The sequence below is a fragment of the Mytilus californianus genome, unplaced genomic scaffold, assembly GCF_021869535.1.
Source record: "Mytilus californianus isolate M0D057914Y unplaced genomic scaffold, xbMytCali1.0.p SCAF_12, whole genome shotgun sequence".
Classification (NCBI taxonomy): Eukaryota; Metazoa; Mollusca; class Bivalvia; order Mytilida; family Mytilidae; genus Mytilus; species Mytilus californianus.
Window position 1 is genome coordinate 10,487,866 of NW_026262604.1, and position 286,324 is coordinate 10,774,189.

The following is a 286,324-nucleotide window of genomic DNA, read 5'->3' on the forward strand; positions in this document are numbered from 1 at the left end:
GCATTTAGGTCCTCCGTAACCCCTCTAATGGTCATTGCAGCACATATCGTTTATACTCAGTTTATTCCTCTATCAATAAGCTTTAATTTGGTGTATAAATTTTTCCTCGATTAGGGGCTGACGGGTTGCAATAGTCCATTCCATTATTCAAAATAAGCTATTTCTTAGTGTTCACGCGTATTTCGATATTTAGGTCCTTCGTTACTCCTCTAATATGCGTTGCGGAACATATTGCCTATATACCTTTTGTTTCTCTCTTAATAAGCTTTCGAATGAGGTATAAGGTATACATATAGTTAGGGGCTAAAGGGTCGCAGCAATCCATTCCATTATTCAAAATATCCATTTCATTATTCAAAATTGGCTATTTCTTAATTTTCACGCGTATTTTGGCATTTAGGTCCTCCGTAACCCCTCTAATGGTCATTGCGGCACATATCGTTTATACTCAGTTTATTCCTCTATCAATAAGCTTTAATTTGGTGTATAAATTTTTCCTTGATTAGGGGCTGACGGGTTGCAGCCGTCCATTCCATTATTCAAAATAAGCTATTTCTTAATGTTCACGCGTATTTCGATATTTAGATCATTCGTTACTCCTCAAATATGCGTTGCGGAACATATTGACTATATACCTTTTGTTTCTCTCTTAATAAGCTTTCGAATGAGGTATAAGGTATATCTATAATTAAGGGTTAAAGGGTCGCAGCAGTCCATTCCATTATTCAAAATATCCATTTCATTATTCAAAATTGGCTATTTCTTAATTTTCACGCGTAATTTGGCATTTAGGCCCTCCGTAACCCCTCTAATGGTCATTGCTGAACAATCGACTTGTTATATCTATAATTAGAGGATGAAGAATAGCAAAGGTCCAGTGAAAATAAAAAAAGACCACATAGAGTATTTTAATTTATACATATATGTTTTGGTATTCAGGTCGTCCATACATTGAACCAAGGAATTTCTGTTACAAATAGTTAGGCAAACCCACTAGTTTATCCTCCGTAACTAAGAACCAGATAAATAAATCAAATTAAAATTTAAAGAGTGTTTTTATTTATTTTTTCTGATATCATTTTGAATATTTGTTAGACAACACCAAAAAGACTAATTTAGAAATACGGGATATAGCTATAGTGTCACAGTCATTTTTTTTATTTTTATTTCACTATTCACCGCTTCAACTTGAATAATGAAACATAAACTATTTCATTATTCATTATTCATCACTTAACATTGAATAGTGAATAGTGAACTATTTCATTATTCATTATTGAATTTTGAATAATGAAAAATGAATAATGAACGTACTTCAGCGCGGTGCACTTATCCTGTGTTGAACACCATCTTATCATGAAAAAAAATTTACCAAAATGGAAAAAATGTAATGTGGAATGCTTACCATATATAAAAATATAATGATACGTTATCATGAAATAATATACGATTTACAAGTACAGTAGTTTATACATGCTTCCTCTCTGTTATGTAGAAACCACTGTTATTATAAAATCATATGAATAAGAGTATGAACACATCAGTTAAGTGAAAATAACTGGAAATTAGAAGAAATTAAAGACAATCTAATTATTATTCTTCGTCAAAATGCCAGATTTTGATTGGTTAATACGAGGGAGACAATTTACTCTATCCCATGGCAAATACTCTATTACCCTTCACGGAGACGCTTGCTCAAGTGTTCGCTTTAATGAATACTGATAATTGTTATATACAAGACGTCATAGTTTATTACTTTGAATTTGAAATTTAATAGACAGTAATAACAGAACATTAAGTATAATAAATTAAATATAAGAACAGAGTTCCAATGTCCCCCGCGTTGCACATATTTTATATTTTCAAAAGGTCATAACTCTTTTAAAAAAAGTCGATCGGCCACCATTATAGAACTTGTCCGAGATATTGCTGATATTAACCTATAGTATAAGTTTTATGAAAATCTGGCAAGAATTGTACCCGTGAGAGCGCTAACGATATTAACCTATAGTATAAGTTTTATAAAAATCTGGCAAGAATTGTACCCGTGAGAGCGCTAACGATATTAACCTATAGTATAAGTTTTATAAAAATCTGGCAAGAATTGTACCCGTGAGAGCGCTAACGAGGCCATTTTCAATAAATTTAATATTTCCAAGGGGCATAACTCTTTTAAAAAAGTCGATCGGCTTCATTATAGAACTTGCCCGAGATATTTCTGATATTAACCTATAGTATAAGTTTTATAAAAATCTGGCAAGAATTGTACCTGTGAGAGCGCTAACATGACCGGACGGAAGGACGGACGGACACACAGACGGATACACGGACGTACGCCCGGTATTTCCATGTCCCCCGCAACGCGTTATGCGGGGGACAATAACACATATCTGAGAGGGTGATAGAGCAGTTTGTTACCCCTCGAAAAGACATTGTCAACCTTGGTTTCGCCTCAGTTGACAATGTTTTCTCGAGGTAACAATCTGCTCTATCACCCTCTCAGCCATGTGTTATTTATATACTATACACCTGGAGAAAAAAATGTCCATGCCCCATACACCTGTGGTTTCACGTACGGACGAAACTGTCGACAGCATAAAGGTGCTTAAAACTTACTCGAGATAGTGAGGGCAAGACAATTAACAAATATACCAAGGTTCAGACAATATGTAACTAAGATAAAGGATTTCAGTTAATAAGTTGTGCCGATTTTGGTTCAGAGAACGAGCTGTGTCTGTTAAGGAAGTTAAAATTTATACGAAAAATAGCTATATGGTCGAAATACTCATATGGTCCAGCCCGTTAATAACCAAACGAGTATATACTCATATGGTCATGACCAATTGCGTACGGTCCAAATACTCATATGGGCCGGAACATATACATACTTTGTACAACTATTCACACATTATCATTTTTGCATATCTTAATCTAATATGTATATAATGTATTGTATTGTTTGTATGCATGTTTGTAAATATAATCTATTGTTACAAACTGTTTAGGAGTATAAGTTTGACTAACTCGTGTCTCATTTAATGCAAATAAAATGAATTCAAACTAAACACTTATGATCTTACATCCTGTCGATACAGATATTTATAGTGTGTCATTGCAAAAGGTCTTGCTTTTCTCAGACTGTTTATGGACTCTTTACACTAAATCCGTTGGATGTGTATTGATTGATATTTTAGTCTTGGAAATAGAATAGAGAATGAAAAGGGGAATGTGTCAAAGAAGCAACAACCAGACAAAAGAGCAGAAAATGGTGAACATTTGTATCATTTACCATAGTATGACAGAACCAGTGCTTAAGTTTAGTTTAGTTGCACCTATTTAGAGTTCCACATGTTCAGTTATGACATGTTAAATTAGCACGGAAAGTTCAATAACTAAGCTATTACATGTTCTTATTATGTAAATATAGGCACTGACTTTTGTCACAAGTAGGTCTATAGATAAGACATATTTAGGTTGTTTGTCAACCAGGTAAGTCAACCTTTTATAGCTGACTATCCGGTGTGGGTTTTTCGCATTGTTGAAGGTCAATAGAGCTTTGGTGGATAGTTGCCTCATTTGCAATTATACCACATTTTCTTATTAGTAAAAGGACATTCATATTATCCCATATAATGCCGTTTTAGTTCTGATAGTGTTTTCTAGAACAAGTCTATACTTAGAAGCAATATCGGTCTTTCCAGGACGTCTTTCCATTTTATCCGCACTTATCTTGGATCTCATTTTCATAAAAGAAACCTCAGTGATATTGTAAAATAGAGAATAAAACCATCGGTAATTGTTTACCAACCAAATATTAACCACAATGCTTAAGATACTTTTTATCATATAAATAAATGGAGCCATAATGATTATACGTCAGTAAGACAGCAACCAAGCGACGCAAATAATCAAAAGACATCTAGTGGTCAACATTTAGTATGCAATATGTCAAGGTCTAATTCTAAGAGGGTCTAGATAGGATTTACAGAAAAGAACATAATGGCCCCCCAAATATAATGAATAGAGAAAATGAGCAACTATAAGAAAAGAGAATTATGGGAGGCAACAATATAAAGAATAACTGTGGAAAATAAAAGACTTGGATATTACAATACTGATTACAGAAAGGAACGATATGCTAAATAAAGAAATCATTTAACTGAAGACAAATTTAATAGTAAAATCTTGTTCAAGACAAATTTACAGAATACGCGCTATTTTCAAAGATAAGGTAAAATGCCATCAAAATTTAAAGAAAACAGAAATCAAAGACCCCCATCCAGACCCTGTTTTATGGGTTTATAAAATTTATGAATAAAATTAAAGAGAAATGATCAGAGATCTGCCATTAACATCAAATTCTTCAAGTAAGTAAATCATCAACAGTATAACCTAGTCATTGCATTTACAGTCAAAACTGTAACGTTGTAGTTTACTTTGTACACACAAACATGTTATGAATTGATACCCCATATCCTTTGTTTTTCTATTAAACTGAACCATTGGGGGAGCTCATCATGTATCACGTGTCTCAATAAAGCTAGGTAGGCAATTATATTAGACTAAAAAATAAACTTTTTAGTCGCTCGCAACATAGGTTTTGCCTATCAACATGTAATATTATTTCAATATAAGGACAATATTGTTTTCCTATTGGAGGGTATCTTTCGTACAATTACAAGTTATCTTTCATTGTTTCCATTTCTGTCTGTAGGAATATGACCGCCATGTTGCTATTATTGCTGGTACTTCCGGTCTTGACACATGCAGACATGACAACAACCATGACTAGTGTAAATGACTGGGGTGGTAGGATGGAAGGTCATTTCCGGTTCCAAATAACAGAGGAACTTAATGGATGGGAATATTTATTACGTTCTCCAGTCCAATTACAAAGATAAATGTAAATATTCAAATTCGAATTACTTTTCTCAACGATAAAATGGATACCAATTTGTTCGTTTGATTTTATTTTGTTCATCATCTTAAAACAGCAACCACGTGTTTTAGAATAGGAAAAAAGAAATCTATTTATTGATGCAAACCTACGGACGACATTAAATATAAATTCAAACGCCAAGGATTTCAATATTAAATTAAATACACTTTACATAGAGTACAGACGCGCGTTTCATCTACAAAAAACTCATCAGTGAGGCTCGAAAAAAGTTAAAATTTCGTAAGGGTTCCGCGGAACCCATTGTCTCGCCTACTTTTGCTGTTGTCTATGTTTTCAGACGGAATGAAGGATTGCTATGTCTCGCTTTTGCGACAAAAGTCGCAGGCTCAACAAAAATGGGGAAAAAAATATTAATGTTTTTCCTCTTAGATAGTATATGTTGATTGTAAGAAGCTTCTGTCCAAGTTTGGTAAAAATCCAGGATGGTTTATGAATCTAATAAATGTTTTAAAAACTTTAACTGCAGACTGTATGTAATGTTAACTGGACGAAAAACTAAGTCCATTTATAAGTAATATACGGAAAAACAGGAAATAAATTTTTACAAAATTTCATTCTAGATACTAGCTTTTGACCATAAACAAGCTTCTGTCTAAGTTTGGTAGAAATCCAGGATATTTTAAGAAAGTTATTAAAATTTTTAAAACTTTAACCACAAAGAGAATGTAATGTTAACTGGCAGAAAAACTAAGTCCATTTATAAGTAAAATACGGATAAACAGGATTTTTTTTTTACAAACATTACTTCTGGATACTATCTTATGATCATAAACAAGCTTCTGTCCAAGTTTGGTAGAAATCCAGGATAGTTTAAGAAAGTTATTAAAATTTCAAAAACTTTAACCACAGAGTGAATATTTGTGGACGCCGCCGACGACGACGACGGAATGTATGATCGCTATGTCTCGCTTTTGCAACAAAAGTCGCAGGCTCGACAAAAAGGCCAAATAAAATACGAATATGAAGAAATTCCGAAATGTTTTGCCAAATACAGCTAATGAAACTATTCCTGAAATATACCTTTGCAAACAAGAAGAAATAAATCTACTAACGGTATGTCAAACCCTCTAAAACTTGTTATGTCGTAAATCTAAATTGATTTTTCTACACAATGGTGTATGACACGCCTACTTTTGTTTTTGGAATCATCCGTAGCAATCCTACCCAAGTATGTCAATCGTAATTATTTCGTCTACCGACGCCAAATTGGAAATATATGTCTCGCAGTAAAAGGTATCTTCCCACATCGTTGTCAATATAATGGAATTTGATGCGACTGTCATACAAGTGAGAGGTTTAGCTAGCTATAAAACCAGGTTCAATCAACCATTTTCTACATAAGAAAATGCCTGTACCAAGTCAGGAATATGACAGTTGTTATCCATTCGTTTGACGTGTTTTTTTTTGTTTTTTTTTATTTTGCCATTTGATTGGGGACTTTCCTTTTTGAATTTTCCTCGGAGTTCAGTATTTTTGTGATTTTACTCCCACTCTCTTTATATATCTCGAATTCCGATTGGTCAAATTTATGGGAAGGTCTTAATGTTTCTCGGAGTTATCTGATCTTATTTCATTCCATACGTAAAGTCCAGAGAGAGTCTGAATGACAAATGGAAAATTTATGTCTAAAAAAAGAAACTCGTAACTTATTAGACATACCACAAATAACAGTTGTTAGATTTTTTTTCACGGTATCTTATACAATTTTACTTACTGGGTGATAAGTTCTATTCAGACAAAAACTTGATAAGTTTTTTTGAAATAGTTTTTATAATTAATCATTTACTGCGAGTTTTGTATTTCCAATCTGGCGTCGGTAGACGAAATAATGACGATTGACATACTTGGGTTGGCCTGCTACAGATGATTCCGTCAACAAAAGTAGGCGTGGTATACACCATTGTGTAGAAAAATCAATTTAGATTTACGACATAACAAGTTCTAGTGGGGTTGACAACCAATAAATCGAGGCATATAACAGAATTTCGCGACCGGCTGACATTTTTCAAAAATGCGAGTTAAGTACCTTGTGTTATAAATAAGGTATATAGGAAAAAATTTTCTGAGACAAGTGCCTGTGGAAAACTGTACTGGTATTTCATGCAAATAATGACATCTCTTGCTTCCTCTAGAACTAAACTTGAAGCCTGTTATTCGTTTTGCTTTATTTATTTCTAAACTCTATAATTTGCTGTCTTTAGCTTTAACAAATACTACTATTCATTTTCTGTTGTAAAAACTGTGCTGCAGCTACTTACGCTTATATGTTTATGCTTTTAGTAGTACTTTATTTCAATATGCTTTGAACTTGATATCTTCTGCTTTTAATGTATGTATGTGCTATATATCTATATGCTGCTTGCATTTGTCTCTTCTTTGCATGTGCTCTGTCTGTATTGATATCTTCTACTTTCTGTTGCTTCATTTGTATCTGTTTATATGTATATGTTGCTTTGCTTTTCATACTGCATGTGCATTGTATGTATTGATGTGTGCTGCTTTGTATGCATGTATTAATTGATTGGTGTTTAACGCCACTTTCAGCACTATTGTGCTATTTCGTGGCGGTCAGCTTTTATTGGTAGAGGAAGTCGGAGTGTCCGGAGAAAACCACTGACCTTCGGTGGGAAAACTTACAATCCCAGTCAATTACGATTAGAGTCAAGCGGAATTCGAACTCGCCTCAGTGTTGACAGGCTAGTGACACAGTAGTTCGACTACTTAGACCACTCGGCCACCGAGGCCCCTCTGTATGTATTGAAATGTGCTGCTGAATTTGTATTGCTTGTATGTGTTATATTTATATATTTGCTGCTATTCTATAATTGATTTGTTATGTTTTATATATCAGTCGGTTAAAGAGCTCTAACGTTCTTTGTATGTATTTATGAAAACCCGGCTTTAAATAAAGATTACTTACTTACTTAGAACAACAGTCCATTTATTGAATATGTATCTTTAAATGCTCTCTTAAAATATGGTACTTCATTTGTCTTAACATCTTTTGAAATAATAAAGTTATAGCTGTAGAAATACGACCATAAATTCCGTGAATTTAAATATTGGGGTAAGCTTTAATTCCTTAAAAAGATTCTTTAAAAAACGACATATTATAATAGTTGTCATTGTATTATTTCAAATAATTCCATGGTGTTGTCAGTTTGTATTCGACTTTAAGTTTGAATGTCCTTTTTGTATATTTCGCCTGTCATTCCAGAGTGTATATCATATTATCACACGTGCTACTCATATATAAGAACCAATTGTTTTCCCCCTCCAGATGATGGTACCAAGTATAATAATGATGAAGTCCTCGAAAAGTCAATATTATTTTACGCGGCGCAAAGGTCTGGCAAACTTCCGGCAGATAACCCTATACCATGGCGAAATGATTCTGCTCTGCTTGACAAAGGACAAAATGGTGAAGATTTAACCGGTGGATGGTATGATGGTATGTATTTTTGATTTGAAAACTACGAATCTAAATAGATTTTCGAAGGGCACTTTTTTATTGCTTTTTTTACATTCATGTATATAAAATGCTTCAATATTGTAGGTGTTTTTTCTCTTTAGTATTGGCTATGTTTTTCGTAGAGTTATGATTTCTGATTGTCCTTTAGTGTCTTTAAATTTGTCTTCAACAAGATACGCAACATTGTCAGCTTATCTTCTGAACAGTAATTATTATATAGATGATTGTAACCTCGGAACTATTACACGGAGTATGTCTGTTAGCTGGAACACATACTAGGGGGAATCGACCTGCAATGCAATGTGTGTATGTTTTTTTATTATTATTATTAGTTTTCAATATTTTAATTTAATGAATCAATGTTAAATAATAGTTTTTACAATTGCAGAAGAAATTAATAACACAATACAAAAGTATTCACGAATATTGAAACTATTTCGGTAAAAAAGCCCATTTGGTTACTCTCTTCAGTTAAATCATTTATCATAAAATAGTTTATTAGCTTAATAGTCAGCCTGAAAGAAGAAGAAAAAATAAAATAATTACATGTATTAATGAATTTAAAAGTTAAAGTTGGGTTTATTGTCGATTTTGTATCAATACAGAAATAACTGTTGTGCAATAATATTGATTGTTATTTTCGGTACTAGTATTGATTTTCAACGGTCACATTCACATATTTTATCATTTAATTCAAGTTTGAACCAAATGCAGCTACCTCCTGGTCAATTTATATTCAATATTTCTATCATTTGGAATTCATGGAGAAACACAAAAAGGAATGGAAATCCGTGGAGCTACATTTTTTTTTTCTCAAAATTCACACATATATAGATGTTGCATTCCTTTGAACTTTATTTTTCGGAGATTTATGAAACATCAGGTATAACATCCTCCTTCTCATACATAGAATGAGATATACTCGCCAACCGTTTGATACCACTTAATTCATAAGTAATTAAATCGCTTACGAAGTAATTTGATTTGATCTGATGTTCTTCAATTTAGCAGCAACTCAAGGGCCGGTTAGCTAGCTACAAAAAACCAGGTTTATACCACCATTTTCTTCATTAAGGAAATGCCTGTACCAAGTCAGGAATATGACAGTTGTTTTCCATTCGTTTGATGTGTTTGAGCTTTTGATTTTGCCATTTGATAAGGGACTTTCCGTTTTGAATATTCCTTGGAGTTCGGTATTTTTGTTATTTTACTTTTTACAGCTCTAAACAAAAGAGATTGTACTGCTTTCAATGAAACTTGTCATGGAAGATTATATGAGAGAATGTTATTTCATTCTTTCATCCATGAAATGTTACAAAGATCTAATGGTAAACTGCAATGCATCGCCAATAAAGATAACAAGGATAGTCTTTGAAATAATCTATATAAAATATTGAGATGTGGTATGATTGCTCATTAGCTATTCACCAGGAACAAAAGAACGAGTAGCGGGGTTAAACCTGTAAATAAGCGCAATGGCGTAACAGCACAACATAAGAAAACTGTAAACATCAGTTGGAAAGAATGTGTATCATCAGATCTGCACATACTGTTTTTAAGTATATCATACTAAGATATAATTTCTATATTTAATTTCTTTTTTTTTTTATATAAAATATGTTCACTACATTTTTTGATGCATTTTCTCGATTTACTCTTCGGAACTATAACCAGAGCGACGTGGCACATTGAAAAGGTCATAAACCACGTATAAATAAGATCAATTGCATAATTGTTTTATTTATAAAGTCGGGTATACATATAACAATACAAACATAAGCTCTGTAGAGCTTTTAACCGACATAACATGTGATAAACACAAGACATAAAACACATAAAACAGAAAGCACATTATGCAAAGCTTAACTATTGTAATTAAACCACAGCAAATTATAGCAAATAACAAGCAAATCGAAGTATATAAAAGCAAACATAAAATGCAGACAATTGACATGCATGCAGTAGCTATTAAGCATTAAAAGAATTTCAAGCATTTAGAACAAAACAAAAAGTATAAAACAAAAATATAAAAGCCAGAGTATATAAGATAAATAAATGCATCTATCCTGTTACCTTTTTGTCTATCCTGTTACCGATATCAGTATTGCACCTGCAAATACTAAATTGGGAAGATTAAGACGTTATAACCTTAATATGAGTTCAAACAACAAAAGATTTCATTCTGTTTGCAACTATATGTTATGATAAACATTTTAACGACGTTTCTGTCTACAATTGTCTATCCTGTTACTGTAACCATAGCAACCATAGTAACAGGATAGACATAACAGGATAGACAAATTTCTTCATTTTCGAATGCTGTTGTGAAATAACTACTCCCTTTGGTGAGGTGGTAATGTTTTTCTGTTGTGAATTTGGTTTCCAACACGTTATTGCACTTTTTACAAGTATACTTTTGGTGTAATTAATCAAAATTGTTGGTAACAGCATAGACATGAAAAAAAGTACCCTCTATTTTTTTTCACTAAATGTCTTGAAATTTCTTTTCTCTACACTGTCGTTCAAGAAACGTGCTGTGTTAAATGTAAAGGTTACTTTGTACTTTTGAAATCAACACTGACTAATTCAATATTCATAGGGAGAATAATTTAACGGCTGATTTAAGTAGCGGTAACAGGATGGACATGGACTTCATGTACGCGGATTGAATTAAGTTTGTAGATAAAATGTTACATATAATGATAAAGAAGCTACGATTTTTCGTTAGAGTAATTATTAACGTTCTTAAAAGTCCCTTTTGCAGATATCAAGGCAATCAGAAAATTGGAAAAAAATCATTTGAAATGTGTTTTTCTGAAACTGTACGCACACAAATTACCCAAAAATCGGACTTAAATACATTTTAATCTTATGAAAATAGATGCAAATCGTGTTTATTATTAATGTTTTGAATCATAAATCCTACAAGCTTTCATTTAAACAATTACAACTGAAATTTCCATTAGAAATAAAAAATTTAGCATGGGTGTACTGAAAATTCGACATTTTTTGAAAATGACCCATATAACGTATTGACTGAGTGAAAGTTCTTAATTTATATACTACATATGTAAATAGTGTAAGTTTGAAAATGATATTGACTCGATGTTCCTATTTTTTTGGAAATTGTATTGACTCGATGTTACTATTCTTAGTAACATGGAGTCAATATGTTAAAATAGTGAAAAAATACAAAAGATACATTGGAAAACACGTGACCAAATATACCAATGAGAAACAAGAAACATCAGACCTTATGTAATATATCGTAATAAAAAAAATTGCACTATTATTGAGTGATTAAAATGGAAATTTTACGTTATAGCACTTTACAAGCTCTTGTCTTCGTGTACTATGTACATGGAATAATTTATGAAGTTGATAGATTGTTGTTTGCTTTACGTCCAGTGGCAAATATTTCATGCGTGTTCATGACGAGAACACATAAATTTTAAATACAATAAGTAGGTCTTGCAATAGGAGGTCAACAGTGAGGTTGGACGTGAAACTTGGAATATCACTGGAAAATGAGGATATATTGAATAAGCCTTAGGACAGAAATTAGCCTTGCAACAGCTGGATACATCCGAACCCCTCTGCTCAAATAATTAGTACAAGAGTTTTTAATTTGCAGAGAGCGTTGATCAATGAAATCTACTCTGAAGTTGGCCATCGGTATTTACGTGTAGTTTCCAATATAATTTAAGGCATCTAATTTAGGTTAGCTACTTTTAGCTCGCTTTAGTAACTGTGATAATTCTGTGAAACTGTATTGTTTATTGTACTTGAGCTTTTGGTATGATATTCTATACTACCGCTGGCCTCGTTGGTCTCGTGGGAGTGTGATTGCCTCGAGAGCGGGAGGTCGTTGTTTCGAATCCACACCGGGTCAAACAAAGACGTTAAAATTGGTATTTGTTGTTTCAACGCTAAACACGCGGCATTTAAGAGTAAGAGCACAAAAACACAAAACCTATAATCTCTGATCTATTGGTAGTTGCTTTTTAAAGCTACCCACTAGACTATCTAAGGGGACAAACTATCTATGTTTCAAATTTATTATAGTTTTAGTTTTACTGTGAAATTGAAAAAATGTTTTCAAAACATGTAAAGCTTCCACTGCAATTTAATTATTGCCTACTTTTGGTCAATTCATTTCGTCATCTTACCATGTAAAGAAGTACATGTATAGTAAAACTACGTCTGGCGTAGAAAAAATTACAGGCCTGGTACCTTTCAATAGTATATTCATTTTGTACATACATGTACATACTTATAATGTATACTAACAATAGTCCTCTCGCTGTAAAAGTTGGACACAATTTTGGACATTGTTCATGAGGTCAAGGTGAGATTAAACCTTCAAGACAGACATGTTGGTTGTACAATCATTCCGTACACTATGTCTAGGTTAGTCTATGAAAAGGTATTTACTATGAAATTTAGAGCGAGGGGCTTGCCCCGAGCTCTTAATTTCATAGCATATACCTTTTCATAAACTATCCAATTTATAGATATAAGAAGATGTGATATGAGTGCCAATGAGACAACTCTCCATCCAAGTCAAAATTTATAAAAGTAAACCATTATAGGTCAAAGTATAGTCTTCAACACGGAGCCTTGGCTCACACCGAGCAGCAATCTATAAAGGGCCCCAAAAATTACTGTAAAACCATTCAAACGGGAAAACCAAAGGTCTAATCTATATAAAAAACGAGGAACGAAAAACACTTATGAACCACATCAACAAACGACAACTACTGAACATCAGATTTCTGACTTAGGACAGGTGCAAACAATTGCAGCGGGTTTAAACGTTTTAATGATACCAAACCTTCACCCTTATCTGAAACAATATGTAACATCACAACATAGAAAGACACACTATAAAATATCAATTGAAATGGCTTAACTAAATCAAAAGACATATTAACACCAGTGAATATACACTGAACAAATAAATTTGATCTATGATACAATGTAAATACAAAATAAATAAACTAAAGGAAGAATAAGTAAAGTAACATGTTATACCGCTGTGAAATGTTAAACAATTTAAGAAAAACAATATGCTTGAACAAAAATATCAGCCATTTGCAATTACTTTAATCACAGGTAAATGAAAATAATTTTGTAGTTAGGTATACGTGTACAGTTCATATGGAGAAAGGAAATTATTTTACAAAATAAATAATTTTGATGTTCATAGTACGAAGAAGTGAAAATTTATAGTAATTTCAAACACTAAGTCTTATCAAAGCTGGTATAAAGACCAGATATAACCCTGAATAAGTAAACCTTAAATAACAAAAAAGCATTAATTACAATTACATGTAGTATCAACAGGTCAAATAAACAAGAAAGTACGATTTGAGAGTAATCGCAGTTAATGACAGCTAGTTAAAAGCCAAAAATAATTAATAATAAAAAATCATGCACCAGAGACTAAAATCAACTAAAACACATCCCAGGGATTTAGTATTTTAACGTCATGGACAGATTACTATCATGAAGTCTGGGTTTCTGTGATAGAAGTTTAAAATTACATGTACATGCACAATACTTACCAAATATTCCAATAAGTTGGGATTTACATGGCACTCCAGTATACTTCTTTACATGCACTTTCATCCTTTTTTGTCACAATGTCCACCACTGCCTTCGTTAAAAGAATATCTCTCTCAATGTCATCACCTGTCAGTATTATTTGAGAAGCTTGGTTCTTGTACACAGATGTTTCCAGGGGCGGATTCAGGCGGGGGTGTGGCGGGCGTGCGGCGGGGCCGCGCCCCCTAAAATGTGCAAAGCATGGGTTGCCCTCAGCTTAATAAAGAATATTTTGAAAATTTTACCTCAAAAATTTTTCGATTCGCTTTGATTGGCGAAAATTTAAGTTTGCACCCCCCCCCCCTCCTTCCCCCCCCCCCCCCCCCCCCCCCCCAAACCTAAAATCCTGGTTCCGCCCCTGGTTTCAACAATCTTGCTTAAGCTATAAACATGATCACTGCTGGGTGTTGGGGTTGGTGAAATAACTGAAAAATATGAAAATATATAGATACAAGAACATGCCATAATACAACTCACTTAAAATAGACAGTGTGTCTAAATAATGTCCAAATGTTAATCCTATTCTTTTTAAGGTGGTACCAAACATTTTGACTAAAATTAATTTGGCTCGTTTAATTTTCATAAAATTTTGACAAAATATTTACTTTGACCCTTTGACAAAAATATTAAAATTTAAAAACTTGAACCACACACTTTATCGAGAACATTAGATTTGGGCTTTTTTACTAGAGTTCTTCTTTGCTATGATTAAGATTACCATTGCATTTAATTAGAATCCCTAAAAAATGGTATTCAGTAACATTTATCAAATCTATATTTCTATATATTTAACAAAAGATTTTTCAAGTTTTATGCTTTTGTTTTGTAAAATCATAGTTTTAATTTGTTTACATTTAAGGATGTTCGTTCCTCTTTTTTTTTGAATATTTGCCAGATATTCGGAATCCTCTGGTTTTATCCATGTAGTGTTATTTTATAATTTTGCCCACTAACCCCTACTTTTCTTTCCGTAATTTAATTACATACAGTTTAAAATGTCATCTTTGAAAATCTTATAAAATCCTAGTTATTTTTTCATCGTTTTTGAAAGAAAAAAGGTGCCAATGTTAAATGTAAGAAAAATCTAGAGAAAATCCTTTCCCGCCAAATTTTTAATGGCTTATATTTCGAAAACAAGCACACGGACCCTTCATTTTTTTCTGCTTTTTTAGTTTCTTTATTTTTATACTATCAATTTATAACAGTCTTTTAAAAAAGCTTGATATTTTGAAACAAAGTAGCGAACATCCTTAATGTAAGTTGCCATTTATCACAATTATACTCTTCAAAATTATTCATTATTAATAAGCTATTTTGCAAACCTTCTTTATTTTCTAATAGTATTAGAAGATCGTCCGCAAACATTAGACAATTTACCTTGGAGTCAAAAGAAACTTACTTTAAAGGATAACTATAATTTTTTAAGAGCTCACTTTCAATACCATTTATAAAAAAAATTAAACAAAGAGGGACTCACAGATTCTCCTTGTACATGCATGTATTACTCCTCTTGATATTTCAAAAATGTCTGAGTGCTGATTTTGTGCTTTAATGGCTGATTAAGGTTTAATATATTGTTGTTTAATTATGTTATAATTTTTTTTACCTACCTCTAGGTTGTATAATTTATACAGAAGGGCTTTTTCTCCATACAGAGTCAAAAGCCTTCCTAAGGTCAACAAATATGAAAATAAGAAGATGTTGTATGATTGCCAATGAGACAACTTTCCACAAGAGACCATATGACACAGAGATTCACAACTATAGGTCACCGTACGTCCTTAAACAGTGAGCAAAACCCATAACCCAAAGCATGCATATATTTTCTTTTTAATTTTATGTAAATATTTATTTATTAGTGACTTCAACACAAAGATCCTGTCAGCTGTCCTTTAATTCTTACAAAAACCGAATGACTTCTACTGACAACATCTTCCATTTTTTATAAGTCTTTCATTTAAGATAGCAGTGCTTCCTCTTATTTTTGACATAAATAAATATAATATAATGTTCCATGAGGAAATTTACTTCTTTTGAAGTGTTGATGTCATTTATACAAGGCCGGATTACACTAACTAAACTTTATTTTTGCGCTAACTACATAAGGAAATGCCTGTTCCGAGTCAGGAATATGACAGTTGTTATCCATTCGTTTGATGTGTATGAGCTTTTGATTTTGCCATTTGCTTAGGGACTTTCCGTTTAGAATGAATCGGTATTTTTGTTATTTTACTTTTTTCGATATGAGATTTTACAGATCATTGACACAAATCTATGTTGACCTTGCTTGTAACTAAAATGCGCTGTAAAACTATTTTTTGTGTGCTGTCAGTCTAAAGGCTGTCAGAAAATCGGATCCAAATAAAAATTCAATCAGGGATGAATGATAATAAAAATGTTAATTGGCATGCATTATGTGAACACAAAAGGGGTCAGTCGTCTGGAGATTGCTCACTGTACGATATTTTATTGACTTCATTGTTGAAGACCTCACAGAAGCTTCAAGATGATGAGGAACAGCAGAAATAGTAGTATGTGTTAAATATTTTTTACCCACAGAAACCATTTCCTTAAATAGAATACTGTTGAACGTTGCGAAAGCTCATCAATATATAATACGGGTAAAACTTCTAAAAGGATTTATATAGGTATATTCGAATCTTCTTTTGTTTCACTTTTTTTCGAGGTTTAAAAAATGACGATATTAAGGATATTTAGAATTGTTATCATTAATTATTATGACTCAGCTTCAGCTTTGATCCATAATTTGGTTACATGTTAAGAAATACCTCCATAATGTTGTTTTCACTGTCGTGAAAATTGGTATTCTATGATTTTTTCTATGTTTTCCTCAGCGAAACAAGATTGTAAAATACAAGAAGCATAACATGCATAAGTTATCAGAATAAATTAGTTGTTGCACCTTTTCATTACATTTTGTAAAATATGACTGGTGCTGTTGCAGTTATATTGGTAAGTTATAAAGTTTGATTTATTGGAAATTGGAATATCTGCAGATATTTTTTTTGTATTCCATAAAATCCGAGCGATGCTTGGGGTCAAAGGTAAGACAAAAAAATGAAAACTAATATTTAATTGTATTTCTATCATAGGGTAGGCCTAGGGTACATTTAAATAGTATATATGCTTTATGTGTATGTTTATCAAAGAAATAACAAGATAAAACCCTACAGAGGCCCCATTTCAAATCCACCCCTGTGACGTCAGGGGAACGACCTTTTTGCACAACGCTTAGCGTGACGTCACTTTGGATACAAGAAGAAAGCGTTTGCACAAGACAATCCCACACTCCAGAGTCCAGTTATCTTTAAGGTAAGTTTTGTAAGACTGCCCGCTATATTCAATTCGAATACAAACCAAATGCTTACAGCGCAACAGATCATTATTCTTTACCTACATTTTTTTTTATATACATGTAACACATATGGTCCGCAAATTGTCAAAAAATCCCCACAACAAAAAGACGCTAAGTACAGATCTGAGAGTACTCGCAGTTACTGGCAGCTAGTTCAAAGCCAATAACAACTAATAAAAAAAAACAAAGGCTGGTCGACTCGGAGTCAGAAAAATGTATCCGGGTAAGTCACCGTAAGGTGACATGTCTTCCTGCGAACTGTACTCTCGTGAAATAGCACGTTAAAACTTCAGCTCAGCGTGTACAAAACAGGGTTAATATTCATATTACATGAACATGTTCTCGTCCTGAATATGTAAATTAATTTGCCACTGAACGTTTACCCTTTCGGCGCCAAAATAATAATGATTTTAAAATTCAAAATTATGTCACTTTCACTTATATAATTTCAGCATTATTTTTTTACAGAATTTTTATTCATTTTTTTGGTAAACTTATCCTTTTTCTGTATGATATTTTCTAGGCAGTACTGTACTGTTCAACTAAGAAACATAGGCTTGAGTTAAAAGGCTTTTTTACTTTGAAGAAACTAAATTGTGACTCTTGGTCCCACTTTATTAAAATATAAAATATAAATGGTCTGACAGTACTATTTTTTATTCAGAAAGATTTTTTAAATTGTATCCAGTATGTTTTATTGAATTAAACATTGTTAGAAGTAGTTACATTAGGAGTGATCCCATATCCCATTATAAAAATTACAAACTGAAAGTAAATTTCATCAGCCAGGCAGGGGTTAAAAATTTTTGTTCCAGCTCACTAGCCCAGGACTTATTGGTATAGCAGGATTTACTAGTCCTGTTGATAGAACTGCTAGCCCAGCAGATCAAACCTGATAGCCCGAACTTCCAACAAATGTTTAAGTCAGCTCGATATTTTCTTCTGATTCAAATTTCAATCCTGTAAGACTTTAATAGTCACAAAGGCAATCATTGTTAAAATTTTGGCATCATCACAATGCCTGAATAATTTACATTAAAACGATACTAAACTTGGCTTTAGAAGACTTTTGATATAATTTTGATGTTCTGACGTAAACTGTTAAATTGACAGTCCACATACGAAATGTTAAAAACAAGTGAACTAAAATCTGCTTTAAACTCTTTATTAATGCAATATCACGCTGTCAGAACTGTACTTTCTTTTTTCAAAAAACATTTTTCCTATTACCGGATGTTGACTTGTCAATGGTAAAACACGGACCAAAAATGGACACAAAACTCCGTGTACGCTGTCAAAGTTGTCTATACTTGTATCAACACATGGAACGTAAGCGGCCCGGTCAAAGGTCATAGGGGAAAAACCGCTTACATCATTGAGCACGTAATAATAAACATTGATCGCCAGAATCACTACTCGAGTTGAAAATGTCTTAAATCATGCAAATTATACCATTTTAAATAGTTATATAATCCATTAGGTTAGTAAAAATACAAAAACTTAGCCAGTGTGTATCCTTTCAGAGGTGCAAAACCATACTTTGTCGTACACAAGCCGTGACAAGGTCCTTTTAGCTGTTTAGGTCACGGTCTTCTGCATTACCTAACTGAAATATTTTAACTTTTGTGACTTATTTCCGTGTTTATAACACTAGACTCAGGAATGGTTTGCTTATGAATTATTCCATTTTATTGCATACATGTATATAGGGATCCCTATAATTGTTTAAAGGGTCCACCAGCTAGGTTACTTACTTGTAAAATGTACTGTTCCAAACAGTCAAGATCTGTCAAAATTAAACTTACAAACATGCTGATTTTTACCACCTTACAAATATACTTGATATTTCTTTTTTTTTTTAAATAAAACAAGTTTCTGCTGTAACTGCAACAGGCACATGTGGGGTACACCCCCTTTTATTAAATTTCTGTGGTTTTTTTATGAATTATTATGGCTTAAAATGTTTAATTTTTACTATGTTTATACCATGCTTATTTGTGGCTACTGTGCATGCCTCGTCTTGTTTCAAGTCAAATTACCAACTCTGATACAACCCCTTATTTTACTTTCCATACTAAACATTGCTAAATTAAAAATATTGAATATTTTAAGTAATAATAAAAATTAAACCCCCAAAACATCAAGCAGGGTCTACTTCACAAGGCTCCTGTGAATACTACAAGAGACTGTACACAAGCATATAAAACCTTGATCATGTGAACTGATATTTTTGCATGGTTATTGGTTGTTCTTTGCCAAGTTTAAAGTTTACATGATCAAAGTCTTTATTGTAACAGTGTACATGGTGTAATTGTGGGGCAACAGCAAGGTTAGTAATAAGATCAGATATTTTATTCCAATAAAAATGCCCATGAAAAGCAAAATAAATTATAACAAAGATTTTAATAATTGACACAATAATTTTAATAATCATATATAAATATGAACATGATGAATATAATCATAAGATCAAACCACACTCAAACCATGGTCAACGCCATAAGCATGTAAATAAAAAAGCAGTAACCCAACAACATGCAGAGTTGCATTTTTTCACCTTTGGTCTACACACCCACAGTGTATTTTGATTCATATTCTGGTATTTCAATTGCAGATTTCTAGTGAAATAATGGGTATAGTAATCTTTGTTGGTTATCTGTTTACAATGTTTGGTTAAATTATTGAAAATGTATAAAGTTTCAAGGAGAAGTTGTTCAGTTATATCCTGCTCTAACAGTTGGTACAAAATAGAAAAATGGATGCAAGAACAATGTGAAATACATAAATGTAACAAGGGAACTGGATCATGTGACTGTTCACCTCCATTTCAACTTATACCTTTTCCCACTGAGAGAAAAGATCCTGCTGGTCGCAAAAAATGGACAACAATTGTAAATCGAAAACATGGAAACAATAATTGGCAACCTAATTCTGAATCTCGAATTTGCTCCAAACATTTTGTAGATTGTGAACCAACTCTTAGTAACCCGTTACCAACACTTGACTTGGGTTACACACCAATACAAGTAACAAAATTTAGGCCCCCTCCACGTGAAAGACATGACAGTCCCCCTCCTAAGAAAACAAAGCGAAAACTTGAGAATGACCTTTCAGTTGAGGATTTGAACAAACACATAACTTCTGATCATGACTACATGTATATACAAGACACAGACTGTAACCGTGAAGTAATTTTATTAAGGGACCAGGTACAGAAACTGCAAAAAGAAGTCAATATGTATAAATCTGCTTACATAAGATCTGTCAATACTAAACGCAAAACAACATTTGACATAAATGTTATATTACAAAGTGACAAAAAATGCAAATTCTATACAGGCATACCAAAGGTTGAAACTTTCAATGACTTTTTCATTGAATTGGAACAAAAAGTGAGGCAAATGAGACATTGGAAAGGTCCAAAAAGGACATGCAATCCACTTAAAAACAAGAAATATACAAGATCAAATTCAAACAGAAAATTATCACTTAAATTTGAATTTGCATTGACCCTTATGAAATTAAGGTTAGGCCTGTTGTTTGAAGATCTTGCTGACCGATTTGGAATTTCTACCACCCATGCTTCAAACATATTTACAACATGGATAAAAGTTTTGTCCAGTACAATAGGATCTTTGGTGTTTAACCCATCAAAAGAGGCAGTTAAAACAAATTTACCACCTTCTTTCAAAGGAACAAAATACATTGATGTCCGTCACATCACTGACTGCACCGAAGTATTTTTAGAGAGACCCAATAATTTAGAGGTTGCAGCTCAGACATGGAGTGATTATAAACATCATAACACAGCTAAATTCTTAGTGAGCATAAATCCTTCTGGCTTAATTAATTATGTTTCAGAGGGTTTTGGTGGTAGATGCAGTGATAAATATATTACTAACAATTCTGGTTTTTTAGACATTCTTGAACCATATGACTGTGTAATGGCTGATCGTGGCTTCACCATAAGGGAAGAATTAGCTTTGGTAAGAGCACAACTGTTTATTCCACCAGGTCGTAGAGGTGTTACACAAATGTCAACAAATGAAGTCCAACAAACAAAAGAAATTGCTAATCGCAGAATTCATATTGAGCAAGCTATACGAAGAATGAAATACTTTAGAATACTGAAGTATGAAGTGCCGCTTACTCTCATGCAACATTTGGATAGTATTTTTAAAACAATTGCAGGAATATGCAACATGTACCCCCCTCTTCCAAAGTATGAGACATAATTTTGATTGTGATCCAAAAATTGTGAAAAATAATCACAATTAAGGTTTTGTTGTTAGTTTTCATTTGTTTCACATTTTTCATGTCATTGTCTTTTACCACTGACTAAAGGGTATGGGGTTGACTCATCATTGAAGGCCACACAGTTGCCTATTACTACTAATATATTCACTTCATTTGAACTCTGGTGGAACGTTGTCTCATTTGCAATCTATTGGAGCTAAACAATAATACCACATCTCCTTATTTTTATAAAGTATAGCATAATTTATATATGAAAATTAAATCTTTTCTACAGGTACATATTCAGGTAAAATTATTTGATAATGCATATATAGTAACTGCATTCTTCTAAAAATTAAAGTTTCAATTATTTGTACATGTACATCATGCATTCTGTATGACAAATTATATTTAATTACTTTGAGTGCATTTTTTGCAAACCCACTGCTGTAACTTTGATGCTACCTTTTTTGTTACATTTACACATCTGAAATGATACCACAAGTCACAAATATCACAGCAAATACTATGATCAATAAAATTTTCAACATTTTCAGAGTTTTTCACAATGTGATTACATGATGGACAAAAATATGTTGTTTCAAACTCCATTTGGTCCTCTATAGGACTGCTGTTGTTCCTGGTACACACCTCCTGTAGATTTGAAGCAGTTTGCATTTTAAGTTCACCAGAAAATAGTTCAGGAACAAAATATTTTTCAAAAAATAATTTTAAACTATCAACAATTTCCTCATAATAAGGTTTGTCAAAAACAATTCTCTGACAAAATGTTCCATTACATGTATATATAAAAAAGTCACAATATTTCCTTCCAGTTATTGCTAACTGGCCTTGAATTTGGCCATAATATTTGTGTTTTTTTTTTAAACTGTACTTAGTTCCATCAACATACAAATAGTCTGGAATAGAACAACTGCAAAATGTTGTACATTTGCCACATTTTGGAACAAGAGGACATTTAATTTCAACAACACCTGAGCCACAACAAGCACAATCAACGAGTAAATCAGGGCTAGCCCCAAGATAAGTCATGTCATTATCAAGAAATATTCCACATTCTGTAATAATAACATCTGTGTGGCCTGCTTTCTTCATACCCACAAGGTAACACGATTTGGCTTCTGGTTCCATTTCTCGCCCATGCTTAAGAGACCTTATGTTAGGATTTAACTTTTTGTATCCCATGAGTTGTGAAATTAATGGATCAAAAGTAACACCCTCTTTTTTCTTATAACTCTGCACTTTTGTATGTATTTCGTAGAAATTCGATGATGTCAGACGACCCGATCTTATTTCATGCCATTTTTCATTGCTGCACTGACCAACCGTAGAACGCATTACTTTTTGAATTTCACTCTGAGTATACTTTGGCATGTTGCTTAAAAAGTCAGTTTGGTTGTTACATTTTGTTTTAATGTCTTGTATTGTGTAGGCTGTGATGTCTTCACTAACTGGTTTGGTTACTGTTTCTTCTACACTTTCTGTGACAAAACCTGAAAGAATATTTTAAACAACATATTTAAGTGCATTGATTTTGACTTGGGGAATGGCTTTTTTTGTGGGGAGGGTTTTGAAATTTCCTCATTTTTAATAAGAATTTTAGGCTGTGTCTTGAACAAATTGTTTTCAAAGACATATCCTTTTTAGAGTTTTTGTAGAGATTGGAACCAATAATAACAAAAAAAGCCCCAAACTAAACAAATCATAACATCTGAGATTAGAACTAAAGGTATATTCATCATTTTAGATTTTCAAGAAAAACAATGAAAAAAGTTTTAAAACTAGTTAATATGTTGTGACTTGATTTTCAACTGTTCTTGTTAAAAAAACAAATCTAGAGAACCTATTGTGTCTCAGTTGGATGTCTTGTCTGCACACCAGACTAAAGAAACCGAAATGACCAGAATAAAGAAATTAATGTCACGTTTTTGTTGATTGATATTTGTCATGAAACTCGAAACGTATTCAGTTCAGATACTTTATGACAAAAACGGGGTTTCTTATCCAGACACACCTATCCCTCGGTGTATAACTATTACTTGTCCATCTTCATTCATCCGGACGTTTTGCCCTTTGGCTATTTCCATTGGCACTTTCTTAAAAAGTGTTCACCCATGTAAATAGTTCGAAAAGACGTAACGCGATATTGAATGAAGATGAAAACTTACTAAACGGCTGATATTAAATGAAGATTTTTTTTTTAATTGGGATGACCTCGTAGTAATACAATGAACACCAAATATCTCATTATTGATAAATAGCTTGTATTTGCGAGTCGTAATTCCATCGTATAATATATGATATCGTTTTCACTAAAATTCCTCAACATTATCCACAATTTGTTTTCCGATGCACATCTTGGCTACATTTCTGTCACGGATAGTATCCAAGCGGGTAAAAACGAATATTTTCCATTGAGTGCCGGTCCTCTTCTGTGCATCTACAAAATATCAAATGTGTTAACTCAGTTGAATTCTTTCGTAATATTGAACACAGTAACATTATACAATAAGGAAAATTAGAGAAAATATATTTCACTTACAGATTTGCTTTTAATTTTACCATGTAAGATATTATTTGATTTTTCGTTGTTATAATTTGAATATGGTACTATTGAACAGAATTTGAAGGGTATGGATAACATTTGAATAAGGCTTGTGTTAACTATTGGGCGGGATTTTTTATTAAATTTTCAACAGAAACGCGTAACACAATCTAATTCCTTCACTGTTGTTATATGACCAGTAGCAAATATAACAGTTATATTCGTAGTGCAAATGACAGCGTTAATCTTAAAATGTTTAAACGAAATCAGAAAGTAGTTTTCCACTTAATTTAAAGACATACAAAAGGCAATCTTTCTGATAATAATTTGATCTAATAGAATGGTTTGAAATATAGAATCATATTTTGTTTCAGATACGACTTCAAATCGACTACACCCTTATTAGTTTAATAACATATACTAGAGTGTTACATACCTGGAAATTTATTCTAGTTATATTAGTTTTTTTCTCTCTCCCGAAATAACACTTAACGAGTTCTGTGCCACAGGGCCGATTATCGGCCCAAAGTCATACTCCTGTCAGTGTCAAAGGGCCGATTCATCGGCCAATTCAAATAATGTTATGAACTACGTAATGTACTATGACGTCGCCGTTTTTGCGCTAAATTTAATTCCTCCATCTTATAATTTTCGCGCGTTTTTTACTTATATTAAAAAATATTGATTATGAAATTTATGAAAATAAAATTATACATGTAAGGATTCTTTTATAAATATTATAGTATAATAATTTTGTTATATTTAGAAGTATAGAGTCTCAAATTTACTCTCTTTTTTCGGCGCTTTTGCAGTATATTTTAAATATGCATTTTAGGCTTACTTTCCTGAAATTTTCAAGGGTTTACTTTAAAAAATATATCATTGTAGAAAGAATATAAGTAAAAATGTAACTGAATACATAAAATATAGAAGATAGAAATTATTCAAATAAGAACAAAATACCTTTACAAAGAATGGGTGAGAAAAAACGCAAGTAAAAAAATAAAAAAAACCCTCAAAAACGTGAAAAGATGAAAAGTACGCAAAAAAGTGCAGTACACATTAATGACGTGATTGAGCTAATGACGTCATCCATTAATGCATTCATCGGATTATGGCTTATTATCCTAACCCTTGGTTTCGAGTTTATCCTCCGGCCGAAGTTAGGGATCACACACAATTTTAGAAATGTAGGACATAAAAGAATGCTGCCGAGAAATGCCAGACCCATTGCCTATTTCATGCTGATTTTCAACAATTCATTCAATGAAGAAGTCTGTCTTGAAAACAAACAGGTAGTTTTAAGCCCATGTTCCTTTAAAAAAAAAAAACACCAGTGAATGTTTATGCATGGAATAAATTTTAATGGAAAAACTTTACTTTACAAATTTTTAAGACTATATTTATATATACGGCATACGATAGGAAAGGCCAAACAGTTAAACAGAAATAATAAATCAAGGGGTTGGATACAAGAGAAACAAATAATCTAACTTCGATCGGTTCATGTCTTTACTCATTTATTATTTTGTCCCTTCTCTCAACGTATTATCCCTCCATACTAGTCTTTATTAAAAAAAAAAGAAAGAAAGAAAAAAAAAAAAAAGCGCACACAATCCTCAGAACTTTGTGAACAATTATATATATAAAATTTTAAATTACAATTACAGTGAATAATTATTGTACGCCTGTCAAGAATTAAGAACACATTATTTTTCATATTAAGGTACGATAGAAGTTTTATATTAAGAGAACTCTCACAATGTTAGATCTCGCCTCCATTTTATACAATTATTAATTGATGACATTTTCCGAAGATCATATGACAAGAAATCGTGCCTCTCTTGGGGTCTTGAATGATGAAAGAAATAACCAACATTTGAGAAAATTGCCGGGTCGAAAAAAAAAGAGATTGTTCTGTATGTTCTGTACGATATGTCCCTGGTGGCAGGAAAAGGTCGAAACATATATAATTATATGTGTTCTCTGTCGTAAAGTTGTTCATAAAACATGTTATAAAAAACACAGCAGACGATGTAACGCTGATGAATAAAAAATCTTTCTTGATAAATGATTATATGATATGAATCTTGACTTTTGTATCCCAAGCTCATGTAATGAAATTATTCATAAAGAATAATCACAAACTTTCTTTTATAAGTAGTGATAACTTAATTTGCAATAGTTCTTTTTCATATTACCGACTTTTGACTCTGAAGTATATGATTTTTAGACAGGTTACCTCAGGGCTTCTCTGTGGTAGGACATTTCTGGTCTCTATTCAAGTAAGAGCAATTGAAAGAAGTAGGGTCAAGCTTACAATCAATGAAATTAGTTTGTCATGTATAGAAAACATAAATCAGTTTATCCCCCCCCCCCCCCCCCCCCCCCGTCCAAAAAAAAAGTTTTACCAATTGTAAGCTGGTTTTTACTTTATCTAGTTGCTCTTACTCGAACGGGGACCAGAATATCTTACAACAGAGTAGGTAACCTGTCTAAATATTATTAACTCCAGAGTCAAAAGTCGGTAATATGAAAATAAACTATTAAAGGTTGAAATCCCGCCAATTTTCAGTTAAAATCTTTTGGCGCTATCAAACCTGTACTATGACGTCGACGTTATTTGCGTAATCGTAAAGACAATCAAAAAAAGCCTTGGCATTGAAGGGGTTTTGTTTACAATTTGTTTGGCAGCGAAAGGGTTAACCCTCTTACTGCGGCAGGGACGTATATGTCTTCCCCTGGCTTACTGCGGGAAGGACATATATGTCCTTTGTGTAAAAAAATAGCTTATTTTTTTCCCTTTCTTAATATTTCTAAAAAATACCCCTTCCTTTATTTATTGAATACATTTCATATATTTGAATCATTATGTGGTTATTATTTTTGTTATTTTTTTTCTTTTTACCCATCTTTTTCATAAAACGTCATCATTACGTCATATATTATTTGACGTCATTTGACGTCGTAATTGAGTTGAAGGCAAGATAGCGCTACCAAATTTTAGAATGAGCCATTTAAATGCTTCTTATTGATAAGATAACACAGAATCATACAGAAAAAATTCAACATAAAAAATAGTCATTGAGCTGCACAAACAAATATATTTGCTAATTGGTTTTAATTCTTGTATCCAACAATATATTTCAAACAAATGTCCTAAAATCTCTTAGATTGGGAGGTACACATACTAAGTGTTGAATTTGGTGCTTGCCTTGGTTTTCTTACTTGTTTGAAAACAAATAATTTAAACAACGAAAAAGTCTACGTTAGTATATAAATAAATAAGTCTAAAATTACTGACATGAATTATTAAGTTGGCATAAAAAGCATTCTGAAAGCTGAATATTTTTTATGTTTTATTTAAGGAATGACTGTAATATTTTTTCTGTCTATGAAGAAATAACATCAAAAATGTGGTTCACACTGAATAACTTTTAAAGTGTGCACCACATTTTTTATGTTATTTCGAATAGGCAGAAAAAATATTACAGTCATTTCTTATAATTTAATTTTAAATTCCATTTTAAACCTGAGTAAACCATGAAAAAACATTGATGACGTCACGGTCACATGACAAAATTATGTCTATGAGCTGATAAACAAAACTACTTCAGCCAATCAGAAGACGCGTTACATCGAAAATTAAATTATAAGTTATTATTAGCTTTAGTTTATGTGCAAAAATGGACAGATACTATGCAGTTATTCCAAAACCGTTAGTCGCAGAAAAACAGACATAACAATGAGAAAAGCCCATATAGTATAGTCAGCTAAAGAAGGCCCCGACATGAAAAATGTGAAACAATTCTAACATGAAAACTAACGGCATAATTTATAACAATATAATTTATGAAAAACAAATATGACAGGCATAAACCAACGACAACCATTGAATTACAGGCCCCTGACTTGGGACAGGCACAAAAGAGTGTGCTATTTTTATTTTTCCGAAAAAAAATTTTGGCGAGTGTTGTTAGCTTTGAAATATTTGCCGCTGAAAACTAATTTAATCTATTTGGTGTTGTAGTTTTTTGTATCCTGACAATTATTCAACTTTTTAGAACAATTATTCTTATTATCTATATAATTTTATAACGTCTGGCTTGTCATGAATCGACGGTACACCACATTGGAACTGTATTTATACCACTAGAAGAGTTCACATTTTTAAACGGCAAATCTTCCTTCCCATTTATCCAATGAAATAACACCTTACCGTAAAGGCTTACGATGTTTAAATTTGAGACTAGTATAATGTTTTTCCTCATATCATGCTGATACTGAATACGATGCTTCAAACAAAGTTCTATATTTTCCTTAAACTTAACGTGTTATATATATTTAGTGTAAAACGTAAAGTTGGGGAAAAAAAGAATAAAATCGAAAGTTGTAATAAAAGATCTTTTCTAAAGATGTGTCAATATTACATTGATGTACACATATGAATGAACACATACGGTGTTATTTTGGAATTAGTTTTCGTGGTTATATTTTCCCCATATAGCTGCATAAATTCGTAAGGGCCCTCTAATTATTTATTCTGTAAATATATATACAATGATAGTTACAAATAGTATAAATATACCACTGAACTATAGTATTTGTTGTGAACATTCAATAACGCGGTTTTACCTTTGTGTTAACGTAACGTCGTTCCCGGCAAAATTGGCAGTTGCCGATTTAGCGTTACGAAATTCCGCCAACATGTGGCATTCGAATAACATCTTTGTTTTCTAACTTGTTATTAATCCTACATTTCTTTAGTTACTTGTGTTTATATGCTTTATATTGATAAATCGGTGTCGAGACGTATGAAATCGTGATTGCTTTCTTTATAATCCAATATTTACGTATGTATCAGTCGGAAAGCTAACCCCGGTTTGACCCCATTTCTTAAAGCAACAATGGAAGTCATGTGATTACCATATATGGGCATTTTTTTACCAAAAAAAGTGAAGCCCGTTTTTTGGAATTCGTAGTTTTTTGCATGAATTAAAACTAATTTGCTTTTAAGTGAACATTCTTGAGTATATAAGAAATATATTGATCCACTCAATTATGGATTAAACTAATTTTTTCTCTCAAAATGTGTCTTCAAAGTCTAGGTGTTGACCAAAAAAATTGGTCACTGGAAATTAAAATCGTAATTTTCTTTCTTAACTTCTCGGGAAGCTATGCTGCATTTAAATTATGTTATGTAACATAACTTTGACTATGATATGTCAAATTTGTGCCACTTAATACGCTGTAATACGCAAATGTGCCACTTCGATGTGTCGATATTTCTGACGAAGCGGGGCCGATAGTAATTTACGAGTTACGTCCCTTTGTTTCACACTCTCATGATCAAATTACTATTATATTAAGCACCTTATGCTGTTATTTACATGAGAATATTATTAAAATAATTTTATTGAATATATTTTGATACTAAAGACATGTGCAAAAAAATTAGCGAAACACATTTTATCACTAAAATTCAGAACTCAGTCTCAGTGAAATACTCAAATAGGCCCTATGTCAGTATGTGCCATAATATTATTATTCCAAGAGTTAATTTAATATTTATATTTTGGTAAGTATTTATACTGCTGTAACCAAATTATTTCAACACAGAAATAAATTTCTACTTTAATCATACAAGGGGTAGCCAAAATATTCATGAATAATTGATCAAGACAGGATTAAAATGATCAAATACAGGAACTCCTTTTCATTACTGATACCTGATCCTACCTTTTTCATTTAAACTTAAACGAGACCATAATGAAAGTATTCTGAATGTAAATTCTTCATTATTTGAAATAAAAGGAAATTAGTTTGCAATTCTTGTATGAACAAACTAAATATAACAAATAAATTTTGTCTCACTGATTCCATGCAGATTCTAATGAATGGACTCAAATTATATAAAAAAAACACTAAACCAATAAATAAATGGTTCTAATCATGAACTTGAAAATAGATAAGAACAAAAAAGACTGGGTCTAATATTTTTCTTCTTCTATTTAATTTGTTTTAACAATTATGCATTTTTATATTTATATACAAAGTATTTCAGAGCAGATTCTGAGTGCTAAGTCAACAATATTATGTTTTAGATCACAAGTCATAAGTAAGTCACACTTCATGTCAGTATGAACATGCTTTGAATAAGAGTGATTAAAATGCTAGTCTGAAAGAGATTGTTTTAAGTTCATATTTAGGACAAGACTTTTTCATTTACCTTTGGCAGTTTTGCAGGATTACTTCATCACATTTTTTTTATAATATTATAAACGATGAATTAGTTTTGGTTAAGGTTGTGTAAAGACAGTATATGATTTCCTTACCTTGTTTTAGTTAAGTCAAACAATTCACTGACTTAAAGAGAATAATTAATCCAGTCAAATATAATCACAGCTGAACTCGCCATTGCTTTTTCAAACAAACACACTCACTAAATGTGTGTACATTGCGTAAAGATGCAAGTTGACATCGATGTGTAAGATAAAAAAACTACAATGTCAAAAAATGTCTTTCGTTCGGAATTTAGTTCGAACGGGGTTACCTAAGGGGTGATAGAACGTTAGACTTGATTTTTGTTTTACTTTGAGATACTTATTATTAATTTTTATATAGTTTGTATATTCTTTGTTTATCTGGAAAAAAAAAGAAGAAAAAAATAACAGACAATTTCGCACTGTAATTCTTAAACGACGATCAAAGGCAAATATTACGTTATTTTTAAAAGACGGACAATTTATAACATGTTGAAGTATTATTTTCTTTGATAATAGGAAACCATGCTTGAAAAATCGAAAGAAATCTATTTCTGACCCTAATGGCAAGTATGAAACAGAAAAAAGAAATAATTCAAAATTGGCGCCAAATTATTTTTTCCGCGAAATTAACGCAATTTCAGAATGGCGGGTTTTAATATCAGTCCCATTGTTGTCTTAAGAAAGTAGCAACAACGGTCGTTTCTAAGGGCTTGCTTTCCGACTGTATTGACAGTGATTTATATGATTAACCTTGACCAGTAGCGACCTATTTTCTTACGCGCAAGGATAAGGCGTGCTAAGGATTATAAAAAGGGGATTTTCCGAATAGCAAAACGAATTTGAACTCATCTTTACAGAAACTTAATAGGTAAATACTTCACGCACGAAAATCACAGAAAACCGTTAAACATATTGTACTTTCATTCTTTGTAGTTATTTATAGTAATAATAATAATTTCTATTTCTTGAAATAGTAGTTTAGTTGTTATTTTATTTAGAAAACCTGGCTAATGTATTTCGAAAAGCTATTGAATAGAATAAATATCTACAGACTAAAGGTATTGTAAGAAAGATTGAGAACAATCTTTACACTGGTGGCAGCGAATTTAGTTTTCTTTTTAAAGAAAATTTTAAGAATCTACGTGAATATTTTATTAGGCACGCAATTGATAAGTAAAAATATTTTAAATTGTTACTGTCCATATTTGTTTACACTTAAAAAAAAAAACTGAACATAATAAAAAAGGACACTTCAACAAAAGGTGAAAGAAGAGAAAAGTACAGTTGGTGAGATTAATCAAGCTTATAGTATATCTTTCAGTAGTTTTAAATTCAACAAGGATAAATATAAATCCAAGTTGAAAAGAAATAATATAGTTAATCAAAATCTATGTCAACAAGGATAAATTCTAACCCAAGTTGAAAAGGTTATAATTATTAAATTTGAGTATATATCAACAAGGATAAATATGAATCTATAAGTTGAAATAAAATAGTTAAGGGGTATACATCAACAAAGATAAATTCTAATCTAAGTTGAATGTTAAAAGATAAAAAAATTTAAGTCAAATTTCAACAAGGATAAAATAAAATCCAAGTTGAGCTAGATTAATATTGAATACCATATTCAATAAGGATAAACTTTAATCCAAGTTGAGTTTTAAAGTTAGGAGTCTATTTTTAACAGGAATAAATCTGAATCCAAGTTGAATAATAATATTAAAACCATAATTTTTTCAATAGGGTCCAGTTGTAAAATTTATAGTCTATTTCAAAGTTGTAAATTAAATAGTCCATTTCATAAGCTTTTTTTACAACAAGGATAAATATAAATCCAAGTTGTAGCTATAATAATTTTTCGATAGAGTCGAAGTTTAAAAAAAAAAAAATTATAGTCTATTTCGAAGTTGTAAATTAAATAGTACATTTCACAAAATAAGTTTTACAACAAGGATAAATATAAATCTAAGTTGTAGTTATATTTCATTAAGGTCAAAGTTGAACGTCTATAGTCTATTTCAAGTTTGTAATGTATATAGTCTATTTCACAAAGTAAGGATAGATTTATAATCCAAATTGTGTTTTAAAAGTAAGGCATAGGAAATTCTTTATCAATTTCAACAAGGATAAAATTTAATCCAAGTTGATTGATAAATTGAAACTCTTGATTCCATTTAACAGTCAAAAGTAGGATGTATAATTTGAGAAATAGACAACCTAGTATGTCTACGGGATCAATGTCTTTAGGAAGGGGAAGAGGAAGGGGATCTGGAATAAACCCACCAAGTAGTTTAGCCATTCCCAACCATGCCATATCATCTGGGAATATGGAGGCCCATTTTTCAGGGGAATCTAGAAACTCTCATGATTATTTTAATGCAAGGTTTAATATCCCTGAATTCAGTAATGGGGAGACAATAAATAAGTATCCAAATATATTGCCTACTTCAATTAATGAAGGAGAAAGGGAGATAACTCATTTGACTGATGAAAATCCTTGTACCATGGATCATACTATCAACTTACCTGTTATAAGTAAAGAAATTGAGAATAACACTAATCCGTTCCTTGTTCCAACTCAAAGTCGAAGTGATAGCGCTTTAATTTCAAGATCTACCAATTCTGATAGTGATGAGCTCACACAATTAAGAAGACAATTAGATGCCTTAAAGAATGAAAATTTTGAATTAAAGAGAACAGCCAAACAAAACAGCTTTCAGATACCAAGTTCAAGTCAAACAAACCCTAATCAAAATCTGGTCAACACAATTACCCAGTCAACAGAGTATATAGAGCCGAATGTATATGCTGGTACCCATAGCCATGTAAACCAGGATATTGTTAGCAGCAGCATTTCACAGAATCCAGTTCTTAACAAGGACTTGTATACTCAGAGTCAATTTGTGAGCAACACCTATCCTTATAATACAATGCAAAGAGGTAACTATTCGCAAAATACAGTACAGAATAGCCGATATATACAAAATCAAGCCCCGAACAGTAATTTTTCACAATATCCAATTCAAAATAGAAATTTCCAACAGTATCAACCAATCACAGAGCTAGACTTGTTATAAATGCAGCATCCCAGTGGACCACAGTATATCAATACATCAGAAGTTCCAAGATTTAATGATAATGGACGCAGAACAAGAGTGCCATTCTATAACGGAAAGGATCCATGGAACGCATATGTGATGCAATTTGAACTGATTGCAGAAATGAACAATTGGACTCCATCAACCAAAGCCATGGAACTGGTTACAGCCCTCAAAGATGAAGCAATGGTATATGCCTCATTTCTTACACCAGAGACAAAAAGATCATTTTCAGCACTTTGTGCAGCCATGTCAAATAGATTTGGAGATCATGGGTACCCGGAAACATACAGACAAGAGCTTCATACTCTGAGAAAGTATGATAGAGAAACAATTCAGGAGTATGCTTCAAGGGTCGAGATGTTGGTCAGGAAGTCTTTCCCCACAATTGACACAGCAACACACAGTACACTCAGTGTGGAGTATATGCTTAGAGGATTGCCGGACCAGAGTATTGCTATTGAGCTACTGACAAAAAGGATTACTAGCATAACAGAGGCAATACACCAAGTAACGCTATATAAGACTTACAAGAGAGGTTCAAGAGACAGAAACATCCGTCAGCTTGGTACAACAGAGGACAGTTATAGAAATAATTGTGGGTCCGAAGATATAGAGGTCAGAAAAGTAGGAGGAAAAAGATTTGTAACAGAGGAAAGATTGACTCAGTTTGAAAGAGGAATTTCGGAGTCACTAGAGACAACCATTAAAAGAGAAATGGCAAAGTATTATACACAACAGGATTATGACAGTAGTCCATGGCAAAATAAGCAAGTGTATAGAGACCATACGACCAAGATGAAGAACTCCAGATGCTTTAACTGTAATGAGGAAGGCCATTACATACGAGATTGTCCAAAAGAAAAGAGAAGCCCCTATCATAATCATAAAGAAAATAGAGGTGGTTTTATAAGGAATAATGAAAGGAGTCAAAACCAAAATGAAGAGTCTTTAAACTGCTAAGGGTTGAGACTATCGGCCAAGTGTCAGCCCCTAAACATGGTAAAGAAAAAGTTAAAGAGAATAATTTGAAATATGAAGAGAAACATTGCCAAATGAAAGAGCATTTGGTTGAACCGAAAAAATCAGTGAATACAGCATATATAAAGAGATCATTTGAAGAAGATAGCCTAGATATACGGGACCTAGATTTAAGCCTAGAGAAGTTGTTTGAGGAGTCTAAGGAGATACAACAAAACACACCAGAGAACACACCAAAGGAGGTAATGGGTAGTGCAGAACCGATCAACGGGTTAGAAGGAAATATTATCATTGCTCGGGTGACAGCAGCTAGCATTACAGTTCCAGTGGTCATTAACAAGATTGTGACGAATGCAGTTATTGACACTGGAGCAGAGGTGACGGTTCTAAGTGAGAAGTTGTATAATCAGATTCCTGGGAGTAAACGGCCAAAACTAAGGAGAGCAGCAAGAAATTTGGTAGTTGCTGAGGCCGGTAAGAACTTGACAACAAGAGGGATTACAGAGGTGGAAGTTAATCTGGGAAGTGAAACCTTCAAATGGCCAGTTTATGTAGCACCCATTGGAGATAACATGTTATTAGGTTGTGACCTAATTGATGAAATGAATATCACAATCAATCCTATGCAAGGCTTACAGTTTAATGGTCAGCGGATTGAATGTGAGACTAAGAGACAAACTGATAGAGAAGCCAGAGTCGGAGTAAAGGACACCAATTCTGGGCTTATCGTTGACAAAGAAGCGGAAAGAAGTGAGTTCCTGTCAATCAGAGATTCAATGGTAGAGCCGGTAATGGCCGATGACAGAAAACCCATGGTAGCAAGTACGCAGGACATGCATGTACATGTACATATAGGAAATATTACCAGTACAAGTTATAAGGGTACACAGACGGACAAGGTCGATGTCCAGATGTTGCCTGAGCTCTTGCAAGAAGAAAATGTAAATGTTACAGAAGAAAATGTAAATATTAAAGGAGAAAATGTAAATGTTACAGAAGAAAACGTTAATGTTACAGAAGAAAATGTTAATGTTACAGAAGAAAATGTAAATGTTACAGAAGAAAACGTTAATATTACAAAAGAAAATGTAAATGTTAAAGAAGAAAATGTAAATGTTAAAGGAGAAAATGTTAATGTTACAGAAGAAATTGTTAATGTTACAGAAGAAAACGTTAATGTTACAGAAGAAAATGAAAATGTTACAGAGGAAAATATAAATTTTACAGAAGAAACTGTAAATGTTACAGAAGAAAATGTAAATGTTACAGAAGAAATTGTGAATGTTCCAGTAACAGAAGAAAATCTAAATATTCCAGTTACGGAAGAAATTGTAAATGTTTCAGTTAAAAAAGAGGATGGAAACTTTTTCTGTCAGGTGGAAAAAATAAGTCAACTGAAAGAAAGTTTCCGTAAAACAGATTTAGACCAAACTAAGAAAGAACATGAGAATGAAAAACAGGTAACTCAAGACACACAAAAAGATTGGAGAAAAAGGAAGAAAAGAGCAGAAGAGGACACAGAAAGAGAAAAGAACAGAAGAGGACACATAAAGAAAAAAAAAACAGAAGAGGATACAGAAAGAAAGACAAAAAGAGACGAACCAATAATACAGTGAAGTTGTTGGACAAAGAAAACATTGAAAATTTTATAAACAGTTTATTTATTATATTGAAAGACACAAAACTACAAAATTGTTGACATTATTTATATGTATATTGTTTTATATATCATTGGTACACTTTTATTATTATACGTGTCAAGAATTGTGATATATTCGTGATCTAGTCAACATTGACAAAAACAAATTTTCTTAATTTTAATATTCTATTGAGATAGCAGGTGCTTGTTTAGATTTTGTTTAATTGTATCTAATGATTTAATATTTCGCAATTATTTAAATTTCGAGACGAAATTCTATTTTGACGGAGGGCAGTGTTGTGAACATTCAATAACGCGGTTTTACCTTTGTGTTAACGTAACGTCGTTCCCGGCAAAATTGGCAGTTGCCGATTTAGCGTTACGAAATTCCGCCAACATGTGGCATTCGAATAACATCTTTGTTTTCTAACTTGTTATTAATCCTACATTTCTTTAGTTACTTGTGTTTATATGCTTTATATTGATAAATCGGTGTCGAGACGTATGAAATCGTGATTGCTTTCTTTATAATCCAATATTTACGTATGTATTGACAGTGATTTATATGATTAACCTTGACCAGTAGCGACCTATTTTCTTACGCGCAAGGATAAGGCGTGCTAAGGATTATAAAAAGGGGATTTTCCGAATAGCAAAACGAATTTGAACTCATCTTTACAGAAACTTAATAGGTAAATACTTCACGCACGAAAATCACAGAAAACCGTTAAACATATTGTACTTTCATTCTTTGTAGTTATTTATAGTAATAATAATAATTTCTATTTCTTGAAATAGTAGTTTAGTTGTTATTTTATTTAGAAAACCTGGCTAATGTATTTCGAAAAGCTATTGAATAGAATAAATATCTACAGACTAAAGGTATTGTAAGAAAGATTGAGAACAATCTTTACAGTATTCAAAGAAATGAAGCAGTTATTAACGAAAATATTAGAACCGAACCTAAAGACTAAGAAACAGAATAAAAAAACAAACATGTAAATATATAGCTAATGGCGCAACCCATCCACAGGTTCCAATGCCTGAATAGAAAAATACAGGTATGAAAAGATATTACAGGTAAGAAGGGAATTTTTGGAGGTAACTAGAAATCATGCAGCTAGGTAAAAAGGTGTGCTTGATTTGGATTGTCATTCGTCAAGCGTCAATGTGATATGATAATGAATATGACATATGGAATATGATATGAATACATGTATAGCATAGAAAAACATGAATAACAATAATAAACACAAGAAATATTTCATGCGGTGACACTACCGTTGTGCAACCATCGTCTACAAAGAGAAGGGAAAACGACAATTACAGTGTTTCACTGGGGGGAGGATATCTCCGAAGACAGATAAATTTTCCATATGACTTTTCACTCGTCGATATATATATTGTTCATTACTGTTTCAATTTTTTAACGCATTTGAAGACCAAAAAGCATGAATTCCACTATTCTACTTTTGAACACTTAAGTATGGGCTACGTATATGACCAACTTTCATTTTAACGTCCAGAGAGACATTTTTTTTCTCTACAAGTTATTATTTGGAAAAAGATCACTTGTATATATGTACCTATCATTTTTTCAGACAAACGTATCAAGTATTGACCTGTCGAGACAATGTTGACATAAAAATGCTAAACAGTTGCCTTGAAAGGCTGTAGGATTTAACAACAAACCTTTTTAAAGTCATTTTACAGTTTATATACATGGTTTCACTCCTGACCATACATGCTATTTAGATTTTCTTAAAAAAGGCACAGAAAAAAGTTTTCATTATTGCAACCAATAAACCAACATCGCTATTACAATGTCGCAAACAAATTTGGTAATAGACGATAGGCAGTAAACTGATTATAGTGCATGCTATAGAGAGAAAGTTTATTTAAATACATTCTTTAAATCCGACATTTTTTTCAGTTCAGATTTTAATTTCAATAGTGATTCTTTTTTCGTATGGATAAATCTATTGTTTTTGCCAATTGTGGTTAGCAGTCTGTGTATCACTAGTGTCATATGAATATTGAGCAAATTTTTAAAGCCGAAAAAACAACCAGTATTGTTGAGGGATAATCAAACTCCTCTTTACAGTATATATAAATATGCAGTATATATAGCAATACATTCCACAGCATTTTTTTTGCATCTTTAAACATTTTTATTAAAGTAAGGGATATAAATTGTGCATGCGTGTGTGTATGTGTAAACACCATTAATCTTAAATGGGTCTTTGTTAAGAAGTTAAGGCTTAATTGCATCATAGTTAAGCCAATAAAATGTTGGCCTTTTTAGGTGTGACGATATTTTTTTAGGGAAAAATACATCCTTTAAATCTGAATAGACAATGGAAACGGGGAATGTGTCAAAGAGACAACAACCCGACCAAAAGGCAGAAAACAGCACAAGGCCACCGATGGGTCTTCAACGCAGCTGGCCCTTAAACAATCATGTAATTATTTTGTCAGTTCAGATTTTAATATTAGCGTGCTATGAAAATACATGTACAGGTCTTGTACATAGAAAACACAATTAAAACAATTAAAACAAAAGAAATATTTATTGTATAGCCTAGGTTATAATTATATACTGCGTTTGGAGATTCACTAAAAAACTTTTATAAATGCAAAATATTATATCAATTTGAGCTTATTAAATCTAATAACACAGCACTGGTAAACTAAGATTTTATAGTAAAACTTGCTCATCATTTGAATTAAAAGCTTACCTACGCTTTGATATACCAAAATATAAGAGATCACTTCTCACAAAAATAAGAATAAGTGCACATTCACTTGCTATTGAAACGGGGTGATACAGTTTACCAAAAGCTTTAGCAACTGAAAGATTCTGCAATTTTTTTCAGAGATAAAGCTGAATATGGTGTGCACTTCCTTTTATAATGTCCCCTATATAAAAACCTTCGAGAGAATTTAAGTGTTTTCAATTATTTGGTTAAAGATGATGTTATCAAATCAGTAATAATTACATTTAATTAATCCAAATAAGTTGGCTAATGCCAAACAAATTTGTAAATATATGAGACAAGCCTTTGAAGTTCATAACAATGCTTAGTGTCAGTTAGTCTACCATAAGTGATGGAAGTACTATACAAAAAATAGACTTGTAGTTATATATAAACAGCATATCATTAATTTTCTCTTGCTATACCTTATGTTTTATTTACGTTATTTGTCATGTTGAATATGTCATGTATGTTGTACACTTGGATTACGCAATGTCATATTTTTTATATGTGCTTTATCCAATAAAATATTTGATTTGATTTAAAACTGAACATATGTAAAACTGACTTGAAATTTCGTAAAATATAGTGCTGTGTTGCAAAAACTAAACGTTTTCTTCCAACCACTGCAAAGTGCTTGACGTTAGCTAATTGAAAAGCGCGAAACTTCCTTAGGACGTGACGTGAACACCATTATGACGTTATGTAATGTCATATAAATATAGATTCTACCACTGCATCGAGTGTGATACGATATTTATCCACTCGAGACAGTTAAATTTTCAAATTTAAAACGCGAGGCTTGCCGAGCGTTTTAAATATTTAAAATTTAACTGTCGAGAGTGGATAAATATCGTATTACACGAGATTTGGTGGTAGAATCTGTTTCTCTAATGATTTTCAAACAATACGCAGGCAAACTTATTCCTTCTTTGCGACTGATCTGCAAAAAGATGTGTTCTTTCTATGTGACGTCATCAGGCATGGTCGCCTTTTTTCATGCCGTCACAATAGGAAATTCAGAGGAAAACAAGAAATTTCGACGTCATAATCGGATTTTAACCAATGAAGAACTGAGATCAAACGAACCACACGTTGATTAAATTTTTTTATACAATGGGTGCAGAAAGGGATAAATTGACGAAGAATTAGAGAAATAACGTTATGTTTTGAAAAAATAAACATCTTGGCTTTATATCTTAGTTATTCTTCAATTATGCAAGGTAACAAGCTGTTATACAAGATTGAATAACAATATACTGTTTATGTTATTCTTTACTGAAATTTTCCCGTTTCTGGACAGTGTTTTGAAATTACGCTCCGCACTAAGAGGGTTAAAGACACAAATAAATATCCTTTCAATCCCACCACAAGAAAGACGTGCGTATCCAATGACTCAAAACACAAATCTGGATGAACTTTATTCAAGATCTTTTATAGTAATTATTCTACTGTTCATAAATACTTGTTAACCCTCTTGCTGCCAAAGGGACATTTATGGCTTCTACACACAAATCTTGTTGATTGTGTAGAACGTCAAAGGTCCATGGTAACGTCACAATACTGAGGGGCACTGACAACGTCAAAAGACGGCGCCAAAAGGACTATTTTGGCGGGAATGAAGCAAACTGAATTAAATGCATTATTTTTATACTTAAAACGGATGTCAACAAATGATACAAGATCATAAGCTTGTTAATACTATAATACCAACTTATTTAACGTGTTTACTAATTATGTAGTTCGTCATTTTCATGCAAAATGTCGCATACTTTCGAGAAATTTGTTATAAGTTTTTTTCATGTTTCTTTTAGTCATAATATCTTAATTAATAATCGCATTCCTTATGAATAATCACAGAAAAGGAAACTGTTATACTTGATTACGCGAAATATTAATATTCACGCTTTATTTAAGAGAACTGGAAAATATTTGTTGGGCTCAAATGCCGCGATTGACTTTTGAAGTTTTTTTGTAAAGGTACACAAATGTAACACGATATACTTGTATTGCGATATGATATTTCAATACATTTTATACCTGTTTCATCATGGAAGCAATAATATGAAAATATTTTTTTCATTCGAAATTGGGATGGTTAATTAGTAGGCGACCCAATGATTTCTCTTCCTATCCAACATATCATCCTTTCCCAGTGGCAATCTCAATTTATCAGCCACTCATCTCAGATCTTTTACTTTGTATGACCTACTGAGCAACATATTTATTGTTCATTAGATCTCAGTCGTCCTTAAGATTGCATGAAATACCTGCCACTGAACGTTGAGCAAATAACAATTTATCAATCAACGAATTTTAAAAGATATTTCATGTATGCCAAATACAATGTGTATTTCATCATAGAAATTGAAAATAAAAATATTTAATATTTTCAAGTCATCAATAATAATTGATTCAGCTAACATGTAGACAACAGAAATTAATTTTAGAATTTTTTCCCTCGTTTTGCTGTTTTTCAAATTTTTATTTCAAACATTTCTCTAAAATTTAGGGCAATAAGTGGTCAACAAAATAATAATAAACATGATTAAGAAATAAACAAAAGGAATATGGAAAATAACGTTTAAAAATTCTTTCCTCGCCTACCGAAACAATGCTTGGAATGAAAAATTTAATCTGACACATATAATACTTTACAACACGAAGTAGTTCATAGAATCGGCTGCTCGGAGTTTTTATTTATTTTTATTTGTACATGCATTGTTTATATTTTCATTTTTATTGGCTGCCGTTGTTTTGTTTATATAATTATTAAAGAGATTCTTTACGGTATTTATCAATTATAACAAGGTTTACTAAGCTAATCAGATAACAAGGATAAATATATTCTAGTATTTTAGAGGTGGTTAAGAATCAGTTATGCATTTCACTCGACAAAGGTAAAACTAGAGCGCTTGTAAAATGATTAGCAATGAGTATATTATCTTCATTTTTTTTAAAGATAAGAAATATATATATAAAAAAAAACTATATTTCAAGGTTAAAAGTTGTATTTTTAAATAGTGTTGTATTAAAAACATCGTTTATAACAGTCTTAGAGCAACAGGTTTTATAAAATTACCTTTACATCGCTTTTTTTCTCATTACGGCTAAATTGACGCGGGAAAAATTATGGACGGCAGGAAAGCGCTGTTCTACAGAGAGGCACAAATTTTGCAACGTCACAAATATTTGGCGCGACAAAGCAAGAAATAAACTCGGCAGCAAGACGGTTAATTAAAGAATCAACCACAGTCAAAAGGAAAGTAAATCGTCTGTAATTATGATTGTGGTAAACTATTGGTACCAAAATTCAGTGTAAATCACCTCTTTTATTTTCATACTTCAAACTAACCATGTAGAGTGGGGCGCACATATTCGCCGGGGACACAATTTCGCCGTTTTATGATTTTGAGGTGTAGAAACTTCAAAGGATTGCTGAAATGGAAGAAATATGCCGGTAAATTATATTTTTATAACAAATATGATTATTTTTTAAACTTAGAAAAAATTTCGGCACTTACCGCAAAGGACCGAAAAACGGACAACGATTTTCGGCCAATTTCCTGAATGAAAAAAAAGATTTCAAAGAATTATTTCTTAGTAATTCTTTGACTGATTGCCCTAAATTTCAGTTCTTTACACCTTTGAAATGTCTGCTATTCATCTATAATGAAATTGATTTGATAAATATTGTTTAAAGCTGCAGTTATTTGGTTTTAAATAGATGTGTAAAAACGGCGAATATGTGTCCCCCTATGACAAAACATCAGGAAATTTCAAATAACCATTAATCTAACTTTTCAGATGATTTTTTTCAGAGAAACACGTTTTCAAGCTAAGAATATTTTGCTTTTGATGTTATCTTCAATTAGAAATATCAGTATACTTCAAAAACTTAAAGGTCTGAACATAAACTGCAGAAAACATGGAAAATTATGGCGAAAATGAGCACCCCACTCTACTAGTTTTGAAAAATAGACACTAGATCTACATCTTAAAGTAGGAAGCAATGAAAGAAAATAGTTACAGCATTTGGGGCAATATCGTTTCTACCGAAATTCCTAAATGAACTCTTGCAAAAAGAGTGTGTCTCTAAGATTAGATAGTTTCTTTCCATCATCTGCCTAAATTACACCATTGAAAAAGAGATTTATATCAGCTTTTCGATGTCAATGATCCCGACAAGAAATAGAAAAATTGTATCGACAGGCCTCAATTAATGACAAAACTGATTTAAGTTGGACACGTATTTAACACAGCAAAGGATTTCTTAAACCTGTACCTGTAATTGTGTTCTTTACTGAACTTAAGTTTAAACACTAGAATAGTATCTGTAAAAATCGGCTTACTCCATATAGGGTCAAGACAGTTTGAACCACTGTGTCCACAGATAAACATCAAATTTAGACATCAAATGTTGCATAAAAAAAAAAGATTTAGCAAATTAATGGAACTTCGCATGCTCCTGACATGTAACATATTGACTTGAATACCAAAAAAAAAAAAAAAAAAAAAAATTAGATGATCAGTTTAGGCTATATTAAAAAAGAAGCAAAATTGGTGCTAAAAGTTCACTACTACTTTAGTCCGACAAGTGACATTCCTCAAAACCAAATCGGCAAATCAAAATGAAGGATAAGTCACATAATTGTAATATTAAAGTAAACTTATTTCAGATTATACATTATCAGAAAAAAAAGATAAGTTATTGTTGTGAATATTCATGAAATATTTGTCACTAAACGCAGTTGTCATTCGATTTATTGCTCAATCAGTCAAGACTTTGATGGTTAAATCATTACAATGCTATATACTAGTAGGTATCCCGATTTTTGTGCAAAGTGTTAAGTCGGACTCTTCATCGACGGTACTTTAGAAAAAACCAGACCCACGCCAACTATGAAGAAACTGAGAACACTGCTCGTCTTTTGACACCCTCGATGATATCAAATCTTGCATAATCCTTTATATCAAAATACAATAATTGAGCTATATTTTCTTCAATATATCTTTATTGTTTGTAATATTTATCATGTTATAAAACCCTTCATTTATTTCCATATTGCCGTTTTTTTATTATAGTATTCTAGAAAAAAAAATAGAAATGAAATAAAATAACTTCTATTATTACATTGGTAGCATTGAATTACATTGATTTCCCAGTCAAATAAAAATCGATAATTTCACATGTGAAATAAACGTGGTTATTTCACTCTCTGACGTCATACAACAATAGGCGTTGTCAAGACGTCGATAACGTCGGATCAAAACAAATTGTGAATGCGTAGAAAAAAGATATAGTTCCTTACATTTTCTACATTAATTTCATTAAAAAAAGCCATTTGCCAATGTAATAAAAAGAATAACTAATCAAAGAATTCAAATATCGAAAAATATTCAACTCGTGACCGAACAACACTGATAATTAACTCATGCGCTACGCGCATTCGTGAATTAATGTGTTGTTCGGTCACTCGTTGAATATTTTTCTCTATTTGAATTCTTCGATTAGTTATTCTATAATTTCCAACCCGAAAATAAAAAAAATTCATTGAATATACGCAAGGTCCGCTACGTGTACTCAAGTTTAAAGGTTAATCCCGAGGATTTTGGAAATTTCCACGAATGTATGAGATGTCAAATTAATCGATTAAGGAGGATAACGTGCATGTGCTGGTAGTAGTCCAGTCCTGGCCTCAGTGACTTCTTTTCAATTTTTATTTTTTTTTGTTGTCACTGAGTCCAGCTCGCCCTCCATTACCTTCAATGGTGCAAGCTCCCGGGTAGATTACCCGGAGACGATATAGACAATACCAGAGCGCTCAAGTACGAAAAATGTATAACAAATGGTAAAACTTGATAAAATAAACAAGTTACATACCTGAAATGCTTATACACTATATGGAAACTCATTTTAACAGGAGGAAATCCCTTGCAGTTGGAGCTGTGGAGATCTTGTTTACATCAGTAACGCTATATTACGGAACGTGACGTTTCTGCGCTATAACGTAGACGAAACGAATTCAGTGTATCGATAAAGATTTTCAACGCTTAAAACTCGTTACGGTAACACGACACCGAATGGCATATCTCCCGATATATAATTTTTTTTGGCACACTTGTATTTTGAATCGAGTTACATTAGCATATGTCATTGTATGCAATAAAAACTTAGGTCACTATTTTTTTCTTGTAATTTTCATAAGAAAACGTCAGTCAATGTTAATGTTGACGTCAAATTTTTTGAAGGGGAAATATATAACAAATGGGGCTTGGTATTTTTGAGGGGTATTTGAATTAACTTAAACTTGCATAGTTGATTTATGTATAAAATTGACAAAGTAAACTCGTGTTTTTCATCGAAGGAAATTCAATGTTCACACAAGTGTTTGTGAACCAGAAATGATTACACTAGTGCTTTTGTACCAGAAATGATTACACTGATTTTGAACCAGGAATGATTACATTGATTTTGAACCAGGAATGATTACACTATAGTGATTTTGTACGAGGATTAATTGCACTAGTTATTTTGAACCGGGATTCATTACACGAGTGTTTCAGATCCATACATTGACGAAGTGTTTGGGTACTCATTTTGATTTGAACACATGAAAACACAATAACGTTTTATTTACAAATTAGATTTAAATGATTTTTCTATGCAAATCCATAAAATCTTATGATTTGAATTGTCACTAATTGTAATAATCATATACTGCATTGCCGAAGTTTTATAGTGCATTTGCGTTTTAATCGACTTAAAATCATGTCCTCTATGTCAATATCTATATATCATAAAACGGCGGATAGATTGATTCAGATCAATTACACTGGTTCCTTGAAAATTATTCTAATTCCAACCCATAAATGTATGTAAACAATAAACCGGTCAATATAAACAAAACAACGATATCAAGATCGACGCTTTCAAGCTATTTACATCCAATATTCTCTAGTGAAAAACAGGTACCCGGAATAAATACACGGTGGAATGAAATTACGCTTACATATGCACCCTCTATATATGTAAAAAAAACTGCGCAAAAGTGCCAGTTTGAAATTGTACATGTAAGAGATGTAAGCCGGAGTCTGTATTATGCGTGCCTTTTTATATTATCAAAATGCCAAATCCAGCAACCTGTCATTTACAAAATATAAACCTGACGATATTCGCAGCAACTTTAGTATAAGCAGGTTATTTCATTATGGTTTGAGTTTTATCCAGAAACAAAAGAAGTTTAACGACTTAAACAAATATGTACTAGGAAACTGAAATATGTTACTACGATAATTAAAATATGGCTATTGTTGTGAACGTGATAGATTAAATTCTTGCTATACTAAATATACTTATATATATTTCCAATCCAGGGGACCAACGTTTACTAAAACTACAAATTAGAAGTACAAAGATACTAGTCCATAATACATTAGTCACGATTTTCTAGATATATGTGGTTTTGATATCATTAGTTGCTATCTTATTATTTATCCCATATCTCTATTTATTCACACAAAGAAACACCAACACTATTTTTTACATACATAAAATTGAGAATGGAAATTGGGAATATGTCAAAGAGACAACAACCCGACCAAAGAGCAGACAACAACCGTACATACATACTTGTTTACTTGTTCTAAAAACTCCTTATAGGACTATGAAAAACCTCGGGCTTTTCCCCGACGCCTATGTGAGCAATATGCCCTCCCCCCATAAGGCAACTCTGTTAATCGTCTTTCAGTCGTTTTGTCTCCCCCTTGAACTTGTTCATTATGTCCAACTAAAAAAAAACCACACCATCCCCGAATTCCCAGGCGTGAATTAACATGAATATAAAACCTAAATGATTTTAAGATCTCATTGTTTTTAGTCTGTTTCTGCCATTTGACTTACAATTAATGAGTCATTTGCTTGTAGATTACGAGAAAATAATTTGTAACAGGACCAGTCTGACTAATGCCAGTACCCACTTGCGTTTTTTTTTAGACTCAAGTGAATACGGGGGGGGGGGGGGGGGGGGGTCTGGCTTTAATCAGGCTGTAACGGGACATGAATTATGTAATTTTATTTCTTCCTTAACCAAGTGCACATGTATTTCTGAGCCTTTGTTAACTTTCTCCTCATTCCGATGTTGCTGTCCTGTGGAGACCCGTTTGTACGATTACAAAGCTAGAACTTTATTTTTAAAATATTTCCGAAACTATATCAGATTTCTTCTGTACAGACCAATGAATTTCAGAGACTGATTACACTTGGAACACAGGGAAAGTTATTTGGCCAAATAATCAAGTTCAACCATTTTTTTTTCTCATTCGATGCTAAAAAAAACTCTTTTCTACATATGATCATGAGTTTCAACGTGTGCTTGTATTGGCCTTTTTTGCCTAATTCCATCTGTATTCTTTCAGTCCAGTAAATTTCGTTTTTTTTTTCGAATAATACGAAAGAGTGTCCACCATGCACTTGCAATGCACTATTACTAGAATAAAAGAAATAGAATGATATACAAATGGATGGAAATTAAAAAACCATTCACACCGGTAAAGGAATGTTTTCATGGTTGGCCATATCTTCTATGACTAATAAAACTAGAATCTGATATAATTACATGACTATTAATAAAATTGAGAATGGAAATGGGGAATGTGTCAAAGAGACAACAACCCGACCATAGAGCAGACAACAGCCGAAGGCCACCAATGGGTCTTCAATGCAGCGAGAAACTCCCGCACCCGGAGGCGTCCTTCAGCTGGCCCCTAAACAAATATGTATACTAGTTCAGTGATAATGGACGTCATACTAAACTCCAAATTATACACAAGAAACTAAAATTAAAAATGATATAAGACTAACAAAGGCCAGAGGCTCCTGACTTGGGACAGGCGCATAAATGCGGCGGGGTGAAACATGTTTTTTGAGATCTCAACCCTCCCCCTATACCTCTAGCCAATGTAGAGAAAAACAAACGTATTATCCATATCTTCGTAAATTTTTAGTAAATGACGGGACAAAAAGAAATCTCTTCATCAATAAATCATTACACTTTTATTCTTTTAACAATTTTTCAACCCGAATTTCAACGGAGATGGTCCTGCCATGATTCGATTTTGGAAACTGGACTTAGTCCGTAAGTCTAGTTTCACATTAATCACCATTCAAAATACTTTATTTTGGCCCAAAGGTTAATAGCAGGTATGTGTATCGTTAATTTGAAAGTTAAAAAAATGTATTAGATTGCTTTAAATTACAATGTTAAATTAAATACACTAATTAAGATATAAAAGACTTTAAGCAGTCTTCACGATGAACTGCCAAATCTACAGGCCCGGAGCTCAATTTTTGAAAATTTTTAGTTAGATTCTGTTGGCTTGTAGATATGATTTTTACAGGCCCGAGAGCAATATTACAAGCCTGGGCTGCCTGGGCTGCCACTCAGCGTGAAGACTGTTTAAGTGAAAAAAAAAACAGTTTCAGACTTATCATTCGCTGCTTCAGTAAAAAAAGACTTAACGAGGCCGGAATTTCAGTTGTATATCAACGAGAGCTTTAAAACAATGAGAGAAGATGAAAATCGTCAGTATTAAAGTTGTTCTCCATTTTGTCACCAGTAACAATAAATTCACATTCAAAAAGCTTTTGAACGAGCGGTTTATATATAAGTTATCGCAAGGAAATCGACAGAGCCGCCTATCAGCCGTACGGCAACCCCAAATAAAAATTCGGGGTTATTCGTTGAAATTCGGGTTGAAAAAATGGTTCAAAAAATAAAAGTGTGATGATAAATTGATGGAGAGATTTTTTTTAATATTGTGCCGTCATTTATTGAAAGGAACCATGATATGTGAAAACGTTTAAACTGATTTGGTTTCTGTCACTTGGAAGAAAAAAAAAACACAATCAGTAAACTTCTTCTGAACAACAGAAGGTATACACATACATAATTTAAAGTGTCATAATTTACCAGCAGCATTCAGTGCCCTAAAGTCCACGTTTAAAAAGTTTGAGGTGCAAAATAGTTGATTTAACGAGTTTAAACGTTGAATAATTTAATTTTGGATGTAACGCGTCTTCTGATTGGCTGACGTTGTTTTGTTTATCAGCTCATAGACATAATTTTGTCATGTGACCGTGACGTCATCAACGTTTTTTCATGGTTTACTCCGGTTTAAAATGGAATTTAGAATTAAATTATAAGAAATGACTGTAATATTTTTTCTGTCTATTCGAAATAACATAAAAAATGTGGTGCACACTTTGAAATAACCCGCTACGCGGGTTATTCAGTGTGCACCACATTTTTGATGTTATTTCTTCATAGACAGAAAAAATATTACAGTCATAATGATTCCTTAAATATTTTTATCGATACATTGAATTCGTTTCGTCTACGTTATAGCGTAGAAACGTCACGTTCCGTAATATAGCGTTACTGATGTAAACAAGATCTCCACAGCTCCAACTGCAAGGGATTTCCTTCTGTTAAAATGAGTTTCCAAATAGTGTATAAGCATTTCAGGTATGTAACTTGTTTATTTTATCAAGTTTTACCATTTGTTATACATTTTTCGTACTTGAGCGCTCTGGTATTGTCTATATCGTCCCCGGGTAATCTACCTGGGAGCTTGCACCATTGAAGGTAATGGAGGGCGAGCTGGACTCAGTGACAACAAAAAAAAATAAAAATTGAAAATAAGTCACTGAGACCAGGACTGGACTAGTGCTGGTAGGTAATGTGTTGACGTTACGTTACGTTACGTATATATGTATGGCAACGTAACAGTGTGAAAAACAAAGTCTCAGTTGGAAAGCAAGTCCTTGGAAACGTCCGTTGTCGTCAAGCTCTATCAGCAACAATAGCAGGGGGAATTAATTAGGTGGCGCTACAGTCGTCCGTGACGTCAAAAAGTCCGCCAATAGCCTAGTCAATTTAGCTCTAAAATCGCTCAACCTGCAACTAATTGCAACACAAGGTTTTTTTAGTGCAAATTATAATATAGACTTGTACTAACAACATACTAAAACTATACATTGATATAATTGGCGGAAAAGGTTATTTTGGGGTGAAATATGTGGTTTTTAGAGAAAAAATGCTGAAAACTGGAAAAGAAGAAAAATTGTTATTTATGGTTACATTTTTAGACCTAAAGCTTGTTGAAGACAGGAAACCTTATCTTAATAGAGTATTATGTAGTCCTCTAGTTATTATTATTCATATTGAAGTAATTTTGAGGTGAAATGAGTGATTTTTAGTGAAAAAACGCTGAAAACTGGAAACGTAGAAAATCTCCGTTGTTAATGGTTAATATTTTTGAAATTTGATCTATATAGAAAAAAGAACATACTATTTTATGTTTTATTTGTGAAGTCCTTTAGTTATCAATATTAATATTTGGGTAATTTTGGTTGAATATATGTTTTAAGACCGAAAACCCGGAAAACTGGAAATGAAAATATCTCGGTTATTGATGGTTAAAACTTTCAAATTGGGATCTTAACAGAAAATAGAGAATACTATCTGATGTTTATCTTAAGAAGTCCTATAGTTATTAGTATTTAAAAAATTGTTATTCTTGTGTAAAATGTGATTTGTAGAGAAAAATTGTGAAAAATGGAAATAAAAAATTCGATTATTCATGGTTAAAACTTTTAACATAGGATCTTTATAGACAGACAATAATATCTTATGTTTATTGCATATGTATTCCTCTTGTTATCGATATCAATAACAATCAATTTGTTGTGTGAAATATTTTGTTTTACACGCTAACTACAAAACAAGAATATATCCATAGTACACGGATGCCCCACCCGCACTATCATTTTCTATGTTCAGTGGACTGTGAAATTGGGTCAAAACTCTAATTTGGCATTAAAATTAGAAAGATCTTATCACAGGGAACATTTGTACTAAGTTTCAATATGATTGGACTTCAACTTCATCAAAATATACCTTGACCAAAAACTTTAACAAAAAACTTTAATCTAAAGCAGGACAGACGGACGAACGAACAGACGCACAGACAGAAAAACATAATGCCCCTAAGTAAGGGGCATATAAAATGAAAATTTTAAAATCTTGGTTATTTCTAGTTTGGTTTTTAAAAACGAAAAAAATGGAGAATGGAAACAGGAAATGTGTCAAAGAGAAAACAAGGCCACTAATGGGTCTTTAACATAGCAAGTAAATCCGGCACACGGAGGTGGGCTTCAGCTGACCCCTTAATTATTTTGTACACTAGTTCAGCAAAATGGACACCACCCCAAACTCCAGTACATACAAATGAACCAAAATTATCACAAAAATAAACAAAACACACAAGACAAACAAAGGCTAGAGGTTCCTGACTTGGGATAGGTGCAATAATATGGCAGGGGTAAAACATGTTGTGTGAGAACTCAACCCTCCCCTAGTTTCTCTAGACAATATAGAATAAACAAACACACAGTAAATATCAGTTTTAAATATGTGCATTTTGTGGAAGTTTGAAATTTTATCTTATGTTTCAGTTATGTATTTATAGTAATTATACGTGTAGGTATAATAAACAAAAAATTCGTAAGGGTTCCCCTGAACCCAGTGTCTCGCCTACTTTTGCTGTTAATCGCAAGCTCAACAAAAATGAGGAAAAAAAATAATAAAAATATTCCTCTCTATACTATCTTTTCATTGTAAGTAGCTTCTGTCCAAGTTTGGTAAAAATCCAGGATAGTTTATGAATCTAATAAATGTTTTAAAAACTTAAACTACAGACTGTATGTAATGTTAACTGGAAGAAAAACTAAGTCCATTTATAAGTAAAATACGGAAAAAATGGAACAAAATTTTAACAAAATTTCCTTCTTCCTTCTAGATACTAGCTTTTAATCATAAACAAGCTTCTGTCCAAGTTTGGTACAAATCCAGGATAGTTTAAGAAAGTAATTAAAATTTTAAAAACTTTAACCACAGAGTAAAGTAATGTTAACTGGCAGAAAAACTAAGTCCATTTATAAGTATAAAATACGGAAAAAATGGATTTTTTTTTTACAAAATTTACTTCTGGATATTATCTTATGATCATAAACAAGCTTCTTTCCAAGTTTGGTACAAATCCAGGATAGTTTAAGAAAGTAATTAAAATTTCAAAAACTTTAACCACAGAGTGAATGTAATGTTTCCTGGCAGAAAAACTAAGTCCATTTATAAGTAAAATACGGAAAAAATGGGAATTTTTTTTTTACAAAATTTATTTCTGGATACTATCTTATGATCATAAACAAGCTTCTTTCCAAGTTTGGTACAAATCCAGGATAGTTTAAGAAAGTAATTAAAATTTCAAAAACTTAAACCACAGAGTGAATGTTATGTTTCCTGGCAGAAAAACTAAGTCCATTTATAAGTAAAATACGGAAAAAATGGAATTTTATTTTTACAAAATTTACTTTTGAATATTATCTTATGATCATAAACAAGCTTCTGTCCAAGTTTGGTAGAAATCCAGGATAGTTTAAGAAAGTTATTAAAATTTCAAAAACTTTAATCACAGAGTGAATATTTGTGGACGCCGCTGACGACGACGCCGACGGAATGTAGGATCGCTATGTCTTGCTTTTTCGACAAAAGTCGAAGGCTCGACAAAAATGATTGTGTTCAAAAATAACTGTAAATTAGTTTGGTTACTGACTTTGATTTTGTCATGTTAATTGCTGGAAAAGTCATTTTTCTAGTGTCCTTGCATCGTCATTGACTGTAGTCCTTTTTGTGTATTTTTTCATTAGCTACTTTTACAATATTTGAATTGCATAAAGTCACAGTTAAACACAGACGATGTGATTGCAGATTTTGCTAATTTTATTTAGCAAGCTCTATCAATATCCACGTTTAATTGATATATAAGCTTTTTAAATTTAGAAACATATACTAGTTCACTGAATTAGCATTAAAAGAGGGGCAAAAGATACCAGAGGGACAGTCAAACTCATAGATCGAAAATTAAATGTAGATCTGATATTGTTTAAGGCAATTTCAAGAGCAGCTTTGTAAATATGATTATAAGTTTACCTCAAGAGCTTGAATTTAAATAGTAATTGTACTAAAGTGGTCCAATTTTGGATGTTGAAAATGAGATAAGCACTGTTGAATGAATTAATGGGATCACTTCCTGGAGGAAGTGTTAATAGCAACAGCGCCTTATGTGTGTACCCTATAAACCTGCATGTATGTGGTGGTCTGAAACATCAACCAAATGGTAATGACAAAGAACTAACATGGGTTGTCTGCTATATGAAAATATTATGGTCAAAGATATATATATATATACTTACTAATATGTAAAGAAAAGCATTACCAAGTTCTTTATTTAATATATCTCATTGAATTAATTTAATAAAAGGTAATCAGCTTTAGCCTAAGAACTGTAAAAAATGATCATGCATCATCTGTGTATGAATTAAAATTTGTAGTGTCTGTGGGCGACTTTGATGGCCAGAGATAGCGTTTAGATAGTCATGTCTAATCTGAAAGTATGTCTGTTGGTTTTTGTTAGTCGTTTGGGTTGCATTCTCGTTGACTTTAAAAACCTCAAATCTCTCTTTATTCATAAATATACACTATTACAGATATATCAATGTTAAAGACGCTGTTTTCTGCTTCCGGAATGCTGACCTGTATTCAACTCATTTGAACGAAACTATAAAAATATTTAAAAAAATACACCTCATGCCAAAATATTATAAATGTTTAGCTTTTAAGGTCCACTAAACTCTATCAGTGATCTTTTGGTAGTAAGTTTGATCACTTGCCAATGAAACCACCACTTATTATAAAATCTCCCTACTTTAAAAACATAAGAAGATGTTGTATGATTGCCAATGAGAAAACTTTCCACAAGAGATATCAATGATGTGGGTGTGGATGTAAACAACTATAGTTCATCGTCAAAGTATAAAACAAGTCAAACGAAAAGCTGAAAGGCCTGATTAATGTTAAAACAATAAACGGAAAAACAAATATGACAGACAGCAAACAATAACAACCAAGTAATAAAGGGCCACTGACTTGTGATAATCATATTCATAGTGTGCAGGGTTAACCCTGTTTGCGAGCACTCAACCCTCCAATAATCAGGAACAGTTTTTATTTAGGGGCCGGCTGAGGACCACCTCCTGGTGCGGGATTTTCTCGTTGCGTTGAACACCCATTCGTGGCCTTCGGCTGTTATCTGCTCTTGATCTGGTCGGGTTGTTGTCTCTTTGACATACAGTATTCCCCATTTCTATTCTCAATTTTATTTAAATAGCAAACAACGTAAGAACAAATTGTAAAACCCTGTTGGAAAGGGCTCAACTCAAAAAGATCAGCACGGAGTATATAACCAATTAACAAAAAGACACTGAGTTCTCATAGCTAGTTCAAAGCTTTGTAATTACAGTTGATGAATAAATACTGTTGGCACCGACTAAAATATGAATAAGCACACATCCGATTAGTAACTAAAGTGAAAAGTGGATTCAGTGTTACAGTCAAAGCTTTATTTATATGGTGTGTGAGTACTGAGATCGTCGCAAATTACATGAGTAGCTATTTGCTTCGAGGAGCCTGAAATTTTCATTTGTGAAAAAAATATTTAACATAAAATCATTTAACAGTCTCATCATTCTTATTTTTTTATGAAACATTGTTGGATTCTAAATCTTAACATGTTTGTTCCAGAAGGTAAATGAAAAAAATATACTGATTTCTTTCTAAAGTTGTGGAGAAAAATACATTAAAGACTTTGAATCTTGCAATAACATTTTTTTTTATAAAGAACAAAACATGTGTTTCTGGAACCCCTCCCCCAACAAAAAATAAACTGTCTGTGCCTTTAACACAGGGGCAGAATTCTTTCAAATACCAAGTAAGAATGTGACTAAGTTGGTTACTCTAATTCAGTACAGTTTTCCATTTATAGGTTACTTACCGACACTATTTTGGAGAATTAGATTCTTGGATTGTAAAACAGCAGAACACAATCTCGGTCTATATCTTTATTCAAATATACAAATTTTGAGACAGGAAAGTGATTCATTGTAATATTATTCTTTTAAATTGAAATAATTATGTATTGTATTGTATTATTTCAACTGTTTTAAAAAATACAGAACATTTTTTGTATAATTTTATTTCTTTCAACTTTGGCAAATAAGGGGAAGCAACTCATATAACCTTACTTTTACTACAAAACATTTTTATGAATTACACCACTTTCCGCAAAATATATTTTTGTATAGTTTTATTATGTTGTTCATAGATAGTAACAGACTTGTTTTTCAGAGAAAAACTTTGTGTTGCAATTAGTTGCAGGTTGTTCACTAAATTGACTAGACTACAAATCAATCGGCTAAATGATTGACGTTTAAAGCATTTATTTCAACTTGTCATGCTTTTATTATAATTGAATTTTAAAATTTGTAGGTTTTGCGACCAATTTAGTTTCAATATGTCATACAAATAATATCAAAAATAGCTTGTCATTGCTATTTCTTTATCCTGTCCGTTCTAAAAAATTTCAGCCATCTTTTTGTTCGCCAAAAACATCGATTTTTCATAACTTGACGTTTGCGTATCCAAATACGGAAAAGAACGGTAATAATCTTAAATGAAACGGGGTAAACTATTTCAAATTTCTACACAATTTTGAAGCCATCATTTTTTACTATTATACATCAATTTTGGTGACCACCAGTCATGTCAATTTGTACCTGGTTTTGGCTGCGTTTCTACTTCAAAACAGTAAAGTTCAACTTCTTTTCATTGTACCTGTTTCAAAGTACTCTAAAATACTGATTTTATTCTAGGTATGAATGAAATTGTGATTAAAAATTGTTGTTTTTCACAATTCCATACGATACCTCCATTTTAAGTAATTAAAACCCTTTTTGATCCCCTACACAAATTGACGGTGACATTGTTTTCTTTTTCAACATACGTCATATAACGTTTACAAAATATGTGTCAGGGTCATGTGCATAGTGAAAATTTACACGTTGGACAAGTGAAACAACAAACAAAGTTCTTCTTTATGGCGTTTGAAACTATAGGTCTAAGAAAATTTCATTTATATTGGAAGCAAATATGACAAATTAATGATGGCTTATGCCGCTAACTTATGGATAAACAAAAGCACAAAAATAGCAATAGAAAATGCATTGCAAAGCAAATTTCTGGAGGAAAAAAACATATGAAAAAAGGAAATGAAGGTCAGTTAATATTATATTTATATTTTATAAGTTAAAAACCTTGCTTAATAATTATTTCTACACTAAGTAAGCTACATTAATAAGAGCGAACACTAGCTTTTCAAGTCAAACAAGAAATTAATTCATAGAGATGTGTTCTTACAAAATTGAATTTATTCAAATGGCAAATTCTTGTCAAATTTAATCATCAATTCATTGATCATTATTAAAGTAAAATGCACAAGATATGTCATACCAACTTTCATTTCTGAGATTAATATTCAATTATTCAGGTAAATTATACAATTATTTGTTTATAAATATGTAAAGCAGCAGATACAGCAACATGAAGAGAAGAAGCCTTATTTTTTTTTTAAAAGTTTACATTCATAATCTATAAAATACCCTGAGAAATTGGACAAGGGCTACTGTGCTAGCTAATCTAATAGTTGAATTTTACAATAATAATGATTTTAAAATTCAGAATTATGTCACTTTCACTTATAATTTTAAGCATTATTTTTTTACAGAATTTTTGTCATTTTTTTGGTAAACTTTTCCTTTTTCTGTATGATATTTTCTAGGCAGTATTGTACTGTTCAACTAAGAAACATAATATGCTTGAGTTAAAAGGCTTTTTTACTTTGAAGAAACTATTGTGACTCTTAGCTCCACTATTAAAATATAAAATATAAATGGTCAGTACTATTTTTTTTTCAGAAAGATTATTTGAATTGTATACAGTATGTTTCATTGCATTAAACATTGTTAGAAGTAGTTAAAAATCCATTAGGAGTGATTCCATATCCCATTATAAAAATTACAAACTGAAAGTAAATTTTATCAGCCAGAGCTAATTTATATCAATTCAGCTAGGTTTCTAGATCTAATTTTTACCATTTTTTTTTTTCTTTTAATTTTTACCTGTAATCCTTCTCTGAAAAGTAGGGAAGTATCTCTTCTTAATATTATAATAACATAGTTGTTAATCGACTTTCATTTATTTTCTTCTTGATTTTTGTAAAATAAACTCCCTTTTTATTCATTTTGGTGGGTTTTTATTTTTGACTGGTGATATCAAGGGGAGATAACTACTTGCACAAATCGGCAAAAAAACCACCGCTTCGTGTTGAACATAACTTGACGTTTGCGTATCCAAAACTGTATTGCCTAGATATTCATATCGAGTGTTTGTCTTAATGAGATGCTTTACTAAATTTAAATTCAGCCCATCATTTTTAGTTTCCTCGAAAATATTTAGATTTTTCGATCAGGAGCCTTGACAATTTTCACACAAACTTCAAGTTTGAAGATAAAATAAAGAATAAAGGACTTTGAGTTGATGTGTAAGTTTTGACGAGTTAAAACTATGTATATTCAAGATTATTTTGATCAATAAGTTTTTACCATGACAGTGGTATTTTAGTGAGTAAAAGTGAGGATTGTCTCATCCGTAGTTTTACTGAATTTTCACGGTCACGTGACTCTATTGTTGCTGATAGACTTGGGGTCAAACCGTGACCTGCTTTCCAACTGGTCTCGGCGCTCAAAGGGTTAACTCTTTCAGTGCCAGGGAATATTTCGCAGTTTTCCTTTTACTGCCAAGCTTGTTTTTTTCTAAAGTACACAAGAAAATTTGCCGTCAATGACGATAACAATAACGTCGCGTCATAAGATTTTGCGTAAAAGGGTACGACGTCTTTCAGTGATTGCATTTGAACGGCAATTTCGTATACGTAGAAGTAAATTGTACTTTTTCGGTAATAATTTTATTAACAATCTCAGGGGCATAGGTTTTAACTTTTTTATTTCTTTTTAAATTCGAAGAGATGGTTCCACAGCGCTCAAACAAACAGTTGATAGTTGAGCTTCCTCAAGGGGTTTTTGATTATGTGATTACTTGGGCGTTTTTTAGTGATTATTTGATAACCAGACCAAATATTTCATGATTATTTGATTATTTGATAATCTAGGAATGTATTTTTATACGCCCGTTTACGGGGCGTATTATGGTATGCCGTTGTCCGTCCGTCCGTCAGTCGTCAACATATCGGATATAGTACCTCAAAAACGCTTTAACCAATTTGCATAAAACTTTGGTGAATTGTTAATATCTATTGACGAGAGCTCCCTTTCTTTTTTTTTTTTATAAATTTTAGATATTACAATTCTGAGTTATGGGGTTGTATTATAAAGAAATTTACCAAATCAAAAACTAGTATCTTCGAATCGTGTTGCAAAAAAAGTTTCCATAAAATTTTAATTGTGAAAAATAAAAGCGGCAAAATCAAGAGAACTAAACACCGTATTCGTATTTTTTTTTTTTACAGCAGATATATTTTTTTTTATTTTTTGAAAGAGAAAATGTAAAGATGGATGCAATTTAGAAATTCGATTTAAAATGCACATGTATCCTTTCGTTCGTATGTTATATATAATTGGCAGTGATTGGGTTTAAATTATGGTAAACTTTACATTAATTTAACAGAGAAAATTCGACATTTTCCTGCGATTAAAAACCCAATAAATATAGTTTTTTATGACTGCATAAAAAGAACACTATATATCATATTTACTTTGATATTCTAAAAGAAAACTTGCATTCACTGTCCTTCTTTTCTCGCTATTGGAGAAAAACAGATTTTTTCCTATATACACCGAACAACACAAATGAAGCACCACTTCTTTCCATACATAGCAATTTTTTATAAAATATAATCTTAAAATGAATCCCCGGGTTTAAGAGAAATTTTCGTTTTTGTGGCGACAATATGGATTTCAACCAAACAATAGTCAAAAATCAAAAGTAAGTTATTTTCAAATTGGTCATTACAGAAAAAATAAGATCAAAATTTTAACATCGTACTAATTTTTCATTGTTTTTAGGTGAAAAGATTCACGCGACTTTCGTTTTTGCAAAAATGTATGCCCCACCTATAGGGGCATTGTGTGTTCCGGTCTGTGCGTCCGTTCGTTTGTCCGTCTGTCCCGCTTAAGGTTAAAGTTTTTGGTCAATGTAGTTTTTGATGAAGTTGAAGTGCAATCAACTTGGAACTTAGTACACATGTTCCAAATGATAGATCTTTTTAATTCTAATGTCAAATTAGAGTTTTGACACCATTTCACGGTCCACTGGACATAGAAAATTATAGTGCGAGTGGGGCATCGGTGTAGTGTGGACACATTCTTTTTCATTTTTGTGTTGACAAATTGATTTTTTTAGAAATTTTTGTTGATGTTGATGACCCCAGTAACATTGTGTAAATTTTTGGACTCATTTCAAGCACTTATAAAGCAGTCATAGATTTGGCTGATATGATCATAGGTACATGTGCTTGGGGACAGGACGAGTTTTTTTTTTACCTTCCCCTATTTTCCAAAAAATATATACATCAGTAACAGCTGTGGATAGTAAACACGGAATTGATAGTAAATAGCAAATACAAGTTATTTATAGTATATTTATCATTTTATGTTCTTATAATACAGAAAAAAAAACGCGAAAATAATTGAAATTAATAGAAAACGATAAAATAATGGATTTTGGAAAAAAGGGAGAGGGCCAAAAAAAATTGTCCTGTCCCCAAGTACCTATGGATATGATGACAGAGAGTTATAATGATGGACGAAAAACTTTAAAAGTATGGAAAAGGGTAGTTTTTTAATCTTATGCACCGTATGGTTATCAATGCATACACATTATACCAATAAAATAAATCGGATAACATTAAACTGTCAAGATTAGCTTTCACGCAACAGCTTATTGAGGATCTCGCCAAAGACCACATGATGCAAAGAAACGAAAATCAAGACAATTAAAACAAAAATGAATAAAAATGGAATAAGGAAGTTGCCTCGGTCATCGAGAGAAAGACTGTGATGTTTGTTCAGACAGGAATGGTTACGGGGGTCAAAGGAGGAGTAGGACAGTGTGTCGAGTATGCAGTAAGGGGGTGCGCCGGGATTGTAAATATAATCATTAGTGTGTTGAATCTTGATTAAAAATATATTATTTGTTTCTGATAAAAAAAAACGATTTTATTGTAAGTATCGTTTTAAAATGGAGAAGTGAGGACATAAGACAACCCACCACACCAAGCACTTTAAATACTCAACTTTACTTTTCCCTAGATGGTATTTTTAATTGATTTTTCGGTCATTCTGGTATTTGAAATCGCTCTTCGAACATGTTTAGGCTTCTTATTTGTTTGATAATTCCATAATTAGGATCTGGACCACTACTGAAGATTCATTATTTGATGAAATGTGCACATACAGTGCAACAAAATTGGTTTCAGTAATTAAACATTTCGACTGCTATCATTAATAAGTGAAACTTCTCAATTTCTTTAATATATGATTTTTTTTTATATAAAACAAAACAGAAAAATAAGCAGAAAGTCCATAAAATGAAAAGAAATTGAAATAATTTATATATATACTCTATAAAAGTATGGCCGACGCAACTAAAATGAAAATTTGAAAGCACTTTGCATGCATAACGTTACGTTTTGTTACGGCACAGTTCTTCGTCTGTGTAGCCACTCCCATAGTTCACAAAAGAGGCAACGTCACTGAAGCCTCTTGTTCGACGTAAGGAAAAAAACATCGGCCGAAAATCGGCCCGTGGCAGTCAACGTAGTATTTACAAATCGGCCTAAAATCGGCCCGTGGCACAGAAAACGTTAATTTCAATATTTTTATTATAAACAAATAAAGATTGCACAGTAATGAAAAGTCGTGCAAATATTTCACAATAACCATACAAAAAACTGTTCATATCTGTGAGTTTATCTTTTAAAATTTAATAAAAATTCAATGGACTTCAAATTAGTTTTTGGCAATGTTCTAAAACAAAAGCGTATTTATATGAATTAATAGGGGACTATGGGATACGTGAAACACTTTTGACCTAAGACTGTATAAAAAGGTTCACCTATTTTTGAAAGAATTAATTCAATAATATTTCGGTAAATAAGAGATAAATGCATCATTGTATTCTATTTCCAGTCAAAGTTCAACGAATTAAAATTGTTCGTAAAATTTTACAAATACTGTGACATTCCCTATTTACTGTACTTAAATTACAAATTAGAGGAAATCCGAAAAATATGTTGAAGCTTGTTAAGAAATTATTTGGCACGGAAAATTTAAGGTCAAACATAAAATTGATAAAACAATAGGTGTCCCTAGTTTTTGGAACATATACAGGAATCAAAAATATGTTGTGTTTTTCAATACATTTTGGGCCATAAAAAAGAATAGGTTTGTTTGCCCAAACCCTACCTACCCAGAATATAGCTGCCTACTCAAAATCTTTTATTGCCCTGATATGAAAATATTTTTTTTTATTCAGATAGGCATGAAGACAAATAAACATCTGATACTTAAATTTCTCTTTGCCAAAAAAAAAAGAAAAAAGAAAATGCCTACCTACCTACCCACTGTCTCAACTTTGGGTAGGGTTTGGGCAAACCTAAATTTTTTTAAGTGTGGCCTTGTTATCTCTTACACGGTTCATGTTGTGTTTCTGAATATGAACGAACCTTTAGTAGTACTGCGAGCAAGATCACAAACCCCTTTTCCATAGAGGTTTACTCACATATGATTGCAAACACTTATGCTACCTTATATTAATCTAAACACTGAAAATTAACAGTTCTTTTTTATTTACTCACCCAAAAAATCAGCGGACGACTACATGTATTGTATAATTTTGAAACGTTTATCCTCTATTTTTCAGACAATATTATCAAGACAGGACCAGAGACAGTGAATCATCATGACACGTGCTGCTATGGTTACACTTCTCGTCATGATGTGTATGGCACTTATTGTGGAAGTCAAATCTATACATAGAAGAAAGAGGCTTAGTACGCATTTATATTAAACTTCTGTTTCTAGAAAAATCTATTGTACATTTCTTCAGGTTTTTTTTTAGGTTTTTTAGCTCACCGTTCCGAAGGAACGGTGAGCTTTTGCCATCACTTGGCGTCCGTCGTCGTCTGTCGTCGTCCGTCTGGTGTAAACTATTTCAAACATCTTCTCCTCTGAAACTACTGAACCAATTCCAACCAAACTTAAGCTGAATGATGCTTAGGGTATCTTAAAAAAAGTTTGTGTTTTATTTACTGTTTCGTCAAATAACATGGCCGCCATTGCTAAAAATAAAACATTAAGGTAAAATGCAGTTTTTGGCTTATATCTCAAAAACCAAAGCATTTAGAGCAAATCTGACGAGATTAAAGTGTTTATTAGGTGAAGTTCTATCAGCCCTGAGATTTTCAGTTGAATCTGATAACCCATTGTTGTGTTGCTTCCACTAAATTGGTAATTTTAAGGAAATTTTGCAGTTTTTGGTTATTATCTTGAATATTGATAAAAGATAAACTGTGAACAGCAAAAATGTTCAGCAAGGTAAGATCTACAAATAAGTTCATATGATCAAAATTGTCAATTGACCCCTTAAGGAGTTATTGCCCTTTAAGGACAATTTTACAAAATTTGTTAATTTTTTCTAACTTTAAAAAACCTTCTTCTCTGAAACTGAACCAATTCCAACCAAACTAAAGCTGAATGATTCTAAGGGTATCTAAAATAAAGTTTGTGTTTTATTTTCTGTTTCGTAAAAAAAACATGGCCGCCATGGCTAAAAATAGATCGTAGGGGTAAAATGCAATTTTTGGCTTATATCTCAAAAAGCAAAGCATTTAGAGCTAATCTGATGGTAGTAAAAATGTTTATAAGGCCAAGCTCTGTCAGCCCTGAAATTTTCAGATGAATCTAACAACCCATTGTTGGATTGCTGCCACTTAATTGGTAATTTTAAGGAAATTTTGCAGATTTTGGTTATTATCTTGAATATTATTAATGATAAAGATAGACTGTAAACAGCAAAAATGTTCAGCAAATTAAGATCTACAAATAAGTTCGTATGACCAAAATTGTCAATTGTCCCCTTAAGAAGTTATTGCCCTTTAAATCAGTTTTTCACAATTTGTTCATTTAGATTGCTTACTTTAAAAAATCTTCTCCTTTGAAACTGCTGAATCAATTTCAGCCAAACTTGGGCTGAATGAGTTTCAGAGTATCTAGTATAAATTTTGTATTTTATTTTCTTGTACGTCAAGAGACATAGCCACTCTGGATAAAATGAAACATAGGGGAAAAATGCATTTCTTTGATTTTGAAGAAAATATGACAGATCTATACAAAGAACAATTCAATGGAAGTTTTATGCCATTCATTAATATATATTGAAAAGCAAAAATAATCATTGATGAAAGATTTAAGCAAAAAATTACAGTTGAGCGATTCAGGCTCTTGAGAGCATCTTGTTTTTATAACTATACAAGTGAACAAAAGTAACGATACACAAGTTTGAACTCAAATTTATCATAAAATATAATAAATAGGAAAAACTGTTAAATTATCCAATGTAAAACATTCATTTGCAAAGCAAATGCGTATGATTAAAAAAATCTGACCAAATTGGAAAGTGAGAAAATACCGTGTTATTAAACACAGGGGTTAAATTTATTTTACGGAAAATGATGACAAAAGTCGGCACTTAATTTCGAAGATGAGAACTTAGTATTTAAATATCTGCAAAGGCATTCAAAATTTTAAGCAGAACATGTTTATGTATAAAGTTTTAAGTTCTAATATGGATTTTTGAATTTTTGGTTGAAAGTACGAATTTTGAAATAACAAAAATTGCAATAAAAAAAATTCGCGTATTTGCCTTAAATCAATGGTTTTGATAAGAAAATAACACTCTGTAAATATTAGACTAATTGGGCAATTATTTACCTTGGTACAGTGTATCCAATTTCATTATATATGGAAAATACATTGCCTTGTATTGTTTCTTTTGTTGACTAGTATAGAATCCCTGTTTTCTCACGCTTCAAATGTTATATTCGTTTTCATACTTCTACAAGTCAAAGAGTGATTTTCTTTGTAAGAGATGCCACACAGAAAGACAACGGACGACACATGGTCGAGACAGACTGGTTTAGCAAAGGCACAACATCTATGATTTTTTTTAAAGAACACAACATTACTTTCAGTGTTCAATTGTTTGTGTAAAAAAAAGAAGATAATAATTTTATATTTATCTATATTTTTTATGGTCCATAATGTCTAGTTGACCTTTCAGGCCCAATTTAAATGAGATTAACAACCAGTTCTTAGATATAATATTTTCATTGTTGTAGCTGCAGAAATGTATGAACGCCAATGGGAAATTAATTCTAAAAAACGTGAGTATAATGTTTTTTTTATTATTGTTCTTCATTGAAAGTAAAATAATAAAGAAGGTTTGCAAAATAGCTTATTAATAATAAATAATTTTGAAGAGTATAATTGTGATAAATGGTTGTTTCTCTACAAATCGGTGTCAATCTCGACGGTTATAAATTTTGTGTGTGTAGGGATCGGTGCTAAATGGTTAATTATGCATGACAATACCATTTTTTTTTAATCGTTATAAATTTTTTGTGATCGGTTTTATTATTGCCTTTAGTCTGTTAATTTCACATAAAAAACGGAAGTTAAGGTGGTACATACAATGTAACACTACAGGGAGATAACTCTGTAAAAATCAGCTGAACGTTTTAATCACGTTCTATTGTTAAGGAAATATATTTTTAAGCTTCTCAATTATCCAAATTAGTGTTTGTCAAACTGCTATATATCCAATTAAATTTTTCCGATAAAGTGAGTGGTTCAAGTTTTTTTTTAATTTTTTTTTATTTTTGACAAAGGGTCAAAGTAAATATTTTGTCAAAATTTTATGAAATTTAACCAAGCCAAATTAATTTTAGTCAAGGTGTTTGGTTCTGTACCACCTTAACAATTTCGAGTAATTATTTCACAGTCGAAGTTTTAACTTATAAGTCTAAATAAAAAGGGTAAAATTCATTTGGCCGGAAAGGTTACTACATGTAACGCAACGTACGATGTGATACGAAAAAGGAAGAAAATATAATCTTTCTATTAGCTGGCAACTTGATCTTTTTGACAAACTTGTTAAACTGGCTGTGAATTATGGGGATATGAAAACAATGACATCCATGAAAAAGTTTATTTAAAATTTTGTAAACTCCTCCATTTAAAATCCACTTCACCTAGCTATGTTATAAATGGGGAACACAGTCGATACCCTCTTATTAGATATTGATATCAAAATCAGAATGATAGCATATTGGTAGAGATTGAAGTTAAAATTTTGGCATGGTAGTCCACATCTTAAATCTTGTAGCCAATATATATAGTTCTATACAAGAAAAGCAGAAATTTTAGTAGCCCACACCAAATTTTAAGATCCATTGGCGAGCGGGCCCCTGCTAATTTCAAACCCTGATTGGATGCTACATTTTGTATAATCTTAACAGTCTTCGCGCTCAACTACAGGCCCACCAGCCCTCAGGCTTGTAAAAATGCTGTCGGGCCTGTAAAAATCATCTCTACAAGCCAATAGAATTTTTACTAAAATTTTCGTAAAATTCAGCTTCGGGCTTGTAGATTTTTATCATTTAAAAGTTTATCGTGAAGACTGAATCTATTGCTGAAATCAGAAAGTGATACCACTTTAAGGTCTCCCTGGCTCAATCATATTTCCAACATTTTTAATGAATGTGGTCTATCTTACATATGGAACTTTTACAATTATGATTGGTTAACACTTTCACTCCTGAATTATTATTTTTCGCGGAATTTTTAAGCCGAAATAAATTATCACGAGACGATTGCCTGACCGGAATTAATTTGACAGGTGCCGCGCCAAAATGACTATCGTATGTTTGATCGCTCATTTCTCTGGAACGGATGGGAATTTAGTCTAAAAAATTGACATTCGTAGTCTTTATAATGACTTATTGAATCTTGAAACACCGTCGCTCTGAAGTTTATGTTATATTTGTACACCGAAATGGTTTTATCTATCTCTCAACGTAAGTTTTGTCAGTGAAAATTGTCCATTCAATTTCGTTTGCGTTTGGGCAATAATTTCCCTATTTTAACCCATGGATGTTTACTAGAATGAGCCTACGTACCGTCTGAAAAGATTCGTCACAAAGTAAATTTTTTTCGAGTTGTTTTTTCAAAAATATGATTGAAAATCGTCCGACGGTCACGAAGGTGAATGACCGCCATTTTGTACACAACACCACTGATTGAAGGGAGACAACACCATCTGTTATCTTGAATTCCCATTTGCAACGCTGGAGTTGTCTTTCTTTTGCCCTTATATAAGCATACTAACATTCAGCTTGAGTCATAAAAAATAATTTTCTAACATTTTAGACTCCTTAAAAAGTGTTTAATATCAACATTAAAGGGAAACTTCGCAAAAAAATGAAAAATTGATATTATGTTCATTCTGTATAAAAAAGCACAAATTCATAAATATTAAAGTTTTATTCTGCTATATAAGAGATCACCATCGATTTTAAATTTAGAGTATCAATTCTCTGCATGAGGCCATTTTGGCATCTTCTCGGTTTAGAAACCACGATATATCTATAAACCACAAAGGACCAAAACCAGCAGTAACCTAACGTAGTCGTAATTGCGTGTCGATATCTTGTCAAGCGTACAGTTATTTTATCCGACAAGAAAAGCATAAACAGTTTCCCGGGTAACAAAATGATTATAATAGACATGGTTGTGCAACCTTTCCTAACTAACATGATACGGAAAATGTAATTATTTTTTTTAAATAACTATGGTCTGTCGTATTTAAACTTGGTTTTTTTACCAAGGATTTGTATTTGTTACTATACAAATCCTTGTTTTTACTAAGTTTTGAAACAAGAAATTTATATGGGAATTAGTTAAAAAGTCAAAGTTCAAAGTCATAAATAAGTGTCCCGTGTATAATTGTTTTCGAAAATCTAATTTGTTCATAATTCTTTTATGTAATAAACTTTTATGTAATAAACCAAGTGTTGAAGACCGTACTTTGACCTATAATGGTTTACTTTTATAAATTGACAATTTGTGACTTGGATGGAGAGTTGTCTCATTAGCACTCATACCACATTTTCTTATATCTAATTATTTAAATAAATTCAGACCTTCCCTTATCTGATCACCAGCATGGCTAAAGGAATTATTCCCAGAGGTATTGTGAGGTGACACGTCCAGGTATTCATGCGATTTCCTGTCAGGCTTAAAAACTCTTATTACACAATTACATAAAGCAAGTTCATGCATCCCTTCATTTCTAAGGGTATTGATCAGTGTACACGGCCGATAACTTGTAACTTTCCATTTTGAAACTATCAGGTGTAATATACATCTTTGTCTTGCGTGTCCGATAGTGATATACTAGTCATTACTAAACACATACGCTTGTTTATAAATAACATTTCTGGTGTAAAGAATGATATTTATGAAAATCTAAATAATTCCAAAAAAAGATTTGATAAAATTTTTCCAAGGGTAAATTGTGGAAATATAAGTATATACTCGTTGTCAATAATGATGGACATTTTGAAACATACAAATATTGATTTAACAAAAATGTACGCACGTGTCGATCATTGGTTAATACGCCTAGATAGAAAGTTACGGAACTATAGATAGTCGCAATTAAAAATATATACATGTTTTTGAATATAACAGAGAAACATCCAGAACCAATTTGATTTAAATACAGGTTGATATCTTACTTGCTTTGGTTCATCGAAATTATGGACATAGTAAAATAACAGATTTATATTTCATTTAGATTGTTCTCGAACAGTTAAAGAAATTCGTCATCACCACAATTGATGAGTATAATGTATAATGATGTGAACATGGTTCTAAAAGTACATTATGCTAACTTTCCTGTTCCGACATGCATGTAATATATATGCCACTTGACGTAAACTAATGATCCCCAAAAAAAATCTATTTGAAGAAATAAAGAAACTTCACTCCGGATAGACTGATAGTATTTGTATTAACGTCTGATTAGCTAGATGGTTGATTAATTTATTTAGTAGGCTTGTGGGGGGAATAAACTATTCCCAAATATTGCACTTATGCATAAAATATTAAATGAGAGTAATATGAGAGAAAATATAAATACGAAAAGTCGCATATCTGGTAAAAGAAAGTCTCACTGGCAACTATAGAATTTCACGTACAATTGTCATTCTTAATCGAAATAACGGGCAGTCATTAAAATACATGCATGTACACTTTGACAAAAAGAGGTGCCGCAGTTGCATATTATTCATCATAAATCTATTTCAAGTATATACTTTCCTGTCATTCTTATAAGTTAACGCAGAGACATGTATTTATACATCTCTAGTTAACAACAATCAACCATATAAATATTTGAATCTGATGTGACTTACCGTTCATCTCTTTCTTTTTTCTTCTTTTTTTTTTTTTTTTATTTGGGCAGGTACACAAACATTGTAATGTTAGATATACTGTTCCCAGGTTGGGAGGGGGGCGGTGGTTGGAGGTAAAGTATATTGAAAGTTACAAAATAAGAACGTTGTATTTATGAATTTACATGAATAATTCTGATCTTGGACGTAGGTTTCTTTTTTTTTAGTTCAGAGATTTAAATTGAGAGAAAAAAATCTAGTCAGAATTTAAATCGTACCGGCAATTTCCACCTAAGACTCCTCTAAAATCATGAATGGTCACGCTTCACAATCATCAGAATATTCTTTGCATTGGTACATTCTGTATCGGTAGTGATTTACCTTGACATTTCCGGGTATAACAGAGCTACTTGTATATTACCTGTATGTGGTTAGGTGACGTCCCATGAGGTCTTACGTATACAGGTTCACATTGGTTTCTGATAACAAGGTTTTATGACATTCACACATCTGCATGTTCTGTATACCAAATTCTTATCTTATTTTCAGACCAAACGAGGATGTGACTATTTTCCAGGAAAAATATGGAGTATCAAAGTATCAAATTAATTTCGGGATTTTTTTCTTTCTTCGTATCAAATCACAGAAATTTAAAGAATATACTGCTTGTCCGCTTGAGGTGTATTCTTGTCAGTTAAGACTGACATATATGTATCTGGTATAGAGTGGGTTTATGAATGAATGATAAGTCTTTCAAAGGTACAAGATATAAAGCACATTGAAAATTGATTCCGCCGGTCTGTCTCCATTCAAAAAAGGAAAGTTGACGTTATATTGATTCTGTTATTTTTTTTAAACATCACTGGTCAAATAGCTAAGGTATGTATACGTTGTGAGATTTTAAATATTTTAATAAGGGCATTCCCGGTTAGGTAAATGTAGATCGCTGTGGACGGACCAAGCTATATTAATCATGTAACCACGATAATTTTCGCTAAACATTGAAATATTCTAGCTCAATACCCATGATAATTTGAAAAAAGTAAGTACAGTGTTTGGTTTATACGCTCGTTTTCGTGGGCCATTTTTATTTATAAAATTATTTAATTGAAAGTAATACAGAATTTCGATGTTACAACAAAATACTCACCTATCTATTATAAAATTAAGCTTACGCAAAATATAAAAGATATATATAACGGCGATTCAGGTATTTTGCCACCATATTCCTCCCCAAATAATTAATGTTTTTATCATTCATACGAAATGTTGTTCACACCTGTAACGGTGAACCGTGTTGGCTAAAATTCACTGAGTGAAGATCAAAAGAATAGAATTACAGAATGCTAATCTTTTAATTACCTTGAATTTAACCACGCATTCAACAGGTAGTCACTAAGTGTCACAGTACAATACACATTGTATTTACACAGTACTAGTGTGAAATGTTTGATAGACTGAAGTAAAAGCCTTCAGGTGAGAATACAAACATGCATTTGTAAAACAATATCAGTTATATATGTTTGTTCAAAATATCCGTCGGAAAAAAATTCATAAAAAAATATATTCTATTGTATGATTTACTTTTATTACTATAATCATATCAGAAATCCTTTAAATATAAATCCTACATTTTAATTTTGAAAGTTGCATGGCTGATCACTTTACTTTCTCAATTATTAGTTGGTTAATAGCTACAACAAAAGTCGTCGATGCGCTTTAAATCGCGTTATTGGATGATTAACGAACAAGACTTACAATGAGATTTATTCACTCCCGGCATGCAAAAAGACTTAAACTACGTCACATAAGTCAGGAAGTTCGAATAAATTAAATTATTAATTCCCAATTTTCTTCTTTATTAGTGTTCATATCCAGATAAAACTTGGTGAATATGTTTTTTATTGTATTATGAACATAATAAGATGAAAAGTAAAAAATCGCGAATTTTCCCTTTAAACAAAGACTTACAAAATTTTCAGTCTGGTTTTCAATTACATCTGAGACCTTGTCTGCCTGAGTAAACAGCTACTGTCCTTCACAAAAGTTCATTTATAAAAAAATGTCAATGTATTTAATGTTTTTTTTCCATCCATTTTCAAAAAAAGTTTAACAACAAAACTGTCAACTATAGTCATAAATTCGGAACAAACTTCAAAAACAGAACAACAAATATACTGGTCTAAATTATATCAGTTCCTCTCTGTGTGGTATTTTGAGAAACACTCAGGCAGACACAGGTGTTTATTACATTCCAAACATCCAAACTTAGTCTGCTTGATAGGAACCTGGGGATTATTTCGGTTCCTCATATAACAGAGATGGCACTTAGATTTTTTTTCAAAGGAGGCCGGCATGTGACGTTGAAAAAGACGGTTCTCAACAGGCATAAGTGATGGTCTTCCTCTACGGGTCTCAGAAATATAACCATTAACCAACCCCTTGGCTACAGAAATGGAAAAGTCCAGGAATGTCAGATTTGTTTGGTGGTTGGTACTCATGAGAAACAGTTTGAAAGCATTGAATTTAGCCATTTCCATGAGCACAAAGAAAACTCTTTTGCTCCACTTGTAGGTTTTGTGGTTGTAGCAATAATACTGAATGTATTGATCAGCATGATCAACACCACCCATGTTACATGTGTAGTCAGCTACTGCCTTAGGGCATTCAAAATTTTGTCTAGTGAAAGTTCCATTATTATTGACGAGCCATTTTACTTGTGAAGTTGAATTGTCATGGATTGTTGAAACGGTGTACACATTTTTTTTGTCACTAAAGATCCCTTCTGCCTGAATTTCATGTCTCCACGGAAGTTGATGCCAGAAGGTTTTTTACACATTATGTCCTTAGGTAACCCTCTACGATTGTATCTGACTGTACCACAGGCATACGTACCAAAGTTTTCATAAAGATTAGCAAACAACTCAGGACTGGTGAAAAAATTATCTGTATAAAGATGGTACCCTTTACCTACTAAATTTGAATTTTCGAGGCATCTCTTTACAACACTGCTACCAAGGTGTGTCTGGGGGATTGCATTTCGTCCTGGATAAATGTCCACATACTGGATATAACTGTATTGTGAATCTGCCAAAACCCAAGCTTTCACACCCCATTTGTGTGGTTTCTGTGGCATGTATTGCTTAAATTGTACCCTCCCTTTAAATGGTATCATGGTTTCATCCACAGTGATGTTTCTGTGTGGGGTGTATTCCTGTTGAAAGGTGGTATTAAAATGTGTAAGTAGTGGTTTTATTTTGTATAGCGGGTCATAATTTTCATTGCCAGACAGAGGTTGTTGTGTAGAGTCGGAGAAATGAAGATATCTCATTAACTGAGTAAAGCGATCCCGGCTCATGGTTTTGGAATATATTGGTGATTGCAAAAAGTTGTCTGTGGACCAATACATCCTTGTTGAAGGTTTGCGGTCTACACCCATCTCAAAACATAGGCCAACAAAGGCATTCATCTCAGGTATAGTTGGTCTCACCCATGGCATCTTGTTTTCATTGGGATGGTTATCTTTTTGTAATTTTGCATATGTGTCTGTTTGCTGTATCAGCATCTCTAGCAGGACATGATTAAAGAAAAGCTTGAAGAAATCAAGAGGGCTTTTATCTTGAGGCATGATTCTTGTAGGGCCAGTTCTCCCAGTAGGTGTAAAAAGATGTGGCAACCCCCGCTAATAGTATAAAAAGTCCTCATGCCAGCCATAAATATTTCCTGCATCACCAGCAGGTCCAGGTATATCATTATCAGATTCTTCTGAACTTTCATTACCATCCGTGTCATCACCTATACCCTGAAATTGCAGTTGTTGTTCATATCTTGCTTCAGCTTCGTCGACCTCTGCCCGGGTGAAGCCTTCAAAATCATCGGATTCATCAGACGACATTTTTTTATGGGTGATATTTTACGAAGAGACGAGACTTACTTCCATCACTATTTTTAGTAAAATTATCCCACAAAGGTGACTCAAATTTCGCTAAATAAATACATTTATTAAATAAGCATCTAAGATAATAGTTTTAATCTTTTTATAAAATGAATCAAGCGAAAAAATGAACTTATTCCGGATAGTATAAGTTATGTCGCCGTGATTCCGCCATGTTGTTTTCATATTTTCCATAACAACATCAATTTCCGGCTTTCTATTTTTAGTTTGTTGGTTTTATTACTCTTAAAATAATAACACGGGATGACGACACTAACAAAACAATGGAAAATTATCTTGAAAATCACAGGAATTTAATGACATACAACACGATACCAGAAGCCTAATTTTTAGTTAATTTTGAGGTGATAAAAAAAGTGATACAATCGCTATTTTTGCAAGGAATACGAGCACCTGCCAGACACCACGAGGCTTGATTTCGAATCTATAACACCATACAAACGATTGAAAATTGATAGACTAATCTAAAATATGTCATAAAGTTCTATAGGAAATTATTTTTTGCTGTTTTTAATGCTTTCTTTGTCAAATTTACGAGAATGTTGTTGAGATTATTCTCGTCCGCCATGTTTGTTGTAGTCGTAAACTTTTTATCACCTACGCTTCGAAATTTTTACACTTATTGACAACATTTTTGGTAGTTTTATTCTTTTATTTCTTAAATTGAAATATATTTTAAAAATAGCTGTAACCATTCTACGTTCTGAGTTGTAAAAACATGCATATTGCACTCTTGATTACTATAGTCTAAAAAATAGAAATTTAGGTATCCTTAAGGATAATTTCGGCATCTACACCGATGTGCCAAAAGGATCATTTCGGCATGCGCACGAGGGTGCCAAAAGGATAACTTCGGTATGAAAGGGTTAAAACATGTGATTAAAACAAGTCTCCATTATTAATTTATTAAAACTTAAATAACAGTCCTAAAACGGTTAACTATTGCATTTACAAAGAAAGTCTCGCTTTTGAGAACTATTTTAATAAACTAGTCGATAAAGACATTTTCACTATTTGTAAATTTAGAACCGTAAATCACAAGCTTCCAACAGAATTTGGTAGACGGAAAAACATACCCAGAGAAAATCGAACATGTAACTTATGTAATAGAAATGAAATTGGAAATGAATTTCACTATATTTTGGAATGTACATATTTTTCAGAAGGATGGAAAGAATGTATAGATAGAAAATACCATTCCAACATTAACACCTTAAAGTTTAAAGTAGAATTTTTCAAAATAATCAAAACTCAAAAAGTCGTGCAAGTTCATTAGAATCATGAATAAGACAAAAATGGATTCTCTCTGATAAAAAGTAAGCCTTAAAACCTATGCATTCTTCGTTCTTTTCTTCTCTAAGAAGACTTTATATGCTGCTTCCTCATCACTTGTACATGTATCATATGTCTTATAATATTATCATGTTTGTCTCTGTGTGTCTGTATACCGGTCTATCAACAAAGGTTTTTTCAGAATAATATATATATATATAGAGAGAGAACGAGAGAGCAACCCCCACAAAAAACGTCCAATTTTAATCGGTTTATTCACGGTACTCCAACATTTAAATTTGAAAAATCAAATTCATGTTTATCCAACAAGAGTCAAACAATAGATGGGGTTGGTGTTTACACTGCAATTAAAATTGTTGTTTGTAGGAAGTAATAGTGAAACATGTATACAATGTATAATATAGTGTTCATATAATACTTTTTTACAATAAATGTTAAACAATAAATAAATTCTGAAAAATTCAAAAATAAATGGGATATTTTATAAAAATTCTACTAATACTGTTCAACTTCCGATTATAATCTAAAATAAAAATATTTATGACAGCTTGAAAAAGGTTTTTGTTTAACAATTTTAGAGTTTTTGTCCGCCATTATTTAAAGTCACACAAGTTCTCGTAAAATTTGACATCACAATTTAAAAAAAATTACGTCATAATTAAAAAGTGATTGTTGCTTCATGTCAGAAGGTTATTAAGAGCAGATCTAAGTTCATTTGAAGACAAAATTCAGCTAAATACCAAAAGTGAAAATACGTTTATTAGAAAATAACAGTATCGTTCCATATCTTTAGTCGGACTCGGACTCTGTCTTCCTAATTTATAAAGTTGATCACCCATTTCAGCTTGAGGTTGTGAGTTCAAACCCTGCTCGTCCGAGTGGAATCGACTCAAATCTGAATTGACTAGGATTGTCAGTTTTAACTATCGGAGGTTGTTGCATTTCTCCGGGTACTCCGGCTTCTTCCATTGATAAAAACTGGCTGCAACGAAATAGCCCAAAAGTGGCGTTAAAATGCCAACAATCAATCAATCTTATCTTTGAATGTAAGTTGTTTCTTCATTATGTATAATGTTTTCTAAATGGTGTTGTATTTGTTTAGTGTTGAAGGTATTAAATTATAATGTCCATTTCTTTGATTGACTTGAATTCATACCATGCTTTGGAAATGGTTTGGTTTTTGTTGTGTGTTGAACATTTATAATGTCCGTATCTTTGGTTGATTGGTAATCATACCAAGTTTTCGGAATGGTGTTGTTTTTGTTTAGTGTTGAAGGTAAACATTTATAATGTCCATATCTTTGGTTGATTGGTACAAATGTAATCATAACAAGTTTTCTGAATGGTGTTGTTTTTGTTTAGTGTTGAAGGTAAAACTTTATGAGCAAGTTTTCCGAATGGTGTATCTTTGGTTGACTTGTAAACATACCACACCAGTGTTTCAAAGAATTTATATCAAACTCATGTAAGATCATAGGAAAACAAGTAATGGATCATCCATGGAACATTTTAAACAATTTTGGTACAAATCCTATTTATTAGTATTGTACATAAGATTTTTTGATCAGCCTTTCAAAATGAGATATGAAGCTTTCAAAATTTGTTACATATTTTATTCAAAGTATATATATTGAATAGCCATTTGTTTTAGTATTATATCTTCAAACAGTTATACATACAAAACATATTGCATTTTGAAAGCATAAGTTATATATTTAATTACTCGACTTTCTGTCAAATATTTCCATTTAGTCTTTTTATTAAAGCTTGAATAATGACACTTTTAAACAAGTGTGGACACAGACATGCATTGATCTTATCAAGTATTCAAGAGTTACAGCCAATGGGTCAATGCATATATTTGCTCTAAAGAAAACCTAGAACAATTCCTTGTACAATGAGTTGTAAAATTGAAACTGTCAACAGACAGTGCATGAATTGCAGATATAAAAGTTCCTCACACATAATAATTCAACATGATAAAGCTGTGGATTAAATATAAATTCATTCCCTTTCTTAGAAACCAACCTTAATATTTTTAAAACTTAATTTTCAAACTATCAGCAAACAGGCAGTGGCTGCATTACAGGTCTTTAACATTTTTCATCAAAACTCAACAGGATCAAGCTTTGGACCAAATGGATGCTGTATTAATGCAATTCACAGCACCAAACTTAGAATTGTAACAATATATATATATGCAAGGTCAATAGTGTTAAAATTAATTCCATTAATTTACCATTTTGAAAGAATATTTTGGTTTAAGGCCTTTATGAATTCAAATAAAGCCAGCCTTCAATCTATTACACCATTATCTACAAATCATAGTAACAAATAAAGCCAGCATTCAATCTATTACACCATTATCTACAAATCATAGTAACAAATAAAGCCAGCCTTCAATCTATTACACCATTATCTACAAATCATAGTAACAAATAAAGCCAGCCTTCAATCTATTACACCATTATCTACAAATCATAGTAACAAATAAAGCCAGCCTTCAATCTATTACACCATTATCTACAAATCATAGTAACAAATAAAGCCAGCCTTCAATCTATTACACCATTATCTACAAATCATAGTAACAAATAAAGCCAGCCTTCAATCTATTACACCATTATCTACAAATCATAGTAACAAATAAAGCCAGCCTTCAATCTATTACACCATTATCTACAAATCATAGTAACAAATAAAGCCAGCCTTCAATCTATTACACCATTATCTACAAATCATAGTAACAAATAAAGCCAGCCTTCAATCTATTACACCATTATCTACAAATCATAGTAACAAATAAAGCCAGCCTTCAATCTATTACACCATTATCTACAAATCATAGTAAGTAAACGTTATTTGCATTATTTCACCAAAAAGAAAAATTCTTCATTAAAAAAAATTTTAATTTCGAATGATATTTACATTCCAGAGGCAGATTTATCTGGGATTTTTTTTTATGTTTGTAGGGATGTTTGGGTGAAATTTGGTTGCAGGCTTCAAATTAATTTACTTCCGAAAGAACCAAAAAATTAAAGAGACAACAACCAGACCAAAAAATGACTACTATTTTAAGCTTTTAAAAATTCAGAGGTTTCTCTCCTCCTCAGCATTTTTTTTATAGAATTATACATATACATATAATAAATTTGAATTTTCTAAACATCTTCAACAAGAACCCATATTTTATTCTTACCAGCTGCAAGTTTCGTGTTGACATTAAATATTCCAACACTAGTTTTTTAAATGTCAGGGGGTCGATGAATCTTTCCAAGTTTCAATTTGTTGATGGTGCCACACTCATGACACTGCGTTCATTGAATGTACATCATTCCAGAAACACCCATTGGTCTCACCCCTAATGCATTTGACAAGTGTATCTTTTCACAACATGTTTCACAATGTTCTAATTGTTCAACTACATAATCAATAATAGGGAAAAAATGTTGGGGTCATTTGCCACCAAAGTCTCAACATGATCATGTGTAGGTGTGTCTGTACAATCAGGGTTGGCATATGCATGCTCTTGTATTAACTCTTTTGCCTCAGGTTCATAATTTCTAATTTTAATTTGACGACTTGCATTTTTTAACTTGGCAAATCTATCAACCTGATGTATTTTTGAAAATTTTCCCTTGTAGTCTCTTAAATCATATAGATATAAATAAAAAGCGGACTAGGTAAAAAAAAAATATATGTCTGTTTCCTTGTTGCCCGACCGACCTGGACTCAGAACCCCCGACCTGGATTTTTTCTTTAAATTCCGGAAAAAAATCGTTTCCGGTCCGATCCGGATCTTACTATGCCCAAGGTAGCAATGAACAGTTAGGAGTTTGGTTTCGCATTTTGGCCCCGGTGGATTTTTCAAATATGAAAGTTATTGTGTAATAAAAATCATTTTTAGACAGCTGAGTACTAATTTAGCCTTCAAAGGTGGTTTATAAGAACATCAAGATTATTTTTTACATGTTTTATGGGCTATTTTCTGTTTGACTCTCCGTATTTTCATAGCTATACCGGTCATCGGTCCAGAAATTTATGTAATGTTTACAAACACTTTTTTTCTACACGAAGTTTTTGACACAATTTTACCAAAAAATGAGACGAAAGACATATGGTTTTCATTGGATTTATTGAAAGATATATGTTAACACTTTCAGAAAAGGTATTATTTCAAGTGATTGAAATTCTACTTTTGGTCAAATTTTGTGGAAATATGTGACATCTTTCCCCCCCCCCTTTTTGCTATATTTTATAACAAAAAAATGCAGATTGTTGCCATGGATACACCAAAAAGAAATTATATTTGACTATTTTATATACTGGATATAAAATTTATGGAAGATTCTGATTACATACATATTCACATATATGACACAAACAGTAAGCTTGATATTGCAAGAAGGCAATGAAAAGGGGATGGTAAAATTTATGAGGGAAAATTTTAATATTTTTCCTAACTGTTTATTGCTACCTTATGGCATACTTACCAAGCTTAGAATTGTATAATTTAAGACTTTTCATACCACAAATCTATTGATATTTAGATTTTAAATCAACTTCTGAAGGGATTAAGTGTTTAAGAATGACAATACATGTCAATTTTAATGTTTACAGTCCTTAGCAACCAAAATTAGACATTTTGACACAAGGCTTATAATTGTACTCTATTTGCTTAACCCTTGCTTCTTAAGGATTACGGAGTATGTAGTAGCCTAGGTATTGAATGTTTTGTATTTTTTCTTGCAAATATATCAAATTGTTATTTTTATCAAGATTTCATGTTACATTTTGACATATATTAAATGTATAGTTGATTCAGCTGTAAGAAATTCATTCCCCATTTACCAAGGTTTTTAATCAAGTCTTTGGTATACATTAAGCACAAAGATTAACATTTTCATGCCTGAAATTGTTAAATTTTGTACAATTTTGCATCATCAGAGGTCTTATAAAGATTTTCAACATTCAAAAACTGACAAAAGAGATATAGTTTTTAAGATTTTGCCAAAAATTTAGGTAGATACAAGATTTTACGTTTTGACTTGGCACCTTTCTTTAAATCAGTTTTTGTCGCGTTTCAGTGTCAACTGCTAACCTTCATAAAATATTCATTACTCAACTAATTTTGAAAAATAATTGGCCATTTTACTCGTTTTAGCTAGCAGAACACAGAAAATTAGTTAAAAGGGTGAATTTGTAAAAAAATATTGACTATTAAGGTAGCAATACACAGTTAGGAGTTTGGTTTCGCATTTTGGCCCCGGTGGATTTTTCAAATATGAAAGTTATTGTGTAATAAAATTCATTTTTAGACAGCTGAGTACTAATTTAGCCTTCAAAGGTGGTTTATAAGAACATCAAGATTATTTTTTACATGTTTTATGGGCTATTTTCTGTTTGACTCTCCGTATTTTCATAGGTCATCGGTCCAGAAATTAATGTAATGTTTACAAACACTTTTTTTCTACACGTAGTTTTTGACGCAATTTTACAAAAAAATGAGACGAAAGACATGATTTTCATTGGATTTATTGAAAGATATATGTAAACACTTTCAGAAAAGGTATTATTTCAAGTGATTGAAATTCTACTTTTGGTCAAATTTTCTGGAAATATGTGACATCTTTTCCCCCCTTTTTTGCTATGTTTTATAACAAAAAAATGCAGATTGTTGCCATGGATACACCAAAAAGAAATTATATTTTACTATTTTATATACTGGATATGAAATCTATGGAAGATTCTGATTACATACATATGCACATATATGACACAAACAGTAAGCTTAATATTGCAAGAAGGCAATAAAATTGGGATGGTAAAATTTATGAGGGAAAATTTTAATATTTTTTCTAACTGTTTATTGCTACCCAAACAATCAAAATGACCTATTTATTTCCCTGAGTTTGTCATTTTTAAGAATTAAAAGGTACAAAAACTTTATGAAATAGGTGGATAGTGCTCAATAAATCATTCTCAAAGTATTTAAGGAAAAGTTTACTCTTTCTATGACAACGTGGTCTTGTCTACTTTTTCAATCATTTATGATTATTTCATTACTGTTTAGGGGTCACAACTAAACTGTTGAACCTTCATTGCTTGAAGGAAGTATTCCCTTTGTCCAGGGATTCATTACAAGCCCGTATTTTACAATTACTTTTCCTTGATTTATTTTTTTTTCTTTTTTCACAATCGAATAGAGGATAAAACGAAAAAATCGCGTAAATAAATATAAATTATTGTGTTATGCCATCCAATTATCAATAAATGTCGATTAAATTTTATTTTAAAATCGATATTAACAGGGGATTGCTTGGATATGAAATAGCATTTAATGATACACAGAAACATCCATTTCAAAGTGTAAATAGGAACAAGAAGTTGTAGCTAGAAGGGAGACAATTTAGGCGGGAAAGTGCTAAAACCTGTATTGTCAAATATTTCTGGTGGCAATAATTCAAACATTTATAAAGTTATCAAACACAACCTTTAAAATTAGTATTTATGTTTGAGTTGGCAAATATAAATTTTTCATTAATAACCCACAGTATGTTAGCCTTTTTATTTAGACATGTCTGCATTAACATTTAATCATTTATAGAAAAGGTAATCCATTTTTTCCTTTGATATGAAATAAAATATTGATTTTAATTGTGATTTTTTAATTTGAAAGATGTAAATATTAATTAAAATTAATGAAAACAGTCCAGTTTTGTCATTGGAAACTTTTAAAAGTAATTAAGACATTTCCTTCAGCAGACGATTAAAAATTGTTGATGATTGTCGCTAAAGTGGTTTTACGAAGACATTTTTCATACCCAACTATATCAGTCCTATTCAGGACCGATAACTCTGTCGATAAATATTGTCGGGTATACAATGTTGTTGAAATCAGAGCAATTGTATTATATGTCTCTGTTTAAATGTATACAATAACAAATTTTTTTACACAAGTTTAACTTTATATCGATTTATTGAATGCCTGGATTTTGCTTAAAATATTGAATTAAAAACATAAATAATAAAATCATATTCAATGAAATCTCGTTTAATTTTTTACGAAACAATACAAAATCCATTTAAATTAAAATTTGAATCAAAATATTTCTTTAAAATAATTATAGAAACATAAATATTAGTTTGATTATCTTTTAAAGCAAAAATTATTTTTTTAAAGATTTTTTTTTATAATATTCATATTTTCTTTAAGTTTATTATGATACATACTTCTTCTGGTTTGACACGGGGAAGAGAAGATATTTATTTGTACAGATATGAAAACTTTTGTATATCACAAAATTTAAACTCTGGTAATACATGTATACACAGGATGTTTAATGTCACCTGGTTGCTTTTGGTTTGCACGTCTACCTGACAATATATTGTTATGTAACATTACATCCAAAGTCAGAGTTCACCTGTTAGTCAAGTGATGGGATTTTGAAGGTATGGAATATTTATCTATAATAATTGTTGGGATTTTTTTCTCTCTTGGGACGTAAATATTTTTTTGTTCTAAAAGGAATGTATAAATATATTTCTAAAGAAAGATAAATTATACAGAAAACAGGAAAAAAACCTTTTGAAAAAAGAAGAGAAAAAATTTTATTATAAATTTTATTGTTAACTATTTTCTGGTAACAGTATATCCTGGATATCTGTCAAAATAAAATTTTCCCGTGTCACACTTAAAATAATATTTTTTTAATCAATAAATTTTGAAATCAATCATATCGAAATATCACCAAAGAAAATAACAGAAACATCAGAGATTCTACATGAAAATTAAATTAAATCAAGGAAAGTCTTACTATACAAATCCTCGATTTGATGCAACATTTCCATATACATCATCCGCCATTTTGAAAAATCCCGAAATATTCACTTTTTTAAATCGATTTTTGACCGAAATTGCCCAGAAATTAAACTGTTTTAAATAGTATTTTTCGCCAGATATATGTTTGAATATACTTAATCGAGTTGCAAAGTTTTATTTTTATTAACGGAATTTCTTTATTTGTTATACAAGTAGACATGGGTATCGGTAATTTAGCATTGAGTCAGCGGAGAAATAACGAGAAAAAGTACATGTTTTTACGATTCTCCAGTGACAGAATTTAATCAAAAATTAAACTGTTAGGACCAACATTGTTTGATAGAAATATGTTTGAATATCAAGGATTGATTTGCAAAAGTTAGAAAACGGGTCAGGTTCATGAGAAAACTCAACTTTATTGAAGCACCTATGCATTTTATATGGGGCAATATAATACAAAATGGCGGCTAGTATACGTCACAAAAGTCACGTGATATTTGCTTAGTTGGATATGCTTGACCAATTTTGCATTCACTTACTTTAAATATGTTGATTTGTTGGACGTAGGCTGTTGGCGGATAAGAAAGTAGCTTAAAAGTATATCCAAAAGAGGATCACATTTTAATTTAGTAGATTCCCTAGCGGGTATTTGTAAAAAAGAGCTTTCTTTTCGAGAAAATTTTCACCATTGTCAATTGTTTTCATCGCAACCGGAAGCTTCGCCACTCACTTTCAAGACTGATAACTCTGTTAAAAACGAAAATAAAAATAACGATAATAATTTTTTAGTGACAAAAGTACAATAATATAAAATTTTTAATCAATCAAAATATTACAAAAAATAATACTAGTAGTGAATTTACGACACAAACTAGTAATTTTTTGTGTGCATGGTAATTCATGCGTGAAATTATGCGCAGTCGAATAGTCCCGATCCCCCTTAAAGCCAACCATGAATTCATAAATACTATAGTCTTATCTTATAAATCACACGAAAAAATAATGGGGAATCATGTCTTATTATGTTGTTACCATGGATACAAAATGCGTAGTTTTCATTTTTTCTATACCATTTACTTTTGAAAAATTTTGAAAAAAAAATGTTTCAAAACCTAATTCTGTAGGCAGAAAAAAAAAATATGTAGATATACAATTTTTAGAAATTATTGTTATCATAAAATTTTTACACATATTCATATATAAGGGTATTGTAGTTTAACTGTTGCTATGGAAACATTTTCATGTGATGATACACAGATGTGAACAATTTTGAAAAAGTTTCAGTTTGTTTCTAAAATGTGCACAAAAGAAGAAAAACTAAAACAATCTACACTTAATTAAGTTTCACTGTGTATATTTATATAAATAATTTTTCTAGTATAGTATTTCATAATGATGGCGTTACCAAGGAAACAAATACACAATTTCTCTAATCTGGATAAAAGTGCTGATTATGAAGAACTTCAAGTCTGTTTTCATGAACATGAAAATATACAAAAAAAAAACATACTGATCAGTACAGAGAAAACAGATCAAATTATTTTAATAATCATATATCAAAATTGTCCAATATTTTCCAGTGAATGTGTTGCCATGGAAACAAGCAGTTCATTTGCATATTTGCTGAAAAGTGCTAATTTTGACAATTTATTTTAATAAACTTTAGATACATATAGCAATATACAATTTTGCTTACATTATGCAGGTTATGTTGTTTTTAAAAAATATCATTAATATAATATTCCAGGTAGAATTAGTATTTTTATTCCACTGTTTTTACATATTGATAGTTTAATCAATATTTGATTGGTTGAGACTATCCCACGTGTCATTGAACAAATCTTCATATTCCCTTCTGAGGATCATATTCCCCTCTGAAATGTCGGGATTACATTGTGCGATGTTACGCGCGGTTAATGTACATAACGTTTTGAACTTCTTAATCTTCTTAAAATAGTGATAGCAAAAATAATTATCATGTTCAAATTTATTTCAGACGATAAAACAAAAAGACTAATAATGAACTTTTGATCCGTACTGTTCATCAATATGTATGTCATATTTAGTTTAACTTATAAAAACAAGCGGATAAGAAAGAAAATGTATGCAAAATAATAATTAATGTATTGATAGTAAACAAAGCATAGGCAGTGGAATAAAACATTCATTTCCCTTTGCCTCGGGAGATATGAAGATTTGCTCACCCTCGAAAAATCATATTTCTCTCGGGCAGAGCCCTCGTGAAATATGAATATTCTTGGGTGAAAAAATCTTCATATCTCCCTCAGGCATGGGAAATAAATGTATAGTGTTTCCATATAAACAACAAATAATATGCATAAACCTTGAAAAATCGACTAAATCTGTCATACAAGAACTTGCTTCTGTAAGTTTTCAATTTAATGCACATGTAAAAGAATGATGACTTTTACCAGTCAGTTCATCAACTATTATTAAAATGTTGTATTGAAGATTAAAGATCAAAATGCCACTTGGTGTTGACAGTTTGGAATTAGTCACTAGCTCCAAACTATTTATACACAATTAGGATACAATAAGAAAATTAACAGGTCAGGAAAGGCCGGCTTGAAAATTTTTGTGTAAGGCACAGAAAAAAATACTTATTACAAATGCACTCAATCAATATCATGGGGTAAGTTTTTGTAAATAAAATGATCGATTATTTGTGGTTTGTTTTATGTCCAGAGACAAACATCTCATGCATATTCCGGAAGAGAACAAAATAAAAATTAATATCCAAGATAGGTCCTGCAATAGTCTACTGACCAAACATGAATTCAAGGTAATAATTCGATATGATTCAACCAAAAAAAAGATAAAATAAATGGCCAAAAACGAGTCAGAAGTTGATCTTCTATCTATGATAAATGATTATAAAAAAATGATAGTTGACCGTCTAACCTTTCTTTCTATAAGGAAAAAAATATCTATATTATGAGCTGTTTTCTTATGCATTCTAAAACTGAATGTTCAATTGGCAAAGCATGTACAGCTATACACTTTGAATAATATTGTATTAGTGGACGATGAGTCACCATGAGTGTGTATATACAGATCACTTCTTAGGTGAAATTGAAAAAAATAAACAATTTCAAAAAGGTCCTGCAATAGGGGTAGACTGGGATGATGGCGGAAAATTTGAAATAACACTGGAAAATCAGGGTAAATTGGAAAAGGACAGAAATTGCAGCAGGATACCCAGGGACCTCTTAAAGAATTGTCGCAAGGGTTCATTAACATACAAAGGGCGTGTCACTTTCTTTACATAGGCATTGGATTATTGAAATCCGAGCATAACAATTATTTTTATTTATATTTAGCAGCCAATTTAAAAGCGTTGGCAGACTGATAATTTTTTACACAGGGTAGCTTTAAAAACAATTATATAAATGTACCTATATAAATTAATTTTCACTGAAATCCCAGCACAAACAGGTGTTTCTAAAAATTAGAATTTATTTTAACAGAAAATTTTACTTCAAATTTGAAAAAAGACTCAATGTTGATAGCATATTATACATGATATATAGCCGTGTTAATATATCCTATCACAAAACAGAAATTTCTCAAAAGTTTTGATTTTTGCCAGCAACAAAATTATTATTCCATAAAAACAACATAATATTATGCGTAAATTTGGATAAAGCTTTCATTTTGACTAAATCCTACAGTTTATAACATTGGAACTCTTAATCTACAAAAATGCACAAACGGCAGATTTTGTTCCGAAGTGTCAACAAATGCCATGAGAGACAATGTTCCAATGTAATAAACTGTAGGATTTAGTCAAAATGAAAGCTTTATCCAAATTTCTATTTTTATCTTCTGGTCTGAAATTTCAGCAGTTAGCAACACACCTAGCTATAGTCAGTGTATTGTTTCAAATTCTGTCATGTCGGGACATTGTATAGATAACAAAATCGTATGGGTTTTGTTCATTGTTGAAGGCAGGATGATGACCTTTTAGTGAATTAATAAGCAATGAAGCTTTTCATCAGATGGTCTTTTTTTTTAATTTTGTGCCGACAGGCGAGACATATCTTCGTCAATATTTTATATGAAATATATAGCCAAAAACACGAAAAGTGATTTTTTACGTCCATGCAGTGTACTTGCTCGATATTTAAATGTTTATATATGTTGTGTACAAGATGCAAGTTTGTACAAATTATAATTTGTACAGGGTTTTTGTACAAGTTATACGTTTTTTGACACATACCTTTTTGCACCAGGTGATAAAAGTTTATCTTCTTAAATTTATCAGTTTAATGTCTTAAATTCAAATTTATATACTTCAACCTACCATTTAGTGCTATTCTCTTTATCCTAAAACTGGAAATAGTATAGGACACCTGAATGGTTTGAATTCTATTTTTATTTTGCTCCTTATACCAAAATCATATCCATAAAAAGTCTTTTTGTGTTCTTATAACGTTTTTTATAGCAATGCTCAGTATTAAACTGTGTCATGTAGTCATGGAAATATGACAAAAATATGCGAAACAAAAGACTGATCTTGTATCATCCATTTGTGTTAAGCGGTTCATAAAACACTGATAACTTGTACGAAACGTTTGTACAAATTATAATTTGTACAACATTACAATTTGTACACATCATATATGTGACCTTTTTAACCTTGTCAAGTACCGCCAATTAGGGGAGGACCATTTGATATCCTGGGGGAGAAGGGGGGAAGGGCCTTCAAGGGGAAGGGGGGGGGGGGGAGTTAGTTGGATATTTTTTCGAATTTGATCATTTATTTTCATCTGTTGCTACGTATGCTTTTTTTCATCCACGGTAAGAGGGATGTGTTTCAGGTTGTTTTTTCTTTCTATCTAAACTTGATCAGTTATTTTCATCTGTTGCTACGCATGTGCTTATTTTTCTTTGCCGTGAGAAAATTGATTTTCACTTTTGTATTTTTTTATCCCAGGAATAGATTACCTTAGCCGTATTTGGCATAACTTTTTGGAATTTCGGGTCCTCAATGCTCTTCAACATTGTACTTGTTTGGCTTTATAACTATTTTGAAGTGAGCGTCACTGATGAGTCTTATGTAGACGAAACGCGCGTCTGGCGTATTAAATTATAACCCTGGTACCTTTGATTGATTGATTGTTGTTTGTTTAACGTCCTGGTCCCTTTGATAACTATTGTACACATATGAATCCTTTACTATCCTGCATTTTATGTTCCAGAATAAATTTTTTTTTTTTACGTTTATCTCTTTTATTTCCTGAAATATACTTAATGATTTTTTTTTATATACATATTCGTTTAGAATGCACGAAAAATCAGCGAAAAACGTTATTAGAATTGGATAATCATTAAACTCCAAAACTAATCCTTGACAAACAATCGAAGTCGGTGACACTATTATTTTATTAGATTTTGATAAAACAGGTTTTTTTTTTTTTTTTTTTTTTTTAACACTTGAATATAGATTTATTGCACTAAAGCTGTTAACAATGACCTTACCTCTACAGCTTTAACTGTAAGGTACCCTGATATTGATAATATCTATAAGAACAGGGTTTCATATAGTCTAAGATAAGTAGTATTTTCTTATATTTTATATTAGTAATAGTACAATTAAATACTATGTTCAATAATAATATGATACACTAATCCGAAATTAATTATCTACTGTCATTTCGTTTATCAATTGCATGATTTAAGTGTGTGGAATACCGATTTTCTTGATCTGATGATTTACCTTGTTTAAAGGTGAGACAGAGAGCATGATTTTTAATGGATATTTATTGTGTAATTTGTCGATTTTTATATCTTTATACTTGGATTTCAAACTTATTAGGTGAGTAATTTATTTATTTATATAGTTAAGATATCTGTCTGCTTAACCCTTTCCTCCATAATGACGCCTTTTGACGCCTTCCCTTTACTCCATAATGACGCCTTTTGACGCCTCTGTTAACAACCTCAGTTGAAACGCTTTGTCCTCGAGTAATCCGTGTCAAAATTTATCAAATTTGTATCCAAAATAAGAAGTATAAACTTGAGAATAACTGGTGTAAATGTAGTGACCAGGCAATTTTATAGAGTAAAACTAGTATTTCCACATCTGGGTATTTGCTACAAATTTATATACATGTATAAAAGGGATTATTTGATTTAAGAAACTAACCTTTTGGACTATTGCTTCTTTGTTTCAAGTGTATTTTATTAAATTTCTTCCCTACTTCCGTAGCATGTTGACCGGAAGTAGATGGACATGCGGCATTTTCTATTCATATAATTTACTGGTCAACTTTAGCCAATATTGTCCTTCGGTTCAAAGTTAATTCGAAGATCTCGGCATTTATCTCCTCACTTACGCAATAAACTTGTTGTTTTTCACGGTGTTTGCTTCCATTGTTTCAATAAGTATAAATACTGGAGTGTTTGCTACATCTAGGAGTTGCTGCATTGAGCCGGTTTGCATCAAGCCACCCTCAAACCCTCCAGACTGTATCAGTCTACTTGGGCCGAACACATTTTTGTGTAAAACACTCCAGTGTCCTTGACCTTTAAGGTGGTACCTAACACTACAGGGAGATAACTCTGTAAAAATCAGCTAAACGTTTTAATTACGTTGTATTGTTAAGGAAATATTAAGCTTCTCAATGATCAAAATTAGTGTTTGTCAAACTGCTATATAACCAATGAAATTTTTCTGATAAAGTGGTTGGTTCAAATTTTTTGAAATTTTTATATTTTTGTCAAAGGGTCAAAGTAAACATTTTGTCAAAATTTTATGAAAATTAAACGAGCCAAATTAATATTAGTCAAGGTGTTGGGTACCACCTTAAGGTATGTAGTTATTGTAAAAATTTGTTAGATAAATGTGAGGGACCGTCTCAAGAGACATAGATGTTACTTTGCCGGCGCTAATTTAAAATAAGGTCCGTTTAACATAGAAAACCAGTAGTTACTATTGATTTAAGGATAAGTTGGGTGGAATTATATTCATAAAGGCAATTTATGAATAAATAAAGTTTAAAATATTTAATAGCTCCTTTTTAAGAAGGCTATTAGTCAGAACAGTTATCTGTTGTATTTTTTGTTACTTTACTATTGTTGAATTTATATGCAATTTATTGAACTTTACTAATGGTATAATAAATATTATATTGGGAAAATTCTTGTTTAGTTAAATTTGTGAAACACTGAAACGCAAGACCTATATAGATAGAATGTATCCTGCTGATCGAACCTAAGCGAAGTACTACCACTACATGTCCCATGAGGCCAATATTATGGCATTGTTGAATTGTCGTTGACCCCTCCTGCTACAAATGGTGCCGTGACCAGGATACATTTCTTGTCTGTATTAGTTTTGTTTCAAAAAAAATTTCTCAGAAATATATTTTTTTTGTTGAAGTAATTTAATTTAGTTAAATATTTCCTTTAGTATGTCTGATAGGGAAAATAGTCCTTTTCCTTTAAGAGGAAATTTAGAAAGGGGATATGAGAGTCTGATTCTGAAGGGAGTACCTTTCACCCTCGTTTTAGTATGTCAAGTCGTTATGAGATCTCAGACCCTCCTTCCTATGAAAGGGAGGCTAGTCCTAAAGTTACTATAGTCACAGAGTCTATGAGTAAAGAATGGAAACCAAGAATTATGAAAGAAATAAAGTTTCATGGGGAGGAAGGGAATTTTATGTCTGTTAAAGAACCCGTTAAACAAGTTAGTTTTTCAGATGAGTGTTTCCCTTTATTGAACTTACCTAGTCCTAAAAGAGAAAAATATTCTTTTGATAGAGAAAGACCCTTTGTAACGGAAAGAGTAAATGAGAAATTCTCTTCAAATAAGAATGAAATTAGTACTCAAACCAGCATATCACCAGAGCAGTATGGATCTATTGAAAGTGCTTTTGTCAGAAAAGAGAACATGTTTTCATCTACTCCATATGATTACCAAATGGCTTCCAATTAACCTAAAGTACAAACTAAAATTGCTCAGCCTATTGTTACATCAAGTATTACTCCAAGTGTTTTTGATAAGATGTATACTAGTAGCATAAATGTTCCCCAAGCAATGCCCAGTGCAATACAGAAAAATGATCAAAGGGAGATAAGCAGAGCTTTATCTAATCTAGACATGTTTGGAAGTATAAATAATCAAATATATAGTTCTGCAGTGGGTCTAAAACCTTCAGAACCTCAGTCTAGACATGATATTTATCCCAATGTGCAAGGGACCTTTTCTTATATGCCTACATATGATTCACAAGTTGTTCCTTCAAACTTTAGTGAGAGAAGGGGGATAACTCAGGAATCATTTCCTGGAGTTATGCAATATGGTCAAACATATCCAAGGAATGATACATTGTTACCATGTCAGAGTGTTTTTACACCACAGTTGCCACCGGCGGGTGGCGGCCCTTATAGTTCACTTGATATGGGGGTACCTTACTACTCTCATGTACCAATATCGAGTGCTAATGCACCTGTCTCAAGTGTGAATATGGGACCTGCTTTCATCAATCAGAATCAATCTATTCTGAATCCTTATACTCCTAATATCATGAATATGTCAATGGTTAATACCTTGCCAAGACAACCCCAACCCATGAATTTTATGCAACCGCAAAGACCTATGGAAAATATAGGACCAAATATTAACCCCCATGAATATGGAGTTCATCAAAATATGATGGCCTCCCAATTTTATCCAAATATGATGGGTCCAATGCAAAATAACCCTCCACGGGTGAGCAGAAAACAAAAGGAGCCAGACACCTTTGATGGTAGAAATACTGACTGGGTAGACTATATAATACAGTTTGAAAAAGTAGCTAGTTGGAATGGTTGGGACCAATATGAAAGTGCTCAGCTATTAGTTATGAGTTTAAGGGGAGTAGCTCAAAGAACTGTTGGTGAACTGAACCCATACCAATTGAATGATTATGCTTTCTTGAAACATATGCTGAGTCAACGGTTTAACCCCTTAGAACGAGAAACCGCACACAAATATGAATTTAAAAATCGTAAAAAAAGGAAAGATGAGTCTGTATCTGATTATGGACATGCCTTGCGCCGATTAGCATCCCAAGCATTTCCTAAATGGGATCCTATTTCTATTGAGGGAACAGTCATTGATCAATTTATTGAGGGTATAGGGAATAATCATTTCAAGACATACATTCAATTATTGAGTAAGCCAAAGACTTTAGAACAAGCAATTTCTTTTGCCATAGAATATGAGGCTGTAGAGGGACCTGTTGATCAGATTAAAAAACCTTATTTTTCTGATGAAGTCACTTATCACACTTATGCAATTGATAAAGATGACTCTAAACTTCAATATGAACAAAGTCTAAACCTAAATGAACAGATAAAAAAAAAACCGTTAAGGAGGAATTAGGCATAAAAGAAAATCAAATTCTCCTAGAAAAGAAGAAACAAATAGCAAATTTAGATCTGGAAACAAAAATTTCAGAAAAAGAGCTGAAATTAAATGTGAATATTGTGGCAAGACTGGCCATATCAGCTCTAGATGTTTTAAACAAAAAGATGACGAAATGACCAAACTCAAAGACGAGATAGCCAGATTACAGGCTAAGGGGGAATATAATTGGCTGGTTCGAAGGCCCTCGAATCAGCCATTTCTTTGAAAGTGAGGCCTGAAAATGAAATTGACAATTTAAAAAGTAATCATGCAAATGATATTGATACTTCTAGAGCTGATAAATATCCTAGTCTTTATGTGCCTGTAGAAATTAATAAAATAAAAATAGATATGTTAATAGACACTGGTTCCCCAGTCACTATAATATCTGAAAATTTAATTAAAACAGTAGATTTAGGGACATCAGGTCTGTCCAGAGTTGAATCGACTCTATCTGCAGCTGATGGCAATGACATAAAAATTAAAGGACAAGCTGTATGTGAAATTAAAATAGGCAACAATAAATTTCAACATGAAATTATATTCACAAAACTAGGGAAATTAGAAGGTATTATAGGAATGGACTTTTTAAAATGTTATAAATGTGAAAACTTGTATGCTGAACAGCCTTCAGAAAATGACCAGCATTGGGAAGAGGTAAACACAATGTTATCATAAATATTGAGATTGGTGTATGTTTCATGTCTTATAATGAAACTGTCCTCCATCAATCTCAACTTTTTCTTTAAAATCTTCTATGGATATTCTAAAGACAGAGAGAGGGTTTGAGGGTTATGTTGATAATTTTTGAGGCAAGTGCTGGTTTTATAAGGGGTAAAATAATGTACACATATCCAAAACACGGGCTGATCAAGCCATTTATAAAAGGGGGGGTCCAACTATATGTCCCTATTCAAATGCATTGATTGTAAAAAAAAAAAGGGGAGTTCCAACCCCCATGGTATTCAACATGTTTAATGCCCGGGATTGGGCTGCATATTGATACATGTATTTAAGTCCCAAGTTTGGCACATCATCTTTTGAGCTTGGCTTACGGGACCTTCAGTTTTGAAATTTCTTTATATATTGAATACCAGGACAAACAAAGTTTATTTCAAATATTAAATACATAATAACTGGATTATTGAACGCACTCAATACCTAAATGCCACAGCTCTTTCTTGCAATAAACCTGAGTATTAATTCTAATTTAACAGATTACTACTGATGAAATCAAAGCATTCATTGGAATCAACATTTTGATTGGGGTGATGCAGTTGGCATCATACAGACTGTACTGGAGTTCAGATCCATTCTTAGGAAACACTGGTATAAGAAGTGTGATGACAGAAAACAGATTCTCAAAACTATATCAGTATATTCATGTCAATAACAATCAAACAGCAGTACCAAGGGACACTGAAGGTTTCGACAAACTACATAAAGTTAGACCAATCATCAACATGGTAGATCATACTTTCAAACACCATTACAAACCAAAACAGAATCAAACAGTGGATGAAGCAATGGTGAAATACAAGGGAAGATTTTCAATTAAACAGTACATGCCAGGTAATTTTATTATTTGTACACAATTGAATACAATCCTTATTCTTCTTTTACATTGGAGGTCTAAGTAAAATTGATAATGGGGAATGTGTCAAAGAGACAACAACCCGACCAAAGAGCAGAACATTTTTTTTTTTCTATCTGGTTGCATAAATTTCATTCCTTTATTTTCGACTTTTGAGTTTGAATATCCCTGTGGTATCTTTCCCCTCTCTTTCACTTGTAAATATATTGTCATTTGATTTTATTTCTGCTAATTTCAATATAAACAAACAATTGACATTCTAAGATGACTGTCGCCTTTTTCATTTGAAACATCTGCAAAATCATATTTTAGTTAGATCTCTCAACATTCTTGAAAACAAATATCAATTTTTGGCCTTTATAGCTGAATATGCGGTATAGTTTTGCTCATTATTGAAGGCAATCATCGGTGACCTATAGTTGTTAACATCTATGTCATTTGGTCCAAGGTGGAGAGTTGTCTCATTGGCAATTATACCACATCTTCTTATTTTAACATATTTTCTTTATAGACCTGAAGAAAAAATAGAAATAGAATGTGAAATGATAATTTTTTTTGTCAGGAAAACCAATCAAAAGAGGCATGAACGTTTGGATGCGGGCTGATTCAACATCTGGATACTGTCATCAATTCAATGTATACATGGGCAAGGACGATCCAAACAAAGGGCCTAAACTAGGGGAAAAAGTGGTGAAACTGCTATGCAAGGACCTCAAATGGAAAGGACACCATATATATATGGATAGGTAATTTCTTAATTACATTAAAATAGGAAAAACAATAATGAATCTAAAGTGTATATTAATTACACCTTGAATAATGCAAATTAACAGAATACTGACCATGAGTGTTGTACTGATGCCTACAATGAGATGTTGTGAACATTCGTCAAATGTCAAAAACAATTAATAAAATATGAGAAAACCTAGATAGTAAATAAACAAGGAGATAAACATGGGCTTAAAAAAAATACAAACAAAATTATGAATAGAACAGGGATTTGGGATAGAGGTTTTAAAACAAATTTTTAATCTCTTGTGTTATAGTTGATCGACCTGATTTTTGGAAAAGATAAATCATAGAAACACAAGTTATACTTTTTTCGTATTTATTTTCAGATACTTTACATCAGTACCATTGTTTAGATGTTTAGAAAGAAATGGCATTTATGGATGTGGTACAATAAAATGCACAGCAGTTGGTCTTTCAGAAGACACAACAGATCCCCCCAGGATGGCTCGAGGGGAGAGTATTGCCCGCCAGAATGGCAATCTGGTAGCAACTGTGTGGCAAGATAAGAAAAAAGTAAGTAAACAGAAAATAATATGTAGAAAAAATGAAAGGATATGGAGTAAATGTACATGGGACAAAATCGCACACAATACATTGAAAATTATCAATGAACAGGGCTTTTATTCCTGTTCTTCATCTTGACAGTTGATGTAGGGTCTTCAACAATGAACGAATCATTCATACCCTACAACAGGGTCAAGACGGCCCCTAGCGTCGACTTAAGCGGTACTATTGATGTAAATGTTTTAGTGACATATGAGGAAAATTTATCAATAAAATGATTTAAATAAAATAAGAATTCATTTAAATCTTACTTATTTTACAGATCATACTAATGGGTCTTTAGTTTCATATCTATTTGTGAAACAGGAAAATGAACCTAAAAAAAACTTTTTGACAGATAAGATTAAAAAAATGACATATTTATTTACAGGATTTGTTGCTCATTTAAAAATGAAGAACAGCAATTAAGAATTGTTTTCAAGTTACTTGGTCTGTTATTGTACTTTATTGATGCTATTCTGAACAATTAACAAACTTCTTTTCAGGTGCATTTCCTGTCAACCAACTATAATCCAACAGGTGAAGGCTCAACCTTTAGAAGACTGAAAAATGGCACTAGGATTGAAATAAACAGATCACCCCCTGTTGAAGGTTATCACAATTACATGGGAGGTGTAGACAGAAACAATCAGCTCCGTGCTAAAACACCTGTAGGCAGACCAGCAAAGAAATGGTGGAAATATTTGTTTTTTTACATTATTAACTTATGCATTACTAATGCGTTCACTGTTATGAATGAATCTGTTGGTTATCAACCAAGGAAGAAGCGCTATTCCTTGTTGGATTTTCGCATCGACATTGCCAAGCAACTGATTGGGAATTTCACCAAAAGGAACAGGAGAATCGTTAATCAACAACCTAACAATAACCATGTGAGTGTTCGTTTGAACAGGACAAAAAGAAGATGCAAATGGTGCACCAAGCAGGGAGAAAAGAAACGAAAAGAAACTGTATATGGCTGCTCGAACTGTAACATTCATTTATGCAGAGAATCCTGCTTTGAACACTATCATCAGCAACATGGACTGCCATTTTCCATTTGACTTTGAACAGTAAAATATTGGATTAAAAAACAAATTTATATTGAATTCATTTATTCTATTGTGCTATTTCATGGCAGTCAAATTTAATTGGTGGAGTAAGCCAGAGTGCCAAAAGAGAACCACCAGAAATACTGACAATCCTAGTCAATTAAGATTGGAGTCGAGCGTACCTGCCTCCTGCCTGATTTAAACTCACAACCTCAGTGTTGATAAGCTAGTGTTACAGATGTTCAACTACTTAGACCACTAAGCCACTGTTGCCCTTTTTTTTGTAGAAGCTTATTTTTTAAAGACATCATTTGGTTGCAAGAAGTAAAGTTTTTCCAGTAAATGAAATGATACATTTTTTTAAAAATGGTTTTTTTATGGACTGTTGTTCAATTTGCATATTATAAAGAAAATTTCCTATGGTTGCTCTGGATGGAAACTGTTGCTATGGAAACTGTTGCTATGGAAACTGTTGCTATGGAAACTGTTGCTATGGAAACATATGATAAAACATCCCTTTATGTTTCCTATTCACATAATATAAGAGTCAACAAACATGAAATTTTCTAATTTTTTTTTTAATTTCATCACAATTTACTTTGTTGGTAGGGAAATAAATCTGTTGCTATGGAAAAAAATTGGGACGTTTTCACATAAAAAAAGGGTTAACACTCAGCTTATTCATAGACAGTCAAACATATCATGGTTTCCATAAGATGTAACTGCTGTTACAAGTGGCTACCCTAATTTTAGCGTATTTTCGTATTTATATCTATAAAATTGTTACCATGGCAACAAAATATATGAAAAAAAATTACCAGAAAATAAATTTCTTACTTTGATATATAACTGACCAAAATTATATATATTTAACTGGTCTATTAAAGGCACAGTCAATATTTCATTAAAGTAAGCTTATTTTCAACATTTTATTGAAAAATCCTATGCGAAACAGGTGTGTAAAAAAAAAAATTTTCATGGAGGAAAGGGTTAAAAATATCATAAAAATGTTTTGTTTTTTTGAAGAAAACAAATCTCTGTTCTTTAGATTAAATTTTGAAACACTCGGACTGTAGTGTATTCTTTGTCTAGATTGTATGATCTAACGTATTCGTCAAATTCAGATTTAAAGAGAATGAATACATTAGTAGATTTGGTGCGAAGCTTTAGATGGAATGGCGGACAAGTTTATTATTTTCACTGAACACTTTTTTACCTCTGCACTGAAGAGTTCGAAATAGACCAAAGGGAGATCATTCGTTTAGTAAGGAATATTGCACAATGATAATATTTTAGAAATTAATTTCACACATTCCAGGTGGATTCCCCATATTTTTTTTTGGATTTTTGATAAAAAGAAGACTAAAATTGATTGTTCTTGTGTTTCCTTTTAATAAATGCAGCCTCATAAGTTCACAGCACTACACCAAATATTGTATTTTTTTCAAAAATCCCAACTTTCTCCCCTGTTACCATGGTTACCAACCAATATATATATATCGGTTGGTATTTTTTTTCTAACTTGGCTATTAGGATTTTCATTTAAGCCCATTTTCAGAGAGATCAGTGACTATGTGTGCCAAAAAAGTTTTAAGTGGTTACAGAGGATGGGTGATTAAAATCACGTTCTTTTGTTAAGGAAATATTAAGCTTCCCAATGATCAAAATTAGTGTTTGTCAAACTGCTATATATCCAATGAAATTTTTCCAATAAAGTGTGTGGTTCAAGTTTTTTGAAATTTTTATATTTTTTTTCAAAGGGTCAAAGTAAATATTTTGTCAAAATTTTATGAAAATTAAACGAGCCAAATTATTTTTTATGGAACGCCACAGCTGTCTTTACTCTCATGTGGTACTCTGATATTTCGTTATGTTGTTTTATTATTACTTGATGATATTTTGTCTTTACATGATATGGTTTTGACATTACGTAATGATGTTTTGATATAACTCAATATGGAATAGTCATTACTTAATGATATTTCGATTTTACGTGATATGGTTTTTTCATTACTTAATATGGTTTTGTCATAACTCGATGTGATTTCATCATTATTTAATGTGGTTGTGTCATTAAACAATGTAGTTTTAACATTACTTGATGTGTATGTGGCTTAACGTTAATTAAGTATTTGTTTCACTACATGATGTGGTTTTGTTATTTCATAATGATGATTTGCTAATTCTTCATATGCCTTTAAAATTACATAATGATAATTCAAAATTTGACGATTTTACACAACATGGTGTGTTTGTTCCTGTTTTTGATGTGATCCTGTGGTTACCACATTACTTGATGAGGTAAAGCCACGTGACCATTATGGAAAAAAATACTTCTTTTTTTAGACCGATTTCCATATGTCGTTTGTTTAATGTGCTTCGGATGAGTGTCGCTATCCATTGAGTTAAAGTTCAAATCAAAGTTCGAGTTGTTGTTCAGAGTTATTTGGTATGAAAAAGGGGAACGGCAGACAAAAATTAGGAAAAAAAGTACAAGAAAGATATCAATATTTCGGACATAAGGGGGATATCCCCAAACCACTTGTTCCTGTCGTTTTTTCCCTTAGTTCTCAAATGGAAGCAGTATTACAATAAATTCGTGAAGAATTCCACGGAACCCTGTGTCTCGCCTGAGATTGCTGCTCACATTGTAAAAGTGTAATGTTGACTGTAAAACGCCCATTTATCGGTAATAATACAAAATTTAAAAAAAATGTTTTCTGTACATGCTTTATCTCGATATAGAAGATTAACTCCTGAGTCCTATACAAGTTTTATAACAATTCATGGAGGTTTACAAATTTATCATGACAAAATAGTTTAATTTGGTAATAAAAATAAGAAGATGTGTTATGATTACCAACGAGACAACTCTCCACCACATACCAAATGATGTAGCAGTTAACAACTATATGTCACTGTATGGTCTTCAACAATGAGCAAAAACCCATACCGCATAGTAAGCTATAACAGGTCCAGAAATGACAAATGTAAAAACAATTCAAACGAGTAACCTAACGATCTAAATGACGAAGACACCGACAACGGAATATATGTTTGTTGTGTTTAACTTCCGCGACATTAATATCGCAGGCTGGACACACATCAAATGATTTGTACTTTATTGTCAACAAATGAGACACTTTAAATCAACTCACACTAAAGTTACAAGGAAATGGGGGGATCGGACTAAGCGACAAAGCATCACTTCTATAAAATAAGAATTCTCCGTTTTTTTTAGCGTGTATTATCATTTGAACATATACGAATATCAATCTTTTAATAGATATTTTTATAAATTCCATTCTCTGATATACCTCGCACAAAATTTAAAAAAAAAACAGAACTTTTTGGAATGTCTGTTTCACATGTGACGAAGGATATGTTCCAGTTGTCTTAACCACAACCCCGTCCTCTTTTCCTCGAATGTGACGTACCGAATTAGACCAAATCACTGGGTTTGTACTTTCACGAATAACACGACGGGTGCCACACGCTGAGCAGGATCTGCTTACTCTTCTGGAGCACCCGAGATCACCCCAGGATTTTGATTGATTTATATTGCCCAGTCATACCGATCTATAGTTTTAAGCTAATTGCATCTGATTTTTACAGTTTATTCTTGTGTTGTGCTGTTTCACTATTCACCCATGGTAGGGTTAGGGTTTAGCGCTCACAGACATGTTTAACTGCCACGTGCACATTCTTTATGTGCCTGTCCAAAGTCAGGAGCCTGTAATTCAATGGTTGTCGTTGTTTCATGTGTGTCATATTTGTTTTTCGTAAGTTGTTTAATTATTAGTTACGGGTGCCTATAATTGCTCAAATCCACTACATTAAAACTCTGGTGGATAGTTGTCTCATTTGCAATCACACCACATCTAACTTTATTTCGTTTTTTATGTGGTGTTTTGTATACTGTAACATTGTTTATTTTTTGTACGCATACCCCTTATCCTTTTTTCGTAAGCCCGAGCAAAAACCCTTGATCCGCGATAGAAATTTAAATACGAACTCATATTAGATAACTCCAATTTCAACTCGAAATCTTTATCTAAATGAGACTCAAATTCGAAGTCTAACTCGAACTCTACCTCAAAAAGTAACTCAAACCCGAAGTTCATCTCGAAACTCAATGCTAACCCAAACTTTAGTTATAATTATGAATCGAAGACTAACTCGAAGTTTAATTCGAACAGTAACCCGAACTTTAGTTTGAACTTTAATTTGAAATCTAACTCGATGGATTGCCACACTCATCCTAGGCAAATAAAACATGGAAATCGGTTTTAAAAATAGAACTAGTTTTTCCCAAATAGTCACGTGGTTTTACCTCATCAAGTAATGTGATAACCACATCAAAGAATGACAGGACCACATCAAATACTGGAACGAACACATCATGTAGTGTAAAATCGTCAAATTTTGAAACATCATTATGTAATTTTAAAGCCATATAAGGAATTGGCAAATCATCATTACGAAATAACAAAACCACATCATGTAATAAAACAACTACATTACGTTAAGCCACATCCACATCAAGTAATGTTAAAACCCCATTGCCTAATAACATAACCACATTAAATAATGATGAAACCACATCGAGTAATGACAAAACTATATCAAGTCCATACGAAACCATATCATGTAATATCGAAATATCATTAAGTAATGACTATTCCATATTTAGTAATATCAGAACATCATTACGTAATGTCAAAACCATATTATGTAAAGACAAAATATCATCAAGTAATAATAATAATACATAATGTAATATCAGAGTACCACATGAGACAGCTGTGGCGTTCCATAAATTTTAGTCAAGGTGTATACCACCTTAAATAAAAAACAAAGTTTAACTTGGTCGTCGTATATACTCGGGGGAGTATGAATTAATATTAAGTCTGATAGTTTCTAATTTAATTTATTTTTTTTAATTTCAGAATGCAGAGCAGGCTGGAGGCCGATGCGTTCTGAACAGAACAAATTTTGTTATTATTTTTCTGCGGATAGTAAAACCCAAAGTGAGGCCAGGGTGAGTATATGTGAATTAAAGTGAACATTGTGACAAGTTATATTTTCAGTTCAATTTGATCTGATTTTTTCAGTTCAATTTGATCTGATTAAAATTCTTATAAAAAATAAATCAGATTTATAAGATGTTCTCGCCAGAAAGTAATTTTCTCATCTGATAGTGTCACCATTTCCTACCAGAAATACATGTCGTGAAAACGTAAAATATATCCACATCCAGGCATCCTTGCAAAAGACTATTTACGGCTTTGAAGTTGTTACATTGAATTTCATTGAAATCATATACGTTAGGGCTAATAGGAGCATATTAAATCCACTGAGAAATGTTCCTATACGTCAGTGCTAACAGGAGCATATCAAATCCACTGAAAAATTATTCTATTACATACCATACGAAAAAGCAAATAGAACATTGTCATAAAGAAAGGAAAATTAACAAAAGGAAAAGAAAAATAGTCTCCAAGTAATTAATTGATAGTGACAAGTTCTACTTATATCCAGGTTAAATCTGTTAAAAACACACGGATCTCTTTTGATGTATTTAGACATATGGTATAAATTCAGATGGATAATTTGTATAATGTTTTGAAAAAATTTACTAAAAACATATCAAACTTTAAATTAAAACACCTTCGTATTCTTTTTAACAAATACAGACGATTCACTACTAATAAGCGAAATAAATGTGCAAACAAATCATTCATCTCATGAAGATTAGGGCCTCATTTTGGTCCCCAATATCAAGTTCATTATTTCATTAAGAGATGTGATATAAAAGTGAAATAGAACAATGTTGTCTATTGAAACGTTGACATTTATAGCCAAAAGAGGCCAAAAAAGAGAGATTTGGGTGAAACTTCATTGTTAAAATCGTACGGATTTCAACCAAATTTGGGCATAGGAAAGATAAGTGCAGGCTTCCTCACACCAAATATTCAAGTTAAATATGTTATTTGTTATAAAATCAAATCATTACAAGATCTTTGTCAACGGATGCTATGTATTTTTCCAGTACTGAAACCAGTGGAAATTGGCCTGGTTTTTTAATAAGTGGAAAATTGATGTCAATTCTAATGTGACATCATAAAAATAACGCTGATGCATACATTCAATAAAATACATTTTTTCAAGCTTGACATTGTTTTGATTATGATGTGGTTTAAAATGATAATAGCTATTAAATTCATATTTGAAATTTTAGCTGAAATAAGGGTCATATTTGGTACTTATCAAAACACCTCTTTAACGTTCTTATTAAGACCGGAACAGTCTTCGCGCTCAACCATAGGCTCACCAGCCGAGGCTTGTAAAAATGCTATCAGGCCTGTAAAAATCATCTCTACAGGCCAATAGAATCTCATTCTTCGCGCTCAACCACAAGCTCACCTGCCGAAGCCTGTAAAAATGCTGTCAGGCGTTAAAAATCATCTCTACAGGCCAATAGATATTAGAATCTCAGTCTTCGCGCTCAACCACAGGCCCACCAGCCGAGGCTTATAAAAAAAGCTGTCAGGCCTGTTAAAATAATCTCTACAGGCCAATAGATGATGATGATGGATGACTGTTTAATGTCCAGCGGCAAATTATTATGCATATTCAGGACGAGAACATATTAATGAAATATGAAATTAGGCCCTGCTTTGTACTAGACCGACACGCTGAGCCGGATTTTTAACGTGCTAGTTCACAAGGTAACAGTCCGCAGGAAGACATGTCACCTTAACCGGACACATTATTCTGACTCCGAGCTAACCAGTCTTTGCTCTTACTCCTTAATGATGTGTGCCTAGTGGAGAAGCAGCATATACCAATTTTAAAGTCTTTGGTTTGACCCGGCCGGGGTCAGGCCAATAGAATCTAACTAAATATTTTGTAAAATTTAGTTTCGGGCCTGTATTTCTGATTTATATTTTATGAGAAATCGCCGTTTAAAGACAGATTTACTATACATTTCTGCACGAAAAAGTCATATGACTTCTGGTAATTGGGGATTTGAATGCTCGAATTGCAAATCATCATGATTTTATACCAGACTCAAGCTAGCGACCAATTCTAGCGACCACTAAAGAACACAATGAGAATCAACTTGTCTAAGAATCATTATGTGGTATATGAGAAAACCACAAAACCACATTATGAAACAACGTTCTGTTAAAAGGAAAATCTATCTACCAGTACGGTATATACTGTTTTTTAACGTTTAAATTACCAGAGATGTCCATCATATTAAGGGAGAAGGGACACTACAATACAAATGACGTCTGTAGCTGAATGCACTAACTAGTTTGGTTGCTATATGTGTGCATCAATATCAATGAGTAAAATACAACGTGCCAGAAAATCGTAAAAGTCAAAACAATTTAATACATCAGAAAAACAAAGGATATGGGGTATCCCTCCATGACACAAAATCAGTAAATTCACAGCGAAAAACACACAAAAAGCAAAGGAACATTCTTTGTTAACGAACTATTTTTATTCCCCAACATTCGAACACATACTATATGTTATCGTATATGTATTTAGCTAAATAAAGGTGCGCCCCTCTCCGGAGTTTATTCTATCGGGAGAGGGACTAGTTGGGGAATAAGGTAATCCATATTTTGACGTCTTCTTTACGTTTTCTCTGTTTTCCAAACTCTAAACCGAGATCGCAAAGATAAATCAAATATTGTAAAACAAAATATTAAAAACGGAGCATAAATCCCCAAAGCACATAATGGCTATACAATAGTACTTTGCGGTTCAGAAATGAGAATAAAAAGCTAAAGAGTTGAATTTGAATAATTAAAAAAACAAGAGTGTTTGTTTATGATGATTTGCTCGCACAATCATTTTCAATATTCAGTTAACCGTAAATAAGCTAACTTGTGTACCTAGTTTCAAGTTGATCTGACTACAACGTCATCTTAGACTAGATTCAACACTAACGTCATTCTAATGCAGTATGAATGGACGTACAAACGGACCAACGGACAAACAAAAAGAACGAACGAACGAACGAACACAAAAACCAGATAATATTATGAGTTTTACTGTCGTAGGCGGGGCATAGAATATCTATTTAATGTGAGTTGACTTAAACTTGTTCCTTTGTACAATGTATCAGCTTTCAAAACAAAAAAAACGAAATAAGAAAAATATTATGTGCGAAAGATTATCTATATACTGGCTTTCCATACACTCGGCATCCTCAAATATCCTTTATTTTCTAGAAAAGGAACTTTTAATGTCTATTCCCTATACTGAAAAGGAAAACATACAGAAGAACAAACTGTAGGAGTACATTTCATGACCACAAACAATATTTTCAATTGAAAGTATACATGCACTATTTTGTACGGCATGCATCCTTACTTAAAAAAAATGTAAAGATTTTTTTGTTTAAAAAAAACCGTACACTTTGAATGTCAACTTTAACCCCTTCAATTCCAAGAAGGTTCTAACCCCTACAAAATCATTTCAGTGGGTCCTGCTTTAATGCATTACCTTTCATTTGAGCCATGTCCGGTGTCGAAATTTGTCGTACGGAGCTGGCGAGACTTGCCAAAAGAATGTACGGTGGACACGTAAAAAAAAATAATACCAAGTTTGAACCCCTTCAATTCCCAGAAGGTTCTAATTCCCAAAATATCATTCCAGTGGGTCCTGCTCTGATGCATTACCTTTCATTTGAGCCATGTCCGGTGTCAAACTTTGCCGTACGGAGCTGGCGAGACTTGCAGAAAGAATGTACGGTGAACACGTAAAAAAAAAAAAAATACCAAGTTTGAACCCCTTCAATTCCCAGAAGGTTCTGATTCCCAAAAAAACAATACAGTGGTCCTGCTTTGATGCATTACCATTCATTTGAGCCATGTCTTGTGTCGAACTTTGCCGTACGGAGCTAACGAGACTTGCCGAAAGAATGTACGATGGACACGTAAAAAAAAAATAATACCAAGTTTGAACCCCTTCAATTCCCAGAAAGTTCTAACCCCCAAAAAATCATTTCAGTGGGTCCTGCTCTGATGCATTACCTTTCCTTTGAGCCATGTCCAGTGTCGAATTTTGCAGTACGGAGCTGGCGAAACTTGCCGAAATAATGTACGGTGGACACGTAAAAAAAAAAAATACCAAGTTTGAACCCTTTCAATTCCCAGAAGGTTCTGACCCCCAAAAAACCAATACAGTGGTCCTGCTTTGATGCATTACCTTTCATTTGAGCCATGTCCTATGTCGAACTTTGCCGTACGGAGCTGGCGAGACTTGCCGAAAGAATGTACGGTGGACACGTAAAAAAAAACAAAAAAATACCAAGTTTAAACCCCTTCAATTCCAAGAAGGTTCTAATCCCCAAAAAATCATTTCAGTGGGTCCTGCTTTGATGCATTACCTTTCATTTGAGCCATGTCCTATGTCGAACTTTGCCTTACGGAGCTGGCGAGACTTGCAGAAAGAATGTACGGTGGACACGTAAAAAAAAAATAATACCAAGTTTGAACCCCTTCAATTCCCAGAAGGTTCTGATTCCCAAAAAACAATACAGTGGTCCTGCTTTGATGCATTACCATTCATTTGAGCCATGTCTTGTGTCGAGCTTTGCCGTACGGAGCTAACAAGACTTGCCGAAAGAATTTACGGTGGACACGTAAAAAAAAAAAAATACCAAGTTTGAACCCTTTCAATTCCCAGAAGGTTCTAACCCCCAAAAAATCATTTCAGTGGGTCCTGCTCTGATGCATTACCTTTCCTTTGAGCCATGTCCAGTGTCGAATTTTGCAGTACGGAGCTGGCGAGTCTTGCCGAAATAATGTACGGTGGAAACGTAAAAAAATATAATACCAAGTTTGAACCCCTTCAATTCCCAGAAGGTTCTGACCCCCAAAAAAACAATACAGTGGTCTTGCTTTGATGGATTACCTTTCATTTGAGCCATGTCCGGTGTTAAACTTTGCCGTACGGAGCTGGCGAGACTTGCCGAAAGAATGTACGGTGGACACGTAAAAAAAAATAATACCAAGTATGAACCCCTTCAATTCCCAGAAGGTTCTAACCCCCACAAAATCATTTCAGTGGGTCCTGCTTTGATGCATTACCTTTCATTTGAGCCATGTCTGGTGTCGAATTTTGCCTTACGGAGCTGGCGAGACTTGCCGTAAGAATGTACGGTGGACACGTAAAAAAACAAATAATACCAAGTTTGAACCCCTTCAATTCCCAGAAGGTTCAAACCCCTAAAAAATCATTCCAGTGGTTCCTGCTCTGATGCATTACCTTTCATTTGAGCCATGTCCGGTGTTGAACTTTGTCGTACGGAGCTGGCGAGACTTGCCGAAAGAATGAACGGTGGACACGTAAAAAAAAATAATACCAAGTTTGAACCCTTTCAATTCCCAGAAGGTTCTAACCCCCAAAAAAAATAATTTCAGTGAGTCCTGCTCTGATGGATTACCTTTCATTTTAGCCATGTCCGATGTTAACCTTTGCCGTACGGAGCTGGCGAGACTTGCCGAAAGAATGTACGGTGGACACGTAAAAAAAAATAATACCAAATTTGAACCCCTTCAATTCCCAGAAGGTTCTAACCCCCACAAAATCATTTCAGTGGGTCCTGCTTTGATGCATTACCTTTCATTTGAGCCATGTCTGGTGTCGAACTTTGCCGTACGGAGCTGGCGAGACTTGCCGTAAGAATGTACGGTGGACACGTAAAAAAACAAATAATACCAAGTTTGAACCCCTTCAATTCCCAGAAGGTTCCAACCCCTAAAAAATCATTCCAGTGGTTCCTGCTCTGATGCATTACCTTTCATTTGAGCCATGTCCGGTGTTGAACTTTGTCGTACGGAGCTGGCGAGACTTGCCGAAAGAATGTACGGTGGACACGTAAAAAAAAATAATACCAAGTTTGAACCCCTTCAATTCCCAGAAGGTTCTAACCCCCACAAAATCATTTCAGTGGGTCCTGCTTTGATGCATTACCTTTCATTTGAGCCATGTCTGGTGTCGAACTTTGCCGTACGGAGCTGGCGAGACTTGCCGTAAGAATGTACGGTGGACACGTAAAAAAACAAATAATACCAAGTTTGAACCCCTTCAATTCCCAGAAGGTTCAAACCCCTAAAAAATCATTCCAGTGGTTCCTGCTCTGATGCATTACCTTTCATTTGAGTCATGTCCGGTGTCGAACTTTGCCGTATGGAGCTGGCGAGACTTGCCGAAAGAATGTACGGTGGACACGTAAAAAAAATAATACCAAGTTTGAACCCCTTCAATTTGCAGAAGGTTCTAACCCCTAAAAAATCATTCCAGTGGGTCCTGCTTTGATGCATTCCCTTTCATTTGCGTCATGTCCGGGGTCGAACTTTGCCGTACGGAGCTGGCGAGACTTGCCGAAAGAATGTACGATGGACACGTAAAAAAAAATAATACTAAGTTTGAACCCCTTCGATTCCAAGAAGGTTCTAACCCCAAAAAAATCATTTCAGTGAATACCTGGGTAGGAAAGTGCAGCTGAAGACTTCACTGGTCATCAAAAGTCTAAGGTACGTGTGGTGGCAGCTATCGCTTTACTCCCACTTCCCTACGGCAAAGTTCTTGACCACAGTGGTTAGATTGAAAGCTATTACCCATATCTTCAACTGGTATGAATACCTGGGTGGGAAAGTGCACCTGAAGACTTCACTGGTCATCCAAAGTCCAAGGTACCTATCAGTAATTGGTAGGGGCTCATTTTTCTGTCTGTCTATACAGTTCCCTTCGGCAAAGCTTTTACCCACACCTAGTGGGATTGAAAGCTTGTCCCAGACCCTTTTATTCATGAAAATACCCGGGTGGGAAAGTGCATCGGAAGCTGACAACCACATACCCAATTTCGAATTTTTGTCCATTTCGTGTGGTGGCAGCTGTCGCTTTACTCCAACTTCCCTACGGCAAAGTTCTTGACCACAGGTGGTTAGATTGAAAGCTATTACCAATATCTTCAACTGGTATGAATACCTGGGTTGGAAAGTGCACCTGAAGACTTCACTGGTCATCCAAAGTCTAAGGTACCTATCAGTAATGGGTAGGGGCTCATTTTTCAGTCTTTCTATACAGTTCCCTACGGCAAAGCTTTTACCCACACCTAGTGGAATTGAAAGCTTGTCCCAGACCCTTTTATTCATGAAAATGCCCGGGTGGGAAAGTGCACCGGAAGCTGGTTTAGCCGTTATGTAATATTATAGCCTTTAATCAATTTATCTATATTATATGTACGATGTAGTTTTTGTTTCACGTTAAAAATCTTAGTTTAGAAGGGGCCTCGGTGGCCGAGTGGTCTAAGTAGTTACTACTGTAATCACAAGCCAGTCAACACTGAGGTTGTGAGTTCGAACCCCGCTCATGAGGGTGCACTCGACTCCAATCTTAATTGACTATGATTGTCAGTTTTCCTATCGAAGGTCGGTTGTTTTCACCGGGCACTCCGGCATCCTCCACCAATAAAAACTGGCCGCCACGAAATAGCCCAAAAGCGGTGCTTAAAAGTGGCGTTAAAACATCAAAAATCAAATCAATCAAATCTTAGTTTAGCAAACAAATAACATTCCAGATACTACAGTAAAACTATTCTGAGATCGAAAAGGTCTTATCATCTATGCAGCTCTACAGATATTGGCGATGAATTTCACTACATAATGTCGTGCAATTTTGTTAACATAGAAAGAGAAAAATATTTACCACATTATTGTAAAAGAATTGCAAGCATTATTAAATTTAATAATGTATTCTCATCTGAAAATGTTGCTGAACTAGACAAATTGTGTAGATTTATACGATACATATCAGTGAAAGTCTGTCCTCCTGGTTAGAGGAACTGTATTACTATTATATTGTTATTTATTTTTCACAAATGCGAAACAAAATATGTTTGATATATGAACTGTTATTTTCTCTGTAGCTATGTACTAGTTTATGAGAATAAAATCATTCATAAATTCATATAAAATATTCAAAAACTGAATAACTAATTTAGAGCATTAGCCTCGAGCAAACACGATCCTCACGTTAATTTCTTGGAATCAAAAGTAAAATTCAAATAAAATTAATTGGTGTTTCCTTTTTAAAAGTATAAGCATTTATTCTTATTACAAATGTCCATTAAACAATTAATAGCGATATATTAAGTATTAAATATTAGTAGAACGTTGTAGCATAATGTCATTTTGTGGTTTTCAGACATATCTCTAAATGGTTCTGTAACGTGTTGATCCTCATTGTTAACTTTAGTGGTCAATAGAATTGGTCGCTAGCTTGATTGGTCGCTTGAATTGGTCGCTAGCTTGAGTCTGGTTGATTTTATAGCAGATGAAAATAAAATTCATAGTTCTGTACAAGATATACTTCCAGAGGATTATGTTCAAGATTTTAATATAGATAGAAATTCTTTGAAGTTTTTAACTCGCAGGGCCAGCAGTTGATTGATCTCTGTATTGCCTCCCAGCTAAGAGTATTGAACGGTCGTTTTATTGGTGATATGCTGGGAAATATGACATGTTTTAAACCCAGTGGGTGTAGTACTGTTGACCTTACCTTGACCAGTGTGGACCTTATTAACTCTGTTAGTTTTTTACAAATCTTAGACCCTTCATATTTATCTGATCATGCTCAAATTGTTGTCTTTTTAAAAGGTTATAAATCCATGAAAAATATGAATATAGATAGAAAATATAGTGAGATAGATATGACATTTAAATGGGAGACTATTTCTAAGGAAAAATTGTATACTGTTTTAGAAGAAAGAAGCACCAGAGATGAAATTCTTGGTTATGAAAATACACCATTTGAAATAAATTTTTCTGGAGTTGAGAGAGCAGAACTACAACTAAATAAAAAATTTAAACATTAACCATGCGCTCATGTAAAATTATTAAATCCTTTCGTAAAAAGAAATTAAAAAGGAAAAAACCACGGGAAGATAAAGAATTAGCTGATGTATAGAAAACTGTATCAAATCTAGCCAAATTATTACGAATAAATCCTTATAACCTCAATTTAAGAAATGATTTTCTTGGTGACTGTTATCAATGTAAAAAAATAATTAAAAGGAAGAAAAATCAATTTAAAAAAGAAATATTTAGTAAGCTTTCAGCCCTTAGAGATACAGTCCCTAAACAATATTGGAAATTATTAAAATCATTAAAATATGAGAACACTAATAATAGAATTGAGCTTCAAGCTGGTTTCCCATAAATTATTGCTCATTTCAAGCATCAAGGAGAGACCGGCTACTATGATAAAAATTTTAAAGCTAAAATTGAAACCGATATATTAAAAGAATCAAATGAACTTTATAGTCAATGAGGACACTAACTGATAAACCTTTTACTATCAATGAAGTAAATAAATGTATACAAAAATTAAAAGCTGGGAAGCCTCGGGTCCAGATCAAATTTCTAATGTAATTATTGAATATAGTGGTGTTGTTACTTGTAAGGCTATAACTAAGCTTTTTAATTTAATTCTTGATTCTGGTAAATATCCATCAAATTGGAGAAAATCCTTTACCGTACTTATTCATAAAGCTGGAGACAATTAAGCTAGATATTGATAATTATACTAGGGGAATTTCTCTTCAAAATTGTATTGCTAAACTTTTTAATGCTGTTATTAATTCTAGAGTGGTAACTTATTTTGAAGAAAAATTTTCAGTTCACCAATTTGGATTTGGAAATAATCATAGGACAGCAGACAGTATTTTTATTCTAAAAACTTTGATGATAAAATATTTGACAAAAAAGAAGAGTAAAATTTACTCTTGCTTTTGTTGATTTGCGTCGTGCATTTGACACTGTTTGGCATGCTGGTCTCTTATACAAATTAAAGAAGGATGCTGTTGGAAAGAAAATATTTGAAGTAATTAAAGATATATATAAGTGTTGTGAATCTTCAGTTAAAATAGATAATAAACGATCTGACTTTTATGAAATAAAGAAAGGGTCAAACAAGGCAACAATTTGAGCCCCACATTGTTTAATTGCTTTATTAATGATCTCCATTCAATTTTTTATGGAACGTGTGATCCTGTGTCCTTAAACGAAGCATCAATGAATAGTCTTAGTTTTGCTAATGATATTTTAATATTATCAGAATCACAAAATGGTTTACAATCTGCTTTGAATAAACTGGAAAAATATTGCTACAAATGGCAACTGACTGTGAATACAAATAAAACTAAAATAATGATTTTTCATTCTAGAAATTCTTTTGAGTAAAAATTTGTCTATAAACAAAATCAATTAACTGGAGTTAAAGAGTATAATTTTCTTGGGAACATTATTGATAATAAAGGAAGATTGAAGAGATCAACACATGAACTATTCAAGAAAGCGCCTAAAGCGTTATTTTCACTAAAAAAATATATGTCTAATTTTCACCATGTCCCTGTTGATTTATCATGCAAATTATTTGATTCACTAATTAAACCCATAATTTTATATAAAAGCGAAATTTGGTTTATGGAATATTATTACTCAATTTTTAGAGCCATGAACAGAGCCAAAATGCATGGAACTAACTGTGATATTTTATCCTTGACAGATAGATTCAGCTTTGAAAAAGTGCATCATAAATTTTGTGAAACTGTTCTTGGAATTAAAAAAACCTCATGTAATATAGCTGCAAAGTCTGAGTAAGGACGGTTTCCACTTGACTCCTTTAAAAAAACTCAAGTGTTATTATATTTTTGTAGAATTAACTGCCATGAAATAAACCCTCTTGTTAAAGAAGCTTTCAAAGTAAATACGGTGTGAGCCAAGGCTCCGTGTTGAAGGCCTTACTTTGACCTATAATGGTTTACTTTTACAAATTGTGACTTGGATTGAGTGTTGTCTCATTGGTACTCATACCACATCTTCTTATATCTATGTCTGAAGATGGAATGTATACTTGGCATACTTTTGCAAAGCAAATTTTTAAAGAATTTAATATTGATGAAGAAAAATATGTTGATTTTGATAAACCTTTTAAACTTACAAAAAATTCACTTAAAAAAAACTTAAAACATATTGTTAAAAAAAAGTATAATAAAATCACTCTTGAAAAACTTTCAAATATCGATAACAGTTCAAAACTTAACCATTATAGTAAACTTAAAAATGAAATTAAACTGGAAGACTACCTACACAATCTAAACAATTTTAATAGTCGTCAACTTTTAACCAAATTCCATATAAGTGACCATAACTTGAAAACTGAAATAGGTCGATATAAAAAAAAATTAAAAGAGTGTGTAAAACTTGTAAAATTTTAGATGATGAGGAACACTTTTTCCTTCATTGCCAAATCCACAGCAATATTAGAAATCCCCTTATAAATGCAATGAAAACACATTATCCTAATTTTAACTAGCTTGACCCAAACTCTTAACTTTAAACTATTTTAGATCCCAATAGAGATACTTTGTCTAGTGTTGTAGGCTATATAAAGCAATCCATGGAATTGCGAAAATAAGGTCCACATTGGTCAACTACCTATATACTTATATATATATTATTAATATTAACTTGACTTGTTTAGCATTTTTTTTCATGTATTGTATGTTTCTTGTGTATATTATGTTTGCATTTTAACCCGTCAGGGTTTTACTTTTTTGCAATAAAGATTATACTATTTAGTAAAAAATTACAACGAATTTCAATATTTGTATACAAATAATGATTTCTCAGTAATGACAGGTCATAAAAATATTTCATGATAATCATAACAAACTGCATACACAAAAATTCATTAGAATCAGACCTCAAATTAGTTTTTGACAATGTTTTTAAAAAATATGTTTTTATATGAAATCATAGGGGAATTTGGATTAGATGAAACGCTTTTGACACAAGACCGTACATGGTGCGAATTAATATAATATTAATATAAATGTACCATGTGTACATTACTTTAATAAATAAATAACTTAATTAATAATTAAGTTCCTTATGATTTTGCCATATTTTAGCAAAATCACTTTCATAATATAAATGCCTATTGCTTGTATACCTACTTTAAAAGAAAATATTTTGTTAAAAAATAAAAGAATGTGTTGTTTGCGCCTGTCCCAAGTCTCAAACCTTTAGCAAGTCTTGTCTGTTTCTTTTTTAAATATTTGTTCATATATATGTTGTGGTGCCCATTTTTCCTGAACTAGTGTACACTATTGTTTAGGAGCCAGCTGGAGCCCGCCTCCGGGTGCGGGATTTTCTCGCTGCGTGGAAGACCCATTGGTGTCCTTGGGTTGTTTTCTGCTCTTTGCTCGAGTTGTTGTCTCCTTGACACATTCCCCGTTTCCATTCTCATTTGTCCGTTTCAAAATCTAAAGGACTATGGGTAATCTTATTGTTCGTACCTCAAAATAACGTCACGTCAATGATTGAATTTCCATTGTTAATGACGTTTTTAACCAATCACGAAGTTTTGGTGTACACTTTTAAAAATATTACCCAGAATGCATTAGATTCTGAAACGGCTAATTTTATTGCTTAGTTCATAATTTATGCAAAGTCGCAAGAGGAGTTGATCATTTTCAATATAAAATCTCCAGTTAAAAAAGTACGATTATTACCGAATTTGAGCATATTTATATAATTTGTAATTTGCTTTCCATTGTAGGCAATATGCAAACGATTAAAAGGGAACTTGTTTTATCCAACTGATAGTAGTGAAATTGATAGATTGTTCGACAGGTTTGGTGAAAAGTGGGTACGTATAACAAGACAAATGTTGTAAATTACGTGTATGTATCACATAGTTAGCAGTGTGTAAATTATTTTATATTGACGAATATAATGCCTACCCATGCTAAACTGGACATGAGCATGACATGAAGCAGGCCTATCAGACACGTTCAAAAGGAAGTCATTTTGATTTCAAACTGATGAAGAACAGAAAACCTGGGCATCTGTTTCACGGTTAAAAAAGAGTTGAAACATGTAAACTTACTTTCAGGATGATTTGGATTAACTTTTCTCAGCAAGCAACACCAACAGAAATGTCAATTTTGATCTCCGGTATTGTTCAAAATACTAATGACGTTGGAGTTTTAATTGTGACGTTACGCACGTACACCATATGTCCTCAGTATTCGAATTAGAAGCGTCATAATAGAGTTGTTTTTAAAAGTATAAAAATTATTGCTTAATTTCTCTCAGTCTCAACATTATTTGTCTTGTGCTACTGTAGTGCCAAAATCCAAATGAATTGTCATTCGTTCTGATTTTTATTAAACATCTTAGATCCTATGCCTGCCCTTCAAATTTTGATTTTTATAACATTGTTTTTTTTATACCCCACGCACATTTTTTGCGAAGGGTATAATGTTTTTGACCCGTCCGTCCGTCTGTCTGTCCGTCTGTCCGTCAGTCCGCCAGTCCTGTTTCTTGTCATCGCAACCCCTCTCAAACCACACAACAGAATTTCATGAAACCTTTTCAGATAATAAGGACATACTATGTAGATGTGCATATCGACAGAAATTTACGAATCATTTTTTTTCCCAGGAGTTACGCCCCTTTGAACTTATTTGCCCAATATACTACTGCAACCTTTTGTCATCGCAACTTCTCTGAAACCACACCACAGAATTTCATGAAACTTTGTAGATAATAAGGACATACTATGTAGATGTGCATATCGACAGGAAATTAAGATTCAAATTTTTTTCTAGGAGTTACGCCCCTTTGAACTTATTTGCTTCAATGTACTACTGCAACAGTTTGTCATCGCAACTTCTCTGAAACCACACCACAGAATTTCATGAAACTTTGTAGATAATAAGGACATACTATGTAGATGTGCATATCGACAGGAAATTTCGATTCAATTTTTTTTCTAGGAGTTGCGCCCCTTTGAACTAATTTGCTTTAATATACTACTGCAACAGTTTGTCATCGCAACTCCTCTGAAACCACACAACAGAATTTCTTGAAACCTTTTTAGATAATAAGGACATACTATGTAGATGTGCATATCGACAGGAAATTACGATTCAATTTTTTTTCTAGGAGTTACGCCCCTTTGAACTTGTTTGCTTCAATGTACTTCTGCAACAGTTTGTCATCACAACTCCTCTGAAACCACACAACAGAATTTCATGAAACTTTGTAGATAATAAGGACATACTATGTAGATGTGCATATTGACAGGAAATTATGATTCAATTTTTTTTTCTCTTACACTTATTTTATTTCTCCCATGACAATGTGGGGACGTGGGGTATGTGAGCGCGCTCACTAAGGTTCTTTAATATTTAAAAAGTTTTAAAACTCAAATGTTTCTTTAAATAATCTATAATTTATGGATTTTGGTGAATTTAACATAAGTGAATGCCATTCCTGTCTAAATTGATCATTTAGGCGCATCTTTATCGAAGCCAATCTGAGCTCTGATCATGGTTTAACAGTTGACGAAAAAATCCGGGTGCATTTAGGTGTCTGACCACCAATTCAAAATTCCTATCTATTTAACCAAAATTTGCAAATTTCACAGCTTTCAAAATATTTTACCTTATGTTTAACTTCATAGAAACCAGGTATATCCTGAATGGTCATGTATCATCTTTCTACGGTGCGAAAAAATACCTATCTTGTAGTTTAATCCGAGTCCAAATAAAAAACAAATTTCAATGTTTTCATTCTACCACGTGTTTCCCTGGTGCACTAAAGTCACATAGAGGTTTCTTGGAACTTATTTGCATATTGTTACGATTTTATTTTCACAATTGATAACTTATTACAATATATGAGTGATTCAAACTGACAAACCGAGTATGTCTCTCATAGATCTTGATATTTTCTTCAAATTTTTCTAATAAATAAATACCCAACAACTCTTTTATTATTTACTGGCATTGAGCGTTGGAACGTGTATTCACATTTCATTTTATTTATAACTCTGACCTTATATCGTCCAATTAAAACTCGGGGTTCCCTTCTTTATACATGTGATGGAAGCGATGTCCAGAGGATTGTGTTTTGCCTTACACCGGGAAAGATGTTCCAGCCTGGATATACACGTGGGGTGAGGCTGGGGTTAATCCAAGGGCTAGGTCCGCTAGTAGTCGATTTTACCTTTTAGTCCTTTTATCTTTTAGTAGCAATTTAAAACTTTTTATTAAGATTACATGGATTAAGTAGAGAAATCCTGTGGCATTGAGTTATTTAAATACAATATCCTAAACGTTAATTGACTAATTTTAATAATAAGTTTTGAGATTAAGATAATGTTTATCATATTGTTTGGATGATAATTTAAGCAGAGGTCATTTTATAGTGGAAGCTATTGCTAACAGAGACAGTTGTTGGACAGTAATTTGATGTTTTAATTCACACGAGGAATAGACTTTTTAATTGTGAAGTTTTGTGATTGGACAAGAAAGAATTTTAAATCTAGTAGTGTGACTTTTATAGTTATGAGTACTGTACATTACGTGTTTTTATAGGTGGTGGGTAACATGGGTAAGATGTGTATATAATCTCCTTATATGATGCTGTACAGACTAATTCTACTGTGTAGTGCGAAGATATAAACGTAGGCCCGCACATGCAGAAGAAGTTTTATACATATTTTCAAACCTGTTGCTCTGATTACACAGATAACCTGTGGTGCTCCAGATAGTGGAGGGATCTACTAAAAAGAAAGAAATGTGATAATATCATGTGATTAAAAAATGTCGTCTGTAAACAAAGAAAGCAATTGAAATGTCCGATTCCTCAAACGAGGAATTCTTAGGTTTTGAAGCCGATGAAATTCAACAGGCTGTTCAACGATACGAACAATAATTACTAGATCAAGGAATTGTGGATGATTTTGAATTTAATACTTCAGGAAACGAACGAGTCTGAGGGCTCGAAAACAGAACCGACCATTCCTATCTATGATGTCAATGACCACGTAGTGCCAGATATAGACAATGTTGCAAACACCTGGCATAACAATTTTGACATTCATGAAAGGGGTTTACCTCATTTATTCGAACCTAGAGGTCCAGCTGGAAGGGCAACAGGCCCAGCTACCATTTTAGCTGCTGATAAGGGTCCAATAGATTTCTTTAAAATTTTCTTGAATGACATAATTTTTGAACACATAATAAATGAAACTGAAAAATATGCCAACCAACAAATTGCTGAAAACCCAGACAGTAATAAATATCGTTGGTCAAAACCAAATCTGCTAGAAATAAAAGCTTTTATTGGTCTTTGCTTTTTGATGGGAATTGATGTAAAACCAGAAATCAAACTTTTCTGGTCAACTGATCCCTTCATGGAATCTCCAATATTCCGTAAAACAATGTCCAGGAATAGGTTTATGGAAATCATGAGGTACCTTCATTTCAGTGACAACCAAAATGCTCAACAACCAGGTCATCCGTCATTTATGATGTACTTTATAAAATAAGAAACATCTTGAATATGTTTAATACGTCAATGAAAAGAGAATTTGTCCCTACCCGCCAGGTCTCAATACATGAATGTATGATCCCCTTCAAAGGAAGGGTCAAGTTCAAGCAGTATATTCTAGCCAAACCTTCTAAATGGGGTATAATGATATGGGCATTGGCAGAATCCAATACAGGATATATATGCTATACAGATGTTTATACAGGGAAAACTGACAGACCACAAGGCCATTTGGGTGCACATGTTGTCAAGAAATGTATAGAGGGTGCTGATGTTGTTGGGCAGGGATACCATGTGTATGTTGACAATTTCTTTTCTTCACCAAAACTCTTCCAAGACCTATTTGATAACTATAACACTGCTGCATGTGGAACAGTCCGCAAAAACAGAAGCGGTCTACCAGCTGATTTTTTGTTAAAACACCCTGTTGGTATCGATAACAGAGAGAACATGAAATTCTTTCAGAAGGACTCAATATCAGGTGTCTTAGGCCACAATTAAAAAAATGTATGTTTCCCCACACCCCTACCCACATCGTTGTAGGTGGGTAGGTAGGTAGGTGTTTTTTTTTTTATATCTTGATAATTTTTTTTTAAAACCCAACAGAGCAAAACAAATCGATCATGTGTATGTCTGGCACATATAACCATTTGTAGTAACTTTAATGTAAGTGTTAGAATGTCTACCCCCTTAATTTCCTTTATATTAACATGATTTTTTAGTTTTAGAAAAATTTAAAAACTGCAAAAAATTTGGCCAGTCCCCCTTATCCTAAAGGAACATATTTTTGAAAAATATGAATGGACTATTTAGTAATAAACTCAGTAAAAGAATTTGTCTGGTGATTTTTAGTTACCAAAATTTAAATGACAAAAAAAAAATAACTTTACAAATTAACCCCTTCCCCTTTACACCCTTTTCCCAATTAAATTGGTGTAGATTGAATTATATATACCAAGTTTAACTATTTTCCTGGCACTCCTATATCAGCTGTTTATTTTAAATGTCTATAAATATCCAGACAGGGTTGTCTGTTAATAAGGTGTTTCCCCAAGTATTTTTCCCGCCAAAAGTGATCATGTTTGTCAACAAAAAAAAACATGTGGTCAAGGAATTCATTTAATTTCTGGATTATACTGCTTTTAATAATTTAGTTTGGATTTACATGCATTTCATTTAAGGTACAGTCAAGCATTTGTATTTAAAAAAAAAAAGTTTGCAAACAATTTTTACTTTTCAATTTGACAAAACTGGGTCATGATCGTTCATAATATGGAAAGACAAAATATGGTTGATTTCTGAGTCTGAGTACAAAAATTGTGCTCGAAAGTTTTATGACCGCAAAGCCAGCTGTTGCTCGATCGTACTGATGAGGTTAACACTAAGTTTGATATTTGGTTATTTGGGACGGCGCTTTCATATTTCGAAAAGCAAAGCTTGTAAAATATTTTATTTCTGGGTGCCAGTTCTTGCTAAAAACCTTAAAGGTTTTACAAACAGCTGCATTCATAGACATATCCCAGCAAAACTTACTATTAAGGGCTCTTCCCTTTAAGCCTCGTCTTAATGGATCATATATGTAGGCCTGTGTGCTTAAAGTATATGTAGTAGGGTACAGTGGGCGGTAGAGCAGACTAGATTATGTCAATACTTTTATTACGACAGTATAAACAACAACCCTGCAAGTACACAAATAGACATAAATAGACGTTAAGTTATACACAAATAAACATAGACATATACACATTATTAGTAAGACAATACAATACAATACAATACAATACAATACACTGAATCAAGTATACAAAAATACATCTAGCTTATCAAAATTGTCTCTGCTAAATACGATTGGTACTTAATTATGAAACTAGAGTGTATTTGAAAAATAACATAAAATACAACCAGTCGAACAATACATTCAAAACTGACATGACACAAGACAAATACAAGAACATGTAATTACCTGTCTATGGGACCAGATTTTATACTGGTAATATGTATCAGTAACTATATTCTTATTCAGTAGTAAATAATATCTGAAAAATATAAAGTAATAACATTTTTACCTCTATGAACAATGAAAATATTATAACTGTCTGAATCTTTAAAATCATCAAACTATATGTTGAAGCTACAGAACACAATATGCTTTATCAGTTATTCAAATAAAAGGTCTGATTATCATACTTGCAGGATATCACAATTACAAAAATACTACTTTAAAATTATCTAACAATGAATACCATAATATACCAAAAGACACACATTTTTTTATAAATCTATCACTCATGCTCATTCACACAAAAAGGGGTAAAAACTGGGAAAAAGGTAATAAGGAAGAATATCTACCTTATAAATATATATCTGTCACAAGAATATAGAATCTGCAATATTCTCAAACTCTATGATAGAAAATATGTCTTAACTATATGAAGACAAAGAACCCACTGGTCACAATATAGATTTAGGCGGGAAAACTATATCCAACCACAAAACAAAGGAATCTAGAAATATCCAACCAATAGAAAGACTCAAACAAGACACACCTTAAACTACTCACAACTCACTTGACCATAACACCTCTGGAAAATTCCTAATTCCAATGTATAGTTAAATATAACAATACATGTACTATAAAGATCAATCATAGCCTGAAGAAAAAATCAATACTTTGTCAAGTAGATGAATAAAATATATTCTTTTTAAACAAAAGAGAACTGTATCAGTCAAATAACTTTAAAATATAATTTTATTCAAATATCAAATATTCATATGTAACAAAGCATATTCTATGAATGTATTATAAAATATGAGAAATACACATTATCACATACTCCCCCAGCTTGTGAAATGGTGACCCCACCATTTACATACCAGAGAGTAGAATAAAAAAAATAAATAAAGCAATGTACAATCAGAATCACAAAGATAAAATAATTCACAGAGTTCATGTATTCTCAGTCACTATTTTCACAAGTGCTCTCCCAATATCCTTTTCTGCAGAAGGAAACATTCCAGACATTGCTAGTCCTTTAAGAAATTCAGCTTTTGCTAGCCAGTTGGACTTTTGAGCCATGATAAATTCACCTGACTTCATCCAGTTTAACTGAGTAGTTGTTCTCTTTGATCTCCTTGGAGCTGGTGTAGGAGCAATGTCTTCTTGATTATTAACAACTTTATCATTTGTCTCAGAGCTCTGATTAATATCTGTATTGGAATGCTCAATATCATCATCAACAATAATTGTTGATTCCTGACCACTTTCTACTTCTGACTCTAAACTAACAGAATTTTCCTGTTCATCATCTTCACTTTGATCACCAGGATGCAAGGCGTCCCTTGCTACCACACTTCCAGTATCCTGTGTAGGCAATGGATCACTAATTGATACATCTGCTGTATCATTCACATTGTACTCTACTTGATCAAATATCAATGAATCATTATCGTCCTCTTCTTTATAATCAAGAGTAATTTGCCCTTGATCAGTATTTGAATGTTCAGAAAGGTGTCCTATTGGGAGTAGCAAATTCCTATGTAATGTTCGTTTCCGACCAGTACCATTTTCTTTCTTAATTTCGAAAACTGGAATTCCTGAATTTGGTTGTCCTATAATTATGTATGCATCTTCCTCCCATTTATCAGATAATTTATGTTTCCCATCCCAAGCAACAATTTTAACTAGAGCTTTATCTCCAATATCCAAAATAGCATTTCTTGATTTTAAATCATAATGTAGTTTTTGTTGTGTTTGTTGTTTCCTTGATGATGCTATTGCAAGTTTGTATGCTGATTCCATTCTTTCTTTTAAAGCTTTTATATATTTGGTGTTCAGAATTTTCTCTGATTTGTCCAAATCAAATATAATGTCTACCGGTATTTGTGGTTCTCTACCAAATAGAAGATAATATGGTGACATTCCTGTTGTATCATGTCTTGTGCAATTGTACGCATGCACCATAGTTGCAACATGTGATTTCCAATCATGCTTTTGATTTGGATTAAGTGTCCCTAGCATATTTAGTAAAGTTATATTGAATCTTTCGCAAACACCATTTCCTTGCGGGTGATATGGAGTTGTTCTAGATTTCTGCATACCAGTTAATTCACACAGTTCCTTAATTAATTTACCTTCAAAGTTGGCACCTTGGTCACTGTGGATAGTCTTGGGAAATCCATAATGGACTACAAAGTTGTTCATGAAGGCTTCAGCAGTGGTACGTGCAGTGGTGTTCTTAGTTGGTACTGCTATTGCATATTTAGTGAAATGATCGGTTATCACTAAAATGTACTGTTGGCCTCCTTTTGATGTTTCAAGTCCTAGAAAATCCATACATACTAGCTCAAGTGGCTGAGATGTCTCTATACTTACCATAGGAGCTCTCTGTTTTGTTGATGTATTCCTTCTAAGACATCTGTCACAATTTGATATCCAGCTTTCTACATCTTTTGTCATACCGTGCCAGTAAAAGCGATCACGGAGTAATGATATGGTACGGTCTCTTCCTTGATGACCCATTTCATTGTGTATCTTCTGAAGTATAAATTTTCTATAGGTTGTTGGTATTAACAACTGTTTTCTGGTTTCTCCAGATACAGTATCAGTGGTGGATCTATAAAGGCAGTTGTTTATGATTTCTAACTTATCAGAGTTGTTCAGTATAGCTCTATGTTCAGCTGTATTTGGTATATTATCTTTTAATGGTTTACTACCTGTTTGTACTTTATCAATCCAAAAACTCAGTATCCTGTCATGATTTTGTATATACGGAACATTCAATTGCTGTATAGTTGAAGGTTCGGTCTCTAAATTGTTCAAAGTATCTGATGAACATGACACAGTTTCAATAGCTGGAATAGGAGGAATGGCATTGCATATCGCTTCTACAGATTCTGATGAAATTTTACTACATGACGTCCCTTTTTGTAACAATTCCGGTAAACGAGACATTGCATCAGCATCCGCATTATTTATTCCAGATCTATATTTTATCTCAAAATCATATGATGATAAAGCAGCAATCCATCGTTGAGTTGTTGCATCTAATTTAGCAGATGTTAGTACATATGTTAATGGATTGTTGTCTGTAAGAACTAGAAATCTGTGTAGTTTTAAATAATCACTGAATTTTTCTGTAATAGACCATTTCAATGCCAAAAATTCTAATCGATGAGCAGGGTAATGTTTTTCAGATTTGGTTAAACTCCTGCTTGCATATGCTATTACCCGTTTCTGATTATCCTGATCCTGATATAAAACGGCCCCTAATCCATGTGATGACGCATCAGTATGCAATTCAAACGGTTTGGTAAAATCCGGATAGCCTAAAATTGGTGGTTTCATGAGACACTGTTTAAATCTTTCATATGCATTATTTTGCTCATTGGTCCAATTCCAAGATATTTTATTGTTTTTATCCTTATTTCTTTTATAATGTTTCTTCTTATTAGGTGCAGGCATTAAATTTGTCAGTGGACGGGCTATTTTTGAAAAATCCTTAATGAAACGCCTGTAGTATCCTACAAATCCAAGAAATTTTCTTATTTCTTCCGGTGAAGTTGGTTTAGGTCAAGAACGAACCTTTTCAATTTTGTCAGGGTCTGGTTCTATTCCATCTTTTGAAACAATATGTCCAACATACTTCACACGCCGCATAAAAAATGAACATTTCTTTGGAGCTAATTTCAGGCCAGCATCTCGAAGTCTTTGGAATACAAGGTCTATTCTATTTAGATGCTCTTGGTATGTGTCTGAAAATATAATGACATCATCTAAGTATACAAAACAGATTTTCAAATTCAAATCCATCAGTATGGTCTCCATAAGGCGCTGATATGTGGCAGGACTATTGGCAAGGCCAAATGGCATTTTTTTGTATTCATAAAAGCCTAAAGGTCCCAATGTGAAAGCTGTTCTCTCTTTATGTTGTTCTTCTATCTCCACATTATGGTAACCAGACTTCATGTCTATAACGGTGAAGTAGTTATTTCCAGCTAAGGCCTCTAGAATTTCCTCAATTCTTGGAATCGCATGGGAATCTTTTATAGTTTTCTCATTTATTTGACGGTAGTCCACACACATTCTTAATTTCCCATCCTTCTTACGACAAAGTACAATATTCGATGCCCATGGAGAAAATGATTGCCTTATTACACCACTAGCTAACAACTGATGTATATGATTTCTTACTTCCTCATACATGGCAGGTGGAATACGCCGGTGTTTCTGTTTAAAAGGTCTCTCATCTACTAATTCTATTCTGTGCTTTACTATCTTAGTTGTTCCTATATCCAAATCATCCTTGGACATGATGTCAACATACTTACCTATTAAATTCTTTCCCCGTTGTACTTCCTCAGGTGTTAAATCATCAGTACATATAGTTACTCCCTCTTCTGTAATGAGCTTGGACGTTTCAGCATCAACATTTTCTTCTTCCTCAAATCTTGTTAAATTCTCTATAGTGACTGGGTGTAACTCACATAAAATTGCATTTGGTGATATAGTCACAGTTCTGGTTGAGATATTGGATAAGTGAACATCAGCATTTTTGGTTTGCCCATATGTGTATGGCACTATAGTTGGTGCAATGTCAATATCATCTGGGATTAAAGAACCCTAGGTTGACTGGACCAGACAGCAAACTGGGTGGTATGGTAGTTGCTTATCCAGATACCCTCTTATTCTAACTTCAGTATTTGGTTCAATCAGAATACGTTTTGTCTCGGCTGATTTTATAATGGCCAATCTGTGGTTTTGCTTCTTAAGTTGTTTCTCTCTAAGGTTAAGACAACGTAAAGCCATGTACACTGGTGTATAAAGCTGTGCACTTTGTAAATATTTGTCACCATAAGTATGCTCCAACTGATCAATGTAAGACGCCAATATATATGTTCCTACTAATACTGGTACTACTGAATTATACTTACTATCTGGTACAATAAGAAATATACCATTGGGTAAAGTAGTGTCTGTATTAGTCTTGCCTTTCTTACTTAGTATGTTAAGATCAACCTCTATATATCCTTCATAAGGTAACTGATTACCATCAGCACATTCTATACTAAGTACTTCTTGAATAGATTGTAGTTGTATATCTGACAAATTCTCTAGATAAAACTTTTTAGAAATGGTAGAAACAGTTGATCCTGTATCTAATAATCCATGAGTATGGATACCTCCTACAATAATATCTGTCTCATTGGCAGATCCCACCAAAGTACTACTATATCGGTTGGGACGTTGTGGTCTATGGTCGACTATTTGCCCCTCAATGCCGACCTGTTGGAGTTTAAACCTGCCTTTCTATTGTTATCCAATCTAACAAAGCATCCATATGCTTTGTGACCTTCTTGTCCACATCTCCAACATACAGGTATGCCATCTTGTGTAAATTCTCTCTTGCTTTGACTTGGTGCATTATTTCCATATGATGAGTTTTGGTAATTTGCTCATTGTCCTTGATTTTGATAGTTTGATCTTTGTCCTTGATTCTGATAATTTGATCTATTTCCTTGGTTCTGATAATTTGATCTATTACCTTGATTATGATAGTTTGATCTATTTCCTCTATAATTAGTATTGCTATTCCTGAAATTTGAACCACCTCTACTGTTGTTTTGGTATCTGTTGCTGTATTGTGTGTCTCTCTCTTTAAGATCTTTTACATCAGCAATTAATTGATGTATCATTGAAGTAAATTCTGACTGGGTATTATCATCAGTTCCAGTTTGTGTCATCATTTTGGCTGGCTGAGGTCTAGCTTCCTTTTTAAAATCAACTTCTTGTTCACGCATGGCCAACTTAAGTTTATCAAAATCTTTGATCATGAAATGAAGATGTCCTGAAGTTTCACGGAGTTTTGGATCTAAACCACTCCAAAACATAGAACATGGCTTATCATTAATGTCTTCAGGCCTTACTAGTTTCTGTTTACTTGCTTTATATAAAAGATCTTCTAATCGGTTAGCCCAAGCAGTAATATCTTCATTTGGCTTTTGTTTAGCACTATAAAACTCCTCCATTAATTTGTCATGTTGTATAGACAATCCATAATTTACTTCAAGTTTAGTCAAAAGTTGGTCTAATGAAGCTTCTGGACCTAATCGCATAGCTACTTTTTCAGCTTCACCTCGCAAAGAACGTCTTATTAATAAATCAACAATGTGTGGTGCAAAGGTTGATTTTCGCAAAGAATCCACTTCATAACGCCATAAATCATATTTAGCTTCTCCTTTTCCCGGTTCACCAAAGAATGTCGATATTCTTGGTGTATAATTCGGTAAGGATGTTAGTGTTTGAACATTTCCAGATGACATTACAGCTGGATTAGATGTAACTGAGGATGTTACATTTGTAGTAGTTACTGGTATAGATTGAGTAGTTCCTAATTTATTTAATATTTCAATATTTGGTTTTATTTCAGGTTGCTTAGTGGTGTCAGCCTGCTTAGTTGCTTCAGCTTGCTTAGTTGCTTCAGCTTCTTTAGTTCTTTTAGTTTCCTTGGTTGCTTCAGCTTGCTTGAGTTCCTCAACTTGCTTACTTGCTTCAGCCATTTGTGCCAACCATATCTTAAGTCCAGTGGTGGAGGTAGTTTTTGGCTTAGCTCCAAGTTTATCAAATGCACTTAATAACACAGCTCTTTCTTCCAGTGTTAATTCTTCCTCTTTTTGAGGTGTATCTTCCTTGGAGTTCTTTAATGGACTAGCCATGTTATATAGAAAAAAATAAAGCTGATAAGGACAAATTATCTCCCTTTAAATTTTGTTATTTGATTTGTTTTCAACCTTTTACTATTGTTATTTTCAAGTTATCTCCCTTTATATATAGCAGATGTTACTAGTTGTAATGTACAAAGATCTCCACAAGACAAAAACAAAATTTCAAAATAGTAGAAATGTTTCAAATATCAGGCAGTCTCATATATATTATAACTTAATGCTTAAATTGTGATGCGATGTAGTTTAGCTTGGCGAAACCCAAACTTACTACTAACTATACTGTAGTTGTGGATGTATTTTAGCTTGGCGAAACCCAAACTGACTACTATACAGTTTTAACGCAATATAATGTTTGTCTGTCTAATGCCAACAATCCTTTAGTATCTGCTCAGTTATTTTTTTGAGCCAAGTTACTGCTAATAACTTCTTTGGGTGTATACCGTCCTTGTATAAATTAGAATTATGATGATGACGTTTTGTTAACTTATTATGACACAATCCTTTCTTGTATTTTGTATTGCAAGCTAAATCTGATGAAAATTTTGGCGAATAGCTGCCAATGCGGTTGTTAATCAGCTTAATTTGTTTATTAAGTTGAACTATTTGCTCCTCCAGTTCAATATCCTGTTCATAAAATTCAGTAATATCAGGTTGTCTCTTATTCCTGTTCCATTCAACAATGGAGTATAGAGGAGTTTCCAAAAATTTGAGTTTACTTTTCGGATATTTGTTGAAAAGTTTAATAATAAGTACAACTTCTTGCAAAATGTTTTCAACGACTTGGTTGCGGTTAAATGTAGTAATGGCTATGCGTCCTTTAATAGATTTAGATGTTAAATTGCATGTTCCAAGCCATACATATAAAGATATGTCTCCAAATTCCTGTATAATTGATTGTATGTTTTGTTGAAGAAAGATTCTTGCTTCCTTTATTGAAGCTCCTTTTTTTAAATACCATTTGATTTCTCTTTCGTATTGAGTAACAATCTCTGATTGCAAGTATGATCCTTTGCTGTCAGCAAGTATGACAGGCTTTAAGTATAAAGTCTTAAATAGGGGATGTTTCAACGGTCTTCTTATGTATTGAAATAATTTATTGACAGACATCTAATGTTGACAAAACTATGCGCACGCAAAGATATGACACAAAAATCGCACGACAAAATAACGCACGCTAAAGTAAAAGTCACATATATGTACACGAATGCTATATATATATATGTATGTAAATATCAAGGGTAGTAATAAATATCGGACAATAGTAGAAGTCACTCAAGGGATCACAATACACATGTTATATAAAAATAACTAAGTGTAACAAAGTACTTTAATACAATGGGTCAACCTGAGAAACTCTGTATCAATGTAAAACTAAACTCAAAACTAGTATAGTAACTAAAATATCAATCAAATCTATGCTAAAGTATGACTCTGTAAACCAGAAATGAAAGCAACAAAGCACAATGAAGTCCTAACTTATGACCTGAATGACCTATATAATGACCCGGAAGTGGACTATGAGGGGGGACGGGCCAGAGGGGTAAGGACTATCTCACATCTATCTTCGTATTATATGTGTGTCAATCACAAAAAAATATATTAACGTCTAATCAACTTTGCCTAGACACTACATAAAGTAAACATATACACAAAAATTCCAAATATTACTGTTAACCAAATATCACACAATATAGAGACTGAAAATACACACATACAAAAATGGACAATATTTTCCAATCACAAAAGTACAAGTAAATTACAAAACACACATAAATATACACGAGTAAGTTACTCGTGACACTGGCACACTATATCTACAAATAATATAAACAGTTAATACTATAATAAGTGTAAAAGTTTACCAATTATTAACCAAAGTTTGTTGATAAATTGTCTGTTTTCATTCCACGTTGTTTCTGTTCCGGAAGCTCTATAAGGTCAAATTACGGATTGTCAATTCTATAAATAGACACAGGTAAATTCCAACTTTGTGCACTGTAGAAAACACTATAGTCGACGAAATTACGAACTCACAGTCTCACCTCTGGCCTCTAAATGATTTTGCCCTCAAAATCACTGGTCTTCACAGTTTACAACATACCATTTACGTTGGGCGCCAATTTGTAGTAGGGTACAGTGGGCGGTAGAGCAGACTAGATTATGTCAATACTTTTATTACGACAGTATAAACAACAACCCTCCAAGTACACAAATAGACATAAATAGACGTTAAGTTATACACAAATAAACATAGACATAGACATATACACATTATTAGTAAGACAATACAATACAATACAATACAATACAATACACTGAATCAAGTATACAAAAATACATCTAGCTTATCAAAATAGTCTCTGCTAAATACGATTGGTACTTAATTATGAAACTAGAGTGTATTTGAAAAATAACATAAAATACAACCAGTCGAACAATACATTCAAAACTGACATGAGAAATACACATTATCACATATATATTCACTTTACTTTCTCGGCGCATTGATAGCAAAATGTAGGACAATATTGCATCTAATTAGTTATATTTGTTAAAATAAAATAGCGTAATTCATGCGGAGACAAAAGTAATACGAAAACGTCACTCAATTTTGAGCAGTATACGTGAGTCGAACCACAAGCACAAAAATCTCGTCTCTGTGAAAAAGTTTATCATCAAGCGGTACATGTCTATAGGTATACTTTTTTTCAGCAGAGACAAGTAACCGCGCGTCGGAGAAAACGGGCTGTCGAATTATTTGACCGTCGGATTAGAGGATTGTTGAATTTCAGGACCGTCTCATTATAGGTCTGACCACAGAAATTTCTATGATTTGATAAAATTGCACCTTGTTTTTCTGATTTATCACATTCGACCCGGCAAGACAATTTCTTTTTATTTATGTATGTGTTATAATAATCAATATCATGATTGCCAAATGATTAAAATCGATATGTAACCTGGGATTTGTATCCGTATATATTATGTCCTGGGTGTAACGTATCAAATACAGTTATATTTAAGGACACGACAACTGTAATCTTAATGTCCATTCCTTATCTAATTACTTTATTATTTATAGCATTTATAATTTTTCCGAGGTCAAGTACGCCTCCACATTCTTGTGTTTACGTTAATCATATGCGGTCTGGGAAATATATATATATATAGATGTATATCTTGTTTTTTTTTACGGTTGTAATGGCGACCGCTACTACAACGACGCTTAGGAGTCGCGTCACAAACTAAGGCAGATATTTGGAAAAACCTGTCTATAAAGTTCTGAAAAATAGTCTCCATCCTACTGAAATTTTCTCTGGATCTTCTATAGCATTTTTTATTAAAAACCATTATGTCAGGATTTGTAGTTTCTGATCTTTGTTGATTTTGTACCAATTTATGAAATAGTTTGTTGTCATTTTGGCTTGATTTCATCATTTTCTCTGTAAGTGCTATTCTTTGTGAAGCTTGTGCCTTACGTTGTGCACTCCTTAATTGACGTTTCGCAGTTTGCATTTCATTTTTAAGTTCAAGATTTTGCTGGTCTTGCTTCCATAAATAGAAGGCTTCCTTAGATTTTCGAGAAGCGTTGTTTATGTCTTGGTTCCAAATACTTTTGCCTTTTGTTGTCACAATTGATTGTTTTCTATTTTTGGCATAGAAAGGTTTCCCGCATGGTGAAAAATATTCTCTAAGTTTTCAATTGCTTCTGTTGTTTTTTTAATTGTAGTAAAGTCAATTATTTCTTTCAGTTTAGTTGCAATGGCTTCTTGGTATATACCTTTATTACATTTTCTCCAATCAGGACGTTCGACCATTTTTGTTATCTGCCGTTGTTTTCTATTCAATGTTCCAATAACTTCCACTATGACAATTGTGTGGTCTGAAACGTTTAAAGGCTCAATGTTTAAAATATATACTGTGTACTTTCTCCGCTCTCTTGTGTAGAAAATAATCTATCTGTGATTTAGATATTTTATTATGGTTATAAAAAGTTGGTTTGATTGGATAATTATGTGTTTGCTAGTTCTAATTCATTGTTGATTATAAATTGTTTTAAAAACATGTCTCTTGATTTATTGTCTCTATGTAGTGACCCATTTAAATCTCGACAAAGCATAAAGTGATATTTTTCATGATATTTTTTAATTATCTCTTCTAGATGAGCAGATACTTGTCATGTACTGAAATATTTTTCACAAAATAAATAAATTTGTTGTTCATAGTACGAGAACAGAAGTGAATATTTATCGTTATACTAAATACTTATCAAAGGTGGTATATATTAATAAACAGCTGCGCCATGAGCGCATGATACGCCCGTCGTCTTGTGTGTGAATTTTTATGCAATAAGCATAAATAGTTTCTGACATACGGCGTGACATGCGAAAACCCCCTTTTTTTTTTACAAAAAAATCAATATCTCTAAAATAAAATTTTGAATCAAAACAAAAAAGTATACTGATCTTTAGATTAATATAACTAAGAAGTGTGTAAAATTTTAAGCAATAATCATAAATCGTTTTTGAGATACGGCGCGACATGTGAAAAACCACTCCCCCTTTTTTTACAAAATACTCAACAACTCTAAAATAAAATTTTGAATCATCACCAAAAAGTATACAGATCTTAAGATCTTAAGGTTTATATAACTAAGAAGTGTGTAAAGTTTTAAGCAATAATCATAAACTGTTTTTGAGATACGGCGCGACATGTGAAAAACCCCTCCCCCTTTTTTAACAAAATACTCAATATCTCTAAAATAAAATTTTGAATCATCACCAAAAAGTATACAGATCTTAAGGTGGCTCACCCCAATAAGGACCCCCGGTAGAATTTTTTTATTTTCATATATTTTGTAGATTTTTTTATGCTGAATCCAAAAATGCAAAGAAAAAAGGGGGTCACCAGGCTCGTTTTCCCCTCAAATGGAAGCGAAATGTGCGATTTTGACCCTATTTCCAAACTTTTCCACCCTTTCAACAATAACGACTACATCAAATTCAAAGACTTTTAGAACCATGTCAGTATGATTATGTGAAAAAACAATTAAATTTGAAATATAAACGTTCCCCTTGGTTGTTTTAGACTTAAAAATCCTTTTATTTTCAGATTTATGTCTAAACTTTGCTTATTCTAATTTCATTTTAAGGCTAAAAAATATTGGTAAAATCGATTTTTTAAAAACGGATATGTCAAAGCTATGAACTTTTCGAGCATTTTAAGGTAAAATAAAATGGGGGTCACTTTTCTTTTAAAAAAGTTACGAGCTTTTGTTTAACCCCTCTACCCCATGAGGTCTGATTTCAATGCACTCTATTTATTACTTTCTTGTGAATTTTTTATTGATGTCTTTTTTATAATGTTTGTAATTATATCAATGGACGATAGACGAATATAAATGTGATTAACATTTTACTGTTTGTTATAAAAAAGCGAAATTTTTATTATTTTGGTGAAATACGGTAATTTTGTCTGGCGCGAGTTGCTTCCCTCTAATTTGGCGCCATACTCGGACAACAGAAATTTCAGGGCCGCCATTGTTGAGCAGCTTACTGTACTGATAAATACGACCATGTACATGAATAACAGACATAGTGACGAATAGACAACGATGAAGGTAGAGTCATTACATAAGAAAACATAGATTTTAATATATTAGACAGCCAAATGTTATCAGTATCACGTAAAATACAAAGTGGGGGGGGGGGGGGGGGGGGGGGGGGTTATTTCAAAATACTCGCTACTGTAGAAAATCACTTCGGCTGAAACCTTGCATGGGCTTAATTTCTGTTATATGTATAATCGTTATGGCTGGTATCTTATTTATGTGTTTATTTGACCCTTAACTGGCAAGTTGTGAACATGTATAGCCTGTTTTGAAAAATATTCGTGTCAAACAGTCCAAGCGGAGGGGATGGTCATTTTTAGCATCAACAATGTCGTAAAAACTAATTTCGTATACACGTTAGGGTCAAATGGAGTAAAATATTTATCGTTAACGTCTAATGACTAGTAATGAGGGGTACCCCATAACTTCCCTCAGACAGGGGTCCATGATTCCCACTCCCTATCCCCAACTTGCATTTCCCTTCCCTTTTACTCTAAAATTTTCTCCCCTTACTTCTACTTCCATCCCCCCCTTGCTCCCAGACAAAAACATGGCAAAATATGTTTCCCAGATTATTCATCCCCCCTCTTCGAATTCTTGTCCTTTCACCCAAAATTATGTTCGCTCAAATTCATGTTCATCCCATTTACATTCACACCCCACACCTTCGTACCCTCAGTCTGTTTGTACCCTTCCTTTAATTCTAAATCAGGCTTTTGTTAGTATAGTTCTATAACATGATAAAATAAAGATATATTAAGGTTATTTTCATTGTTTAAAAATAAAGTGACTCACACGAGATCAAAGGGTCTTTTCTATTTATAATCTTCATAAGATTTACTTCTACCAAACTAGTTACTTTTGTTTTCACTTCAGATCAGGCTAACTAAAGGACCTGCACATGGTACCCCCTTTTCCCGCTTCCTGATCCCTCATTCTCATGTTCCCTTACCCCTGTCAAACCCCTCAAGGGGTTCAATTATTTTGTTTGTTTTCTTGAGAATATAAATGGCCTAATTTGTAAATTATAACCCTACAGTACGAGGCAATACATTTTATTTTGATGAATTCGTCTTAATCACAATTTGTTTACAATTAAACCCCCTCCCCCGCGTCTCTCATTGGTATAAAAAAGCAAGTATCAGGTTCAAACATACACGTAGGGCTTATCTTGTTTACCAAATAACACATACATTTGAGTTGAAAAACTCATTCTTGTTTTTGCTTATTATTTTTAAATACACAATTTGTGTAAAAGTTGTGTATCCCATGTTCCAAACAGGTTACAAGACACCTCAGCATAATTTTGTTGACGAGGAGTACAAATGTATCAGTTCATTATGTAAAGCCATTTCTATAGCATTTTTTCAACTAAAATAGAATTTGCAGCTAAATGATTGCACCAAGGCATAAACCTTGCTGCTTAAAAGAAGCAAAAAGTTCATTTTTTTCAATTTTACTAATGAAAAGATATTATCTAAACCTATGTGTTTAAAATTTTGGTAAAACTACAAAATCACAATTTGTGACAAAACTTCGAATTTGCTACTTAAATAAGTGATTTAAAAATCACTTTTTTCAATAAGTCCCCTGACTGATGAAACTTGTACACATTACTTATTACAACAAAACTCAGATCAAGTAAAACTTTGGGTAGTGTCACTCTTACCGTTATTTAGTTATGTTCCTTTATAACTTTATATGCAAGCGGGGGCATCATCTGTGTCCCATGGACACATTCCCCATTTATTTAAAATATGAACTACATTATGCTTTTAAATGTCAATCATGGTTGATTTTCTGACAGAATTACTCTGACATTTAATTTCAGGCTTCAAGTACATGTAAGAGGAAGGAGTGATTTGTTGTGAAAGATCCTGGAATGTTCAACTTTACTTGGAAACGATTAAAACAAAGAACTGACAGAATTTACAGGAGAAGCCAGTATCATCTTGTCTTGCAATTGGGAACTATATGTAAAGTGCTGAAACTTAAAAACAACATTAGAAGCCAAGATCAACAATATTTGGAACTACATGTATAATCAAAGTACTGTCAGAATCCATATGAGAGAACTCAAGATCATCTACACTTGGTGTCTATTTGCAATGTGTTGTCAGAATCCACTTAAGAGCTAAGATCAACTATAATTTGGAACTATATGCTTAAGTGCTGTCAAAATCCATAAAAAAAATTCCAAGATCAAAAGGACCTACTTTACCTACCTGTCCCAATGATAAATACAGATTATTGAGTCTTATAAAAAACACTGATGAGAATATAGATATAAAAATAATGAAAATATAGAGCTGATCAGCTAATGATTGTACATGTACATGATGTATACATGTCATTAATTGCTAGTATATTGAAATTTACAATACTAATAAATGTTTTATCAATTTGATCTCATAGACATTTTAGGAATAAAAATAAAAAATGTTTCAAAAAATGAATTTTAATTGAGCTGAATTATTTTTTTTTTGCTGTCTGTAGTGAATTTTGCTGCAAACATGATTCATGGTATGCAAACTGCATTATATGCAGTTGTCTTTAAAATAGAAGGTAGCTATGAGATTTGTAAATTTTGGAAATCATAATACCAAGTGGCAGTAGTGGTAAATGCACATGCCTTTGCCTCATCTTTTACCTCACCAACCCCTGACCTAAATGGCCACTTGGATTATTTTACATCATTTGGCATTTGTTTTCCATCCATATGCTATTCAGTTTCTATTTCAAAAGTTATATTTTCTGGATAAAAGGAGATATAAAATACAGTTTTGTTCAATGAGACAGCAACCAAACAAAACAACCATAAGAATTATATATTGTCCTGGAAAATTTGTGTCTCACTAACTGGCAACATTTTTACCTACTGTAAATTCAGAAATTATTGTGTGCATTTATTATTGCGATTTTTCACGAATGGACTAAATTGTGAGTTTAATTATCATGATTATTGCGATTACAAAAAAATCTGCATAACGATCTATAATTAAGTTATCAGAATCATGAATGCAAGTTCTTATTATTGCGATATTCACCCTGTCGCATTATTTGCATTAATAAAAACCTCACAATAATTTCTAAATTTACAGTATCACAATGATCCAGATTAATATTGTTTTGTAAAATTAAATATGCACTCAAATTGATACAGATTGCAACAAAGATCTCAACCTCATTTCATGGATCAGTGATCAAGGTTAAAGTTACCTGATTAGGGTTGTTTATCAGATACTGTTAGCAATAGGTCATTTGTCAATGTCATGTTGTTGTGTTTTTGTCTGTTTTTTTCTGATACTAAAAGTACATGTAGTAGATAAACTATATGTATGCAATGATTCACAAATGTAAGGAGTACATGTCTGTCTGGCAGTTGTCATTGACCACATTTGCATGGTTCACTGGTCAATGGTAAGTCCTCTTTTAACATGCTGCATTGTGTAATCAATAGGTCATTATATTTGTTGTATGGTATGATTATTAAATGTATATATTGAAATATTAAGTAAAAAGATGTGATATAATTGTAAATGAGAAACTCCAAAGAAACCAAATAACACAGAAATAAACAACTATAGGTCACCATACGACCTTCGAAAATGAGTAAAACCTATACTGCATAGTTGGATATAAAAGGCCTCCAAATGACAAATGTACAATTCAAAACAATTCAAATGAGAAAAATAACTGCATGATTTATGTACAAAATAATGAATGAAAAACAAATATGCCTGTCTTGCAGGGTTTATCTGAACTTAACCTCGTTCATGGTTTTGTCCGTAACTGGCATACTATATATGTTTCAAAATATTTGGTTGATGGGATGATTGTGACAGAGGCGGATTTAGGCGGAGTGCCCATTGGTTGATTATATAGGGAATTACTGGAGCAGGCCTCTCTTAGGGAGTCACCCCCTTTTATAAAAAATGCTGGTTCCGCCACTGTGTAAGGCTGGCTTGGGTTGGTTTATCTGACCTTGGCCTCATTTTCATGATCATTTATAATATAAATTTTTTCGGATACTTGTATTATAACTTTATCTTTTGGAATATCAACATAAAACCAATCATAAATGATGATTAGTAAAGCAGGTGAGACATTTCAGCTTGTGCACTCTTGTTAACACAAAACAATGTATGCTTGTTATGGACAAAATTCCTCCTTTTTACCTTACGAGGCTGCGTTTTTATCTCGGTTGGGGGGGGGGGGGGGGGGGGGGGGGGGGGGGGGCACTTCCTATATTCAAGGTGATAGGACGTGCCGCTGGAATAGGTCACCTTTTCAAGCTTGAAAGTATGTGAATAGGTCGGGAAAACTATCAGAAATATATGATAAGGTCAATAAAGTTTCCATAACTTCTTCGTCTGTCATCTTTCTTGGTGTTCCCGGGTGTGATTTTATCAACCAATTTTTCTTTTTTGACACTTTGGTATTCTAGTCTTACATTACACTACATGAAACCCAAGCATTATGGGGAAAAGATTACATTTTTACCTACGCAATATATGAAAAGGAAGGGATGACAGAACCCCAGCGGCACTCCCTATCAATTAAGTATTGAAGTGCCCCCCACCCGAGGTATTTATGAACACCCTGTCATAGCAAGGGATTATCTGTCAGATTAGGGAAGTCATATTTCTATACCCATGTTAACCCTACGATATGAAAATAAGGCGATGTGGTATGATTGCCAATGAGACAACTATCCACCAATTTAAAAGTCAATATTAAAAACAAAAATTTCATCTCCATATTATCATCATAGGCCGATAATTACGTTTCTTTGCAGCTAGCTATATAGCAGGTGGGTCCAACCAGTGTTCACACATCATTAAAAAAGTTGTCATACCTATTTTTTTGCCGCAATGACACACTCCACTTTATTTTTTTTTAAATCAAGAACTTTCCTTATTAGCTTCCCTTTTGAAAAAACGCATGTCAAAAATTAAGACACAAGTTAAAGTTTGCCAATATCACCGACTAATATAGCGTCCCTGTGTACTGGGTGGAGTTTAAAAATTACAATCCCAACTTTTCCTGAATCTAGTTAGTAGTATAGGTTTTGTTTATATTTAATGTCTTTAACTGGTAGTGTTTGGAACTGGCCGGTAGACTGCGGGTGTGTGTCCCAGGCAAAATCCCGACTTGGTCAAACCAAATATTTTGCGCTTCTCCGCAAAGCATGCGGTATTGAGGGATAATAGCATAGACCCGGGGGTGCCTATAAAGTGCGAAAAGAAATAGAAACAAAAGGAAACGAAACGAAACGAAACGAAAAGAAACGAAAAGAAACAAAACGAAACGAAATCAACATAAAACGAAACGAAACGAAATAGGAACCAAAGAAAAGAAAAGAAACGAAACGAAATAGAAATAAAATTTAAATCAGTCAAATTGAATATTAAGCCGATTATATTTATAAATAGTATTGTCTAGTTTGATACCTTTTCTTTTAAAATTGGGAAAAATTGTGAAATTCAGCGTAATCGTTAACAAGCTGTGGTTTAAGAATTTAAACACAATATATAATATTTGATTATGAACTCTATATGTTATACTAGACAGACACGATTAGACACGGACCATTTGACTTTATTGGGGAAAAGGGAGGGGGGTCTTTTTTAGAAAAAATATCCGGGCCCTGATTTAGGTAAAACAAATTATCTGTCCAGCCAGCACTTGGATTAAAACAAAAATAATCCCAAGTTGCCCACATTTTTCCAATAGAAAAAAAAAATCCCAAATAAATTTTCTACATTGAACAATGAAAACAATATGATATGATCAGTTTTTTGATTGATTAATGTTTGAAGCAAAGAGGCTGGGTCTTGATTAGTATATTAAGTTTTGAAGTGCCGGTAACAATCAAAGTAAATCAGTATAATTTCAATCAACGAAGTATTTTTAAAATCAATAGCAAATAATTTCAAAAGTTTTAAGATATATATATATAAAGACAATAAGGCACATACACTAGTAATACAATATTGTATTTGTCTAAGTATTTTATGATCTTTTTTAAGTTTTGTTTTTAAATAGATTAAAGTGATCCGTAATTTGATGTCGTTTCGTTATTTGATTTCGTTTCGTTTCGTTTCGTTTTATGTTGATTTCGTTTCGTTTTGTTTCTTTTCGTTTCGTTTCTATTTCTTTTCGCACTTTATAGACCGATATATAAGGTCGGAATACTAGTAAGGTCCCGGTTACTATTGACCAATTTTCATCTACATGACCAAAGGTGCCGGAAAACTGCAAATTATTGAAGAGTCGGGTTTTTTTCTGCGTAAAACAAATAATCAATTTAGTGAAATGTGTTGCTCGAGTTCTGTTAGTCTATTATCATAACTCATCCTTATTCAATTATTTTAGTTAATACGCTGATATTTCCTCTTTTTTTAGTGCGAACTCTGTTGGCATATTGATAGATACAAAAGAAAATAGAAAATTAACAAATAGCAAAATAAGTAAAAGGATAATACCATAAACAGAAAACATTGGCCCCGAGATCTCATGTTATAGGACTAGAGTTCCAAAATTATAGAATCATGATACGAGAAAATTTGTTAGATATTTTCGTGCCCATTATTTGATAAAGTATATAAATCTTTGAATAAAAATGTTATGTGTGACTTTCAAGTATTTAGTCTTTGATTGAAAATTGTAATGTCCAAAATTATTTTGGAAAATAAAAAATACTTAACTATAATTATCAAAATTTTGCAGTTTTAAAATAATTCACATACTCCGGAATAAGATCCTACCAATACTTGGAAATGAAGATATTTCAAGTAAAAAAGAGATTTATGACAGTACCAAAATGTTATAATACGCCAAACGGATAACACGGTTAAAAGCTCATTAGAGCTTATGTTGACTCTGTTTGTATACTTTGCCGACTCTAAATAAAGCTTATTTATTATTATTTATTTATTATTTATAGCGTGCAGATGAACTCCGATGCCTTTATACTATAGCATACTATATGGGTTTTACTTGTTTTTGAAAGCCGTAAGGTGACATGCAGTTGTTTACATCGCTTTCCTTTGTTTACGGTTAAACATTGCGTCATTGGCAACATATTTTCATATATATATGTCTATATATACTAATACATCTAATTGACATCTTTTGATATATTTATCCAGTATTTAAATGAAAATAGGGTGCGAACGGATCCAAGGGGCGAACGTGTATGGTGAGAATGTGCTTTTTGGAGCGAACGCACCAGATACCGTCGTACATGTCAATATTTATATTTTCTTTTTTTTAATGTCATGCTTTGGTATATCATCTATAATTCTGTCCTTTTTATGTGAAAAATGAACAAATCACCCACACTGTATTTTTTACCGTACGTATTTCCTGTTTTTTGTTGACATCTGGAAAGGGTGCTCTCATACACGCCCGCGTTCCAATGTCGTCAAAACTATTTTTGAGAAAACCCCTCAATCGACCGTTTCCAAGGCGCTCGTCGTTAGAAACATGCGTTAAAATATGCGCACTGTTAAAGGGCCGAGCCACCTTAAAATGTATATAACTTAGAAGTGTGTAAAGTTTTAAGCAATAATCATAAATTGTTTTTGAGATACGGCGCGACATGTGAAAAAAAAACACACACCTGTTTTAGTTACTAAGTCCCGTAACTCAAAAAATTTTAATCTTATTTTCACCAAAAAGTATACAGATCGTTTGACTATTATAAGAAACAATTATGTTAAGTTTCATGAAATTTGGATAAATCATTCTCAAGTTACGGTGCGACATGTTTACGCCGGACAGACAGACGGACAGATGGACAGACAGACAGACGGACGGACACCGGACATTTGTATACAATAATACGTCCCGTCAAAAATTGACGGGCGTATAAAAATAGTGAGACGAGATATAACACAAAATAAGTAAACATTAAATAACAAAAATGCATTACAAATTGTATCAACAGGTCAAATTAACACGAAAGTACGATTTGAGAGTACTCGCAGTTACTGAAAGCTAGTTAAAAGCCAAAAACAATTAATAATCGAAAATCATGCATCAGAGACTATAAAATCAACTAAAACACATCCCAGGGATTTATAGTGTTTTAACGTCATGGACAGTCGAAGAAGACATGACTTGTGCAATGCCAAAATAAAAGTATCGACAGGCAGTAGGATAGTTAGGATTTAACCTATTAATAAATATGTATAATGTTATATATATAGATAAAGTAATGAATCTATATATAGAAAATGAACGCGGATGTGTATTTATACATCCCAAAAAAACATTTGAAAAGAATGCAAATTTAGTTATGTTTTGATTTGTTGATGACAAAATCGATATTTGTGCCAATGTAAACATTGATAAGATAGCCTTTACTAATAGACATTTTCGGAAACTAAAGTTCTCAGATGACTTTTAAGTTGACGATGATAATTACAGGTAAAAAAACCTTAGGACATCTCAAAATACACAATGTCTCGATAGATGGTTACATGCTTAACAAACGGAAACAATGAGATAAATGATTTTAATTTCAAAAAGAAGTCAGCTATTTGTTAACAGTATTTGATGCTGTTAGTAATCGCCTGATTCTGAACAAGAGATGAACACTGTGCGGGACAAATTTCCCATTCCAGAATTGGCAAATCTGACTGTTGTTTTACAAGATGACAAAAATATCTTTCGGCCAATAGATGATTAAAAAAAAAAATTTCCCCATATGTCCCAACATGTCACTGTCGTCACTACAGTTGATTAAAAGTACATTTCCCATGGGAAAATATAAAGTTCCCATCGGAAAAAGTACTTTTCCAATGTGAATTTTAAAGTTCCCATCGAAACTTTTAAGTTCCCATAGGAAAACAGGAATACAAAAGTTCCCATTGGAATTTAACTTTTCCGATGGGAACAGTTTATCTTCCAATGGAAACAATTTTTCTTCCCATGGGAACGATTTTTCTTTCCATGGGAACGATTTTTCTTTCCATGGGAACATTTTATCTTTCCGATGGGAACATTTTTTCTTCCTTTGGGAAAAGATATTTTAAGACGGGAACATGTTTTCCTTTTGATTGTTTTTCTCCTAGAAAAATTGAAATACGTTGAAAACAAAAGATTTATGTTAAATTATTGCAGTATGCAGGTTTTCTACAAAATATAAATATGATTTCGTATCTAAAGTTGCACTCAACATGCAACTTCCATAAAACTCTGAATATCCAATAAAATATGAAGCAATGACAAGTAAGTTTTAAAATTAAAAGGGCACCAGCTACGAGATATATAAAAAATATAAATTAATTTAACCCCTTAGCTAGAGATGGATACCGCATGCATTGTGCGTGTTCAATTATTTAAAGGAAAAGAAAGTCAACATTGAAAGTGAACCAAAGGTAAATCATTTAATTGACTGATTCGATCCACAAAAAAATCATTCTTATACAGGTTAAAACGATGATTGACATATATATATTTAATCTATAATATGAAGTTAAACAGACATAAAAAAATCCAAATACACGTGTCTGATATCTATGTTTATCGATATTTATGTTTATATCGCTTATATGGCATTTGTAGGTCTTAGGGGGGTCAACTCGACAGTTAATTAGATGGCATCTAGACTAAAATACACAGGAAACGAAGCTACATATTATCGAGCCCATTCCCGGTATATTGTTTATTTTATACTTTTTATAATTTGGATAAATGTTGCCATTGTTATAAATCAAATACTACAAATTTTGATTTGTTATACAAAATACAAGGCCCATAAAACAAAAACACTATAACATGGCATGATGCTGAAATAATATATTCATGTACAACCTGTATACAAGCCGCGTAATTAACGGGTCCTGGTTGAATGAACATGAATTTCAATCGAATACACACATATGACAATCAATAAAGTGTTGCACGTGTCGATATTAATAACACTGTAATAACTAAAGATATGATTATATAATTTGGAATTATTTATTTATTTATAATAACCATAGAGGTTGCATTTCTGTAAATATTGACAATGCAATTTCCCATAGGAACTCCTTTTACGGCTTAAACTGTCCCACTTTTACTATGAAGTTTTGAAAAAAATCATATCCTAGAATGGAAAGTTCATATGCACTACAATTTTTTTCAAAGGTCAAAATATAGGGCTGTGCGGCATATTTTTAACGTTTATATGCCCCGAACTTCTAAGAGTTTAAACTAACACTAAATTTCTTAACCATCCCTACCTTGATTGTAGGACTTCCACAGATTTCTATATAGACAATATGCATATGTATATTTACTGGTAACATTAAGTTATGTCTCTATGAGATGAAACCTAGAGATCATAACTGGGAACCAGTATGTCAACAAAATTATTTATCTATGAATATTCTTTATCTCCCCAAAAGAGGCGTGGTTTGAGAAACAGCTGTATTTACAAAGTGCAACCTATACAAACATTTATTCCAATAGAAAACTCTCTAAAAACACTTTTTCTCATTTTAATACTTATTTATCAGAATTATAGCCTTAAAGAAATCACTGCATAAACTCTAAGTTTTCTTTTACTGTTCATTTGATACCCCTCCCCTGTTTCAATTTTTTAAAGAATTTGAAAACAAGACTTTAATTATTGCCAGCTTACCCTATTTGCATGTTTTCTGACATGGAATGCCTAGAACCTGTTTAAAACTGTTCTGATAACATATTGAAAGCATTTCAGAATACTGTAAATGTTATGTTTAGCAGTCAATCATTCCAACATTCAAGATTATATAAATTATCAAACCCTGCCTGTGTCTCCAGTCCACATTTTACTGTGTGCCTATTTGTCAATGAAAGTTCACAATTTCTGCCTCAAATGGTCAGTTTAGAATTCTTGTCACAACAGTATCATCTCTAACCATATATCTGACATAATTTAGCTAATATATTAGCTAGAAGTGTTAAAACAAAGCCATATTTGCATTAGTTGTATGTATACAGATACCAGTCTGATGTATACATTCACTTAAAATTTTATAGAAATGACTGATAACATCTAATTTTTGGATAATTTCCAAGCACAGTTATTGTTTTCTACCTTTAAAATCATAAAATCATAGCATTTACAAGTTAAATTAATTGTTTTATGACCCAGGGGGTAGGCAATTTTCTGTTTTTGCCCAATTTGGAATATTTAGTACATATTCAGGATAGAACACACTATTGTAAGTTTTGTTGAGATATTTTTGTATTTCTAGCTTGTATTTTTTATGCCGCGGTGACAAAAAAGCAGATTTAGGCGTTACGGCTTACTTTTGGGTTATCGACAGGACAAAAACACCCCACCAATAATATTCAGGAAGGATCTATGAGTTTCAATGACTGCGAATAGTTAATATAAGTTCTTTTAAACAATTTAACACAAATATGCATATATTATGAATTTATTTTGCATTCAGGGCTTTAAGTAAACTATGCATACTGTAAACTGTGGATTTATGCTGAGTAATCATAGTTAAAGCCAAGGATTTTCTCAATCTCCATGAAATATTTATAAAACTTCATATTTCAGTTAATTTCTTTAAAATCTGTGAGATAAACCAAATTTGGTTAAATTCTGTATGTTCTCTTTTTTCACCCAATATAGGTTCCGTTTCTGTAAATATTGACAATGCAATATCTCATAGGAACTCCTTTTACGGCTGAAACTGTACCACTTTTACTATGAAGTTTTGAAAAAAATCATATCCTAGAATGGAAAGTTCATATGCACTACAATTTTTTTCAAAGGTCAAAATATAAGGCTGTGCGGCATATTTTCAACGTTTATATGCCCCGAACTTCTAAGAGTTTAAACTAACACTAAATTTCTTAACTATCCCTACCTTGATTGTAGGATTACCACAGATTTCTATATAGACGATATGCATATGTATATTTACTGGTAACATTCCCAAGTTATGTCTCTATGAGATGAAACCTACAGATCATAACTTGGAACCAGTATGTCAACAAAATTAATTATCTATGAATATTCTATATCTCCCCAAAAGAGGCGTGGTTTGAGAAACAGCTGTATTTACAAAGTGCAACCTATACAAACATTTATTCCAATAGAAAACTCTCTAAAAACACTTTTTCTCATTTTATTACTTATTTATCAGAATTATAGCCTTAAAGAAATCACTGCTTAAACTCTAAGTTTTCTTTTACTGTTCATTTGATACCCCCTCCCCTGTTTCAATTTTTTATAGAATTTGAAAACAAGACTTTAATTATTGCCAGCTTATCCTATTTGCATGTTTTCTGACATGGAATGCCTAGAACCTGTTTAAAACTGTTCTGATAACATATTGAAAGCATTTCAGAATACTGTAAATGTTATGTTTAGCAGTCAATCATTCCAACATTCAAGATTATATAAATTATCAAATCCTGTCTGTGTCTCCAGTCCACATTTTACTGTATGCCTATTTGTCAATGAAAGTTCACAATTTCTGCCTCAAATGGTCAGTTTAGAATTCTTGTCACAACAGTATCATCTCTAACCATATATCTGACATAATTTAGCTAATATATTAGCTAGAAGTGTTAAAACAAAGCCATATTTGCATTAGTTGTTTGTATGCAGATACCAGTCTGATGTATAAATTCACTTAAAATTTTATAGAAATGACTGATAACATCTAATTTTTGGATAATTTCCAAGCACAGTTATTGTTTTCTACCTTTAAAATCATAAAATCATAGCATTTACAAGTTAAATTAATTGTTTTTATGACCCAGGGGGTAGGCAATTTTCTCTGTTTTTTGCCCCTGGGGCCTCAAATTTCCTAAATTATTCTGCTGTTTCTAGCAATTTGGAATATTTAGTACATATTCAGGATAGAACACACTATTGTAAGTTTTGTTGAGATATTTTTGTATTTCTAGCTTGTATTTTTTATGCCGCGGTGACAAAAAAGCAGATTTAGGCGTTACTTCTCGTGATCGTATAATTGTAGAATGCGTTGTGTTATGAAGTGAGAAAAAGACGTCTATACAAATGAATGATTTAGTGCTGGAATAGAAAGACGTTAACACATAGCAGCCATGACGTTACATATAGACAGCGCTAACGCGTATAAGCAGAAATATGATTCCCACGGTACTGTACATGTGATAGTCTCTATTTATCCTCGACATACTCGGGGCCGCGAGTTTGTGCAATTAACGTCTCAATGAGCAATGTATCGAAATTAAGAAAATTGTCTATAAAATGAAAAGAAATGAAATATTTGAAACTTTAAAGTCTATGAATCACATATAACTATCATTGAATCAAGTTGCGATTGAAAATTGTTCTCAGTTATAATTACAGTCTCTGATTGCGGTTTTGTAAACGAACACTCCTTCTAAGTTTTTGCAATTCATGATTGTCATTAGAATTTATCTCTAGTGGGTACAGTTTGACGATTGGTCTATTGGTAAGTCCAAATTGTGTACGCACTATTGCTGATCTCACCAAACCATCTCCACCGCACAAGGTTCTCGATGATACCAATGTTCCATACAGTTCTAGGCGAGTCATCATGAATCTGTACGATGTCTCCGGTCTTTATCCTCTGTAGATTCTTTCCACTGGCTCTGTGGAATTCCCGTAGTGATGTTAGGTACTCATTCTTCCATCTCGTCCTAAAGTGTTGTAGCAATTCTTGTTGTTGTTTGTTACGCTTTAGCGCATAAGCACAAGTTAGTGTTTTTCTAGTGTCTTTAAGTTCGCTATGGTCATTTGAAGGATACGGAAGTGTTTTTAATCTTCTACCATACAAAAGATGAGACGGCGTAAGTGGTTCTGGATCCTTTTCATCAGTAGAGATGTACGTTAACGGTCGGTCATTCAGTGTGCACTCGATTTCTGTAACAACAGGCACGTCCTAATGTTTTCTTGAGCGAAGTTTTTGTGAGTCCAATAAGTCGCTCCCACCATCCTCCGTACCAATGAGCCCTGCTGGGTATAAACTTCCACACTGTTCCAAACTCACTAAGTTTTCTGTGCACACTTTCTGATTTGAATATTTGAGAAATCTGACGCTGCAGATTTATATGTAGAAGCATTGCCAGATATCATAATGTTTGCTTAAGATAGACGGCTAACAAATCGCGAAATGCTAATAAAAACGAATGTGTCGTTAAATCCTGAACTAACTCAATGTGAACAGCTCTGGTTGAGGGGCACGTAAAAAGACATATGTACGCTTTCGTTTCCTTGTTTCCATTTTGTCGTACATGTAACGCTCCTGTGAAATCAACTCCCGTGACGCTGAATGGCGGCTCTTCTCCAAAACGATCCTTTGGTAGCGGTGGTGGGTCAGGCGCAACATACGGTCGACTAATTATCTTCCTACAGAGAATACAATTCCCTAATGCGGTTTTCACTCTTTGTCGGATTTTCGGTATCTAAAATGTCTGTTGAATTAACGTAATTGTCCCATTTATTCCACTGTTTTTTGTAGTTTGTGTGCGTCCAAAATAATCAATGTTGTCAATGGGTGTTTTGTCGGAAGTAAATAAGGGTATTTCACTGTTTCGCTAACGAGCGCATTGTCAATTCTTCCTCCGGAACGTAGTAGTCATTTTTCGTCGATATATAATCGTAACTGACGTACAATAGGTAGTCGATTAGTAAGTATCCTTTGAAACAATATGGCGGATTTCATTAATGAAAATAGTTTGCTGTACATTCCGTATCAACACGAGTGAAGCATTTTGAATCTCGTTTACCTCTAACTGTTGGTATTTCCTATTTTCTGAATGTGTTCTGCAATTCGTTATAAAATCCATGATAACCAATGATATCTCCATAGCAACCAAATAAATCAATTTATGCACTTGGAAATTAGAACATAGAGAAACATGTAAATTTGAGCATTTTTATGTAGTACAAATTATAAGTCTTTATTGCTTAAATTGATTTCACAATCTGTTATTCTCTGCAAAATTATATTGAAGGAATGCCCCATAAGTTATTTTGAGATATCTGGACCAAAATTTGGGTAAAATCCTATTTTTTTAACAGAAAATCACAAATTTTGAGAAACTAATTTTTGTACTTGAATTTCAACCAAATTTATATACAATTTAGAAAATGTTATCAAAACTTGATTTTATACACCAACAATTATTTTGATCTTGTAGATTCTTCTTCTCGGTTTAAAAAAAAAATCACAAATTGAAATTTTGAAAAATGACGTACAGGTAGGGTTAGGCGTTCCAAATCATATCCAGATGTAAAAAAGTTTCCATATGTTGTAAAAACTGACTTTCTGATCCCGTAAAGTGGAGTTGCTCTAGAGGCATGCATGAGTGGAAGATCCAGATGTAGGGGTCTGCACTGGTCATGCTTCAGTGATTACCTACATATAAATCAACCAGCCCCCCCCTTTCCCCCTCCCCCTTTTTTCTGCGTGCATCAATCTCTCCGTGTGTCTCATAAAAATGTGCAAGTGGTTTTCTAGTTGTCATCTTTTTGCCTTGTTTTCATGTCAGTTTTCTTTATCATGTATTTTGAGGGAAAATGCTAACTTTGATGTACAATATGTGGATTTTGAAGATTATCATCTCTTTTTGCACAATTGACCAAAACATATTTTGAGTACTAGTCACCAACTTACCGTCTTTACCATGTTACAGATTTTAGGACAAGCCATTTTGCTAATGATAAAGGCCATAAGGTGACCTATAGTAGCTGACTTCTACGCCTGAATAGTTGTCTCATTGTCAAAGATATCACACGTTCTTATTTTTACAATACAAATTTTATTAATGTATACATTTAAACATTTTTACAAAAGAAAGCAAACAAAGACTTATGGCTGACCATGTGGTATGGGCTTTGCTTATTGTTGAAGACTTGATGGTTACCAATAGCTGTTTCTGCGTCATTTGTTCTCTGGTGGAGAGTTGTTACATTGGCAATCGAACCACTTTTTTTTATATGTATGCTCTGAGATATAGTTATATATAGACACGTGTTTGGGCAACAATCACTTCACAGCTTCTGCTGGAAAATAAATGAATGTTTATATTGAGTACCATGTTGCTGAACACACATTCTTTTTACAGATTGATCAATAATTTGACAGGGTCCTCTATATGTCAATCAGTAAACTGCAGCTTCTACTAGACACATAAATTGAAATTCATTATTTGAGTAAAAAAGAGATTAAAAGGTTAAAATTGAAATTTGTTTGCTAGAAAGAAAGATGTCAAATGGCTTTGTTGACTTTTATTCCCTATCCTTTGCATCCATGCCAAATTTTTTTTTATAAAACAAATTGAAGAAAACACATGAGCTCAATCTGATGAAAGGGATCTGTATTATGTATCCAAGACATATATAATATTGCACTTATTCTGTTGCACAATATACAGAAAGAAATACAAGCATGAACTATAAGCAATATTTATTAATTAATAGACTGGTAATTTAGTCCATTATGTATCATATTGAAAATATATATATATATATGAATATATAATGTTTGAATGCAAATTAACATTTGCAATTTTCATTATCTGTCATGTAATTTTTTTTATCACAGTAGTTTCAAACACTTATTGTATTACATATTGAAAACTAAAATGTCAGTAGGAACAGTAAAATTTGTAGGAGTTATCTCCCCAAACACTGTTTTCCTTGTGACTGCATCTCCTCCGTAACCGTACAAGAAAGCGACAAATTTATATTATAAAATTGCTCGTTACATCCTTCGCATGATTTGTCCAGTTTTGACCGAAGCCATACGAACACTCCATATGCGAGTTATTTCCCCTTATGCATTTGATATAAGTGATATGCATTTCTGTCTTGTAAACCATAAGTGATAGAGATCTAGGATCTTTTGATTTGAGGTCCTTGGTCCAAAAAAAAAGAAAATAAGGTCAAGGTCAGAGGTCAAGGTAATATTTTAAATTTTGATTTTGGCTTATTTTCAATTCTTTTCAAAAACCGTATAAGATATCGACAACATATTTTTTACTAAATTGTAAGTTTCGACACGTCGTAACACATAAATTTTGGTTGAAAGGGTACACTAACATTAAATTGGAGTTTTCTCCCCTCTTTTACTAAAAATTAGGCATATAGTGATATAATTCATTAACCATATATAATTAAGACCTATGGTCTTTTGATTTGAAGCCCTTGGTTTATGACCTTGAAATTGAACTGAAGGTCATAGGTAAATTTGACGTTCTAGATATTGACCTTTGCTTTTACCTCATATGTATACATGATAAAGCCATGGGACTTTTTGCATTACGTTGCAAGCCACTTGACCATGGAACAGCCAACCGGAAGTGACCATGTGTAAACCGGAAGTAGCTATTTTTTTGTACTTATTTAATGTAAAAGTATATTAAACCATATATTTTTGGAATCAGTATCAAGTAAACTATAAAATCATAAGTGATAGAGACCTAGGGTCTGTTGATTTGAGGTCCTTGGTCCTTAAGAATAGAAAACTAGGTCAAGGTCAAAGGTCAAGGTCATGTTGTGATTTTTTACATTAAGTTCATATCGCTTCTTCCTAGAAAGAGTTATAGATATCGACAAAACAATTAAACCAAAAAGTTTGTCGCGACACGTGTTTACTAGAAATTTTTTGTAGAATTGGTACGCGTCATTTTATTGCAGGGTCAATGTCCCTGTTATGGTCGAATCAACAAATTACTTATCAAAACTTCAAATTTTGCAGCTATCATGTTGTAAATGTTTCTGATCTCAATTATCAACCACAGTCTACCACTACACTCCCCCCCCTTTTTTTTCAACTGATTTTTTTTTAAGTTATCCCATTTCTATGAAAAGAAAATCGCTTTTAGTCCCGTACATTATACAGTAAAATGCTAATCCTTCTTATGTACAAATTTCTTTCTGAAATAGAAATCCATCCCTGCAAAAATCTGCTCCAATTCATGTATTTTCTGAAATTAATCGATTAGACACGTGCGGTCTGCTTGATTGCGAAATTAAAATCAATGTCGTAGAAATCGCTCCAAATTATTGAAATCCTACAATCAAATTTCTAAACATGCATTAAAAAACAAATCTGTGCTCCCGTAAACACGTGTATGTAATATGTATGCCTGATCCGACATCAATGACCTGTGCAAAATAAAAACAATAGTTATCGTGTTTCTCTGATCAATACACATGTGCTCTGTTCAACGGTCTCCCCTGAAAAGAAATCTCCAGAGATATATATTTGAGGGTCACGTGACTTCACAACACCATCTTGCGCGCGGACCTAAATTTAGAATAAAACTTTCCATATCCAAATAAGGAAAATAAAACTTCCAAGATAAAATTTACTCCGTTTTCCTACAAATTCAATCAAAATGCATACACAACAAATAGATGAAAATGAAAGTCCGAGGTAACATAGAAACTAGAGAAAATTTATAAACGAATGATGCTAGGATCAATTTTTATGAGGACATCTCAGGCGTCAGTTTGGCTGTGCGGGATGTATAAGGACGCAGTCACGTTCGGTCAGAATATAGGCGTTATTTAAGTTAGCTGCGTCGCACCGAGAAAGTGCCATGCAATCAATCAATCAAGCAATCAATCAACCGACCAACCAACCAACCAACCAACCAACCAACCAACCAACCAACCAACCAACCAAAAAAACAATTAATCATGTTTCGGAGGGGAAAGACCGTTTAACAATTGTTTTTAAAACAATTGATTTAAATTTTTTTGTTTTGTTTTTGTTTAAAAATATTTACTTCCAAAAGTAGCAATGGGATTGACAACAAGTTATAACAACATTAGTGACGTCCTCTCCCTATACAAATATAAACACAAAATACAAAGATAATGACGAAAAACAAAATAGGAATGCATGTAATACAAACTATAAACAAAAAAAAAAAAAAAAAAAACAATATAATATTGTTGTAATACAATGTATGGACTGGCGTGAAGTGTGAGAAAGTAAGAATTCCGAATTTTAATTGTATATGAAGTTCTGAATATTTGTGTAATTCTAATAAGAGATTGAACAGAATCAAAAATTAAAAATGTCTTTATTTTGCTGAAATGTATAAAGGTCGCCGTGATCAGCCAGTCGAAGGTCAATTGGTAAAGCATATCTTTTTTTAAAATCAAAAACAATATTTCTCTTGCTTCATTGTGAAATGGGCACTCGAAAAAATTATGAATACAATCCCCAACCGCATGGCTATAGTTGCATGCGGGATTTAGTTTAATATTAACACGGTGCAGATCTGCATCTAAAGAGCTTCTCATATTTCTGAACCATGAATGATATTAATTATTAAGTTTACTAACACCACAACTAAAGTATAAGGGTGGCTGTATTTATATTTCATGAAGTCCGTATGTCGGGGTTTAGACTTCCATTCAATCGTAGTAGATGGAAGAAAAAGATGTTCTGGTTACATCTAGTCTATAACGCGAGGCACTATACATACATTTTGTAGTTGTTACTATTTCGAAAATCATAATTAGATATTTGACCAATACGTGGGAGCATTAAATCGCAGAGATAATAAAGGGCAGTCTCGTTGTGTAAAGAATATAACACATTGAGCTTTCTTGACTTTCTTCTGTCTACTAGCAATTTCCGGCCTGTTTCGAAATATGTAGCTTTCCGACTGACATACACGGACAACCCTGTTACTATTCTTCCTGCTTCCAACTTAACATTTTCGAAATTATTACAATCTCGTTGAGTACAACTATCCCGAAACGCATATGCATATTGCATAATTTGTCTGATAAATGTTAACTTTATACGAGCAAGATTATTTCTATATAATGCATATTTCAATTTTTCAAGAACATGTAATCTTGTACTGTGCTTTCACAATTTATTATGTTTTCTATATGTGTATGCAATTTCCTTCTTGATACATTCTGTACATATTCCGGCTCGGAGTTCCATGTATTTCACACTGAAAAATGTAAGTGATGTGTATTCATATTCAACTCATTCACCAAAAATGTATCACTAACAACGGCGGAGAATATTTCAGCGCATAGATAGGACTTTTAGCAAAAAAACAGTCGGAAGTTTTAGCACCAAAAAAAATCAGTCCATTTACCGAAAAGAGAAATTATCAATACCATTTTAGAGAATATTATTTATTCATTGTATAATAATGAATTTTAATAAAGTATCATGATAACACAATATAACCAAAAAAATACAGCAATAAAAGTCTAAAAATAAAAAGGGAAACTCCGCAAAACAATTGAAAAATTAATATCATGTTTATTTTGTATAAAACAGCACAAATTCATAAATATTAACATTTTATTCCCCAAGATAAGATCCCATCGATTTCAAATTCACAATCACGGGTAGTAACCTTGTCATATCGAGAAGCGTTTAGTACAGTGATTTTGTCATTGTTTGGTTAAGATGAACATGGTTGTGTTAAGTTACTTCCCCGAACAATTGCCTCAGTTCTATTCAAACGAGCAAATAAAAAGCAAATAAGATGTTTGAATTTGCATTGTTAGTCAAACGATCTACATTGGAATTGTTGTTTTCAAGAAACTAACGCAGAATAAGCAAACTATCGAAATTGCTATGGTTTGGTTAAGTTATGACATGGTTCGGTTAAGTGTCTAGAAATTCGTCATGGTTTTGATCAAGTTTGTCATGGTTTAGATCCAAATTAATATATATTTGTTTCAGCTCAATATTGATAGTTTGTTTAAACACGCTTGTAATTAAACGAGGTTACACAATTTACCAACTGACTAAAAAGAAAAAAAGCCTTTTAAACCATAATCAGATGCTGTAATTGGCAAAACGTACATTAAACAATTTAACTACTCGTGACTTGTCTTTGTATGCAAATCGTACTACTACGAGTGTCTTGTAAAAGATTTAGGAATAAATAAGCACTCATGTAATCCCACATACAAAAACATCATTTGACAAGGATGAGATTTTGGTGATTCATAAGTCCTTAATAGCTTCAATGAACATTACTTTGAGCAGCAAATCGGAGGACTTACCTTGTTTGTATTGGATACCTAAGCTTCACAAAATTCCATACAAACAGCCGTACATTGCAAGCTCATCTGCATGTTCGACGAAAGAATTGTCCATTAGATTGACAAAGATTCTTTCTTTAATGAAAGAGGGTTTTCAGAAATACCGTGTAACTGTTTATTAACCATATATGGATTTAAAAAAAAACTCTTAAAGAACTTCTGAATAAATGTAAATCTCGATCTTTCTCTGAAATTAGTTCTATCAAAACGTTTAATTGTTCAACCCTGTGTACCACCATTCCCTATGTGTAATTGAAAAATCGTCTAAAAGAAATAATTTAAATCTACAATGCTTTTCAACATAAAAATGGTAGCGCACGCTATACGTTTATTACTTTTGGATACCATACGGCATATTTTGTTAATAGTGAACAAAAAACTAAAACATGCTACACAGAGGAACAAGTGACCAGTATGCTGGAGTTTCTTATTGACAACATATTTGTTGAATTTGGAGGTAGACTTTGTCACCAAATTATCGGTATTTCTATGAGAGCGAACTGTGCGGCAGCGACGTCTTCTTATCTTCATTTAGTCGGAGTTCCTTCAGACATTTGTAAAAAACAAGAAGATCAAAGAAGCCATATCATTTAATTTCACATTCATATATATTGTTCTTTCCATTAACAATCCAGACTTTTCTGATTGAATTCCATAAATATATCCCTCAGAACTAGAAATTAATGAAACAACAGACACGGCTTCCTCTGCCTCATTTTTAGACTTAAACCTCAAATTTGACAAACGCGGTCATCTTAGTACCAGGATTTATGACAAACAAGACGATTTTAATTTTGTAAATTAGTTTCGCCAACCTTAGTAGCAATATACCAACTTCTCCTGCATATGGGATAAACATTTCCCAACTCATTCGATATTCAAGAGCTTGCAGATGCTACTCAGACTTTGTAAACCGTCACCAGTGTCTGAGCAGAAAGTTGATGAGCCAGTGGTATGTCAAAGAACGTCTCGTCCTTTTTCCAAAAAAGTTCATCGGAAGACCTTGTGGGTAAATATTCCTTTTCAACTTCACAAATAATAAACGATGGTCTTTAAGTATAGATTCTAAGAACTGACGTTGTTTGTCATCTTAACCCTTTCCCTTTCACACCGGTACAGCTTACCGGTGAAGCAAATTTTAAGATATTTTTTGGGCATTTAGTCTTGTTCCATCGTCATTTGCTGACGTACAGATATGGTTAAGGGCTCAAATCAATCCTCAGGATACCAGCAATATGATTGAATGTGCATCAAACTTCTATCATTATCAGTTCATAGTCAATTCGCCTCTTACTGACATGTATTTATTCTGTAAAAACCTTTTTTTTTTCTTCGAATTTTAAAGAATATTTTCAAAAAGAAGTGCATAGAAAACTATCCTTTTTGGGGGAATTATGACTTTTTTTAATAACTGTGCAGTGAGTTTTTGAAGAATGGTATTAAAATAATAGTTCTAACTTGTACACTAGTTAAAAATGTAATTTTTAGTGTACCAGCGCAAACACAAACTTGAAATGCGCTAAAAATCCGTAGTCATTTCTTAAAGATTTTATCGTAAAAGAGATAAAAATCACTGAAATGTCCTGAATTTTTTTAGCAAAGTTGAAATAGATGTAACAAAACATGGTTTCGTAAGTGTTTGGGTATGATAAAGTTGAAAACACTTTTGTTTAAATGAAGGAAAATGTATATGTCAATGGAAACAAGACAGATTAAGAACTGGATTCCTGCTATATTTGCGCAAAAACCATGCATTTGGCCATTTGGCATCAAAAATATATTATCTGAACACATAATTTCTAATAGAAAACAAGCTGGGTGAGGATCTTCATATGTTTTTTTTTTTTTCACGTCTTGAGTAGTAGACTTAAGTACTTAAATTTCAATATATTCCTAACGATGCCGGTGGTGCAGGGGTATGCTGAACAAACCCAAGGCGGAAAGATCGCGTGTTCGATTCTCACTGCCGGAGGTTGAAAAATTATTTCCTATATTAAATGTAACTTAACTTAACTTTACTTTCAATTTCAAAAAGAAAAACCAACGAAATACTTATGTTTGTTTTTAAAAGAATGTGTGTGCCAAATTGCCCTTGCCCCCATTTACTTCCTCGGGTTCGGTCCAGGGTACGCCACATCGAGTTATCATTAGTAATTCAATGAATTTTCCCTTAGAAAAACAAAATTTAGGTTACTGCTTGACTGAAATCGATTTAGACAAAAAACTAGTGTCCGAGTTTGAAATTGGACGAAAAGAGCGTCTGAAATCAGATATTTTGAATGTTACGGACATCGAGATTTCAAGGCATATAGCACGCATTTCCTCTTTTAATACCAATATGATAACTTGTATGTCTTTAACAGACTTGGGGCATTGTGTTTCCACCAAAACCTTACCCTATTAGCGCAACAATATGTCTCTACACGACTTTTGTCCCAAGGATTTCGTATTTTTTCACATTTTCTCCAAAAGTCACGTGACATTTCGAAACATCCCACGTGACCAAAAAAGGACGAATTATCTTTTAACGTAATTTTCTGAAATATTTGATCTATTATCTTTCATATGAGCCCAACATGGCATGTGCATGACCATTGGTGCGAATGCAGTATTCAATTGAACTTTGATAGTGTCTTTTCGATAAGTAAAGGTATAAAATGCCTGAAAGGGAAAGGGTTAATTAATTAAGCCAATTAAGCCAATTAACCCTTTCCCTTTCACACCGGTATAGCTTACCGGTGAAGCAAATTTTAAGATATTTTTTGGGCATTTAGTCTTGTTCCATCGTCATTTGCTGACGTACAGATATGGTTAAGGGCTCAAATCAATCCTCAGGATACCAGCAATATGATTGAATGTGCATCAAACTTCTATCATTATCAGTTCATAGTCAATTCGCCTCTTACTGACATGTATTTATTCTGTAAAAACCTTTTTTTTTTCTTCGAATTTTAAAGAATATTTTCAAAAAGAAGTGCATAGAAAACTATCCTTTTTGGGGGAATTATGACTTTTTTTAATAACTGTGCAGTGAGTTTTTGAAGAATGGTATTAAAATAATAGTTCTAACTTGTACACTAGTTAAAAATGTAATTTTTAGTGTACCAGCGCAAACACAAACTTGAAATGCGCTAAAAATCCGTAGTCATTTCTTAAAGATTTTATCGTAAAAGAGATAAAAATCACTGAAATGTCCTGAATTTTTTTAGCAAAGTTGAAATAGATGTAACAAAACATGGTTTCGTAAGTGTTTGGGTATGATAAAGTTGAAAACACTTTTGTTTAAATGAAGGAAAATGTATATGTCAATGGAAACAAGACAGATTAAGAACTGGATTCCTGCTATATTTGCGCAAAAACCATGCATTTGGCCATTTGGCATCAAAAATATATTATCTGAACACATAATTTCTAATAGAAAACAAGCTGGGTGAGGATCTTCATATGTTTTTTTTTTTTTCACGTCTTGAGTAGTAGACTTAAGTACTTAAATTTCAATATATTCCTAACGATGCCGGTGGTGCAGGGGTATGCTGAACAAACCCAAGGCGGAAAGATCGCGTGTTCGATTCTCACTGCCGGAGGTTGAAAAATTATTTCCTATATTAAATGTAACTTAACTTAACTTTACTTTCAATTTCAAAAAGAAAAACCAACGAAATACTTATGTTTGTTTTTAAAAGAATGTGTGTGCCAAATTGCCCTTGCCCCCATTTACTTCCTCGGGTTCGGTCCAGGGTACGCCACATCGAGTTATCATTAGTAATTCAATGAATTTTCCCTTAGAAAAACAAAATTTAGGTTACTGCTTGACTGAAATCGATTTAGACAAAAAACTAGTGTCCGAGTTTGAAATTGGACGAAAAGAGCGTCTGAAATCAGATATTTTGAATGTTACGGACATCGAGATTTCAAGGCATATAGCACGCATTTCCTCTTTTAATACCAATATGATAACTTGTATGTCTTTAACAGACTTGGGGCATTGTGTTTCCACCAAAACCTTACCCTATTAGCGCAACAATATGTCTCTACACGACTTTTGTCCCAAGGATTTCGTATTTTTTCACATTTTCTCCAAAAGTCACGTGACATTTCGAAACATCCCACGTGACCAAAAAAGGACGAATTATCTTTTAACGTAATTTTCTGAAATATTTGATCTATTATCTTTCATATGAGCCCAACATGGCATGTGCATGACCATTGGTGCGAATGCAGTATTCAATTGAACTTTGATAGTGTCTTTTCGATAAGTAAAGGTATAAAATGCCTGAAAGGGAAAGGGTTAATTAATTAAGCCAATTAAGCCAATTAACCCTTTCCCTTTCACACCGGTATAGCTTACCGGTGAAGCAAATTTTAAGATATTTTTTGGGCATTTAGTCTTGTTCCATCGTCATTTGCTGACGTACAGATATGGTTAAGGGCTCAAATCAATCCTCAGGATACCAGCAATATGATTGAATGTGCATCAAACTTCTATCATTATCAGTTCATAGTCAATTCGCCTCTTACTGACATGTATTTATTCTGTAAAAACCTTTTTTTTTTCTTCGAATTTTAAAGAATATTTTCAAAAAGAAGTGCATAGAAAACTATCCTTTTTGGGGGAATTATGACTTTTTTTAATAACTGTGCAGTGAGTTTTTGAAGAATGGTATTAAAATAATAGTTCTAACTTGTACACTAGTTAAAAATGTAATTTTTAGTGTACCAGCGCAAACACAAACTTGAAATGCGCTAAAAATCCGTAGTCATTTCTTAAAGATTTTATCGTAAAAGAGATAAAAATCACTGAAATGTCCTGAATTTTTTTAGCAAAGTTGAAATAGATGTAACAAAACATGGTTTCGTAAGTGTTTGGGTATGATAAAGTTGAAAACACTTTTGTTTAAATGAAGGAAAATGTATATGTCAATGGAAACAAGACAGATTAAGAACTGGATTCCTGCTATATTTGCGCAAAAACCATGCATTTGGCCATTTGGCATCAAAAATATATTATCTGAACACATAATTTCTAATAGAAAACAAGCTGGGTGAGGATCTTCATATGTTTTTTTTTTTCACGTCTTGAGTAGTAGACTTAAGTACTTAAATTTCAATATATTCCTAACGATGCCGGTGGTGCAGGGGTATGCTGAACAAACCCAAGGCGGAAAGATCGCGTGTTCGATTCTCACTGCCGGAGGTTGAAAAATTATTTCCTATATTAAATGTAACTTAACTTAACTTTACTTTCAATTTCAAAAAGAAAAACCAACGAAATACTTATGTTTGTTTTTAAAAGAATGTGTGTGCCAAATTGCCCTTGCCCCCATTTACTTCCTCGGGTTCGGTCCAGGGTACGCCACATCGAGTTATCATTAGTAATTCAATGAATTTTCCCTTAGAAAAACAAAATTTAGGTTACTGCTTGACTGAAATCGATTTAGACAAAAAACTAGTGTCCGAGTTTGAAATTGGACGAAAAGAGCGTCTGAAATCAGATATTTTGAATGTTACGGACATCGAGATTTCAAGGCATATAGCACGCATTTCCTCTTTTAATACCAATATGATAACTTGTATGTCTTTAACAGACTTGGGGCATTGTGTTTCCACCAAAACCTTACCCTATTAGCGCAACAATATGTCTCTACACGACTTTTGTCCCAAGGATTTCGTATTTTTTCACATTTTCTCCAAAAGTCACGTGACATTTCGAAACATCCCACGTGACCAAAAAAGGACGAATTATCTTTTAACGTAATTTTCTGAAATATTTGATCTATTATCTTTCATATGAGCCCAACATGGCATGTGCATGACCATTGGTGCGAATGCAGTATTCAATTGAACTTTGATAGTGTCTTTTCGATAAGTAAAGGTATAAAATGCCTGAAAGGGAAAGGGTTAATTAATTAAGCCAATTAAGCCAATTAACCCTTTCCCTTTCACACCGGTATAGCTTACCGGTGAAGCAAATTTTAAGATATTTTTTGGGCATTTAGTCTTGTTCCATCGTCATTTGCTGACGTACAGATATGGTTAAGGGCTCAAATCAATCCTCAGGATACCAGCAATATGATTGAATGTGCATCAAACTTCTATCATTATCAGTTCATAGTCAATTCGCCTCTTACTGACATGTATTTATTCTGTAAAAACCTTTTTTTTTTCTTCGAATTTTAAAGAATATTTTCAAAAAGAAGTGCATAGAAAACTATCCTTTTTGGGGGAATTATGACTTTTTTTAATAACTGTGCAGTGAGTTTTTGAAGAATGGTATTAAAATAATAGTTCTAACTTGTACACTAGTTAAAAATGTAATTTTTAGTGTACCAGCGCAAACACAAACTTGAAATGCGCTAAAAATCCGTAGTCATTTCTTAAAGATTTTATCGTAAAAGAGATAAAAATCACTGAAATGTCCTGAATTTTTTTAGCAAAGTTGAAATAGATGTAACAAAACATGGTTTCGTAAGTGTTTGGGTATGATAAAGTTGAAAACACTTTTGTTTAAATGAAGGAAAATGTATATGTCAATGGAAACAAGACAGATTAAGAACTGGATTCCTGCTATATTTGCGCAAAAACCATGCATTTGGCCATTTGGCATCAAAAATATATTATCTGAACACATAATTTCTAATAGAAAACAAGCTGGGTGAGGATCTTCATATGTTTTTTTTTTTTCACGTCTTGAGTAGTAGACTTAAGTACTTAAATTTCAATATATTCCTAACGATGCCGGTGGTGCAGGGGTATGCTGAACAAACCCAAGGCGGAAAGATCGCGTGTTCGATTCTCACTGCCGGAGGTTGAAAAATTATTTCCTATATTAAATGTAACTTAACTTAACTTTACTTTCAATTTCAAAAAGAAAAACCAACGAAATACTTATGTTTGTTTTTAAAAGAATGTGTGTGCCAAATTGCCCTTGCCCCCATTTACTTCCTCGGGTTCGGTCCAGGGTACGCCACATCGAGTTATCATTAGTAATTCAATGAATTTTCCCTTAGAAAAACAAAATTTAGGTTACTGCTTGACTGAAATCGATTTAGACAAAAAACTAGTGTCCGAGTTTGAAATTGGACGAAAAGAGCGTCTGAAATCAGATATTTTGAATGTTACGGACATCGAGATTTCAAGGCATATAGCACGCATTTCCTCTTTTAATACCAATATGATAACTTGTATGTCTTTAACAGACTTGGGGCATTGTGTTTCCACCAAAACCTTACCCTATTAGCGCAACAATATGTCTCTACACGACTTTTGTCCCAAGGATTTCGTATTTTTTCACATTTTCTCCAAAAGTCACGTGACATTTCGAAACATCCCACGTGACCAAAAAAGGACGAATTATCTTTTAACGTAATTTTCTGAAATATTTGATCTATTATCTTTCATATGAGCCCAACATGGCATGTGCATGACCATTGGTGCGAATGCAGTATTCAATTGAACTTTGATAGTGTCTTTTCGATAAGTAAAGGTATAAAATGCCTGAAAGGGAAAGGGTTAATTAATTAAGCCAATTAAGCCAATTAACCCTTTCCCTTTCACACCGGTATAGCTTACCGGTGAAGCAAATTTTAAGATATTTTTTGGGCATTTAGTCTTGTTCCATCGTCATTTGCTGACGTACAGATATGGTTAAGGGCTCAAATCAATCCTCAGGATACCAGCAATATGATTGAATGTGCATCAAACTTCTATCATTATCAGTTCATAGTCAATTCGCCTCTTACTGACATGTATTTATTCTGTAAAAACCTTTTTTTTTTCTTCGAATTTTAAAGAATATTTTCAAAAAGAAGTGCATAGAAAACTATCCTTTTTGGGGGAATTATGACTTTTTTTAATAACTGTGCAGTGAGTTTTTGAAGAATGGTATTAAAATAATAGTTCTAACTTGTACACTAGTTAAAAATGTAATTTTTAGTGTACCAGCGCAAACACAAACTTGAAATGCGCTAAAAATCCGTAGTCATTTCTTAAAGATTTTATCGTAAAAGAGATAAAAATCACTGAAATGTCCTGAATTTTTTTAGCAAAGTTGAAATAGATGTAACAAAACATGGTTTCGTAAGTGTTTGGGTATGATAAAGTTGAAAACACTTTTGTTTAAATGAAGGAAAATGTATATGTCAATGGAAACAAGACAGATTAAGAACTGGATTCCTGCTATATTTGCGCAAAAACCATGCATTTGGCCATTTGGCATCAAAAATATATTATCTGAACACATAATTTCTAATAGAAAACAAGCTGGGTGAGGATCTTCATATGTTTTTTTTTTTTCACGTCTTGAGTAGTAGACTTAAGTACTTAAATTTCAATATATTCCTAACGATGCCGGTGGTGCAGGGGTATGCTGAACAAACCCAAGGCGGAAAGATCGCGTGTTCGATTCTCACTGCCGGAGGTTGAAAAATTATTTCCTATATTAAATGTAACTTAACTTAACTTTACTTTCAATTTCAAAAAGAAAAACCAACGAAATACTTATGTTTGTTTTTAAAAGAATGTGTGTGCCAAATTGCCCTTGCCCCCATTTACTTCCTCGGGTTCGGTCCAGGGTACGCCACATCGAGTTATCATTAGTAATTCAATGAATTTTCCCTTAGAAAAACAAAATTTAGGTTACTGCTTGACTGAAATCGATTTAGACAAAAAACTAGTGTCCGAGTTTGAAATTGGACGAAAAGAGCGTCTGAAATCAGATATTTTGAATGTTACGGACATCGAGATTTCAAGGCATATAGCACGCATTTCCTCTTTTAATACCAATATGATAACTTGTATGTCTTTAACAGACTTGGGGCATTGTGTTTCCACCAAAACCTTACCCTATTAGCGCAACAATATGTCTCTACACGACTTTTGTCCCAAGGATTTCGTATTTTTTCACATTTTCTCCAAAAGTCACGTGACATTTCGAAACATCCCACGTGACCAAAAAAGGACGAATTATCTTTTAACGTAATTTTCTGAAATATTTGATCTATTATCTTTCATATGAGCCCAACATGGCATGTGCATGACCATTGGTGCGAATGCAGTATTCAATTGAACTTTGATAGTGTCTTTTCGATAAGTAAAGGTATAAAATGCCTGAAAGGGAAAGGGTTAATTAATTAAGCCAATTAAGCCAATTAACCCTTTCCCTTTCACACCGGTATAGCTTACCGGTGAAGCAAATTTTAAGATATTTTTTGGGCATTTAGTCTTGTTCCATCGTCATTTGCTGACGTACAGATATGGTTAAGGGCTCAAATCAATCCTCAGGATACCAGCAATATGATTGAATGTGCATCAAACTTCTATCATTATCAGTTCATAGTCAATTCGCCTCTTACTGACATGTATTTATTCTGTAAAAACCTTTTTTTTTTCTTCGAATTTTAAAGAATATTTTCAAAAAGAAGTGCATAGAAAACTATCCTTTTTGGGGGAATTATGACTTTTTTTAATAACTGTGCAGTGAGTTTTTGAAGAATGGTATTAAAATAATAGTTCTAACTTGTACACTAGTTAAAAATGTAATTTTTAGTGTACCAGCGCAAACACAAACTTGAAATGCGCTAAAAATCCGTAGTCATTTCTTAAAGATTTTATCGTAAAAGAGATAAAAATCACTGAAATGTCCTGAATTTTTTTAGCAAAGTTGAAATAGATGTAACAAAACATGGTTTCGTAAGTGTTTGGGTATGATAAAGTTGAAAACACTTTTGTTTAAATGAAGGAAAATGTATATGTCAATGGAAACAAGACAGATTAAGAACTGGATTCCTGCTATATTTGCGCAAAAACCATGCATTTGGCCATTTGGCATCAAAAATATATTATCTGAACACATAATTTCTAATAGAAAACAAGCTGGGTGAGGATCTTCATATGTTTTTTTTTTTTCACGTCTTGAGTAGTAGACTTAAGTACTTAAATTTCAATATATTCCTAACGATGCCGGTGGTGCAGGGGTATGCTGAACAAACCCAAGGCGGAAAGATCGCGTGTTCGATTCTCACTGCCGGAGGTTGAAAAATTATTTCCTATATTAAATGTAACTTAACTTAACTTTACTTTCAATTTCAAAAAGAAAAACCAACGAAATACTTATGTTTGTTTTTAAAAGAATGTGTGTGCCAAATTGCCCTTGCCCCCATTTACTTCCTCGGGTTCGGTCCAGGGTACGCCACATCGAGTTATCATTAGTAATTCAATGAATTTTCCCTTAGAAAAACAAAATTTAGGTTACTGCTTGACTGAAATCGATTTAGACAAAAAACTAGTGTCCGAGTTTGAAATTGGACGAAAAGAGCGTCTGAAATCAGATATTTTGAATGTTACGGACATCGAGATTTCAAGGCATATAGCACGCATTTCCTCTTTTAATACCAATATGATAACTTGTATGTCTTTAACAGACTTGGGGCATTGTGTTTCCACCAAAACCTTACCCTATTAGCGCAACAATATGTCTCTACACCACACGACTTTTGTCCCAAGGATTTCGTATTTTTTCACATTTTCTCCAAAAGTCACGTGACATTTCGAAACATCCCACGTGACCAAAAAAGGACGAATTATCTTTTAACGTAATTTTCTGAAATATTTGATCTATTATCTTTCATATGAGCCCAACATGGCATGTGCATGACCATTGGTGCGAATGCAGTATTCAATTGAACTTTGATAGTGTCTTTTCGATAAGTAAAGGTATAAAATGCCTGAAAGGGAAAGGGTTAATTAATTAAGCCAATTAAGCCAATTAACCCTTTCCCTTTCACACCGGTACAGCTTACCGGTGAAGCAAATTTTAAGATATTTTTTGGGCATTTAGTCTTGTTCCATCGTCATTTGCTGACGTACAGATATGGTTAAGGGCTCAAATCAATCCTCAGGATACCAGCAATATGATTGAATGTGCATCAAACTTCTATCATTATCAGTTCATAGTCAATTCGCCTCTTACTGACATGTATTTATTCTGTAAAAACCTTTTTTTTTCTTCGAATTTTAAAGAATATTTTCAAAAAGAAGTGCATAGAAAACTATCCTTTTTGGGGGAATTATGACTTTTTTTAATAACTGTGCAGTGAGTTTTTGAAGAATGGTATTAAAATAATAGTTCTAACTTGTACACTAGTTAAAAATGTAATTTTTAGTGTACCAGCGCAAACACAAACTTGAAATGCGCTAAAAATCCGTAGTCATTTCTTAAAGATTTTATCGTAAAAGAGATAAAAATCACTGAAATGTCCTGAATTTTTTTAGCAAAGTTGAAATAGATGTAACAAAACATGGTTTCGTAAGTGTTTGGGTATGATAAAGTTGAAAACACTTTTGTTTAAATGAAGGAAAATGTATATGTCAATGGAAACAAGACAGATTAAGAACTGGATTCCTGCTATATTTGCGCAAAAACCATGCATTTGGCCATTTGGCATCAAAAATATATTATCTGAACACATAATTTCTAATAGAAAACAAGCTGGGTGAGGATCTTCATATGTTTTTTTTTTTTTCACGTCTTGAGTAGTAGACTTAAGTACTTAAATTTCAATATATTCCTAACGATGCCGGTGGTGCAGGGGTATGCTGAACAAACCCAAGGCGGAAAGATCGCGTGTTCGATTCTCACTGCCGGAGGTTGAAAAATTATTTCCTATATTAAATGTAACTTAACTTAACTTTACTTTCAATTTCAAAAAGAAAAACCAACGAAATACTTATGTTTGTTTTTAAAAGAATGTGTGTGCCAAATTGCCCTTGCCCCCATTTACTTCCTCGGGTTCGGTCCAGGGTACGCCACATCGAGTTATCATTAGTAATTCAATGAATTTTCCCTTAGAAAAACAAAATTTAGGTTACTGCTTGACTGAAATCGATTTAGACAAAAAACTAGTGTCCGAGTTTGAAATTGGACGAAAAGAGCGTCTGAAATCAGATATTTTGAATGTTACGGACATCGAGATTTCAAGGCATATAGCACGCATTTCCTCTTTTAATACCAATATGATAACTTGTATGTCTTTAACAGACTTGGGGCATTGTGTTTCCACCAAAACCTTACCCTATTAGCGCAACAATATGTCTCTACACGACTTTTGTCCCAAGGATTTCGTATTTTTTCACATTTTCTCCAAAAGTCACGTGACATTTCGAAACATCCCACGTGACCAAAAAAGGACGAATTATCTTTTAACGTAATTTTCTGAAATATTTGATCTATTATCTTTCATATGAGCCCAACATGGCATGTGCATGACCATTGGTGCGAATGCAGTATTCAATTGAACTTTGATAGTGTCTTTTCGATAAGTAAAGGTATAAAATGCCTGAAAGGGAAAGGGTTAATTAATTAAGCCAATTAAGCCAATTAACCCTTTCCCTTTCACACCGGTATAGCTTACCGGTGAAGCAAATTTTAAGATATTTTTTGGGCATTTAGTCTTGTTCCATCGTCATTTGCTGACGTACAGATATGGTTAAGGGCTCAAATCAATCCTCAGGATACCAGCAATATGATTGAATGTGCATCAAACTTCTATCATTATCAGTTCATAGTCAATTCGCCTCTTACTGACATGTATTTATTCTGTAAAAACCTTTTTTTTTTCTTCGAATTTTAAAGAATATTTTCAAAAAGAAGTGCATAGAAAACTATCCTTTTTGGGGGAATTATGACTTTTTTTAATAACTGTGCAGTATGGTATTAAAATAATAGTTCTAACTTGTACACTAGTTAAAAATGTAATTTTTAGTGTACCAGCGCAAACACAAACTTGAAATGCGCTAAAAATCCGTAGTCATTTCTTAAAGATTTTATCGTAAAAGAGATAAAAATCACTGAAATGTCCTGAATTTTTTTAGCAAAGTTGAAATAGATGTAACAAAACATGGTTTCGTAAGTGTTTGGGTATGATAAAGTTGAAAACACTTTTGTTTAAATGAAGGAAAATGTATATGTCAATGGAAACAAGACAGATTAAGAACTGGATTCCTGCTATATTTGCGCAAAAACCATGCATTTGGCCATTTGGCATCAAAAATATATTATCTGAACACATAATTTCTAATAGAAAACAAGCTGGGTGAGGATCTTCATATGTTTTTTTTTTTTCACGTCTTGAGTAGTAGACTTAAGTACTTAAATTTCAATATATTCCTAACGATGCCGGTGGTGCAGGGGTATGCTGAACAAACCCAAGGCGGAAAGATCGCGTGTTCGATTCTCACTGCCGGAGGTTGAAAAATTATTTCCTATATTAAATGTAACTTAACTTAACTTTACTTTCAATTTCAAAAAGAAAAACCAACGAAATACTTATGTTTGTTTTTAAAAGAATGTGTGTGCCAAATTGCCCTTGCCCCCATTTACTTCCTCGGGTTCGGTCCAGGGTACGCCATATCGAGTTATCATTAGTAATTCAATGAATTTTCCCTTAGAAAAACAAAATTTAGGTTACTGCTTGACTGAAATCGATTTAGACAAAAAACTAGTGTCCGAGTTTGAAATTGGACGAAAAGAGCGTCTGAAATCAGATATTTTGAATGTTACGGACATCGAGATTTCAAGGCATATAGCACGCATTTCCTCTTTTAATACCAATATGATAACTTGTATGTCTTTAACAGACTTGGGGCATTGTGTTTCCACCAAAACCTTACCCTATTAGCGCAACAATATGTCTCTACACGACTTTTGTCCCAAGGATTTCGTATTTTTTCACATTTTCTCCAAAAGTCACGTGACATTTCGAAACATCCCACGTGACCAAAAAAGGACGAATTATCTTTTAACGTAATTTTCTGAAATATTTGATCTATTATCTTTCATATGAGCCCAACATGGCATGTGCATGACCATTGGTGCGAATGCAGTATTCAATTGAACTTTGATAGTGTCTTTTCGATAAGTAAAGGTATAAAATGCCTGAAAGGGAAAGGGTTAATTAATTAAGCCAATTAAGCCAATTAACCCTTTCCCTTTCACACCGGTACAGCTTACCGGTGAAGCAAATTTTAAGATATTTTTTGGGCATTTAGTCTTGTTCCATCGTCATTTGCTGACGTACAGATATGGTTAAGGGCTCAAATCAATCCTCAGGATACCAGCAATATGATTGAATGTGCATCAAACTTCTATCATTATCAGTTCATAGTCAATTCGCCTCTTACTGACATGTATTTATTCTGTAAAAACCTTTTTTTTTCTTCGAATTTTAAAGAATATTTTCAAAAAGAAGTGCATAGAAAACTATCCTTTTTGGGGGAATTATGACTTTTTTTAATAACTGTGCAGTGAGTTTTTGAAGAATGGTATTAAAATAATAGTTCTAACTTGTACACTAGTTAAAAATGTAATTTTTAGTGTACCAGCGCAAACACAAACTTGAAATGCGCTAAAAATCCGTAGTCATTTCTTAAAGATTTTATCGTAAAAGAGATAAAAATCACTGAAATGTCCTGAATTTTTTTAGCAAAGTTGAAATAGATGTAACAAAACATGGTTTCGTAAGTGTTTGGGTATGATAAAGTTGAAAACACTTTTGTTTAAATGAAGGAAAATGTATATGTCAATGGAAACAAGACAGATTAAGAACTGGATTCCTGCTATATTTGCGCAAAAACCATGCATTTGGCCATTTGGCATCAAAAATATATTATCTGAACACATAATTTCTAATAGAAAACAAGCTGGGTGAGGATCTTCATATGTTTTTTTTTTTTTCACGTCTTGAGTAGTAGACTTAAGTACTTAAATTTCAATATATTCCTAACGATGCCGGTGGTGCAGGGGTATGCTGAACAAACCCAAGGCGGAAAGATCGCGTGTTCGATTCTCACTGCCGGAGGTTGAAAAATTATTTCCTATATTAAATGTAACTTAACTTAACTTTACTTTCAATTTCAAAAAGAAAAACCAACGAAATACTTATGTTTGTTTTTAAAAGAATGTGTGTGCCAAATTGCCCTTGCCCCCATTTACTTCCTCGGGTTCGGTCCAGGGTACGCCACATCGAGTTATCATTAGTAATTCAATGAATTTTCCCTTAGAAAAACAAAATTTAGGTTACTGCTTGACTGAAATCGATTTAGACAAAAAACTAGTGTCCGAGTTTGAAATTGGACGAAAAGAGCGTCTGAAATCAGATATTTTGAATGTTACGGACATCGAGATTTCAAGGCATATAGCACGCATTTCCTCTTTTAATACCAATATGATAACTTGTATGTCTTTAACAGACTTGGGGCATTGTGTTTCCACCAAAACCTTACCCTATTAGCGCAACAATATGTCTCTACACGACTTTTGTCCCAAGGATTTCGTATTTTTTCACATTTTCTCCAAAAGTCACGTGACATTTCGAAACATCCCACGTGACCAAAAAAGGACGAATTATCTTTTAACGTAATTTTCTGAAATATTTGATCTATTATCTTTCATATGAGCCCAACATGGCATGTGCATGACCATTGGTGCGAATGCAGTATTCAATTGAACTTTGATAGTGTCTTTTCGATAAGTAAAGGTATAAAATGCCTGAAAGGGAAAGGGTTAATTAATTAAGCCAATTAAGCCAATTAACCCTTTCCCTTTCACACCGGTATAGCTTACCGGTGAAGCAAATTTTAAGATATTTTTTGGGCATTTAGTCTTGTTCCATCGTCATTTGCTGACGTACAGATATGGTTAAGGGCTCAAATCAATCCTCAGGATACCAGCAATATGATTGAATGTGCATCAAACTTCTATCATTATCAGTTCATAGTCAATTCGCCTCTTACTGACATGTATTTATTCTGTAAAAACCTTTTTTTTTTCTTCGAATTTTAAAGAATATTTTCAAAAAGAAGTGCATAGAAAACTATCCTTTTTGGGGGAATTATGACTTTTTTTAATAACTGTGCAGTATGGTATTAAAATAATAGTTCTAACTTGTACACTAGTTAAAAATGTAATTTTTAGTGTACCAGCGCAAACACAAACTTGAAATGCGCTAAAAATCCGTAGTCATTTCTTAAAGATTTTATCGTAAAAGAGATAAAAATCACTGAAATGTCCTGAATTTTTTTAGCAAAGTTGAAATAGATGTAACAAAACATGGTTTCGTAAGTGTTTGGGTATGATAAAGTTGAAAACACTTTTGTTTAAATGAAGGAAAATGTATATGTCAATGGAAACAAGACAGATTAAGAACTGGATTCCTGCTATATTTGCGCAAAAACCATGCATTTGGCCATTTGGCATCAAAAATATATTATCTGAACACATAATTTCTAATAGAAAACAAGCTGGGTGAGGATCTTCATATGTTTTTTTTTTTTCACGTCTTGAGTAGTAGACTTAAGTACTTAAATTTCAATATATTCCTAACGATGCCGGTGGTGCAGGGGTATGCTGAACAAACCCAAGGCGGAAAGATCGCGTGTTCGATTCTCACTGCCGGAGGTTGAAAAATTATTTCCTATATTAAATGTAACTTAACTTAACTTTACTTTCAATTTCAAAAAGAAAAACCAACGAAATACTTATGTTTGTTTTTAAAAGAATGTGTGTGCCAAATTGCCCTTGCCCCCATTTACTTCCTCGGGTTCGGTCCAGGGTACGCCATATCGAGTTATCATTAGTAATTCAATGAATTTTCCCTTAGAAAAACAAAATTTAGGTTACTGCTTGACTGAAATCGATTTAGACAAAAAACTAGTGTCCGAGTTTGAAATTGGACGAAAAGAGCGTCTGAAATCAGATATTTTGAATGTTACGGACATCGAGATTTCAAGGCATATAGCACGCATTTCCTCTTTTAATACCAATATGATAACTTGTATGTCTTTAACAGACTTGGGGCATTGTGTTTCCACCAAAACCTTACCCTATTAGCGCAACAATATGTCTCTACACGACTTTTGTCCCAAGGATTTCGTATTTTTTCACATTTTCTCCAAAAGTCACGTGACATTTCGAAACATCCCACGTGACCAAAAAAGGACGAATTATCTTTTAACGTAATTTTCTGAAATATTTGATCTATTATCTTTCATATGAGCCCAACATGGCATGTGCATGACCATTGGTGCGAATGCAGTATTCAATTGAACTTTGATAGTGTCTTTTCGATAAGTAAAGGTATAAAATGCCTGAAAGGGAAAGGGTTAATTAATTAAGCCAATTAAGCCAATTAACCCTTTCCCTTTCACACCGGTATAGCTTACCGGTGAAGCAAATTTTAAGATATTTTTTGGGCATTTAGTCTTGTTCCATCGTCATTTGCTGACGTACAGATATGGTTAAGGGCTCAAATCAATCCTCAGGATACCAGCAATATGATTGAATGTGCATCAAACTTCTATCATTATCAGTTCATAGTCAATTCGCCTCTTACTGACATGTATTTATTCTGTAAAAACCTTTTTTTTTTCTTCGAATTTTAAAGAATATTTTCAAAAAGAAGTGCATAGAAAACTATCCTTTTTGGGGGAATTATGACTTTTTTTAATAACTGTGCAGTGAGTTTTTGAAGAATGGTATTAAAATAATAGTTCTAACTTGTACACTAGTTAAAAATGTAATTTTTAGTGTACCAGCGCAAACACAAACTTGAAATGCGCTAAAAATCCGTAGTCATTTCTTAAAGATTTTATCGTAAAAGAGATAAAAATCACTGAAATGTCCTGAATTTTTTTAGCAAAGTTGAAATAGATGTAACAAAACATGGTTTCGTAAGTGTTTGGGTATGATAAAGTTGAAAACACTTTTGTTTAAATGAAGGAAAATGTATATGTCAATGGAAACAAGACAGATTAAGAACTGGATTCCTGCTATATTTGCGCAAAAACCATGCATTTGGCCATTTGGCATCAAAAATATATTATCTGAACACATAATTTCTAATAGAAAACAAGCTGGGTGAGGATCTTCATATGTTTTTTTTTTTTTTCACGTCTTGAGTAGTAGACTTAAGTACTTAAATTTCAATATATTCCTAACGATGCCGGTGGTGCAGGGGTATGCTGAACAAACCCAAGGCGGAAAGATCGCGTGTTCGATTCTCACTGCCGGAGGTTGAAAAATTATTTCCTATATTAAATGTAACTTAACTTAACTTTACTTTCAATTTCAAAAAGAAAAACCAACGAAATACTTATGTTTGTTTTTAAAAGAATGTGTGTGCCAAATTGCCCTTGCCCCCATTTACTTCCTCGGGTTCGGTCCAGGGTACGCCACATCGAGTTATCATTAGTAATTCAATGAATTTTCCCTTAGAAAAACAAAATTTAGGTTACTGCTTGACTGAAATCGATTTAGACAAAAAACTAGTGTCCGAGTTTGAAATTGGACGAAAAGAGCGTCTGAAATCAGATATTTTGAATGTTACGGACATCGAGATTTCAAGGCATATAGCACGCATTTCCTCTTTTAATACCAATATGATAACTTGTATGTCTTTAACAGACTTGGGGCATTGTGTTTCCACCAAAACCTTACCCTATTAGCGCAACAATATGTCTCTACACGACTTTTGTCCCAAGGATTTCGTATTTTTTCACATTTTCTCCAAAAGTCACGTGACATTTCGAAACATCCCACGTGACCAAAAAAGGACGAATTATCTTTTAACGTAATTTTCTGAAATATTTGATCTATTATCTTTCATATGAGCCCAACATGGCATGTGCATGACCATTGGTGCGAATGCAGTATTCAATTGAACTTTGATAGTGTCTTTTCGATAAGTAAAGGTATAAAATGCCTGAAAGGGAAAGGGTTAATTAATTAAGCCAATTAAGCCAATTAACCCTTTCCCTTTCACACCGGTACAGCTTACCGGTGAAGCAAATTTTAAGATATTTTTTGGGCATTTAGTCTTGTTCCATCGTCATTTGCTGACGTACAGATATGGTTAAGGGCTCAAATCAATCCTCAGGATACCAGCAATATGATTGAATGTGCATCAAACTTCTATCATTATCAGTTCATAGTCAATTCGCCTCTTACTGACATGTATTTATTCTGTAAAAACCTTTTTTTTTTCTTCGAATTTTAAAGAATATTTTCAAAAAGAAGTGCATAGAAAACTATCCTTTTTGGGGGAATTATGACTTTTTTTAATAACTGTGCAGTGAGTTTTTGAAGAATGGTATTAAAATAATAGTTCTAACTTGTACACTAGTTAAAAATGTAATTTTTAGTGTACCAGCGCAAACACAAACTTGAAATGCGCTAAAAATCCGTAGTCATTTCTTAAAGATTTTATCGTAAAAGAGATAAAAATCACTGAAATGTCCTGAATTTTTTTAGCAAAGTTGAAATAGATGTAACAAAACATGGTTTCGTAAGTGTTTGGGTATGATAAAGTTGAAAACACTTTTGTTTAAATGAAGGAAAATGTATATGTCAATGGAAACAAGACAGATTAAGAACTGGATTCCTGCTATATTTGCGCAAAAACCATGCATTTGGCCATTTGGCATCAAAAATATATTATCTGAACACATAATTTCTAATAGAAAACAAGCTGGGTGAGGATCTTCATATGTTTTTTTTTTTTTTCACGTCTTGAGTAGTAGACTTAAGTACTTAAATTTCAATATATTCCTAACGATGCCGGTGGTGCAGGGGTATGCTGAACAAACCCAAGGCGGAAAGATCGCGTGTTCGATTCTCACTGCCGGAGGTTGAAAAATTATTTCCTATATTAAATGTAACTTAACTTAACTTTACTTTCAATTTCAAAAAGAAAAACCAACGAAATACTTATGTTTGTTTTTAAAAGAATGTGTGTGCCAAATTGCCCTTGCCCCCATTTACTTCCTCGGGTTCGGTCCAGGGTACGCCACATCGAGTTATCATTAGTAATTCAATGAATTTTCCCTTAGAAAAACAAAATTTAGGTTACTGCTTGACTGAAATCGATTTAGACAAAAAACTAGTGTCCGAGTTTGAAATTGGACGAAAAGAGCGTCTGAAATCAGATATTTTGAATGTTACGGACATCGAGATTTCAAGGCATATAGCACGCATTTCCTCTTTTAATACCAATATGATAACTTGTATGTCTTTAACAGACTTGGGGCATTGTGTTTCCACCAAAACCTTACCCTATTAGCGCAACAATATGTCTCTACACGACTTTTGTCCCAAGGATTTCGTATTTTTTCACATTTTCTCCAAAAGTCACGTGACATTTCGAAACATCCCACGTGACCAAAAAAGGACGAATTATCTTTTAACGTAATTTTCTGAAATATTTGATCTATTATCTTTCATATGAGCCCAACATGGCATGTGCATGACCATTGGTGCGAATGCAGTATTCAATTGAACTTTGATAGTGTCTTTTCGATAAGTAAAGGTATAAAATGCCTGAAAGGGAAAGGGTTAATTAATTAAGCCAATTAAGCCAATTAACCCTTTCCCTTTCACACCGGTACAGCTTACCGGTGAAGCAAATTTTAAGATATTTTTTGGGCATTTAGTCTTGTTCCATCGTCATTTGCTGACGTACAGATATGGTTAAGGGCTCAAATCAATCCTCAGGATACCAGCAATATGATTGAATGTGCATCAAACTTCTATCATTATCAGTTCATAGTCAATTCGCCTCTTACTGACATGTATTTATTCTGTAAAAACCTTTTTTTTTTCTTCGAATTTTAAAGAATATTTTCAAAAAGAAGTGCATAGAAAACTATCCTTTTTGGGGGAATTATGACTTTTTTTAATAACTGTGCAGTGAGTTTTTGAAGAATGGTATTAAAATAATAGTTCTAACTTGTACACTAGTTAAAAATGTAATTTTTAGTGTACCAGCGCAAACACAAACTTGAAATGCGCTAAAAATCCGTAGTCATTTCTTAAAGATTTTATCGTAAAAGAGATAAAAATCACTGAAATGTCCTGAATTTTTTTAGCAAAGTTGAAATAGATGTAACAAAACATGGTTTCGTAAGTGTTTGGGTATGATAAAGTTGAAAACACTTTTGTTTAAATGAAGGAAAATGTATATGTCAATGGAAACAAGACAGATTAAGAACTGGATTCCTGCTATATTTGCGCAAAAACCATGCATTTGGCCATTTGGCATCAAAAATATATTATCTGAACACATAATTTCTAATAGAAAACAAGCTGGGTGAGGATCTTCATATGTTTTTTTTTTTTTCACGTCTTGAGTAGTAGACTTAAGTACTTAAATTTCAATATATTCCTAACGATGCCGGTGGTGCAGGGGTATGCTGAACAAACCCAAGGCGGAAAGATCGCGTGTTCGATTCTCACTGCCGGAGGTTGAAAAATTATTTCCTATATTAAATGTAACTTAACTTAACTTTACTTTCAATTTCAAAAAGAAAAACCAACGAAATACTTATGTTTGTTTTTAAAAGAATGTGTGTGCCAAATTGCCCTTGCCCCCATTTACTTCCTCGGGTTCGGTCCAGGGTACGCCACATCGAGTTATCATTAGTAATTCAATGAATTTTCCCTTAGAAAAACAAAATTTAGGTTACTGCTTGACTGAAATCGATTTAGACAAAAAACTAGTGTCCGAGTTTGAAATAGGACGAAAAGAGCGTCTGAAATCAGATATTTTGAATGTTACGGACATCGAGATTTCAAGGCATATAGCACGCATTTCCTCTTTTAATACCAATATGATAACTTGTATGTCTTTAACAGACTTGGGGCATTGTGTTTCCACCAAAACCTTACCCTATTAGCGCAACAATATGTCTCTACACGACTTTTGTCCCAAGGATTTCGTATTTTTTCACATTTTCTCCAAAAGTCACGTGACATTTCGAAACATCCCGCGTGACCAAAAAAGGACGAATTATCTTTTAACGTAATTTTCTGAAATATTTGATCTATTATCTTTCATATGAGCCCAACATGGCATGTGCATGACCATTGGTGCGAATGCAGTATTCAATTGAACTTTGATAGTGTCTTTTCGATAAGTAAAGGTATAAAATGCCTGAAAGGGAAAGGGTTAATTAATTAAGCCAATTAAGCCAATTAACCCTTTCCCTTTCACACCGGTACAGCTTACCGGTGAAGCAAATTTTAAGATATTTTTTGGGCATTTAGTCTTGTTCCATCGTCATTTGCTGACGTACAGATATGGTTAAGGGCTCAAATCAATCCTCAGGATACCAGCAATATGATTGAATGTGCATCAAACTTCTATCATTATCAGTTCATAGTCAATTCGCCTCTTACTGACATGTATTTATTCTGTAAAAACCTTTTTTTTTTCTTCGAATTTTAAAGAATATTTTCAAAAAGAAGTGCATAGAAAACTATCCTTTTTGGGGGAATTATGACTTTTTTTAATAACTGTGCAGTGAGTTTTTGAAGAATGGTATTAAAATAATAGTTCTAACTTGTACACTAGTTAAAAATGTAATTTTTAGTGTACCAGCGCAAACACAAACTTGAAATGCGCTAAAAATCCGTAGTCATTTCTTAAAGATTTTATCGTAAAAGAGATAAAAATCACTGAAATGTCCTGAATTTTTTTAGCAAAGTTGAAATAGATGTAACAAAACATGGTTTCGTAAGTGTTTGGGTATGATAAAGTTGAAAACACTTTTGTTTAAATGAAGGAAAATGTATATGTCAATGGAAACAAGACAGATTAAGAACTGGATTCCTGCTATATTTGCGCAAAAACCATGCATTTGGCCATTTGGCATCAAAAATATATTATCTGAACACATAATTTCTAATAGAAAACAAGCTGGGTGAGGATCTTCATATGTTTTTTTTTTTTCACGTCTTGAGTAGTAGACTTAAGTACTTAAATTTCAATATATTCCTAACGATGCCGGTGGTGCAGGGGTATGCTGAACAAACCCAAGGCGGAAAGATCGCGTGTTCGATTCTCACTGCCGGAGGTTGAAAAATTATTTCCTATATTAAATGTAACTTAACTTAACTTTACTTTCAATTTCAAAAAGAAAAACCAACGAAATACTTATGTTTGTTTTTAAAAGAATGTGTGTGCCAAATTGCCCTTGCCCCCATTTACTTCCTCGGGTTCGGTCCAGGGTACGCCACATCGAGTTATCATTAGTAATTCAATGAATTTTCCCTTAGAAAAACAAAATTTAGGTTACTGCTTGACTGAAATCGATTTAGACAAAAAACTAGTGTCCGAGTTTGAAATTGGACGAAAAGAGCGTCTGAAATCAGATATTTTGAATGTTACGGACATCGAGATTTCAAGGCATATAGCACGCATTTCCTCTTTTAATACCAATATGATAACTTGTATGTCTTTAACAGACTTGGGGCATTGTGTTTCCACCAAAACCTTACCCTATTAGCGCAACAATATGTCTCTACACGACTTTTGTCCCAAGGATTTCGTATTTTTTCACATTTTCTCCAAAAGTCACGTGACATTTCGAAACATCCCACGTGACCAAAAAAGGACGAATTATCTTTTAACGTAATTTTCTGAAATATTTGATCTATTATCTTTCATATGAGCCCAACATGGCATGTGCATGACCATTGGTGCGAATGCAGTATTCAATTGAACTTTGATAGTGTCTTTTCGATAAGTAAAGGTATAAAATGCCTGAAAGGGAAAGGGTTAATGACGTGTTATGGTACTCTTTTTTTTTGTCTTTGTAAATTATTACTTTAACTGTTTAGTCTATGTTTGGCCCAATCCATTTGACGTGGCTCGGTACTTATACATCCCGTCATTGTGTTATTGTGCTATGGTAAATTTTAGTATTCTTGTCTTTCGTTTTTGCTTATGTGCTTTGTCTATATGCCTTTTTGTTTTTCTTTGTTGAAATATTTGTTTTGTTTTTATAGTGACTAAGATTATAACACAATGTTGCCTGCTGTACCTTTATTTTTTTACATTTTTAACTATTATGTCTGTTTGTTTTGTTCACACATCGTCGTCAATATAATGGAATTTTATGCGACTGTCATACATATGAGAGGTGAAGCTGGCTATAAAACCAGGTTTAATCCACCATTTTCTACAGAAAAAAATGTCTGTACCAAGTCAGGAATATGACAATTGTTATCTGTTCGTTTGATGTGTTTCAGTTTTTGATTTTGCCATTTGATTAGGGACTTTCCGTTTAGAATTTACCTCGAAGTCCCGTATTTTTGTTATTTTGCTTTTATAATTTAAATAGTCTCTGCTCTTTTAAACTATCTTTTGAGATAATAATTACAAAAAAACAGAAAGCGCTGCTTCTGTTTCACATAGATTATTTGTCCATGATTGACTCTGTCGATGATATCGTGAGCGGCATCACTTGTTCAATTTGTAAAGTTGCAAAACGTATCAGCTTGTCAAAAAGTAATTTTTGTTCTTCTTTTTTTTTCTACTAAACTATATATCTGTTGTTTTATTTTGAACCAGTCTATGAGGAATAAAAGGAGATATGGGGTTATACGCCCATGCTATAGTATCCCAACTACAAAACTAAACAAACGATATCAAGAAGACACAATAAGTCTTCAACCATCCACGAAACAAATAGTTAACGCGTGACGTGGACAACAGTTAAAACTTATTTGTTTTACAAACTATTAGTAAACATAAAAAAAAAAAAAAAATACAAACAAGTTCAGAATTCAAATATATGAAAAATCACAATTCCGAATTAGAATGAAGCCGATTTAATGTCCACTTTTATCAATTATTATTACGAACGAATAAAAATGATTATGTTTTTGTTATATTGTATAATACATTGGTTTTCTCATTTAAATTATTTATACATATAATTTTGTCGGAGCCTTTTATAGCTGGCTAAAAGGTATGGATTTTGTTCATTGTTGAAGGCCGTACGACGACATATAGTTGCTTACATCTACGTCATTTTGGTCTCGGGTGGATAGTTATCTCATTGGCAACCAGACCGCATGTACTTAATAATATATTTAATACTACATTTAATGTGCGTATATATGTCTTTTGTATTCCAAATTAAACGATTTAAAAAAGAGTATTTCAATATATATAATGTCTGTTTATTTTGATCGTTACTCTTCCTTCATTCACGAATAGAATCACATAACTGAACCATGTTCAACATGAAATAAACCATGACACGAATGAACCAAACCATGACACCGAATATTCTGTAATCTCAAATTGTGTGCACTAGGGGCTGTTTTTCGGGAAAATTGACGGCAGTTTTATATCATAACAAAATATGTGATGTAGCAGACAGTAAGCAAACCACTTTTCTTTGTGCATTAGAAACGAATCACAACTTTTAAATTTTGACATACGCAAGCATATTCTGTGTCAAATTGATAACTATATGATACAAATTTTGATGTGATAACATATTAGCTATAAACAAAGATACTTACCAGCTTGAATTTGTTGTCATTAGTTCCTTTAACAAACTATTCGAATGTTTATATTTTGGAACTGTTTGTCAACAAAAACACTTAACACAACAATGTTCATCTTAACCAAACTATGACAAAATCACTGTACTAAACGCTTTTCGATATGACGAGGTTACTACCCGTGACAATATCAATTTTTTACATTCTCTATTTTTTTTCTAAATTACAAGGATCTGTCATTTTTAACCCTTTTTTTTTACTAACTTTATAGAACAAGTAAATATAGGGGAATTAGTTTATAGCGATTTCTTTTATGGATTCTCTCGTACGTGTAGTTTAAAGCCATAATTAACTGCGGTGTTCCGTGCAAAATTGTTTTCAATAATCTAATTTGTTCATAACTTTTTTTATGTGGGACTATTATACAATATAAAAAATTATGTCCCAGCTTTTATATAATACATTTATTTAATTCCCTAACTTGACCATCAGCATGGCCAGAGATATATAATACATTGTATATAGAGGGGGCATTGTATATTGTCTCTGGCATGGCTAAAGAAATTATTGCCAGAGGTATTGTGAGGTGACACTTCCAGGTATTCAAGCGATTTCCTGTCGGGCTTTAAAACTCTTTTATACAAGTTTGAGCTTTCTAAAAAGCTGTGGACTGCTTCGCTCTATCCTAATTTAAGGTAATATGTGAGCATTTGGTTGTTGATTTAGTATTGGAAATGTGGTATTTTTAGATATTGATTGATATAAAATGGATGTCTTAGACTAGGAATATAAATTTTTGTATATATATTAAGATGAAATTTTCTGAAATTTTAAACTGGCTGTTCAGTGTTTAGTTGTCAATGTGTTTTTGTGGAGTGTGGTTTTCTAGTTCTTTCAGCAGGCCACTGACTTGCGGTTTTGATTGCTAGTTCTGTATATAATTTATTTAGATATATGTGAATGTTTAGGTATGTTGATCAAGAGTAACATGATTTCGAGAGATGAGGACAATAACAATCAAAACCAAGGAGTAAACAAAGACTTGTACAACCAAAAGATATTTACAACAGTTAAAGTAAATAAGAAACAGCAATACATATTTAGTTTCAGTGAAAATGATGTTGTTCTAGACTACTTTAAGAGTGTGCGTTATACACCCATGCTTTTAAAAATTTTGTTCACTTTACTTGTTGAAATTAAAACATTTACAAATAGACACGACTCTGGAGGTGTCTCTCTGGAGGTGTGCCAAGATTGGCAGAAGTTATAAAATTCAAATAATGCATTTTTATAAACATTGTATTAGAACATTTTTTAGCAAAACAAATCGTGCATATTGCAGATTAACAAAGCGAATACACAGTATTAATAATTGTTATTTCAATATTGAATTTCAGTGTGCAATATATGCATAATAAAACGAACATGAATTAATGACAGTTGATCGGAACTGAAATAAACATAGTTAATTTTCCGGCATTTGATGTCTTTTCCTGAGACGAGAAAAGTCTGTAATTCTTTAACTCATTTAAGCCAATAGCTGTTTCTGTATCTCAGCCGCATCATAAAGTAACCAATCAGAATCTATATGTGATAAGTAATTTTTTCAAGATGGCGTGTATATCGTCTGAAACTAATAGCTCCGCACCGTGATGCGAAGCAATAATACACGTAATGCAGCTTCACGCACCGCTTTACTGCTGAGCAGTGTACGCGGCCGGTAATTTGGAACTTTATATTAACAAATTATCAGGTATAATATACATCATGTGTACATTTTTGTTGTGTCTTGAGTCGGACATTGATATACTATACGTTACGAAACGCATACTGTAGTCAATTTTTACTACCACTTGATTATGAATTACATTTCTGGTGTAGTGAATGAGATTTAATTCCAACCAAAGATTTGAGGAAGTAACAATTTATTTAGATATTTTCCATCGGTAAAATTTGAAAAATGTATGTTTGTATTACTTGTCAATAATTATTGACATTTTAAAACATATACATATTTATTTCACAAACATATACGCACTTTATACAGATAGAAAGATACGGAACTATAGATAGTCACAATTTAAATTATGTATTTTAAAAATGAGAGAGAAACCTCCAGAAACGATCTGATTTAAATCAGGGCCCGTATATGAATAAAGGTATACTTAGGTAAGATTTGTTTCGAACGGACGGATTTTTCTACATGTTCTACGATAAATTAATACTATACGATTGGATATCGTAACTTAAGTGGTTTTATGCATATCAGTCCAGATCTATATCTAATTTGCTTTGCTCCGTCGAAGTTATGAATAAAGAAAAATCACAGATTTATATTTCAATTAGAACGTTCTAGAACAGTTTAAAGCTAATTTCCTAATGCTTGTAGAGTTAAACTTTGTTTGTATAAACGTTTACTAAAGCTTTGTAATTAAGATTGACATCATCAAACAATATAAATAGGCATAATTAAACCTGTATATATTATATTAAAATTTGATTAGACGTTATCTCAATTACAATTGTATAATATACAAACAAAGCAAGCAAACAAACCAAAGTCTTGCTCTACATGCATTAGGAAATTAGCTCTTAAGAAATTCGTCATCACAATTGTTAGTTAATATATTGTGCATGTTTAACTATAATGCAAACCTTGTGAAATAGCACGTAAAATTCCAACTAAGCGGGAATACTTTGGAAAAGCGACGGTTCTATAAATACCTATTGTCAATTTCAAGTTCTGTTGCGACATGCATTGTAATATATGTCACTGGACGTTAACATTCCATCATCAAGTTCGTCTTCGTTAAATATTGCTGTTGGTTTCTTTTTTTTACATGTACATGTATACACTCCAAGTTATTCCTATGTTATCTCATTTAGGTATTTAATACAAACTAAGGGAATTTTAAGATCAAAATCCAAATGATCTGACATAGTTCGATAATGCTTCGAGTTAAACATAAACTCAGAATATATATATAACTGCCATATTCCGAATCCCTGACATTCATTTGTGTAAAAGAAGAAAAGATAACAATGATGTCTGAGTGAATAAAGCTTCATAACGTTATTACAGAATATTAAAGATTTAACACTTTTCTTGAATAAAAAGATGTGGGTTATGATTACCAATGAAATAAACTATGCAGCAGAGACCAAATTAGCCAAAATAATTTTTGTGTGTACCATAACAACTGAAACCGTAATTCCTCTGTAGTGCACGTCGATCGTATCTGTTATAGCAGGAAGGTGCATGGCAACCATACCACCTTACTGAGTTCAAGAGTGCTTAACAACCCTATCTTTGAACATTATACGCTCAGGAACATACATCTTACTAATATTTTGCACGGATTGTTAGCAAATGCTACTTTTCATTTGTAGTCCTAAACCAAAGTGTTGTTTTTTTTTAATCTGACAAGCTAAATTTTGGATCAAATTATCATACAAGTACGGAGGCTAGGATTTATAATTCTGGTAGTCTGGCTGACTTCGTGAAATACCCCCGCTCCGTATTCATTATTTTTTTACATAAATCATTTAAATTTTAAATCCTTCAGTTTGCATATAAATATCATATTTAAATTTCGTTTACAAACTTTATATACCAGAGACAAATAGTAACGTATGGCTTAGTACAACATGCAGACATTAACCTATCGTCGACAGAGATATGATAACGAGACATTGATACTACAGATTCTAAAATCCTTCGGTTTGCATAAAAAAAAAATTATTATTCGAAACATGATTTTGAATTTACTCCAATCAAACAAACAAACAAAAAACGTATGACTGAGTTTACCATACAGGCATTTAGATATATTGAGGGATCAGTTATAACACCTCATATATATAAAAACAAACACACTCTTTTCAGAAGGAAACACACGTGTGAATAAAATTTTATTTGATGTCACCAATTGTAAAAAACGTAAAATGAAACAATAACTGACTATACCAACACAGACTTTTGTTGTATGTTTATACAAACCGAAACCACTACTACATGAGGGGGTTAACACGCTCAAATTTACAAAATTGTGTTTCAGAGAACCAATGCACCAAATTGATTTTATAGGATTTAGTTTTACATTTAAACCTGTTCAACATGTTCCAGAAATGTATTACTAGACAAGAACAATTGAAAAGTAGGACAAAATCGGCTTTCAACACGAAATTTGTTCAAAGAATAGTAACAATAATATGACAAAATAACGGGTATGTAACAGAGGTGTCGCAATCACAGATGGATTGGTGGATATTTGCCGTGTGTTACACGTTCAGTGACAAGTATTTCATGCATACCCACGACCAAAATAAGTTGGGCAGACGACAAAAGCGAAATGGTGACAAATTCATTATTTAAAAAATTTTTCCAAGTGTTGTTTAGGAATTCATATATATGTATATATATTATGGAAATAAATTTACTATGACTTATTGAACACTTTAAAAAGATCAAACCCGCTAAAAGAAAATCGTAAACCCGGCGACAAGAACTTTGAAAGAAAGCTGAAATAAATGAAATGTAAAAAAAAAAAAAAAAATTACACAAATAACTTTAAACTTGCAATGTTATGAGAATAATGCAGATTTTTTTCTGGCCAGCTTTGATTAGAGTAAAAAATCACAAAAAGTTTCTTGAGATATAGCGAAGAACTTTTTTTTTTAACTTTTGATTAATCAATATGAATACCTTGTGCGATCTATGGAAACACTCCTTGTTGTTGAATTTGGGTTTGGCTGACCTCCAAGGATACTACGTTTTAAAACTATAATTTAAATGAAATATACAATTATCATATTTTGAGGGGGGATTCATTGTCCCTAGAAAAAATAACAACAATATAGGTTTATAGTATTTTGAAGCACTCAAATGAAAAGTAACGTAAGCTAATTTTTACGAATAAAAAGACTTATTAAGCAAGTCTGCCCAAAAACGATTGATATTTCAAAGAAAGATTTATAGTGTGTTTATAGTAAACCTAAACCAAAATGCGTATAGATGCACATATCACTTCTAAATATTAAAAATCAACGATGTAACATTAATGCATTACTGTTTTCTCGAAAGAGATCGAGATGCGCTAATTACCTCATTCAAATTATATGACACTTAATTTTATTTTCAAAACACATTATAGTTCTATTAGTGTCGGGGCCTCGGTGGCCGAGTGGTCTAAGTAGTTACTACTGTAATCACTAGCCAGTCAACACTGAGGTTGTGAGTTCAACCCCCGCTCGTGCGGGTGTACTCGACTCCAATCTTAATTGACTAGGATTGTCAGTTTTCCTATCGAAGGTCGGTGGTTTTCTGCGGCACTCCGGCTTCCTCCACCAATAAAAACTGGCCGCCACGAAATAGCCCAAAAGCGGTGCTTAAAAGTGGCGTTAAAACACCAAAAAATCAAATCAAATCGTATTCAATATTTGAAAAAGTTTAGACTCTTTATTCAAACTAAAAGTAGTATAGAAGTATAGAAAGTGCCCGTTATGCAAATTTCGCGATTTTACAATAAATTGTAAACATCATTTTCACCTATCTAGTGACGGAAATAAAAACAAATTTATTAAAATTTGCAAATTAAAACAAATTCGAATTGTTGCTCTATTCGTACAATAATCACCAACAGTTATCTTAAGTTAAAAAATCAAATAGTTCTTTTACTTTTATGCAATCGCAAAAAACAAATGTTTGATCTAGATGTATAAGACGACAATGCTCCTTACATTTAAAACAGTATACTACAAATATCATAGTGTATGCAGAGCTTGGCAGATGCCCCATTACTGTGTCTGTAAAGTTCTGAATGATAAATTTTTGGAGTAGACGTCTTAATGGAAAAGAAATTAAATTTGTAGTGTATTATACAAACTTGTGTTTTTATATTATAATGATAACGGAATAGAAACTCAGAGGATATTATATATAAAAAAATATTTTTGATAATTGTGGTATGTCCAATATATGGAATGGACAGTTTGCTGATAAATGGGTGTCTAAATGTATTGAGCAAATACCCAAAGACCAGTTTTAACAACAATGCTTTGCTTTTGTTGCAGAATCGCCTACAACTTTATGCTATCGTATTTTTAACAATAATTTACAATTTGGAAAATACTTTTCATTTTTACCTTATAAATTCATTTATACAATATGCAAATATATATGTGGTAGTCACCACTTGCAGATTGAGTCTGGAAGGTGGCAGGGTTTACCCAGAGAAGACACAGTATGCCGTCATTGTGACTCAAACGACATTGGTGACGAGTACAATTACATTATGAATTGTGGAACATTTAAACTAGAAAGAAATTTTTACCGAACTACTGGTGGTCAATCCCTAATATTTATAAATTTAATCAACTGTTTAACTCATCAAATATTGTAATATTAGAAAAACTATGTAAATTTATCAAAGTTATGTGAAAGTCAGTCCTCCATGTTATTTTAATTGTATCGTTCACACATACAAGTAATAAATGTACCTTATAGTTATATTTATGTATGTTTTCTATAACTATGTAATTGTAGTTTTATGAGAAATAAACATGATAAAGTATTCGTATTCCTTTAAACTGTAAAAAACAGGAAGACAGCCTACGGGTAAAATATAAGTGTATATAATACCATAAAGTATTTAATCCTCATCCGTCTTTGTAAATGCAAAACTGGGGATTCTCTTTGATATTTACCTGAGAGATCATAAAAGACAAATGTGACTAGACTTTCAATGAAAAATGAAACAAAATTAAAAGAATTTTGTTTGTAGACGAGTAACAAATTGAATTAGGAAATTTGACCGAATGAATGAAATAAACTTTAAAAAATCAATGCACATCTTTCTAGTGGCAAAAAACACGCATATCGAGTTACGTAGATGAAAAAGAATAAGTATATTGATATAATAATTACTCTAAATAATTACGATGTCAATTTCATAAATTCAAGGATTATAACTAGAACACAACCTCAAACACGATTCATGATTTCCCATACATAAATTAAAACAGATTTATAATTTTTATCCTTAAATTTTATTCTGAAATACACAGGCATGGCTCTGACAGTTCAGCGAAAAATATTATATGAAACGCACGATGCTATTGATCGAAAACAAAGGTGAAAGATTCACATTGTAAAATCAGCCGCTGGACGTTATTTAGTAACTAATCAATATACGACGATACAATACACTCAATGTGTTTCTATCAATCATTTAATGATAATAAAAGACTTTTGAATGTAAAAGTATGAAAGAAATACATTTAATTTATTGTAATAACATGATTTTTTTTTAAACTGCTCCTGGTTATAAGTAACTGTCAGTTCATTGCGAAATTTCATAGCTCTTTTACAAATTCCGAAAAAAAACAAAGGAAAAGGAAAAATAGATCTTCCCATGAGTAAAATAAGAGTTCCCATGGGAAGAACAAATGTTCCCATGGGAAGAATAAATGTTCCCATGGGAAGAATAAATGTTCCCATGGGAAGAATAAATGTTCCCAAGGGAAAAAGATGTTTCCATGGGAAGAAAAAAATGTTCCCTTGGGAACAAAAATCCCCTTGGAAAATTTAAAATTTCCCATTGAAAGAAACTATTTACTAATGTTCCCATGGGAAATTATAGTTCCGATGGGCACTTTAAAATTCCCATGGGATAAGTACTTTTTCCGATGTGAACTTTAAATTTTCCCATGGGAACTTCCAATATTCCCTAAAATTTCCCATGGGAAATGTACTTTTAATCAGCTTTAGTGACAACAGTGACATGTTGGGACATATGGGACATTTTTTTTTTAATTATCTATCACTTGGCCAAAAAATATTTTTGATATCTTGTAAAACAACAAAGTCAGATTCTGGAATGGCATATTTGTCCCGCACAGTGTTGCTGTCTCCCAAGGATTACAATATTTTAGGAATTTTCTTTGCCATGAATTTCTTATAGCTCAGATAATTCTTTTTAACAAGCTGCATCAATGATGTTGTTTTTGAACACTATGTCCAGGGTGCTGTTCTTCAGAAAGTTGCCCGCCCTCCTTTTCCACCGCAGGACGTTTTATTTTTGCCCGCCCTCCTCTTTCACTGCAAGACGTTTGCATTACCCTCCCTCCTCTTCGACTGCAGCACGTTTTCGTTTGTTATTATTTTCCATTCCCAGATGAAATTTCCATCATGACATTTTGTCATATGTCATCAGACTGACTTTAAGCATGTTTTTGTTGACAGTTTGGACGGAAACATTGTTTTTCAAATGTGTTCACGTCATAGATATTTCTTTTATTAAAAAGTGAAGAAACACCTTAAACCCTTTTAGACATATTGAGACAGATTGCAAATGATAACACTGGCAGGCCACACAAACTTTCCTCGAGAAATATATATAGTACTGATGTTGAAATTGATTGGAGCATTCCCGTGTTTTACCAACATTTTCATAATTTGGTACAGAGGCCAACTCTAGATAATTGGAGAGTAAAAGTAGGAAACTGAGAAAAAATGGCTGTGGGTGCCATAGCCGGTACCTAAACCGAGATTTACAGGCCACTGATTGAGACTCATGAGCTTCATTTTTCAGGATATCAACATTTTCATCGCAAGTTGTTATCGATAATTTATGCAAAATTCGATGGTTTTGGAACATCAAAATGATGCGCAACAGCTTTCAATGATTGGGTCAATTGGTTGAAATGATGAGCTTGACTTTCCTGAAGGGATAGTTTTACTGGTTGATAAAATATATCCTTATAGATACCCTCTTTTGACATCATATACATGCCAACAAAGATAAAACCGGACAATTCAAAAGGGAGGTGTCGAAAAATTACTTTTTTTTGTAATTATTTCATCACAGAACAGAGTTATGGAGTTATGGGAAGTCTTTAGAGACATCCCAGGAGAAAACTATGACAAATTGCAAATATCTGTGCTGTTTTTGTATGCAGGCGTCACGATTGGTTTCGTTGATTTAAATAAAAATACATAGTTTGCGTTATTCGCTTTTCAACTTGTCAACATTGTACACTTTGAGATGGCCCCTATAGAATTAACTGTAAATGTCATCATCAATGTAAACATAAAAGTTTAAAACAGTTCTCGAAAATGTCTAATAAGTTTGTTTAAAGGTTCGATGAGTTTACAGGGATCACATAGTGATTTCCGCGCTTTTAGTACAATATTACCGTAAAATTTAGGACGTGAAATACCGTTTTTAATAATTTTTTTACAGGTACAGCCAAATTTACTAATCAAATCTTTGTATCTATGAAAGAATTTAGTAAAAGTTTTAAGTAATTTATGATAACGAAATCCCTGACTTAATAATTTACCAGTGATGCATTAATTACGTTCGTTAAAATCTATGACATCACTACACACACGGTCATAACGAACGAGTTGGGATATATAAACACCGTATGATGGAGCCAAAGGGACATCGTCGTCTAAAAAAGGAAAATTAACAATAGGGAATGAAAAATCGTCTCTTTTGTCGTCAATTTTAGAATGGAGTTTCCCTTTAGAAATTGAAATGTCTAAATCTAGAAAAGGACAACTACTGCTGTTTATGTTAGATTTATTTAAAGTAAGTTCATTTGGGTAAATTTCGGTAGTACTAGAACACACCCGCGACATCGCAGGTCCGTGACTGAAGTGAAGCTTGGATTTTTAGTATTCCTATTTATTGTCATCTGATAAAATCATTCTGATTGTTAGGTGCACAGTTTTAGAACTCTGCTTTAAAAATCTTTCTGTTTGAACCGGTCCTTGTTTTCTTACAACAATGAACTTACTATACATAAACTTGTTAAATAGTGTACTATAGTGTAAGATAGATAATAAAAAAAGTACTGGAAGAATTCCAAGTTCTCCTGATATAGGAGGGATTTCCAGAAGGTAACAGGTCACTACAACCGGAAATTTCCTGTGCTATAAACTATTGGTATCGGTATCGGATTCGACCCGGAACTTGTTAATTATTGGTTATATTAATTATGTGGAAAACAAAAGAGCCTGGAATGGTGTGACTTTAAAACAACACCATTGTCCTATATTAGTTCTATATCAGGTTGAATTCTTTGATTCATCGTTTTTGCGTCATGCCGGCTAACAAATTGGACCTCGTTATTTTAGTAGTATAGATATTTAGATAACTCTGGATTATTTAACGAAAAAAATATCATCAAGATAACGGTAGGTATTGTTGAATGTATCAACCAAATGTAAAAATGACCTGTCTTTACTGAGTTTGGTCATAAACTGAGATTCATAGCAATACAGGAATAAATCTGCTATTAAAGGGGCGCAATTAGTGCCCACAGGAATACCTACTACCTGTCGATACACTTTATCTCCGAAACGTACATATATGTTGTCCAGGAGAAAATTTAAAGCTTCAATCATATCTTCACATTTCCAGTAATTGTATCTAGCATACTTTCCTTTTTCGTTACAGAAAAAAGGCTTTAAACGAGTTACAGCAAATAAATTTGCAATGAGATTTTTCAAAAGACCATTTAATTAAATATGAAAACTTTTCTTGTTAAGATTGTGTGGAAGTGTAGTGTAGAGAGTAGAAAAATCATAACTGTCAACAGAATTAAAAGGACCATCAAAAGCACTTATTTTATTTAAAACCTCTAAAGAATGTTTAACACTTTCACTCCTGAATTTTATTTTTTCGCAGATTCCCTGGCCGAAATTTTATTTGCACGAGCCGTTTGCCTGACCGGAATTAATTTGACATGTGCTACAGCAAAAACGACCTCGTAGTTTTGATCATTGAAATCTCAGGAACTGTAGCGAATTGTGCTGTCAAATTTTGATATAATGTAGATAAATAACTAAGGTAGAGCGTCCATGAACTTTTCAAAGAGTAACCAGCAGTTTACCTTAAAAAGTGTGTCAATAACGTAGATTGATCGATTCGGAAGATATTTTTTGGCATTGCATCACCGTTTAACGCGTTGACTTGTGTTCGGCAATATATTTCAAGCAATCGAGTGTTTGAAAATACAATTTCTATGAGCCACTCAATCATTTAGCTGCAAAAACCGTTTCCTGACAAATATACTTGTAAATCTAGCCTGTCGTTAACGTAGATTTTGACCGCAACTTGTCTACGTTTTGGAAAAAAGAAAGATAACTCGAGCTCAATAACGGACAACAACTCTTCCAGACAAATTATATAAAATTCCCCACGTGTATGAGTCAATTGAAAATACATTTAACTGCAGCAATAATTGATAGGATTACTTTACTTTATGACTTAAAATCACTCCAGTAATGCATTAATTCTTCCAAAATAATTGAGATGAAGCTTTCCAATAAAAATCTCAAATAAAACAAAAGGATTGTAACCATGAAGTGCAATTTTTTTAAGACCTAAACCCATTAAATTTCCTATGAATGTGATCCGTTTCATGTGGGTAGTATAATATAAAAAACATTGAAACATAAATAAATGTACTACAGGTAAGTAAACTTTCGGCCGTTTCTCAAGGAAAAAAACCCTATTAAAAAAATATATATGAAAATTGTAAAAAAATAAAATCTGAACAATATAAGAGTAAACATTTATAATATATAAGACAATATGATATTGATAACTACATAAACTGATGTTTGTTATAGCAGTACAAAAAAATGACAAATGCTGACAATTCATTTTTATTTTTTTTATTTTAATCAAAGTTAAATTAGTTACCGTAATCGCAGTAGAAGTAAAGAAGATTTTTCTCCTCATGATATGCAAACAACTACACAATAATTTCTAATCATGATATACACACAGGCAGCTGCAAGTCACTGAAAGCTAGACATTTGAATTATATGTTTTCCTGCAGAATGCTTCAGTTGTTAAATACATTTAAGGAAAACTACACCAGTAAGTAGGTGAGCTGATAGTGTCCGATAACATTTGGAAGCGGTGAGATCTGTTTCATTTTCAGTTTATCATTATGGGTTGAATGGGAGAGTTTATATCAAAAATCAATTTTCAAATTGAGTGAGAACATGGAGAATAATGGAAACTGAGATTTTTTTATTTTTCTGTTTATGTTGTTGGGTTGAATGGGAGGGTCTGCCAAAAAAAATTACTTTAGTGGGGTTGTTATTCTATTTCCAGTCTATTTATTAATCGATTGTTTGCCTGACATCCAGCAGCAAATATTACTTACATATAAGCCTAGACATTAATGTGATATGAAGATTACCTGCTTTGTACTAGTCCAATACGGTGTTTAAATTTAACAAGCTGGCTTACAAGGTCACAAGAAGACCCTACTCTATTCACATTATTCTGACTCCAAATTGATCAGTCTTTTCTCTTACTCCATACTGTTATATGCTTGGGTTCTGAGGGAAGCAGCAAATATCATTTTAAGTGTTTTTTATTTTTTAACCAAAGGAGGTGTTTTTCCAGTGTCAAAAATTGTTGTTATCAAGCATAAACCAAGTGAAAAATTATCAAAAACGTGGTAATATTTGCATATCAACTGCATAAATGAACAAGACATCTAGAATATAGTAGTGATATACATGTGTTATGTCAAGAAGACTCGGTAGACTCCAAAACCTATTGCCAAAGAAAATGTGCACCCTCCAAAAAAATGTGGGAACAAGACTTGGTCTGGAAATCGATTCACATGTATAAGATTTATGAAATAACTTTTCATATGGCAAACAACAAATGCTTTCCCATTTCTAAATTGAACTTGTTTGTACAACATCAACAGCTGCAACCATGATCCTAGTCTACTGATATGGATAGATTTTTATTAAAAATGCTTACATGTTGCAAAATAGGCAAAACGTTTTAAACAAATTGTAATATAACTTTAGGCACCGGTCAATCATCTTTTGTGTTTGTGTGCAACTTGAGAGGGATGGGTTTTCCTTCATAATTTTCCAATTTTCCAGATAATAAAAAAAACACAATTGTTTTTGGTAACATACAGGAACACTATTTTTTATATAAAATACCCCCCCCCCCCAAAAAAAAAAAAAAAAAAAAAACCTCTGAAGATTCATCAGTAGTAGAAACTGCCGTATAATTTTTCAGTTTGGAAAAAAAGAATTTCACTTCCCTTCTGAAACAAATATATATTTTTTCACTTCCCTTCTGAAACAAATATATATTTTTTCACTTCCCTTCTTAAACAAATTTTTTCAACAAAATGAGAATGAAAACAATTTGTCATATAAAACAAATCATCTTGTCCTCATTTAAATTCTTTTTTACTGCCAACTGAATTTGTTCCTCTCCCTCCCCCCCCCCCCTTCGGTCCCCCCCCCCCCCCCCCAAAAAAAAAAAAAAAAAAAAAACCAAAACCTTAACTTATGTATGCTCACCTAAAATAAAGACTTTTAAACACCTCTGTTAGATAAGGTAAATCATGGAATATTATGTATTCTCGATTTAAATATGAATAAAATTGAAGCATATTGTCTCATCTTTCAAAACCCCTTTTCTGTTAAATAATAACACACTGAGATGCACCAATACGTGTTTTTATTAACCGCACTATTTTTAGACTCAGTTGTCAATTTTGTTAATATCCGGTTCTATTTTCAATGAAAGTGGACTTTCGTTTTCTCGACCTTCAGACGACCAATGTGCTTTTCGTTGACAAGAAATAAAACCTGTAGCACCACAGCCTCCCCAAAGTGTATATAATGACAGTAAAAACTCTTATCCATTCGGTAATGAACGATTGACTGTCAAACGGCAGAGAAATAAAAAGTTACAGTCGTGCACCTGCTGACGACAAAGTCTCGATTTCGTGTTGTTTCACTATTATCCCTCTCACAACTCCAAAATATACGTACATATATTACTTTTGTACAAATTCAACTACTTTCATGACCGCAGGTTAAGTTTTCTAAACGTTTCAACTCGAAATGAAACACTTGACAGCGAATATTTTTGATTCCGTCATTTTGTTACGTCACGAGTTTTTTTCTCTCAACATTCTTTGAAAAAAACATTGTGTTTGACAGCGTAAATACGCCCGATACGAATATATGGAATGCATTTCATGTTTATTTCTGGATCAACTATGTCAAGAAATTCTTTATAACGTTATTTTTTCTGTTTGCATTGTGACTGTCTAAAAATAGAAATTTGTGTATCCTTAAGGATACATTCGGCATCTGCACCGGTGTGCCAAAAAGATAATTTCGGCATGCGCACGAGGGTACCAAAAGGATACATTCTGTATGAAAGGGTTTAACACTCCAAAAATAATTAATACCATTATTTTCATAAGCTTAATTACAAAAGAAATAACAAGTTCTTTGATAGTAGTAAGAGAGGTAGATAGAAGCACTGACAGATTAGTAGTAGAACACTTACTAGATGTGGAGATGAAACGAAATTTAAATGGTTGTTTGTGTAATTTAGGTAAAAGAGGGACAAAAGATACAAGAGGGACAGTCAAACTCATAGATCGAAAACAAACTGACAACGCCATGGCCAAAAATAAAAAGACAAACAGACAAATAATAGATGAAACAACATTAAAAACTAAAGACTAAGCAACACGAACCCCACCAAAAACTGGGGGTGATCTCAGATGCTCCGGAAGGGTAAGCAGATCCTGCTCCACATGTGGCACCCGTCATGTTGCTCATGTTATTACAAATCTGGTAAATAGTCTAATTCGGTAAGTCACATTCGTGAAAAGGGAAGGGTATTGTAGTTACTACATAAGGAACATATCCAATATCATCTGTGAAACGGTTATTCAATAACGGTCAACCAACTCGTGATGGCGTCCGTAAAATTTACGAAGGGATGATTTCAACTTCACCATTTGGAACTCTTGGTTTAAAAGCTTCCTTGTGAGCAGCAATCATCTATCAAGGAAATCATGATAGGAAACACAAGCCCGGGAATATCGTATCAATTGGGAGATATATACTCCGTATGCAGGCGCTGCTGAAATGTTGCTACATAGAAATGGAAAGTTCACAATGAGAAAGCTGAAATCATCTCTTTTGTCGTAATGTTTTGTTTTCAACCGACCCTCATTGTCAATTTCTAGATGTAAGTCAAGATATGAGGCATACTTAACTGTATCTGTAGTATTCTTTATCTCTAGTTCGATGGGATAGATTCGTTCAACATAGTCACCAAATTTTGTATTATTTAGTGAGAGAACACCATCTATATAGCGGAACGTAGAGTTAAAGGACATTGCTAACTTCTTATCTTTCTTCCTAAGAAGTTCCTGTATGAAGTCAGTCTCATAATAATAAAGAAACAAGTCGGCAAGAAGAGGGGCACTATTGGTTTCCATTGGAATTCCGACAGTCTGTTAAAAAACACGTCCTCCAAACGTAATCAAATATGCTGTCAATCAAGAAATCAAGCATCTTGATAATGTCAGTTTCAGATAATTTTTTGTTTGAATCAGAGATACTTGTATCTACGTTCGCCATTCTTTTTAATGAAACAAAGTAATACCAACTCTTTCAATTTGTCTTTTAGTTTGGAATGGGGAATACTTGTGTAAAGTGTAGAAAAGTCAAATGTTTTAATACTATTGCAAGATGAGAGAGTCTTAGATTGTATGTACTCTAAAAGATCTTTGGAATTTTTTAGTATCCACATCTCATTCACGCCACTTCTAGAATAGGCAGTTTCACAATTTCAACAGTTTCAAAGCCCGGCTTTGATTGCTGATTAAATAGATGTTAATAATTTAGAAAGAGGTTTCGTGGGGCACTTGGAAGACCCAGCAATATACCGTTGTTAGATTAGGTAACCAGTACATAGTCGGGACATTCAAATGTTCGGAAGAGTCTTGAAACTGGGTAGTGTCAGTGATATGCTTGTTTACAATTTGACTCTCTGCGGACCATACGGACCTGAATGTAGAAGAATTGATAATTCCGTTTTGGAGAACTTCCGTATAGTATATGCGTCACACTACTACTACATTATTGGCTGCTTTGTCTGCCGGTACGAACACATGTCAAACCGCTGCGAGTACTTGGAGTTTATTTTTATTCTAGAAATGGGTATATCATGGACCCTATTATTAAAATAGAATTGTTATCAAAATGAGATATACGAATATCAACAGTATTCATTATTTTATTCAAATAACTGTCTAGAGATTTTTATCAGATTTATCACGTTTACACCAATTTCTACATGAGGCAGACAGAGCGTTTTTAATGACCTGACGACACTATTTCCAATCTATAATAGATGGATGACGATATTTAGGTCCTTCGACGATGTTGATGTCTCCTGTAATGACATGACCATAGGGAACATATCTAAAACTAGATGTTTCACAGTCTCGAGTGGAAGGAGCATTATTTTCTATATTGACGTCTGATGTAACTGACGTATAATTAAAAATCAAACTTCTGCTTTTTTTTTAAAGGAATACGAAATACTAGGTGGTTCTGTATTATCAAAATATGGAGGTATTTGGCTATATCGTTTATGATTATAAAGTTTATTAGATATCTTGAAGTTAGAATAAATAGTAAAACGGCTTGCCATAAGTTTCACTTTGGATACATGTTAGTTCTCTTATTTTATCCATATTCAAAATTAATTTTAAGCAAAAATATTTTTATTTGTATATATTACTGTTTTATATAATATAAGCAGTAGAGGAAATTTACTTTTAACATATACGTAATTAAATGTAGAAAATAACACTTGTTCGAGGAGCACTTTGGGTGTACATTATAATTTTCAAAACTATTTGGATTACTCCGTTACAATATCATTTTCTGGATGAGATTTTTTTTTATACCGGAGTTTACTACAAGATTAAACAACCTGCGATCAATTTAACAAAGCATCTTACGAGAAAAATTACTCTCAAGTCATGAACATTTAAGGAATGACTGTAATATTTTTTCTGTCTATGAAGAAATAACATCAAAAATGTGGTACACACTGAATAACCCGCGTTGCATGTTTTTTAAAAGTGTGAACCATATTTCCTTAAAATTTTATTCTAAATTACATTTTTTTAATGAGTAAATCATATGAAAACGTTGACGTCACGGTCCCATGACAAAATAATGTCTATGAGCTGATAGACAAATACTTTCAGCCAATCAGAAGACGTGCAACATCCAAAATTAAATTATTTCAGACTGTAGAACTTGCAATCAATTTTTCTGAAAAGACCCCCTGGATTATGACATTATACTATCGTTTGTAATAATATAGTTTTATCAATTATGCAATAAGCATTCGTTACTTTAAACAATTTTTTGCAATATATTTCATATATAAGACTTATTTTTTCTAAATAGAGATAAACAAAAATATTGTAAGGTAGGTTTTGGTTGGGTTGTTGTCAACTTGATACCAATAGAAGCAAAAATAAAGTCGGGTTTATTTTGTTATAATTTAATCTTGGATGTAACACGTCTTCTGATTGGCTGACATTTTTGTTTGTCTATCAGCTCATAGACATAATTTTGTCATGTGACCGTGAAGTCATCAACGTTATTTCATGATTTACTCCTTAAAAATGGAATTTAGAATTAAATAAGTACTAACCTAAAAAAAAATATGGTGCACACTTTTAAATAATCCGCTATGCGTGTTTTTCAGTGTGCACCACATTTTTGATGTTATTTCTTCATAGACAGAAAAAATTATTACAGTCATTCCTTAAATATCTTTTATGGTGAAGCGTTTTCATTTTTTGATGATGCAAACACAACTATTTTAATCAGAAATTTGCTATAGTTTCAACCAAGTTATTTTGCTCACCTGTTGAAAAACTGGCACCCAAGTAAAAACCCACTGTTAGATATGCTTACTCTTCGGGAGCATCTGAGATCACCCCCTGTTATTGGCGAAGTTCGTGTTGCTCAGTCTTTAGTTTGTTATGTTGTGTTTTGTATACTGTTGTTTGTCTTTTGGTCGTTCTTCGTTTTTTTACGCCCGTTTTTGGGACATATTAGGGTATTATGGTATACCATTGTCCATCTGTCTGTCCGCCCGTCCGTCAATAACTCAAAAACACTTTCACCAATGTTCATGAAACTTTGGCGAATTGTTTATATCTATTGACGTAAGCCCCCTTTCGATTGTGATAAATTTTAGATTTTCTGTTTCCGAGTTTTGGAGTATTGGGACTTTATTCATAAAAAGGGGGAATTTTCCTGTTTTCGAAAAATAACTAAAAAATGCTTTGAGCAGTTTTCTTGAAACTTTGGTTACTTGTTTATATCTACTGAAATTAGTTCCCTCTTGTTTCTTTGTTTCTTTTTTAATTTCTGAAATGACGTTGAAAACTGTCAAATTTTCACACTTCAGACGGTTATAGAATTTTAAACGTTCATAAATCGAAGCCACAAAACTTAGTTGAACTTGAGGTAGCCTTAAGGGTGCCAAATTATGTTTTGTGTAATGTTGTTTGTCTGTTTGTCTTTTTTCTTTTTTAGCCATGGCGTTGTCCGTTTATTTTTAACTTATGAGTTTGAATGTCCCTTTGGTATCTTTCGCCACTCTTTTACCTAGTATATATATAGGCGCCCTTCATAAGTTGCGCTGGTTGAGTACTCATTTAGCTAAGCTGCTAGAGTAGCTTACTAATCCAGGGGCCAAGGGTTCAAAATCTGACTGGAACTCTTTTGGAAGGTTAAATGGATAAATCTGTAAAATTACAATTAATGTATAACTATATAACCTCCACGCTGATTAACTTCTTCCAGCTTTCTTGATGATACATACTTTTCTTTAATTACAGATGCCAGCCCAGTATTTCTGGACAGGTGGATATAAAGTAAACTACGAATGGACTTGGGGCGTTAATCCGTTTAAGTTACCTTTTGTTGCTCCTAATTGGGCCTACAGACAACCTAACGGCGAAATTTCAGGAGAATGCATAGCAGTCAATAAACTCGATAAAAAGATGTACGACGAACGTTGTGAATCGAGATACAAATATGTCTGCAAGGAATGAGTATAGGCCTAGGGATTCAAACTATGTTATTAGAATACAATGTAATTTTGATTGAAATAAAAAGATATTATTATATTTCTTTATATTCTTAAAGCAGATGTACAGTATATGGTAATCAGATGATGTGTGCATCCTTTATTAATTTCAAAATTATGAAAACCTTGCATCGAAAATGACTTTACATTTCAGTTCAAACTTGTAAATATATAATAGAGATTTAAAGGCAACTTCGGTATGTAACTTGTAATTAATATTAAAAGTAAACTAATATTTTTTAAATCATTCCCAGCAAACCCACAACATTTTAAAAACATTTTTTAAATGTCAGATGGACGTCTCTCACAAAATATTTCAATAAGATATCATTTAAACATAAAAAAAAAATGTTTATTTTATTGTTCTTGAAATGTTTTATTTCTAACATTTAAGTAAAATGTTTTTACAACATTAACAAAATATTATTTGCTAATATCTTTTATTCATGTTCTCAAACATTGTTCTAAAATATCCCTTAGATATTTCATAATATAAAAAAATAATATTTTCTTCAATTGGTATTTTATATTTTAACAACATTTAAAGTAAATATTTTCCAAATATCAAAAAAAAAAAACATTCTGCAAAAAAATGTTTTACAGAAAATATAGTTTTGCTATTTGCATAAAATGTTTTATAACGTAAAATTAAAATGTTTTACATAAAACATCTGAAAAATATTAGCTAAATTTTTTCTATAAAATATTCTGACATACACATTACTTAATAGTCTTACTGATATTTTATTCAACATTTACGGATATAAAAATAACATTTTATTTAAACTTTATTCAAAACCTCACAAACAACGTTGTGTGGAATTAACTCGTTTTTTGGGATAATATATAGTACTACATTTCATCAATATCATGACAAGCAAGATACTATGGTTGAAATCCTTAATTGATATCTTGAAGATCCTTGAAGTCAGATTTTATTCCTTCTTATATTAAAATTCAAAAGAGTCAACATTTAATTAAGTAATAATGTATTAATAAACAATCACCTTTCTTTAATGTTTATTCATTTCGTTCGTGTATATTTTAGAAATTAAGAAATGAAAACTGTAACTGTAATAAGTTCAATTTTCGTATCGTTTATATGCCTCACGGAAAACCGACCTTTTCCGGAATCGACTTTTGTTTTATCACCGGAAATGATTTTGAAATTTGAATTTCGAAACAAAGACAGGATATCAACAAAGAGAGCCAAGAAAATTGTTTGATACGCGATATATACTTACTTGGTAAGAATGATTAATCTGTTAAGATGAAACTTGTGCATTCATTGTGTGTGTTCAGTCATAATCGGAACCAAATTACATCTGTTTCTGGAGGTGCAGATCAAGGTTTTGAAAAAAGGGCGGCCCCTGCCCAAGGAAAGCAAACGTTTGGAGTGATACTTGTAAATAGTCTATACATTTATCTTATAAGTAGCTCCATAAGAGTGTCGGGGTCCCTAAATCCGCCAATGTTCAAGCATCTACGTACACCAATTATGAATTTGTTCATTGATTTAAAAAAAATATAAGGATATGTGGCTTGTGTGTTTGATTGCCAATACACCTTATCGCTATTTGTCCGCCATTACTGGCCATGGACATCACAAAAGTTCCCGTAAAATGTTGACGTCATATTAGAAAATATTTGACACCACACTTGAAAGTAATACACCTTATCGCTATTTGTCCGCCATTACTGGACATCGCACAACTGTCACAAGTTTCCTTAAAATTTTGACGTCATCATAAAAAATATCTGATGCCACAATGGAAAAGTGATTGTTGTTGGACGTCAACAGTTCAAGCAGGATAGATTCTCGGGTCAAGCGGGAATAGCTATAAGGTGTATTATTGTATGACGTATGCTGACGTAAAAAGTTCAAGCGGGACAGATTTCCAAATACTTAAATAGCAATAAGGTGTATGAGACAGCTATCCACCAGAATTTAAATGACTTGGATAAAAGAAATTATAGGTCACTGTACGGCTTTCAAAACCAATGCCATATAGTCTACTTTGAAGCCTTGACAAACAAATGTTAAATTTTTCTCAACACAATTGAAACAAAACAACTAACTGCCTACATTAAATACACATTATGAAAAAGAAATTTGACAGACTTTAACCAACAGCAACTATTGCAATAAGCATGACTCAATACCTTGTTTCGGAGCCACACAAACAAGTTACAATAACACTAATATAAGCACCATTTGAATATGGAGATTTTTTTTCTAGTAAAATCAGTGTATGTATGTATTTGCAAAACAGTAAATTCAATTTCCCTTAACAGCTTAATGAACATTACAAAGACTATGTAAGACTTCAGTACAAGCAAGATAATATAAACTGTTGCTTAAAATTATATTTATTGCTTCATACACACAATGTACATACAATGTATCTTTTATTTTTTAAGAGGAGCTAAAAGAAAAGCCACAAAGGACAAGTTCAAAATGCAGGTTTACAATTTGGAAGTGGCGCAGGTTATTTGGAATGTCTACAACCTTTCAGGAGGATTTTTTTTTGAAGTAAGATTTTCAAACAGAATTACTGTTATTCCATATTTTATTCAAATATTTAGCATAAACAATGCATTACATTCAAGATTAAGGGCATACAATACAGAAAAGATATCTGGATATTTGAATAAATTATTTTTTTTGTGACAAAATAGAAACAAGTTGTTTATTTAAATCAATCTTTTAGTCCAACAGTGTGCTTTCATAAACAACATATTTGCTTTCCTTTGAAGTATTTCAAATACATATAAACAACATCTGTGTGTTTCTCGGAAGTTAAGTTATATTATTATCATCATTGCGAAAACAATGCTTAACACTTCAATAAGTTATTATGTGCCTATAGTATACTTCTAGGGCTGTATCATATGCCCTTAGATGCAAATGACAAGTTATAAAACTATGTCACCCTACAGAGTTTAACACTGAAAAAGGACAATAAGATGTTTAATGACATTATGTAGCAGGGCTTTTTAAAGGCCCCTACATGATACAATGCATTTAATGAAAACTAAAAAAAAACAAGAAAAACAACAGCCTGATTTATACAAAACAATAAAAGAAAAAAAAATATGATAGACAACAATCAACGAGTATAATGAAATAAGACTCTTGACTGGACTCATATCTAGTCTAAAGTTTTTTATGTGTTTTTTTTTAATAACTAAATGAAGTTCAGCGTGGCATATTGCTCTCTCTTAACACGGTCAGCCATTTATCGTCCTCTTCCGACAGATTATCATCGTTATTTGTTTCAAAACTTTAAAGTGGAGGGGATGTATATTCTTCAGGCAACATGAATCGTTCTATAATAAAGGAATGTGCAAGAAGTTTATATATGAATGTAAGAGTAATTTTTTTTTTCAGAAGCATGGCACAGCAAGAAAAAGATATAAGACACTACAAGACATTCCAAGTGATTTTGAATAAGACAATTGATTGACTTTTTCAATGTATTCTTAAATAAATCAAATAGTTGATGTAAAATGGTGTTTTGTTCTCATCTCTTCAGCCAATTATCAATGATTATTGACTTAAGATGTAACCCTATTAGAAGTGTAGCGTTTTAGTTTAGAAAGAGAAGTTGTATTGAAAAATCTGAATTTGGGACAAGTTTTAGTCAATGTAACTTGAACTTGAAAATGTGTATAATGTTTGCATAATGTCCAATGGCATATATGTCATGCATGTTCGGGTTGACATATGCATGATGTGTATAAGATAGGTAATAAAAGTTGAGAGTGAAAAACTAATTATTATACTATTGTGGTTGGAATGTGGGCTTTCTTGCACTGTTTGTCGTCTGTCCACCTATACTTGTCGGATTTTGTCCAACAAATATTTTCATCACTGTTTTTCCCAAAACTGCTGATAAAGATGAGTTCATATTTAATGAGCTGCTTGATAGTGATGAACTGTGATGTGTGAACCTCACCTGTTTCCTGTTTGCATATACATTGTATTTCAAAATGTTGAATGTTCTCAAATTTTTCATTACTTTAATTAGTAATGCTGATGAACAGAATGACTTCATATTTGGTAAGTGGCTTGACCATGGTGAGTTGTGTCTGCCATTTTGGATGTGTCAAAATTTGTAGATACTTCTTGTTTTTAGAGACTTTGAATTGTGAATTTCATATGCTTAGAAAAACAACTGATTTATTCTTGTTTGTATATAGAATTAATCACTGTGTATAAATTAATTTCACTAATGATTTGTTATTTAAAAAAGCAGGAAACTCAATCAAAAGTACAGAAATTTTTATATTGATATGATCTAGATATCAACCAAAAACATCTTCTTAAAACATTTTGAAAACATTTTTTAGGCACAGTCTCACTTGCAAGAAAACATCCAAAAAACCTTTTTATAACATTATACAATTATGGCCCGTTGAAAAGGTGAATATCCAAAATTGTCAACACGAGAAGGTTATTTCACTGAGGGCGCAGCCCGAAGTGAAATAATTTTTAAGGGTTGACAATTTTGGATATTCATCGCTTCTAAGGGGCCACAATTGTTTTATTATACCGAACTAACAGTGGAAGGGCATTTTGAATAATTATAATAGCACTTACCTTTACTTGAGTCAGTAACAAACATAAGTTGACGTTCAAAAATACATGTAATTTGTGTCTTAGAATTCTCGTCTGTACAACAAAGGTAGATTCTTTTTGTAAAATATTGATGGCCCTGAAAAGGACCGTTATTAGAGATATCATCGGCACAAGATGCACGTCAAAAGCCTTATTTCCTCTTCTCTCGATCAATGGGCTTCCTGTAACTTGAACGTTGCCATTTTGTTTATTTACGTCTGTGACGTCATTTTCACGGGTACAAATCAACAAACTAAAAAGGTTATTCGCCGGTGAATAATAGGGTTATTCAACGCTGGTGTAAATTTTTAGGGTTATTCGTTCTTCCTTGCTATTGAATGAAAATTAACTGAATTATTCCATGTCACGTGATAACGTTTTACCCAATAGAATTGTTTGAAATATATGTAAGGTGTAATAATATTTGATGTTCATGATGTTTTACAAACGTTCAGAAAATATGTCTAGAAAATATTTTTTTAAAAGATTATCAAAATGTTTTATACACCATTTGTTTTTCACATTATCATGATATTTCTTTACAACATTTTAATTATATTATGCAAATATTTAGAAAATATATTAGAAAACGTTTTAGCGATATATATTCTACCATACATTTAATGTTTTTCTCACGTTTTTTTGTGATATTTTCATGACATTAGACACAACATTTTAAAAACATTTTAAAGATGTTTTTGTGTTTGCTGGGTTAGTTTATAAAATTTTTGCGTTAGATATTCAATACAATACATTACTAATAATGTATGTCCGTTTTTATTTTATCGTATTTGCAGATGTCAAAAACATCTCAATCCGCAGAGGGGCCTCGGTGGTCGAGTGGTAGGTATGGCAAACCAATGGGAGATAACTCCAAATTACCCTACATAATTGTTCCCAGATGTGTGTAAAAATAAAATCTTTGGGTGACCTCCGATTACGGCCTTCTATTAACTTGTTAAGTCTCAGAAGGTTCTGATTTGCTTTTAATAGATATTATATGAATATTCATGATTCTGTATATTATAATTTTTGGGAAAATGATGAAATATTTGAGGTACAAACAAGGGGTAAAAGTTACATTCGTTTCAAAAAAATACAAGGGAACGTTATACAGCCATAATATGTACTTTTTTATTAAGTTTAATATATCAATTAAATAATTAGGTCCAATAAATAAATCTAGATAGCTGTGTTCATATCAAAATTAATTTTTATAAATAACCCTCCTTTTTGTGTATACAGAGTTAATTTCCTTGCATGGACAACTTTTGGTTTAGTTTTGATTGGCAATCATTGATAGGTTTTTTTTGCATTATACAGCCAGTTTATTGCAATTTAAAGATAGTTTAACCACTTGCCCTTGCACACGAGATAGTAAGGATACTGAATAATGTGGTTTAACAACAATCAATATATGTATTTTCAACATGTTCAACTAAGAACATACATAGGAATTCATGCAGTAGCGGCAGTTTACTTCGTCTGCTATTCACAGTTAAGGTTTTAGAAAAAAAAAGCAACATGGCAATTCATTCCCTTGTAATCAATTCTCCCCTGTCTTCCATCCCATATTGATACAAGAAGATTCCCCTCCCCCTTTTCCCTGACTGCCACTTTCCAAAATAATATTAATATGACCCTAGATTGTATTTAACAGTAAACTCTAAAGATATTATTTTTTGTATACATATTTTTGTGCGTGTGTGTGTTTGTGTGTGATCACATTAACTGAGTTTTTGAAATTTTCCCCACATATATGTTCTAAATACAATGGTATAATTAAATAAGGGGACGTAACGAACACTACAGCGCTATCTACGCACACAGACTGTTAGAGGATTATCGAACCAAAAAACTTGAGATAATACCGGAGATGGTAGGTCTCAGACCATGTTCTGTTCAAGATTCGTTTTGCAAGTAGTTGCACCGGAAGTGCAATTTTTTAATATGATTTCAGCATGATCATGTATAGGAATACATGAACTAATCAAGTTTTACCTTGGAGCTTACCACATTCTATATTGATCAGTATTGAAGTAATTTCATGTCGAGAAAATAAAAACACTAGCGAACACCATGCAATTTAATATATATCCTGAAATAATAATTATATTATATCTGGGAAGCTGCAAGTCATACTAACAACTAGTGCTTGATACAGTGAAACTTGTCTAAACCAAACCCTGAATAAACCGGAAACCATGTTCTGAAGTCCGTTCATCTCAGATTCAATGCATTTTGAACTTCAGTCGTGAATGAGATTGGTTTACAGATTTTACTGTATAAATATTGTAACTGATATACAGATATGAATTTATTTTACTTTTATACATACAAGTAGTTACAGTGATCTGACATAATTGTTTTTTTTTGAAATTTCTCAAAAAAAAATAATGTTATATTTATTGTCATTGTTTTTTCAGTGGTAACAGGTATTTTAGACCTGTAGTATAATTGTTGGAAGGTTGTTGTTTATTTTTATTTATAAGCATTCACTATACATGCTATATAAGAATAAGAATATTTCATTTAATAGAATGTTAATGAAAAGGAACATTCTAAAACTATCATGACTATACAAAGACAGATGACATATTTCAAAACTTTTCTCGTCTCTCATGGTACACATACACAAACATATACATTTGTATATAAAGAGTAATATTCATATTTTTATTTTGTTTCTTTACATTCAAATGTTTATAAAGTTTTACTTTACATTTTCAATATACCAACTGATGTTCTGAAGAAAGGAATTTGGTACAATATATAAAGGTATCGTCATGTTATGTGACTTTGGACGATAGAATTTCATGAGAGTGGTTGACATTTTCATGCTGAATGCTTCTCTTTTGACCTAAAAACTTAACATGGAGGACTGAAATTGACTTACAAGAAGCAAAAAAGAAGCAATATAAACAAAACTATAACCCAAATGATCAAAAAAATATATTTTATTATTTTTTAAAGAGAGGAAACAGTTTTTCTAGAATAGTAATGCTATTTCCTCGTTGTTATTATGTGTATTGATAAAAGTGAAACTGTTTTGAAAATGTCTTCACAATGCCTTTAAAATGAGGTAAACTTTTCTTAGATCAGTTGATTTTAAAAAAATCACTTTCCGTACCTACGAGTGGTCCAAGTAGAAAACTACTGTATCACTAGCCTGTCAACACAGGTTGTGAGTTCGAATCCCGTACGGGCCAGGTGCATTCGACTCCAATCTTAATTGATTACGATTGTTAGTTTTCCTACCAAAGGTCGGTGGTTCTCTCCGGGCATTACGGCTTCCTCCACCAATAAAAACTGACCGCCACGAAATAGCATAATAGTGTTGAAAGTTGCGTTAAACACCAATCAATCAAACAATCAACCTGCAGAGAACTGATGTGTTAACATACTGGTATATCATTGTATGTGGGTTAAAAGCTGTTCGTTTTAAAAATACCACACGCCAATGAGACAGCAACTAAATGACACAACATAAACTTTTGTCGCTTCCATGTTAGCATGTGTCATTGTGTGTATGCCAATTGAAAATATTTAGGCCCCACTTTTTTCAGAGGCACAAAATTTGATGGCCCAAACAAAATACAACAATCTCTTACTAATTTTCTTCCCAATCATAAACCATCTTCCTCAAAATCAGCCTTATTTATAACTTTTTCATATTTTGTAAAAACATATTTGTAAATATAAGTTAAATGAAAACATTATGCTAGGTAGGATGGCTCTGATTCAAATAGGAGGATTTTACCTGAACAGAACAATGACCTTGACATGTGCAGGCACATTGGTTAATTTCGGAATCGTTTGTTGAATGCATGTTTAGTTGCTTTTTTTTTTGCCCTGCACATGGTATTTAATGAAAGGCTATCTTGAAATGACAACTGAGATTTCGTAAGAATACAGATTTCCGTCATAGTTGATACACCTCCGATCCGTGAATAGTATAAATGTATCAATGGTGGACGAAGAAATTTTTACAAAAACTAACAATGTTCAACTAACAATGTTTGAAGGTAATTTTACGTGTTTAATACAATAAATGGATGAAACATTAACTAAAGGCAATTCATTGAGTAACAGAATTTATTAGCTGAAAAATGTTCTGATGTACGCTCTTAAAAACCTTCAAGAAGCCGCGGTCATAGTTGTAAGTGTAAGGTCTAGAGAAGTAACGAAAACAGCATGAGACGTCACGAGCAGGAAGGCCTCTTATTGGTTTCTATTATTATAACGAAAAGAAACGTGTATTTTATTTGTCACGATCATCTGATGACACTGGTATCAGGTACACTTCTTTAGCAAAATGGTATAATTTAAGGTCTTACGAAGGAAACAGTAAAAAGATGTTTTTACCGAATGAAAATTACCGAAAATACGAACTGCAGAAAATCGCCCAAATTGAATTTCTTTGGCCCAGTAACTGTTCCTATTTCATCAACTTTGGTGATCCAAATCGGAAAATGGTCGCCTTTGGCGACTGGACGACTTTTAGTTTCACGAACTTTTGTCACTTCCATGTAAGCATGTGTCATTGAGTGTGAGCTGAGCTGAGCTGTTCTATAAATACTCCACATCAATGAGACAGCAACAAAACGAGTGCTCAAAACACATTTTTTGACCCTGGTGGTCTAATTAAAAGTATATTGGCCACAACTTTTTTCAGAGGCTCAAAATTTGATGGCCTAAACAAAAAACAACAATCTCTTATTAATTTTTATTTCAAAAAATTCATAGACTTTCTTCCCAATCATGACATCATAAACTACCTGCCTCAAAATCATCCTTAATTATAACTTTTTCACATTTTGTAAAAACATTTCTGTAAATATAAGTTAAGTGAAATCATTATCTAGGATGGCTCTGATTCAAAAATGAGGATTTTACCTGAAAAGAACAGAACAGAACAATTACCTTGACATGTGCAGGCACATTGGTTAATTTCGGAATCGTTTGTTTAAAGCATGTTTAGTTGCTTTTTTTGCACTGCACATGGTATTTAACTAAAGGCCATCTTGAAATGACAAATGAGACTTCGTAAGAATACGGATTTCTGTCATAGTTGATCCGCCTCCGATCCTTGAATAGAATAAATGTGTCAATGGCGGACGAAGAATTTTTTACAAAAACTAACAATGTTTGACATGCGATTTTGAAGGTAATTTTACGTGTTAAATACAATAAATGGATGAAACATTAACTAAAGGCAAAATTCATTGAGTAACAGAATTTATTAGCTGAAAAATGTTCTGATGTACGCTCTTAAAAACCTTCAAGAAGCCGCGGTCATAGTTGTAAGTGTAAGGTTTAGAAAAGTAACGAAAACAGCATGAGACGTCACGAGCAGGAAGGCCTTTTATTGGTTTCTATTATTATCACGAAAAGAAACGTGTATCTTATTGGTCACGATCATTTGATGACACTGGTATCAGGTACACTTTAGAAAAATGGTATAATGTAAGGTCTTACGAAGGAAACGGTAAAAAGATGTTTTTACCGAATGGAAATTATCGAAAATACGAACTGCAGAAAATCGCCCAAATTGAATTTCTTTGGCCCAGTAACTGTTCCTATTTCATCAACTTTGGTGACCCAAATCGGAAAATGGTCGCCTTTGGCGACTGGGCGACCTTTAGTTTCACGAACTTTTGTCACTTCCATGTAAGCATGTGTCATTGAGTGTGAGCTGAGCTGAGCTGTTCTTTAAATACCCTACATCAATGAGACAGCAACTAAATGACACAACATGAACTTTTGTCACTTCCATGTAAGTATGTGTTATTGTGTGTGGGCTGATCTGAGCTGTTTTATAAGTACCCCACATCAATCAGACAGCAACTAAACGATACAACATAATCTTTTGTCACTTCCATGTAAGTATGTGTTATTGTGTGTGGGCTGATCTGAGCTGTTTTATAAATACCCCACTTTATGAGACAGCATTTAAAGGACACAACATGAACTTTTGTCACTTCCATGTAAGCATGTGTTATTGTGTGTGGGCTGAGCTGAGAAGTTTTATAAATACCCCACATCAATTAGACAGCAACTAAACGACACGACATGAAATTTTGTCACTTCCATGTAAGCATGTGTCATTGTGTGTGGGCTATAAAGCTGTTTGTTCTATTAATACCTTACATCAATTAGACAGAAACTAAACGACACAACATGAACTTTTGTCACTGCCATGTTAGCATGTATCATTGTGTGTGGGCTATAAAGCTGTTCGTTTAATAAATACCACACGCCAATGAGACAGAAACTAAACAACACAACATGAACTTTTGTCACTTCTATGTTAGCATGTGTCATTGTGTTTGGGCTATAAAGCTGTTCGTTCTATATTTGTATGTATAAAATCCAATTATCTGTTTATCGTTCTATTACTGGTCTTTTGCCCCGCCCTTAGTAGTACGCTTGACAAAAGCAAGCTTGATAATGTCTCCTCGTTGGTGATAACTTCTCAGTCACTATGACGTCGCTGATGATTCCTGCTCACGTCTCAAGGCTGTGATGTAAAAATTACGGAGCAACTGAGCAGGATGATGTAGGCAAAAGGAAGGACGATGAGCTGTTCTTTATAGACCCTACGTTAATGAAACAGCAACTAAACGACACAACAAAACTTGTCACGTCCGTGTAAGCAAGTTTCATAGTGTGTGGGCTGAGCTGGTCTATAAATACCACGACGTCAATGTGACAGCAACTAAACGACACAACTTGACTTTTTGTCACTTCCGTGTAAGCATGTTTCATAATGTGTTTGCTTATCTGTTCTATAAATACCCCCACGTCAATGTGCTAGCACCTAAACGATTCAACATGAGCTTTTGTCACTTCCGCGTAAGCATGCGTCATAGAGTGTTGGCTTATCTGTTCTATAAATACCCCCACGTCAATGTGCTAGCAACTAAACGATTCAACATGAGCTTTTGTAACTTTCGTGTAAGCATGTGTCATAGTGTGTTGGCTTATCTGATCTATAAATACCCCCCACGTCAATGTGACACAACTAAACGACACACCATGAGCTTTTGTCACTTCCGTGTAAGCATGTGTCAAAGTTTGTGGGCTAAGCTGGTCTATAAATACCCCACGGTCACTTTCATGTTAGTATGTATCACTGTGATATATGACGTCGCTATGAATTCTTTCAGCCATATGAAAATGCATATGTAGGACTCTGAACCGCGACGATTTGGCGCTGAAGTGCGTTTCTGATCACTCTGAAGTACGATGGTGGCATTGCGACGCTATTTTGTTGATAGTTTAATATAAGTGCAATGGCGGTAACGCTGAAGTACGATGGACTACATAAACTATATTTCCAATGAGTTTCATGTCGATGTAAAAGTACATTTGTTTGTACGAAACAGTTTTTCAGTGTTTTTTTTTTTCCAGGTTAATAAGGGAGTTATAATCTTTTAATATTACAGAAAACGGGGAGTGATTGGTGGAGAGGGGAAAATTAATAAACCTTCTGTAGCGGAAAAAAAAAGTTTCCTTTTTATGTACAATATGGAGCGTGGCATACTTTAAATAGATACGGGTCTGCAGACAGACTCTCCGTATTGTAATATTAAGGTGAATAAAGGCAACATTAGTATACCGCTGTTCAAAAGTCATAGAATTCATAAATCGATTGAGAGAAAACAAATCGGGGCTACAAACTGAAACCGAGGTAAACACATCAACTATGAGAGGAAAACAACGGAACAACAGAAACACTGAAAACAGGGTATTAAATAATTTCAGAATTATCATTTAATTGGAATTTGGGTAAATTTGTGGGAATGACAATTTTTATGTCTCATATGCATTAAAAGTAAAAAAGAAGTTAGGTAATGTCATCATCATATCCATACTGAACATAGTATCTTAATTTTAACGCTGTTTACTGACTTACTGTATGTATATTATTTTGGATTATCTTATACATAACGCCATACAGATGTGCACACAGCTTTTTTTAGCTCACCTGGCCCGAAGGGCCAAGTGAGCTTTTCTCATCACTTGGCGTCCGTCGTCCGTCGTCGTCGTCGTCGTCGTTAGCTTTTTACAAAAATCTTCTCTGAAACCACTGGGCCAAATTTAACAAAACTTGGCCACAATCATCATTAGGGTATCTAGTTTAAAAAATGTGTCCGATGAACCCGCCAACCAACCAAGATGGCCACCATGGCTAAAAATAGAACATAGAGGTAAAATGTAGATTTTGGCTTATATCTCTGAAACCAAAGCATTTAGAGTAAATCTGACAGGGTAAAACTGATTGTCAGTTCAAGATCTATCTGCCCTGAAATTTTCAGACAAATCTGACAACCTGTTGTTGGGTTGCTGCCCCTGAATTGGTAATTTTAAGGAAATTTTGCAGTTTTTGGTTATTATCTTGAATATTATTATAGATAGAGATAAACTGAAAACAGCAATAATATTCAGCAAAGTAAGATCTACAAATAAGTTGTCATGACCAAAATTGTCAGTCGACCCCTTTAGGAGTTATTGCCCTTAATAGTCAATTTTTAACAATTTTTTGTAAATTTTTGTAATCTTTTACAAAAATCTTCTTCTCTGAAACTACTGAGACAAATTTAACCATACTTGGCCATAATTATTATTAGGGTATCTAGTTTAAAAAAAATTTCCGATGACCCCCGCCTTCCAACTATCATGGCCGACTTGGTTAAAAATAGAACATAGGGGTAAAATGCAGTTTTTGGTTTATATCTCTGAAACTAAAGCATTGAGAGCAAATCTGACAGTAGCAAAAATGTTCATCAGATTTAGATTTATTTGCCCTGAAATTTTCAGACGAATCCGACAACCCGTTGTTGGGTTGCTGCCCCTGAGTTAGTAATTTTACAAAAATTTTGCAGTTTTTTTGTTATTATCTTACATATCATTATAATATCTAATATCTAATACTATTAATTATGATTTTAACCTTATTTTACATGATTTCCAAAGCATCAGTAAATACAGGTGAGCGACACAGGCTCTTGAGAGCCTCTAGTTCTAATACATTATTGACGTGAACCATTTTTTTGAGATAAGTTGACCGAGGCTGTGCCATGCACAGGGTTAGTTGACTGAGGTTGTGCCGTGCACAGGGTTAGTTGACTGAGGCTTTGCCGTGCACAGGGCTAGTTGACTGAGGCTGTGCTGTGCACAAGGTTAGTTAACTGAGGCTGTGATATGCACAGGGTTAGTTGACTGAGGCCGTGCCATGCACAGAGTTAGTTGATTCAGGCCGTACCATGCACAGGGTTAGTTGACTGAGGCTGTGCTGTGCACAGGGTTAGCTGACTGAGGTTGTGTCGTGCATAGGGTTAGTTGACTGAGGCTGTGCTCTGCACAGGGTCAGTTAACTGAAGCCGTGCTGTGCACAGGGTTAGTTGACTGAGGCCATGCCATGCAAAAGGTCAGTTGAGTCAGGCTGTGACATGCAAGGGCTAGTTAAGTGAGTCCGTGCAGTGCACAGGTTTAGTACTCCGGCTGTGCTGTGCACACATTTTGTAAATTGAGGTTAAATGACTTGGGTTGTGCTGTGCTTATTGGAAGTTTACCCTTGCTGTGCTGTGCTCAAGGTTAGTAAAACTGGGTATGCTTGAAAAAAAGAGTGTATTCTTGTTTGCACACATTGGATAACCTTATCTAATGTCAATAGCACTATTGAAATCACTGGGTTTTTCTTTTGCACAATTAACAATGATTAATATTTAGCTTGCTTTTAAATAAATTTATTTTGCTTACACGCTTATATATGCATGTATAGTTGTAGTGTATGCACCCACTGGCCCTTAAGGTAAGGTTTGCATGATACCTGGATTTTTTTCTTATTCATATTATACCAATATGATACATCATTTTGTTCAGGGAGGAGTACCCAATCATTTAATGAAAAAAAATCGAACATCGCCCGCCCCGTTTTTTAAGGTGAAAAGCTCAAAATTGCGATTTTTGACGTTTTTTAGGGAAAATTGTATTTGAATTCTTCTGAAATAATAATGTATGCAAGGGACTATAAAATAATAAAACTGAATAAAATATATATAAATAATTGTGATCCATTCATTAATAATAAATTTTAATTCACAAGTTCATAAAAAAGATCCTAAAAACTAGATTTTTTAATTTTTGGGTTAAAAAAGACCGTTGCCATGGCAACAAAAAGCCAAAAAAAATCCCCCTCCGGGTCCACCGTTTTTGTAAAAAACTGTGAACTTAAGGATTCAACCATTTGCATTATAATGAGCTAATAAAATTGATATGTCCCCGAACTCGTTTTTACGGAAATGGGCGTTTTTTATTCATCATGTCATTTCTGTAAAACACAAAAATACGTTTTTTGTGGATCTGCAAAGAAGATTTCCCATTAAAAGTCATCTTTAAAAGCATCTTTTTACAAAGAATCATTTTGTCTTTTAACACTTTGGGATTTATCATAATCAATGAGAGAAAACAGTGATTAACTTAACTTTTATGCCCACAACTATCAGTCGGAAGGGGGAGGTGTTTAACTTTGGTCATGCTTGCATGTGTAATAATACATGTAAAAGTCTTTGGTTTTGAAGGAAACACTTATTTTCTTTAATTGCTTCAAAGTTGAACTGTAATATTTTGAATCTTAGGTTAGCATTTTGATTACCATTAAAAGTAATGAAAATTGCTTTTTTTGCCCCATGTTTGGTAAATTGTTTGTATGCAGCAATTGGATGGAAAGACATCAGTTTTGACTAGAAAAGTCATTTACAGCAGCCGTGTTTATTCCATTTATTTAAATCTGGACGCCAACAAATATTATTCAAATATGATCAAATATTTATGACTAAGCAGGAAAAGGCCCTGCAGGAGAAAAAATATATTACTGGCATGTTTTGTCAAATTGTTACACATGATGTTCAGATTTGGAGTCTTTGACCAAACAAACAAAGTGCATGCTCCTATACATGATGATAGACGAAACAGAAGATGGCCCGGGAATACAAATGACCAGCCGTATATGTATTGTTCATATATAAAATATGATATTTAGTTATGTAGACCTGTAATATGAAAATCTTTCACATATTTCAATAAATCAAAATCAGTTCAATGAAGTTCACAGGAATAACGGTACTTTAGTTGAGGAGTCCCCAACCGTCAATTGGCGATTTGATGTTCGCAAATGCAGTTTTACTGTCGACGCGTAGCGGAGACATTAATACGGAAATTTGCGATCGTCAAATCAAAATTCATTGTGGCTACTCCTCGACCACAGTAATGTTATTCCGATTCTAATGCATAAAAAAAAATAATACGTTAGAGCTTGAAATCAATGGGGAATGTGTCCATGGAACATAGATGATGCCCCCTCTTGCATAAACATAAAACATTATAAAGTATTACGTATAAGTTTTATAACATTTGGTTCAAGCAAACTAAAGTTAGAGAACAGAAACGAAAAATTCAGAAAACGACCTCATAAAAATACTACGAGCAACGTCACTACTTCATTATGATCTCTTATATACGGAGAAAGACTAAAAACTAACAATTTCTAGGATTTTATAGTGAGTCCGTGCATGTGTAGAGTCACATGTTACCATCCTTGTTTTTAGATAAATTGATTCAAAGTTGACTGATATGCATAGAATATGGCAGAAAAAGGATGACGTTACTGAATATAGAGTCTCAGAGGTATTGAATAAATATGTAACAGGATCAAAATGGTGTTTGTTATTTTGTTTTCCCTTGTCCGGTTTCGTAAATTTCCTATTAATTCTAATGATTTAATTTTATTTCAAACAAACTGGGTCTTCATTCAGCTTAGAAAAAAAACATATTTTCAACTCATTAACCCTACGAAACTATACAAAGGCCATATAATGCCACCGCTACTTCCATGCATGGATAAAGTGCTTCAACAACTTGATTAAGCAAACAGTGATTCTCAAGTACAATTTTGATTGTTTGATTAGAGGTTGTAAAATTTCCGGTGGCAAATACTTCAGGCATGTTCAGGACGATACAATAAAATTTGAAATAGTTGTGTCTGAAAGACACATTTTTAATGCATCCATAAAAAAAAAATACTATTAAAAACATTCCGTCAGTTGTCAAAGTGATTGATAAAATAATATATATTTTGAAAGTTGTAAGTGTCCCCTTGCCCCACCCAAATCCGCCTCTGGGAGACAAGAGAAAGGAGAAAGATACCCCCTGTCCGACCCCTCATATCTCTAGAACGGTAAAAGTAACGACATCAAAATTCAAACTTATTCTGTGTTTTTTGGTAATGAGCATTGTGCATAAGTTTCATATCAGTTGGTTAAGGCAAATTCAAGTTAGAGAACGCAAACCAATTTTGGACAAACGGATGTACACTATGATACGAAAGTACGGATGGACGTACAAACAGACAAGGGTAAAACTCAATGCCCCCTTTGCTATGGCGGAGGCATAAAAATGTATAAATTTGAAATAAAATAAAATTCCGCGAAACTTCATGAATGTTTTTTGCACAAAGACGGTATGGCTAAACGTGACGTCATATAAATGAAAACTAACAAACTGAAGATTTATTACGTTACTTCTACGATTCAAATGTTGATAAAATCACATCAAAACGGCGATTTTGAGGTAGGTGTTGTTTTGTTTTAGATAATATTGTAGTAATCGAACATTGGTTGATCCAAGCAATTCAAAATGGCGAGTCCCTCCTTTTTTCAATTATTTGAATTCGAGTTATCTCCCTGTGTACGCAAACCTTACCTTAATCATCATTTGCTGTAATAGTAGCTAGTTTTAAACATAACAGCATGGTGAGTGTGTATTGTGCTTTTAGCATATGGGTCACTAACTAGTCAATTCAAGCACTTTGAAAACTGGGGGTTCTCTAGCTCTACAACTTTACGATAAATCATTGGCTTCTATGAAAGTAATGCAATAAGCTGATTCTGAAGGTTATATTGAATTAATTGCAACATTTTGTTTAATCGAATTGACATTTATTACAGCAGTTATTATAACCATGACAATATTTTTATTTTTATAAGATAAAAATTAGTTACAATTCTATATGCAATACATATTGAATATATAACAAATAATAATTCAGGTTTTGATTAAGGATGTTCGCTCCTATTGTTTTTGAAATTTTGTCAGATATCCGGAATCCTCTGGTTTTATCCATGTAATGCCATACAAAATTTTGCCCACTAACCCCTACTTTTATTTCCATTATTTGATTACATATAGTTTAAAATGTCATCTTTGAAAATCTTACAAAATCATTGTTATTTTTCCATCATTTTTGAAAGAAAAAAGGTGCCAATATTAAATGTAGGAAAAATTTAATAGAAAATTATTTCCTGCCAAATTTTTAATGGCTTATCTCGAAAAAAAGCACACAGACCCTTCATTTTTTTCCCCTTGTTTTGTTTTTTTATTTATATACTATCAAATTATAACAGTCTTTAAAAAAATTGTTTTTTTAGACAGAGTAGCGAACATCCTTAAGGGCCATTTTGGTCAATTAAAATGACTGCATTCTTCGCCTTTCATTTAACATGCTTTCCATATAAGGTTTTGCCTTATATTGCTGAAATTTTGCAGTACTCTTATCCTTTTAGAAAATTGTTAACTGTAGGAACTACACAGTCACTTATGTACCGTAATCCCTTGATTTGATAAAATTAAACACATTATGCACATATTTTTTTAATCATATGTGTATGTTATTTGCTTTAAATACATTATAATGCATAATAGGAAATAGTCATGCCAATCTGTCTATTTCCGAAAACAAAAAATTTTAGATTCATGTTTGAACAGTTGTAGAAACAAGAAGTGATTGGATGAAAGCTTTCAAAATGTTACCTCCATCCCTAGCATAGTTCTAAATTTGCACTGGAAAACCTCAAAATTACTATAAAGACCAAAAAGAAAATACGAGGTTCAAAATGGCATTATACTGATTAAAATTTTGTGAACAATCTTGAATAGATTGTCATAGGGGATTTTAAAGAATTTGATGATACAAAATAGGTACCCTTAAATAAAGTAATGGCAAAATTCAAGATTTCTTCTGGCTTTGGAGAAGTTCAGAATACAAAAAAGTACTAAAAAAGTCTTTAAGGTATCGGAACCATAATAGACCACGTGAATAAAATTAGTCGAAGTTTACCGAGTTCGGTTTTATCTTTTCACCTCGGTAATGTCCGGCGATTTCAATAATTTCATTTGCCACATTTAAAAAATTAGACAAATACACCTATTCTTTCGGTTCAAAATTTAAATTGAATAATTTAGTTGAAATATATAATTTTAAGTACGAATATGTGTTTTGGAAGTAACGTAATAATCATATCCAATGTAAACAACAACACAAAATGGCCAACTCGGTCGTCTGTCGTGACAGACGAGGGCGGTTTTCGAAAAATATACAGGAATCCAGTGAACCTGAATGCAAAGAAAGCATCGAAATCGACCATAATTATGGTGTGGGACATTTATGTACAGCGGGAGCAACAGGCTGTGCTGTTTGCTGCCCCGGCATTGATAAACTTTTGGGGAGTTCTAAGATCAACACCAGTACGTCTTGGCATTCGGAGAGAAGATTGATTGAATGGGGAACTCTGTTGGATCATCTGAAGTTTTGTTCGAAGTGTTTTAACAGCCCTCTTATACTTAGTCATCAGACAATTAAAGGTGAAATGAAATGCGGACTTGGTGGTTATCTATATGTACAGTGCACATCGTGCCAGGAATTAAACAGGATCCCATATGGTTCCACACACAAAGAAAACCCAAGTTCCAAGGGAATGCCAAGTTTCAGTGTGAATACTAAGCTTGGGGCAGGTAAGAAACAATCTATGCCTTTCAGTAATTATTTATTATAAATTATGGTTAGGCCAAAAAAAATATATGTCTGTTTCCTGTTGACCGACCGACCTGGACTCAAAACCCCCGACCTGGAGTTTTTCTTTGAATTCCGGAAAAAATCGTTTCCGGTCCGATCCGAATCTTACTATGCCCAAACAATCAAAATGACCTATTTATTTCCCCGAGTTTGCCATTTTTAAGAATTTAAAGGTGCAGAAACTTAATGAAATGGGTGGATAGTGCTCAATAAATCATTCTCAAAGTATTTAAGGAAAATTTTACCCTTTCTCTGACAACGTGGTCTTGTCTACTTTTTCAATCATTTATGATTATTTCATTACTGTTTAGTGGTCACAACTAAACTGTTGAACCTTCATTGCTGGAGGGAAGTATTCCCGTTATCCAGGGATTCATTACAAGCCCATATCTTACGATTACTTTTCCTTGAATCGTTTTCCTTTATCAAAATCGAATAGAGGATAAAACGAAAAAATCGCCTAAATAAATATAAATTATTGTGTTATGCCATCCAATTATCAATAAATGTCGATTAAAGTTTATTTTAAAATATATATTAACAGGGGATTGCTTGGATATGAAATAGCATTTAATGATACACAGACACAGCCATTTGGTCAAAGTGTAAAAGGAACAGGAAGTTGTAGCTAGAAGGGAGACAATTTAGGCGGGAAAGTGCTAAAACCTGTATTGTCAAATATTTCTGGTGGCAATAATTCAAACATTTATAAAGTTATCAAACACAACCTTTAAAATTAGTATCTATGTTTGAATTGGCAAATATAAATTTTTCATTAATAACCCACAGTATGTTAGCCTTTTTATTTAAACTCTGCATTAACATTTAATTACTTATAGAAAGGGTAATCCATTTTTTCCTTTGATATGAAATAAAATTTTGATTTTAATTGTGATTTTTTAATTTGAAAGATGTAAATATTAATTAAAATAAATGAAAACTGTCCAATTTGGTCATTGGAAACTTTTAAAACAAGTGTCAGTTAATTATGAAGCTGTAAATGAAATACGTAACTAGTTTATTAAAGTAAAACGACTAAAAGTAAGACAAAAGGTATACCTACTGTGCTACATTGCAAATAATCACTCTTATAAGAAAAGATGGACAGGGATTGTAAATGAAATCAAATTATTAAAATTATCTAGGCATTTTAATTAAAAGCTTAATAATAAAAATGTAACTTATTTTCATTTGTGATAATGCATATATATATATATGTATTTAAAAATGCAAGTCTTTTTCTATTTAATATAATATAACCAACATAGCAGTTGTAAGTAAATGTAACATTACGTCGCAAACGCGAAAGGTGAATCAATCTAATATCGCGCGCTTACCACAGCGCTATTTAAAAAATCCTGGGGAGAACACTGACTCCCTTTCCAACAGGAAACAGACATATATTTTTTTTGCCTTATACAGAAATCTTGATTTTTTTCACAACTTGGCACAAGGTAGTCTTTTCCTCTCAACAGGTGACAGCTCAATTTTGCATCCTTAGAAGTTATAGATCTAACTGATTTTTTCAGTAAATTCACTCCCTCATTTAATTCTATTGTTTTTCCTTCACGAAACAATAATATAATCAATGCAATGATGACGATGGAAGTTTTTAACAACCTTGACTGCCTATATATAGCCCTTGCACGGTCGGTATCAATGCAATGAATCTCAGATATCTTATATATAGCACACCGAGTACTCCACCCATGATTTTAAATTTTCCTAAGATTTATTTCCGGAATTTTTCGTATACTATCCCTCATTCATTGTATATATTGGTATCTGGTCCGTTCGCCCTGATTACATGTTTGCCCTAGGTTCGTTCGTCCTAGGTTTTGTTCGCCCTGAGTTCGTTCTTATATAGTTATAAGTTGCAGCAATACACATGATACAAATATTCGGCGATTTTCAACAAACTTTTAAAGTTTGTTGAAAATCGCCGAATATTTTTAACTTACTCTGTTCAACTAACATGACTAATGAATATTCTGCAATTAAACAACAATGCACAAAAAAAAAATTAGGCCAATGGACCCTTGGCGAACAGGTACCAGGGCGAACATGAATCAGGGCAAACAGACCCAGATTCGTATTTATCAATATCAATTTCCCCTTTGATTTTCAACGAACAGAAGAATGGTTGGTTTTCCTCCAATTTCATGAATATAATTTTAAGACAGGATAAAAACAAAAAATAAGTAAACTCACACACCCCATACATGTATTAAAGGGGGATTAAATGGGTCCTGATCCCAAAATTCTGGGCTTAAACAAGTGAAATCCTGAGGTCCTGAGATCAAAGAAATTTCAATCCTGCCATATCCCAAAATTCAAAATGGGAATTCCCAGATCCCCAAAAAAAAAAACATTCTATGATACCAATTTTGAGCTTAAAAACACCTGATAAAGCCCCCATCCCCCCCTCATATTTTTTTTAATGACATTGGATGAGAAATCAGAGAATGTTCTATTTATGATCAGATTGACAAAAGTAGGACTGCTAAATAATATAAGCCAAAAACATTTTCAAGAACTCTTTTACTTTTAAAAAAAAATTATAAAAAGTTTTAGTTTTACTTTTAGCATGTTTAGGATAGAAACTTATTCAATGTAATAGTTAGAAATATATAAGGGATATTTATCATTTTTTAAAAAGCATTATTCTTGAGACACCATTTTTTATTATTTTAATTTCTTACAACTTGTAATATTTTCTTAGGAAGTCTCGCATGATATTTTCAGAAATAAAAGATTTATTTTTTAAAAGCCCAAAAGATTTTTGACTCCACAGCTTTTTTTTTATAAATAGCAAGATGAAGGGACAATATTTTAATTTTGATCCATATATATACATTTCATTTATATAAAACATTTACAAAGGAACCTGATCTACCAATATGATTTCAAATTGATTTTGCTGAAAAAAGCTTTTGTCACAAATGTTTTCAGTTAAATTAAACATACAAGTGTTGTTATAAGAGGGGGTAGGAGGGGTCCTGCTTAAATCCCGGGCTTAAAAATGTGGAATCCCGAGGTCCCGAATTTAAAAAAAAATTAAATCCCGACATCCCGAAATTCGAAAAAAGAATTCCCGGATCCCGAAAGGATCAATCCCAAAATTTTGAGCTTAAAAACACCCGATCCCGGAGTCCTGATAAAGGTCCTACCCACCCCTTTTATAATTTACAATGTTTTACTTTTTTCATTGATGCGTTACAGTACTACCTGTGACATTATCTTATTAATGGTGGCCATAAAAAATATGGTCACCATGATGGCCCTAAATGTCCATCATTATACCCCCTGCTGCTTAATTAATACACAAGGTATTAATCAAAAACTAGTCAAGGATAAAGAGAAATCATGACTGCAAGTGTTAAAATTACATAGCTTACAGTGAAAGTGTCTCAGGGAAAATATGACTTTTTGTGTTTGTCAAATTTAATAGCTGTGATTATGAGAAGAAAATTCTAAAATAAAATGAAATAATAAAACTAGTTGAACATAGAGCTTCCTAATTTTTTTTTTGTAAAAATTTTCTCATGACTGTTTGCAAATGTTTGTTTTGATGTTATAACTTTTAAATAATTCTATCAATTTAAGCAATTTTTTACATGTATTTTTTTGGCAAGTGAATAATAAATGAATATCATCTTCTAATATAATGCAAACTTTCACAACGCCTGCCTTTTTCCATTGAAAAGGTGTTTCTCAAATTAATTTTATAATATCAAAATTGTTTATACTTACTGCATTTAACAATATTTAACAAATGTTTAAGATTATCTTTAGGACTTATTCTAAATAAAATTTAGGCAATTCATTATTTCTCTATTGAATAAATACATGTATATTCAAAATATTCATTACAGAAAAGTTTGATAATTTTTTCATTGTCATATAAACATATTACAATTTAATCAAGTTCCTGACACAAAAAAAAAACCCAAAACAAACATTATAATGCAAAGAAATAACAATTCTATAAGAAATCAAAACACATCGAAAAAAGTTATTAGGTTTCTGCCCTCAGTTCTAATGACTTTCTTTTATAAAGGAGCCAATATTTTAAACATGTTCCATGTTATAGAGGTTTAGCATTTCTTTTACTTTTTGTTCTTGGTTAAGATTTTATTCATGAGATTCAAGATTGTTTTCATAAACTGGTCAGAGACATTATTATGAGAAGGTAAACAATTTTCAAATAGATTATCTCTAAGTTATGTTAATTTTACAAACAATTATATCCTTTATAGGAATTTTTATTCACCATTTTCTATTTCTAAATTATGACCACTAATTCTTTACTTAGTGAGGCATTTGAGTTTACTGTTTTCATCATAAGTTTTTATTTTATTTTCAAAAATATTCTTATTTTGTTCCTTAAAATTCATTTTTAATCAAGGGCTTTAAAGAATCTAATTCATTCAAGTCCCTGCAATTATTAACTTTATCTAAAAGGCCTGAGTTGAGTGAAATATTCTTTGCAAATGTATACCAAGACTATGTATCATGCATATGCCAGTCCTGCAGTTTAATACACAGAACAATTGCAAAAAGTGATCTAATTAATAGACCATAAACATGTCACAATCTGTATAGAAGTGTACTTTATTTTTTCTGGAGACAAATTTTGCCTGTTAACTGACAAAATTAGCCAAACTGAAGATAACATATTTGATAAGTTTACAATTGTTTCAAAAAGCAAGACAATTTATTTTTTAAATAATTTCTTTGTAAGTCTCTTCAGTGATTTTTGATGCAAAACTCGTGTTGAGATTTGAAAAATATCAAAGATAAACAAAAATAGTTTATTCCTATACCATATAATGATATTTGTAGTTTTCCTGAATAATAATCATGATAATAGATTGTACAACTTTGTTAACAAAATTTATTATAAAAGGATTGATATTCATGATATTGATAATTTAACTTTGTGAATAAACTGGCTTGTTAAATTACTTGCTTCATGGTTCCTTTAAACATATCATTTGCATGATTATAAGTTATAATTAATAATAATTCATTAAATAATGCAAACAAACAATAGAATACCATGTACATCATGTACAATAACATTTTGTTTACTGAAAAAATAATTATTTGAAGGATTCTTTCTTTTGTCAATAACTTATATTTGAATTTTTGTCATTTCTACTAAAGATTCTTTCCAAGAAGAAATTAAAAGAATAAGAAGCAAAAAAACAAATAAAAATTATAACATAAAAAAATAAAAACATTAGAAAAAAAGGAAAATATGTAAATTTAAAGACAGAAAAATCAACAAATGATATGAATTAACAAAGACTAAAACAAACATTCTATTCTACATTTTCAAGAAAAGGTGAAATGTCAATTTGAGAAGACACCTGAGTTACCTGTACAGGTAAATTTTAATGAAACATACAAGCTGAAAACTTCGACCCTGATTGATTTCAACAGGTAACATAAATAGATAAAACATCAACCTATGTTTTATGACCCCAATAAATGGCCAACATCTCAAGATTGGATACCCCAATAAATGGCCACCATTCGATGGTGACCATACAAGAGGGTGGACATAACTAAGAGGAAGTCACAGGTTGTACTGTAGGTGGTCCTCAGAGGGTAAACAATGTACTATCCACTTTGAACCTACCACCTATTTCTCATAAGAATTTAAAAGTTATGGAAAGGAGAGCAGGAGAAATGATAGAAGGTTTTGCCAATTTAAGTATGGATCAAAGATGCAGAGAGGCATTTGAAGCTGAAATGAGGTTAGTTTTCATGTAAACATGTATTTTTTAATTTTTGCCAGACATCATACATGCAGATAGCATACACAAATATGAGGTTTTTTTTTTATTTTAAAGAAGGGAAATTTTTGGACAAATGCATGACCTTAACACACATTTCGAACATGTAATTAAACACCTTTTTATTGAAGTTCAAAAGTGACGAGTTATAGTACTATTGCTTATAAACAGTCACTTTTATACGACCGCAAAAAAATTTTGGGGTCGTATATTGGTATGGCGTTGGCGTCGTCGTCGTCCGTCGTCGTCCGGAGATACATTGGTTTTTGCACTCTAACTTTAGTTTAATTGGATGGATCTCTATGAAATTTTACCATACGGTTCAATACCACAAAAGGAAGATGGGGATTGATTTTGGGGGTTATGGTACCAACAGTTAAGGAATAAGGGGCCAAAAATAAGCATTTTTGTAACTTCCAGACATAACTTGTGTGTTAGTGTATGGATCTCTCTGACATTGTACCACAAGGTTTCATATCACAAAGGGAATGCTGGGATTGATTTTGGGGGTAAATGCCTCCAAATTTTAGGAATTAGGGACCAAAAAGGGGCCAAAAATAAGCATTTTTGTAACTTTCAGACATAACTTGTGTGTTAGTGTATGGATCTCTCTGACATTGTACCACAAGGTTCCATATCACAAAGGGAATGCTGGGATTGATTTTGGGGGTAATTGCCTCCAAATTGTAGGAATTAAGGGACAACAAGGGGCAAAAAACAAGCATTTTTCTAGTTTCATGACAATAACTTGTGTGTAAGTGTATGAATCTATCTGACATTGTACCACAAGGTTCCATATGACAAAGGAAATGCTGGGATTGATTTTGGGGGTAATTGCCTCAAAATTTTAGGAATTAGGGGCCAAAAAGGGGCAAAAAACAAGCAGTTTTCTAGTTTCATGACAATAACTTGTGTGGAAGTGTATGGATCTTTATGAAATTGTACTACAAGGTTCCATTTCACAAAGGGAAAGCTGGAATTGAGTTTGGGGGTAATTGCCTAAAACGTTTAGGAATAAGGGGCCAAAAATAAGCATTTTTCTAGTTTCCAGACAATAACTTGTGTTCAAGTGCATGGATCTCTCTGAAATTGTACTGCAAGATACCATACCACAAAGGGAAGGCTGGGATTGATTTTGGGGGTAATTCCTTCAAAATTTTAGGAATTAAAGGCCATAAAAGCGCAAAAAAACAAGCATTTTTCTAGTTTCAGGACAATAACTTGTGTGTAAGTGTATGGATCTTTATGAAATTGTACCGCAAGGTTCCATAGCACAAAGGGAAAGCTGGGTTTGAGTTTAGGGGTAATTGCCCAAAACGTTTAGGAATTTGGGGCCAAAAAGGGGCCAAAAAACAAGCATTTTTCTAGTTTCTAGACAATAACTTGTGTTCAAGTGTATGGATCTCTCTGAAATTGTACTGCAAGGTACCATACCACAAAGGGAAGGCTGGGAGTGAGTTTGGGCTGATGAATCATAAGGGGGTTCAAAATATTGGGGGGGGGGGATTTTTTTTCATTTTTTTTCTTTAAAATTTTCCATTTTAAATTGGTTATTTCTGATTTATATATAAAAGCAAATAATAATGATATGGTTTGAATAGGTAAATTAAAATTTTTTAAGTTCTTAGACCACATTCCTTCTGTGTCAGAAACCTATGCTGTGTCAAATATTTAATTACAATCCAAATTCAGTGCTGTATCAAGCTTGGATGCTGTATCCATACTTGCCCCAACTGTTCAGGGTTCGACCTCTGTTGTCGTATCAAGCTGCGCCCCAGCGAAGCATTTTATTAATCAAATGAATAAGAGTTTGGGGGGGGGGGTGAATTTTGTGTGTGATTGTTATTAGGAATCATGAAAATTGTATCATAGAATGTTAGTTAATAGTAATGCAGAATATATTGATGGTTTTAATAAATTTTTTATAACAAATCTTAAATCATTGCAATTTTCATTCTATCACAATATTTGCAAATAGTTTCCGAATTTACATTTTAAGCTCAAAAATGGGTTATCATAGGAATTGGTGTAACGTTAACTTTATTGCTGTTTGAACTTGGTTCAATTGATGTGAATTTCATTAATAGAAAATGTGTATTTAATATGTTACAGGAATGCTGCAGAGGATGAAAATAGATCTTTTAATTACACAATGTAAACATAAGAAAGGATATGGTGAAAATTAGATTGACACAAAATCCAGAATTTACATAAATATATAATTTAAACATAGGAAAAAATAAAAAAGAAGATGTTGTACGACCTTCAACAATGAGCAAAGCCCATACCACATAGTCAGCTATAAAAGGCCCCGAAATAACAATGTAAAACAATTCAAACGAGAAAACCAACGGCCTTAATTATTTATGTACAAAAAATGAACAAAAAACAAATATGTAACACATAAACAAACGACAACCACTGAATTACAGGCTCCTGACTTGGGACAGGCACATACATACAGAATGTGGCGGGGTTAAACAATGCTTTTAATGCTGTTCTTCATCTTGAAAGTGAAAGAAATATCTTCAATAATGTACTTATAGATGATCATGATGGATATGAAGGGGTATGGTGAACCAGATCACGAGACAAAACAGAAAGTTGAAGCAAAGGAATAGCCCTTTTATTGTTGTTCATCTTGAAAATTACAGTGCAATCTCCATTACTTAAGAAATAATTCATTGTAGCCCCTATTTATATTGTTTTTACCATGGTAAGGCACCTTATGACAATTATTTTACCCTGAGCTTCAACCGTGGTAAAAACAATATAATTAGGGGCTACCATGAATTATTTTAATTCAAAATGTCCAGAAAAGTGTCTCAGTTTAGACACCGTCATTTGCAATAACACAACGTTCCACCATGTTTTTTTTATGTGAAGAATATACAAACTTTTTTAGCCTGCCTGTATGATTTCTTCCACTAAAATATTGACATGTTGATTGTTGTTCTTTAGTGTGTATCTTTAAATTTGTTTGCTTTTTTCGACAGAAATGAATCTGTGCCTGCTGTTAATTTTTCTGGAATGACTGTTTGTGCTGACCATGGATGGCAGAAAAGGGGATTTGATAGTTTAACTGGTAATGTATATTTAATTTTTTTTAAATCATAACATTTTGACAGACATTGACAGACAGGGATTTAGTCACGCTACTTAAGAGATAACTGTATTGTATTTGAAGCTTTGCGGACGTCCATCGGTAGTTTTACTGTCGCAAATTGAGTTTACCTGGCGACGCGTAGCGGAGACAGGTAAACGGATATTTATCTCTATTCTAATGCAAAAGAAACAAATCGTTGAATTTAAGTCATTATTTCACTGTAAAATTTTCATTAAACAAAAATTCCGCGAAATAATGTTATCTTCTTTGGCGCCTAAACTATGTTACGTCATAGGTAAGCTTCCGGCATCAAACGTAAACACCGGGCGTTTTCTGGCTTCTTGTCCGCTTCAGAATGGAATAAAATTTGATAAAAAGAAAATTTGTAGGTGCAAAATGTAAGTTTTTTTGCTTATTATTGGAGAAATTACATGTCAATACATTCCGGAATTCAAAATGTCGGCTTCCTTAGTTACAGACAAGGAGATAGAGGATTGTACGCTTACTGTCATCCAATCAGAACCATTGATACAAAATAATTGCATTAGAATGTCCATCATTCCATTTGGTACATACTTAGCTCTTACAAAATCATGAAGCCTATTGATTGTCAAGTTGATAAAGTGCCTAACTGTGGTAAAAACAATATAAATATTGGCTACCATGAATTATTTCTTAAATCATTTAATAGAGATCTTTTTGTCTGAAACCACTAGGGCAATTTTAATCAATTTCTCCACGTCTAATTTCTATTTTTCTTTGATATAAAAAAGCAAAATATTTATATGTCTGTACATGTAGGTCAAACATTTCTGATGAGCAAGCGTGAGTATGGCAATAAAGTTATTAAAACAATTGTTAAACATCGTACGTGTGGAACATGTAAATGATGGAAGAGAAATAGGCAAGGCAGAAAACCAAGGCCACACAGATGTGTGTGGAATCACAGAGGGTCAGCCAGATTGATTGAAAGCCAAGCAGGAATGCAGGCTGTCAAGGAGTTACTCGAACAAGGAACCCCTGTAAAGACTATCGAGGGAGATGGGGATAATACATTGATAGCAAGGCTAAAATCTGAACTTAATTTAACTGTTACAAAAAATATGACAAAAATCATACCATTAAAAACATTGTTTCCAGATTATATGAACTACAAAAAAAAACCAAGAATTTGAAAATTAGCAGCTCAGTGGTCATAAGACATTTGACAAAATCAATCAAGTATGTTTTTGCAAAAAATCAAGGTCAACCAGATGACATAAAAATTAACCTGGAAGCATTGATTCCACACCAGTTTGGGGATCATAACCTGTGTCAACCCAGGTTCTGTGGCTACAAAAGGCAACCAGGTGTGAAATACCTTCACAGAAGCTTACCATACAAGGCTCCACTATCAGATCCTGTTTTACGAGAAAAACTGCAAAACCTTTTTGAGCAAGTCATTTCGAAGGCAGCTTCTTATTCAGATTTAGGGTCTAGCCAGGCATGTGAGCATGCAAATAGAGCAGCTTCCTTGCGTGCTCCAAAACATCTGCACTATGGAGAGAGTGAAAGCTTGGATTTTCGAGTCAAAGCCTCTGCTGCCTGTATTAATGAAGGAAGAAACTACTTGTCTGAGGTTAATCAAAATGAAACTTTTATGTTATCTTTATCTGTTTATCTTGCATGTCATTCCTTTGCATGGTGTCATTTCATAGGTTGATTTCAAGAAAATTTTTTGTATGTAGTGAGTATTTCAATTGGAAATCTAATTACAATTCATCATTTAGCTAATATATTTCTACAATTGGACAATTGAATTTATCTGTAAATTTAAAAATGGTATTATCAGATTTTTTTTTAAAATACTGGGATTAATAGTTATGACAACCTTGATTTATCATTGAAATGCATTACTATTTAGCAAAACAAAATCTGTGTTGAAGATCAAACATTATAAATTATGAAATCCGTATTCTTCTGCTACAATTTTTCTCCTGTTTTTTGTATTTTGAATAAAGGCGAAAACAAATTATTGAATTATATTTGATTATTGAAGATTGAGCCTCCCCCTAACAAAGTCAAAAATCTTTAAAGATGTAATTATACAAGAGCAAAATATTTGATAAATATACATCTTTTTTGTATTTACAGACATTCAAAAGACATGGACTTTCTCCTGGAAATTTTACAGTTCCTTACAATTCAAAGAAAAACAATGAAAGAGAAAAAAGGCAAAAAAAAAAAACTACCAGAACAAAAATTAAGACGTTTAAAACTAAAAGAAGAAAGAACTACCTCCAAAGGAGCATGTGAAGCAACAGAAGGAGCCAGCTATGAATCTGGTGAGTGCAATATGAGTCAAGATTTTTTTATAGGGATTTACTAGGAATTTTGTTCCAAAAACATGAATATATTGTAATGGATTAGAAGGGATATGGTTAACAAGATCCTGACGCAAGTTCAAAAAAAAGTACATAAGTTGCAGGCAAGGAACAGCGCTTTTATTGCTGTTCTACATCCGGAAAATAACAGTGATATTTTTAACATAGAGAACTTATTCTCATCTCAATGCAAGTTTCAAGACGGCTCCTAGCTGCGATTTGAGTAGTATTCAAATTTCTATGCTAAGGTAGACAGTGTCACATATATACAAATGTAAGGCAATATCAACAGTTACATAATCCCTGGTATAAAGAAAGTTTAGAAATGGATGGAAAGGGTCCTTTGTTTATAAATACCATAATGCATGTGTTTTGTTATCTTTTATAGAAAAAAGTTTTAGTGACCAAGCTGAGGACATTGAGAGGATTCCAGATGCTATCTTAAAGCCTTTATATACGGCAGTGCCCTCTTTAATCAACCCAACCTTTGTAGTCATTGATTTAGAAACTACAGATTTGAGTAATTATTTTTCTGAAACCATAAACGGAAAAAGAATAATTTTAAAAATAATTACTTGCACATTGACATCAATTTTAGATTATCGCTGTTTTGTTAATTTTTCCTTTGAAGTTCAAAAGCAAGAGGTTTCATTGCACAAAAACAGCGATAATGATTCAAACTATTACTAATCTCTAAGCATTGTCAACGCAAGCGTCACTAAAGTCATAGGCAAAACAGCAATAAACAGATTATAATCGGTCGTCTTCACTCAATCGTGTTTCTCACTCTCGACGTTAACGCATATAGTGAGAAAATCAATCTCGTGAAGAAGACCAACAATAATCTCTATATATATAAAACTAGTGGTAACTTTTGTATTATATCTTTCATTGTTTATCATTGCTCCTTAATTGTAACAATAGAGGTCATCTGTATAACTGCACTAGGTTCCTTATAAATTATGTAACAAAGGGATACTGTAGACAATATGAAAACGGAAGGATTTGGGTGTGCGTCAATGAGACATATTAAGCCTGATTCAAATTTTAATCAATGGAACAATGCTTATATTGATGTTCTTCATCTTAAAAGTTGCAGGGATATCTTCAACATACATGACATTGATAAAATATTCTAACACCCAAGGATCCGGAAATTTTTCCACACAATTTCGGTCATTTTGAGATGATTGAAAAGTTGGTGCCCCTTTCCAGATTGTCGATGTCAACTTGACTAAATTCATAGCATCAATGAACTTGTATTGCTGTTCCATCGCATTTAATAAGTAAATGTCTTACCATTACCATGAAGAACAGTTTAGGGAAGGCAATTGTTTAAAATTGAAATGATTTTAATGACTCAAAATGGTAAATCTCTCAGACATTGCTTACGTTTCTTCGATTTGATAAAAGTTAAAACTGGAAGTTTGCGATAAATTTAAAGTACGAATAATTTGGATTCATTTCCGGGATTTGTTTTGTTTATCACAGGAAATCACCGGCTTTTTATGGCTTTTTTATTTTATTACCTTTAAAAGTGTTTGAATGTAACAGACAATAGTTGCACTCGTTTAATTTAGCATGAAATCAATTCGCATTTTACGATTAAATATTAAATTTGCTGAAGACAATTTCACGCATGCGTATTATTATACCCCACGCAATGAGTTGCGGAGGGTATTATGTTTTTGACCCGTCCGTCCGTCAGTCCGTCAGTCTGTCAGTCCGTTAGTCTGTCAGTCCGTCAGTCCGTCAGTCCTATTTCTTGTCATCACAACTCCTCTCAAACCACACAACAAAATTTCACGAAACCTTTTTAGATAATAAGGACATACTATGTAGTTGTGCATATCGACAGGAAATTACGATTCAATTTTTTTTTCTAGGAGTTACGCCCCTTTGAACTTATTTACTTTAATGTACTACTGCAACAGTTTGTCATCGCAACTCCTCTCAAACCACACAACAGAATTTCATGAAACCTTTTCAGATAATAAGGACATTCTACGTAGATGTGCATATCGACAGGAAATTACGATTCAATTTTTTTTCCAGGAGTTACGCCCCTTTGAACTTATTTGCCCAATATACTACTGCAATCTTTTGTCATCGCAACTTCTTTCAAACCACACAACAGAATTTCATGAAACCTTTTCAGATAATAAGGACATACTACGTAGATGTGCATATCGACAGGAAATTACGATTCAATTTTTTTTTCCAGGAGTTACGCCCCTTTGAACTTATTTGCCCAATATACTACTGCAATCTTTTGTCATCGCAACTTCTTTCAAACCACACAACAGAATTTCATGAAACCTTTTCAGATAATAAGGACATACTACGTAGATGTGCATATCGACAGGAAATTACGATTCAATTTTTTTTCCAGGAGTTACGCCCCGTTGAACTTATTTGCCCAATATACTACTGCAACCTTTTGTCATCGCAACTCCTCTCAAACCACACAACAGAATTTCATGAAACTGTGTAGATAATAAGAACATACTATGTAGATGTGCATATTGAAGGGAAATTATGATTCAATTTTTTTTTCTGATACAATTTTTTTTTCTTACACTTATTTTTAATTTCTCCAATGACAATGTGGGGACGTGGGGTAGGTGAGCGCGCTCACTAAGGTTCTTTCATTTTGTAAATAAAGCACATGAAAAAATACTTTTTTCTCCGTAAATTTAGGTTTAATTTTTAAATCAGATTTGATGATTGTCTTTGCTGAAAAGTAATTGAATAATGAATACACTTGTCAGTGAATTTCAATTTTTGTTAAGATATTATTCTGAGCTTGTGATCATTGTCAGGTGTGAATTAAAACCACAGGTAAAAAGTGATTAGCAATCACTAGCCAATGATTCCCGGAGGCATTGATATAGATATTAGGTTTGCCCTCAGGATTATCAAACTACTGGAGTGGCAGTTTTATTACAGGAAAGGGATTATAAACAAAAACAAGTGATCACAACTTACACAAGACAGGCAAAATGGCGATTAAGAAATCCGATTTCAAACATTGAGTCAATGAAATGACGGAAATTACTTCTTTAAAAAAATTAAATTTGTTCTAAATCCCAATTATTCGTTTAGGACAAATAGTTTCATCTTAGGACATGACTGGCATATATGACCGTTTTTTGACCCTTGCTAACACCAACACAATTTCATAATGATCACTAGCACCTTCAACAAGCTCAATAATCTTGGAAAAAAACAAAAATTTTAACATTGATTTTCTTTATATTTTTAGTCAGAAGAAATATTATTCCGCACATAGTACAGATAGCTGCCAAAGAACACAAAACACAAACCAGTTTCAACCGTTACATACCACCACAGCTACCAATGTCAAATGATGCCGAAAAGGTGAGTGGTATTGTTTGGGATGGACAAAAGCTTTTTTACAAAGGGGTTGAACTAAACTTTATTAATATAAAGGTTGCCATATCTGATTTTTTAATGTGGTTAAATCAATTCAGTAATGCTGTAGCACATAATGGGAAAAATTTTGATTTTCGGGTTTTATCAATAGCTGTTTATAGCTGTAATATGTTTGATAATTTTACTCAGATTGTAATGGGATTTTTAGACTCATTGGCCGTTTTTAGATCAGGCTTTCCAAAAATAGAAAAATTTAATCAGCCATTTTTAGCACAACATTTTTGTAAGGAGGAATATAATGCACACAATGCTGTAGATGATGTAAATATGCTTGATAAAATACTTATTGCTGCTAATGTAACTTCAGAACTATTGCTTAAACAGTGTTACCATTCAAATTCTCATTTTCTGCAAGAAAACTTCATCAACGCAAAAGCTAAAAACTTGCCAAGCTTTCATCCCCTTATTGCTAGCACTACAAAAGTCTGAAAGTCTAAAAAGACCAGTTTTTGTCTTAATTTGCATGAACTTTTACTCGACATTCTCCAAAAGTATGACTTGTGTCTTAATTTTTCTTGACAAATTCTCATTTATATTAAATTTGTATGAAATTTACTCGACATATTCTCGACATTCTGAATATTGTCTTAAAATTTCTTGACAAATTCTTGACCCTTGAATACTGTCTTGAAATTTCTCGACATTTTCGGCATTCTTATTTTTTTCTCAGTATGGCTTGACATATTCTGAACATTTTGAATCGTGTCTTAAATTTACTTGACAGTTCTGAGTTTTACAAATCATGACCAATATTCATGATATAAGTTTAATCTTTATTTCTCTTTATATGATATACTGTTGTTTCAAGTTATAAATATTTTTACAAATGCAAATACGGCTATGAAATCTAAAGTATAAAATAATTCAAATGTGGTTGTGTTGATATAAAACAATTTCAATGTGGGTTTTTAAATAATTACAAATTTTGATTCCTAAATCTTATAAATTAAATGATTCAAACCAATCATACTGTAGACATATTTCATTCTACATTCATAATATTCAATGTTGATATGGTAAATAATTATTATACCAAAATGTGGTTTATATAAATAGCAAATTATGATGATATACAAATCATTCATTTAACAGAAGAAAAATTTGTGTAATGTCATCTGTTGGAATATATTAAGTATTACACATGGACAGGATGTTCCCCATAAAATTAAGGTATTCTACACCCCAGAGTACACGCAACTGTCAAATAGAAGTTATTGCTTTACCTGTAATCAGCCATACAACTTATCAGTTGACCGACCATGCCAATACAAAAGTTTGTTGATAGATGAAAATGAAAATCATCATTTTGATGAAAAAAAATTGAATTGAAATGGATTTTCTTCATCAAAATTATGAAGTTAATTTTTCTAACATAAAAACCAATTGAATAATTCCCAAAGATTTAAAGAAAATTATTATCTACTCCAGGAATAATAAAAAAAATGTATTTGTAATGGGTCCCATCAATGATTTCTATAGAAATGGTTCTCAAACAGACACATAATATAGATCTAAACATTTTTTTCTTTTCAGGAAGGAGTTTTTTTTTATTATTTATTAATATTTATTTTTGATAAAAAAAATTATAAAATTCAACACTCAAATTTGAATAAAAAATGTTTTTGGGTTGTTCTAAAAAATGAATAAGGTTTTGGATCAAGATGGGAACAAATTCTTTGACCTAAACGAAAGCCCCCCCCCCCCCCTCTTTGTTTAGCTACACAAACCCAAAAGATGAATTGTGGGGTCCAAAAGAGATACAAGACACCTATTTTAGTAAAGCAAATTTGACTGGCAGTTTTGCGAACGGCAAAAATCTAAATGCTGTTTGTCCATACCTTCTACTTATATTCCAAGTGAAAACAATTACTTAAATGTTTAATAAAAATAAATCAAAATTAAACCACATTGGGGATTATTCAGGGTATTACAACTTAGTTGCATCAAAAGGGTATCTTACTATATATACCAAATTAATCCTTGATTCTTCAAAGTTTAGTTTAGCCATAATAAAAAGGAGTATATAACAGCAATAGAATGTCATAAACAGTGCAGAATAAGTCTGTTCACATTTCAGGCGAAATTTATACTGTTGAGATAGTGTCAAGAAATATTTAAGACTGTCAAGAATGTGTTGAGACATATTCAGGCATTATTTAGAATGTCAAGAATATGTCGAGACATATTCAGACATTATTAAGAATGTCAAGAATATGTCAAGACAGATCGAGACAAATTTAAGACAGTCAAAAATTGGTCGAGACTAATCCAGACTCTAATCAGATGATACAGGAAGTTTCGAGAAATTTTAAGACATACTGTCAAGACACTTGTCAAGAAAAATCAAGAACCTTATTAGACAAATTCATACTATGTCAAGAATTTTTAAAAATTATTCAGACAAATTAAGGATGTCGAGTAAAAATTCATGCAAATTTAGACAAAAACTGGTCTTTTCAGACTTTTTGACTTTTGTAGTGTAGTGGTGTAATGAAAATGACAACGGCAGAGAATATTGCTGGATCAGGTTTGAATTGTGCTCATTTGAAACTTATTTATGTTCGTAAAGGAGAAGATGGACTTATTGATGTTCTTATGTCTAAAAATGCTTGTGGTAAGCCAAGAGTTTCAAATGATAAAAAATTAATGTGTTCTGTGGTACAAAAAATGGGCAAGATGTTTACAGAATTGTGAGATTCCTTGAAGAAATGATCTTTTTTTGTCTTGACTTGTATTACAATCTATACTTTAGTACTATGTTTGAGCAGTTTTTGCTTATTATAAATGTATATGTAACTTATTATCGATTAGTGATAAGCAAACCTTCAGCTTAAATTGGTTTGTTACATGTTGTGACTTTCCTTACATGATTGATTGGACAACAAAAAGTGTAGAAATTGATATTTCAATTATAGATCTGTGTTTCGAAATTTTTTAATTATGCATTATTTTTCTGTGAACTCATAAATTACTTTATAAACTTTTTTTCTAAAAGTTGCTACCATTTAAAATTGAATTGTGCTTACATTTTTTTCTCACATTGACCTCAAAGTTCAGTTTTCTTGATGTGGTTTGTTTTAAACCAAATTTGTTGTATGAAATGGTTGTTCAGCCTTCATGTATCTACATTTTATCTCACCTTGATCTCAAATACATTGAGCATTGGAATGCTAATTTAATGTAATAGAACTAATACTTTTAGTGTAATATTTTTTTTTTTAATTTCAACATAAGTCAATAATGAACACTGAAAAAGGTATGACATTTCTGTGTGTCCACTCTTGTAAGCTTTTCTTTTTTTCTAAACTGAAAATGTATTTGTAATTCAATTAGAATTTGCTTTACTGACATATCTTATGAAAAAAGTCTTTATATTGATTATATAAATATGATCATATTTATTTGTATCCTCTTAACCATCATGACCATGATTATACTTTCTTTTAAAAAAATCATTATAATTTGCAAATAAATATTGAAATGTGATTGAGTTTATTGAATATAATTATAGAAGATTTCTAGTATTTATTATGTGCATGAAGGAGTATAAACCTGATCAAAAATATTTCAAGGGAAATAATTGATCTAACTGAGTTCAATGTGGGACAGGAATGATGGGGTATCCTTTAGTGAGTTCTAGTTAATGCTGGTATGAAATAAAAGCATATGCATCCTCTACATTCAATAAAGCCTGATGCTGTTCATGTGATGTCCTGTGCTACAAATAGGACAAAATCGGAAATATGTTGCAAAACCGTAAATATTTCTATGATTACATTCTTCAAAATCATTAACCCATGATTTTGCAACTATATTACACATTATTTATTTTTAACATACACATACAAACATGACATATATCCATACATGTATTTATACCATGTTGCTGAAATAAATATTTTTACCAAATGGTCCCATTCGATGATATTCAATAGATGAAGGATTGGCTTCAACCCTTAGGTCAAAGGGTCAAATTTTTCAAGGGCATACAGAAATAAAAGTATATAAATATGTATACTAAGTACTATACTTTTATTTTATCATACTTTTGACATGTTTCAATAACCTACTTTTGAAAAAAATGAGCAAAAAGGAGAGTTTTGTCTTATTTCAGGTCCTAAAATTACCTTGACCTTTAACCTCAAAGTTAAAGCTAATCATTTATCTATTACATATCATCAAATGGTCATAATTAACAAATGTAATGAAAGATTATGGTACCTATAGGTAAATTTCCATTTGAAAATTTAGCAAAAAAGGAGGTCGCTATCTAATTCTAGCTCTTAAATGATTTGACCTGTGAACTATTGACCCCTAAAGGTTGAAACCAATCCTTCATCTTTTGAATATCATCAAATGGTCATCATATTAACAAAGGTAACGAAGATTGTGGGACCTATAGTTAGATATATTTTTGAACGTTTAGGAAAAAAAGAGATTATTGACGAATTTTAGCTCCCAAAATGACCCTGACCTTTGACCTTTTGAACTTAACATGCCATAGATATCAGAGTTTATTCTAATTAAAGGTTTATATGAAGTATGTTAAATTTTGATAGAGATTTACATGAACTTTACCAAAAAACAACAGAACTGTGATATCAAGTCTCCATTTAGTAAATATGACCATGACATTATAAATCAAAATTTCTCGAAATCAGTACGATAAAAGTTTCTTATATTCTAAAGGAAAGAACAATATGTAAAAGTAATTTAAATGTCAATTTTGAATGCTCTGCTAAAATATTTAACATTAAACTGGTGAAAATATAAGATTGAACAATTTAGACTTTTCTTCTTTTTCCATTTTTAGTAACATTAACACATTTCTAAAAATAGAATAGCAAATTACATTTTTTTTTTGGTGAAATTTGACAAGGTTAAATGTAAGGTCCCTTTTAAAAGATAGATAAGTGAATCATACTATATAGTTTTCTTAAAATTACATACTATTTAAAACTCTACTTATGACATTTGAGGACAAAAAAGGGGGGCACTGTAACCCAACTCTGTTGTTAACCTGAAATATTTTGCGGATTTTTATTTCATAGTAAGAATTCTTAGAACCCCCTACTTACAACCCTTGATAAAAATGTAAATTATTTTGCTTGTTGTATATTTTCTAATTATGGGCCGAATACTTTAAGTTTTGATTTGATGTAATCTGCTTTACCCAATTGCAATCCTTGCTTTACCTAAAGATACAAATAAAATGTGTTTTGAAGACTTAACTACCCTGCCTCTACTATTTGAAAAACAAAATTTTAACAGCAACATTATTTACAGAAATACACTTGCAATGATTAATTAGACAAGAACATTTAAATAAAGCTGGTTTTTTTTTTCATTATGTTTCACCAGTTGCATAAAGTGAACATGTGATACCTTATTTCATTTTAAAATAGACTATTTTCATATTACCGACTTTTGACTCCGGTTTATATCATTTGTCGACTGGTAACCTTGGACATCATGGTACCAAGTCAGGTAAGAGCAAGCTAAAGAAGTAAAACCAAGCTTTCAATAGGTACAATTTTGGGGAAAAATTACCTGCTTAACATTTTTTTTTTTCTACAAAATCATCTGAAAACAGTAAACTTTCCCCTCAAATTACACCGATTATATGTTTGATTTTACTTATTTTGGTTGCTCTTACTTAACCGAGTACCATGATGTCCAAGGTAAGCAGTCGACAAATTATATAATCCGGAGTCAAAAGTCGGTAATATGAAAATAGTCTATTATACAAAACAAATCAAGTTCAGATTTCTACAACGATATCTTATATCAACAATTAGACACACAGATAACAAACTTAAAATACAAATGTCAAATAGAATTGATGGCATATCTTTTTTATTTTCTGCAGTTGTGCTATTTGCGCAGTCAAATTGCATTGACCTTATATTCATTTGTGATATACAGTCACATTATTAAAAAATAATGGGTTTTAACCTAAATATTTCATTCGGAACAGTTATAGGAGTTGCAGAATATAAAGAATAACCATACATTGTCTCGAAATAAAAATTTTATTTGTACAAGGCTAAGAAACAGGTAGAAATGCTCGGCAAAGCCTCGCTTTTAACCTGTTTCTTAGCCTTGTACAAATAAATATTATATTTCGAGACAATGTATGGTTATTCTATACACTAGTATATAACACTTTTTATTTTAAAAAGATCATACAGACAGCAGACAAATACTCTCAAAATTATCAAATATGCTTTTAATCATTAAATTTGATACAAGTTCTTTCATAAAAACACCCACAATTTTTTGGGAATTGTGGTAGTTGTAATCTGAAAAGTGATTTAAAGGTAGTATGGTAGTTTAAAGGATTACTGTCACTGTAGAAGTGTATAGTTAAATGAAAAAAAAAACAAATCAAAGCAATCCATTTTTCAGAAAAATTATGAAAAGAAAATTGAAAAAATTAAAGATAGTGCTATCTCATGATTTTGAAAAAAGAAATATGTCAACATCTTGTAAAATCCCTTTATGATTAAGTCAATCAGATAAAACCATTTTTTTACTCTAAATAATATCAATTGAGTATGAAGAAGTTTCCATAAATGTTGCAAAGAGCTAATTCATTTTTTAACACTTTTAACCCTAAAATGTTTTTAAACGTTAACCAAGAATTAAACAAACTATTAAAGTCCCTATTCAAAAATTGAAGTCCCTTTATTAGTAAAATGTGGAAAGTTACAAAAAACACTCAATTATTTTATCCACTTAATATCTTCTGACCACGAGGAAGCTTCTACTCAAGTTTTAAAAAATTCAATTAAGGAAAAAAAATCTGTCTCGTGCAACTCTACTTTTTATCCCAATGATTTTTTGTACTTTGCCTAAATGATAATATTATAAAGGAAAATGGACTGATTTGTTTATTTTGCATTACAACAGAGATAATCATATAGTATTTGAAGCTAAATGGCCTATGTACAAAATGGTTTTACTGTAGTAAATATCCTTTAACAAGTTCTGGTTAGTGTCAATAAGTAAGCTCAATTTGCAAAAGAAAAAAACATGTTTTATGTATGTCAAGCTTTAAATACTATACAGTTATCTCCTACTTTTATAATATTTCGTGAATAATAACTTGCTGTCATTTGTAATTTAAAATCATGAAAAACTCTCATACTTCTCCAACTTCTTTAAAATTCATGTTCACCAAATTGACTTAGATTCTAATATTTGATTTATAACATTATAAAGGTGTAATACCACCAAACCATAGTACGTCACATCCGGTTGCATACGAAAAAGGGTAGAAAAAAATATTCCCTTGAATTTTACAGTTGTAGGAAATTAATCCTACATTTCATTGCAGTAAAAGATTTCTGAGTCATATACATATATCTAGGGTGTTTCAAAGCAACATTATTTTTTTAATTGGTGTTTCTATAGAACATTTTGGAAACTTGAGGTTACATAGTTACTAAAGCTTGTACATAGGAAAAAAAAGGGGTGAAAATTTGATTGGTTAACTTCCAGTGATGGCTATTTTCTTATATGCAATGAAATGAATTTTGTCTATAGTACTGAACAGGATAAAACTTTACTCATGACAAGTATTTCTTTATTTGAAACAAAGATAAATTCTGCAAAATTTTTTGAAAAGTGCAAATTTAACAAAGACTAGTAGGGGAAAATCAATGGTGGTATTACACATAAATTAGATATCTTATTTTTTTGTCATATCAGTATAGTTAATGTCCATTTAGAAATCTGTAAAGGACTATAATTTCTCCTTAATTTTTAAGGGAAGCTTTTGGACATTCGTTAAACTAAAACCATGACACCAAATGCCCTGCAAATTAACTGCCTCACACCAGGCTTCCCTTTTCCCTCTTGTCCCGGGTACTGCCTTGGTACAAGGGGCCCAGGGTCCAATTTTTGACTCCTTGTACCAATGTAACTGTATAATTTCTTCCTCTTCAACTTTCAAAACTTTTCCAAGCTATGGCCACTCACCGGCATATCTTGCTAAATTGGTTAATACAAAACTGCCCACAGCTAGGACTTCATTCACTTCATTTTGTCTTTCACTTTCTTTGTCTTTCTTTCCCATTATAACCTGAAAATATATAACAGTAAAAAATAAGTCCACAGTTAATAAAATTCCCCAAAAATAATAAGTAAATATATACAAATAATTCACAATACACAAACTATTACATTGTTAACTTTGCTGCTTGCTTACTTCTTTTGCTTTGTTGTAAGACAAAAAGAAAGAAATACACATTTTTCAGCAATTTGTACATTTTTCCTTTGATCTTACTGCCTTATATTTTAAAGATCATTGACAGGAAATGAAACTCAAAAATATTAGGCAATGACGTCATGTATCAGTACAGTTACGTTACATGCTCAAGTCTATCGCTTCAATTTATCAATAAAAAGCACGCGACTTCATTCATACATCCAAACAACTATCCCAATGTTTTGTATTATTTGATTTTAATACATATTCCCAACAAAGAAAACATATAGTTAAGACAAAATGCAGATAAAAAGAATAACGGCATTTTATTTCTTGATACTGACTTTATCTAGTTGGCTCGCTTGATATTCTTGCTGATAAAGTAATTTTGAAAAATAAAAATGCCCTGATTGTATATTTTCAATGTAAAAAAATCCTCTAGAGATGTCTCGAAAAATGAAGAATCAAACTATCGAAAAAAAGGCGTTTTTTTTATTAAAAAAATGTGTGATAAGCTAAAAAATAACTATCAATTGTCACATAAAACCTTTAAAAAAATCATCTTTTAAAATATATTAAATACTGGTGCCATTGCCAATTCAATTTTTAAATAACACCATAACATCATTATAAACTTACAAGAAGAACTGTATCTTCACCAGATAAACCATCATTATGGACGATACATTCTGAATCAATAGTCATACTTTCTTCAATTCTGAAATTGGAAATTTACTATGAACCACTTTTTTCTCTTTTATTAATTATATCATTGACAAGAATCATTTAATGAATATTTTTTGTTAAAAATAATCCAATAGTTTCATATTTTTTTTCAGTTGCTATCTCAAATTCAATTGGTTTTCAATTGCTGTCTCTTGACAAAAAAAATTCAATGGTGTATAAACAGATATAACACGGGTTGTTGTTTTCTGCTGTACATCATATATTTGTTTTTCGTTCATTGTTTTGTAGATAAATCATGCCCTGAGTTATTTCATTTGAATTATATTACATTTTTTATTACAGGTCCTGACTATGCATTAAAGGTTTTGCTCATTGTTGAAGGCCGTAAGGTGACCCGTAGTTGTTAACTTCTACGCCATTTTGTCTCTGGTGGAGAGTTATTTCATTGGCAATCATACCACATCTTCCTATTTTTATATTACTATATTGTGAAATGCTTTGAAACAATCATTGTGAATTTTAATGTCCTCATTTTGTATAAATAGTTCCGATTGAATGACAACCAGTGTAAAATTCTCTATATACCTGCCTGCAATTAAGAGTATGTACAGACATATCATTTCTTTAATAATAAACAAAAAAACTAATATATTTCATCTTAATATTTTAGTCATGAATTATATTCTAGTTTATAATTTTGGAGAGTGGCCATTGTTTAGAACCTGTAGATTGTTCCCACTGCTAATAAAAGTGAAAAAAAGAGATAAATTGTCGTTTTGACTAAAAAGCAAATGATTACTGCATGAAACATTGTATCTTTTAATTTAAAATACATCTTTTTGAATGCATTTTATTTAACTTTACAAGAGAACATGACCCGACTATAAACTTACCTCTGGTTCTGTTTTGCTCTTACTATTTCATCTAAAGGCCATGATGATTGCGGTTGTAAATCCTGATTGTAGATGGCTGTCACTATAATAAAGGTAATTTGAACATGTACATTGCAGTTACAGTCACGACATATTGATTTTAATAACTTGTACATTATTGTTTTTAAGCCTGCTGAAGACAGCCTTCGGTTGCTGATTTTTGCCCATTGGTGGCCATGTGCTGTTTTCTGCTCCTTGGTCAGGTTGTTGTCTTTTGACACAATTGCCTTTTCCATTCTTTGACCTATAATGGTTTACTTTTACATCTTACGAATTGGATGGAGAGTTGTCTCATTGGCACTCATACCACATCTTCTTGTATCTATTTATTGTATTGAGTATTATTTACCATTAAATTAAGTAAAGTTTGTTATCTGATTTATATTTTTTTTATGTGCCTGTAATTCAGTGGGTGTTGTTTGTTTCTGTCTAGTGACAGTAATATATGTTCTTCATTTATTGTATTTAAATATACCCGACAGCTTCATTACTGAAGAAAATAGAATAATATGCCTACCTATGTCTGTGAAAATAGAGGTCCACCAACCATCTTTGTCACATCCATATTGCTTATGTCTTTTTACTCACATCTGCTATAAGATGGTCAATATCTATATGTTCATCATTCATTGGCATAAAATAAGGACATGTGTTTGGTATGGACTTGGGTAAACTTTTTTCCGAACCCTTACACTCAAGCCAAACCTAATAGATAAACAAAAAAGTTGATAGATTAATCAATGGTGAGAGTTAAAATTAAAGTTTTATCACTACAAGTGCGCTGCTTCAAAGTCATATTGCATCAACCTTTTAATTATTTGCGATATAGTAATTGACTGTATAACTTCTCGTTTGAACACCAATAAATCTTTCTTATAATATAGTTTTATTTATGACGTCAATGAAGAAGAAAGGCTTGTCTGATATTACGTATCAACTTGAAATTCAAAATTACTTGTTTTTACCCAAAGTAATTGATATTGAAGAGTTGTTAGAGATACATTATAAAGAGAATTATCATACATTACTTTGAAATATACAATTTCTATATTTTTTTAGACAATGTATAGTTATTCCATTCATAGATAAGTGAACAACAAGTCACTTTTCAGCCCGAAAATATATTAAACATAATTATACTGTTTTCTATAATGAATCTTCAGGGTAGTACATCTTTAAAAAAAATAAACAAGCATAGCAGATGTTTTATACTTGTTTTTAAAAGGGGCATTAGCTGTCAAATTCACGTTCACCGATATGACTCAAATTCTAATATTTGATTTATAACATACTAAAACGTATATCCGAATATTATATATAGTCTAAAATATAATCAGAAACATTGGAGTTTTAGTTCAGTCGATTTGTGCAGATTTTTAGCAAAATTGCTCAGATTGTGGTAAAAGCATGAAATTTGGCATTATAGTAGTATAGGTCGTGGAAAATTTTTTCAGCTATAGACCCACTCTGAAAGTTGAAATTGGCGGGAAAGGCGGCCATTTTTAAGATGGCTGACGTTTAATTTCTATAAAATACTTTAAAAGATCATGAAAATTTTATTACTAAAGATATTGACATGAAGCCTGGTAAAAAAAGTGACAGTGCTTATACCAATTGCCTTGTTGAACAGAATTTATCAAAATGTTACCCATATTGAATGGCGGCCATATGAAACATCTTGAATTTCAAAGTTAAGCCAAAACAGGTAGATCTCCAAATTCGTAATTCGATGAAAATAAATCATTTGGATGATATTGTTTATCTAAAAACAACATTCAAAAAACCTCTATGGCAGACATAATGAGTAACTTTATACGACAGAAATTACGTATATATATAATATAATTTATGACCACACTTTGTCGAAAAGGATTAAAATTTTAGATATCGAAAACACTGGAGCTGAATAACCTAATGAACAAATGGACTGGAAGGAATTTGTGAAACGCCAAAAGAGGACAAGTGAGAATTTACAATGCCAAGCAGATGCAAAAAGAACAGACATAAACATTTGAGCTGGTAATCAGTTCTTTGATGCTAGAATACAAAGATGTTGCATATTGAATTGGTTCCTTCCATCGCTCAATTTCGAACAGTTGAATGAAGACTATGGAACTGCAGAAACACTCCAGAATCACAAGGCAAAATGACACAAATCCTGTCAAAAAACATTTTCAGATCTTAAAATATTTCGTCAGGAAAAAACGAAAACATACTTCTGAAGTTGAAGATAAATCGCCGATTGAAAAAAAACACCAGTAAAATAACCAGTCACAGTAAAGTTGTGCTGGATTAACAAGAACAATGACTGCAGGAAGTTTTTTTGTGGTGATGTATCTGACGATCTCCAAGATGCATCGTCATTTATGATCGACAAAAGAGTACGTGACTGTGCATTTGCACTTCAATACACTATTCTTTTAGCCAAAGTAAGTACTGGAGATGTTATATCACAGTAGGCCAAGTATCATGCTTATTTTTTTATAAAACTTGACAACATGGCAAGTAGGCAGAATCCAAAGACACAGAAAGAAAGCCAGGAATCTGTTATCAATGGAATTGTGCTTGCCGAAATAATAGAATACTTCGACGGCATACAGTCAGGAACAGATATTGTGCCAATCTTCAAGCTTGCCGATCGCGCTAAATTGTACAGTAAACTCCTTAAACAACTTGGGGTTGTCATGGAAGAAGAATTGATACATTGCATCTAAATAAATTTGAAAATAGCTGCTCTAGCAGATCTGCAAGCACACAAGATAGGTATTTTCATTCTCATGATTTTGAACGACGGTGTTGGTAAAGCTCTGAAACATGCCACATCTCAAAAGCGTGAGAATAAAGACAACATCATAGCCAAAGCCGCTAGAATAGTTTGAAGAGATATGTTTGATACTAAGAATAGCTTTCCAGGGACATTCAATAACAGCTGTCAACATGAATCAGTTCCACAAACATTAGTTTCCTTAGTAAGAATAATTCTAAGTGGGCCAAACATCGAGTCACAGTCCAGTAATATCGTTGAATTGCAGACAGCACTAACCATTTCTCAGCTATAACAGTTCAATTGAGCAATTCGTCGACGAAAGGATTTAACTACAACTTATCACTCCTCAGATAGAGAGCCACTTGTATCGGTGTTTGTTGAACTGATTCTTGTTGAAAGCCTTCATTGATGTGTCCCTGTAAAACTATTCTTAGTATCAAGCATATATTGTCGAACTATACTAGCTGCTCTGGCTATGATAAGGCCTTCATCGTCTCGACTTTAAGACATGGCCTGTTTCAGAACGTCCCCAATATATTCGTTGAAAATCAGGAGAACGACGCCACCTTTCATGTGTGCTTGCATATCTTCTATGGCAGCTTTTTTTAGTATTCAATTTTTCAGAAGCGTTCTATCAATCATTTCTTACATGACAACTCCAAGTTGCTCAAGGCGTTTACTGTACAATGTAACGATATCAGCAAACTCGAAGATTGCCTCAATATCTGTTTATTAATTCGGCAAGCACAATTCATGAATAACAGATTCCTGACTTTCTTTCTGTGTCTTTGGATTCTGTCTTATTGCCTTGCTGTGCATTTTTTACAAACATAGGCTAAGAGGACAATGGTTTGTAGTTCAAGTGCACAGTCATGCACGTACTCTTTTGTCAATCATAAATGTCTACGCTTCGTGAAGATCGTCAGATACATCACCACAAAAAAAACTCCCTGCAGTCATTGTTCTTGTTGATTCACCACAATTGTGTCTGGTTATTTTACTGGTATTTTCAATCATCATCTTCAGAAATATGTTTTCGTTTTTCCTGACGAAATATTTTGAGATCTGAAAATTTATCTTGACAGGATTAGTACCATTTTGCCTTGTGATCCTGGAGTGTTTCTGCAATTCCATGGCCTTCATTCAATTGTTCCAAGATGAGTGTTGCGAGAAAGTAATTCAGTGCGCAACATCTTTGTATGCTAGCATCAAAGGACTGATAACCAGTTCCAATGTCTTTGTCTGTTCTTAGGTATCTGCCAGGAATTGTAAATACTCACGTGGCCTCTCTTAGCGTTTCATAATTCTTTCCAATCTATTTGTTCATTAGATTTTTCAGCTCCAGTGATTTCAATATCTACAGTTTCCATCCTTTTTGATATAGTGTGGTTTTAAATTATAATGTATATACGTAATTTTCTGTGGTAAAAAGTTACTTAAGCAAATCTGTAAGTAAAAGAAATTATTTTTTTATACAATTATTTTGTCAACATGTGCATGCCTGATTTGAAAACTTGATAAATATCCGATATAAATAGCAACAGTCATGTAACAATGATATGAAATACGAGTTGTAAATGCATCAAAACATTAGTATAAATGAAAATAGCAAATTATCAAAAAATGCGAATAATGATCTATTGAAATATCCTGTTTTCAAAATAGCCATAATTCAAGATGGCCACCAGCACTTCAATATCCATAGTCCTCAGATGATAGTCTTTGTCATTGGTGACTTATGTACAAAAGATTATCAAAATTGGTAAAGCCATTAATTTTTTATAAGTTTTTTTAAATGATTTCCATTGATTTTATGGCGGCCATTTTAAAATGGCCGCCCAGAGCAGCCATTTTGATTTTCTAAATTGGGTCTATAGCTATAAATGTTTGCAATGACCTTAACCAAAAAGTCTGCAAAGTTTGATGCTTTTACCATAATGTAAACAATTGTTTCACAAATCGACTGGACTATTTCTTATAAATCTAAAATCTCACATACATACATTACAGTAAAGCACTTACTTTATCGTTTGCCCATTTCTTGTACAAGAATTTTGCTTTCCCGTCCTCTCCTAGTAAAAACTTAAATGTATGTGGTTGTGAATGGCCACTTGAACATGTTAAAGGGTTGATAAAATCCTGAAATAGAGAAACATGGTTGAATAATTAGGAAGCTGACTATAAACCAATGATAACAGAGGAAAGTCATACCATCTACTATAAATTTTCACTCGTTTGAAGACCCATCAGTGGCCATGTGCTGTTTTCTGCTCTTTGGTCAGGTTGTTGTCTCTTTGAAATTTGCTGTTTCTATTCCCTATTCTATTGAGTATTGTTTACAATTAAATTAAGTGAAGTTATTTAGTTAAGTTTTTCAAATGATTTTTTACATATTTTATTTATGTTGTACTGTTCCATCACTGTCACGGGTTAAGGTTGAATGAGTCTAATATTTAACCCTTCTTCTTGTACTTGTGCAAATAAGGTCTCATTTTACTCCGCTTCCATATTCAGAGCAAAAGTTAATGTGATAACTTCTTCGTGGTCCTCATTTAAACTATGTTGATTCTTTTATAAAATTAAAGACAACTATTTGGATTTCAACAACCAAACCTTAAAGCGCTGGATGTAAATAACGTGAAAAAAACAACGTTACATGTACATTGTCGAAAATAAAAATTTCATTTGTTCTCGCCACCCTTTTCATCCTGTTTCTAAAGCTCATACAAGAAAAAATATTTTCTGGCAGTTAATATATATTGTATATATTTTTTATACAATTAAAGGGCTGGTCCATTAATTTATTTTCTTGGTTTTAAGCTGCAAAAGTCACAATGACCTTCTGTGCCTTTATCCAATTGGTATCATCATACACCTCATTTGTCTATATGGCATTGGGCTTCGACTGGAAACAGTTTTCCAACGCATGCATGAGACTTGGCAATGTTAAGGCCGCATGCTTGTTCAGTCATACTGAAAATCTGAAACAGATTAATTTTTTAAACTAACAAACAACTTAATCACATCCAAGACATATGTTCAGCAATGAATATGTATGAAATATTAAGATGTTCTTTGTAAAGAAAGTTACTGGAATTTTTTGTTCAACTATAGTTGTTTTTGGCTTTATGCTACACATGTTAATCAGTAGGTACTACATTTTTTATGTTATTTCCTCATAGACAGAAAAAAATATGATTTATATAATATATTATTTCATTCACATTTTATATATAATTTGAGAATTTAATTAATAGCAAAAGTAAATCAGAATGCACTTACATTTATATTTCTTTTACATATGTTGTTAGACATTAGTCATTATCTGGCTGTGATGTTTTTTTTTTCAAACAAACAATATGAGGAATTTTCATTATGGTCCTTTAATTCCTTTTAAATTTTGTTTTCTGACTTAAATAAGTCAGTGGATGATATATGATTTTAGACATGCAGACAGACCTATACTACATTAGTCCTACTAACCTTGAGAAAACTTGATCAATATTTATGTGCGTATGTCCTACCATCAGAAAAAAATTTAATTTTTTTTTGAATACTTTCAACTCAACCAGATGACATAAAAATGCAAACACATATCTGAAAAAAAAAAATTATGACATTCATATATTTACTGAGTTTGTGTTAAAGGTCAAATATATATAGATGTAAAAAAAAGTTACTGAAATATGTTTGTTTGTGTTCTCAATTTCCACATTCCCTTGATTATTGAGCTAAGGTACAAAAAATGTGGAATCTCTGTCTTTGACTGGTCCATACCATCTATGATGATTGACAAATACTTTTCCGGATTCTACCTTGCCTTCATTGCATGGTGATAATATTTTCTTCTTTCCATGCTGTTAAAAGAAAATAAAAGATTTGTGTAAGTTGTACATATGTCCATTTACTCGGTATACAAAACTGCATACTAATTGAAAGAAATTTATTGTTTTTTCTATTTTTATCCAGAATAGAATTTTTCAGTTAAATTTTTTTAAACAACATGCTGCATTTACTTTGTGAACAAAATCTTAATTCTTCAAGTATTCTAGACGTGTGTTTTGTCTACAAAGACTAATCAGTGACGTTTAAAGACCATATTATGTACATAAATTCCAAAGGGATTTGCCAAATTCAGCAAAGATTATCAACTCTTAAAAGAAATAAAAAGGATAGACTAGTAATGGGGCAACCTTACAAAAGAACATTTAAAAGTTAAAAATTAAATTTTTTTTTTAAAGTTTTTATCTGCCAGTAAATCAGACTTCCTTTAAAGGTAAAACATACTATGTATATAGAGCAGCATGCATTGTCAGTTTCCTTCAATTCAGTCATGTTCAATTTAAACCTTGAAATCTATACAATTATGCAATTTAGCATTTTTTTTTTTAAATTCTCTTCATTATAAACATGCATATCAAATTTATTTTAACATAGAAAGTAACATGTTGCAATTTCATATGTCCTATTTACCTTTGTTTAAACAAATGACTTTCTCCCTTTTTTTGCAGCTTGCCTCTGTCAGATTTGTCCTTTGTCTCCAATAAACTTGTCTTTATTTCGACACAAATATTGCACTTAGATAATCTTGAATTCTACAAAAAAAAAATATACTGCATAAAAAAAAAGCAACAGGATTTTTTAATACAACATGCATTTTTTTGTATAAGCACAGAATGTTATTAATTAAAAACCCCAAAAGTAAACATTTGAAATATCCTTGAAACATCTACTGGATTGTGCAATTTTGTGTATCTAATAATTCTGACCCGAAATGCAGCATTCCTAATGACTGAGTACAAAGACAATCTGTTCATAAGTACTGGAGAAAAGAGAATTGATTTTTTTAAAGTTAATTCAACAAATTGCAATTTCAAACTATCAGCAAACAGGAAGAAGCGGCCAACAGATCCGAACAGTGCTAACATGTTACAACTTATAAGCTGTTTACAAAAATATGAAGTCATTCAGTTCTGTACTTAGTGAGATAAAGTGTGATTCAAGTATTAGTTAACCGGTGGACAGACAAGTTAAATGCAGTATAAACTCAATAATAGGGTATGGGTATAATATGTAAAACGTATTTATTATGTTGTGAACATCAGTTCTTGTCTTACCACTGGTATGCTATAAAATTGAGAATGCAAATTGGGAATGTGTCAAAGATACAACAACCCGACCAAAGGGCAGAAAACAGCCGAAGGCCACCAATGGGTCTTCAATACAGCGAGAAAATCCCGCACCCGGAGGCGTGCTTCAGCTGGCCCCTAAACAAAAATATATACTAGTTCAGTGATAATAGACGTCATACTGAACTAAACGAAATATATATATAAAAGAAACTAAAATTGAAAATTATACAAGACTAACAATGCGGCGGGTTTAAACATGTTTTTTGAGATCTCAGCCCTTCCCTATAGCTCTAACATAGTTGACACAATTCCTCCAAACCCAATAAAAATGAGATAGTGATATGGGATTTTTTCCAAGGTTTTCCATTTCTTCGGAATAAATTTCATACACAGATGATTTAGTTAAACATAGTGGAAGATGTTATTTGGCCTGATCAGGTTGTTTTTCTGCAAATTTAGTAGCATAATCATGTAGCCACAATGTTGCCAACTGGTTTGCTGAAGACTTCTGGCCTTTTATCATTCCTTTTCTCCCGATGACCTTTTCTCCATCTGAAATATGTATTTTGTTAAATGATTAATAAAAAAGGAAATAATTAACTTTATTATAGATAACAAAATGCAGACAGTACCCAATTTTTTGTAGTTAATGGTATACATGTAGAGATTCAGCTAATGAAAGAACATAAAGAATTCATTTTTTGTTAAAATCAAGCAAAGTTTCAATTTGTACCCACCTATGGACCTTTTGTACTTTAATAATTGTGAGATAGTCACATTCTGTCTCAATATTTGCAAATTTATGCAGTTAACTAGACCTACACTGCTATTTTACTGTCCAAGATGGTGATTTAAAATTAGTTAATCTACCTCAAATATAAGATTCCAAAAGAAAAGTTATAAAATATTGAAAGGGAATTGTGTACATTTCATGATTGGTCAGAAGTATTTTAATGATTTTATCAATAAAGCTTACTTAAAAGGGACGAAAGATACCAGAGGGACAGTCAAACTCATTGATCGAAAACAAACTGACAACGCCATGGCCAAAAATAAAAAGACAAACAGACAAATAATAGTACAGATTACACAACAAAGAAAACTAAAGACTAAGCAACACGAACCCACCAAAAACTGGGGGTGATCTCGGGTGCTCCGGAAGGGTAAGCATATCCTGCTCCACATGTGGCACCCGTCGTGTTGCTTATGTTATTACAAATCCTGCTAAAGTATCTTTTCCTTATGGTATAAAATGTAGAAAGTGGCATCCCAATAACTGACAGAAATGCAGTTAGGCACACTGACCATTCACCTATTAGGTAACAGAATTCCCCATTTGGTCTGAAAAATAATATTTATCGATTAGTACTATGATAAACAACAAAATAATCAATAATTCTTATCTGATATGTGAAAAACACTTCTTAATGTATGAATCCTGTTAAGCAGTTGATATCTGTTATAGGTCTTTCAGATTTCAAAGTTTTGGATCCAATTTTTTATCATAAGATTTTGTTTTATGTGAGATAATTTTTTTTCTCACATAATCACCTTCCGTATCAATATTAGATTTGACTTAAATCATTATGTGTATTTAATAAAATTGAGAATGGAAATTGGGAATATGTCAAAGAGACAACAACCCGACCAAAGAGCAGACAACAGCCGAAGGCCACCGATGGGTCTTCAACGCTTTTATACCTTTAATAACACCTTGATCATGAATCTTTCAACACTTATCTCAATCAAGTTTAGAGACACATTATTAAGAGTGTGCAGGCTTGTACTTTTACATGTTTTAGAAATGTTAACTTCAGATACAACTGTTCAAAATGAGACTAACTGTCATTACAGTAAAAATACTATTAAAGTGTTTCACACTTGTATGCTTTAAATTGAATATGTTTTCAATAGGTTCATACCTGGGATGTGTCCATAGCCAGTCCAATACCCACTTGCTCAATTCATTCTTTGCCAAGGACTGAATATGTTCTTTCATTATTTGTTTCTGCTGGTATGGCTGCCAAACATAATTATACTGGCACAACAAAAAATTGCTGCCAGAGACTTAACATCAACATGGTTTTGCCCTTAAAAAAAGTGAATTAAACAGAAAATAAAAAAGATATTGTAATAAATGAAATGTGATGTAAATAACATTCCCAAATGATTAAACTAAAAAATATAAGTTTGCCTTTATTTTTTATTCTAATATGATGTTCGTCTTTCACATAAGTAAAAGAGACATGTTCTAATTGCAATGGAACATTGGCTGCATGTGATTTACCCCGAACATCAAAACAGACATTTGTGTTGGTGTTGTTAGCTAGGACATTAAATAAAACCATTAAAAAAATAAGTGTACATGTATAGGTTTAATTTTTTATCGAAAAATGTTTGATTTTTTATATCATTTTGGCGTCATCATTTGAAAATGGCTACATTTTTAATGTGTTTTGTATGTCCGCTCTGAAGTACACCAGTACTAAATTTTCCGATTAGAATCGAAATAATTTTATTTATCAACATTTTACAACTCATTTACATGTATGCTTGGTATAAAGATATTGACAAATGCAATGCCTACTGTCAGTGGTTGTCGTTTGTTGATGTGGTTCATAAGTTTTCTCGCTTCTGTTTTTTTGTATAGATTAGACCGTTGGCGTTGATTTTCCTGTTTGAATAGTTTTACACTAGTCAATTTTTTTGGACCCTTTATAGCTTGCTGTTCGGTGTGAGCCAAGGCTCCGTGTTGCAGGCCGTACTTTGACCTATAATGGTTTACCTTTTACAAATTGTGATTTGGATGGAGAGTTGTCTCATTGGCACTAATACCACATCTTCTTATATCTACACATTTTAAAATGATTCTGGATCTGCATCAGAGGTTAATATTTACAAAAACAATAGCAGTCTTCACGCTAAACTTGAATCAACAGGTAGAAACTGAATTTTTGTTAAATTTTATTGGAGATGATTTTACAGGCCCAACAGCATTTTTACAAGCCTAAGCTGGTGGTCCTGTGGTTGAGCGTAACGACTGCAATAGCCATCAATGAAAAAAATACAAAAAAAGCTATTATTTGCAAGTAATCAGTACTTACTCTTTCTCTTCTTTATTCTAACAAGAGGTATATCCTCATCACTGGTATCATGACTTCTTTTTTTGTAACTCCCCTTAAGTCTACCTCTCTTTAACTTCACCGAATAAAAAAAATAAATTGTTGACACATAGATATTTCTCTTCTGTCGGCATAAAATTTAGAAAAAGAAAATTTGGTGGACAGCAACATTACTAATTTATTCAAAGTCGATGGACCAACAAGTGGGCTGTGTATCGTAATGGTTGAGAAACTGAGATGTACAGACAGAAATGTAACTTTAGAGAAAAAATGGTTGTCCACTGTAAGTAGTTCCTATCAAACTGACCTAAAGGTGATTTTAACATTTAAATACTAATTAATTAAAAGTTACTGGACCATGACTTAGGGGCAGGGCCTAGAAATAGTCGTCAAACTGATATGTACTGATAGTAATCCAACTTCATACAAAATATCATAGATCTATCATTAGAACGTTGGTGCTATTTGGTTTTTGGTGGATAGTTGTTTCATTGTTAATCATACCACATCTCCATATTTATACAGAGTATTTAAAAACCAATAAAAATGAAATTTTGACAAGAAGTTACTATATAGACAAATGTCAAACAGAATGATTGTTACGGATTGTGTACACAGCTAATGTTTAATATGCTAAATGTTATTAAGGTTTCATTTAAAATAGTTGTTAACTACGAAAAATTTTACCTTCATCATCAGACTTGCATCCATCACTGTTGATGTCTTTATTATTATCGTAATCATTATCATCATCTTTAATTAGTGTTTTTACAGTGTCGTCTAACATAAAATTTAATCTTTATGTTAAATTTGAACACTGCTAGTTGGACTTTGTATGGGGAGGTAAAAATGCATATTCACATTCTTCAATATATAAACAAGTAATATAAACATTTGTTTCTGGGCCAGCTGAAGCCCAACTCTTGGTGCTTGGTTTTCTCGCTGTGTTGAAGACCCATAGGTGGCCTTGGGCTTTGCTGCTATTTGGTCGGGTTGTTGTCTCTTTGACACATTCCCCATTTCCATTCTCAATTCTATTTTCCATTTTTTTTGTTGAGTTAACGACAGTCAAAAAATTTGTTTCTTTTTCACAAATTATTAAACTGGTTCATCACAGTCACTGAATATTATACCCTTTCAGTACTCAGTAGATAATTGTGGTTGTTGGATCTTAGCAAAAGACACAAAAAGGTGAAAATATCATATTGAACATCTTTTGATTTCGATTCCTTTTCATCAACATGATGTATATTTATGGCAGTATGATATATGTCCCTCTGTCTGTTCATGTATCATAAAAAAAAAACTATAAATTTCTTGATCAAGACATTGGTGAAGAAAAACTACCTTAAATTAAAAGTAATTTTTAAATGTTGCATTCCAACTCAAACATGTAGTGATGGATTTTATAATTTTTTTTTACTGTTGTTTGGACTGATAGATAAAAAAAAACTTAACATTTTCACAAACGGAACCGGTCATTATTTAACTAGTTAATTGAATACATTTTATTAGAAGATTTACTATGAAATGTTTATATGATAATTTGCCTTTTTTTTTTAACTTTATCCGACTACTGACCTGAAGGGTGTGGATGGGGATTTACAGAATAGAGAATTGTGGGCAAAAAATACAAAGTATTGATAAAAATGGCTAGATAAAAAAAAGGAATAGAGAATAATGAAGTGCAAAAAATAAAGAATAGAGAATAACGAGGTGCTAAAATGAAAATAGAGAAAAATGGCATTAAAAATTAATTTACCGAAATGAAGGACCCCTATCCAGACTATCTTACCTTAAAAATGTATGTGTAGTACTTTGTGCAAATGTTATTGACTTTTCAAGACACAATATTTATAATTAATAATACACATGCATGGAGTTTATTTAATACATTTTTAATTTGTCACTATTATGATCTATTAATCAAGTAGTAATTCGTATTGTTCTTTTCTTCTTAGTTACAATATCATATTAACCCCATTGGTGGGGGGGGGGGGGGGCAATAACTATTTAAATGATTTATTATATTGAGAATCTAGTATTGATTCATGAAACAACTGTTACTGCTCTTTTTGACGCTGGTTACAACAAGGTAGTCTATCATGACGTTCTTCATACGCTTTGAGTACACACTGGTGGTAAAATATGAAAATATTGTTTGGGCTGTTCCGATCGTACTCCCATGTCATATGTTTTTTTTATGAATGAGCTACCCGACGTCATACAACGATGACGTAAGAATATGAGAATTTTACGGGAAAATACACGCTTGTGAAACCGAAATCATCACAACAAGGAAACGTAACAAACGATGCTAAAATGTGTTATAATCCATTTTTTTTATACATATTAGACATACAAATAAAATTCTTATTTAAATTCATCTAAACCTATTTAAATACATTATTGTAAATAGTTTAAGCATGTCACTAATTCAGTTTACTCCGGTCATTTACGTCAATTGAATAGTGCGTTTGTTTATGGAAACGGCATGCATTTGCTTTCACCTAGAGCGCTTCGATCCAAAAGAATTGCAGTATTTGTCCTATCAGAATCGAAATAATCCATGGGGGCTTGAATATATCGCGATTTTACCACGGGTTGTCCCTCAGGGTAAAATATTTAGCATAAAGTGCCAACCCGTGGTAAAATCACGATATATTCAAGCCCTCATGAATTATTTCTTAATTATATAATAACCTCTTCGTAATGTTGTTGTCAGATAAAAAAAAAAAAAACCTTGACTAAATGACCTACATTAGTCAGCCAATGAAAATAGTTATGTATTTCAAGCCATCGAAAAATAGTTAAAGGAAAAACCGGTTTGTCCTAAAACAGAGAAAGCCAGTTGATTGATCAGATTATACATTTAAAAACACTTGAATCATTGCATGGTCATTCCTTTGCGGCGGAACCGTAGCGCTTATGATATTTATTTTCTTCAATGATCGAGATTAAACAGTTTTGTGAGGATATTGCGTTTTTTCCTGTTTTTTTCCTCGGTTTACATGTCAAGTATTATAAAGAACAACAGTGCAAATATTTAAGGTATGATATAGTTTGATATTTTTTTAAGTAATCTTTGTGGTTTTACAAACTTCTTCCAACCTAACACAATTTACGACGAAAATGTTCTTTATCTGTTTCTGTTTTCACTACAAAAAGTCTGAAAGACCAATTTTTGTCTGAATTTGCATGAATTTTTACTCGACATTCTTTCTTTGTCTGAATTATTTTAAAAAATTCTTAACATATTATGAATTTGTGTAATAAGGTTCTTGATTTTTCTTGACAAGTGTCTTGACAGTATTAAAATTGTCTAAAAATTTCTCAACACTTTCTGTATCATCTGAAAAGAGTCTTGATTAGTCTCGACCAATTCTTGACTGTCTTAAATTTGTCTCGATCAGTCTTGACATATTCTTGACATTCTTAATAATGTCTGAATATGTCTTGACACATTCTTGACAGTCTTAAAGCTGTCTGAATATATCTCGACACATTTTTGACGGTCTTAAAGATGTCTTGACACTATCTCAACAGTATAAATTTCGCTTGAATTGTGTATAGACACATTCTGCACTGTCTAAACACTTTCTTTTGCTGTTATATACTCATTTTTATTATCGCTAAACTAAACTTAGAAGAATCAAGGATGTGTATAGTAAGATACCCTTTGGGTGCACCTATGTGGAAAACCCCGAATGACCCCCCCCCCCCCCCCCCCCATGTAGTTTAATTTTAATTTATTTTTTATTAAACGTTTAATAAAATTGTTTTCACCTGGAATATATGTCGAGGTTACTGACAAACAGCATTTGAGATTTTCGCCGGTCAAAAAACTGCCAGTCAAATTTGCTTTACTAAAATGGGTGACTCGAGGCAGTTTTAAAATGTGACCATGTGTCTCTTTTGAACCCCACCATTCATCTTGTGTGTGTGTGTGTGTGGCTAAAAAAGGGGGGACTTTCGTTCGGGACAAAGACTTTGTTCCCATCTTGATTCAAAAACTTATTCATTTTTTTTAGAACAACCAAAAACACTTTTTATTCAAAATTGAGTGTTGAATTTCATATATATTTTTGATGAAGAAAATCCATTTTAATTCAAAATGTTTTAATTAAAATGATGATTTTCATTTTCATCTATCAACAAACTTTTAAAAATTGTAGTGGCGTGGTAAGTCAACATATAAGTTGCATGGCTGATTACAGGAAAAGCAGTAATTTTATATATGATAGTCGTGTGTACCCTGGGGTGTGTATAACTTATTTGGAATACCTTAATTGTATTGGGAACATCCTGTCCACGTGTAATACTTAATATATATTGCAACAGATGACATTACACACATTTTTTTCTGTTAAATTAGGATACAATAATACTTTGCTATTTTTAAAACCACATTTTGGTACAATAATTGTTAATTTACCCTATTAACATTGACTATTATGCATGTAGAATGAAATATGTCTACAGTATGATTGGTTTTAATCATTTAGCAATTATTTATAAGATATAGGAATCAACATTTGTAATTATTTACGAATGTAGGACAGAAAGTCACAGGACAAAAAGTCACGGACAAAAAGTCACGGACGAAAGGTCACAGGACAAAAAGTCACAATTCAGTTTTGAGATTATTTTTCTCTGAACAAGAACACACTAATTTTAAAAATAAATTTTTGATTTTTTCTTGAACTTAAATATATGAAGCAACTTTGTAATTAAAATTTATTCAATAAATATAAGTCGGTATCCCCTTCCCCTTCCCCGTGATACTGTAAGTCAGTATCCCTCCCCTTCCCTGTGATACTGTAAGTCAGTTTCCCTCCCCTTCCCCGTGATACTGTAAGTCGGTATCCCTCCCCTTCCCCGTGATACTGGAAGTCAGTATCCCTCCCCTTCCCCGTGATACTGTAAGTCAGTATCCCCTTCCCCTTCCCCGTGATACTGTAAGTCAGTATCCCTCCCCTCCCTGTGATACTGTAATTCAGTATCCCTCCCATTCGTGATACTGTAAGTCAGTATCCCTCCCCTTCCCTGTGATACTGAGAGTCAGTGTCCTTCCCCTTCCTTGTGATACTGTAAGTCAGTATCCCTCCCCTTCCCTTTCATACTGTAAGTACCCCTCCCTGTTCCTGACATAGTGTAAGTATCCCCTTTCCTGTCATGCTGTAAGTATCCCCTTTCCCGTCAAACTGTTAGTTCCCTATTCCCTGTGATACTGTAAGTATCCCTTCCCTTCCCTGCGATACTGTAAGTATCCATTCCCTTTTTTGTCAAACTGTTAGTATCTCCTTTCATGTCATATTGTTAATATACCGTTCCCTGGGATATTGCAAGTATCACATTTTCTATGATTGTTTTATAACCCCTCACCTTTCCTGACATACTGTTAGTATCCGTTTCATATCATTCTGTCCTATCCCCTGTCATTCTGTCAGTATCCCTGCCCTTCCTTGTGAAACTGTAAGTATCACTCACCTCCCTTTTGTTTCTGTAAGAATTCCCTTTCCTCTCTTACTGTAAGTATCCCCTTTCCTGTCATACTGTAAGTATCCCCTTTCCTCTCAAACTGACGGGGCCTCGGTGACCGAGTTGTCTTAGGAGTCGAACTACTGAATCACTAGCCTGTCAACACTGCGTTTGTGAGTTCGAATCCGGCACGTGACAGGTGCATTCGTCTCCAATCTGAATCGACAAGCATTGTCAGTTTTCCTACCGAAAGTCGATGGTTTTCTCCGGGCACTCCGTCTTCCTCAAACAAAAAATTACAGACCTCAACGAAATAGCGCAATAGTGCTGAAAGTGGCGTTAAACACCAATCAATCAATCCAACAATCCTGTCAAACTGTTAATACTCCATTCCCTGTGATATTGTCAGTATCCCTCCCCTTCCCTGTGATACTGTAAGTCAGTGTCCCTTTCCATTCATACTGTACGTATTCCCTTTCCTGTCATACTATAAGTATCCCTTTTCCTGTCAAACTGTTAACACCCTATTCCATATGATACTGTAAGTATCCCTCCCCTTCCCTGTGATACAATAGGTATCCATCCGCTTTTCTGTCATACTGTTATTATCTCCTTTCCTGTCATAGTGTTAATACTCCCTTCCCTGTGATAATGCAAGTATCACATTTCCTGTCATTGTGTTGCTACCCCTCCCCTTTCCTGACATACTGTAAGTATCCTCTTTCCTGTCATTCTGTATGTATCCCTTCCTCTCCCTGTGATACTGTAAGTATCCCTCCCCTTCCCTGTGATACTGTAAGTATCCATCCCCTTTCCTGTCATACTGTTTAAATAGTATCTCCTTTCTTGTCATATTGGTAATACCTTCTTCCTGTGATATTGTAAATATCCAATTTCCTATCATTCTTTAATTACCCTTCCCCTTTCCTGTTATTCTGTAATTACCACCTCCCCTTTCCTGACATATTGTAAGTATCCCTCTCTAGTATTTTTGTGATTCCTTCCTTGTGATACTGTAAGTATCCACTCCCGTTTTTGACATACTGTAAGTATCCTTTCCAGTTGCTGACATACTGTAAGTATTCCCTTTCCTGTCATGCTGAAAGTATCTCCTTTCCTGTCAAACTGTTAATACCCTATTCCCTGTGATACTGTAAGTATCCATCCCCTTCTTTGTGATACTGTAAGTATCCATCCCCTTTTCTTTAATACTGCTAGTATCTCTTTTCCTGTGATAGTGTTGATACCCCTTCCCTGTGATATTGCAAGTATCCTATTTCCCGTCATTGTTTTATCACCCCTCCCTTTTCCTGACATACTGTAAGTATCCCCTTTCATTTCCTGACATGCTGTAAGTATCCTTTTCCAGTCATTCTGTTATTCCTCCAATTCCCTGTAATACTGTAAGTATCCCTGCCCTTCCCTGTGATACCGTAAGTATCCCTCCCCTCCCCTTTCATACTGTGAGTATCCCTTTTCCTGTCAAACTGTAAGTATCCCCTTTCCTGTCAAACTGACGGGGCCTCGGTGGACGAGTGATCTTAGTAGTCGAACTACTGAATGACTAGCTTGTCAACACCGAGGTTGTCAGTTCGAATCCGACACCAATCTTAATTGACTGATTGTCAGTTTTCTTACCGAAGGTCGGTGGTTATCTCCGGGTACTCCAGTTTCCTCCGTCAAGAAAAAAAACTGACCGCCACGAACTAGCGCAATAGTGCTGAAAGTGGCGTTAAACACCAATCAATCAATCAATCCTGTCAAACTGTTAATACCCCATTCCCTGTGATACTGTCAGTATCCATCCCCTTCCCTATGATACTGCAAGTTAGTATCCCTCCCCTTCCCTGTGATACTGTAAGTCAGTATCTCTCCCCTTCCTTTTCATACTGTAAGTACCCCTCTCCGTTCCTGTCATATTGTAAGTATCCCCTTTCCTTTCATGCTGTTAGTATCCCCTTTTCTGTTAAACTGTAACGTTAATACCCCATTCCCTGTGGTAGTTGTAAGTATCCCTCCGCTTCCCTGTGATACTGTGTATCCTTCCCCTTCCCTGTTCTACTGTAAGTATCTCCTTTCCTATCATACTGTAAATATCCCCTTTTTTGTCATGCAGTACGTAACCCCTTTCATGTCAATCTGTTAACACCCAATTCCCTGTGATACTGTCAGTATCCATCGCCTTCCCTGTGATACTGTCAGTATCCATCGCCTTCCCTGTGATACTGTAGTATCCATCGCCTTCTCTTTGCTATTGTAAATAGCCCTCCCCTTTCCTGTTATACTGTAAGTATCCATTTTCCTATCATACTGTCAGAATCCGCGTTCTTGACAGATTGTTATTCCTGTCCATTCCATGTGATACTGTCAGTATCCTTCCCTTTGATACTGTAAGTACCCCTCCCCGTACCTGACATACTGTAAGAATCCCCGTTCCAGTCTTTCTGTTATTCCTTCCTTTCCCTGTGATACTTTCAGAATCCCTCTTTTTCTCTGTGATACTGTAAGTATTCCCTTCCCTGTGATACTGCAAGTTTCCCTCCCTCCTCCGATCCACCTGTAAGTATCACCTTTCTTCACATATTGTAAGTAACTGTTTCATTCCCTGTCCTACTGCAAGTACCTCTATTCATTCTGTAAATATCCCCTTTTCTGTCATACTGTTTTTCTTTAAGTACCCCTCTCATTTCCTATCATCCTGCGTGTACCCCCTTTCCTGGTATACTGCGTGTATCCCCTTTCCTGTTATTCTGTTAATACCGTCTTTCTTTTCATACTATAATTACCCTTTTTCCTGTTTTAAAATGTACTGAAATTCCTTCCCTGTGATACTGTAAGCACTCCATTGCTGTCATACTGTTTATACCACATTCGAAGTTAATGTTGTAAGTACCCCTCTCCTTTCCTGTCCTTCATGATTTATGTTTACCGTTTCCTGTCATACTGTATGAACCCCCTTTCCAGTCATATTGTAAGTATTCCTTTTCTGTCATTCTGAAAGAACCTCTCCCCATTCCTGTCATATTGTAAGTATCCCCCTTTCTATCATATGTTTAGTATCCCCTTTCTTGTCATATTGTTAGTATCCCTTCTTTGTGATACTGTAAGTATCCCTCTCCTTTCCTGCATTCGGTGTATCCCCCTCCCATGTCCTGACAAACTAAGTTTCCCTCCATTTTTGATTCATTCTGTAAGTACTTCCTTCCATGTCATTCTGTTATTATTCCTCCACTTCCCTGCGAAACTCTTTTGATCCCCTGCCATTTCCTGTCATGCTGTACTGAAAAACACTGTACGGCTGAAACACATAAAACACAAAAAAAATATACAAAATTCAGGCATGTAAAAAATTAAACTTTTAATTATTACCCTGGCTTTTTATTATCACACCCGTATCAACCCGAGAGCCCTATAGTACATGTACAATGAAAATTAGTACGGAAAATTAACAAAATTTCAATGGATCAATGTGTCGATAAAATAGACATGGAGACAAATATAAAAGTAGGCAAAGAAGTGCCTTTAAATTACTGTCAATAATCAGCAAAGAGTTTAATTGCTAGGGCAGGTTAATTTTTGTCGAGCCTGCGACTTTTGTCGCAAAAGCGAGACATAGCGATCCTACATTCCGTCGTCGGCGTCGTCGTCGTCGTCGTCAGCGGCGGCGTCCACAAATATTCACTCTGTGGTTAAAGTTTTTGAAATTTTGATAACTTTCTTAAACTATCCTGGATTTCTACCAAACTTGGAAAAGCTTGTTTATGATCATAAGATAGTATCCAGAAGTAAATTTTGTAAAAAATAAATCCTGTTTATCCGTATTTTACTTATAAATGAACTTAGTTTTTTCTGCCAGTTAACATTACATTCACTCTGTGGTTAAAGTTTTTAAAATTTTATAACTTTCTTAAACTATCCTGGATTTGTACAAAACTTAGACCAGAAGCTTGTTTATAATCAAAAGCTAGTATCTAGAAGGAAATTTTGTAAAAATTTATTTCCTGTTTTTCCGTATATTACTTATAAATGGACTTAGATTTTCTTCCAGTTAACATTACATACAGTCTGCAGTTAAAGTTTTTAAAACATTTATTAGATTCATAAACCATCCTGGATTTTTACCAAACTTGGATAGAAGCTTCTTACAATAAAAAAAAAGTATCTAGAGGAAAATTTTTAATAATTGTTTCCCCATTTTTGTTGAGCCTGCGACTAACAGCAAAAGAAGGCGAGACACTGGGTTCCGCGGAACCCTTACGAATTTTTGATTCATTTTCACTTGTTCAAGGGTTGGCTTAGGTATTGACACATGGTCACCTCGACTTATCCCGTTCGGCTGTTAAACACATGAAGTTCATTTTAAATCAAACTTATCAGCTGGTATAATAATTTGCCGTATTGCGAAAGTTTGTCAGTATGAAGCATGTGCAGTGTAATAAAAAATTAAATTGTTTTATTAAAGGATCGTTTGTTTGAGTTTAGAAATTTAAAAATTGGTTTCCTCTGAGTTGTTATTTTATTACAAATTATAAAATCCGCAAGTTAAATCTGTTAAATTTCCTTGTGCAAAAGTCTACAGTCTGACATCCAATCAATAGAGCTTTATTGCGAAAAAAAATTGATAATAATAGTTAAGATGATAAAACACCTATAAAAGATTTACATTTAACGTGGAATGGTGAGCCATAGTTATTCCTTGACTGAAAAGTAGGATTTAGATATACTTAGCCCACCCAAAAAAGAAGAAATTCCATAAGTATATCAGGAAAATAACTGCCATAGGTTCTTGCGAGAAAAAGTAACAAAATGAATAAAAACTTAGAAAATGCATTATCGTGTGAAAAACTGTATTGTTACGTTACTGTCGAAGGAACATTTATCCAAATTCCATTCTTATTGCTCCAGTCGGAAAAAAATGTGCCATTTTGTTATAAGATCATGTTGACTGTCGGATTGGTCAAATCGGATCCAAAATGATTTGTCTAGATTACAAAAAAAGTACTATATCACTGGCATTCACATTTTACTCCGAACTGAACACCACTGTCACTATACTACATAAAAGTCTTAAATATATTAATATGCAGCCGATGCGGGAAGGGGACTCAGTAATTTAAATGTCATTTAAACATAAAACAAAATTGTGTTTTAAAAAGGCTGGATTGATACCAGATCAATCAAGATGACACCTTATGGTGTAGATATGGTATATATATTAATAATACTGAGTGCTAGTCCTTTACATTTTTATAGGGCCAATTTAAATGGAACATTACAGGCATGAGTAGTTTAATGGCAGTGACCACTGTACACCTTTTGGAAACATATTTCTTAATGTCAAGACTTAAATAGTAAAATTATTATTTTTAGTAGAATTTTGTCCAACATAATGATTTTTAAATAATTAACACACTTTACTTACTCATTAAATTTCAGACACTAAAATTTGTCCAAAATAGCCTGTGGCACTAATGGCTCCGAACATAATACCTTGATTTCAATTCAATTTACACAAACTTTTACTAATCATAAAATATAAATGTCACCTACGTTGATATTTCAATATATTTGACAATTCAATTGCAACCAGCTATATTGGATTTACCAGGTAACCACCGAATTTCTTGGCGATTACTGACAAATGCCTAGGAATGCCTGCATATATAAATAAGACGCATGCATATATAAATAAGACGCATGCATATTGTATATGAAGCTTGGTAGCGTACTAGCCTCGATAAAAAGCCGACTCAATGTACCGTGTAGTAGAGAAAAGGGTATCTCTTAGGCATCATGCATCTAATTTGCCACTGTGCGTGCCCCCACTCGATCAATTTTATATAACTGTTATTGTGCACGGACAAAATATATTTCATTGTAGAAGTCTATAACATTTCATGCTTTATGTAATACGATATACCACATCGTAAATGATTGGATTTTAAGAAGTGTTAAATGGTCGTACAAGTAAAATGTCTCATGCCATACTATGTTAGGGATGAGGAAGGGATAAATACCCTGCCACGTCCGGTCTGTGTTTTTGTTTGATGTTTTTCTGCTTTGTATCGATCTGATGAGTTAAGCCTTTTTCAACTGATTTTTATAGTTTGTTCTTATGCTGTCCTGTTACACCGCTGTCCAAGGTTAGGGGAGGGTTGAGGGCTCACATTTTTTGATGTGACTGGCAAAGTCAGGAGCCTGTAGTTAAGAGGTTGTCGTTGGTTCATGTCTGTCATATTTGTTTTTCTTAGATTGTTTTGTTATAAATTATGCCGTTAGTTTTCTCAATTGAATTGTTTCATATTTTTCATGCCGGGGCCTTTTATAGCCGACTATACGGTATGGGTTTTTCCGCTCATTGTTGAAGGCCGTACGGTTGCCTTGCTTACATCCACTTCATTTGAACTTGGGTGGATAGTTGTCTGATTGGCAATCATACCACATCTCCTTATTTTTATAGTATAGCAAATTCTCACAATGATCTAGAGACGCCAACTACTGCTAGGGGGAAATAACGGGAGATAATAAACCTGTCAAAATTCCTGACCATAATTTTTCTTGCGTTAGGTCGCGTCAACCATGTGACGTCATCATTAGATATTATGTGGCTAATTAATCTTAATTTTAATCAATCAACTAATTGCTTTGGAGGATAAACTCATCGTAAAAGAGAGGCTAAAAATACCAAAGGGATATTCAAACTCATAAGTCGAAAACAAAGTGACAATGGCATGGCAGAAAAACGAAAAACGACGAAAATACAAACAACAGTATACAAAACACAACATAGAAAACCAAAGACTTAACAACACGAACCCCACCAAAACAGGGGGTGATTAAAAGATAGTGTTAAAATTGCCGGATTCGAAACTACCAAAATCAGATATTTGAGTAGGGATTTTCCATATTTTATGAAAATATAGAAGCGACGAAAATTAAAGGTACATGTAGTCAAGGTCGTTAAACACGCCCTAGTAGTAATAGGGATTCGTCAGTCCTAAGGTGAATCGCGCCAGATTGTATGCGATTTAAATGTATGGAACGCCGCATTACAATAATAAGATGTGACATGAAAAATTTACAGTATTATGTTTCTTAATTATATGAGTTATAATCAAATAATAAGTGTTATGCTTGGTAATTATTTGCATCGGCTCTGGGATCGACGGCGTGCGCATGCTCGACTATATGAGATTAAAAGGGGGAATATTTCTCATATGGAGGTCAACCAGAGCTTCCCTGAGACGTTTCAGTCACCGACACCGTAAGATACAATACATTCACTCTGTGGTTAAAGTTTTTAAAATTTTAATAACTTTCTTAAACTATCCTGGATTTGTACCAAACTTGGACAGAAGCTTGTTTATGATCAAAAGCTAGTATCTAGAAGGAAATTTTGTTAAAGTTTTGTACCTGTTTATCCGTATTTTACTTATAAATGGACTTAGTTTTTCTTCCAGTTAACATTAAATACAGTCTGCAGTTAAAGTTTTGAAAACATTTATTAGATTCATAAACTATCCTGGATTTATACCAAACTTTGACAGAAGCTTCTTACAATCAAAAGATAGTATCTAAAGGAATATTTTTATTGATTTTTTTCCTCATTTTTGTTGAGCCTGCGATTAACAGCAAAAGTAGGCGAGACACTGGGTTCCGCGGAACCCTTACGAATTTTTTATATAGATTAGACCGTTGGTTTTCTCGTTTGAATGGTTTTACACTAGTAATTTTTGGGGCCCTTTATAGCTTGTTGTTCGATATGAGCCAATGCTCCGTGTTGAAGACCGAACTTTGATCTATAATGGTTTACTTTTATAAATTTTGACTTGGATGGAGAGTTGTCTCATTGGCACTCATACCACATCTTCTTATATCTATTTACATTTCAATACTCGATTAAGATCTTGACATTTATAGCATAGACACCCCTCTTTTTTGAAGACCGTATGTCTATTGCGTGAGTGCATGCGTTTGTACGTGCGGATTCATACTCAAGATTGATTTGACTTTAAAATCAAAGAGGTAGTGCCAATATTCCCCGGACTTATTTCACAATAGGGCCGAGTTTCAAAAGGTATGTCAATCTTTAATCAATGTAATAGTTTCACAACTCCATGTGGGCACTTTGAGAATCTTACAATATTATGGCCAAGTTCTAAATGCCTGAAGATAGCCTTAAACCGCAAGTTTGGCAGAATTTGGCAAATTTTGAGTATTTATCCAAAAATATATACGAAAGGTATCCATAACCTAAATCAAAATTATGTTGGAATTACAGTTATGAATTGCATATTTCATGCTATTTCCTAGAATTAATCAGGAAACAGAATATATACATAAGTTTCAAGTTAAATGATATTAAGATAATATTTTCAATAAATTTGAAAATCAACACCAATCAACAGTTCACAACTTTTCCTCATAAAAAATATCTCAGTTCAATAAACCTATCTTAAGTGTCATTTATTTAAGTCATAATCACAAACTTCCAATAAAAATTAAAATAACCCTGTGATATGTAATCATTGAAACAGTTTTTTTTTTCATTCAAAGTTCCAATTCTAGATTTTGTTATACAGAGTCTTTCACGACATTGACCAGTTCTGTTTGTAGAGCCATCCTTTCCTGTTGTTTCCTCTCTACATCTTCGGTCGATTTGGTTATAAGCTGGGTAATATCTGATGTTGAAAATCGAACTGAAATTAAAAAAAAAAGAATCAAATGGTATGACCATGCACATTAAAGTCACCTGCTTTTATACGGCTGTTATGAAATTTCCCAATAAATTTATGTTCAAAGCTTACATTGTCACCTACATGTAACATACAGTATGTACATTCAAACATGGAAGATAGTTAACATTTTCTCGTACATGTAAGACTAGTAGTGTAATAGGCAAGAGGTATGTACAATATAGTGATGAATTAACTAATTAACTAGCTATTTTTTTTCAAAGTATGATTTCAATCAATTTTCTCAATGAAATTTGATACAACTATTAAAGCAGAGAATAAGATATTTAGCCAGCCTGCATGCATGAACATATTATGCCAAAAGCAAATTAATCAGAAGAACTTGATAGAAGGCATCCTAAAACCACCTGTTGTATGATTTGATTGATAGTTGTTGTTGAACAGTGATACACCCATTTGAAGATTTGATAATGGCACTTAATTTTGAATGCTTATTTATAGGTTTTGTATATACATTCTTCTGAAACTAGAAAAGGGCTTCATAATAAACTGTATGAAACTGCTATAATTTCTTTAGTTGCTTCATATGTTAAAATATTTACAAATTGTAGAACTTTTAGATATCTTTAACTAGCGAAAAAAAACATTACCCGCATTCAAAATCCATTTTTGCAGCTGGATGCAATTTAAACTCCCATGTTTTACGGCACCATATAAAGTATCTTGGTGTTGGTTCAGGGAATGTATAGTTGTATGCAAGTTCTGTGAAGTACCATTCGTTTTTTTAATTGCCTTCCTGTCACCTGAAGACGTTCCCTAAATCCCATTATGACAGGAAGTCGTGTACAAGCAGTGGTGAAGTCCTAACCATAAATATTTGGCATCTGGGTCATAGAATTTTAACGCATCTGCAATAGATAATAATTAAAACACAAAGTTTATTTTAAGCATGATTAGGACACATTTGAAACAATTTTGTAAGCTTTTTTTAATTTATGAGACTACTGTTCAGACCATATAATGCAGGTTCATGTTTGACATGTTTTACTGATGCCTGGATAATACGGTATTGTATACATTCATTGATTGTTGTTTGCATAATACAGTGGCAAATATTTCATGCATTTTCAGGACGATATTTTAGAAACAAATGCAAAAAAATTGTGCAAAGTCTTCAGATATATTGAATGCTAGTTAGTACCTTTTCATTCTTCTTTGACCACTTTTTTTATGATAATTCATCATCTGTATTAAGATTGATTGTTGTTCCTGGATGATCTGCTTCTAAAAATAGATGCATAGTTCACTGTGTGTTCTAGCTCACAAATCTGATTTTTATTGTTTGTCTTTTGTTTGCCCATCATTTACGATGAATAAGGAAGTACCCAAAATTATTTCTTATTTGATAAATCCATGTATAAATGCAAAAATATGTTAATTTGTATTTGCATACATATATAACACTCATGTATGTTTGACGTCACATCTTAATATCTTTAACTTTGCAAAGTTTGTCTGTATTAATGTTTGTATTTAATCTATACACACTTTTGTAGACTTGGGACCATTTAAGCTTTACATATTAAATGAATACCTTGTTCAAGACTGTTTCTTGCCCACTACGTGTCTTTTGGTTGTTTTTGTAGGTGGGTTACTGTCTGATTGAAGTATACCATCCTATATTCATTTAAAAATAATTTTAGTCCTGTTTTAGGGTTGTTTAAGAGAGAAAATGGTTGAGGATTCATATTTTTTTGTTATTAAAGGGGAGGTAATTTATTCAACGTCTCGATTAAAAATGCACAGCTTAAAAGTAAATAGTGAGTTACCTGTACTCGGAGGTTTCTCTTGGTGTCATAGATGTGCCTGAAGTGTTTGACTCTGGTGTCAAAAATGTGCCTGAAATGCTTCTTTAGTGCTTGACGTGTATGACTGGTGTCAAAGATGTGCCTGAAGTTTTAGATTGTTGTGTCCGTGGTGTACCTGAAATAATTGGTTCTGCTGTCCACGATGGGACTGTAGAAATTGACACTGGTATCAAAGATGTGCCTGAAGTGCTGGAGGATAGACATTTTGGTAGTGGCTTTGAAAATTGACTACTAGTGTCTTATTGTTCCTTCCATTTGCCATGTTTATCCTGCTGAATGATCTTGTTTAACAAGGTTGTGTCTGTTGAGAAAAAAAACTTGTATACATAGCAAAGGTTGTAAGTGTTTAAATAAAATGTAAGATCACCCTTTTTAAAGTTTATTGTAGCACTTTTATGACCTAGCATATAAAAATATTAACGAAAGTTTATACTGCAAGTTGAAGAACTAATATTTCATTTGACTGCAATAGTAGGTGAACATATAAATAATATATATAAAAAAAAACCAACAACAAATTATATTAGAATTTCTTTGGATGCAGTGGTTTTGTTTTATATTTGTGATTATGATATGCATATTATACTGTGTAGCAAATTATTTTAATTTTTTGGCGTTGTCAATTATATATCTTCATAAATGCTTAAAAACCTTTGGCATGGATCTTTTTGGCTATTTCATTGTCTGCAAAGACAGTGATTGTTTCTATATATATATATATATATATATCTTTATTTCTCAACAAACCAAATTACAATTGGTATAGAGATACACAACAATAAATGTTACATAATGTATATGTACATATATACAAACGTTATATGGAAGCAAAGACGGTGATTGTTTCTCCATCAACAATTAATTCAACTTCTTCTTTTCCTTCTCAAAAAATAAAGAATCTTGTACTGTAAATTTATTTCTCTTTAATCTGAGCTATGAAAAAGCACCCTAATTAATTAATCAATTAATATTAATTGACTTGTACTGATGCTCAATGTCGTCAATAATGCGGAAGGAGATACCGGGAGTATTTTTAGCGTATTATGAGTAGAGAAAAGATGAAGAACTATTTGCTTTTACACCTTATCCCTATTTGTCCGCTATAACTAGACATCACAGACGTTCCCGTAAAAAGTGTGACGTCACTAGATAAAACTTCTGTCGCCAAATAGGAAAATTGTTTTGGAACGACGTAACTACTTCGAGTATTGCACACAAATAACTATAAGAGATCTATCACAGCTTATTAAAAAATCAGGTATCACAGGCACACCGACGAAGGAAAATCAAGTTCTAGCATACATAATTTGCTATTAATAATCCATGCTTGCTTAACTCTTTAAATTATTGATCGCTTCAAATTCATTTGATTTGGAGTCAAAATTTAAAATCATTACATTTCTTTTCGGTCCTATGTTTAACATAACGGTTTTCAATATTTAAATTAGATAAGGTAATACCCATTGAATTCCTTTCTGCACGGACGATCTCGGCGGTCAGTATATAAAGAAAATTTAAGGCGCTTGACTAATGGCAATGCAACGTTCGTTACAAGATAGTTACGACACAGAAGTTAGTTTTGGTACACTATTTCCCACCCATCAACCCCAAATAACCTTTTATATATTAACTTCTCAGTTCGTATCGACTTGTTATGGTGAATTTTGATGCATTTATGTATGTCTGATTGTAGATATGTTAAATATGTTATATTAAATGCGATCATGTAGCGAACGCACAACCCTATATACTGTGTTTGGTTTTTTCTAAAAAAAGAAAAATTTTATTTTCGGTGGAGTGAAACGATTGAGAAAAATAACTATATTTGTTTAAAACTTTCAAATTGAAAATAACTTTTAACAATATTTTAATCAGAGTCGAAATAAATCTTTTAATTTATGTTAGAAATATTGAACTTGTAAACTTTTTTTGCAAATGTCTATTGTCTGCCACAAACATCAGAAGAACTAATAAAAAAAAGTATATCAGTAATGAGGAGAGTAATAGTTAAAGCGACATTGTGTTAATGTTAAACTTTTAAGAGATGCTACCCAAGGGGATACACAATGAGGATACCCACTGACGTCATCATTAAGTATTTATGAGACTAATCAATTAATTTCTTGGAGGATAACCTCATCATAAAGTGTTTTATTGATTACGGCTTATCAATTGGCGTTATTGATTAATGATGTACAGATGTTTATCATATTATTTTTTTTGTATGGGTTAAAGGTGTAGGTGAACGAATATTAAAGGAAAGAAAACATATGGGGTATCCAAAAAATTAGTGCATGCACAGCTAAAACACAAAAGGCAAAGGAACAGCGCTTTTATTTCTATTCTTCATCTCAAAGTTACAGTGAGGCCTTCAGCACGGATCAAAAACTCTCCCCTCATTGCAAGTTTCAGACGGCGCCTTGCACCGGTTTGAGCGAAAATCTTTGCAAACTGACGACCACACCACAACTACATAGTGTATCATTATGCAAATGTGACCACGGAGTTATCTAGTGTGATTTATTGATCACCATTCCAGTGGAGGAGACAACTTCAAATTTTCGAGAACATTAAATTGAAATATGTTACCCCCTCTTTTTGTATGCAATAACGTTCAAGTCACTTTCACTGAAGTACCCAGATTACAAGATTAGGCAGTTCTGCTTGTAACAATTGTGTAGAGTTGCGAGCATCTAGGACCACCGCCCTAATCTTCCACAACGGAGTTGATCTTACGGTGTCGGTGACTGAAACGTCTCAGGGAAGCTCTGGTTGACCTCCATATGAGAAATATTCCCCCTTTTAATCTCATATAGTCGAGCATGCGCACGCCGTCGATCCCAGAGCCGATGCAAATAATTACCAAACATAACACTTATTATTTGATTATAACTCATATAATTAAGAAACATAATACTGTAAATTTTTCATGTCACATCTTATTATTGTAATGCGGCGTTCCATACATTTAAATCGCATACAATCTGGCGCGATTCACCTTAGGACTGACGAATCCCTATTACTACTAGGGCGTGTTTAACGACCTTGACTACATGTACCTTTAATTTTCGTCGCTTCTATATTTTCATAAAATATGGAAAATCCATACTCAAATATCTGATTTTGGTAGTTTCGAATCCGGCAATTTTAACACTATCTTTTAATCACCCCCTGTTTTGGTGGGGTTCGTGTTGTTAAGTCTTTGGTTTTCTATGTTGTGTTTTGTATACTGTTGTTTGTATTTTCGTCGTTTTTCGTTTTTCTGCCATGCCATTGTCACTTTGTTTTCGACTTATGAGTTTGAATATCCCTTTGGTATTTTTAGCCTCTCTTTTACGATGAGTTTATACTCCAAAGCAATTAGTTGATTGATTAAAATTAAGATTAATTAGCCACATAATATCTAATGATGACGTCACATGGTTGACGCGACCTAACGCAAGAAAAATTATGGTCAGGAATTTTGACAGGTTTATTATCTCCCGTTATTTCCCCCTAGCAGTAGTTGGCGTCTCTAGATCATTGTGAGAATTTGCTATACTATAAAAATAAGGAGATGTGGTATGATTGCCAATCAGACAACTATCCACCCAAGTTCAAATGAAGTGGATGTAAGCAAGGCAACCGTACGGCCTTCAACAATGAGCGGAAAAACCCATACCGTATAGTCGGCTATAAAAGGCCCCGGCATGAAAAATATGAAACAATTCAATTGAGAAAACTAACGGCATAATTTATAACAAAACAATCTAAGAAAAACAAATATGACAGACATGAACCAACGACAACCTCTTAACTACAGGCTCCTGACTTTGCCAGTCACATCAAAAAATGTGAGCGCTCAACCCTCCCCTAACCTTGGACAGCGGTGTAACAGGACAGCATAAGAACAAACTATAAAAATCAGTTGAAAAAGGCTTAACTCATCAGATCGATACAAAGCAGAAAAACATCAAACAAAAACACAGACCGGACGTGGCAGGGTATTTATCCCTCCCTCATCCCTAACATAGTATGGCATGAGACATTTTACTTGTACGACCATTTAACACTTCTTAAAATCCAATCATTTACGATGTGGTATATCGTATTACATAAAGCATGAAATGTTATAGACTTCTACAATGAAATATATTTTGTCTGTGCACAATAACAGTTATATAAAATTGATCGAGTGGGGGCACGCACAGTGGCAAATTAGATGCATGATGCCTAAGAGATACCCTTTTCTCTACTACACGGTACATTGAGTCGGCTTTTTATCGAGGCTAGTACGCTACCAAGCTTCATATACAATATGCATGCGTCTTATTTATATATGCATGCGTCTTATTTATATATGCATGCATTCCTAGGCATTTGTCAGTAATCGCCAAGAAATTCGGTGGTTACCTGGTAAATCCAATATAGCTGGTTGCAATTGAATTGTCAAATATATTGAAATATCAACGTAGGTGACATTTATATTTTATGATTAGTAAATGTTTGTGTAAATTGAATTGTAATCAAGGTATTATGTTCGGAGCCATTAGTGCCACAGGCTATTTTGGACAAATTTTAGTGTCTGAAATTTAATGAGTAAGTAAAGTGTGTTCATTATTTAAAAATCATTATGTTGGACAAAATTCTACTAAAAATAATAATTTTACTATTTAAGTCTTGACATTAAGAAATATGTTTCCAAAAGGTGTACAGTGGTCACTGCCATTAAACTACTCATACCTGTAATGTTCCATTTAAATTGGCCCTATAAAAATGTAAAGGACTAGCACTCAGTATTATTAATATATATACCATATCTACACCATAAGGTGTCATCTTGATTGATCTGGTATCAATCCAGCCTTTTTAAAACACAATTTTGTTTTATGTTTAAATGACATTTAAATTACTGAGTCCCCTTCCCGCATCGGCTGCATATTAATATATTTAAGACTTTTATGTAGTATAGTGACAGTGGTGTTCAGTTCGGAGTAAAATGTGAATGCCAGTGATATAGTACTTTTTTTGTAATCTAGACAAATCATTTTGGATCCGATTTGACCAATCCGACAGTCAACATGATCTTATAACAAAATGGCACATGTTTTTCCGACTGGAGCAATAAGAATGGAATTTGGATAAATGTTCCTTCGACAGTAACGTAACAATACAGTTTTTCACACGATAATGCATTTTCTAAGTTTTTATTCATTTTGTTACTTTTTCTCGCAAGAACCTATGGCAGTTATTTTCCTGATATACTTATGGAATTTCTTCTTTTTTGGGTGGGCTAAGTATATCTAAATCCTACTTTTCAGTCAAGGAATTACTATGGCTCACCATTCCACGTTAAATGTAAATCTTTTATAGGTGTTTTATCATCTTAACTATTATTATCAATTTTTTTTCGCAATAAAGCTCTATTGATTGGATGTCAGACTGTAGACTTTTGCACAAGGAAATTTAACAGATTTAACTTGCGGATTTTATAATTTGTAATAAAATAACAACTCAGAGGAAACCAATTTTTAGATTTCTAAACTCAAACAAACGATCCTTAAATAAAACAATTTAATTTTTTATTACACTGCACATGCTTCATACTGACAAACTTTCGCAATACGGCAAATTATTATACCAGCTGATAAGTTTGATTTAAAATGAACTTCATGTGTTTAACAGCCGAACGGGATAAGTCGAGGTGACCATGTGTCAATACCTAAGCCAACCCTTGAACAAGTGAAAATGAATAAAAAATTCGTAAGGGTTCCGCGGAACCCAGTGTCTCGCCTTCTTTTGCTGTTAGTCGCAGGCTCAACAAAAATGGGGCAACAATTATTAAAAATTTTCCTCTAGATACTTTTTTTTGATTGTAAGAAGCTTCTATCCAAGTTTGGTAAAAATCCAGGATGGTTTATGAATCTAATAAATGTTTTAAAAACTTTAACTGCAGACTGTATGTAATGTTAACTGGAAGAAAATCTAAGTCCATTTATAAGTAATATACGGAAAAACAGGAAATAAATTTTCACAAAATTTCCTTCTAGATACTAGCTTTTGATCATAAACAAGCTTCTGTCCAAGTTTGGTAGAAATCCAGGATAGTTTAAGAAAGTTATCAAAATTTCAAAAACTTTAACCACAGAGTGAATATTTGTGGACGCCGCCGCTGACGACGCCGCCGCTGACGACGACGACGACGACGGCGCCGACGACGGAATGTAGGATCGCTATGTCTCGCTTTTGCGACAAAAGTCGCAGGCTCGACAAAAATTAACCTGCCCTAGCAATTAAACTCTTTGCTGATTATTGACAGTAATTTAAAGGCACTTCTTTGCCTACTTTTATATTTGTCTCCATGTCTATTTTATCGACACATTGATCCATTGAAATTTTGTTAATTTTCCGTACTAATTTTCATTTTACATGTACTATAGGGCTCTCGGGTTGATACGGGTGTGATAATAAAAAGCCAGGGTAATAATTAAAAGTTTAATTTTTTACATGCCTGAATTTTGTATATTTTTTTTGTGTTTTATGTGTTTCAGCCGTACAGTGTTTTTCAGTACAGCATGACAGGAAATGGCAGGGGATCAAAAGAGTTTCGCAGGGAAGTGGAGGAATAATAACAGAATGACATGAATCAAAAATGGAGGGAAACTTAGTTTGTCAGGACATGGGAGGGGGATACACCGAATGCAGGAAAGGAGAGGGATACTTACAGTATCACAAGGAAGGGATACTAACAATATGACAAGAAAGGGGATACTAAACATATGATAGAAAGGGGGATACTTACAATATGACAGGAAAGGGGAGAGGTTCTTTCAGAATGACAGAAAAGGAATACTTACAATATGACTGGAAAGGGGGTTCATACAGTATGACAGGAAACGGTAAACATAAATCATGAAGGACAGGAAAGGAGAGGGGTACTTACAACATTAACTTCGAATGTGGTATAAACAGTATGACAGCAATGGAGTGCTTACAGTATCACAGGGAAGGAATTTCAGTACATTTTAAAACAGGAAAAAGGGTAATTATAGTATGAAAAGAAAGACGGTATTAACAGAATAACAGGAAAGGGGATACACGCAGTATACCAGGAAAGGGGGTACACACAGGATGATAGGAAATGAGAGGGGTACTTAAAGAAAAACAGTATGACAGAAAAGGGGATATTTACAGAATGAATAGAGGTACTTGCAGTAGGACAGGGAATGAAAGAGTTACTTACAATATGTGAAGAAAGGTGATACTTACAGGTGGATCGGAGTAGGGAGGGAAACTTGCAGTATCACAGGGAAGGGAATACTTACAGTATCACAGAGAAAAAGAGGGATTCTGAAAGTATCACAGAGAAAGGAAGGAATAACAGAAAGACTGGAACGGGGATTCTTACAGTATGTCAGGTACGGGGAGGGGGTACTTACAGTATCAAAGGGAAGGATACTGACAGTATCACATGGAATGGACAGGAATAACAATCTGTCAAGAACGGGGATTCTGACAGTATGATAGGAAAATGGATACTTACAGTATGTCAGGAAAGGGGATACTTACAGTATGACAGGAAAGGGGAGGGCTATTTACAATAGCAAAGAGAAGGCGATGGATACTACAGTATCACAGGGAAGGCGATGGATACTGACAGTATCACAGGGAAGGCGATGGATACTGACAGTATCACAGGGAATTGGGTGTTAACAGATTGACATGAAAGGGGTTACGTACTGCATGACAAAAAAGGGGATATTTACAGTATGATAGGAAAGGAGATACTTACAGTAGAACAGGGAAGGGGAAGGATACACAGTATCACAGCGAAGTGGAGGGATACTTACAACTACCACAGGGAATGGGGTATTAACGTTACAGTTTAACAGAAAAGGGGATACTAACAGCATGAAAGGAAAGGGGATACTTACAATATGACAGGAACGGAGAGGGGTACTTACAGTATGAAAAGGAAGGGGAGAGATACTGACTTACAGTATCACAGGGAAGGGGAGGGATACTGACTTGCAGTATCATAGGGAAGGGGGTGGATACTGACAGTATCACAGGGAATGGGGTATTAACAGTTTGACAGGATTGATTGATTGATTGGTGTTTAACGCCACTTTCAGCACTATTGCGCTAGTTCGTGGCGGTCAGTTTTTTTCTTGACGGAGGAAACTGGAGTACCCGGAGATAACCACCGACCTTCGGTAAGAAAACTGACAATCAGTCAATTAAAATTGGTGTCGGATTCGAACTGACAACCTCGGTGTTGACAAGCTAGTCATTCAGTAGTTCGACTACTAAGATCACTCGTCCACCGAGGCCCCGTCAGTTTGACAGGAAAGGGGATACTTACAGTTTGACAGGAAAGGGGATACTCACAGTATGAAAGGGGAGGGGAGGGATACTTACGGTATCACAGGGAAGGGCAGGGATACTTACAGTATAACAGGGAATTGGAGGAATAACAGAATGACTGGAAAAGGATACTTACAGCATGTCAGGAAATGAAAGGGGATACTTACAGTATGTCAGGAAAAGGGAGGGGTGATAAAACAATGACGGGAAATAGGATACTTGCAATATCACAGGGAAGGGGTATCAACACTATCACAGGAAAAGAGATACTAGCAGTATGAAAGAAAAGGGGATGGATACTTACAGTATCACAGGGAATAGGGTATTAACAGTTTGACAGGAAAGGAGATACTTTCAGCATGACAGGAAAGGGAATACTTACAGTATGTCAGCAACTGGAAAGGATACTTACAGTATGTCAAAAACGGGAGTGGATACTTACAGCATCACAAGGAAGGAATCACAAAAATACTAGAGAGGGATACTTACAATATGTCAGGAAAGGGGAGGTGGTAATTACAGAATAACAGGAAAGGGGAAGGGTAATTAAAGAATGATAGGAAATTGGATATTTACAATATCACAGGAAGAAGGTATTAACAATATGACAAGAAAGGAGATACTATTTAAACAGTATGACAGGAAAGGGGATGGATACTTACAGTATCACAGGGAAGGGGAGGGATACTTACAGTATCACAGGGAGAGGAAGGGATACATACAGAATGACAGGAAAGAGGATACTTACAGTATGTCAGGAAAGGGGAGGGGTAGCAACACAATGACAGGAAATGTGATACTTGCATTATCACAGGGAAGGGAGTATTAACACTATGACAGGAAAGGAGATAATAACAGTATGACAGAAAAGCGGATGGATACCTACTGTATCACAGGGAAGGGGAGGGATACTTACAGTATCATATGGAATAGGGTGTTAACAGTTTGACAGGAAAAGGGATACTTACAGTATGACAGGAAAGGGAATACGTACAGTATGAATGGAAAGGGACACTGACTTACAGTATCACAGGGAAGGGGAGGGATACTGACAATATCACAGGGAATGGAGTATTAACAGTTTGACAGGATTGTTGGATTGATTGATTGGTGTTTAACGCCACTTTCAGCACTATTGCGCTATTTCGTTGAGGTCTGTAATTTTTTGTTTGAGGAAGACGGAGTGCCCGGAGAAAACCATCGACTTTCGGTAGGAAAACTGACAATGCTTGTCGATTCAGATTGGAGACGAATGCACCTGTCACGTGCCGGATTCGAACTCACAAACTCAGTGTTGACAGGCTAGTGATTCAGTAGTTCGACTCCTAAGACAACTCGGTCACCGAGGCCCCGTCAGTTTGAGAGGAAAGGGGATACTTACAGTATGACAGGAAAGGGGATACTTACAGTAAGAGAGGAAAGGGAATTCTTACAGAAACAAAAGGGAGGTGAGTGATACTTACAGTTTCACAAGGAAGGGCAGGGATACTGACAGAATGACAGGGGATAGGACAGAATGATATGAAACGGATACTAACAGTATGTCAGGAAAGGTGAGGGGTTATAAAACAATGATAGAAAATGTGATACTTGCAATATCCCAGGGAACGGTATATTAACAATATGACATGAAAGGAGATACTAACAGTTTGACAAAAAAGGGAATGGATACTTACAGTATCGCAGGGAAGGGAAGGGATACTTACAGTATCACAGGGAATAGGGAACTAACAGTTTGACGGGAAAGGGGATACTTACAGCATGACAGGAAAGGGGATACTTACACTATGTCAGGAACAGGGAGGGGTACTTACAGTATGAAAGGGAACGGGAGGGATACTGACTTACAGTATCACAAGGAAGGGGAAGGACACTGACTCTCAGTATCACAGGGAAGGAGAGGGATACTGACTTACAGTATCACGAATGGGAGGGATACTGAATTACAGTATCACAGGGAGGGGAGGGATACTGACTTACAGTATCACGGGGAAGGGGAAGGGGATACTGACTTACAGTATCACGGGGAAGGGGAGGGAAACTGACTTCCAGTATCACGGGGAAGGGGAGGGATACCGACTTACAGTATCACGGGGAAGGGGAGGGAAACTGACTTACAGTATCACAGGGAAGGGGAGGGATACTGACTTACAGTATCACGGGGAAGGGGAAGGGGATACCGACTTACAGTATCACGAGGAAAGGGAGGGATACTGACTTACAATATTACAGGGAAGGGGAGTGATACTGACTTACATTATCACGGGGAAGGGGAGGGATACTGACAGTATCACAGGGAATGGGGTATTAACGGTTTGACAGAATTGATTGATTGGTTTTTAATGCTAATTTCAGCACTATTGCGCTATTTCGTGGTGGTCAGTTTTCTGTAGAAAAAGCCGTAGTGCCCGGAGATAACCACTGACCGTCGGCAGGAAAACTGACAATCCTAGTCAATTAAGATTGGAGTCTAACGCACTTGCAACGTTCCGGATTCGAACTCATCACCTTAGTGTTGACAGACTTATGATACAGTAGTTTGACTACTTAGACCACTCGGTCACCAAGGCCCCGTCAGTTTGATGGAAAGGGGATACTATTAGTGTGACAGGAAAGGGGATACTTACAGTATGAAAGGGGAGGGGAGAGATACTTACAGTATCACAGGGGAAGGCAGTGATACTTACCGTATCACAGGAGATTGGAGGAATAACAGAATGACAGGAAACGGATACAAATAGTATATCAGGAAAGGGGAGGGGTAATAAAACAATGACAGGAAATGGAATACTTGCAATATCTCAGGAAAGAGGGTATTAACACTATGACAGGAAAGGAGATACTAACAGTTTGACAGGAAAAGGGATGGATACTTACAGTATCACGGGGAAGGGGAGGGATACTTACAGTCCCACATGAAATAGGGTATTAATAGTTTGATAGGAAAGGGGATACTTACATTATGTCTGGAACGGAGAGGGGTAGTTACCGTATGAAAGGGAAGGGGGGATACTGAATTACAGTATCACATGGAATGGGGTAGTAACGGTTTGACAGAATTGATTGGTTGGTTTTTAACGCCACTTTTAGACGGCCAGTTTTTTCTGTGGAAGAAGCCGTAGTGCCCGGAGATAACAACTGACCTTTGGCCGGATTCGAACTCATCACCTCAGTGTTGACAGACTAGTGTTACAGTAGTTCGATTACTTAGACCACTCGGCCACCGAGACCCCGTCAGTTTGATGGAAAGGGGATACTTTTATTATGACAGGAACGGGGATACTTAAAGTATGAAAGGGGAGAGGAGGGATACTTACAGTATCACAGGGAGAGGAAGGGATACATACAGAATGACAGGAAAGAGGATACTTACAGTATGTCAGGAAAGGGGAGGGGTAGCAACACAATGACAGGAAATGTGATACTTGCATTATCACAGGGAAGGGAGTATTAACACTATGACAGGAAAGGAGATAATAACAGTATGACAGAAAAGCGGATGGATACCTACTGTATCACAGGGAAGGGGAGGGATACTTACAGTATCATATGGAATAGGGTGTTAACAGTTTGACAGGAAAAGGGATACTTACAGTATGACAGGAAAGGGAATACGTACAGTATGAATGGAAAGGGACACTGACTTACAGTATCACAGGGAAGGGGAGGGATACTGACAATATCACAGGGAATGGAGTATTAACAGTTTGACAGGATTGTTGGATTGATTGATTGGTGTTTAACGCCACTTTCAGCACTATTGCGCTATTTCGTTGAGGTCTGTAATTTTTTGTTTGAGGAAGACGGAGTGCCCGGAGAAAACCATCGACTTTCGGTAGGAAAACTGACAATGCTTGTCGATTCAGATTGGAGACGAATGCACCTGTCACGTGCCGGATTCGAACTCACAAACTCAGTGTTGACAGGCTAGTGATTCAGTAGTTCGACTCCTAAGACAACTCGGTCACCGAGGCCCCGTCAGTTTGAGAGGAAAGGGGATACTTACAGTATGACAGGAAAGGGGATACTTACAGTAAGAGAGGAAAGGGAATTCTTACAGAAACAAAAGGGAGGTGAGTGATACTTACAGTTTCACAAGGAAGGGCAGGGATACTGACAGAATGACAGGGGATAGGACAGAATGATATGAAACGGATACTAACAGTATGTCAGGAAAGGTGAGGGGTTATAAAACAATGATAGAAAATGTGATACTTGCAATATCCCAGGGAACGGTATATTAACAATATGACATGAAAGGAGATACTAACAGTTTGACAAAAAAGGGAATGGATACTTACAGTATCGCAGGGAAGGGAAGGGATACTTACAGTATCACAGGGAATAGGGAACTAACAGTTTGACGGGAAAGGGGATACTTACAGCATGACAGGAAAGGGGATACTTACACTATGTCAGGAACAGGGAGGGGTACTTACAGTATGAAAGGGAACGGGAGGGATACTGACTTACAGTATCACAAGGAAGGGGAAGGACACTGACTCTCAGTATCACAGGGAAGGGGAGGGATACTGACTTACAGTATCACGAATGGGAGGGATACTGAATTACAGTATCACAGGGAGGGGAGGGATACTGACTTACAGTATCACGGGGAAGGGGAAGGGGATACTGACTTACAGTATCACGGGGAAGGGGAGGGAAACTGACTTCCAGTATCACGGGGAAGGGGAGGGATACCGACTTACAGTATCACGGGGAAGGGGAGGGAAACTGACTTACAGTATCACAGGGAAGGGGAGGGATACTGACTTACAGTATCACGGGGAAGGGGAAGGGGACACCGACTTACAGTATCACGAGGAAAGGGAGGGATACTGACTTACAATATTACAGGGAAGGGGAGTGATACTGACTTACATTATCACGGGGAAGGGGAGGGATACTGACAGTATCACAGGGAATGGGGTATTAACGGTTTGACAGAATTGATTGATTGGTTTTTAATGCTAATTTCAGCACTATTGCGCTATTTCGTGGTGGTCAGTTTTCTGTAGAAAAAGCCGTAGTGCCCGGAGATAACCACTGACCGTCGGCAGGAAAACTGACAATCCTAGTCAATTAAGATTGGAGTCTAACGCACTTGCAACGTTCCGGATTCGAACTCATCACCTTAGTGTTGACAGACTTATGATACAGTAGTTTGACTACTTAGACCACTCGGTCACCAAGGCCCCGTCAGTTTGATGGAAAGGGGATACTATTAGTGTGACAGGAAAGGGGATACTTACAGTATGAAAGGGGAGGGGAGAGATACTTACAGTATCACAGGGGAAGGCAGTGATACTTACCGTATCACAGGAGATTGGAGGAATAACAGAATGACAGGAAACGGATACAAATAGTATATCAGGAAAGGGGAGGGGTAATAAAACAATGACAGGAAATGGAATACTTGCAATATCTCAGGAAAGAGGGTATTAACACTATGACAGGAAAGGAGATACTAACAGTTTGACAGGAAAAGGGATGGATACTTACAGTATCACGGGGAAGGGGAGGGATACTTACAGTCCCACATGAAATAGGGTATTAATAGTTTGATAGGAAAGGGGATACTTACATTATGTCTGGAACGGAGAGGGGTAGTTACCGTATGAAAGGGAAAGGGGGATACTGAATTACAGTATCACATGGAATGGGGTAGTAACGGTTTGACAGAATTGATTGGTTGGTTTTTAACGCCACTTTTAGACGGCCAGTTTTTTCTGTGGAAGAAGCCGTAGTGCCCGGAGATAACAACTGACCTTTGGCCGGATTCGAACTCATCACCTCAGTGTTGACAGACTAGTGTTACAGTAGTTCGATTACTTAGACCACTCGGCCACCGAGACCCCGTCAGTTTGATGGAAAGGGGATACTTTTATTATGACAGGAACGGGGATACTTAAAGTATGAAAGGGGAGAGGAGGGATACTTACAGTATCACAGGTAATTGGAGAAATAAGAGAATGAATGGAGAGGGGTAATAACAGTGTCAGGAAAGGGGAGGAGGGGTAATTATAGAATGACAGGAAAGGAAAGGTGTAATTACAGAATGACAGGAAATGGGATATTTACAATATCACAGGGAAGAGCGTATTTCCACTATGAAAGGAAAGGAAATACTAACAGTATGACAGGAGAGGGGATGGATACTTACAGTATGATAAGAAAGGGGATACTTATTAAAATAACTGGAAAGGGGATACTTGCAGTTTGACCGGAAAGAGGATACCTACAGTATGATTTGAAAGCGGGTACTTACAGTATCACAGGGAAGTGGAGGGATACTAACAGTAAGATAGGATAGGGGAGGGATACTTACAGTATCAGAGAATAGGAGGGATACTTACAGTATGATACGAAAGGGGATACTTATTAAAATGACTGGAAAGGGGATACTTACAATATGACCGGAAAGAGGATACTAACAGTATGATTTGAAAGCGGGTACTTACACAGGGAAGTGGAGGGATACTAACAGTAAGATAGGATAAGGGAGGGATACTTACATTATCAGAGAATAGGAGGGATACTTACAGTATGATAGAAAAGTGGATACTTACAGTATGAGCGGAAAGGGGATAATTGCAGTATGACTGGAAAGTGGGTACTTACAGTATGACAGTAAATGGTGTACCTACAGTATGACAGTAAATGGTGTACCTGCAGTATGACAGGAAATGGTGTACCTACAGTATGACAGGAAATGGTGTACCTACAGTATGACAGGAAATGGTGTACCTACAGTATGACAGGAAATGGTGTACCTACAGTATGACAGGAAATGGTGTACCTACAGTATGACAGGAAATGGTGTACCTACGGTATGACAGTAAAAGGTGTACCTACAGTATGACAATAAATGGTGTACCTATGGTATGACAGGAAATGGTGTACCTACAGTATGACAGGAAATGGTGTACCTACGGTATGTGTTATTAAGTAATTCAGTATAAGTCAACCAAATTCAAACATTAAAATCTAGTTAAGTTCTCAATTTTCTAAAGCATAAAATGCATTTGAATCTTATTCAATTAGGGTTCAGCCATGCCTTAAACCATTACAAGTGCATCAGTTCTCGTTTGTAATGTAACAAAACCATATTTTTCAATACCTTATGATGAACCTTAAGAAGCTTTATTCCTTTCATCACGAATTAACGCAAAAGAAATGTGCCACCTATATTATCCTATATCTTCATTTCGATAAATTATAGCTTCCGTTTTTAAATACTACGAAATTGAAAAAAAAAATGTTTCCAAACATCACTGTAACCTAATAATTGATCTATTGGTTGTTCATTTTAATGCCTATGCCACTAGACTATCAAGGGGCAACATAAATCAATATTTCACTTAATAAATTAGCTTTAGCATGCTTAGTTTTACTGTAAATTTAGAAAAGATGTTTTCAAAGCATGTAAAACGCCTATCTATGGGTTAAATTATTCTGTCCTACAAACGTGAGAGAAGTATACACATAGTGATCTCAATATACTTACATAAAACAGCAGCTACCATACTTTTCATTCTGAAGTCAAGCGCCTTTTAAAATAACATTTTTTATGTTTAACTGGCATATAAACGGTCAAGTTCCCTGTCCGTGTTACCTATATTTATAAACTCAAGATTTGGTTAATGTCAGGTACAAATTGCACAAATATTACAGCTATAATATAAGTGAGTAGATTTTACAAAACACCAAACTTATTTTATTTAGCACATGTTTACAACTCCTCGTACGTCCAATCAAATTGCTGGAGTTAACCCACTAAGTTTCACAGTACATACGTTTACCGTGTAATTAGTAACTATGCATGAATGACCACAAGGTTAAGATTTCATTGTATTGTAATCATGATTTTTAAAACAAAAAAAAAAAGCCACTGGCTATTTTAGAATAAAATAGTGTGTCCCAAATTAAAGAAATAACGTACTGATAGTTTTCTCAATTACTTTATATCCCTTTCTATTAAAATCCTAGCTTGGTTTTAAAAAGTATTTTTGAAGAGACAAGTTACTATCATTCAAATAGAGAATAAAAGTATGGTTTTTAATACCTTGATCAGGTCCTGATCAGAACAAAAATAACTGACAGAATTGTGATCTCCTCTAAAATGCTTTTGTACAGATTCGGTGTTATTGAATTTTAATTTTCATTATGTCACGTTTATAGGAACTATGAAGTCTGGCTTATATGAATCTAGGTATTTGTCGGTGGGAAAATAAGCACAGTTGGTTCCGATAGTTCTGTTGAAAACCACGTCTACCAAACGTAACAAATATGTTGTAAAATAAAAGAATCAAGCATCATATCAGGTAAACCGTTTACAGTTCAGACCTCTTGCTTGATTCAGTTTTTTTATAAATTATAATTTGTCTCTTCCTAAACAACATAGTTGTTTCTCCGTTGATCTTTGAAACGATAAGTTTTTAGGTTAATAATGAGGAAAGAGTGAAGAATGGAGAAGTACGTTTGGAAACATCTTCACTGTATACTAGTACGTATTGGTATGAAATAAACGTTATATGTTTTATCCCTGTATATCTTCTCTATCTTTTTATTTGGTAAAAAACATTTGGTGAGGAAGTTGCCTTATTGCCTCAATGGAAGCTACATCACTGAGTTTAGAACAAGATGATATGAAAACAACAAGTACTAAATTATATCATGGATTTTTGAAAATAAAATCCGTAGTCAAATAAGGCATTTATCAAGTAACCGCCTCGGTGGATCTCGTGGTAGCCTGTTAGCCTCGAGTGCGAGAGGTCGTGGGTTCGGACCCCCTCCGGGTCAAACCAAAAAATCAAAAATTGGTATTTGCTGTTTCTGCGCTAAGCACGCGGCATTAAGGAGTGAGAGCAAAGACTGGTCGGCTCGGAGTCAGAATAATATGTCCGGGTAAGGTGACATGTCTTTCTGCGGACTGTTACCGTGTGAACTAGCACGTTGAAAATCCGGCTCAGCGTGTCGGTCGAGTACAAAGCAGGGTTAATATTCATATTGCATTAACATGTTCTCGTCCTGAATATGCATATTAAGTTGCCGTCGGACTTTTAGCAGCCATCCACCATCGTCATCATTTATCATTCAAGTCACTCATAAATTCGGTATTCTGCAAGTATATTATAAAATCATAATTTGATAAATCCAATGTTATCTATATCACGGCTGTCATTCGGTATATCGATTGAATCGTGAAAGATCTGGTATAGGATCGTGAAGGAAATCTTATCGAGAAAACACATGCAACGTCAGTAAATAATCTAATGTAATCAATTATAATGACAAATATTGGAAAAATAAAACTGTCTGTCAAAATGGTTCAACATTATGATCAGTATCCGAAAAATCAAGCTTAAAAGTAAACAGTTTTTACAAAACTACAAAAAGCAGATTGCTCTTCGAAATGTCAGAGAAATAAAAATGTAAACAAACATGTTTTTTTTTCAAATTTGAAATGCATATAAACTACTTTTCTCTTAAAAAGATATCGTTGAATATTACTGTTTAAAATAGTTTAAAGTTATTTTGATTTAGTTTAATCAAAAACTTTGCAAAAACGGTAATATTTGTAAAAATTTGATATTTCGGATCGTGAAAGATCGGGAACCGCATTTTGATGATCGTGAGAAGGATCGTAAAAGATCTGTTGTCGCTTATTCGTTATTGCAAAAAATCAACGAAAACGATCAAATCTTTCTTTAAACAAATGATAATTTATATTTGTAATTGGTATATCAAAAGATTGGATTTGCATTACTTATTCCGCTTCACTTTTGTTTGTGAATAGGGCTATGATGGTTCAATACCATTGGATTATTTGATAATATCACACCGACTAGTTTTGTTCTTACAATATACGTCCAACTGTCCGTCCTGCATAATTTTTATATCGTTTGAAAAGTTAAGATTGTCTCATTTGAATTCCATTAATTTTTATGCACAGTCATATCTGTAAAACGAAGATCCTTGTTGATTTTTGTAAAAATTGGAAAAAAGTTTGTTTAAAAAAAACAGCAGGAAAACAACTCCCATCTTCCTGACTTGGGACAGGCATTTTCCTAAGAAAATGATAGTTTAAATCTGGTTTTCTAGCTAGCTAATACGCCCACTTGTATGACAATGTTAAATGTTCCGTAATATTGTCAAATTGGGTAAGGAACCCACACAGACATAATTGTTTAACGTAGCTATATTTGGGATCCAGCAGCCAAAATGAGAATACAGTCAGTATAGTAAAGCATAATTACGGAGCCCTTAAGTGTCATGTAGATATAAATATTTTCGTTTGCCGCGGAGATTTAATCTGGTGCGCACCAGTTTAAAAAATCGTGCGCACGACTTTCAAACTTGTGCGCCTGACTTTCAAACTGGTGCGCATGACTTTCAAACTTGCGCGGAAGACTTTCAAAATAGTGCGCACGACTATCAAACTCGTGCTCATGGCTTTCAAAAGTGGTGTGCACGACTTTCAAGAACTGGTGCGCACGAGCGACTTTCAAACTTGTGCGTATGACTTTCAAACTGGCGCGCACGACTTTCAAAATGGTGCGCACAACTTTCAAGCTCGTGCTCACGACTTTCAAAAATGGTGCCCACGACTTTCAAAAATGGTGCCCACGACTCTCAAAATGATGCACACTAGTTTGAAAGTCGTGCGCACCA

At 33.1% G+C, this 286,324-nt stretch overlaps 2 protein-coding genes and 3 long non-coding RNA genes across 5 annotated transcripts; 4 read left to right on the forward strand and 1 right to left on the reverse strand.

Moving 5' to 3' along the window:
• Positions 1-17,295: 17,295 nt before the first annotated feature.
• On the forward strand, positions 17,296-196,167 carry LOC127721349 (lithostathine-2-like). The gene is made up of 6 exons (XM_052228098.1): positions 17,296-17,372; positions 61,910-62,039; positions 64,386-64,430; positions 99,917-100,008; positions 112,626-112,715; positions 195,893-196,167. The coding sequence occupies exons 2-6, from the start codon at positions 61,949-61,951 to the stop codon at positions 196,106-196,108; spliced, it is 534 nt and encodes a 177-aa protein (XP_052084058.1). The 5' UTR covers positions 17,296-17,372; positions 61,910-61,948; the 3' UTR covers positions 196,109-196,167.
• Positions 92,478-93,783, forward strand: LOC127721350 (uncharacterized). Its single transcript, XR_007991170.1, has 3 exons — positions 92,478-92,558; positions 93,143-93,326; positions 93,699-93,783. It is a non-coding gene; the product is annotated as an uncharacterized LOC127721350 (long non-coding RNA).
• A 2,243-nt stretch (positions 196,168-198,410) lies between the features above and the next one.
• Positions 198,411-199,654, forward strand: LOC127722381 (uncharacterized). Its single transcript, XR_007991711.1, has 2 exons — positions 198,411-198,676; positions 199,535-199,654. It is a non-coding gene; the product is annotated as an uncharacterized LOC127722381 (long non-coding RNA).
• A 24,822-nt stretch (positions 199,655-224,476) lies between these two features.
• On the forward strand, positions 224,477-230,836 carry LOC127722274 (uncharacterized). Its single transcript, XM_052229166.1, has 4 exons — positions 224,477-224,567; positions 226,722-226,912; positions 227,340-227,471; positions 230,217-230,836. The coding sequence occupies exons 2-4, from the start codon at positions 226,735-226,737 to the stop codon at positions 230,834-230,836; spliced, it is 930 nt and encodes a 309-aa protein (XP_052085126.1). The 5' UTR covers positions 224,477-224,567; positions 226,722-226,734.
• A 34,354-nt stretch (positions 230,837-265,190) lies between these two features.
• LOC127721375 (uncharacterized) lies at positions 265,191-266,670 on the reverse strand. The gene is made up of 3 exons (XR_007991192.1): positions 266,638-266,670; positions 266,087-266,344; positions 265,191-265,439 (listed from the first exon to the last, which is right to left on the reverse strand). It is a non-coding gene; the product is annotated as an uncharacterized LOC127721375 (long non-coding RNA).
• Between the last annotated feature and the right edge of the window lie 19,654 nt (positions 266,671-286,324).

What these genes read in the sequence shown, in the direction of transcription:
- LOC127721349 (XM_052228098.1), top strand. Translation starts at nt 61,949, where the DNA reads ATGACACGTGCTGCTATGGTTACACTTCTCGTCATGATGTGTATGGCA. An exon ending in GGAAATTAATTCTAAAAAAC is followed by an intron (nt 64,431 to 99,916) that starts GTGAGTATAATG and finishes TTTTAATTTCAG; the next exon opens with AATGCAGAGCAGGCTGGAGG. An exon ending in AAACCCAAAGTGAGGCCAGG is followed by an intron (nt 100,009 to 112,625) that starts GTGAGTATATGT and finishes TTTCCATTGTAG; the next exon opens with GCAATATGCAAACGATTAAA.
- LOC127722274 (XM_052229166.1), top strand. Translation starts at nt 226,735, where the DNA reads ATGGACTTTCTCCTGGAAATTTTACAGTTCCTTACAATTCAAAGAAAA. An exon ending in AGGAGCCAGCTATGAATCTG is followed by an intron (nt 226,913 to 227,339) that starts GTGAGTGCAATA and finishes TATCTTTTATAG; the next exon opens with AAAAAAGTTTTAGTGACCAA. An exon ending in TTTAGAAACTACAGATTTGA is followed by an intron (nt 227,472 to 230,216) that starts GTAATTATTTTT and finishes TTATATTTTTAG; the next exon opens with TCAGAAGAAATATTATTCCG.